The following is a 258,801-nucleotide window of genomic DNA, read 5'->3' as shown; positions in this document are numbered from 1 at the left end:
CACTTGAAGTTTTACTTCATAAATAATTTTCCCTATATGGGTCTCCCTTCACGCACATTTCATCGACGCTCGGTGAGAACTGTGCCCTGTTTTTCTGTCAGTTCCTGTCACCTCACTAACAGTTCCCCCGGGTTTCCAACTGAATTGCAGCCTTCTTTTCATCCTCTGTCCGCCCCATGATACCTGCGAGTGTCCTTGCTGCAAACCTCCATCGGGGCTAGAGGGTTTGGGCCGTCCACGGATCCCTTTGCTGCCAGGGCCACCGTTGATGCCTCCATCAATGCCCCGTCGACTCAGCCAATGCCCCCATCGATGCTGTCGAACTAAAGAAAATGCTCCATACTTCGGGTTCTAAACCAGAGCCCATTGTAATTCTTGGCAACAAACAATGCCAAGAGCAGTAGAGGCACGGTGACCATCTGTCACCAACGCCATCTGAGACAGCGAGGCCATCTTCCTTGGTGCTGGAGAATGACTGGGCCGAGCACCGTGGGAATGATCGTCACCGGCACGGTGACAGTCTGTCACTGATGCCATCCATGAAAATGGTGGCAACTTCCTTGGTGCTGGAGAATGACCAGGCCGAGCACCGAGGGGAAACATAGTCACTGGCACCGATGTGGTTCTGCATTCGGTGCCGGCACTGATACTGCACCAGCATCAGTGTCCATTGAGATAGTTGCGAAGCGGGCCCAGGTACAAGTCTCCATGCTCCTCTGCACCTGAGGCACCGAGGCATTCCCCACCAGTGCCGGATACTGAGCCACCACTGATTCATGTGGAAGTGCCAGTAACGCCTATCCTGTCTCTCCCCCCTGTAGCTGCACTACCTATACCAGCCCCTGCAACAGAGGCCTCCTATAGGCATCTCTTCCGATACCGCTCATAGTCAAAACTCTAGTGAAGCTGCAGTAGTACAGGTTTTCGGTGATTCTCTTAACCCCGTACTGGCCTCGACAAGTATGCTTAGGAAAGACTAAAGAGGTTAGGACTTTTCAGCTTGGAGAAGAGACGGCTGAGGGGGGATATGATAAAGGTGTTTAAAATCATGAGAGGTCTAGAATGGGTAGATGTGAATCGGTTATTTACTCTTTCACATAATAGAAAGACTAGGGGGCACTCCATGAAGTTAGCATGTGGCACATTTACAACTAATCGAAGAAAGTTCTACTTCACTCAACGCACAATTAAACTCTGGAATGTGTTGCCAGAGGATGTGGTTAGTGCAGTTAGTATAGCTGTGTTTAAAAAAGGATTGGATAAGTTCTTGGAGGAGAAGTCTATTACCTGCTATTAATTAAGTTGACTTAGAAAATAGCCACTGCTATTACTAGCAACCGTAACATGAAATAGACTTAGTTTTTGGGTACTTGCCAGGTTCTTATGGCCTGGATTGGCCATAAGAACCTGGATTGGCTGGGCTTGATGGACCCTTGGTCTGACCCAGTATGGCATGTTCTTATGTTCTTTTCAACCTATCACTCCAGGAACCAATTCACCTGCCCACAGGCCAATCTCATAACACACTCATTGATATTCTCAGATACTTGTAGCTTCACGACAACCTTCAACATGTAAGTCTTGCCATTCAAAATGGGCAAGATTTACCAAATGGTGGGCACAAAAAGGTATTGGCCCTTTTTTCCTGCCCCACTCCATCTCTATTAGGCTATCTAGGATACCTTTCGGAGTCTGGTCCCCAGACATCCTCCGCACGGGTACACCTCGGTTTCATCTCAGTGTATCACCAGGAATTAGGGGATGCCCTGTTAATGGCTTAACCCCTTATGAGTCGGCTTATCATAGGTTTTCTACAACTTAAGCCTTCTCTACGATCACTGGTTATGGAATGGGGCCTAAATGTAGTGCTTACAAGGCTCATGCGTTCCCTATTTGAGCCTTTGCATTCCTATAACATTAAAATTCTAACATGGAAAATTATTTTCCTCGTAGCCATCACCTCTGCTAAAAGGGTCAGTGAGTTACAAGCCTTTGTTGCATACTCACCTGACACTAGGTTCCTCCGTGACCAAGTGGTCCTCCGTACTCACCCAAAATTTCTTCTTAAGGTGGACACGGTCTCTCCCCTTACTCAGACTATAGTCTGCCCACTCTTCCCAAAGCCTCTCTCTCACCAGGGCAAGAGAGTTTTGCACACCTTGGACAGTAAGCGTGCACTTGGATTCTATCTAGACAGCACTGCAATCCATAGGAAATCCACCCAACTCTTTTGCTTCTTTGACAAAGACAAGCTGCGAGTGCCAGTGAGCAAACAAACTCTGTTCAACTGGCTAGCAGACTGTATCGAATTCTGCTATGAGGAAGCAGGCCTTCCTCTCCAGGAGTGAGTGCAGGCACATTTTGTAAGGGCCATGGCAACATCGGTAGCACACTATCGTTCAGTACCAATTGCCGACGTCTGCTAGGCTGCGACATGGAGCTCTTTTCACACATTCGCAGCCCTCTACTGTTTAGATAAGGAAGTCCATCAAGACTCTGCCTTTGGCTAATCTGTCTTGCAGAATTTTGTTCCAGTATAATCCACAACTCCTTCTACAACCACCTGCTGTGATTTCAGGCTGCCTCATCCTTTCCAATAGCACCCCAATTATTGTGCCTGCTGCACGAGTTGTCTGCTATTAGCCTATTGTAATATGAATCAGCCTGTGTTGCGACTGGGAGAAGCGGTGGATCCTTGGGCCGGCCTAGTGAGAGGAGGGTTCCTTCGGACAGGCCGGGAGGCGGAATCAAGCTGGAAACCTGGTGACGGCTTCACCCTGGAGATCCTAGATCCCCCCCCCCCCAGGAGGAGCCCATAGGGATCTGGACCGCTGGGACTTAGGCGATGGGCTCGTCGGCATCTCCCATGTGGAGACGCCGCAACCATGCGGCCTATCAGGCCGGGACCCTGGCGTTCCTCTCCACGGTCCGGTGCGGAGGTAAGTGGCCCCGGCCCCGATCGTGGGAGAGGCTGTCGGGGCCGCAACAGCCTGTAGCTTGCTAATCACCCATATGTGAGGACTACCATCCTGCTTGTCCTGGGAGAAAGCAGAATTGCTTATCTCTAACAGGTGTTCTCCCAGGACAGCAGGATGAGGTCCTCACGAAACCCACCCGCCACCCTGCAGAGTTGGGTCCACTTACGTTTTTGTTATTTTATTTTTCGCTCACACTTTTTTGCTATAAACGAGACTGAAGGGAGACCCCTGTGGACACAGGTATCATGGCGTGCTCAGAGTGCCAGTCAAAGCTTTCTAGAAACTTTGACAAAGTTTTCTGTGATAGGGCTCCGTCCGGTGACGTCACCCATATGTGAGGACTACATCCTGCTGTCCTGGGAGAACTTTACAGGTAAGCAACTTTGCTATTTCAATGTACCGAAAATAAAGCAAGTACAGAACAGTTGCTACTTGCTAATATTCTTGTTGCCAGGAAAAGAGAAAGTGGCAAATTAGTTAAGGGAAATCACACAACACAGCACATAGCCTATATTCCAAAAGCTGAAATAGCAAAAGGGCCGATGCAATAATGTTTGCGGAAAGCGGGCACTGACTTTTCAGCGCCTGCTTTTTTAATGCATGCATGGCGCCTGCTAGGAGAGCGCCATGCAATATGTAAATTGGGGGGGCCGCGCTAGGAAGGAGGCACTAGGGTTGCTTGCGTGACCTTAGCGCCTCCTTGGTAACGCGACCCGCCGCGGCTGCCGGTTATGAAGACTGACATCGGTAAACTCTGTCTTGGTTTTCATAACTTGCCTGTCTGCCAGTAATGAAAACGGCCGCCAAGTTTATTGGCAGACGGCCGGTTATGAAAACAGACACTGAGTTTACCAGCATCAGTCTTAATAACTCGGCGGTCTGCCTAGTTATTTTATTTTATTTTTTTTACTTTAAAAAAGTACAGAAAAGCAGTTTTTTCTGCTTTTCTGTACTTCTTTTACCTGACACGCACATTTATCTTTTTGCATGCGGAGTGAATGGGTAATGGGCTCGTTCACATGCATTTGTATGTGATGAGCTCTATCTCATTCACTCCACATCGGACATGCGTTAAATAGGCGCTAATTCCCCTATTGCATTAGGGGTGGACTAGCGCCTATTTATCCCGCGTCCGACTGCGGGTTATACAGTTCGCTCGGCTGAGCACGCTGTATTGCATCAGCCCGAAAGAGAGCAAAATCTTTAAGCAAGGGCCTCAGTCAGTCCAGACATAACCATCAAGTGTTTGTTTTCAGATTTTTTATTTGTCTGGAGGAATGATGATTATATTTTGTCAAGCTTCTCCTGCTTGCGTAGTCTTACCATAATGAATATAAATAAATCACAGCATTTATTTATTAATTTCCTCAAAGTGATTCCTCAGCTTACATATCATGTAATGGTGCCTAATTCACAATTTAAGAAACAAATATAATGCAATAGCATTAGTTAGATGTGTTGTATGTTAAACTATATTAACCTATTTTGAATTTAGTTAAACTTTATATATGCATTTGGCAATTTTTTCTTTTATGTTCATTACATTTTCCATCGATTAAGCAGGGCTGAATTAGCATAATCTGCGGTGATGTCATCCAGTGGCACCGAACAGATTTGTCCCTCCAAGCTAGTACAGCTTTGATCTCTACTGAGCATGTGTGGGAGTTCCTCAGTGTATTTTTGTCCAACCACAGCCCAGACATGTATTTGGTCTCTCCAGATATATTTTCCAGAATTTTTAAAAAAAAATTTCTTTTTCAGTTTTCCTCATTCTTGTTGCCTTGCTGCTCTGCAGCACACATTATAGCACTTTTTGGTGCTACAAAAAAAAATATTGTGCCTCCTTGAAATGGCAAAGACCCATTATCCATGGTGAGATGAGGTCCCTCATGGTATGATATTCCTGATTGCTCAGGAGATAGCTGTGGATCTATCCATGTTTTTATCACTCCACAGAGACACTGTGAAAGTCTCTGAGGCGGCAGTGGATCCTTCCTCCTGCAGAGCATCATCTGCGTTGATGGGAAATGAGTTGAGCAGGAGCTCCTCATTCACTCCCCCATAGGCCTAAGACAGAGCCATGGGATCAAGGGTTCCATCTGCGGAAACCCAGGTTGAGGAAATGTAAGTCTGCATCGTGAGGCACCAGTGGATGTACTTGACATGTGGCTCACCGCTGGATGCACATGGTGCCTTGAGTGATGCGCTCAATGCACATTAATACATATAGTGCTTGCTCACCACATTAAGGTTTTTGAAGCTTCAAGGCACTTGATGCATAAAACCACAGAGGCATCAGGGCACTCAAGTAGATGGAGCATCAAAGCAGACAATGAATTGAGGGGGAGAAAGTGTATGCAGATCCTGCTGAAGGGCTTATCTTATCTACATAAGAACATAAGAAAATGCCATACTGGGTCAGACCAAGGGTCCATCAAGCCCAGCATCCTGTTTCCAACAGTGGCCAATCCAGGCCATAAGAACCTGGCAAGTACCCAAAAACTAAGTGTATTCCATGTTACCATTGCTAATGGCAGTGGCTATTCTCTAAGTGAACTTAATAGCAGGTAATGGACTTCTCCTCCAAGAACTTATCCATTCTTCAATTACCTCATAATTCATGCTAATCTAAGAGCTAATTAGGCACTCCAGCTCCCTCACTTCAAAAAAAAAAAAAAAAAAAAGAGAGAGAAAATAGGAGAAACCCTGCATTGGGTCACAGAGCACATCAGTCAATCAAGCAGACTATAGATAAATGTAACATGTTTTCTCACAGGACAAGTAGGATGGTAGTCCGACTGACACTGGCACACTGAGTGCACTGAACATGCTCAGCCTGAAACATGCTCACCCTGTGAGCCACAGGTGTCTCCCTGAGTCTTCTTTTTTCCACTCTGCAGTAAGCATAGCGGTTAGGGATGTGAATCGGGCTTCAGACGATTGAAAATATCGTATGATATTTTCAAAATTGTCATAAATCGGGGGCTCCCCCAAAATGATAGGAAAACCCCACAATATTGTTCATGGGGGTTCTCTTATTGTTTTGGGGGAGGGTGGGAAAAATGGCACAAAAATAACCCCTAAACCCACCCTGACCCTTTAAAACTAATCCCTTAGCTTCCCCCACCCTCCCAACCCCCCCCCCAAATCTTTTTACTGGTACCTGGTGGTCCAGTGGGGGTCCCGGGACTGTGAAAGTCTCTGAGGTGGCCATTTTTAAAGATGGCACCGGCCATCCAGTGCTCCCTTCATGTGACAGGGGCCGGCCAATGGCACGGATACCCTGTCACATGGTAAGGGCAAAGGTCATCGGTGCCATTTTTATTAGTGGCAGCCGACGGCCCGAGAGCAGGAGATCGCTCCCGGGACCCCCACTGGACCACCAGGTACCTGTAAAAAAATTTTGGGGGGGGTCGGGAGGGTGGGGGAAGCTAAGGGATTCATTTTAAAGGGTCGGGGTGGGTTTTTTGTTTATCGGCTCGGGCGCAGCTGATAAAACCGCGATCGGGCCGGATGAAAAAAAAAAACCACGATGTGAATCGGAACTGGAATCAGAACAGATTCCGGTTCCAATTCACATCTTTAATAGTGGTTAGGAGCTCTGTGAGAAATTCTAACAGTTTTTCCACATGGAAACACTTAAACTTTTACTTCACAAACACTTTTTCCCTGCACGGGTCTCCCTTCGTGTACATTTATTCAACACTCTGTGAGTACTATGCCCTGTTTTTCGGTCGGTTCCTGTCACCTCACTGGCCTGCCAACCGACTGCGGCCTTCCTTCTCCCTATGTTTTTAGTTAGCCACACACAGCCTGCGAGTGTCCCTCTTTGACACTCTGCCTGGTTATTAGCGCTAGTGGGACAGGGACTTCCACGGTTTCCGTTGCCGCCAGGGCCCCTGTAGATTCAGGTCCTTTGATTCTTCGGTACCCTCCCGCAGTTGATGCCCCATCGCTACCGTCGGCACCCCCTTTGGACCATCCTGGATTCTTCACTTTCACTAGTTACGGAATGGAACCTATATCTTATCCCTATAAGTCTCTTACGTTCTCCGTTCAAGCCTTTCCATTCCTGTCATGTTTAACGTGGGAAATACTTTCCCTCATAAATGTCATTTCTGCCAACAGGGTCAGTGAGTTACACACTTTGTTACATACTCATCCGACCCAGCATTCCTCCGTCACCGAGTGGTTTTTACGCATTCAACTTCCTATCTTTCTTAAGGTAGACGTTGCATCTCACCTTACTCGGGATATACCCTGCCCATTTTCCCCAACACCTCTCTCTCACCAGAGCGAGACGGTTTTTTCCACTTCTTGGACAGTAATAGTGCACTTGCATTCTATCTAGATCGCATTACATTTCTTAGGAATTCCACCTAACTCTTTCCTTCTGTGGCAAGAGTCAAGCTGCGAGTTCCAGTGGGCAAACAGACCTATTCCTCGTAATTGACGGTCTATAACTCTTTTCTACCATCAAGCAGGCATTTCACTACAACACTGTGTGTAACCACACTTTGTTGCTTCCGTCCCAGCCTTAATAACTTCCCCTTGGCCGCTGCTGCTTGTACATATTTATCAGGCTGCAACCTGGAGTTCTCTCCATACCTTCGCAGCCCATTATTGCTTACATACTACTAGCTGGCATGCTCCATGGCCAGTCCGTCTACTCTTTATTATTTTCGGTTTTACTACCCAACATCCTCCCACCAACCCGTTAAGGGTTTCAGGATGCCCTTCGTTCCAAATTCCACCCCAGTTATTGCGCCTTTCGCGTGTCTTGGGTGCATTTGGTGCACTCTCGGGCATCCTCAGCTCGGTACTCACCCATATGTGAGGACTACCATCCTACTTGTCCTGTGAGAAAGCAAGTGTTGCTTACCTGTAACAGGTGTTCTCACAGGACAGCAGGATGTTAGTTCTCACGAAACCCACCCGCCACCCCGCGGAGTTGGGTCTGTATACGTTTTTACTTTTATTTTAGTTTCGCTTGCGCTTTTAGCTATAAGACGAGACTGAGGGAGACACCTGTGGCTCACAGGGATAATTGCAGGCTGAGCATGCTCAGTACACTCAGTGTGCCAGTGTCAGTCAAAGGTTTGTAGAAACTTTGACAGAAATGTTTTCCATACAGGGCTCCATCCTGTGATGTCACCCATATATGAGGACTAACATCCTGCTGTCCTGTGAGAACACCTGTTACAGGTAAGCAACACTTGCTATCATCAAAAGCCATTTTTACCTACATTAAGTATATTCAACATGGGTGAAACTATGAGCAATGCAATAGCACATCTTGTGGCAATTCTTAAGGAGCCACTTCACAGAGTACACTTTTTTTTTATGTCTGGTTATTCAAGAAGATAGAATAATACAATTATTTTCAGCATTGTTACAGTCATTCCTTAGACCAGAGTCCCAATGTCATGTAAAATAGTGAAAACTTTCTCAAAACCCTTGATATGGGGTTCTGGATCTTCTCAGGCCTTCTACTCTAGTTTTGCCCTGTGGCCTTCTCAATACTTCTTCCCTATCCTTGCTCTGTAGCCTTTCAGGCCTTCTGCTCTAGCCCAGCCTTGTGGCCTTTTCTGGCCTGCTTTTTAGCCTGTTGCTTTTGGGCTTTTGTGTTCCTTGTTCTGTTCTGTTTGGTACTGTCTTTGTTGTGTTCTGTCTGTTCCAGTCTATTCCCGAGTTCCACTCTTTCCCACAGCCTGTTCCAGTGTTCGTTTCATGACACCAGCCTCACCTTGCCTCATTCTCCAGTCCTGCACCTCTATTTCAGCCACAGTCTAAGTCCTGTTGGCTGCCAGAACCCAAGGGCCCAACCTGCAGGGAAGGTGGCTGGTATAGGCCGAAGATCTTCCAGCCCTGTTAGCATCTGTCCTGAAGACCTGGACTGCCCTAGCCAGGCCCTTCAGCTGTAATAGAATGACAAGGCGAAACCGTCCCCACAGCAGCAAATCTAGAACTTCTTGTCTGTCTGGTAAGCCCAGTGAAATTTTTTCTACTCCTATTAAACTCTCCGCTCTCTACTGGGTTTGCACTAACTACCATGGACATATTCCCCCCAGATTTTCTAAAGTGTTGTGATATAAATCTCCCAACCCAGCACTGTGGGAGTGCAAGCAGTGCACCTTTACAAATTCCACATTTCTAAGGACTTGTGTTGATTGTGGGATGCATAAATTGATTTCTGATAAAATGCCTGATCATCCAAAAGCTCCAGTTCCTAGAGCACTGCCTTCCTTCCCTTGTTACTGAGAATGCAATGCCTGCCAACATATGACCGAATCATTTGAAATGGTATGCCCTCAATGCAGCTTTCCTAAACCTGCAGCCCCCTTTTGAAAATGTAATACATGTTATATGGACAGTAGTTGCTTGAAATAACATGTTTTTCTGTGCTGCTGCTAAAACAACTTCTAAGACACTGAAAACAAAAAAAATCTGATCAATTGTTAAAGCTACCTGTCTTAATTCCTTCTGAAGGAAACATATTTCAGCAGAACACACAGAGAGAGAAAAACACTGCAATCAAGTTAAGAGTTTATTCTTTATTAGAGGACTCCAGTATTCCTGTTGTTAGTAAAAGCAAGAAAGAAAAGCTGAAACCTGGTTCTATCGTGGCTTCAATTAACATACATTAACAGAGCCCTCTGTATTACACAAGAGTTAATTCACAATACAAAATGAAGAAAAGCCTCTAAAACATCTGCTCTGACTTTTCCTGAAAGTAATAGCTTTGTGCAGAAATCAGTGAAGGAGAAACATGCCAATCAACTTAAAAATGAAAAGTATCAATTCCAGAGGTGCCTATTTTAATAACTGATCCTTGTGTTTCAGCTTCTCCTAATACCAATCTTACTCTTCATTCTATCAGGTTAATGGCTACACCTGTCTATTTTATCTCCAGCTCAGGTTATCTTACTTTTAAAACTAGCATCTGAACAAGAAGTGGTAAGATCCAATTCAACTGCCGAAGATCCTCCAGCCTGTTTGCATCTGTCCTGAAGTCCTGGACTGCTCTTGTGGAGGTTCATCAGCCCTAACCAGGCCCTCAGCAATACCACCATCCCTTCCACACTGCTAGACTTTTACTCCATATTTATCTTACTTGATGCATTCACCATGTAGTGCAAGCACTTCTTCATCATCCAACGATAACACATCTCTGCTTAAATGAGGTTTCTACTCCCCATATTCCTAGTCCTCAACAGCTTATGAGGATTGATGCCTATTTCTGGAAGTGAAGCCCTTGATTGAAACATCTGCTTTATTAAGGATTGAGGAGGTAGTCCCTCAGTAGGAGTTTTCCTTCTATAAAAAATATATATATATAATAAATTAGGAAAGGATATGCATTCTCGGGCTGACAGATCTAAATTCTTAAATATCTATCCATCCTTCACTTTGCTGCTGTCTTCACTTACAGGTGGGTTCTTCCCACTAATAGTACATTGGCCTTATCAGTGGATCCAAGAGTTTTTACCTAATGCCTTGCAGTGGTAAGTGCACACTTCTGTTGCCAAGAGATTCACGTTCTTTACCGTACTTGAATGACTGACTTATCTCAATGAACTATCGAGAATAAAGGTTGTTGTCATTCCCTATGTGAGGCAACCTGTGTTTTCTATAAAATTTGGACTTTCTGGTCAATTTCTAAAAGTCATCTAATGGCTGGACTAAAGAAATCCATTGAACCATGGATGGACTCATTGCAGAAGAGAGTTTCTGACAAAGAATTGAGCATACATGGTGATATTGTTCATTCTCAAAGTTCTGACCTCCCAGCAAATGACAGCCAGAACGATTCTCATTACATCAGGACACATGGTAGCAACCATATGGTCCCACTGACTTCCCTTTATCTATGCTCTCAAGGGCATCAGCCAGCCCAATGATCTTCCACCATAGTCCAGGTTTCCATGGCAAGAGTTTTTTATAATGCAAAAACCCCTCATAATTCAAGATGGAGTGCTGCCTCATGCTCTTTCTCATTAGTTCTCACTGGTGATGAACACCACCTCAATAGGGAGAAGGCACTCATGTGATCATTTTGATCTCAGGGCACCTGGTATCATGAAAGGAGCCACTATGAGATCAGTCTGCCAATTTAGAGGTGATCATGTATGTTCTTCCACAGTTCACACATCTCCTTTGAAGGAAGAGCATTTTAATTCAAAAGCCTAACAGGTTGCCCTGTTTTATGTGTAGAAGCAGGGGAGCACAGAATCATAGCCTCTCTGCAAGGAAGCATTTAAGAGGGAGGGGTGCGCATTCAGACATTGACCTCTCCTAGTCCCCTGGAATATCCAAAACGGCTGATCACTTCATCAGCGTGTTCCGCCACACGAGTGGTCCTTTTGACAATCCTCAGCCATCAAACTATTCATTTAGGCAATTGTTAACCAGTTGGCATCAATATAGTACAGGGAACTAAATTTTTTTGTTCTTATTTCTACCCAGCAATCTCAGACTGGTTTAGGGGTGTTTTTTCCTTCTCCATAGGAGTGACTAGCCTCATCATCATTTTCACTTCTTCTAATGATTGCCAGATTAGTGCAACTGCAGCTGTGTAACTGTGCTTCCTTACTTCTTATAGCTTTAGCTTGACCTGGACAATTATAGTTGTATATCTTGTACGATTTGCTAGTCATGCCCCTATATACCTGGGGACACACTCTCTGTTATTAACTTTTAAAAAAAAAACAAAAAACATGCAGCGGCATGCAGTTCTTTCAGTCCTCGATCCGCTGGTTTGGGTGATAAACATTCATTACCTCCCCATGGATTGAGTATTCCAAAGGGGCCCATTTTTTCTTGTAAGCCAAGCACTTGCTCCCCTCTGGTTGGGGCCTACCACACTGTTGATGGAAGTATATCTCACCGTCTTAGCTAATAGCGCTCATCACATGCAAATGCATGTTGGTGAGCCTATAAGGTATTCACCCACAATACAGAAAGCAAAATGTGAGGCGAAGCCGCACATTTTACTTTCAGAAATTAACTCCTGCCAAAGGCAGGAGTTAATTTAAGACAGCACCGGGCAAGTGTACAGAAAAGCAGAAAAAATTGCTTTTCATAGCGATATTAAGTCAAAGGCCCCAAAAATAAAAAAAAATAAAAATCTTATAAAAAAAAAAAAATCTGCCCGCGGGTTGGAAAATGGATGCTCAATTTTGCCGGCATCCGTGTTCCGAACCCGTAGCTGTCAGTGGGTTCGACAACCGACGCCGGTAAAATTAAGCATCGGCTGTCAAACCCGCTAGTGTCCCTAGTGCCTCCTTATTAGCGCGGGCCCTAATTTAAATACTGAATTGCGTGCCCAGGAGAGGTGCCTGGGTGCACGTTGGGAGAGCGGGCGCTCGCCTCGGAGCGCTGGCTCTCCCGCGCACTTTACTGTATGGGCCTGACAGTAAATGTTCTGCTGCAACTTGTAGCTTGAGACTTCCTTAGATCATGTCTAATTCAGCCTTGCTTATCAATGGAAAAAAGCCAGTTTGCTTACCGTCAATGGTATTTTCCATAGCAGGATGAATTAGAAACGAGATGCCCAGCCACTTCCCTGGAGAGCCGACTACCTAGAGATATATATGTATATTAGCTTTGTGATGTAGACTGAGGCACTCGAGGCAACAGCTGCATGAGAACTTCCACACATGTTCAATAGAGCTCAAAGCTCTTCTAGCTTGGTGCCACTGATCATGTCTGTTCCTGCTATGTATGGAAAACACTGTTTACAGTAAGCAAACTTGCTTTTTCATATCTTTATTTCATGTTTCTTGTTTTATTTGCTTACTTTTTCCTGTCTGTTTATTTTTTTCATGTATTTTTGCTTTCAGTTCTCTTATATATTCATCAAGACTCCTGCATTTTGCTATACTGACATTTTCTGCATATTCCCCCTCCGTCCTCTAAACCTTTTTGTCCTCTTCTCTCCTATCTCCATTTCTTCCTTTCCTCTGTCACTTTGTCCTTTTACTACCTACCTCTTTATTTTCTCTCCCTCAGCCGAGCCCAACCCTGCCCCACCTCTACAGCTGAGCAGCATGACAAACTTCTCTGTAATGCCTGGGGATCCAGCTCCATGCCTCCTTATAGGAAGCTCGCAACTCAACCTGATCAGAACTCTACACATTGCTTAGTGCATGTAGGAGGCAACTTTCCAATTGTCTGCATTGAGTTACAGACCGCAGTTACTTTTTATCCACAAGCTTTGCAAGTGTTTTCAAAGTGAAAGAACACACCTATGTTTGCTTTGAAATTTGCCCCAGGTACAATGTACATGTGGTCACATGCACCTGCTTTATATACCTATCCATCCTTCACATTGCTATTTACCAATTCTGTGGGTAGAATTGTGCATGAAAGCTCAGGCAAAGATTTCAAAATGTAATCGATGTGGGTACTTTTCCTCCCCAGACAGAAACATGCCCCCGGCAACACCTCCTCTCAGTGTAGCTCAAAGTTCGTTCACTGTTGTACAACGCATGAACTTATAGCTGCATTAAGGGAGAGCCATTGTCAGACAACCAATAAATACAGGAAAAACTTTTTTTTTTACCCATAGAAATCACTTTGATAACTGATCTCGTAAATGATAAACATAGCATGAGCAATTAAAGGCTAGACTCAGGAAAAGAGACTTTTAAAAATGGTGATGTACTCATAGGGGCGGATTTTAAGAACCCTGCTCGCGTAAATCCGCCCGGATTTATGTGAGCAGGGCCTTGCGCGCCAGCGCGCCTATTTTCCATAGGCCTGCTGGCGCGCGCAGAGCCCCAGGACTCGCGTAAGTCCCGGGGTTTTTTGTCGGGGGGTGGGGCTGATCGACGCGGCGTTTTGGGGGCGGGCCGTGGCGTTTCGGGGGCGGGCCCGGGGGCGTGGCCACACCCTCCGGAACCGCCCCTGGGTCGCGTCTCAGCGTGCCAGCAGCCCGCTGGCACGCGGGGATTTACGTCTCCCTCCGGGAGGCGTAAATCCCCGAACAAAGGTGGGGGGGGGGGGGGTGGGTTGGGTAGAGGAAGGGAGGGGAAGGTGAGGGGAGGGCGAAAGAGAGTTCCCTCCGAGGGAACGGAGGGAACTCTCTTTCGCAGCCGCGAAAAGAACGGAGGGAACTCTCTTTCGCAGCCACGCAGCCTGCCTCCGTTCCCTCGGAGGGAATGGAGGCAGGCTGCGCGGCTCGGCGCGCGCCGATCCTGGATTTTAGCGGCTACGCGCGTATCTACTAAAATCCAGCGTACTTTTGTTTGCTCCTGGAGTGCGAACAAAAGTACGCGAACGCGCCGTTTTTAAAAATCTACCCCTACATGAAAGTATATACATTTCATTCCAAAGAGATGTAAACAAATGGTATAAAGGACACCTAGAATTAGGACCAAGAAAAGAAACAATAAAATGAAAAGAAACTAGATTAGAATTGAAGAAGAACATTGCTTATAGAATAGAACAGAAATAGAACAAAACCACATAGAATTGCAAATAAATCAAAATCATACCTTTTAGTCTTTAAACATGCTTTCATATGCAGTGTTACTGACTCAGGATTTGATCTCCTTTATCTATAATAATGTACACAGTAGGTACTGACATCTCAGACAGTAAAGGAATATCACTAATGCTATCATGTAAAATTCATCTCTATAAGCAGAAAACAAGTTCCCCAGCTGAGAGAGAACTAGGAGAAATATAAATGTTCATAAGAACACTAAAATGGAAAGAGAGAAAAACTTGATAGAGAAGATGTAAGTACCCCAGTAAATTTTGTGGACCTAATTTTCAAAGCAATTTATGTGTATGAAATCTGGTATTATGCACAAAAATGAGTTTTATAATATAGCCTGGGGTTTGATGCATGTAAATGTGTACATGGAACTGTTTCTCCTGGACTTTTACATGTATGGGGGAGAGGAGGCAGAGTTGGGACTTATGTGCATTCTTTTGCATTTGTTCACCTGCACAAATTCCATCCTCAGTAGGTCAGGTGTAAGTTTCTGCAGGTGGGTACGTGCAAATACCAGGGCACTTACATGTGAATTTTCAAAGCAAACTTACATGCATATGTTCACTTTGAAAACTTGAGGTAAATTGTGTGCATAAAAAATATGCACAGACTTTACCCCAGCCTGCACAACTATAAAATTATCCTCCCTATGGCTATCAGAACTTAGAAAGAATCCAGTTTTCTCCTAGGACAAACATGGCCACTATGTAGCTGCACTACAGTTTTTGTATCAAATAAAATGAAAGTGGAGCCCCTAGTGTATTGAATAGGGGCAGGACTTCCTGAGGTAAGGGATAGTGAGGACGAAAGCTTAGAGATAAGAGTGAATTGATTACAATCCTGTACAATAATAATGCCTGAAATATGAAAATAATACTTTACTATACTTAGGGCTGGATTTTCAAAAGGTTAAGCGCATAAATGGTCATATGCGCGCTGGGCCTATTTTCAAAAGGCCTGATGATGTGCATAAAGCTCCGGGATACGTCTCCGGGGCTTGCAAAAAGGGGCGGTCCGGGGGGTGGGGCGGGGTCAGAGGCTCCCGACACAGTTGCCATTTGCTGCTGTGTCGGGGATCGCACACCCGCAGTTGGCCGGTGTGCGCAACTCCCAGGGCTGAAGTAAGTTTTACAACGAAAAAAGAAAAAGGTAAGGAGGAAAGGGCAGGGGAAGGTAGGGGAAGGGAAGTTCCCTCTGAGGCCGCTCCAATTTCAGAGTGAGCAGCGCGGCTCAGCGCGCACAAGGTGCACAATTGCGCACCCCCTTGCATGCGCTGACCCCCGATTTTATAACTTGCGCGCGCATGTTATAAAATCAGGTGTACATGTGTGCGCGCCGGGTAGCAGTTTTGCTTTCAAAAAAAGTTATACGTTTCAGAATGTTCAGGAAAACTGGAAACGTACATTATCTATATCTCTATTAAAATGTGTTAATCGCTTGACGCAGATATATTAAGCGATATACAAACATGTAACATGCATAATTTAAAACATTCAAACACTAACATTTCATGATCCACTGCAACTCTACAGGTCCATCCAGAGCCAGGCTGAAAATGGTCCATGTTCATAAGTAAACCTGCTTAAATACAAAAGGTTTTAATAGAACTTTTAATGTCTTGATACAGTCTGACAAACGCATTGCTTGGAGTGCCACTATAGCAAAGGCACAGACTCTTCATTCTGCAAGGCGAGCCTATCTTGCCGCTGGGATATCTAACTAGCCTCTCTGCAAAGATCTTAAGGAACGTGTAACATAAATAAATCTGTACCAAAGCATTGGACCAAGGAGAAAGGTTGGAATTACCAGTAATTAATGTGAAAACTACCATGCCAATTTTGTATCGGATTCAGTGTGCAAAACAGTGTAAATCCATAAGATATGATCCCTTCCATGTATCCCTGAGATCAATCCTGCCACTGAATTCAGCAATAACTGCAGTGGCTTCAGGTTAATAGTGGGAAGACCACAGTAAATAGCATTGCAGTAATCGATCAGCGGCAAGATTGATGCCCGAACCACTATACGAAAATCTGATTTCTTGAATAGTTGTTTCAGTCATCAAAGAATATGTAATTTGTAAAAGCCAGTAAGTATTACAATTTTAATATGGGAATGGAAGGACAGATTCAAATCTTTCCACGCACACCAAGACTCCTAATGCAGGAGAGAATAGTATCATCAATGGCCAAAAGCTGCAATCTGGAATATTGTCTTTGTACCAGAAAAACCAGTTTTTGTCATGTCTAAAGCCAACTTATTGTAGCATAACCATTTCTTCACTGTGGAAAGGCAAATTTGTAAGAGCTCAACTGTGACCTGCCATGTAGGCTGGCCACACACATGGACATGCTGATTTTGTAACATGCGCACGCATGTTAAATCCATGGGCCACACGCACATGCACGCCGGATTGTATAATCCGCACGCATATGTGCGAGCGGCGCACACAAGGGGGGGGGGGACTTTCGCAATTTCCGCACGGCAACACATTCCAGCCTTCCCCAGTTAACTCCCAGTCCGCTCCAATTAAGGAGCGGACTGGGAAGGAACTTCCCTAGCCCCCTACCTATACTCCCTCCCTCCTAGCCACCCCCTACCTTATCTTTCCTTTTTTTTTTTTTTGTTTCATAACTTCAGCTCCCGAAGACTCTTATGCACGTACCGGGGTTTACACGCGTGGCCGGGCCCCTTTGAAAATTCACCCGGCGTGCGCGAGGCCCGGCCATGCTGGTAAACCCCGGGATTTATGCTTGCGGGCCTTTGAAAATCTACCCTTTTTTGTCATCAACATACTGTATTTTGTATCCTTCACTTATGCCAGCCAAGATTTTGCATATGGGAGCCAGATATATATTAAAAAGCAAGGATGACAATGCCAGTCGTTGAGGGACACCCATTTTTATTATGTCTCTCAGGTGCTGTATTTGCAACATTTTTTAAATAGATCTACTTCAGAAATATTAGAAAATTTAGGAAAATCAACTAAATGCAAATTCTTATATCTTCACAAGTTTTCCATAGTCTCGGAATTGTTTAGGGTTACATTTTTCACTAAAGCATTGGCGAGAGACGAGAGGAAAAAAAACCTTAGTGGTCAATATTCAGTGGGCTGTTGAGCTGGAAAGTTACCCAGGTACCTTTACCTGGATATTCAGCAGAACCTACCCAGTTAAGTTTTCCACTGAATATACCCAACTAACTTTAGAACAGCTAGTTTTCCAGATTTACCCTACCGGGTAGCACTGACTATCAGCACGCACTGGCTAAAATTTAGCCATGCTCTTGGAATGCCTCCATCAACGCCTTTTTTTTTTTTTATCTGGTTAAATTTTGTCCAAGTGAAAAGTTACCTGGACAAAATTTAGCTGAGGAGCAGAATTTTCATTTTTTTAGTTAACTCAAAAAGTTACCCAGACACAAACCCTTTGAATATGAACCTCTCAGTGTCTAAATTGGAACATTTTGATACCATAGTAGAATTTAAATCTTCATGGTTTTTAATCCACTCTTTGAATTTAATCACCACATCATGCTGAAAATAAACCTTAGTCAATATTATGGCCTCCAATGTTATATAGGCTTTTAACAATTCTTCAAGAAGAGTTGGATCCTTCACTGAACTTGCCATGTCAGATTCCAAAACCATCACTTGCTTTCATGGTGCTGAAACATTGAGGAACTGCAGAGCACCAGCTTCAATGGATGTGCTTTTGTTTTGTTTCCTTTTGCATGCTGAGTTTTGAGTGCATGCTAAATCACTGTAATGAAATAAAACAAAAAGAACATATATCCCCAACATCCTCCTAGTTTCTAGTCCCTCAGAAAAACTAGCTATACCTGCCATAGATACAAATTCAAGCCTCTTGTTAGCTGCAAAAAATTCAGAGGCAAGAGTAACTGAATACTTCAGCTGATCTGAAATTACAGCTCCTTGTTTCTCAGAGTGATGGACAGCTGGCAGAGACATTATACCCAGTTTCTACATCAGGTTCCCTCCCATCAATCCAGCAAAACATTCTACTAGAATAGAAACGGGCAGGTTCCAGGGGTCCTGGAATCCTAGAAACAATGCTGGACATCACAGCAGCAAAACTTGCTTCCTGAGGTAGCAGTACCACAAACTTTTCATGCTGACATTTATCCAATACCAGGATTTAATCCTCCAGGAGAACAGGATGAGAGCCAACCTTGGAGCTGGACAGGGATACGGAAGCTGAATGTGGTGTTTGGAGATCTGGATAATCTCTGAGTTGGCAGGGGCGGATTGCCCTATCGGGGGATCGGGCTTCCCCCGGTGGGCCGGTTGCTCTCATCACGTGATATATATATATATATATATTTTTATTTTTTTTAAACTTCCTAGCCAAAGGGAAGAAGAAGGGCTGCTGCGACCCGAAGAGAAGCCGGCGGGGTCGCATCAGACACCCATGCGGAGCTGGGAGGCCTGCAAGGCCCTGGCAGAGCCCATCCTGCCAATGCATTGCTGCTCAAACAGCAGAATATTGCGGAGATCTTCAGCTGGGCCTGGAGCCAGCCCCGTTCCCCTGCATGAATTTCCTTGTTTACAGGAAGCATGTGCAGAAGGAGGGGGTGGGGCCATTGCAGGGCCTGCCTGCCTGTGCTTGTAGCCTTGCTTCAGGCCCAGGGCTGGATTTTATTTCTGTTCCGGTTGTTACAACTGCCAAACGGACCTTCCTTGGAAGAAACACAAAAGCTGAACAGAGGTTAGAAGCTGGGAAGAGGCTGATTTTGCAGCGAAAAAAAAGCTATTAGGGGAGTAGGGAAGAGAGAAGTCAGGAAGGGAATCAGAAGTAATGACTGAGTAAGAGTCGGTGGGCACAGAAGAAGGGGAGGAGGCCAGGATCATGAGGGAACATGAAGGAGCACTGGAGAGAAAGGGTCATATGAGGGGAGGCACAGGGGAGAGAGAAGTCATGGGGAGTATTAGGAGGTAAAAAGGACCATGGGATGTATAGCAGCTATGGGGTAAGGAGGAAGATGACTGGGAAGGAGCTGTGGGGAAAAAGAGGGAGAGGACCGAAATATAGAGCCTCCTCCCATATTTCTTCCATGGTCTTTCCCTGCTTCTGCTGTCTGAGCTGAGAGTGCCACCGCTCAGCATAACAGACAGCAGCACAGCCAGCCACAGACAATGCACTCACTGGGAGGGGGCTGCGCTGCACTGCTCTGCTCCCCGGGGTCTCAGAGTTTAGGAAGGAAGGGAGAAGCGGAGCCTTGAAGATAATGGAGGCACAAGGATTGAAGAAGAAGTGAGGACTCAGGGATTGGGGGGAGTTGGGTCTCAAGGGGACAGTGGGGGTCGCCATAGGAGAATACGAAATTGGGGGATTGGTAGGAGAGCTGGGACCTATATTGGGTGAGGTTTGGGGTGGGGGAAGAGTATGGACTCAGAATGAGAGGGAGATTGGGGAATATGGGGGGGGGGGGGGGGAGAGATTCAGTGAGAGGAGTAGGACACTCTGGGAACCAACATGATTATAAAGATAAAATGCCCAGTCAAACAGAGAAAATAGTGATTGGAATATGTCAGTATCATGAACATGCATCTCTTTTTTTTTTTATTATTATAATAAACTAAGTGTGAAAGTTAAGTCTGTTTGTTCGGAACATAATAGGCGGTTTGATTTTAACATTACTATGCATTTATTTATTTATTTATTTAAGGTCTCTTTTATACCGACATCCGTTGACACATCGCATCGGTTTACAAAAAACAAAAACATTTGGGCAGAGCCCTTACATATAACAGCGGAACAAGATTAACTTTTGGGCGGGGCCCTTACATATAACCAATAGAGTACATTAAACAGGGGGGTGAAAACTAGCTATAAATATAACTCAATATGAGTTATATTTATAGCTAGTTTTTTGTGGTTAAGAACATAAGAAATTGCCATGCTGGGTCAGACCAAGGGTCCATCAAGCCCAGCATCCTGTTTCCAACAGAGGCCAAAACCAGGCCACAAGAACCTGGCAATTACCCAAACACTAAGAAGATCCCATGCTACTGATGCAGTTAATAGCAGTGGTTGTTCCCTAAGTAAAATTGATTTTTTATTTATTTATTTGTTTATTTAAAAACTTTTCTATACCGTCGTTTAGTAGTATACCATCACAACGGTTTACAGATAGGCACATAAATAAGTCTGGTTAGGATTATAAATTAGCTAGTAGGTGCCAATAAAGTTTTGGTTACATGATTCAAATAATATACGCTATTTGGATTGTGGATTGGAAGTTCCATTTATATGAATAATAGGATATCCATATGAGAATATTGTACTCTTAAATTAATCTTTAGGTATCTCTGATAGCTTTATAAGTTTGCTCAGTACAGGAGGAAATGCATTGTTTCTGTAGCTCCAGAGTTGCACTTCTCAGAATCTGGCTTCTTGGGGTTTCTAGTTTAATTTTTGTCTATATATTTCTATTTCTAGTTTGTGGTCCTTTATTCAGTATTTGGTGAGGGTCTGTCAGTGTTCAGCGTGTGTGAGTGAGGTGATGGATTCTGATAGCATGCAGGGTCTGTGTAGGGATCTCTAGCAGCCTGGCTTGTTCTTATTTCTCAGTAGGAAGAGTATAATGTTCTAGAGCCCATTACAATATTCACTGTGCTGCCTTTTTGCTGGTTGGGGGGAGGGGTCCTAGAAGAGCCTGCACAACCTACTGTGCATCTGCAGGAGCCTTTAGCAGACAGCTGAGCCAGTCTCTAAAGCCCGAGTATCCTGGAGGCTGCCTGAACTATTTTAACTGATTATTGAAAATATTCTAAGACCCAGTTCAAAGTCTCTTATCTAAACATGTCTCCTACACAAAATTTATATTTTGGGAATAGTAGGATTTTGTTTGCTGATTTGACTTTTTCTGGTGCATCATTAATTTTATTTTATAAAGGGCAAACGTTACAGTCCTGAGGCTTATATACTGGGTATGAAATATTTTATGGTAACAAAATGTGTACTTTTATGTATTTTTAAGGGTAGATTACTATAGTTTTTGTGGGGAATGTCCACTGGACCACCCTCTTCCCCCATGACACTAAAACTTGCTCGCTGCTGTTACTGCAGAAAGTAAAGGTCCCAGATTCGTCCATCAGAAATCTGGAAACCTGCTACTAACTGCATTGGTCTCCAGTAGGCAATGTCCAGACACTCAGAAGCCTGAGAAAGAAGTTGCATGGGAAACAACGTAGTAATGGTTTGGCCAGGGCAGCAAAAGAGGTAGCACTGACCCTGGGTCCTCATTGTGTGAGCTCTGGGAGTTAGTGCTGTTGTGGTTTGCTAAGTTTGCTCTATATGTTGTGAGAGGTTTTTGTATTACTTTATAATGTGCCTGGCAGTAGAGAGAATATGTGTTGCTTATACTGAAGTGATACCAGAATTTGAATATTTATTTAAAGTTTTATATTTAAAAGTATGATCAATTATGTTTTTACAGGCTCATTCTCAGAGGAATGGGAGGATAATGACAATTAGTTCCACTGATAGCACATTTTTGGCAGGGCCCCTATTGATCCAATCCCTGAGTCTGCTAAATAGCAAACAACACCTCTGGGGAAGACTCAGCAGTGCACTCAGTTAAGACAAAAGCAGAATTGTAAGGGGATTTGAGAGAGAAACTGCTGGGGACAGGATAGGTCCTAAGGCAGGGACAGCAAACCCTGGAGCCAAGAGCCAAAAATAGGCATGGTTTTCAGGATATCCACAATGAATATGGATAGATAGATTTGCTTACAATGGAGGCAGTGCATGCAGATCTATCTCATGCATATTCATTGTGGATATCCTGAAAACCTGGCCTGCTTGTGGCTCTTGAGGACTGGAGATGGCTACTCCTGTCCTAAGGGGAAGGGGGGGTTGAAACTTGAGAGAGAGACTGCTGGAGTTGAACAGGAATTGGGAGAGAGACTACTGAGGATGGAGTGAGGGATGAGAGTCATCTCATCCCCACCACCCTGTCCCAGCAGTCTCTCTCCCAATTCCTCATCTCCTGCAGTCTCTCTCTTAAAGGTAGAGAGTGTGATATTGCGGTAGAGACTGCTGTGGGAGAAGAGTTTATTTCTAACAGTAGAACTAGCATGCTCAAAACCCTCTGCCTAGTGCCCACACAGGTTAACCTTGTGCCCACACAGGTTAACCTTGTGCCCTGCCAAAATATCAGATCTGGCTACGCCACTGGTCCCACCCCTACAGGCTGAAGAGGACCACGGCTGCCTGGTGAAGAGTGGCCCGCAAGGGTACCATCTCCCACGGGCGGAAAACCATGGTGACTTAACAGGCTTCAGGAGGTGTGGAAGGCAGGCTGTGAAAGGGAAGGTAGGACAGTGGGAACGACTCACTCCCTCGGCCTCCTCTCCCCATCCCTTCCTTTTCCATCTGCATCGGCGCTCAGCTCCCCTTCCTTCCCTTCTCTCCCTATTTCTGAGAATGGAGGGGAGAAAAATGGAGCCGAACTGAATAAGTGAAAGGGTAGGGAGCTAGTTGTGAGTGAGAGGAAAGGGAATGGAGGAGGAGTGAGAGGAAAAGAGTATATGAAGGTAGAAGGAGGAGGAGTGAGTGAGAGGGAAGGAAGCAAGGGAAGGAGCAGGAACAATGTTGGCAGTGAGAATGACTGTAAGACTGTTGGGGATGGGTAGGCAATGAGGGGTGATTGTGAAACTGCTGGGACACGGGCATTGAGGGATGATGTGTGAGAGAGAGAGAGCTTGGGGGGCTTGGGTGTGTGTGTGAGAGAGAGCATGGGGTCTGTGTTTGTGTGTGGGTAGGAGCTTGTGAGAGAAAGCATGTGAGAGTGAGAGCCTGTGTGTGTGTGTGTGAGAGAGTGAGAACCTGTGTGTAAGAACTAAGGAGCTAATTTTCAAAGAAGTTACGTGAGTAAACGTAATGTACTATTGTAGCAATTTTCAAAAGTCATTTACGCACATAAAGTGCCCTTTTGCACATAATACCTATTGACAATTCAATGTCGTATAGTGTGTCAATTTTCAAAAGCCCACTTACACATGTAAAGTATAGTTACACATGTAAAACCCAGTTTTAAGTGTGTAAAGACTTTTGAAAATGACCTCCTTAGTGTACTTTTCTGGCCACCATATCTCAAAAAAGATATAGTTGCATTGGAAAAAGTACAGAGAAGGGAGAACAAAATGATAAAGAGGATGGAACGGCTCTCCTATGAGGAAAGGCTAAAGAGGTTGGGTCTGTTCAGCTTGAAGAACATCAGAGGGGGGATTTGATAGAGATCTATAAAATCATGAGTGGAATAGAATGGATAAATGTAAATTGGTTATTAACTTTTTCAAAAAATACAAAGACTATAGGGCACTCCATGAAGTTAGTGGGCAGCATATTTAAAACAAATTGGAGAAAATTCTTTCAGTCAATGCACAATTAAGCTCTGGAATTAATTACCAGAGGTTGTGGTTAAGGCAGTTAGTGTAGCTGGGTTTAAAAAAGGGTTAGACAAATTTCTGGAGGAGAAGTCAATAAACTGGTAGCTTTTTTTTATGTTTTAAGGGGTGTGTGCATATATATATAAATTATATTGTATGTGTAATTGGGTACCCATGGGCCAGTAAGGAGAAAAATCCCCCGGGCCACTATTTTACCACAATCCGCCCCTGGAGCTGGGGGTAGAGACCTCAGAAGGGGATGAACTAGAAACTGACTCTTCATGCTCTAGGTATCATGCTCTAGGTATCTAGGTATAGAAAAACGCTAAATAAATAAATAAATAAATAAATGCCTAAGTATCCAGCAAACAACCACTTCTTAAATATGGAAGTATAAAAGGCTGTAAAAAAATTTGAACTTAACTGCTCCATTTATCTATTAGAAAAGCATAGAGAAGGAGAATGACTGTCACTTGGGGAACGAGGACAAACCAGCCATGTCAGGTTAGTCTGCAGACATCTTGGATCTCCCCATTATTGCAACATTTTTTGTTATATCCTTCCAGTCAAATTAATACTATCTTCACTAACTGGAAATTCTAATAATATTCTTGTGAATTCAAAAAAACTATATGAACACAAAAAAGTGAAGCAGAATGATAAAATAGGCAGAGCAGAGGCCTGCAGAAGGTGGAATAGATATTGAGGTTTATGAACTGTTTAATTGTTCTAGTAGTCTGCCAATAAAAATGCCTACCAAGAGTGCATTAATGCTCTTATTTCACTTTTAAAAGTTTGAACAAATCCATTTCTCCCCAGAAAGTAGTAGTGTGAAACTTATCAAAACTGGAACCATCATAAAGAGACCACACTTTCAAAAGGATATAAACCGGTTGGAGTCTGTCCAGAAGATGGCTACTAAAATGAACAGTGGTCTTTGTTCTAAAGCATATGGGTATAGACTTAAAGACCCGACCATGTATACCTTAGAGAAAAGGCACGATAGGGGAGATAATGATAGAGATACCTAAACCTTTTCCAAGAGATACCTTGGAAAAGGTTTTGATGCACAGGAGGCTAGACTTCTTCCATGGAAAAGAGGGTTTAGAACAAGGGGTCATAGGATGAGGTGACAGGTGGTAGACTCAGGAGTAATTTTAGGAAATATTTCTTTACAGAGAGGATAGTGGATGCATGGAATGGCCTCCTAGTGGATGTGGGCTGATAGGAAGGCTTCACAGTTAGAAGATCGAGGATTGGCATCGATGTGAAGATTAAAATCTCCAAGGATTATGGCTGGAGAATCTAGTTTTATGTATTTGGCTATGATTTCCACCATAGGAGAGGCGTCTTGTTCTAAAAGTCCAGGTGGAGCATAAGTGATCAAATAGGGGATCTGGATAGGGGAGCGATGAGTGAGATGATCAAATTTTCAGATAACACAAAATTATTCAGAGTAGTTAAATCACAGGCAGATAGTGATAAATTGCAGAAGAACCTTGTGAGACTGGAAGATTGGGTATCCATATGGCAGATGAAATTTAATGTGGACAAATGCAAAGTGATGCATATAGTAGTCCTGTGGGAATTCTGCGCTACTGTGGAGTGCAGAATTTGTGCAGAATTCACCCCTTCTCAGAATTGCCAAATTCTGTGCAGAAAATGGCAGAGGAGACCCTGGCATGCTGCGTTTTAAATGTATCACCTAGTAACTTCATTGTGTATCTTTTAAACTTTGTACTCTTTGAAAGAGTAAACAATCAATTCGCGTTTACCCGTTCCAATCCACTCATTATTTTATAGACTTCTACTATCATATTTCCCCTCATCAATCTCTTCTCCAGGCTGAAGAGTCCTAACTTTTTTAGCCTTTCCTCATAGGGGAGTTCCATCCTCTTTATCATTGTGGTTGCCCTTCTCTGTACCTTTTCTAATTCTGCTGTACCTTTTTTGAGATGTGGTGACCAGAACTGCACACAGTACTCGAGATGAGGTTGCACCATGGAGCGATACAGAAACATTATGCTATTCTGTGTTTATTCTCCATGCCTTTCCTAATAATTCCTAACATTCTTTGCTTTCTTGGCTGCTCTGCTACACACTGAGCAGAAGATTTCAATGTATTATCAACAATGACACCTAGATCCTTTTCCTGAGTGGTGACTCCTAATGTGGAGCCTTGTATTGTATAGCTATAATTTGAATTCTCTTCCCTAAGTGCATCACTTTTACACTTGCCCACATTAAATTTAATTTTCCATTTGCATGCCCAGTCTCCCAATTTTGCAAAGTCCTCTTGCAATTTCTCACAATCCTCTTGTAATTTAACAACAATAATTTTGTGTCAGCAGATTTGATCACCTCACTTGTTCCCATTTCCAATTCATTTATAAATATATTAAAAAGGAGTGGTCCCAAAACCGATCCCTGGGGCATTCGACTATTCACCATTCGGAAAATTTATCATTTAGCCCTACTCTCTGTTTTTTATCTTTTAACCACTTTGCAATCCACAATAGGATGTTGCCCCCATTCCATGACGTATTCATTTCCTAAGAATTCTCTCATAAGGGGCTTTGTCAAATGCTTTCTGAAAATCCAAATACACTGTATCAACTGCCAGATTGGTGAGGCAAGACTTCCCTTGACTAAATCCATGTTGGCTTTGTCCCATTAAACTATGCCTATATATATATATGTTCAGCAATTTTGTTCTTTATGATTCCTTTTTAAAAACTGGCATTACATTGGCAACTCTCCAGTCTTCAGGTACCATAGACAATTTTAATGGTAGTTTACAAATTACTAATAGCAGGTCCACAATTTATTTTTTAATATCTGGTCCAGATGATTTGCTCCTCTTCAGTTTGTCAATTTGCCCTATTATATCTTCCAGGTACACTGAGATTTGTTTCAGTTCTGCTGAATCATCTCCTTTGAATGTGATTTCTGGCATGGGTATGTCTGTAATAAAGGGATCCAAAGAACCTTAGATAGAATTCTTAGATGAATATGAATTGCAAAATAACTTAGTCTAATTTTTACTTTTGATGTATAGTATATGCCATCATAAATGCAATTTCTTTAGCTAGCCATGATTAAAATAATGTACTATAAGCTGATCAGATGTTATCACTGTTATGAGGTCTTTATAGATAAAGTAAATGTCATCATAAATGTGATTTCTATCACAAGTAAAAATTAGTTTAAATTGTTTTGCATATCATAGGTATCTCTCTCACATTTTCCTCAGTGAAGACCAAAGCAAAGAATTCATTTAGTCTCTCTGCTATGGCTTTGTCATCTCTAAGTGACCCTTTTATCTCTTGATCATCTAATGGTCCAACTGACTCCTTTGTATGCTGCTGGCTAAGGTATGCAGATGAGACTTTTGGACTTCTATAGCAAGGGGTTTGTGACTTCTGGAAGCTGGAGCTGTGGAGCCTGAAGCCTGGATTTACTCACAGTGACCTCTGGGGGGTTGCTTCTTGACCGAGTGAACATGAATGTTAAGGGAACCCCAAAAAGGAGAAAGTGATAACTGCCTGGCAGTGTCAAAAAGTGAGTTTTATGACTCCAGAAGATGGATGTTTACAATATCAGTGTCTCATACTTGCTCTGTTGGGGATGGAGAAATGGGGGTAGGTATCTGTGTGTGTGTTGGATGGGCGGGAACATTCATTGGGGAAGGGTTTAAGAATGCTTGCAGAGGATGTGTGAAGGTAAGGCAGTGCAAGTGGTGATGGTGGTGGGAGCAGGTAGGGGTGGGGTATATGGTGATGGATGGGGAACATGTATGTGGTGGAGAATGTGATACAGTATGTGTTGTTGGGTTGGTTGGGGTCATGAGTGGTGTGTGTGGTGCATGGGTACTCTTCCCTCTTGCACTCTCCACATTCTTCCGCTATTCCTCTTCTCCCCACCTGTTTGGGAATGGTGTGTAAATGTTATTGTGAGTAGTGAATGTGAAAGTGGTTTCAGGAGGTGAGTGGAGTGTTTTAGGCAAGCAAGTTCTATTTTTTTGCACATTAAATGTAGACACGTATATATTTATAAAATATGTAGAAAAAGTGTGCACTTTCTATACATTGCAGGTATTTGCACATTAACAAATATAAGTGCATATGTTGTGGGTAGATGTATGCGTATTTTATAATCTGTGTGTACGTGATATGCACAGGTTATAACAGCAATTCTCAACCAGTGTCTTGCAACACACTGGGGTTTCGCCAAGCACTGACAAGTGTGTCGCACACTCCCACTGGCCTGGTGCCTCTTCTCCCTCCTTTCATCCCAATGAGAGACTGCAGACATCCTTGCACTGCTGCCGTTGCCACCTGGGCTGTCAGCACACTCAAGCCCGGATGGAAATGGTACCAGTGTCCGTGGGAGTTGGCAACTGCAGCATGGCCTTTTCTTCTTCCCACCCCCTGTGGCCCGGAAAAAGGAAGTGATGCTCAGCGGGGCATGCTGGAAAAAGAAAGGGCCATGCTACATTCAAAAGTGGCAGCATCGACCCAAGGAGGAGCACAGGCCCAGAGAAAAAGCAGCTGACTATCCTTAATGGGAAACAGCAGCGCTAGCCCCTGCAGCTGATGGGATTATTTCTTGGGCCACAGGGGCTAGAGGAGGAGGAGTCTGCTGCAGTTCCCATTTGTGCTTGGGGGAGAGAATGAGTGAAATTAAGAGTGAGCCAGTGTATATTTAAGTGAGAGACTGAGGGAGAGAGAATGTGTGTGACTGAGAGCTTGTGTTTAAGTGAAAGAGATCGTGTGTGTGTTATTGAGAGTGCATGTGTGTGATTGAAAGAGAAACTGGTCAGGGAGGTGACATGTGAGAGAGAGAGAGAGAGATTGGTCAGGGAGGTGACATGTGCATGAGAGAGATTGGTGAGGGAGGTAACTGAGAGACTGGTGAATGTGAGAGAAAAATACTGGTCAGGGAACTGGTGTGTGTGTGTGAGAGGGAGATGACTGATCTATGCGAGGCAGAGAGAGACTATTAGGGAGGTGATTTCTGTGAGAGAGACTGATCAAGGAGGCGACTGGTGACTCTAAGAGACAGAGACTGGTCAAGGAGATGACCGAGAGACACAGAGGGAGGTGACTGGTATGTGTGTGTATTTGAGAGTGGTCGAGGAGATGATTGGTGTGTGAGGGACAGAAACTGGTCGTGGGTGACGTGTGTGTGTGTGTGTGTGTGTGTAAGAGACAGAGAAACTAGTCTTAGGCCCTAAGGAAGAGGACCATGAGAACAGAGCTTAAGAAGCCCCTGTTGCTTCTGCTGTGTGGTACTGGCTTGCAAGGGAAAGGAGTAGGAGAGTTGCTGGCGAGGATAAGTTAGGGTGGCCTTTTAAGTTCATTTTTTTGATTGACTGCCATTTTAATTTTTGGATATTATGTGATGTATCCGTTGATTTGAAATATTTTATTGGTGTTTGAAGAATTTTAAATAATTTTATGAGTTTGTAATTATTGGATATTATTCTAATCATCATTTGGTTTGAAAAATGTATTCTCTTTATTAGTATAGTTTTACAATTATTATTTTATATTTCTTGAGAACAGTATAAATAGAAATGAAAAGACAAAAACAACTGGAATCAGCAAGAAGCCAAACTCTGCAGTGCAACAGCAGAAAAACAAAAACATTAGCTTTATGGTCTCTTTATTCAATACCCTTACCTTACCAGGTAAGGGTATTGTGCAAGCTTATAGTTTCTGTGTAGGGATCTATTGCAGCTTGACTTGTTCTGTTTTCCTAATAAGAGGTGCTTTGGAGTTTAGGGCCTAGTTTAATATTTATAGTGTTGCCATTTCATAGGTTGGGTTGTTACTGTTTGAGTGTGGATTAGTTTGTGTGCATTATTGCAAATCCTGGGAGTGTGTTAGGTGCTTTTTTCTGTTTCCATTTCTCCAGATTTCCACTGCTTGCAGAATGGCTTTTTTGGCTTTCCATTCCAGTTTCTGTCTCCATATTTGTAATTTGTGGAATTTCTGTATTTGGTGAAAGTCGGTTTTGTGTGTGTGACGGAGGTGAGGTATTTTACTAGCATGTAGGCATTTGTATCAGTCTTATTTGTTCTGTTTTCTCTGTAGGACATGTATTGGTGGTGAACTGCTGTCTTTTCATAAGAAGGGCTATTGGGCCTGGTAGTAGGGAGAGTTTGTAATGCTGTTTTTGAGATGACACCAGAATATCTTTTTGGTATAGTGAGTTGTATGGGTAATGCCCTAGTTCTGCTCTACATCCATTGCTGGCCATGGCATCAGACACCAGCTGTATAAAATACAATAACCCATCTCTTGCCTCGCAATGGGCTGCAAATGGCATCAGAAACAACACCAATGTTTCAGTCATCTGCTAGTCGGCTGTGCCTATGCCTATTTTATTAGAAATACATTTTTACTTAGCTGAATGCAACTAACTTATCTTCTTGTGGAAAAAGTGTCTTTCCAATCTGACTAGAGCTCCAATAATGTCTAGTTTCTGATGCTATGGCTTTGATTAGAAATCACAAATGGGATGACAATTTTTATACATTGGTTTGAGTTATGATTTTCTAAAAAATAATTTGAATTGTGCCTCTTCTTTTGTTTCCCACGTAGTGCGCCATATATGCACATACATGGATGGCCGTGTGGCGATCTACCACAATATCTTAAAATCTAGTGGTTCTCAAACTTTTATCTGTCGGGGACACACCTGACAGATGGTTTTTCGTATGCATGAAACACTTAACAGATGACTGTCATTGGGGCTAAATTAACCCCCCTGACCCCCAACAATTTTTATAGATTGGTTAGAGTTTATGAATTATGATGTTCTAAAGAATAATTTGTGTTGTGCCGCTTCTTTTGTTTCCCATGTATTGAACAATAATAGAAGGTGCCTCTGCTTTTCTTATACAGTATACATTACATATGGGGCACTACAGACTTGTTTGAAAGTACAATAATAATAATAAAAAATGTTTTGCCTGCCTTTCCCAGTGATGCTCAAGCTTAGCAAGAGTTTTATTGCAATAGGCCTCTGAGTAAAGAACTTTTGAAGTTTGTGTTTTTTGTTTTTTTTACTGATTTATCTCATCTTCCTAAAACCTAAGCTCTGAATTTTTGATTGACAGATTATGACGTTTTTATATTTGCTTGGTTTTCAAGTTAATTGTCAAATGCTTCCTAGATCACATGTATTTACAATTTTGTTTAAAGCATTTCACTCCTTCTTGACCCTGGGTTATCAGTCGCAGGGTGTGAATAATGCGGGCTGTTGTGAAATCACGGAAGTGCGACAGGATCATGACAGGTGGGGCAGGGAGAGCATCACAGGCAAGCGGCACCTTAAGGTGGAAGTGTGAGAGAGGAGGCGTCTCACGGTTAGCTGAACGCTGCAGGCTTCCAGTTCATCTGGTCTGGTCAGGCACTTCCCATGGTTACCACAGTAACCTTGTCACCTGTGTAGCTGCAGGGAAGGTTGGGTCTGACTGAGGCACCTAAAAGAGGAGGTATTCTCAGACTCACCAGAGCCAACCCAGAGAAGGAAGTAGCTCAGTTCACTCTCCGTCCTGCTCCAGATTACACAGGTAAGGAGTGTGCCGGGGAGGAAGTATTTTCTTCATGTCTGAGGGGAAGCACAGGGTTTCAAGTGAGCCTGTAGCAGGGACACTGAGGACAATGTGCTCCCCCACCCAGGTGGGCTGCTTCTCTCTGAGGTGACAGCATCCAGGCTACTCAAACTGGACACTTCTGGTTAGTTTCATTTAGAACCCAGCAGCTATTTACTGGATGAGGATTAGAGCTAGAGTAACCAGATTTTACCAGCCACTGAAAGAGTTGTCTGCCAGGACTACAATTGACACTCAGACCCTTCTAGATAAGTTGTATTACAGAGTTTGAGCGAACTGCATGAAGAGTGCTTTCAGAGGGATTTCTTTAATAAGAAAGTTGTGATATCTGGCCATAATTTTATTTATTTTATTTAACTCTTTTCTATACCGACATTCATGATACAGATCGTATCATATCGGTTCACAAGGAACAGGGGTGTTGTAACAATAATATTGAAGAGGAAGAAAAGTTACAATAAAACAAGGTTATGTGAACTTGGAAGCAGAAATGTGCCGGAGACAGAGGAATAATGTTGTAAACTTAACAAGGCTATACTGGAAGAGCATTATGTTTACATAAAAGTATCTGTTAATAACACTCTTTCCCTACTCACCTGTGCCATGTGTGCTTGCAGTCCTGATATTTGTAGGGTAATGGCTGTCATCCCATTAACCTGGGAGATTGTTCTGTATTGGGTGTCCACCATAACCCCCTTGTGCCACTACTTTTGTCCTCTGTCTGATCTTGCATATATTTTATGGTAGACACATGTCTCTTCAGCACATGTATGTCAGCGTTCTTCCGTATGGTTTTTTTTTTTTTCTTTTCTCCAGCAGGGCATTCATGCCATCCCGGCATTGATTGCCTGCTGTGATTTGTCTCTCTGGCAGAAGTACATGTGTTATCTGTCCTCCAGTTAACATGCACATGTCAGTGTCCCTTTACATGGCAATGTTATGGAATTCATAGTGCATTCATTATGTTTGGCTTCGGATGCCTGTTCTATATAGGTTTGCAGCTATGGAAGAAGTTATTTTTACCTCTGTCTTCTCTGGAAGAGACTGCTACAACCTCCCCCTTTCTCTCCCACCATTTTGTGCCTCTGTACTTGCCCCATCTGAGTTGTACAGGTATTTTGGTAGATGGGGACAATGAGACGCTGGCTAATCAGATGTTTCGTTACATCACACTACCTGCTCAGAGCAGGTACATATAGTATAGCTTTTATTGGGCATCCTGTAATCTCCTCCAACAGTAGAAGCTATTGCAAGCTGTCATTGATTACTATTTCACTGATTGCATGTAGAATTGCCAGGTTCCCTTTGTCTACTCTGAGATATTGCCTCAGCTAATGATCAGTAGGGGTGTGCATTCATTTTCGACGTATTGGCAATCCGTAACGTATATGACCCTATTCGCTGTATTCGTGGGGAAATGAAACGTACCGCGACTCCCCACGAATATAACGTATCATCCGTTTCATACGTTTGGCAGCACGCGCTTTTCTTCGCCACCATTTGCAATCGGAGGACGCCATTTGGGTGTATCCAGAGCCAAAAACCAGCCCTTTCCTGTGAGTCATCAGTGACCTCACAGCCCTGTCAGAGTAGGTCGGACAGGTTGGCATGGATACCGGAATGCAACGTATCAGCGATAAACATTTTTTGAAATGCACTGAATGCAGCCAATTGTGCTGTCGGTGCTCGGTGACGCTTTTCCTGCTGACCCAGCACTATATATACTTTTTATTTATTTATTTATTTAATTATGCAGTTTTACATATTATAGACAGCATATACACATGTCATTGAAAAGGCTTATATAATAGGTAATAATACAACTTAAAATGTCATCACAAACTAATTATATAAGCCATTTATAAAGAATCTGAAGATCCTAGATAAATTTATAATCTGGAGCAATTTAAGGAAACATATCCATAGTACCTGGGTATATAATGCATTCTTTTCATTTATCTATGACCAACCTAGGCAAGTTTATTTGGTAATTTAGCTTCTAAGAATTTTTTAAGCTCTGAGGGTTCTAGAAACACATACCTTTCACTTAAAAATTTTACCACACATTTACAGGGAAAATAGACTATCATCTGGGCTCCCAAACGTTTTACCTTGGGATCCATCTGTAGAAAATTTTTCCTTCTTAACTGAGTGCATCGTGTAATGTCTGGATACATCCACATTTTTCCTTTTAGATACAGTTTATCTCGATGTCTCAAAAATAATTTCAAGATGTTATCTCTGTCTTCCATTTTTTGAAACCTTACACACAACGTACCCCTTGAGTCAATCTGTTCTCCCATTGATTCTTCTAAAAAATTTGTAAGGTTATCTAACTGCATCGATTGATTAATGAGATTTGCATTTTCCTTCTTTTTAGTTTCAATAAAAAAGATTTTTTCTATCAATGGAATTCTTCCCTGAGAAAGTTGTAAATTTTCTTTTAAAAATCTCTTAAACTGTTCCATTGGCGAGATACATTTTACAGAGGGAAAATTCAAAATCCTAACATTAATATATCGCAAGTTATTTTCAATTAATTCTATTCTTCTTGAATTAGCTGTTTCACCTTTTATTAATCCTATCTGCACTTCCTGTATCTGATTTAATAATTTTTCAGAATTTTCAATTCTCTCAGAATGTTTCTTTATCCTATCTTCAATTATTTTCCCTTGAGCTTGAACTTTAGACATTTTTGTTTCTAAATTGTTCATTGAAACTTTCAAATCCATTAGCACTCCCATTATATTTTCCAAAGTGACCATATGTGTATCTTTTCCCTCAAAGCTTTCCTTCCTAGGTACAATTTTGCCAGGTTACGGGCAGTTATCCATTCTCAAAGGTGGAATAGCTGCCCCCCCTTTTACGCTATTCGGAGTTGACGTTGAGGGGTTTTGGGGTAAGGAAACCCCCCCCCCCCCCCACTGCTCTTTTCTCCTTCAACCAGTGGGGAGTCCCCAAAACTTCCTGTTTTTACACTAACATCATCCCCAGCATCCGCCCCGAAGTTAGTCGACAAAACCACATCTTTAGTAGGGATTGTCGTCTCTGGATTTGAGGTATGTGTTAGGTTAGGCGGTTCTGGAGTCATAGGTACACCGGGGCTTAATGAGATCTGATTTTGATCCTGGGGTGATTGAACCTGCTTCTGGTCAACTACCAAGTCTGATCTGCCTCCCGGTGAAACAGCATTTAATGTTTTGAGGAAGTTTTCAATCAATGGTTGAGAGAGGGCAGCATTAGGACCAGTCGGGGTCTCTGGGCGAAGTCTGCCCTTTCTCTTAGTATGCGGCATATTGTACAGGTAAAACCTTCAAATTTCCCCAAAACACCCAGCTAGTGAAACTAGGATCTCCAATGGAGGCTGAGAGTTATTAAGTCAAAAAGAAAGGAACTTACTATTTTTGAAAGGCAAAGTTGTTCTATTTTTCCAGTCTTTCCTGCAGCTCTAAAGCAAAGCCGCGCGTGGCTTCGACTGTGCGCCGCAGGGGGGGCCGGTTTTAGCCCTACCGGTCCCTCCTCTTGATGACGTCAGTGGCGCGACTGGGCTTGAAGGGAAACAGGTAGTTCCGTTGAAAACTTCGCCGGATCAGGAAATTCAGCTGCAGGTAATTGGTAAATGGGGCCGGGATTCCTCCTCACCCTTCAAACTCTGTCCTCTCTCTCACCCCTCTATATATACTTAAGCACGCGGTGTGCCACGTACTTTCTTTGCAGGGGTGGTGTGGGGAGGTGGTCTCTGCGGAAGGTGACTGCGCTCAGAGCTAGTCTGAGTTCAGAAATCTGTATTTAATTGCTAGCTAGGCTAATTACTTAAGAGAAAAAGATATTTATTCTTTATTTGGCTCTAGTGCCAGCTAGCCCTGTTTGTTTTTTAAGCAGTTTATTTAGGTGATCTGAGACGGTCTCTCGGTGCCAGGGAGAGAAGCTCCTAGCAGTGCCATTTTGTTTAATTCACTCTCTGGGCTAGGCTGCAAGCAAGCACCATTTGGGTGTTGTGGGTGGGAGAGATATATTCAATTTATTTCAGTTTCATCGATTTTCCTGCTCTGCCAACAATTCCAGCTTTTTAAAACTGAATTTGTTTAATTGAACTTACTCAGTCTCTCTGTGCACTGGGCATCAGTGCCAGTGGGCTGGCAGTTCAACAGGCCAGAATTTATTATTGGTACAGTCTGTGCAGTGAAATCCCCAGTCTGCCTCTTTTGTGCTTACAAGCAAGCTGTGTGTGTGCACACCACACACATTACATCGGTGCATAGCAAGGCACTGTGACAGTGGGCATTGTCACAGTGTAGTAGTTTAGCAGACTCGAGTTTATTAATTGGACAGTAGTTTAGCAGACTCGAGTTTATTAATTGGACAGTCTGTGCAATGAAATCCACAGTCACTTGCCACTCCTGGTACCACTTTGCCCCTTTAAAGTACCTTAGGCTATTCATGCCACTTTGGTGCTACCTTGCCACAGTCTAAGTACCTTGGAGCTCTTTTGTTGTTCTGATAATTGCTCCCCAGAATTTTCATCAAAATTGATAATAAAACCCCAATTCTGCAGCCAAAGATAGGCTGCAAATACTTACCCCATTGACTTTAATGGGAACCGGAAAACGAATGCACGTATCAACATATCGGGGGCGCCATTGAACGAATGCAACGTATTTGCCCACGGACCAATACGAATACCGAATCGGACGAATCCGTACCCTCTGCACATCCCTAATGATCAGTTGTCCCCGGGTGGTGGACAGTTCATCTTTAAGTGCCCCACTCATAGCTGAAATGATGTCATAGCTCGGGTGGCAGCAGTGCTACGTGGCAGTTAACTTCTCATTCCTTCTCTAACTCATTTCTGTAGGTGAATTCAAATATGGTTAGTTCACACCCCTGGTCTAGTCTCTAGGGCAGATGTGCAAGCTGGTAAACCAGTCTGCCCAGCAAGCTGCTTATGGTTGTAACTGCCGCTCTGTGTAAGTTAACCCCATGCACCCTTTTTTTTCATTTCCAGCCTCTAGGGATCCACAATGTTTATCCTATGCCCTTTTGAATTTGTTTACTGTTTTCGTCCTCACCACCTCTTCCAGGAGGGAACTGCAGGCATCCACCACCCTCTCTGTGACAAAATATTTCCTGATGGTTCTGAGTTGTCCCCTGCCCGGAGTTTTATTTTATGACTCCTAGTTCTACAGTTTCCTTTCCAATGGAAAAGGTTTGAAGTTTGTGCATCATTTAAACCTTCCAGGGATCTGAAGGTCTGTATCCTGTCTCTCCTGCACCTCCTCTCTTCCAGGAAGGTGCAGGGGGAGATATTGTATGTCATAGGACACCCCAAAACAATTCAAGTTACAATATTTTGTGTAATCCAAAGTCTGTGTGTGCTTTTTGCCGGCAAACCTAAATACAGCACCTTGCAATAATCAAGCTGCAAGGGACAAGCTGACAAGCGAGTACATCCCAGATTGAAACATATGTCCAAAAATGGGCACAGCTGCCTCACGATTCTAAGTTTCACCATTACCTTCCCTCCACCCCCCCCCCCCCCCCCATTCATTGGCATCATCATCATCTTCCCTCCATCACCTCTCCTTAGCATAATCACCTTCCCTCCCAACCCTTGGCATCATCGCCATCGCCATCTTCCCACCTATCCCAATCTAATCCTGCATCACCAACTTCCCTTCCCTCTCCCATTCCTGGCAGCATTAATTCCCTTCCCTCCCACCCCTTGGCCTCATGATCTTCCCTTCTTTCCACCCCCCTGGCATTAACCTTCTCCTATCCTCACCCTTCGCACCTTCTTCCTTTCCCCCTATCCTCCTGGTAGCACCCTTTTCTTCCTTGCCCCCCCCCCCCCCCAGCATCTGACATCACCATCTTCCCTTCCTTCTGACACCACCACCATCCCTCCTCTCAAACCTTCTCGGCATAACTTATTTTCTCTTCGCTCCCTGGCATCACCACCATGCCTTCCCTCCCTACCCCACAAACTAGCATCACCATTTTCCTTCCTTCCCACCCTCTGATATTGCCATCTTCCCTTCCTAGCAAGGGCTGCTTTCGGCCCTGCTCTAGTCATTGACTCCCTTCAGCCACTACTGCTATTAACCCAAGAATAGGGACTAAGGACATTATTTTGTAAAATTCTGATGTAATCCTATCTCATTTCAGAAGGGTGAAGAGCAGGAAATATTCAGCTTTTGCCAAGTAGTAATTTTCACACAAGATATTCATGAAATATTCAGAAATACATATTTGTCACATATAAGGTATGCAAGATTAGAAGCCACTATAGATGCTTCAAGAGCACACTTCACTTTGCCCATAGATACATACACATGCCCTTTTAGAAACATAACATGATGGCAGAAAAAGACCATGTGACCTATCTAGTCTGCCAGTCAGCACCAAATAATTCAGCTTCAATTTACTCTGCCAGCTTTCCATCCCAAAATGTGTCCCTACCTGAGGAAGAAGTGGCTTTTTGCCCGAGTACTGCCATTCCAGATGCCATTGCTCCTATTACAGCAAATTTGCCACTTTAGAAAATTTTCCCACTTTGTGAAAAATAAGAAAGAGCTGTTTAACCCTATCCTGGGGAACTGACTGCACTCCAATGGGGCCATAAAAGAATTTACCGTCTCTTGGGGATTGGATCCACTCCTGATTAGCCCTTTCACAGTCTCTCTTTCCCCCAGGATTAATCTTTGTTGGAGGGGGGAAAGACTTAAGAACATAAGAACATGCCATACTGGGTCAGACCAAGGGTCCATCAAGCCCAGCATCCTGTTTCCAACAGTGGCCAATCCAGGCCATAAGAACCTGGCAAGTACCCACAAACTAAGTCTATTCCATGTTGCCGTTGCTAGTAATAGCGGTGGTTATTATCTAAGTTAACTTAATTAATAGCAGGTAATGGACTTCTCCTCCAAGAACTTATCCAAGCCTTTTTTAAACACGGCTATACTAACTGCACTAACCACATCCTCTGGCAACAAATTCCAGAGTTTAATTGTGCGTTGAGTGAAAAAGAACTTACTCCGTGTTATGGAGCGCTAGGAGAGCGATCCCACTCCTGGGAGAGGTGTGTGCCCTTGGGCCGCGGCTCGACGCCAGAGAAGTCTGAAGAGGGGCCGCGGGGGGGCGTGGCATGCCCCAGCATGGGCTGGACGGAAGCAAAGCTGGAGTGATGACTGGAGACAGGCCCTCCTCCGGACCTGCACGCTTCGGAAGACCCAACAATACTATGTTGGTCTTGTGAACAGTCCTCCGACCGTTCCCAGCCCTTTCGGACCTGCCACGGGGTACGGCATGAAGCGGCAGGCCGGATGGAGGCCAGGGCAGCGAAGACTGGAACATGGATGCAGACGAGACTCAGAAACGAGGTACTGGAAGTGCAGACGTAGACTCAGGCACGGGTACTGGGAGTGCAAACGTGGAAGAGACAAGGTACTGGATGTGCTGACGTAGACTCAGGAACGAGGTACTGGAAGTGCAGACGAAGACTCAGGCACAGGTACTGGAAGTGCAGACGTGGACTTAGGCACAGGTACTGGACGTGCAGACGTAGACTTAGGCACAGGTACTGGACGTGCAGACGTAGACTCAGGAACGAGGTACTGGAGGAAGAGACGTGGAGTCAGGAATGAGGTATGATGCATACAGGAGACTCCCGGGCGAGGTACAAGACTGGCAACATGGAGCGCCCTACACAGCCCGCCCGTGGGGCTGGTCACGGGGTTGCCGCAGGATACCAGGCTTTCAGAGAGTTCAGGAACAAGGTAAGGCTTTCTCAGAGACTCAGGAACGAGGTGCATGGCTTGCATCACGAAGCGCCCTACTCAGCCCGCCCATGGGGCTGGTCATGGACCACGACATGGCTTGCCGCGAGGCACCAGGACATCTTGAAGACACAGGAACGAGGTGCTAGCTTTCAGGAGATTCAGGAACAGGGTAAGAAGCAGGTTGCTGCACTCCTGGCAGCCTATAGCAGGGTTTGCTGCACACCGGCAGCCTGAAGCAGGGTTTGCTGCACACCGGCAGCCAAAGGCAAGGTAAAGGCATCAACTGGACTGGAACACGGGATCGGATAGGAAGACAGGCCAAGGGCAGGAACATGGACAGGCAAACATCAGGGCTGGAACATCAAGCAGACGTCAGGACTGGAACAGCAGGTAGACATCAGGACAGGACGAGGAGCTCCGACAGAGAACAAGTAACACTGGACCTTGCAGAAGGCTGGAACACGGACAAGTCCTGGAGCAAGGATGGTAGAGTCCCAGGAGTGACCAACTCCTTGCAAAGGCAAAGACAGACTGACTGCTGAGCCCTTTAGTAGGGCTGATGACGGCAACGCCCAGGGAGGAGTCAGCAGGGGGCCACACCTGGCTGGCCCTTGAAGAGGAGTAGAGAGGCGCGCGCCCGCGCCCTAGGAAACTGGAGAGACAGGCTGGAAGCTGGTGGCGTCCTCCCGGCCACCTGGAGAATCCAAGGAAGACAGGCAGGCAGCGGAGCAGCCCTGCCCTGAAGCTGGAGAGGTGGCAGGCTGCTTTAGCGGCTCCCAGCTGTGAAGGCTGGCTGCAGGGAGAACCAAGGGCTGCAGGCACTGACAGGGACGTCTCCCTGCCGGGTGAGGACCCAGACTGCAGCGCGGGCACCGGCAGGGACACCCTCCCTGCCGGCCGAGGACCCCGGGAAGGCTGAGAGAGGTCGGGGAGGCCCAGAAGCAGCAGCGGGGGGCCTGACCGCGAGGGAGAGCTTGCGGCAGGTTGGCCTCGCTGTATGGAGTAGGAGGCAGCCCGGGAGGGACCCGGATACCGCAGCAGGACTGCTGCGGAGGCAGCAGCGTCAGCGGCCCGACTGGCCGCATGATGGTGAGAGCCTGCCCGCGCTCCTCGCGGGCAGGATCGCAACACTCCGATTAGTTTTAAATGTGCCACATGCTAACTTCATGGAGTGCCCCCTTACCTTTCAGAGGTGCTTGTTTGTAATCTTCTTTTCCCTGGGAGAGGGGTACTTGTGCACACTGGGGTAGATTTTCAGACGAGCGCGAATAGCCTACTTTTGTTTGCGCTCCAGGCGCAAACAAAAGTACGCTGGATTTTAGTAGATACGCGCGTAGTCGCGCGTATCGGCTAAAATCCTGGATCGGCGCACGCAAGGCTATCGATTTCGTATAGCCTGCGCGCGCCGAGCCACGCAGCCTACCCCCGTTCCCTCCTAGGCCGCTCCGAAATCGGAGCGGCCTAGAAGGGAACTTTCCTTTGCCCTCCCCTCACCTTCCCCTCCCTTCCCCTACCTAACCCACCCGCCCGGCCCTGTCTAAACCCCCATCCTACCTTTGTCGGGGGATTTACGCCTGAGCGGGACTCCTGAGCGCCGGGCCGCGACCTGGGGGCGGGTACGGAAGGCGCGGCCACGCCCCCGGACTGCCCCGGGCCGTAGCCACGCCCCCGTACCCGCCCCCAAAACGCTGCCGACACGCCCCCGCAACGCCGCACGCTCCGGCCCCGCCCCCCGACACGCCTCCCGACACGCCCCACTCCGAAAACCCCGGGACTTACGCGAGTCCCGGGGTTCTGCGCGCGCCGGTGAGCCTATGTAAAATAGGCTCACCGGCGCGCAGGGCCCTGCTCGCGTAAATCCGCCCGGTTTTGGGCGGATTTACGCGAGCAGGGCTCTGAAAATCCGCCCCACTATGTATAAAATATGCTTGCGTCAGTGATAGGGTGTCCAAAATTAAAATCTTTACTGATAGGTAATCAGGTGAAATATTGCACAATAATCTCAGTCCTCAGCATCACAGAATTTCTCTTTAATTAAGAACATAAGAACATGCCATACTGGGTCAGACCAAGGGTCCATCAAGCCCAGCATCCTGTTTCCAACAGTGGCCAATCCATGCCAATAGAACCTGGCAAGTACCCAAAAACTAAGTCTATTCCATGTTACCGTTGCTAGTAATAGCAGTGGCTATTTTCTAAGTCAACTTAATTAATAGCAGGTAATGGACCTCTCCTCCAAGAACTTATCCAATCCTTTTGTAAAAACAGCTATACTAACTGCACTAACCACATCCTCTGGCAACAAATTCCAGAGTTTAATTGTGCATTGAGTAAGAAAGAACTTTCTCTGATTAGTTTTAAATGTGCCACATGCTAACTTCATGGAGTGCCCCCTAGTCTTTCTATTATCCGAAAGAGTAAATAACCGATTCACATCTACCCTTTCTAGACCTCTCATGATTTTAAACACCTCTATCATATCCCCCCTCAGCCGTCTCTTCTCCAAGCTGAAAAGTCCTAACCTCTTTAGTCTTTCCTCATAGGGAAGCTGTTCCATTCCCCTTATCATTTTGGTAGCCCTTCTCTGTACCTTCTCCATCGTAATTATATCTTTTTTGAGATGCGGTGACCAGAATTGTACACAGTATTCAAGGTGAGGTCTCACCATGGAGCGATACAGAGGCATTATGACATTTTCCATTTTATTCACCATTCCCTTTCTAATAATTCCCAACATTCTGTTTGCTTTTTTGACTGCCGCAGCACACTGAACCAACGATTTCAATGTGTTATCCACTATGACGCCTAGATCTCTTTCTTGGGTTGAAGCACCTATTATGGAACCTAACATTGTGTAACTATAGCATGGGTTATTTTTCCCTATATGCATCACCTTGCACTTATCCACATTGATTTAACTACTCTGAACAATTTTGTATCATCTGCAAATTTGATTATCTCACTCGTCATTTATAAATATATTGAAAAGTAAGGGTCCCAATACAGATCCCTGAGGCACTCCACTGCCTACTCCCTTCCACTGAGAAAATTGTCCATTTAATCCTACTCTCTGTTTCCTGTCTTTTAGCCAGTTTGCAATCCACGAAAGGACATCACCACCTATCCCATGACATTTTACTTTTCCTAGAAGCCTCTCATGAGGAACTTTGTCAAACGCCTTCTGAAAATCCAAGTATACTATATCTACCGGTTCACCTTTATCCACATGTTTATTAACTCCTTCAAAAAAGTGAAGCAGATTTGTGAGGCAAGACTTGCCCTGGGTAAAGCCATGCTGACTTTGTTCCAATAAACCATGTCTTTCTATATGTTCTGTGATTTTGATGTTTAGAATATTTTCCACTATTTTTCCTGGCACTGAAGTCAGGCTAACCGGTCTGAATTTCCCAGATCGCCTGTTGAACAACTTATACAGTCAGTTAACCCCTTGTTTTGGTGTTTTTGAGTCTCCTGCTTTGTTGCCATATTCATTTCAGTAGTGCTGTTTCTGGTTCCTCTTCATTTATGTTGTTATAAGATTGTTCCTTTGTGCCCGCCACACTGCACAATAACTGCATGTATTTTGTTTCCTTTTTAGAATATTTTGGAATTGGTCCCCCTGATGCAGCCTGACGCGAAACACGGCCGTGTCGGGGCTCTTTTGTTATTACTCTTTTTCACTCTATGATTAAATCCTTGTGCACAATTGCTGTGTGCACTTGTCGAATTAAAATACAAGTGTTTTGTTTAAAGTGGTATTGTCCAGTTTAATTGACTGCCGCACATTATTTTGCTGCTGTTTTTTACATTTAACTTGCCAACGTTTATGCATTATCCTATTTTCTTCTGTTGGATCCTTCTTCCAATTTTTGAATGAAGATCTTTTGGCTAAAATAGCTTCTTTCACCTCCCCTTTTAACCATGCCGCTAATCATTTTGCCTTCTTTCCACCTTTCTTAATGTGAGGAATACATCTGGACTGTGCTTCTAGGATGGTATTTTTTAACAATGACCACGCCTCTTGCACATTCTTTACTTTTGTAGCTTCTCCTTTCAGTTTTTCTTGTTTTATCAAAGTTTCCCTTTTGAAAGTTTAGCACGAGAGCCGTGGATTTGCATACTGTTCCTCTTCCAGTCATTAATTCAAATTTGACTATATTATGATCACTATTGCCAAGCGGCCCCACCACCGTTACCTCTCTCACCAAGTCCTGTGCTCCACTGAGAATTAGATCTAAAATTGCTCCCTCTCTCGTCGGTTCCTGAACCAATTGCTCCATAAAGCTATCATTTATTCCATCCAGGAACGTTATCTCTCTAGCGTGTCCTGATGATACATTTACCCAGTCAATATTGGAGTAGTTGAAGTCTACTATATAAGAACAGTTAATTATTAAGTGCAACGAACTACACTTGTCTCACAAAATAAACGTCGCATAGATTATAATTTTTTAGATTTTTTTTATGTGCATAGAATTTATCTGGAACAGTGGACCATCATAACACCCTTGGTTTTTTAGGCAGTAAGCCACACTTTCAACCTTACAGGGTCATGTTTAATCATCGGTCCATTAAATGTCTTTTGTCTTCTTTATTCAAATGTTCTCTTTCTCCTTCTTTTTTATCTTTTTTATAATTAATAAAATCCTTTGTAATAAATTCAAAGACGGAATTGCCTTACTTGTGCGGAGCGCCGCTGCGCTTCCGACCTTTATCTCCTGTGCCGCCGCGCTATTATCTCCAGCGCTGTCGTGCTTTACTTTGCAATAAATTTAAAGACGGAATTGCCTTACTTGTGGCGGAGCGCCGCTGCGCTTCCGACCTTTATCTCCTGTGCCGCCGCGCTATTATCTCCAGCGCTGTCGTGCTTTGTAGGCGAAAAATACTTCTGGGTTTTTTGTTGAACTTCCGATTGAATGTGCTCACACACTTTAGAGCTCTAAAGTGTGTGAGCACATTCAATCGGAAGTTCAACAAAAAACCCAGAAGTATTTTTCGCCTACAAAGCACGACAGCGCTGGAGATAATAGCGCGGCGGCACAGGAGATAAAGGTCGGAAGCGCAGCGGCGCTCCGCACAAGTAAGGCAATTCCGTCTTTAAATTTATTGCAAAGTAAAGCACGACAGCGCTGGAGATAATAGCGCGGCGGCACAGGAGATAAAGGTCGGAAGCGCAGCGGCGCTCCGCACAAGTAAGGCAATTCCGTCTTTGAATTTATTACAAAGGATTTTATTAATTATAAAAAAGATAAAAAAGAAGGAGAAAGAGAACATTTGAATAAAGAAGACAAAAGACATTTAATGGACCGATGATTAAACATGACCCTGTAAGGTTGAAAGTGTGGCTTACTGCCTAAAAAACCAAGGGTGTTATGATGGTCCACTGTTCCAGATAAATTCTATGCACATAAAAAAAAATCTAAAAAATTATAATCTATGCGACGTTTATTTTGTGAGTAGTTGAAGTCTCCCATTATTACCGCACTACCAATTTGGTTAGCTTCCCTAATTTCTCTTAGCATTTCACTGTCCGTCTCACCATCTTGACCAGGTGGACGGTAGTATACTCCTATCATTATAGTCTTCCCCGACACACAAGGGATTTCTACCCATAAAGATTCAATTTTGCATTTAGTCTCATGTAGGATGTTTATCCTGTTGGACTCTATGCCATCCCGGTCATAAAGCGCCACACCGCCTCCGGGTGCTCCTCTCTGTCATTGCGATATAATTTGTACCCCGGTATAGCACTGTCCCATTGGTTATCCTCCTTCCACCATGTCTCTGAGATGCCAATTAAGTCTATGTCATCATTCACTGCTATACATTCTAATTCTCCCATCTTACTTCTTAGACTTCTGGCATTAGCATACAAACATTTCAAAGTTTGTTTTTGTTTGTATTTTCATTCTGCTTTTTAATTGATAGGGATAACTTAGAATTTTTTAGCTCAGGTGAGTTTTTAGTTACTGGCACTTGGACTACTTTTCTTATTATTGGAACCTCACTGTCAGGATGCCCTAATTCTAATGCATCATTAGTATCCTTTGAAGATACCTCTCTCTGAACCATGCGCTGCTGAGCGACTCTTGGCTTTCCCCTTTGTTCTAGTTTAAAAGCTGCTCTATCTCCTTTGTAAAGGTTAGCGCCAGCAGTCTGGTTCCACCCTGGTTAAGGTGAAGCCCAACCCTTCGGAAGAGACTCCTCCTTCCCCAAAAGGTTCCCCAGTTCCTAACAAAACTGAATCCCTCTTCCTTGCACCATCGTCTCATCCACGCATTGAGACTCCGGAGCTCTGCCTGCCTCTGGTGACCTGCGCGTGGAACAGGGAGCATTTCAGAGAATGCTAACCTGGAGGTTCTGGATTTAAGCTTTCTACCTAAGAGCCTAAATTTGGCTTCCAGAACCTCCCTCCCACATTTTCCTATGTCGTTGGTGCCCACATGTACCACGACAGCCGTCTCCTCCCCAGCACTATCTAAAATCCTATCTAGATGATGCGTGAGGTCCGCCACCTTAGCACCAGGTAGGCATGTTACCAGGCGATCCTCACGCCCACCAGCCATCCAGCTATCTACATTCCTAATAATCGAATCACCAACTATGACGGCCGACCTAACCCTTCCCTCCTGGGCAGTAGGTCTTGGGGAGATATCCTCAGTGCGAAAGGACAATGCATCACCTGGAGAGCAGGTCCTTGCTACAGGATCCTTTCCTGCTGCACCTGGTTGATGCTTTCCAATCATGAGACCTTCTTCCTCCAAGGCAGCACCAGGGCTGCCAGTCTGAAGTTGGGACTTAGCTACTATGTCCCTGAAGGTCTCATCTATATACCTCTCTGTCTGCCTCAGCTCCTCCAGGTCTGCCACTCTAGCCTCCAGAGATCGGACTCGTTCTCTGAGAGCCAGGAGCTCTTTGCATCGCATGCACATGTACAACTTCTCTCCGGTGGGTAAAAAATCATACATGTGACACTTGATGGAAAAGACTGGAAAGCCCCCCTCTTGCTGCTGGACCGCTGCCTTCATCTCAATTTTGATCAGTTCCTAGTTAAGTTTTAGGTTGCTATGGGAGTAGGAATGTGTCTAATGTCCTTTAAATGTATTAGTGAATTAACTATATGTCTGGTAGTGGCCTACTGGGGTCTGATCAAACTCTCAATAAAGTTGTTTTTTTTTTGTTTGTTTTTTTTGTGAAAGTGGCACCTACCTATAAATTAAAGGATGAGCTAGGGGTGGGTGGAAGGGTTGGGAAATCCAAACAGTCTAACTTCAGTTAGTCAGCCAGACTATCTGTGCATGGGTCTCATTTACTAGGGCTAGAGAAAAATCCACCCTCCATGGCGTGGCTAAATAGAGTTCCCAGGTGGGCAGGGTATTCTCCTAGGACAAGCAGGATTGTAATCCTCACAGATGAGTGACATCATTAGATGGAGCCCGTCACGGAAAACCTTTGTCAAAGTTTCTAGAAGCTTTGACTGGCACACTGAGCATGCCCAGCTTGCTGCTATCCATGCGTTCTCGTGAGGTCCCTGTTCAGCCTCTTCTTTTCTGCAGTGCATTTGCCTCGTGGTTTTGGAGCTCAGCTCTTAAGGGTATTTTTTTCTCATCTTTTTCCCAGTTCTTTTCCATCCAAACGCCAGATATCCCTTTTCTGGGTGGTGTCCCCTTCTTGGCGTGGTAGGTTCATTTTATACCTTCTCTGCGGTTGATTACTGGTGCGCCGCTTCTCGGTGGCCCGTCGGCCATTGATTGCTTGCTGGTTGTTCTTCTTTATGGAGTTATCCGGTTTTCACCAAAGCCCGCAGACCATGTCCATCACGGATCCGCATGAGATTTGTATCCTCTGCCCAGGGGCATCGCATGACATTCAAGGGTGTCAGCTGTGCGACCAGATGACCCTAAGGGCCACTGTATGCATCTCCATAAAATGGAGAAACGTTTTGGTCCCAAAAAATCTGCTCTATCAACTCCTGCATCAAAATCATTGACGCCCTGGGGTTGAGGGGATCCACTTGATACGCTTTCCCTTTCTACACCCGTGTCTGCATCATCTAAGGACTATGGAGACAGTGATCACTCTTCCATGGTCTCTCCACTTTAGAGGACATCAGGATCCTCAGCTTCTTCGATGCTGGCAAAAGACCGGGCTGCACATTATGGGAAATCCCGGAAACACAGACACCGGTCGCCATTGACATGTAGCACTGATCCCGGTGCAGCACCAGCAGCCGCCGTGCCACCACCAAAGTGACCCTGTGACGAGGAAGCCCTACCCTATGACCGACCCAGGAGTCCCAGGCGTTCCCCATTGATCCCGGTGCCAGGCACCATGCCTCCTTCTTTGGATGTGGATACACCTGATATCCATTGCCCCATAAATAGGAAGGCAGATGCCACCTATTTGGTGCAACAGGCCTTGGGCTTCAAGAGGCACCATCTCTCCCCCACCAGTCTGTGGTAGTGGAGTCCGCTCTCCGACAGGCTAAATGCTCTGCATCCATGCCTGGGCCCCTCTGGGGCGAGAGCATAGGGAGCTCGATGCCTTGGATAGGAAGGTTTTTCAGGGTGCCATGCTAATCGCTCCGATAGTCTCTTACCAATTGTACATGACCCAGTACAATCAGAACCTATGGAAGCAGGTCCAGAAACCTGCGGAGCATCTCCCACAACAGCAGCTGGAGTCGTTGTCCGCTATCACGTAACAGAGTCTCAAAGCGGGAAAACATGAGTTGAGATCCACTTACGATGTCTTCGAGATCGCTGCCAGGTTGGCCACCGTGGTTATTGGTGCCCATAGGATGGCCTGGCACCATGCTTCCGACCTACAGCCAGAGTTCCAGGAAAAGTTGGCTAACCTTCCCTGTAGAAGAGAGAATCTTTTTGGGGACAAGGTCAGGGATGCAGTAGCCCAGTTGAAAAATCACCTTGAAACTCTTCAACAGCTATCTGCCAGTGCTTCAGATATGCCATCCTCTTTATGGAAACCTTCCCGGCCCAGTTCTAGGAGGTCTTTCTATAGGCAGTGGAAATATTATCCCCTTGCCTCCCAGACTCGCATGCCCTGTACTGCTTCCAGGTGCCGCTCCCATCAACAGAGAACCCCCATACCTCAGCTGGTCCCCCAACAGGCCCTGGCTATAGGGTTTTGACTGGCAGTGAGGGAGCATGAGTCAGCATATCTTACCCCTGCCACCTGATCTCCCAGTGGGAGGCAGGCTTTTCTGCTTTGCCCACAGTTGATTGATTATCACCTCGGATGGTGAGCCCTCTTGTTCGTTAGGGGTATCAAATCTCCCCTATGTCCATCATGGGGTTTGTCTACCCAACAGGACATACTTCTTGCAGAGCATTCTGCCCTCCTAATGGCAGTGGTAGTAGAACCTGTCCCCCATCACCACCAGGGTCAAGGCCTGCATTCCATTCTCGATCTCAGGGCTCTGTACAAGTTCCTCAGAAAGGAAAAGTTCAAAATGGTTTCTCCCGGTACTGTGATCCCCCTGCTCAAAAAGGGGGACTGGTTCTGCTCCCTCAACCTCAAGGATCCCTACACCCACATCGCAATCTTCCCCAGAGACAGGAAGTATCTGCGCTTTGTGGTGGATAAGGTGCACTATCAATACAGAGTGCTGCCATTTGGATTGGCCTCACCCCCTCGTGTCTTCACCAAATGTCTGGCAGTGGTGGCAGTGCATGTATTTCTTTATCTAGATGACTGGCTGGTCAAAAGCGATTCCCAACCAGGAGCGCTGGACGCTTTGGCCCTGACCATGCTGATGCTGCAGTCGCTGGGATTAATTATCAACTATCTGAAATCCCACCTCTGCCTGTCTTTCCAGCTAGACTTTATAGGAGCCAGGCTGGACATGAGTCGGGCCAAAACGTTCCTGCCCCGTGATCAGGCCTTTGCCCTATCTTCGCTGGCAGCCTTAGTGCGCAACAATCAATAAGTGCTCACCTACTGCTTTGCTTGTTGGGCCACATGGCAGCACAATGGACGTTCCAGTCCCAATAGCAGCAGGCATCCCAGGATCTCAAGGCCTATGTCGCCATCATACCACCTCTGAGAGTCTCTCTATACTGGTTGGAGAATCTCTCCAACCTGGAGTGGGGAATCCCCTTCCAGGCTGCCTGGCCTTAAATAGAGCTTACGACCGATGCCTTCCCCCAGGGCTGGGGGGCCCATGTGGACAACCTCTACATGCAGGATCACTGGACCGCTTAGGAAGCTGTGTCAGATAAACTTCTTGGAGCTTCGGGCAATTCGTTACGCACTTTGGGCATTCCAAGACAGTTTTTCCCACAAAACAGTCCTGATCCGAACGGACAGTTTGGTTGCGATGTGGTACATGAACAAGCAGGGAGGCATGGGGTTGTTACCCCTCTGCCAGGAAGCTGTGCAAATCTGGTCCTGGGCTCTATCACAGGCCTAGACCAAGGTCATAGCTTCATCATTGCATTCCTTGACATCTCATCAGCCTTTGACCCGATAAGCCACACTCTTCTCCTTTCCCGCCTAACAGATCTTGGCATATCCGGCGCAGCCCTCCTCTGGTTCAAATCCTACCTGGCTAATAGAAAATTCTCTGTAAAACTAGGTAATTTAGAATCCACACATTTCTCTCTTACCCAAGGAGTCCCCCAAGGTTCTTCACTCTCCTCCACTCTATTTAACGTTTACCTCCTGCCCTTATGCCAGCTACTATCTGAACTCGGCCTCAAATTCTACATATACGCAGATGATGTACAAATCATCATGCCTATACAAGAATCCATCCCCTCGACACTAAAGTTCTGGGAGAAATGCCTCCATTAACTCCCTACTTACTAATCTCCACCTCGCCCTCAACTCTTCTAAGACTGAACTGCTCCTTATCCACAACCACCAAATTCTCAAGCTCCCACCAAATAATGACCCAGCTGCTATCTCCTTTGCCTCTCAGCCTCCAGTACGAAACCTGGGTGTCCTAATTGATCAACATTTAAACCTCAAAAAACACATCAATTCAGTCTTGAAAGAAGGTTTCTACAAACTTAATATTATAAAAAAACTCAAACCTTTACTCCATACCCATGATCTTAGAACAGTCATTCAAGCAACCCTTTCATCCAAACTGGACTACTGCAATTCCTTATACTTAGGCCTCCCCTACTCCACAATCAAAGTGCTCCAAATGCTACAGAACGCCACCGCTAGAACCATCATGAACGCACGCAAATCCGACCACATAACTCCTCTCCTTAAAGATCTCCACTGGCTCCCTATCCCATCACGCATCTTATTTAAGACCCTCACCATCATCCACAATTCCACCTGGCTCAATGAACCACTCCGACCCACACACTCCTCCCATCCAAGCAGAGCTAACCTCAGAGGTACCCTGCACATCCCATTCCTCAAGATTGCCTACCTCACCTCAACCAGGGATCGTGCCCTCTCAATCGCTGGGCCCACTCGTTGGAATGCCCTACCCACAAACCTCCGCCTGGAGCCCTGCCCCTTCAAATTCAAGAAAATGCTAAAGACCTGGCTTTTCCACCAGGCATATCCAGACTAGTACCATGTGCTTCCTCATGCCACGTCCTTCATCTCGTCACCTCATCACCTAATCATTAACCTTTCTCTCTCTAAGTTATTTCGTTAAAAATGTTACCGCTCCTGTTCTTCCTCTCCCCCTACTGCCTCCTATAGTTGCAGCACCGTTGTTGCACCACGTTTGCCTCCTGTTGTCCCTTTCCCCGCTCCCTGTTCATTGTAATTTCCATCCATTGTTTGATGTAAACCGATATGATGTGCCTACTAATGTCAGTATAGAAAAGCTGTTACATTGCTCGTATTTATTTATTTATTTATTTATTTATCTGCCCAGGATGCTGAACATGCTGGCAGACCATCTAAGCCGCTCTTTTCAACCACATGAGTGTTCACTGGACCTAAAAGTGGTAGCCTGGATTTTCCACCTGTGGGGAACTCTGTGTGGATCTGTTCACCTCCCCGTTCAACTACAAGATGAGCAATTTTTGCTCCCTGTTTAGGACAGACTGCAACTGCCCTATGAAGCATTCACCTTTCATTGGGGCATGGGTCTCCTGTACGCGTACCCCCCTCTTCCGCTTCTCATGAAAACTCTCCTGACACTCCAGTGGCATCAGGGGATCATGATCCTAGTAGCGCTGCACTGGTCCAGGCAGGTCTGGTTTCCCCTTCAGGACCTGTCGATCAGGGATCCCATCCGCCTGGGGACTGCACCCGATCTGACAACACAGAAGCAGGGCGCTCTGCACCATCTGAACCTCCAGGCATTAGCCTTGACAGCTTGGATTTGAGCGCTTAGTCCTTCAGCCCCTGAATCTCTCAGAAAATGTCACCCAGGTGCTGGTAGCTTCCAGGAAGCCTTCCACTAGGAAGTCTTACACGTTGAAGTGGAAGAGGTTCTTGGTGTGATGTGAGGGGCATGGATTAGATCCATTTACCTGCCCACTTCCCAGATTCTTGGACTATTTGTGGCACCTTTCCGAGGCCAGGCTTAAAACCACCTCAGTCAGAGTCCATCTGAGCGCAATTAGTACTTACCATTGGGGTGTTGCAGGCACACCCATCTCAGTCCAGCCTATCGTAGGTTGCTTTATGCAGGGCCAATCTGTCCTGCGCAATCTCTTTCAGACGTGAACCCAACTCTTCCTACCTGGGGCCTCCTACTTGGGACCAGGCTGTCTCCCTACCATGCAACAGTACCTCAGTTGTTGTGCCCGTTGGCACCTTGTTCAATATGTGTTGCTCCTCATTGTTGCAGGGAACAGCCTGGAGCTTGGTACTCTCCCATCTCTGAGGACTACCATCCTGCTTGTCCTAGGAGAAAGAGAGTTGCTTACTTGTAACAGGTGTTCTCCTAGGACAGCAGGGTTCTCTTGTGTTTTATTATTTTACTTTTTCGCTCATATTTTGCCATGTTACAAAACTGAAGGGGGACCTCACATGGACGTGCGGATAGCGGCATGCTCAGTGTGCCAGTCAAAGCTTCTAGAAACTTTGACAAAGGTTTTCTGTGCTGGGCTCCATCTGATGATGTCACCCATCTGTGAGGGCTAGCATCCTGCTGTCCTAGAAGAACACCTGTTACAGGTAAGCAACTGTGCTTCCTCCGATGGGCAGGATAACCCCTTCCAAAACTGATGAAAAGTAAAAAAAAAAAATACTGTTTCTGCATGGAGAGTCAAAATCCTCTCTCCTCCCATGGGTACAGGCTTCAGATGAGTTGCCTCAGTGATCTCAAAGTGGATATTACTCACAGTTATTTGATAGTGCTACTCTTTCTTTCTCAGATGTTCCTTGCTAGAGAAGGAAGAGAGGCAACCAAAACTTCCAGACCTTTCAACAAAAAATTCCTTTGCCCAAAAAAAACAATTTAGTAACACCAGAAGGTACTGCAGCAGTCACCACCATTCCTCTGCTTCCTGGCAAGATCACAGTGGGGCAGGTCTTCCCTATCCCCAAGTCCTCTCCCCGAGCAAATACCCTGGGCTTTCTTTAAATCCCAAAACAACCCAACACAAACCACCCAGCACCTAAAGAGTGGGATACAGGAGTGGAGTCCCTGACGCAGCCTAAGGACTACAGGCAAGCTGGAGTCCAAGTCTCCAGGAAAACCAAAAATCTAAATCAGGGGGAAAAAAAACTCCAGACTTCCTCCAAACCTCACAACTCAACTACACTGTCCCCAGAGTTCTCAGGAAAGAGCTGCTTTTAAATCCTCTCAAAGGGGACGGACATTTCAGCTCTCTCAAAAGGAGGGGCTGAACAGAATGGTGACTGTCTCTACTAACCTATACTGCTATACTATACTATACACTAACTTATACTGCATTAGCTAACATAAGGAGTTACACAGAGCTTAATGGTAATGAGTCCGGAGGGGCCATTACAGCTGGAATGAGTTGTCTCCTTTTACTTTATTGAATAACAGAAAATAAACAGCCTTCCTCTATTTTTAAATACTGTTTAAATTTTCCCATGCAAAAGCTGCTTTTAAAAGGCCAGTGCCGCTGTTACTACCAAGGTTCCAGTGCTCACCTTTTACAAACAGCTTGGACTAACCTCTTCTCACAGGACAAGCAGGATGGTAGCCCTCACATATGGGTGACATCATCAGGATGGAGCTCAATCACGGAAAACTTCTATCAAAGTTTCCAGAACTTTGACTGGTCCCTACTGGGCATGCTCAGCATGGCACTAACCCTGCAGCCAGCAGGGGTCCCCCTTCAGTCTTATTTGATAGCTACAGGCAGTGCCAAAAAAATAAAACAAAACGTTGCGAACCCAACACCGCGGGGCGCGGGTGGGTTTCGTGAGGACTAACATCCTGCTGTCCTGTGAGAACAACTGTTACAGGTAAGCAACACTTGCTTTCTCACAGGACAAGCAGGATGGCAGTCCTCACATATGGGTGAGTACCGAACTGAGAATGTCCAAACATGCACCAAATGTACCCAACGGCGTGCAACAGGCACAACAACTGGAGTGGAATTTGGTAGAGGGCATCCTGAACCCCACCGGGCAGGCGGAAGGGTGTTGGTACTTCACATTGGAAATAGGTTACGCAGGACAGACTGGCCGAAGATGGAATTTTGTCTTCCGGCTTTGTCCAAGCAATAGTGGGCTGCGAAGGTATGGAGAGAGCTCCAGGTGGCAGCCCTGCAAATGTCAGGAAGCGGCACCGATCTCTTAGGTGTGCTACTGAAGTCGCCATAGCCCTCACAGAGTGTGCTTTAACACGGTCATGTTGGGGGACTGTATTATATTAAAATTCTTCTAATAATTAAAATTATCTAATTTGAAATCTGTTTTTTTACTGAATATGTAAGGTTGAACAGGTGTACCTTATTTCACACATTTGTTTTTTGCTTTATGTGTGATTCCTTTATTCCATCTATACTCTTTGCATTTTGCATTTACTTTTTCACCATGCATCTGAAACACTCCCAAGAATACCTTTTTAACACAGTTAAAAATTCCTACCACTGAAAGTCTACTTATGCAGATTCAACCAGTAACCCCCTGTTTAACCCACATAGATCCCAACTAAACCTTTGAAAATTTACTCTGTTGTGTGCTCAAGGGCATATAGGCAGATATATCTAGTTTGTAACAATACATATACCTATAGAATAGATACTTTTGGAATGCAAGGAATCCTCTTCATTTTTTAATCACTTTTCATTATGGACCACCCACTTTTGTGTCCACTCCTTAGCAGTCCATGGCCTAATTACACTTGATGTGTAACAACGTGTCGCCTGCGTGGGCTTCTAGCGAGGATTAGCACAGCAGCTCCCTGCTTTGCTTGGCTCACTTCCACCAAGTAAGAGAACTTTTTAAAAAGAACTGCCTCATTTAAAAATGCTCTGACGTGGTTATGCTTTGTTTTCAGACATTGTTCGTGGGTCCCTCCCGACGCAGTCCCACTGGCAAAACTTTTTTTTTTTACTGAATATTTAAGATTGAACAAGTGTACCTTATTTCACACATCTGTCTTTTGCTTTGGAAAAAAAAAAGTAAATGCATACATCTGAATGTAAAAAGTGCAGTATCCATGCACAGCTAACACTCATACTTTATACCTTCATTTGCCACTACTTTGTGTTTTTTGACATTGAGGTTGGTTCGTGCAGGCTGAAAGTTAGGTGCAAACTTTTGTTTTTGTGCACCTTATTGAAAATTTAGCCCATAATTCATATATCAAATGTATGGCAAATGAAGACTACATGGATTTGATTACAAAAATGCAGTTTTCTTTAATAGCTTTAGAAATGACATAAAGTTAAAAAAAAAAAAGGGTCATAGCTATGTATAACAGTTATCAATAAAGGAGATAATTCAAACATCCTGGTCCGTTTCACAAACTGAGGACAATCCTGGGGTTTTCGACTTGGCAGTTTCCTTTTCCTCCTTTGTGCTTCCAGTAGAGACAGAAGCAGGGCTGGGATCTGGCACCATGAACCTTCATTTACAACTAACCAGGCAATTTCCCTGCAATTTTATATTTCCTCCCAACTTATTTTAAGCCAGTTATTGAAACCACCATCCTTAGCTGTGGCCATACACCAGGGTTTCTTCCAGAATTCTGCAATCATGAGCCCTAAATCTGGCCACTAGTGGTCTCTACTGAGCACATTGGAATTGGTAGATTAGAAGAATGTATGCCTACAAATAAATAAATGGCATGATGCCTGGGACTCCCGCCCTCCCCCAGAGGCTGGAGCACTGGTTTTGTAGCATCCCCAGCCAGGGGAGCAGAAGACTTAAGCAAGGAATCAAACCCAGGTTCCTCCGAAGGATTCTCTAGGATGGCCGCAAATCATGCTTTACTCATGAACTGTATATCGAGGGAAAATCTCACACTGCTCCTCCATAGCCTGCTTTTCCATGTAAATGTTAGTGCAGCTTCCACAGTCAAGCAAAGGTTCCTTCAGTAAATAATGAAAACACATTGCAGAATGATCTTAAATCAGCTAAAATTATGGAGCATTTCTAAGACACATATAAAGAATTTTGTATGCATATTTAGAGTGACTCTTAAACAGTCCTAGAAGTTTTGTTGTAATTGATTTTGGAATAGGAGTAAAGATATTGTAGAATGCTAACTCCAAGGCACCCTGGTTATCCTTCCAGTCTCATTCAGAGAGGGTGTTGTAGTGGCAATATGTACTACTGCAAAGAAGCCTTGTAATGTTAATAACAGACAACAGAAAAAAATGGAGAATACAATAAATAAATCCTAAATACAGATCTACAAGTACATGCGAGCCTGTCTAAACCTTAGAAAGTACTAGCTTTATTTAACATTTTATGAGATTAATTAAACAGTAAATCAATGGTCTACTCATTCACAAATATAGACATGAGAAACTGAAAATATATCAAATGGAGAATCCATTGCTTAATGCAGTCTTAACTTGATCCATTCTTCTAGGACAAGCAGGATGGTAGTCTTCACATGTGGGTGACATCATCTGATGGAGCCCGGCATGGAAAACTTTTGTCAACGTTTCTAGAAACTTTGGCAGACTGAGCATGTGCAGTAGCCTTGCGGTCGGTGGAGCTCCAAATCCTCGAAAGTTTGTCTGTTTTTCGAGGGGAGGTTTCTGCGTCGGGTCCCCCTTCATGTTCGGTTCCTCCGGTAGGTACCCTAGGCTTTTGCTTTCGCTATTCGCGGTCGATTCCCAACTCTCACACCGTGGTTTCCGTCGGTCATCAACCGCACGCCAATCTCTTTTTTTCAATGGTGATGTCAGGTTTTCAACGGTGCCCGCGGACCATGTCCATCATGGATCCGCATGAGATGTGTATCCTCTGCATGGGGGCCTCACATGATGTTCGGGGAGTGTCATTTGTGTGACCAAATGACCCCCAAAGGGCGTCATGTGCGCCTGGATAAAATGGAGAAGCTCTTCGGCTATCTAAGACCCTCCACTTCAACTTCAGTTTCCTCCATGCCCAAGGACCGCGGGGATCCATCTCTGTCTCTTCCCCTGGCGGTCCTGCTCTCCACTACCCCTAAGGACCAGAGAGAGGGAGATTGATCCTCGGTGGTCTCTCCCCTCCCCCTAACCTTGGGGTCATCTTCTTCCTCGGTACAGGGGAAAGACGGGGCCGAGTGCAGGAAGCATCGGCTCCTGCCTTGGGTCCGGTTCCAGAGTGGCATCAGCGGCTATCAAGCTGCCATTGAAGCAGCACCAGCCACTGGAGGCCCCATCCTCCAGTGCCTCCGTTAGCCCAAGGCGTTCCCCACCGATATCGGTGCTGGGTGCCGTGCCTCCTCGTGAGCCTTTGGAGGATGTGCCGGCAAAGCTTTGTCCCCTCCATCAGTCCTTACTACCCAGGACTTCCAGAAGGAGTTGGGACCGCAGGGTACAATTGGCGGTGCTCAAAGCACTAAGCGTTGAGCTGCCAGCACCACCAGCCCTTATACTGGTACCTGAGCCTCCGTCTTTCATGTTCGCGCCCCTGCTAGAGTGTCTGGACATCCTTCTGGGCACCCTACCAACGCAACTGGTGCCTGAAAGGCCTCTGATGCCTCCTCATCCACAGATGCCCTCCACTGGAGCGATCCTGATTCCCAGATCCGAGGGGGAGAATGAAGCCTCAGGGACCGGGCGAACATACCCGCGAGTCCCCAGGCCACTGCTGGTTCCTCCCGGCATACTGCGGCCAATGCCCCCCTCGATACCTAGGGGTCTATTGATGCTGCCGGTGTCCCCAAGGCCCTCTGTGCCCTTGGGGCCCAGGCCTACTGACCTTCCTGGTCCCCACCCTCTGTGTCTGGGCCCTAGCGAAGTGGAGGGTCCCTATGACACGTGGGGTGATGACTCCTCGGACTCGTCCTCAGAGTTCTCCAACGACCCCCTCTCGGAGTCTTCCCCTCCAGAGGAGCGGTGTTGATCTCCGCCCGAAGACTTGTCATTTTCCAGCTTTGTAAGGGCCATGGCAGAAGCCATCCCCTTCCAGCTCCTGTCAGAGGAGGATACCCGTCACAAGATGCTGGAGGTCCTCCAGTTCATCAATGCTCCAAAGGAGATCATGACAGTGCCGGTCCATGACATTTTCAAGGAGCTCCTCCTGCATATGTGGGAACACCCAGTGTCAGTTTCCTCGGTGAACAGGAAGGCTGATGCAACTTACCTGGTTCAACAGGCCATGGGCTTTGAGCGGTGGCACTTACCCCACTAATCGGCGGTAGTGGAGTCTGCGCTTAAAAAGGCCAGACGCTCCCAGGCTCACGCTTCGGCCCCTCCGAAGCGTGAACATAGGGAGCTCGATGGAAAATGTACCAGGGGGCTAAGCTGGTTGTATTACAGCCTACCAGCTTTACATGGCCAATATAACAGGATTTGTAGAGGGCCTCACCCAGCAACAGCAGGAGTCCCTGGTGACAATTGCTACGCTGGGGCTGGAGGCAGGTAGACATGAAGTCCGGTCTACCAATGACATCTTTGAAACTGCAGCCTGCCTAGCCGCCAGAGGCATCAGCGCCAGATGGCTGGCTTGGCTCCAGGCCTCTGGTCTCCGGCCAGAGGTTCAGGACAGGCTTGCGGACCTCCCCTGTACAGGCGAGAACCTGTTTGGGGATAATGTGAAAGAGGTAATGGCGCAGCTGAAAGATCAGCATGATACTCTTCAGCAACTCTCCAGCGGTCCCTCTGAAGGCCCTCCCGCCTCCAGGAAGTCCTCCAGGTCGGGCTCTGGCAAGCCCTTCTACAGGCTGAGGAGATACTTTCCTCCAGCTACCGGTGCACACCCACCTTGGTCCAGCCCTAGAGGTAGTGGCCGGCAGCAATGAGTTCCAAGGGCCCAACCAGCCCCCCAACAGGCCCCGTCCACCAGCTTATGACTGGCGGTGAGGGGGCACAAGCCAGAGGCCGGTTCCCCTGGCAGTCGAACCCGCAGTCAGCAGGCTTCTTTGATTTGCCCACCATTGGGAAGCGATCACTTTGGACCATTGGGTCCTCTCCATTGTCTGCCAGGGCTACCGCCTGAATTTCAGCAGGCTCCCGGAGACCACTCCCTCATGTCTATCGTAGGGTTCACCCGCTTATCAGGTCAACCTTCAATCGGAACTTTCCTCCCTCCTAGTGGCGGACGCAGTAGAACCGGTTCCCCGCGAGCAGTGGGGTCACGGTTTCTATTCGAGGTACTTCCTCATTCCCAAAAGGAATGGCGGCTTACGCCCCACCCTCGACCTCAGGGCATTAAACTGATTTCTCATAAGAGAAAAAAAATTCAAAATGGTCTCTCTGGGCATGCAGATCCCACTTCTCCAAAGAGGAGACTGGCTCTGCTCCCTTGACTTAAAGGAGGCTTATGCCCATATTGCAATTGTCCCCAACCACAGGAAGTACCTCTGCTTTCTGGTGGGGACAGCACATTTTCAGTACAAAGTGCTGTCCTTTGGGCTGGCTTCAACCCCAAGCATCTTGACAAAATGTTTGGCGGTGGTGGCTGCCGACCTCAGGCATCGCTCAATCCATGTCTTCCCATACCTGGACGATTGGCTGATCCGGAGCGATTCCCACTCCGTGGCCCTAAATGCTCTGGCCTTGACGGTTCAGACCTTACAGACCTTGGGATTCATTAGCAACTTCCTCAAGTCCCATCTCACTCCGTCTCCACAGCTAGACTTCATCGGCACCAGGTTGGATTTGGCACAGGCATAGGCTTTCTTGCCCAAGGATCAAGCAGTTGCCCTCTTCTCATTGGCCACCCTCAATCGCAGCAGAAAGAGGGTGCCAGCCCGCCTGCTGCTCTGCCTGCTGGGCCATATGGTGGCCTCGGTTCACATGACCCCCTTGGCCCGCCTTCACATGAGGGACCCCCAGTGAATCTTGTAGTCCCAGTGGCAGCAGGCACCAGCGCTTCCAGAATCTGGAAGCGCCGGTGACAATCACGGACCCTCTTTGCCTCTCCCTCACCTGGTGGGAAGAGCTGCCCAATCTTGAAACCAGGCTCCCATTTCAGCCAGGGCCATCCCAAATGACCCTCACCACCTATGCCTTATCTCAGGGGTGGGGGGCTCACACGGACGACCTGCATACCCAGGGCCTTTGGACTGCAGCTGAGGCCCACTGCCAGATACATTTCCTGGTGCTGCAGGCGATCCAGTACTCCTTGTGGGCCTTCCAGGACAGGCTATCATCCAAGGTCGTCCTTATCAGGAAGGATAACCAGGTGGCAATGTGGTATATCAACAAGCAGGGCGGCATGGGCTCTCTCCCCCTCTGCCAGGAAGCGATACAGGTCTGGGATTGGGCCCTCTCCAGAAGGATGTATCTACGGGCCACGTACCTGCCAGGCCACCTGAACACAATTGTGGACCACCTCAGCCGGTCCTTTCAGTCACATGAGTGGTCTCTGAACACAGCGGTGACAGCAGACTTATTCCGTCCCTGGAGCATGCCAGACATGGACCTGTTTGCTAGGGATGTGCAGACAAAAAGTTTTCGTTGAATCGGTGATACATTTTCGTTGAGGGTCGATTCCGTTCAATATGGAAGTATGGAGAATTCCATAAGTTGCCGATCTGTCCATACGTTTCTCAGTTCCCATTAAAGTCAATGGGGGAAGGATTTCCAGCCTATTTTTGGTTGCAGAATTGGGGTTTTCTTATCAATTTTCATGAAACTTCTGGGGAGCAATCATCACTACAACAAAAGAGCTCCAAGGTAGTTAGACTGTGGCAAAGTGGCACCTAAGTGGCATGAATAGCCTAAGGCACTGGAAAGGTGCAAAGGGGTACCAGAAGTGGCAAGAGTGCTTTAACAGAGGCACAAAGCAGCAGTGAGAATGTCAAAAACACACCACAGCTTCAAAACAGAGCACCGATAGCAGATGCATGAACCATCAAAGGCAGCACCACAGGCAACGCGGCAAGACAAGTGGCATTGACATCCAACAGCACAATGAAGGGGGAACATAGCAAGCAGATAGACTAGCACCAACACACTGAGGAACCATGAGAGTGGCAAGAACACCATAAGGAGTAAAGTGAGTCATCTGGTGTATGGCAGCAAAGCAGAGTGGCAGAAAGCTGATAGGGGCAAGACAGGCTGGCAGAGTGGAGGTAGTCTGGTCTGGTCCCTGTGGTTTTGATAGGGGAAAGACAGGCTGGCCCAGGAGAGAGTTCCCTTTCCTTTGTGCAGGGAAGGACTCCCTGGAACGGGTCCACCCCTAGAGTTGGGTGTACCCGGTGTTTACATTGGCGTCCAGTGAATATCGTTGGCGTCTAGTGAATTCCATTGGCGTCTAGTGAATTCCGACTGTACTTACGCACTTCAGCTGATGACAAAGGAAATGGAAGATCTCTCAGAAATAAGAATACTGCTACTCAAGTCAAAATCTGCAATATCAGCCTATGTTGACTTTGTGCCGTAGAGGTCAAACACTTCTAGGAACACAAGGCCTGGATGAACAGGCACAGCAGTCGAGGTCAAAGACTTTTAGGAACACAAGGCCTGGATGAACAGGCACAGCAGTCGAGGTCAAACACTTTTAGGAACACAAGGCCTGGATGAACAGGCACAGCTATCGAGGTCAAACACTTTTAGGAACACAAGGCCTGGATGAACAGGCACAGCAGTCGAGGACAGAGGTCAATCCCACCTAGGGACACAAGGCCTGGATGAACAGGCACAGCAATCGAGGACAGAGGTCAATCCCACCTAGGGACACACGGCCTGGATGAACAGGCACAGCTGTCGAGGTCAAAGACTTTTAGGAACACAAGGCCTGGATGAACAGGCACAGCTGTCGAGGTCAAAGACTTTTAGGAACACAAGGCCTGGATGAACAGGCACAGCAGTCGAGGTCAAACACTTTTAGGAACACAAGGCCTGAATGAACAGGCACAGCTATCGAGGTCAAACACTTTTAGGAACACAAGGCCTGGATGAACAGGCGCAGCAGTCGAGGACAGAGGTCAATCCCACCTAGGGACACAAGGCCTAGATGAACAGGCACAGCAGTCGAGGACAGAGGTCAATCCTACCTAGGGACACAAGGCCTGGATGAACAGGCACAGCAGTCGAGGTCAAACACTTTTAGGAACACAAGGCTTGGATGAACAAGCACAGCAGTCGAGGACAGAGGTCAGTCCCACCTAGGGACACAAGGCCTGGATGAACACGGATAGTAAATTTTTTTTTTTTAATTTATTTATATTCTTATTTTAAAACGTTTCCAGCATTTCATACTTGATTACACTCAGGTACTGTAGGTATTTCCCTATCCCCAGAGGACCACAAGGCCTGGATGAACAGGCACAGCAGTCGAGGACAGAGGTCAATCCCACCTAGAGACACAAGGCCTGGATGAACAGGCACAGCAGTCGAGGACAGAGGTCAATCCCACCTAGGGATACAAGGCTGGATGAACAGGCGAAGCAATCGAGGTATAACACTTTTAGGAACACAAGGCCTGGATGAACAGGCACAGCAATCGAGGTCAAACACTTTTAGGAACACAAGGCCTGGATGAACAGGTGCAGCAATCGAGGTCAAACACCAGTAGGAACACAAGGCCTGGATGAACAGGCACAGCAATCGAGGTTAAACACTTTTAGGAACACAAGGCCTGGATGAACAGGTGCAGCAATCGAGGTCAAACACCAGTAGGAACACAAGGCCTGGATGAACAGGCGCAGCAATCGAGGTCAAACACTTTTAGGAACACAAGGCTTGGATGAACAGGCGCAGCTATCGAGGTCAAACACTGGTAGTAACACAAGGCCTGCACAGTAGACGGTCAGGCACAGCGATTCATGTCAGGAACATGTGCTGCAGTGCTTACATTATCTTGAGCATAGGAGGCAATTGGAGCTGCTGCAAGGCATTGAATAGCTTTTATTCATCTTGCCATTCACAGGGAAAATTTGGAAAGCCAAACAAAGGCAGGTTTACTTTCAAAAACACTAGCATTTCCATAAACTCTGGTGCCAGCCTTGAGCGGTGAGGGCTCATGATATCCCCTGTCATTGAAAAGACACGTTCACTGGGCACACTGGTTGGTGGACATGACAGATATCGTTCAGCCACTTTGGCTAGGTGTGGCCAGACAGTGGACTTGTGTGCCCAATATGCCAGCAGATCTGTCTGCATGTTCTCTATCAGCTCTGAGAGATACCGTGTCACTGACAGCTGTGCTGCTGTCTCCTCCTGTGCTTGGGAGGGCTCAGAGTCACTCAATCCAGCTACTTTCTCTCTCGCCCGTTGCACAACTGATGAATCTTTATGACCAACATGCCTTGGGCGTTCTGACGTGGAGGAGGAGGTACTATCTGTCACTGACACAGGGCAGCTCCTGCCTGGGCTAGCAGCACAACTCTGTGACGTGCCTGCTGTTTCCACCTCTGCTTCAAGCCTACTCTGTCTCCGCCTATGGCGCTCCTGTTCACGGACCTTAGCTAACAGCAGCTCCTTCACAAATTACAGACAATTGGTCTGTAGGGCGAGTTTACCTTTCACACGGGGATCACAGACAGAGGCGAGCATGTATGTGCTGTCCTCTGTTAAAGGCCGTAATCTGTCTTTCACCTGCTGCTGCAAAACGTCCACACACTGCAGCACCTCAGCAGTCATTCCCTCTTGCCGTTTAAAGGTCTCCAAATGGTCATCCAGGAATTTAACTATAGGGATGATGTCAGCCAAGGTGGCACTTCTGGAACTCAGCTCCTCCGTGACATCCTTGAAGGGCTGCAGGATTTTTACCAGCTGACTCATGACTAACCAATCGCGATGCCCTAGGGGATTCTGCACACCTATGTCTATGGTACTAGAAAGTTCATGAAGGGGTGTCTGCAACTCCAGTAACCTCTCCAGCATCATAAAGGTGGAATTTCACCGGGTGGCAATGTCTTGAATGAAACGCTTCTGAGGCATATCCAAATCAGTCTGCTTTTGTCGGAGAACCTGCCCCGCCTTGACACTTCTGTGGAAGTGTGCTGCTATCTTCCTGCACTTCTGTATTAACCTATGCAGGTATTCATTCTCCTTGTCCTTGGACTCCAAGCCCAGAGCTGACTTCACTACCAGATGCAGAGTGTGTGCAAAACATCGGATGTTCTTAAACCACCCATCGCTTATTGCCTTAACCATGTTTGCACCGTTGCCTGTGACAAAAAACCCTGCCCGCGTTTTCCTCTCTCGCTGGTGTAGTTGCCAGCCCTCCAGCATCTTTCTGATGCATGCTAGAATATTGGCAGCGGTATGGGCCTGGTCCGTCAGGTGGGTGTGCAGTAAAGCCCACCTCCACCCTGATACTTCTTCAGTAATAGAGCTGCTGGCTGCCCCTGCCTCTGCCATGTCCCACCAGTTGCTGTCAGAGAGAGGTAACAGTCTGCAGCATTCATGGCGGTCCAGATATCACAGGTGAAATGCACTCTTCCATCTGCCTTACCTAGCAGTGCTTGCAAGCGACTGCGACACTGCTTGTACAGGCTGGGGATGACCTTTCTACTAAATGTGGTTCTGCACGGGATTTTGTAATTTGGAAGTACAACCTTCAAGAAACGCTTGAAACCCACATTCTGCACTAGCTGCAAGGGCTGGTCATCAAGGGCAATCATTTCCCCAATGCTCCTGGTTACAACGTTTGAGGTTGCCTGCCTCCTACTCCGGGATAGCATTACTGCACTCCACCCCATTTCCTCCATGGTGGTTTGTCGCTTCTGCCACATGTCATTGGGTTGCTGGCCTGCCGCCTGACTGCTAGAAGGGTATGAGGGCGTGGGTTGACTCTGCTGCTTTCCTACCACTGCACACTGCTTGGAAGGGGTCCCCCGACTAAAACTGCCACCATCCCCAGATGGCAGTAATCTTGTTGGGTGTTGCCTCTTCATATGATGGTTCATGCCAAAATTTGATAGATGACCCATTTGCTTGCCTCTGCTAATATCCCTGGCACAGTAATTACACCAAGCATAACGCGGGTCTTCTGTCACTTTAAAATGTTTCCAGATCGGAGATTTATTTTGTGATCCTCCTCTCTGTGACACCTTTGGGGTGGATGCTGGCACTGGAGTTGAGGAACTAGTGGGTGCACCCTGAGAAGCAATGCCAGAGGGGGCACCAGTCACCCTCTGTCTCCCTTCTGACAGCTCTTCCTCCTCCTCGATATCACTGTAATCTCTCCCGGGCCCCTGCTGCACAATTCTGGAGGTGGAGGCTAAGACAGGACTAACTGATTCTACCGAAGATTCGTCAGGTATTACTTCTTCCGTTTCTGAATAGAATCCCACCCAAGAAGATTCTTCTTCTGAATCAGAAGCTAACAGTGCCAGCGCTACCTTGTGACCGCTAAGTCTTAGTCGAGACTTCTGTCCCCCTGCTGCTCTTGGGTGTCTAAATTTTGTTGGGCATGACTCTGCCTCCCCTTCCCTCTCCTCCAAAACTACAGGGCCAGAAACAAGTGGTGGCGATGGCGAAGTATCATGGTCCGATTTCGGTTTTTTTGCCATGGAACTGCCATCCCCTACAAAGAGTTTAGATTGCGACAGTTGCCTTTTTAGCTGTACTGGTGGTGTTGCACTAGTGTCTTTTGCGGTGCCTCCGCTGCCAGTCCCAATAAGTCACTTGCATCTCTCTTTCCCTGACATTATGGATTTTATGTCACTGAGTGGTAACACTGCCCACTGTCCCACAATAATAATGTTCAGTCTGTTTAAAATGCCCACCGTCCGCTGTCTCACTGCCTGGCTGTAGTGTGCACCAATGTGTGTGGAGTGAACACAGAACTAGCTTGCTTGTAAGCACAAAAGAGGCAGAGTACTCCCCCCGGGCACTTCACTGCACAGACCCACTCAAGGACAATGTTCAGTCTGTTAAAAATGCCCAGATGAAGAGACCCACTCAAGAACAATGTTCAGTCTGTTTAAAATGCCCAGATGCACAGACCCACTCAAGGACAATGTTCAGTCTGTTTAAAATGCCCATATGCACAGACCTACTCAAGGACAATGTTCAGTCTGTTTAAAATGCCCATATGCACAGACCTACTCAAGGACAATGTTCAGTCTGTTTAAAATGCCCAGATGCACAGAACTACTCAAGGACAATGTTCAGTCTGTTTAAAATGCCCAGATGCACAGACCCACTCAAGGACAATGTGCAGTCTGTTTAAAATGCCCAGATGCACAGACCCACTCAAGGACAATGTGCAGTCTGTTTAAAATGCCCAAATGAACAGACCCACTCAAGGACAATGTTCAGTCTGTTTAAAATGCCCAAATGAACAGACCCACTCAAGAACAATGTTCAGTCTGTTAAAAATGCCCACTGTCTCACTGCCTGCCTGGCAGTGCACTCATGTGTGTGCAGTGCACACAGAACTAGCTTGCTTGTAAGCAGAAAAGAGGCTGAGTACTCCGGCCCGGGCACTTCCCAGCACAGACCCACTCAAGGACAATGTTCAGTCTGTTTAAAATGCCCAGATGCACAGACCCACTCAAGGACAATGTGCAGTCTGTTTAAAATGCCCAAATGAACAGACCCACTCAAGAACAATGTTCAGTCTGTTTAAAATGCCCAAATGAACAGACCCACTCAAGAACAATGTTCAGTCTGTTAAAAATGCCCACTGTCTCACTGCCTGCCTGGCAGTGCACTCATGTGTGTGCAGTGCACACAGAACTAGCTTGCTTGTAAGCAGAAAAGAGGCTGAGTACTCCGGCCCGGGCACTTCCCAGCACAGACCCACTCAAGGACAATGTTCAGTCTGTTTAAAATGCAGAAATGAACAGACCCACTCAAGAACAATGTTCAGTCTGTTAAAAATGCCCAAATGAACAGACCCACTCAAGAACAATGTTCAGTCTGTTAAAAATGCCCACTGCACTGACAGACTAAGTAATTGGAATTTAATAAAGCAGGAATTTTTGTCACTCCAGAAACATGGATGACATTGAAAATAATATCTCTCTCCAAGCCAATCCAACACCCTTAATGGTAAATAGTGGTCAATGCTAGCTGACTAGACCATTAGACTGCTTGAAAGAAACAGGAATACTAGTGACTATAGCTGACCCCTGGCACTAAAGCAAGACAAGGAATATTTTTCTTTCCTTTGCTAGCCTAAGCCTAGTATCTGTTCTGTGTTCTCTATCAGTTCTGGTTCTGCTTCTGCTTCTGCCTGCCTGCCACCCAGCCCACTTCCCCACAGAATCGCTGGAAATAAGTGCGTGGCTCCTCGTGCTGCTGTTTATATACTGCTGGCTTGTCAGTAAAATGCACAGAGAGCACTGAATGACAGCGCGATTGGCTGCATTCAGTGCTGCTCATCAAATGTCAGCGCAGATACGCTGCGTTCCGGTATCCATGCCGACCTGTCTGACCCTTTCCTGTGAGTCACTGCGACTCACAGGAAAGGGTCAGACAGGTTGGCATGGTTACCGCAGGGGCGCCGCCATTTTGTGGTAATCCGGGGCTCCGAGCTCGCAGCTAATGGCGGCGAGGAAAAGCGCGCGCCTCACGGTTCAACGTATTCAACAGAAATATGTTGAGTACATTGGAAGTCGCGATGTGTTGCGCATCCCCCCTTTTTTTTCAGTTTGAAAAAAATAAGTTGCGGATTACAAATCCGTTCAAAACGAATGCACACCCCTACTGTTTGCCTCACCGCAGTCACAAGGTGAGCATGTTCACATCCCTGATTCCGGGAAAGGGCCATCCGGCCTGCGACACATTCTCCCTTTACTGGGGACAGGGTCTCATCTATGCATATCCCCTATCCCGTTCCTCTCAAGGACTCTGCAAAACTGCAAGAGGACTGGGGGTCCAAGATCCTGGTGGCACCCTCCTGGCCATGGCAGGTGTGGTTTCCTCTGCTCCAGGACCTATCCATAAGCCCACCGGTTCCGCTAGGGATGGCCCCCGACCTATCGCAGAACCAGGGCACCCTATGCCACCCGAACCTCCAGGCCCTGGCCCTCATGGCGTGGTTGTTGAGTGCATGGTCCTCCAGCCCTTACAGCTCTCGGATGGTGTCTCCAGTGTCTTGATTGAATCCCGGAAACCTTCCATCCAGAAAATTTACAACTCGAAGTGGAAGCGTTTCTCCACCTGGTGCGGCAGCCACGGACTGGACCCCTTCTCCTGTCTGCTCCCTTGCCTGCTGGATTATCTTTGGCACCTGTCCGAGTCTGGCCTCCAAACCAGCTCAGTCCAACTTCACCTCAGTGCCTTTCACCAGGGTGTTGTTGGGGCTCCCATTTCAGTCCAACCACTGGTCGGGCGTTTCATGCAGGATTGTCCAACTGAAGCCCCCACTTTGCCCACCAGTGACCCCCGTGGGATCTCAATATTGTCCTGGCAAGGCTCATGTGACATCTGTTCGAGCCTCTCAAATCCTGTGATCTGAAGTTCCTCACCTGGAAAGTTATGTTCCTGGTGGCAGTTACTTCCACTCACAGGGTCAGTGAGATCCAGGCCCTGGTTACTTACGCTCCCTACACAAAATTTTTTCACGATCGTATAGTGCTGCACACGCATCCAAAATTTCTGCTTTTCATATCAACCAGTCAATCAACTTTCCCACTTTCTTCCCATGGCCTCATTCGCATCCGGGGAAACGTGCTCTCCACACCCTGGACTGCAAGCGGGTGCTCGCTTTCTACATGGACCGTACAGCGAGCCATAGATAGTCCACCCAGCTCTTTCTGTCTTTTGATACCAATAGACTGGGAGCAGTAGTGGGGAAGCAAACTCTATTCAACTGGCTAGCAGATTGCATTGCCTTTTGCTATGAGCAGGCAGGCCTCCAGCTGGCGGGCAGGGTGAAGGCTCACTCTGTGTGGGCTATGGCGACGTCAGTGGCCCAATTGCGAGCAGTTCCTGTCGCCAAAATCTGCAGGGCTGCGACCTGGAGTTCTCTCCACACATTTGCGGCTCGCTACCGCCTCGACAGGGTTAGTCGCCAGGACAGCGCTTTTGGCCAGTCTGTACTCCGCAATCTATTCCAGTCCTGAACACAACTGTTTTCATCGTGCTCTCTGTGGGGCCAGACTGCCTCTGTTTTTTCCACAGCACCGGTTGTGTTGTGCCCATTGGCCCCCTGTTTGGCTTCTGTGGGTCCTTCTGATCTCACGGGGCAGTCTGGAGCTCTGTAATCACCCACATGTGAGGACTACCATCCTGCTTGTCCTAGGAGAAAGCACAGTTGCTTACCTGTAACAGGTGTTCTCCTAGGACAACAGGATGTAAGTCCTCAGGAATCCCGCCTGCCTCCCCATGATGTTGGATTTACCTTCGGTTTGATATGTTCTTTTTTCTTGCTCTTATTTTTTTCTATATTATGAGACTGAAGGGGGACCTCGCATGGACGTGCAGATAGCAGCAGGCTGAGCATACTCAGTCTGCCAGTCAAAGTAACATCAATGTAACAGGATTATAGGTCCTCTGACACGGGCCGTGTTTCGCACTGGCTGCATCTGGAGAGACGGAACTAGGGATCAGAAAGATCTTCAACAATACGCAGACAAATCTCTGATTATATTCAAACAAAGTAACAAAACACCATGCATACGGTCAAGGGAGCAGAGTAGCACAAATCTTAAAGAGTCCGGTCGTGAAAGTGTATGCATTCTTGACCGTATGCACGTCCCTCCAGATGCAGCCAGTGCGAAACATGGCCCGTGTCGGGAGACCTGTAATGCTGTTACATTGATGTGCTTGACTGCTTTAATATTCAAGATCTGTCTGCCTGTAAATTGCGCTAATTGAATAAAAACTACTTTTGCTACGTCAGCAAGGCTATTGTGATTGTAGATGGTGTACGTACCCTGACACACCCCTGTTTCAGTGGACTTCTCCTATTGGTATGTTCTGGATCTCCACTTCTCTTAGTGATTAATTAAAACTAGCATTTTATGAGTTTCTTACGCATATGTATTTGTAGATTTATGTTTAGGATTTTATACTTTTCATTTTGTTTATATTCTCTTTTTTATGGTTTTATACTTATTGTAGCAATATTTTTGTTCCCCATTTTTTGCATTTACTTGATAAGAGGGAACAGATTATGCACCAATCAGTGCACATGGGAATGGTAATCAGTGCATATGGGAATGGTAAGCAGAAGCATAGTTTTAAAGTGAAACCTGGCAGTACAGAAAATTTTAGACTTCCTGGGTCACAATATAGAAATTGATTTATGACTTAAAAAATACCAACAAGGTCAAGAAGACCTAAATCAGTCTGCTGGGTACGTTCAGTTCACTTAAATGAAAGCTGCAACATATGCTTTATTTACATGTAGAAGTGTGCATATGCCCATAAAAAGTGTTTAGGGTGTGCAAACTAGGTGATCACGTGCTAATTGCTTTTAAAGTGCATAATTTAGCTTTTACAAATGTATGTGCATAAAGCATGCTGATGTAATGAAATGCAAAATAGTTTACTACTTATTAGCACAATGATAAAGTGCAAGTGATAAATATTTCGCAGATGCATTATAGCAAGAGAATTAAGTGCATGTTAGGATGTGTTAAGTTGTGTATGACAAAATCTGTAGGGAAAGTATACATGTACAATAGCCTCCAATGCCAAATCTTTATAGGTATCAAGGTGTTGCCATCCTCCACCTGGGTCTGCATTGTATTGCTGTCTTTTAGAGTGGTGCTTGCGTCACAGCAGCAGCAGTTCTGGGAAGAAAATTCAATGTGATGCCTGCAGGCCATTGCATGCACGCTGGCCTCCTAAGGGTTTCCATGCTAACAGAAAGCCCATCCAGGAGCAGGAGTGAGGCTGCTGCAAGGCCTGAGAGCATGCGACTGCCCACGCTGAATTTTCTTCCCAGAGTTGCTGTTGCTGTGGGGTGTGGTTGCTGATCTACAGGATGGGGGTGTCGCAACTCCAAAGTGAGGGGTGAAACAGAGAAAATGAAACATGACCGCAGAAAGAGACCATACAGTGTATTCAGTCTGCCCATCCACCCCTACTGCTCAGCTCTACAGTCCCTACCGTTCCCTCAGACATCCCATTCTTTCTTGAACTTAGATACTGTCCTTGTCTCCATCACCTCCACGGGGAGGCTGTTCCACGCATCCACCATACTTTCCGTAAAGAAATATTTCCTTAAATTACTCCTGGCTCTACACCAGGGATGAATTGCAGGGAAATATCAGCCCAGGGGACCTTTTTCAAAATTTCCATGTGGTATCTGACTGACTCTCTTGTGCACTTTCCCTGCAGAGCTTACTTCCACAGCTCCCAAAATCAAGTCAAACTGATCTTTAAGAGGTACATCATGTAATTTACAGCCTGGAAAAATTGAGTAAAATAATCTCCAACATAAATTTCATATTTCTCCTAAATAACTAAGTAGTAAAACGCACCCTAGACTAGGGGTGAGCCAACAGAACTGCAGTTACCGTTCCTCCCAAGCAATCGGTTGGACCCTTCACAATATCTTCCAGATTCCTGGTCTGGTGTTGAAGTCTCTTGCCAATCAATCAGCTCTTGAACTAGTTGTCAATTAATGAGACAACCAGACTGCTAGCCAGCGTCAGAGACACACGCACATACACATAGTATATGTGCAGGACGATGGACTTTTAACGCACGAATGATGAAAGTGTGCTTCATTCTCTAGCCTTACTATGCTTTAAAAAAGAGGTGAGGATTTATTTATTTTAGTTGTTTAGTTGGATAGAAGGATAATCAAAGAGAGTAGGTTTTGTGCATTTTTACAGGTCTTATTCAACAAGGTCTTGATTAGTAAATCAACTGGGCAAGTCAGGACTTAAGATTCCTTACAGTTCTTTATTATTATTACTATTACTACTATTTATCACTTCTAGAATGCTACTCAACGTACACAGCATTGTACAAAAACATATGAGACAGTCCATTCTTCATAGAGATTACAAGTCTAATCAAGACAAACATCTAGGACAAAAGAGAATGGGAATTTCATTCATTAAGAAAATGGTAAAAACCATAAGGCTGTAAGGGGTTAAGATTTAAAAGCAATCTCAAAAAGGTGGGTTTTTAGACTGGGTGTGGCTAAGGCAAAAGAGATAACATGACACACCAACTCAGGAAGTCTATTCCAAGCATATGGTGCAGCCAGGTGGAAAGCACAGAGTCAGGAGTGGTAGTAGAGGAAGAAGGCATAGATAGGCGTAGCTTGCCTGCAAAGGGGAGATCATGAGGATGAGGGCCAGCTCTAGAGTAAATGGCACGCTAGGCGAAAATGGTTGGTGGTGCTCCCCCCCCCCCCAAAACGATGTAAGTATGTGTATGTCTGCGTCAGTATGAGATTGAGAGTCAGAGCTTGAGTGTATGAGCCTGTGTGTGTTATAGCCTATGTATGACACACTCAAAGGCCCTCACTCTCTCATGCACACACACTTACACATTTTGATTCTCTCACACACTCCCCCTCATACAACCATGCTCTCATACACACTCTCTCTCTCGCACTCACATGCACAGAGAGGCTCTCTCTCTCTCACACACACACATTCATTCTCTCACACACTCCTTTCATTTACTCATCCATGCTCTTATACACACTCCTTCTCTCACAAAGGCTCTCTCTCCCTTATACCCACACAGGCTGTCTCTCTCTCACATACACACACACACACACACACACAAACTCACACAAAAGCTGTCATTCTCTCTCATACCCATATATTCTCAGGGCCTCCCTTCTCTTTGGGCCATGGTGGGATGGGGTCTGCTACTGCCCTGCTGGACCGCTCTATGGGCCACAATGGAATGGGATCTGCTGTTTCACAGGCTAATCCTACCTTGCATTTTACTATTACAAATCCTCACCAGCAGAGATCTCTAGTAAGCTCCATTCAGAGAAATCCAAGTAAGCTTCTCAATGGCATACTGTACCAGCCTATCTTACAGCCTCCACTTCACCTGGAGTCCTCAGCGAGCTTGGCTTCCAGCCTTGCCAAGATCCTCCTCTTTGCCTGCACCACACCCAAGCTGCAACCCTATTTAACCCCTGCCTTGTCAGAACCTCATTGCCTTGGCCTCATGACCTGGCCCTGTTTTTTGTCTTGCTCTGTGGCTTTCAGGCCTTCTTATTCCTTGCCTTGTCTTGTGGCCTTTTGTCCTTCTTGCTCTGTTCCTTGCCTTGCCTTGCCTTGTGGCCTTTGGGCCTTCTTGCTCCTTGCCCTGTCTTAAGCCCTTTGGGCCTATTCTGCCCTGAAACCTGCCTTGAGGCCTTCGAGCCTGCTCTATCTTGTATCTTTCCCTGAGACCTTTGGGCCTGCTCTGTCTTTCCCTGCCTTGTTGCCTTTCCAGGCCTTCCAATAGTCCTTGCCTTTGGGCTTCTACGTTCTCTGTTCCATTACCCTTGAAGTTTTCCTTCATTCAGTTCTGTCCTTGTCTGGGCTTGTTGTACCCTGCCCAATCCATCCCTTGTAGTCATGTCTTGCTTAGCCTTTGTCTGTACCTGAGTTCTTGCCTTGCCTTGCCTCAGTCAATGTTCTTGCCTAGTTCCAGGTCCTGCCAGTATCTTGCCTTGCCTGCACTCCATGTCCAAGTCTTCTCTGCATAACGTGTCCAAGTCTTATCAGCCGGTTCCAGCCTTGTTCCAGTCTGGCCTGTCTGTACAGCCTTGCCTGACCAGCCTTGCCTTGCCTAATATGGTTCCAGATTGTATGGACTCGTTATCATATACTGCTGCCAAAAAGACCTGCTGGCCCCCAGAGCCCAAGGGCTCAACCTGCAAGGGGAGGGGGCTGGCTAGGCAGAAAACTGGCCCTTGTCTTGACCAGAGTCTTGCCTTGCAATACTGTGCTCCTCTCCAGATGGGTTACCTTGATTCCAGGAGCCATGACAGAAGGGGACTGATTTTGGTGATATTATAGAGAAAGAAATAACACTTTTTAGCAGTGCTTTGGATATGTGTAGAGAGAGGAGGAATCAAAGAAGACTCCAAGGTTATGGGTCGAGGGGACTGAGATTATAAAATTTCTGAGGCACACCAATTGATTACAGCACTGTGTATGCCTTGTAAAGCTATGCAAATAATTAACAGTAGTAGTAAGCTACAAGAGGTAGCCACATTATTTTTATTGGTAGGTAGTCAAATTACCACTAACCTTGCTGCTGAAAAGAGAGTATTTAGTTAATAATAATAGCATTTAGAGTGTTGCAATCCATTTCTCATCCTGCTGCACCTAACTATAAACACAATAGAAAAAGCTAAGCATATCCTGTTAATCTGATTTTATCAGAATGTTGTGAAACAATCTTCCACTCTTACTTTTTTTTTTTTTTTTTAATTAGAGCTGTTCTCTGCTGAACTGGAAGGACCTTAGCCATCCTGCTGCCCCTACATGTTTGCTGCCCTAGATACAGGCATAATATGTACCTATTTACAAATCCAGGGCTGCCGCCTTTCCTCTCCAGGTTCTAATATGTTGTCTCTGTGACCTTGGCCTTGTTGGAGACTCTGCTTGGCCTTGTTGGAGACTAATTCACCGGGCCAGCCAGATTTGGTTGGTATCCCCTTCCCTCTACACCCTGTCTCTCATGTTTGACAAGAATTCACTCCCACAACATGTAGCAAAGTAGTCTCTGTTCTGAGCAAGATGAAAGATAATTTCTGTGTTTTTAATTCTTGTTCTTCAGCATTAAGTTATGCATGCAGACATTGAAAGTGGTAGCCGTATATCCTCTACTTAAAAAGGCTAAACTAGACCCTTCAAATTTGCTAAATTATTGCTCTGTCTCTACCTTACCATTCTTAGCTAAGGTCATTAAGAAAATTGTCTTAGGCCAGCTACAAGAATACCTAGAGGACAACAACTTTCTGGATGAGGCCCAATTTCATAGCACAGAATGCTTATAAGCTTTGATAGCATTTGTCTGGGATTTGACATGGGGATTAAATATTTCTTGGTTTTGTTAGACCTGTCATCCATTTTTGACACTCTCAACCATAAGATTTTACTTGGGCAACTGAAAGTTTAGATATGTCCTCTACTATACAGTTTTCCTCTTTCCTCTCAGATCAATCCTTTAGGATCACGATTGGTAATGCTTCTTTTGCATTATACCCTTTAACTATAGGCATCCTACAGGGTTCCTCACAGTCTCCAACTTTATTCAATATCTGTCTGGCCCCTTTATGCTCTGTTCTTTCCCATTTGGATGTCTCATACAAGTTACTCTCAGATGACATCCAGTTCTTTTTCCCGGTTTCCCCCACGGAATCTACTTTAGAGAAATTAGCAACCTGCTTATTCAGGATTAAGGCGTGACTGTCCTGTAACATGCTTGCCCTGAATATTTATTTATTTGTTTGTTTGTTTTTATATACCGACATTCGATCAAAATATCACATCGGTTTACATATAACTGAACACAAATAAGGCAGAGGCTGCTTATTTTACATTGTAATTTAGATAATAATTTAGAAAGATATATTTACATGGAAACATTGTAACTTAACTCATAATTTATAGATATAGATTTATATAGTAACTTAGAAGAGATTTATATAGTAACTTGGGAGGTTACTTGGCATAGTAAATTTGAGAAAAAATATGTAACATGTGGCTTGGAGTAGATAGAGGGAAAAGGGTAGAGGGAGTGAAGGGGTAGTATAGAGGATTAGAAATGTATACTGATTTTATGGAGGGGACCACAGGGGAGGTGGAGGCGGACAGGGAAAGATTCATTTCAGCGAGGGGGAGGGGTTCATGGCAAGAGGGCTATGTTTCTGGCGGGAAGGCTTTTAGGAAGAGCCAGGTTTTGAGGTGTTTTTTGAAGATTTGAGTGGAAGGTTCATTTCTGAGGAGGGGCGGGAGGGAGTTCCATAGCATGGGGTCAGCAGCACTTTGCACTTATTTATTTATTTATTTATTTTTAATTTTTATATACCGGAATTCCTGTATACAATACAAATCAGTCCGGTTTACAAGAAACGAAAAGATTGCCCTGGTCTGGGAGGTCAGACCGGGGTTTTTTTACAAAGAACATTGAACAATAATATAATATAAAATACATTGAACAATAACTTGTCCACATTAAATTTCATCTGCCATTTGGATGCCCAATCTTCCAGTCTTGCAAGGTCCTCCTGTAATGTATCACTGTCTGCTTTTGATTTAACTACTCTGAATAATTTTGTATCATCCGCAAATTTGATAACCTCACTCGTCATATTCCTTTCCAGATCATTTATATACATATTGAAAAGCACCAATCCAAGTACAGATCCCTGAGGCACTCCACTGTTTACCCTTTTCCACTGAGAATATTGGCCATTTAATCCTACTCTCTGTTTCCTGTTTTTTAACCAGTTTGTAATCCACGAAAGGATATCGCCTCCTATCCCATGACTTTTTAGTTTTCATAGAAGTCTCTCATGAGGGACTTTGTCAAACCCCTTCTGAAAATCCAAATACACTACATCTACTTGTTCACCTTTATCCACATGTTTATTAACTCCTTCAAAATAATGAAGCAGATTTGTTAGGCAAGACTTCCCTTGGGTAAATCCATGTTGACTGTGTTCCATTAAATCATGTCTTTCTATATGCTGTACAATTTTGATCTTGAAAATAGTTTCCACTATTTTTCCCGGCACTGAAGTCAGGCTGACTGGTCTGTAGTTACCCGATTCGCCCCTGGAGCCAGGCAGGGGTCAGGGAGGGGGTCAGGCAGGCAGAGATCAAGCAGATTACCAGGCAGAGGTCCGAGGGCTGGAGCAGGAACAGGGACCGAGGCAGGAACGCCGGATCAGGAGTCAGGACCGGAACGCTGGATCAGGAGTCAGGGCTGGAACACAGGTTCAGAAGACAAAGCTGGAACACAGGATCAGGAACAATAATGACTACGCACTCTGGAAGCAGAGCAGGACCTGTTGCTGAGGCAGAGTGCTGAAGTCAGGACCGGAGATATATATATATATATATATATATATATATTTATTTATTTTATTTATTTATTTAAATTTCTTATATACCGGCATTCGCGATGGGAGTCGCATCATGCCGGTTTACAAATAACAAGGTGTGACAACAGAATAAATACTTAATAACTTAAAAACATTAACATGTGATAGAAGAATAAGGTAGCAGTTACAATAAAACAGGGATAAAATGCAACTTGGAATGAAGAGAAGGCAAAAGAGAGATTAACACTGAGATAACAAAAGAATGACCAAGGTAAATAAAACCAAGGTAAATAAACCTGCCTCATTAAAAAAAAGAGAGAGAACATTATTGAGTTGTCAAAGGTTGTTGATTACCCTGACGGGAGTTCTTAGTTGCTTGAGTTGAGAGTGGGTTCAGTTGGTGTCTGGAAAGGCTTTCAAGAATAGCCAGGTTTTAAGTCTTTTTCTGAAAGTGGGGAGGCAAGGTTCCTGTCTCAGTTCTGGTGGGATAGAATTCCACAAGGTAGGTCCTGCTGTAGAGAAAGCCCTGTCTCTGAGAGTCCTATGGTTAAAGGTTTTTGCAGGAGGCAGAGGCACCTGTAATGAGTCTCTGTAGGACTCTCTGATAGGTCTGATGGAGGTATGTTTTTTAAATGGGATTTGGAGGTTAAGCGGAGAGAGTTGATGGAATGCTTTGTAGATGGTAGTAATGGATTTATATAAGATTCTATAGTGCACTGGCAGCCAATGTAAGTCTTTGAGAATCGGAGATATGTGGTCTCTTCTTCTTGTGTTTGTCAAAATTCTGGCCGCCGTATTCTGAACCATCTGAAGAGGTTTAGTATGAGAAGACGGGAGACCTAATAGAATAGAATTGCAATAATCTAACTTAGAGAAGATTATTGATTGCAAAACTGTTCTGTAATCGTGGAAATGGAAAAGTGGTTTGATTCTTTTTAAGACGTGTAATTTATAAAAGCAGTCCTTCGTGGTTTGATTAATAAAAGATTTTAGATTTAGCCGATTGTCGATAATGGCTCCTAGGTCTCTTACATGTGAAGTTTGAAAGCCGGTTGGAGGATTTGAGGTGAGGTTACTGTTTTCAGGGGAAATTATGAGGACTTCGGTTTTAGCGGAATTTAAGATTAGATTTAGGCTGGAGAGGAGGTTGTCAATATTTTGAAGACAGTTTTCCCAGATTTTGATAGTTTTTGTAAGGGATTCTTTGATAGGGATGACAATCTGGATGTCATCTGCGTATAGAAAGTATTTGAGGTTAAGATTGGTTAATAGTTGACATAGGGGTAGGAGGTAAATGTTAAAGAGCGTGGGGGAGAGAGAGGAGCCCTGTGGAACACCTAGCGAAGAAGGGTAAAACTGTGATTCTTTGTTATGTATTTTGACTTTATATCCTCTGTTTCCCAAGAATGATTTGAACCAGGCAAGAGCAGAGCCTGTAATTCCGATGTTCGCTAGTTGATTTAGGAGAAGGGAGTGATTCACGGTGTCAAAGGCCGCCGATAGGTCGAGGAGTATCAGCAAGTAGGCGTGACCTTTATCGAGGCCCATGATGAGGTAATCTGTCAGAGATATGAGAAGTGATTCTGTACTTAAAGATTTTCGGAAGCCGTATTGAGTGGGGAATAATATGTTGTTGTCTTCGAGGTATTCAGATAATCTGGTGTTGACTAATTTTTCTGTAACCTTGGCTATAAAAGGAAGGTTGGATATTGGGCGGAAGTTGGATGGATCTTTAGGATTAAGGTTCGGTTTTTTTAATAGGGGTTTGATAGAAGCAACTTTCAGGTCGTCTGGATAAATTCCTTGGGCTAAGGAACAATTGATAATGTCAGTTAGGGTTTTGGAGATGGTATCTGGTATTAGCAGCAGTAGTTTGGGAGGGATCTGGTCAAATGGGTGGGATGATGGTTTCATTCTCTTCAATACTAACTTGGTCTCTGATATTGCAATGGGTTCGAAGGCTTGTATAGCAATGTCATTGCAGTGATGGCGGAATGTGCTGGGTGGGGCTAGGGTATTCGTTTTTAGTTGAGATTGCAGGTTGGAAATTTTGTTACTGAAGAAGATGGCCAGCTCCTCAGCTTTTTCGTGCGCTTGGTTGAGTGGGATGTCCGGAGAATTGGGTTGAGTTAAGTTCGAGACGTAAGTAAAGAGGGCTTTTGAATCGAAGATGAGGTGATGTATCTTGTGAGCGTAGTAGTCCCTTTTTGTTTTTAGTGTGGCGCTCTTGTAAATGTGAAGAGCGAGTTTGTAAGCTGAGAGGGAGGTCGGTGATGGTGCTTTACGCCATTTATTTTCTTTTGTCTCAGTGAAAGCTTGAGTTTTTGTAGTTGGTCATTAAACCAGGGTTGTCTTCTGGCGGCATTATGTTTAGGTTTTTTTGTTGCCAGTGGGCAGAGTTTATTAGCTGCCGATTCTGTGATGTTGGACCATGAGTGGAGAGCCGTGTTGGGAGTGGAGATGTCTATGTGGGGGAGTTCTAGGACAAGGTGTTCGTGAAGTTCATCGGATGAACATAGGTTTCTGTAAGTAAATTGAGGTTGAAGATCTTGTTTGATGTTAGATTGTGCCAGCGAAAAAGTGGTAGAAATTAAAGCATGGTCTGACCAGGGGACTATTTTGCATATGGGGGGTGCTGAGTACGCGATGCCTGAGTTTACAAAAAATGAGATCCAAAGTGTGTCCTGCTCTGTGAGTAGGGTTGTTGATTATCTGCTTGAATCCCATGGCGGTCATTGCATTTAGGAAAGTTTCACAGTTTGTAGATGGAGAGGGGTCATCAACATGTAAGTTGAAGTCTCCCAAAATGATGGCTGGAACCGCAAGATTTAGGTTAGTAGCTATTATTTCTAGAATGGGGGAGGCATCTGATTCCAGCAGTCCCGGAGGGGCGTAGACTAGAATGATTTGTAGCTGGTCAGATTTGAAAAATCCGGCTTCAATTTTTGTGGGAGAATGAATTGGGAATTGAGTAAGTCTCAGCTCTTTTTTGGCTGCAAGGAGAATACCCCCACCCTTTCTTTTCTGTCTGGGAATAGAGAAGAAGTCATGGGATTCCGTAGGAAGTTGGTTTATTAGTGCGGTGTCCGTCTGTTTAAGCCATGTTTCAGTAATTGCACAGAGGTCGGGTTTGGTGTCCAGTAGAAGGTCATTAAGTATTAGTGTTTTTTTGGTAAGGGATTGAGCGTTGAATAAAATCAGAGAGAAAAGAGCCAGGCCTAGTGTCTGTGTAAGGGGGGAAATCATGATAGGAATGAGTGATTTATAGGTAGTTGGCCGTGAAAACACTGATGGGTTTCTAATGAGAAATGACCTTTGTTGGAGAATTGGAATAGGGAGACCAGTATGCATTGAGGCTTGGAGGGGTGAGCGCTGGATGCTTGCTGGAGTGGAAGGAGGAGCGCTGGATGCTTGCTGGAGTGGAAGGAAGAGCGCTGGATGCTTGCTGGAGTGGAAGGAGGAGCGCTGGATGATAGCTGGAGTGGAAGGAAGAGCGCTGGATGATTGCTGGAGTGGAAGGAAGAGCGCTGGATGATTGCTGGAGTGGAAGGAAGAGCGCTGGATGATTGCTGGAGTGGAAGGATGAGCGCTAGATTATTGCTGGAGTGGAAGGAAGAGCGCTGGATGATTGCTGGAGTGGAAGGATGAGCGCTGGGTGGAAGGGTGAGCGCTAGATGATTGCTGGAGTGGAAGGAAGAGCGCTAGATGATTGCTGGAGTGGAAGGAAGAGCGCTGGATGATTGCTGGAGTGGAAGGAAGAGCGCTGGATGATTGCTGGAGTGGAAGGAAGAGCGCTGGATGATTGCTGGAGTGGAAGGATGAGCGCTAGATGATTGCTGGAGTGGAAGGATGAGCACTGGGTGGAAGGGTGAGCGCTAGATGATTGCTGGAGTGGAAGGAAGAGCGCTGGATGATTGCTGGAGTGGAAGGAAGAGCGCTGGATGATTGCTGGAGTGGAAGGATGAGCGCTAGATGATTGCTGGAGTGGAAGGATGAGCACTGGGTGGAAGGGTGAGCGCTAGATGATTGCTGGAGTGGAAGGAAGAGCGCTGGATGATTGCTGGAGTGGAAGGAAGAGCGCTGGATGATTGCTGGAGTGGAAGGAAGAGCGCTGGATGGTTGCGTAGGTCTCAGGGCTATTTGAACAGAATGTAAAAGGTCCTCATTGAGCCTAGGCTTCAAGATGTGGTTGTAGATTGGTGGAGTTTCACGTAGCTGTAGTTGTTCGCAGGTGGGTGGTGTCGTCTGCAAGAGGCCTTTGTTTGTTTGTTGGGCTTCCCTGGGTGGAGAACGGGGCTCCTCGGGGCTGCAACGAAGGGGCGAGACAAAGGGGCTGGCCCCTTTGTCGTGCTCCTTAGGCGTGCGACGCACGGCGTGCAACGCCTAGGCGCTGTGGTCGATTTAAAGGGCTCCTGGCCCTGCTGCTATATATATATATATAAATCCGTCCTGGGTGACGTTGTTTCCCTGGGGCGCGGCGAAGTTTCTTGCCGCGGGCCCTTTAAATGATCAGTGGCGGCGCACACACATGCCTAGAGAGGTGGATGCTGAGGCCGAGCCAGCGGCTTGTTGCGCCTCATGGGCCGAGCCAGCGGCTTGTTGCGCCTCATGGGCAGGCTGCCCCAGCGGGGTTCGGCAACTGGCTGCATCGAGTAATGAAGGGGAGAGCCAGGACTGGCCACCTGCTGGAGCAGATAAGGGGACCTGGCCGCGGGTGGCCACAGCCGGGAATCCTAACATCAAGTTGTAGTCCCGCTTGTGCATAGCAGAAAGAAATACAATCTGCTAGTCAATGGGATAAGTTCTGTTTGGACACTGCAACCCCCAACCTGTTCCTGTCAAAGGAGACAAAGAGTTGAGTGGACTGTCGGTGAGGTGCTGTTTGTTCCAGCTAAAAAGCCAGGACCCTTTTATAATCTAGAGTATGCAGGATGTGCTCACTCTGGTGAGCATGCGGTCTTCAAAAAAAGGTAGGCAAGACAGTGGATTGAAATGGAATTCCGTGACCACCTTTGAGAGGAGCTTTGTATGTGTATGCAAGCCCACCTTATCATGACAAAAATGTGTATAAGGTGGATACGACACTAAAGCCTGAAATTCACTGACACTTCGTGCTGAGGTGACCACCACCAAGAAGATAATCTTTCAGGATAGGTATTTCAGATTGCAAGATTCCAGGGGCTCAAATGCTGTCCTCATGAGATGGGACAAGACCACATTGAGATCCCAGGAGACTGTTGGGGGCCACAACGGAGGCTTAAGCTGCAATAAGCCTCGCATGAAACTCCCTACAAGTGGATGGGTGGAAATGGAGGCGCCATCCATCTCCTGATGATGTGCCCCAATGGCACTGAGGCGAACCCTCACTGAAGTGGTCTTCAAGCCAGCCTTGGAGAGGTGCAATAGGTAGTCCAAAAGCTTTGGTGTAGGACATGAAAATGGGTTCAAATCATGCCCTTCACACCAAACCAAGAACCTTTTCAACTTGAGATTGTAAAATCTCCTCGTGGAAGGGTTCCTGGACTTTAACAGAACCTGAGACAAGCAGTCCAAAAGGTCCATGGTCTGCACGGTCACCTGGTCAATATCCAAGCTGTGAGGGACGAGGTTGGAGTGGCACAGCCTGTCCTGGTCCTGCGTGATCAGGTCTGGAGCAGTCCCCAGCCAGATCAGAGGGCGGGAGGCAGAAATGGGAGCCAAATCTGGCGTGGCCAAAACGGAGCAATCAGGATCATGGTGTCCTTGAGACCAGTGGCAGGAGAGGATAAGTGTACAGGAGGTCAGTGCCCCAGTGCTGTGAAAAGGCATCCGATACCAATCTCCTGCCCGCTCGGACCAGGGTCAGAGCCAATCCACTTTCCTGTTCTCCGGAGAGGTGAACAGATTTTTGTCCGAGGTCCCCCACAGACGGAAGATGCCGTTCGCGACCTCATGATTCAGGGACCATGTGTGGTGTCGGAAGGCCCGACTCAACAAGTCTGCCAGGATGTTGTCCGTCCCCAGGAGGTACACGGCTTGGAGAAAGATGCACTGCCGCTTCGCAGAGGAAGTATGATCCCGTCCCCCCTTGCTTGTTCAAATACACATCGCCATTTGATTGTTGGTTTAAACCAGGACTACTTTGTTGGTCAAGTGCTCCTGGAATGCCCATAGGGCGTAACAGATCACCCACAGCTCCAGGAAATTTATCTGGAAATACTGCTCCTGCATGGACCAATGGCATTGGATAGTGATGCCTGAAATGTGGGGTCCCTAAACCGTGTGAAGATGATCTGGGGCTGAGGTTCCCAGAAAGGCATCCTCTTCTCCAGGTTGAATAGGGTCTCCCACCACATCAGGGATTGCTGAAGTGGTGTGGTGACTAAGATGCAAGCCCAAAGATACTGGGTGGCTTGGCACCACTGTGAGCGCAATGTCCGCTGCACCCTGCGCAGGTGTAGCCGAATGAATGGTGTGATGTGCCATGTGCCCCAAAAGGCACAGAAACTGATGTGCCAAAAATTGAGGGCAGCAAGAAATTACCCTTGCCAGGGAAGTGAGGGTTATCACTCAGTCCAGGGGCAAGAAGGCTTCCTCTGGACTATTGAACCTGGCTCCGATGAAGTCCAACGGCAGTGACGACTGGAGATGGGAATTCTGTTAGTTGATTAGAAATCCCAGGTCCTTCAGAAACACGTATGGTGGCAGGTAGGGAACTCAATGCCCCTGCCTGGAGTTGCTCTTGATGAGCCAATCATCGAGGTAGAGGAAAATGTGTATGTCTTACCTTCTGAGGTAAGCCCCACCACCAGGCATTTTGTGAAGACATGGGGTACCGACACGAGGCCAAAAGGTAGCACCTGATACCAATAGTGCTCCCCTTCTACTATGAATCTAAGATACCGCTGATCTGTGGAAGAAATGGGCGTATGTGTCTTTGAGATCGAGGGAGTAGAGCCTGTCCCCAGCTCTGAGGAGAGGGATCAGAGTTCCCAACAAGACCATCTTGAATTTTTCTCTGACAAGAAAACAGTTTAATGCCCTCAGATCTGGAATAGGACACCGTGTTTGTCACACTCCAGGCCCTGTTGAACTACCTTCTGGAAATTGTCCTGAAACTGTTATGGAAAGTGTTCCACCAAATCTTGGACCTGTTTCCAAAGGTTTCTGGAGTACTGGCCCATATAAAGTTGATAGCAGACAATCCTGGTTGCCAACATTGAGCCCTGGAATACCCGCTGTCCAAGAGCATCCAGAGCCCTGGGCTCACGACCTGAGGGAGCCAAAGCATGTCTGGAGCCTCTTTGCTTTCTTCAAGGCCGATTCCACCACTACCGGCTGGTGTGGGAGTTGCTGGCGTTCAAAACCTATGGTGGGCTGGATGAGATAGCGTCGGTCTTCTGGTTCACTGGTGGGATGGAGATGGGATGTTGCCAGAGCTGGACAACAAGCTCCTTAAAGTCATGTACTGGCACAGCCACCACTTCTTTAGGAGCATCAATAAATTGTAGGATCTCTAACATTTTATGCCTAGAATCCTGCTCTGTTAACAGCTGGAAAGGCACTGACTCCAACATGGCCTTTACAAATCCAGCAAACGTCAGATCCTCTGGAGGGGATTTACACCTCTCCTCTGGTGGAGAGGGTTCAGAAGGCAGGTCCTCAGATTCATCCCTCCCAGGGATCATAGGGGGCATCCTCCTCACTTTGGAAGCCGGAGAGGTGGAGCCCCAACCAGGGTCTTTAAGCCGAGACCCTGAAGGCCTCGGGAACACCATGGGACCGAAGTAGGCACCGGTGGAATCCGGGGACACATCGGCACCGATGGTCCCATAGGCGTCGGTAGGGCTGGGGGAATCGATGGCTCTGAGGGCACTGGCCCACAAAGGCTCCAAGAGGGCTAGCACCGGTCGAGGCGTCATGCACAGCATGGGCGACATCGACCCCGATGGGCCTTCTTCGTCCAAGGAATCACTCACAGAATTGCAATCGGTGGAGGCAGCAGCAATGCACCCTTCGCTAGAGAAGGGACTCGAGGCATCGGGGCTGGCTGCTTCGGTAAGACACCAAGCAGCAGGTCCAGCCGCTCCAACAGAGGCACAAGCACCAATGGCGTCAGCTCCTGCAGTGGTGGTGGTCCCGGTGGAACTGGAGGCTCAGTGCCCTACAGGACCCAGCCAACCACCAGCCGCACACACCTCTTCTCCTCCTCAAAGGCTGCCGAAGACAGACAGAACGGCTTGAGTAGAGGAGGAGGCAGCGGAATCAGATTGCCCTCTGAATCGTGGAGGGTTACTGAACCCTTCACTAGTATCGGTGGGGATCATCAAGGTGCCTCGAGTTGTCCAGAGGGTACAACATCCTCCGCACAGGACGGCTTCAGGGGTGGCACGGACGACATAGGTGCCTTCTTGTGGTCCAACGTCTTCAAGGATGAAGACTGGTGCTGGTGCTTCCTGGACTTTTCCAGGTGCTCACCCTGGTCCTTCCCTGGAGCTGAAAGAGATGGAGAGGAACCGGATCTGAAATGCAAGGATATGGACCTTGCGCGGTCCCCTGCTCCTACTTCTGGACCAAGACTCAGTAGCAGAGGGGATACCGAGGAGGTCATAACCGATACTTCCTTACCCTGCAGAGTCGAAGTCCCGATGTCGATGATTCCAATTCTTAGCGCCAAACAGCTTCTCCATTTTGTCCAGGCATGCCTGATGACCCTTGGGAGTCATTTGGTCACAAAGATCACAGCTACAGACATCATGCAATGCCCCCAGGCATAGGACACAGACTTTGTGGGGGTTTGTAATGGACATGGTCTGGGACCACTGGGGGCAATGGCGGAAGCCAGATGAAACCATGGAAAAAAGAACACAGTCAATGCCCGGCTGCCACCGGGAGGCAACACGTTCGGTAATTGACTGCAAACTACCAAGGAAACTTACCGATACTGAGAGAAAAAACCCGAAAACATGCAGAGGGACCAGATGCGACTCGGGAAAGAAGAAAAAAAGTTGTTTTCCACAGCAAAAAATCGCAAGCTCCACAGCTGTGAGGCTTCAGCTTTGCGGAAAAAGACTGAAGAGGGATCCTGCATGAATAGTGGCATGCTGGGCATGCTTAGTGTGTCAGTCAAAGTTTTCCGTGCCAGGCTGAATCTGATGATGTCATCCATGTGTGAGGACTACCATCCTGCTTGTCCTTGGAGAAAGGTCAAGATCACAAGATGATGAGTCAGTCGCATGACAGTGGATTGGCAGAAGACTTATGTTTGCCCAGATTGTTTTCTAGGCCTACGAAGACATATTTGAAAAAGATTTGCATACACAGCTCTGTTTAATACAGAAAATTAAACTTTTTGGAAAGCAGTTAAAGGCCATTTAATTTGCTGAAGCATTTCACAATCTTTGAATAATGCCTATACAGTTGTAAGTTTTATTTATGTTAATGTTTGTTTCTGATTTGGAACTGTCCAGATTTTAGATTATTTAGGTGCTCCTGCACAGAATTTGGCAATTCTGCGCAGAAAATAGCAGAGGAGACCCCAGCATGCCGTGAACGGAGCGAACGAAGATGAAGGCCGCGTATGCCAAGGGGCGCGCCCTGCTCGCGGTGAAGATTAAGGCCCAGGTGTACTGTTCGCAGCTCATGGCGAAGATAAAAGCCCCAGTGAGAGAGAATATATATATGTGTGTGTGTGTGTGTGTGTGTGTGAGAGGAGAGGGTGTGAGAGAGGGAGGGGAGGGGGTGTGGGGGGGGATGTGAGAGCAGGGAGAGGGGTGTAAGAGAGGGGAGGGTGAGAGAGAGCATGGGAGGTAAGAGAGCGGGAGGGGATGCTTGAGTGTGGGTTTCAGAGAGAGGGAGCCTATATGAGGAGATTATGAAGGAGTGTGTATGTGTGTGAGAGATTGGGAGCTTGTGTGTATGAAAAAGGAATTGTGTGTATGTGAGGGTGTTAGCCTGTGTGAAGGGATTGTGTATGTGTAAGACAGAGGCTGTGTGAAATGGTGCGGGAGAGAGAGACATAGGTAGCCTGTGTGAGGATGTATGTGTGAGAGAGAAAGAGAGCTTGTGTGGGTGTGTATGCAAGAGAGGGACCTTGTATGAGGGGATGTGTTTGTGCGCGAGAGAGTGGGGGAGCCTGTATGAGGGTGTGTGTATGTGTACTAGAGAGAGGGAGCATGTGTGTGAGAGAGGGAGGGACAGAGGGAGCCTGTGTGAGGGGTAGTACTGAGAACGGGGTCAAACTCTGGGACTGGTGGAAGGAAGCCTAGAGGTGGAAGGAAGAGATACTGGCAGGTGGGAGAGTTGGGGCCTGAGAGGGCAAAGTGGCCAGGGGAGTAGGGAGAGCGAGTGTAAGGGACATTCTTACAGTGAATTTCTAGGGAAATTCTGCTCAAAATATTTAAAATTCTGCATCTCTAAGTAAAAACTTTTTTCTGTACTAATTTAAAATGTTATTATTTAGACTGTCATGTAAATTGTGTTATTTTGACCAATATAAAGTTTGCAGAATTTTAAGTTTTTGTGCACAGAATTTAAAATTTGTTTGTGTAGAATTCCCTCAGGACTAGTCCTATACACAGCTCAATTTATTTGAAATTTGAGGTTTATATATTTTTTAAAATAAATAAAATTATGTTTTGGCGCCTCCAACTCTATTTGTAATAATAAGGGGGAAACTGTACCTCAGAATAAGAGAGGCAGAGCAAGTACAGTGACAGCTGCATGTGATAAGGTTTTTTTCTGTTTAGAATACTTTTATATGTTCATTTTTACTCATTAACGGGCCGATACAGTAAAAGTCGTGGGAGAGCGGGCGAATGCCTGCTCTCCTGTGCACGCGATTCACCAAATTTATTTAAATTAGGGCCCGCGGCAAAAAGAGGCGCTAGGGACACTAGCGCGTCCCTAGCGCCTCTTTTTGGACAGGAGCGACGGCTGTCAGCGAGTTTGACAGCAGACGCTCAATTTTGCCAGCATCGGTTCTCGAGCGCGCTGACAGCCACGGGTTCAGAAACCGGACGCCGGCAAAATTGAGCATCCGGTTTTCGAGCCGCGGGCCCATTTAAATTTTTTTTTTTTTACTTTTTTTTAAGTCGGAAAGTGCACAGAATAAGAGGTAAAGCTAGTGCGTCGAAAACGCGTGTCCAATCACAGTTTAACAGTGCGCTCCGCCGGAGCGCACTGTACTATATCGGCCTGTAAGTCTCTCTTGTGGATGAATGGGAGGGAAACACATTGAGTAGCTTTCTTGAAATTGTTTTTGCATTTCACAGTTGGTGTTTTCCCACTATGCTGGGATTTGTAGCTTTTCCATTTTTTCTTTTTTTTTTTTTGTGTATATTCAGTCTCCAGACTCTCTTAGACTTGTATTGTTTCTAAACTGCTGGTTTGCAGAGCTGGTGACTGCAGGAGAAAACAGAAAGCAAACCTAAGCTGCGACTTTCCCATTACACTGCAACCCACAGCGACTCCTCATAACCTCCTTCCCATTCCAGCCACAATTTTTAAGGAATAGCGGATATAGTAAGGGACCACAGAAGACGGGCCCTTGCCATAAGTGAAAATGTAACGAGGACCCCACAAAACATTTCTTACAATAATACCTTTGGCCAATTTTTCAACCAAAGGACTAGAAGCGCTGGCATGTTAATACCAGACAGTTGTTCTCAACCGCCAGAAGGGGAGACAGAAAGTGCGCCCTCCCCCAGCCACTGTCCCATGGGGCTTTAGAGCTCAGGTGAGCCTGCTCTCGAGGACTGAGAGATAGGGACAGCAGAAATCAGATGGAGACTGAGTTTGTGTGCTCTGCTCACAGGACATGCAGTGGTTCCCATCCCCTCCAGGCTTCCATAGGCGAGGTGGGGCCTGAGAGTGGTGCACACACTGCCTCAGTCACCAGCACGCTTGGCAGCATTCCTGACCCATGGTGGCTACTGTTACTGTTGCTGCTGCCTGAACTTTCGGGCCTTGGGAGCGGCCCTAGCTTAGCTCAGAACATCTGCAGCAAGGAAGGTTAGGGTGCTCGGGTGTTGATTGTAGTTGCTGGCGGGAGTTGGTGGGGGGAGAGAGAGGGCTTTTTTTATGTTAATTGGTAACTGATGCCTGGTAGGAAGCAGAGGGAGTCTTTTTATTTTTAATTAACAACTGACAGCTGGCTGGGAGGGGTAGGGATTAAATAAAAACATCAGCTACCTTGGCCAGGTCACGTGATTATGGTGAGAGCGTGCGGCTGTGTTCACATGCTGCTCCAGGGCCCCACTCCCCATTTCACCACTTCAAGCCTCTCTCAAGCTTGGATTTCACTACCAGTCTATTCACCCTCGTCTGAACCTCGATAAGGTAACCAGAAAAAGGAGAGGCGCCGCCTGGAAGACCCCCGATGGTGACAAAAACGCTCCAGAAAGAACGGCCCAAGACCCCAGGAGGCAAGATGGATAGCGGCAGCGGGCCTCTGTCTCGGCGCCCACGGAACAGGGAGATCTGGCCGCAGTCATACTTACGGCCATGGAGGACAAAATGAGTAAAATACATGCTCGCTTTGATGAGCTGCATTCTCTTCTTCAAGACAACATGCGATGCCTTACAGAGACGGAAGCGAGGATTAGTACGGGGAAGGACCGCCTTCAAGAGATAGCGGCCGAATTAGAGGCGGTTAAAGCTTCGCTCGGGAAAGCGGATGCCAAGCTTGAGGACCTGGAGAACTGCTCCCGGCGTAATAACATAAGACTGATTGACCTCCCAGAAACTATTTTGGACAAGGACCTTCATGCAGTGCTGGAACAATGGCCACCAAAAGCCTGTGGCCTGGAGGAAGAATTGGCAGGCCTGCAAATAGAAAGAGCGCACCGATTGTGCCCAGCCAGTTTTAAACCCAATCGGGCTCGGCCTGTGATTGCCAAAGTGCTCAATTTTCGACATAAGGAACTTCTGCTCTCACAGTTCTGCCAAAAATGCAATTTAGAATATAAAGGGCAGAAGATCCTGCTCTTTGCGGATTACTCGGCTGTGGTGGCGGCGAGGCATAGGGCCTTTGCGGGTGTCTGCTGTCTTCTAGTTCACCACCAACTAAAATTCACCCTGCAATTCCCAGCGCGCTTGAAGCTCTTCTCTAACAATACAGTGAACTTCTTCGCTATGGCAGAGGAGGCGGAAGCTTTCCTCCACCCCAAGCTGAAAGAAACGGAAGATCGTGCCACGCCACCGGTAGATGCCCGCTGAAGGCCTTGTAGATGGCCAGCTACTGGACAATGGGATATGGATACAAATCAGTGGAAGTTACTGCCACCTTAAGGAGATTTGTTCAGTTGCTTACCGGCCTGACCCGGCCGGTGAATTGGACTTAACTTGGTTTTTGTTGACTTCCCTGCGGTCATTAGGCTGGTGGCATTGAGGCGCTCTGTGAGCGCAGAGCCTGGACAAATAAACATGCTGTTTTGAAGACAATCGGGAGGAGAATTTTGTTACTCTAATGGGGAGTGGGGCCCTGCCATGTGAACCATGTTGACCTGTCGCCCGCTCGCAGGCCAGCTCAGAATGGTTTGGGGATTTGGGGGGGGAGGGGGAGGGCATGAAGTTGGAGAGGAGGGGATGGGGGGTGAATGCACACACAAGGGGAAGTATGTGCTGATATCTGGGGTTTGTTGCAAGGAGCGGCCTGCTGTACCCAGGGAGACGAGGCCTAGGTTGGGGGGGGCCCCGGCTCCATGTCCAAATCATTAAAAACTTGTCACTTTGTACTCTAAGGGAGGATTTATGGCTGCACCCGTGAGATGTGTAACATGGAATGTAAGTGGGATTGGGTCAGTGATTAAGAGGTATAAAATCCTTCAAGCGCTACAATGTTATAAAGCGCACATAGCTATGTTACAAGAAACACATTTAGATGCATGTGAACATCAGTAGTTATGCCGCCAATGGGTAGGGAAGGTGTTCGCTGCCCCTTCGGGCACACGCAAGGCAGGGGTGGCGATACTGATCGGTAAGGCAGTTCCCTTTCAAGAAACCAAGATAAATGCAGATCCAGAGGGAAGATATTTGTTAGTTGAGGGCAGTCCGTATGGGAGACCGCTCATGCTATTTTTATTTATTTAGAATTTTATATTCCACTTTTCACACTTTTTACAGCACTTCACATTCAGATACTGTACGTATTTTCCTATCCCTAGAGGGCTTACAATTAAATTTGTACCTGAGGCAATGGAGGGTAAAGTGGCTTGCCCAAGGTCACAAGGAGCGACAGTGGGACTTGAACACTGGTCTCCTGGTTCATAGCCCGCTGCTCTAACTACTAGGCTTGTTATGAGACATTTGCAGGTTTGAAGTTAAATTTGAATAAGTGCGAAGCATTGCCCACAGATGATATAGTGAAAGAGAACTGGGAGGGGGAGTTCCCAATGTGTTGGGTGCAGGACTCTTTTGTCTATTTTGGGATTGTCTTCCACAGGACTTAAATCAACTGAGCCCAGTAAACATACAAAGACTTATGGCCCAAATGGATAAGCTATTGCGTAGTTGGCGAGACTATCCATTGTCACTGGCTGGGAAGATGAATCTATTTCAGATGATGATTTTACCCAAATGGGTGTACATGTTTCAAATTATCCCCTGTCATTTCCACCGTAAAGATATGCGAACCCTAGACATCTTGCTACGCAAATATTTGTGGAAAGGGGGTAAACTGTGGATAACACTTGGGCGACTCATACGTAAATGGGACAAGGGTGGCCTGGGACTGGCGCACTTGAAAAGTTACAGTCTTGCTTTTAATCTGAGGCATGTGGCTGACTGGTTGTTGGGCATGCAGTACTATACTCCTGTGCTTACGGAATGCCAAATTTTTGCCACTAATGAGCTGGGCTCCTTGCTGCATTCTCCACTCACAATTGTACTCACTAAACTCTGGCATAGCCCCCTGCTATTCCCCGTACGCCATGCATGGTGCCAATTCTGTCGATTGTTGGGGCTGGATTGGTGCATCTCTCAGTTTCTCCCCTTGCTAGGCAACTGTGCATTTACACCGGGTTCTACTCAAAGGGTGTTTAGTCAGTGGTCCCTGAGAGGAATATGCTGGATAGCCCAATTTTTGGAAGAAGATGGTACTATTCGATCCTTTGCTGCATTGCAAGAGGCCTATGGAGTGAGCAGTAGAGACTTCTTTTGCTTACTTGCAGACCCCCGCCACTACATTCAGTCTCTACCAGTGAGGGACTGGGGATCACCACAGAGGGGATGCTCACTGCGATTTTTGATGTTGAGGACCCGTCGCGGCATTCCATTTCGTATTTTTATGCTGCTCTCTGCAAACTCCATAAAAATCTGGACAATGCTAAAATATTGAGTAAATGGTGTGCAGAATTAGCTATGGCTCTGTCACTGGGGTAGTTTGAGCATTGTTTTGTTGTAAACTGTGAGGTTTGGGTGGACCCTTGGACACTGTGGCAGCTGTGTCCAAGGCCACGGGGGGAAGTCCCATGAGGGGCCACAGGTCAGGCTTAGCTCAGGTCACACAATCACAGAGTTTGATCTTTTATTAGACTGTGTAAGGAAACTCAGGATGGCAGTAGTGAGAAGCTGGAATAGCCCGGCAGGGCTGTTATCCCTCAGGCGCTGGAACAGTGACTCCTCCGGTAGCAGTGCTATAGTGGAAAGAACTGAGAGAATGAGTACAATGGAGAATATACAAGACCCCAGTATGGAGATCCCCAGGGTAGGGAGAGCAGACTCTCGAGGAGTGAGTATCTGAACCCTGAGAGCTGGGAGGCTTGCAGATGATGTACTCACGCAGTGGTTCCACGGAGATGGCACTGGGGCTGGAACGGAGGCAGGCCCTCAAGGAGCGAGTGCCTGGTTCCAGGGAACAGCTCTGAGGTGAAGATGGTAGTACTCACTGATGAAGATTAGTGAATCCTTCCAGGTAGAAGAGAAGGTAGGAGTAGGCAGCGAGCCAGGGAACAAGGGCCCTCGAGGAGCGAGTACCGGTTTCCTGATAGCGACCTGGAAAGCAAGTGAGGCCCCCGAGGAGCGGGTACCCCGTTAGCGTTAGAGAGACCAATAGAGATTGGAGAGACAGAGTAGCTGGGTGCGGAGAGCGAATCCCATCCGTAGGATTCCCGTAGGATTACCCCCTTGCTAACTCAAAGGCTAGCAAACATTGTAGGCCTTAAATATCCGGTCATCATGACGTCATCACAGGCGGCTCCTAGGAGGTTCGTGCCAAGTAGGAAATAAGAAGAAGGGCTGCACGGTGCGCGCACCCTATGGCACAAGCTGAGCATGGCAGGAGGCAGTGCCCAAGCCGGTCTGGGGATGCCGGAGAGGATGGCAGGCAGACGCCACAGCAGCCAGGTGTCCATCCGCAGCATGAGGAGGAGCAAACAAAGAGAGGTAGGTGAGTGAAGCCGTTGGAAAGGGACGGTTGCAACAGTATCCCCTTTCAAAGGGCGGTCTCTTCTGCGGGTACCAGGTTTTGGTTTCCAAGGATGTGAGATGAAACTGATGGAGCATCTCTTTAGCAAGGATATTAGCCAGTGGCTCCCAAGAATTATCTTCGGGGCCGAAACCTTCCCAAGAGAGAAGGTATTCCCAGGTTTTGCCTCGTTAGCGGACATCAAGAATGGCTTCGACCTTGTATTCTAGGTCGTCATCTGCATTAATAGGAGATGGTTCCTGAGTTTTGGAAGAGAATTCACTGATGATGAGTGGTTTCAGAAGTGAAACATGAAAAGCATTATGTATGTTCAATCCAGGTGGTAACTTCAGACTCTAGGTAACATTGCCAAGATGGAGGATAGGGAATGGTCCAACATAGCGAGGAGCAAATTGAGAGGAGGGTAACTTCAGTCTAAAGTGCTTAGTGGATAGCCAGACTTTGTCACCAGGTTGAAAGACAGGCACTTTGGAATGATGAGCGTCGTAAAACCTTTTGGCTCGATCACTCACTTTCAGTAGTATTGCTTTCGTCTGAGTCCATAATTGATGGATTTTTTCAGCAGCGGATTGAGCTGCTGGGGAAATCACTGAAAGCTTCAGTGGAAGTGGCGGAGATGTAGAACGTCCATATACCACTTCAAATGGTGTTAATCCAGTTGATGTTGCTGAATGAGAGTTAATGGCAAATTCAGCCCATGGTAACAGTTCGGCCCAATTATTTTGACGACAACTCACATAGGCCCGAATGAACTGATTCAGGGTCGTATTCATCCGTTCTGTTTGGCCATTGGATTGAGGATGATAGGCAGATGTATAATCTAGAGAGATATGGAAGAGTTTGCACAGGGCCTTCCAGAATCTTGCCGTGAACTGTGATCCTCAATCTGAGACTGTGCTTCGGTAGGCCGTGGAGTTGAAAGAAATGAATTATGAAGAGCTTCGCAAGTTCCGAGGCTGAGGGCAAGCCAGATAGTGGGCCATCTTGATGAAGCGGTCAACCGTGACCCAAATGGTATTCATACCTCCAGAAAGGGGAAGATCAACTACAAAATCAGTAGCGATATGCGTCCAGGGCTGTTCCGGAGCTGGAAGCGGTTGCAGCAATCCCCACGGTTGGCCAGAAGTAGGTTTGTGCTTGGCACAGTTGGTACATAATGCCACATAGGAGAGAGTGTCTTCCTTGATAGTTGGCCACCAATAATACTTCTGTAACTTTAGCAGGGTACAGCGTTGACCAGGATGGCCAGCCAGCTTGGAATCATACGCCCAGTGCAGCACTTTCTTTCTGAGATGCTTTGGCATGATAGTTTTACCAGCGGGCACAGAATGAGTAGCTGCTAAGATGACTTTCTTCGGGTCGATTATGTGCTGCGGCTCCTCTGGAATATCCTCCGAGAGAAAGGAGCGTGAAAGAGCATCAGCTCTGGTATTCTTGTCTCTGGGGCGATATTTGAGCACGAAGTCAAAACGGTTGAAAAATAAGGACCATCTATCTTGTCTGTGATTAAGACGTTGTGCATGGCAGAGATACTCTAGATTCTTATGGTCCGTAAACACGGTAATTTGATGTTGAGCACCTTCGAGCCAAGGCTGCCATTCCTCGAATGCCAACTTAATAGCCAGGAGCTCTTTGTCACCGATCCCATAATTCTTCTCTGCCGGAGAGAAACATCGTGAGAAGAAAGAGCAGGGATGTAAGGACTTTGAATCTCTAGTCTGGCTTAGAACAGTCCCCACACCGATGTCAGAGGCGTCAACCTCTACGATGAATGGCTTGTTGGGATCCGGATGACGTAGGCATGGTTCCATGGAAAAGGCTGTCTTTAAATCTTCGAACACGGAAATGGCCTCCACAGACCATTTAGAAGTAGGGATGTGAATTGTGTGCCCAATCGTTTTAACAATCAATTTCGGCTGGGGGGGGGGAGTGAAATCTGATCAGCATGGGGGTTTTTTTGTAAAAAAAAATTGGTTTTTCGGTTAGTGCGCACTAGCGGAAAATGATACAATTTGACACTTTTCAGGTCAGTTAAGGTATGAATATGTATTCCTATTGGCTGCCCTCTTATTTATTCATGTTACCAAGGTTTCCACTGACGTGATGGTTTAATATATGGGGGATGGGAAATGGAAACGGTTGGTAGCTTGACAAAAAAAGTAATGTGATCAGTCAATGTGACTAGAACTTGTGCCCTATCCCTGATACCGGGAGTGTTGTGATCTTCCTGCACGCAGTGCCCTATCCCGGTTACCGGGAGTGTTGTGATCTTCCTGCACGCAGTGCCCTATCCTGGTTACCGGGAGTGTTGTGATCTTCCTGCACGCAGTGCCCTATCCCTGATACCGGGGGTGTTGTAGGCATGCAGAGAACAGGAGAGACTTCCTTGAGGCATCTGCCATGATATCCTGGGCCCCAGCGGGAGAGTTCCAAGGAGGACCAGTCAAATTGAGGCTGATGCATCTGCAACCAGGGTAACCCCAGAACGATAGGGTGCATGGCCTTCTATAACACAAAGAAGGGGATTATCTTCGTATGGAGGGCTCCAGTGTGAAGAGTCACTGGTTCAGTACGACAAGTCACATCACTGGGCAAAGGTTCTCCATGGATGGAAGACAAAAGTACTGGAGCTTCTAAAGTAACGAGGGGAATCCTCAGATGTTCCACTAGGCGTCGAAGTATAAAGTTGCCTCCTGCCCCCGAATCCACAAGGGCAAGAGTTTGGATTGTAGACAGTCCACAAGTCAGGGAGACTGGTAGAGAGAGTGGAGGAGAAGACATAGTAAGGCCTAAGAACAGTCCTCCTGCAGGACTTAGGCCCATCCGTTTTCAGGACGAACAGGGCATGTTGGGACGTCGTGACCAGCTTGTCCACAGTACATACATAGGCCATGCCTCTTCCGAAGTCTTCTCTCTTTTGAAGTCAAATGACTACGACCGAGTTGCATTGGTTCTTTTCCACTGGCAACAGGAGCTGCTGGAACCACCCAAAGTGCAAGTTTAGCACGAGTCTCCTTCTGAACCAGTCCTTTAGTAGGCTTGAGTTCCTTCACCTTATCATGAAGCCGGTGGTCGATTCTAGTAGCCAAAGCCACTAACTCTTCCAGTGAGTCAGGTGTCTCTCAAGCAGCAAACTCGTCCTTCAAGCGGGTATTCAGACCTCTAAAGAAAAGAGTTTTCAGGCATTTAGGTTCCCAGCATAATTCTGTAGCAAGAGTCTTGAACTCTATTGCAAAATCAGCCAGTGCTCAGTTACCTTGCTTCAGGTCCACCAGGTCAGAACCAGCAACAGTCACTCGAGCAGGATCATCAAAAACGGATTTAAATAATTCTATAAATCCCTCAATATCCTGCAGGATTGGATCCTTGCGCTCCCACAGCGTCGAAGCCCAAGACAAGGCCCTTCCATCAAGGTAAGATAGAATATAAGTAGTCTTGGCATAGGCTGTGGGGAAGTGTGCAGGCTGTAATGCAAAATGCATGCAGCATTGGTTTAGGAAACCTCTAGTCCTTTGAATCTCTCCTGAGAAACGAACTGGAGCAGCCAGAGGTACCATAGTCTTTATAGTTACTTCAGGTAATGGACCTTCATTACTGGAAGTGGCGCCTTGCGTCTTCTGTGCTTGTAGCTGATAAAACGCGGAAGTGAGTTTCTCCAATGTGTCTTGTTGTTCAGCAATACGCCGGGTCAGGCCAGGGACCTGGTGGCCGTATAAGGCATTGAGCTGTACCGGATCCATGAGAAAGCAATCTTTTGTAAACTGTGAGGTTTGGGTGGACCCTTGGAAACTGTGGCAGCTGACCATGCCCACAGGGGGAAGTCCCGTGAGGGGCCACAGGTCAGGCTTAGCTCAGGACACACAAACACAGAGTTTGATCTTTTATTAGACTGTGTAAGGAAACTCAGGGTGGCAGTAGTGAGAAGCTGGAATAGCCCGGCAGGGCTGTTATCCCTCAGGTGCTGGAACAGTGACTCCTCCGGTAGCAGTGCTGTAGTGGAAAGAACTGAGAGAATGAGTACAGTGGAGAATATACAAGACCCCAGTATGGAGATCCCCAGGGTAGGGAGAGCAGACCCTCGAGGAGCGAGTATCTGAACCCTGAGAGCTGGGAGGCTTGCAGATGATGTACTCATGCAGTGGTTCCACGGAGATGGCATTGGGCTAGAACAGAGGCAGGCCCTCGAGGAGCGAGTGCCTGGTTCCAGGGAACAGCTCTGAGGTGAAGATGGTAGTACTCGCTGATGTTGAAGATTAGCGAATCCTTCCAGGCAGAAGAGAAGGTAGGAGTAGGCAGCGAGCCAGGGAACATGGGTCCTCGAGGAGTGAGTACCGGTTTCCTGATAGCGACCTGGAAAGCAAGTGAGGCCCCCGAGGAGCGGGTACCCCGTTAGTGTTAAAGAGTCCAATAGAGATTGGAGAGGCAGAGTAGCTGGGTACAGAGAATGAATCCCATCCGAGGATTCCCGTAGGATTACCCCCTTGCTAACTCAAAGGCTAGCAAACATTGTAGGCCTTAAATATCCGGTCATCATGACATCATCACGGGGGGACTCCCCGGAGGTTCGCGCCAAGTAGGAAATACGAAGAAGGGCTGCGTGGCATGCGCGCCCTATGGTACAAGCGGAGCATGGCGGGAGGCAGCGCCCAAGCCGGTCCGGGGATGCCGGAGAGGACGGCAGGCAAACGCCGCGGCAGGCAAACGCCGCGGCAGCCAGGCGTCCATCCGCAGCATGAGGAGGAGCAAACAAAGAGAGGTAGGCGGAGTGAAGCCGTCAGAAAGGGACGGTTGCAACATGTTTTGGGCAACTTAAATCCATTACTCCCAATATTGCTCTACGGGAAATCCACTATAAATTCCTGATATGCTACCATTACCCACAAAAGCAAGTGTATTTAATGGGCAAGGTTCAATCTGATCAGTGTGTGAAATGTAAAGCAGCAGTTGGAACTTTGGGGGCACCAATTCTGGCAGTGCCCAAAGATTCAGGGTTACTGGAGGGCACTGGTCGCTTATGTCCACAAACTAACGGGCTTTTCCCTCCCCATGATGGCAGAAGTACTTCTTTTTGACCAATTAAGGGGGATTGTGCCTGGGCGTAGATACGTGCAACTTTGGATTCGCAAAGTGCTTATCCTGGCTAAGCGAACGATTCTGAACAGCTGGCTTCGTGAAGATCCTCCTAGTATGACACATTTGAGGAATCAGATACATGCAATGTGTATTAATGAAAAATATATGGAATCCTTGGACTTGATGAAAAAATGAAGGACGTTTCTCCTGACGTGGGACACTTACGCATTCCCTTCCGCTGAGAACGAGAAGCCAACTCCTAAATGACTATAGTGTTTCTAAGCGGCAGATGCTCATATAATAAATGCTTCTGATGCGCGCAGGCGTGGGGGGGTTTATTGGGGGGGAGGTTTGTATTTGGCATCATGTTTCATATTGTACTAGTTTTATATCGAACTCTGAAAAGTGTACACCAGTGTTGGCTATGTTATTGTGGTTAATAATGGAAACTCAATAAAAAGAGTGAAACTTAAATATCAGCTACCTTTCTAAAATGAGACAGACCTGCTGTAATAATAATTTATTAGATTGAAGAATGGGAGAGGCCCCCCCCCCCCCCCCAGCTCATAAACAGGCCGATACAGTAAAAGTTGCGGGAGAGCGCACAGGCCACTCTCCTGTGCGCGCGATTCACTAAATTAATTTATTTAAATTAGGGACCGTGGCAAAAAGAGGCGCTAGGGACACTAGCACGTCCCTAGCGCCTCTTTTTGGACAGGAACGGCGGCTGTCAGCGGGTTTGACAGCCGACGCTCAATTTTGCCGGCGTCTGTTCTCGAGCCCGCTGACAGCCACGAGTTCAGAAACTGGACACCGACCAAATTGAGCGTCCGGTTTTCAAGCCGCGGGCCGATTTCCAATTTTTTTTCTTTTTTAATTTTTAACTTTTTTTACCTTGGGGGCCTCCGATTTAATATTGCCATGTTATTAAGTCGGAGGGTGCACAGAAAAGCACAGCAGTTTTTACTGCTTTTCTGTGCACTTCCCCGGTGCCGGCAGAAATTAACTCCTACTTTTGGGTAGGCGCTAATTTCTTAAAGTAAAATGTGCGGCTTGGCTGCACATTTTACTGTATCGCTCAGGAATACCTAATAGGGCCATCAACATGCATTTGCATGATGCTGGCGCTATTAGGTTCAGGGGGTTGGACGCGCGTTTTCGACGCGCTATTACCCCTTACTGAATAAGGGGTAAAGCTAGCACGTCAAACGCGCGTCCAATCGCGGGTTAACAGTGCGATCCACCGGAGCGCACTATACTGTATCGGCCTGATAGAGAGCAACTCCCACCTTCTTCAATTTTGAGGCAGACTCCCCCTTCACCCAGTCATCAACCCCACAGCTATTTTATGTGACGTTCAGGTTATAGCACAGCTATTTTATGAGACGTTCAGGTTATAGCACTGTTTAAGTTTTTTTAATTTGTTCATTCTATGGTAACAACACTTTACCGGCCTTTCTTCTTTCCAGCTTGTTGTAAGCTTCCAAGTTCTCTCCCCCTGTTGATTGTAACTTTGACTTATTCCTACCTATTGTTATCTTTCGTTTACTTGAATTATTACTCTAGTTTTCCCTTTGTTAAACTGTAAACCGATCCGATATGGTTATTTACTATGAAGGTCGGTATAAAAAAACTGTTAAATAAATAAATAAATGTGATTTGAATAAAGCAGCTAGCCAGACCCTAGCATATAAAACGTTGAGAAATAGTGTAATAGAGAATGAATATCAAGACATGTATATTCACTTTTCCTTAAATTTTCATTGTAGCACCCATGGAAGTCCCTTCTATTTGTTGATAACACTGATTGGTATAAATTGGGATCAATTTGAGAGTATGAATGCACTTAATTGTTGGAAAAGAAAAAGTCAATATAAATTCATTATATACATTTAATATTTTTTTCTTAAAACCTTTTCAATTAGCAAAATGAACTTTGGGAGATAGAGTATTTGGTTTTCAGAATATTAATTATGTGGCTCTTTTTTGATCAGTTAGTTGTTTTTAGCCAATCCACTGTCTTTTCACTGTAATTCTTTTATAAGCAAACATTTGTTTCTTACCAGCAAGGATATATATTCTTTTCATCGAAAGATCAGAATGAAAATTGCATGTGATTATGTATACCCAAAAGAAATATTGTAAGCACAGCACCACAAAAATTATATCAAATAATGAGAAAAAAAGGTGTATAACAAAATTTTCTTTGTCTCAAATTTAACTTTTATGTGTTGATATGCGATCCCTTCAATCACTGATTTTTAGCTTCATTTAATGTATTCTAAAGAACTTGTTATCAGAATTAATTGGTGCTTATATTTCTACCAACTGCCTCTTGCCTGCAATAGGCTGCATATATACCAACTAACCTCGTTGCCTTGTGCAATGCCACTGCAACCAAATACATAACAAGGAAACTGCTCGTTATGAGAAAATTTGTGCGGGTGCCGATCCTGAAGCAGCCTTGTGTTCTGACTGCCCCCCTAGGACGGCCCCCGTATTTTATTCTTTATTTGTTTTTTCAAACCAATTTTTATATTAATTTTCTTTTTGCCGGATTTGCGAGTGAAGGCGCCGCTCACGGTAATGAGTTAACTACGAAAGACAGTAAGTACCTTTATAGCTTGTAGAGTGGGATATTACCCTTTTTAAATAGTAATTGATCAGTTTTCAACAAGATTTAATGATAGTGGTATTTCTAGGTCCATATGCAGACTCTGTTCCATCCCAGTTCCCGCGGCCCCTGAAGCAGGCACCACGCCGAAACATGGACCATGTCGGGCCGGCGGAATAGACCCGAGCCCAGCCGCAAAAAACTTATGCATTAATTGTATGGAAGTTTGAAAGAAATAAGAAGGTAAAGGGTCGGTCCGCAAGACGGGGGAACTGACGGGAGAATTGAGCAATGGACACTATAGTCAAAAAAGCAAAAAGAAAATTAATATAAAAATTGGTTTGAAAAAACAAATAAAGAATAAAATCCGGGGGCCGTCCTAGGGGGGCAGTCAGAACACAAGGCTGCTTCAGGATCGGCACCCGCACAAATTTTCTCATAACGAGCAGTTTCCTTGTTATGTATTTGGTTGCAGTTGCAATAGGCTGCAAGCAGAATCAGTGAAAACTACTCATCAAATTGATCATGTATCAGTTCTTGAAACTCATACAATTTGACTGATGAAGTAAAAATATAATTGCAAGCTAAATCACCATGACTACATTCAGCTAATGACTTAACCTTGTTGGTCTTCAAGATTACACATGGTACAGCCCTTTTGTCTTAATAAAAAGGTTGAATGGGGTTGTCTTTTGAAAGTTTCATAATTGCTTAATAAAGCTGTTTTTGTTGTGCATTCTTATAAGTTCTTTTGTGATTGGTGGTTTGTTTATAAATGATTAGTGTGAGTGACAGCCTTGATACTAGTTGCCATGTTGTAGTATGTCTGTATGTATGTGAATATATATAGGTGAGAGTTTTAACATTTAAAAATGGTATTAAATGTAAGCTTTATTCTTTAAAACATTTTTTGTTTAATTTTTTGTTTTATCTTGTAGATATAGACAGCTTTGACCTCTGAGAAAGGCATTGTTGCCGAAACACGGACCTGTATTAGGTTGGGTCTAAATTTGCATTCATAACATGGTGAGGAAGTCTGCATTTGTGTTGAAAACCAACAAGATAAGTCATTAGTTGCCTGTACTAGTCATTGATTTAGCCTGCAATTAAAATTTAACTTCATCAGTCAAACTATGTGAGTTTCAAGAACGGTACATGATCAATTTGGTGAGTGCTTTTCACTGATTCTGCTTCTAGCTTGTTGTAGACAAGAGGAAGTTGGTAGAAATATAAGCACCAATTATTTCTGATACCAAGTTTTTTTTAGAATACATAGAAAACGGTGATTGAATGGACCACGTATTAATATGTAAAAGTAAAATTTGAGACACTTTTTATTCTCATCATTTGATATGTGATTATGTATGAAACGCAAACTACTTGGTGCTGATCTTATAATAAAGTCAGTCACATTCAGTTGCATCATGAGAAATTGTGAGATCTATATTTTCTGAAGAAATAGGGCAGAGGTTCCTAGAGGGTGTAGCCAATCAACGCTGACTGACTAAAGTTATGCAGGTAAGTTTGGTTGGGGAGAAAGGTTGCTATTGGATAAATGACCTGTCTTCCATAGCACCCTCCCCTCCACCAGCTATATGCATAGCAATTAAGGGAGCACTCACCAGTATTGTTCTAAACCAGGTAAAGAGGAACAGTGAGAACTCAGACTGCTCTATATGCAGGTGGTCCTTTCTTTAACAGGGACAGGTATTTTGTTGGTACCATTGCACTATCTCACTTTAATTTCATTTGCCATTGACCAGTAATGAGAAAAAAAAGAGAACTGAAGGTCATTTGAAAGGTTTTATGACATATTTACTGCAAGGAACATCTAATATGTAACAGATACATTAATGTAATGGATTTTCAGCAATTTATACATTCTTTTCATTGATCACAAACTTGTTTCATATTGAAATTGAACATTTCACATTGGGTGACAAAAAGTAACATGGCAATGATTCTTTAGCTGTTTTCTCACCATAGAGGCTTCAGGACTTTAGTGGCAAAAGAATTACTGAAGGGACATTACTTTGGTTTGTCTAACATGAAAGATTACAGGAGTCTCTCTTGGAAGTAACTGGAATGTCGTATAGTAAAACACCATAATAAAACAGTTAATTCTCTTCCCCGCTTAACAGATATGCAATCATGGGTACCTACAAACTAGAATATTTAACTTCTGTTATTCTTACTATTTCTGTGACTCTTTTGAATTGCAGTTTAAATCTCAATGGAAGATACCCATAGCATAAGCTTTGTGAGAAATAGCTGTGTGTGTACACTGAAAAAAATTAGTAAAATGTAAAGATGTCAATGTCAGTTTTAATGACTGTGACTTTAAATCATGCTGTGTTTCATTTTATTATTGTATACAGTGAAGAGTTCTAGGAACTATATCGGTCCTGCAGAACCTTGGCAGGTTCTGCTCCCTTTTCTTTTGCCAGCTTAAGAATTACCAGAAGATGATGATCCACATGATCTCTCAGAACCACACAGGGCCCTTCTTTAATGTGAAGATAAATTCAAAGGTGATTTCACCATCTCATGTACAGCATCCTCTTCAGCTAATGTTTATGTTCATCCTTTAAAAATGTCACAACTTTCAAAGAATCTAGTATTCTCCAAGACGAATACTGCTACCACAACTCTGCAGTATAGAATGGCAGATTCTACTGTTTGGCACATGACTTGGCAACCGAGTCAGATGAAAAAAATTGAGCACATCTTGACAATGACAATTCTGTCTAAATGTTATTTTTCTAGAGGCTAATATTCAGCCGCTGAGTGGCTAACCAGCAGGGTATATTCAGTGGCACAGTTGCACCGCTGAATATATCCGGCTAGCTTAAAGTTAGCCGCATATGTTTAGGACAGCCCTATGGCACGACCAGAGTTAGCCGCATAACTTATGTGAATAACTCCACGCCTCCCCAAAATGCCTCCCACCCACCCCTGGAATGCCCCTGACTTATGCAGCTAAACTCTAGCCGCATACAGTTTTTAATATCGCTGGATAGCCCAGATATCCGTCTAAATGGCTTTTCAATATCGAACTCACAGGTAATTATTTTTCAAAGTATTCACCCTTTGCTTAAATGGTTTTCATTTTTTTATGTCATAAGGACTTATTACCTATGGAGTCCTTGAAGATTATAATTACTACTTTTTATGGCTTTCAACAGGGTAAGCCAAGAACCGTGTTCACCTACAGTACAGAGGACTGAGACGGATAATGAGGCTGCCAGGTAAGGGATTGGTGTAACTGACAGTTGTAGTAAGTCTCAAGCTGCCACCACATGTACAGTTGACGTTTTATTAAGAATTTGCAAACATGCAGCCTGTCATCCAGCCAGCCAGTGCCTTCTGGCTCTTCAGGCTTCTCCAGGTCAAAGTATCATCTTGTCTACACAGAGACTGTCAATATACTCGCCAGACATAACGTTTTTACCTTGCCTAGGAGCAGCTAGGAACCGCGAATCATGAACAACTAACAACACTGTTTAACACCAATGAATTTATGACAGTGATAAGCTAAGCAAAAATGTAAAACTAGAAGATAAATAATTTTATTATGGATTATTTCTGAGACATTAGGAAACAAATTTAACATTTTTATTCCCACCATTCCATATGGCTCCAATTTTTATTAAAAATGTTATTTTAGGATAGGTACTGAAATCCTGTAGTAATATATAAATTGCTGTAAAATGCCAATTTAATGTAATCTGCTATTTAGTAGTTTGTGACATTCAATATTTTTTTTGTATTGAAAATCTTTGAGGATCAATAATCAGACAACTATTATCATTTGTTCAACACAATAAAAACTGTTGTATGTGATAACTGGCATTCAGATGTTGTCTGAGGATCGTTATCTCCCAACCCATCCCACCCTCACCACTTGTTGCTGTTAAGTTGGATTTGAAATATAGAACATAGTAGTATATTCGCTATCGAACCAATTATCATTCACTGTCGACTACAATGCAGTACCATGACATTCAATATTTAAGATCAGTTCAAAAAAAGAAGTTTTCTCCTAAAGGAAGGGCAAGTTTTGAAGTCATTTCTATGGATAAAACAGATTTTACCCAGAAATGGGCTCATTGTTCGAAAATGCGCATGATTGTACTCACATTGTTTGTTGGCATTCCTGCAGGCAGGCTAAGGTCAGGAGAGGCAACCATAGATTTTCAAAACTATGTGCACTGTTTTTGCCAGAAAAAGTAACCAAAGAAAAGCGGGCGAAAATCTGTGCGGGAACTTTTTCCTTTGGAAATATTCAGAGGGGAAGGATATTACACTTTCCCTTTCAAATTTTGCAGGTAAAACTACCTACAGTGTTTGCACCAATGTGGGCAGGTTTGAAAGCTGTTCCTGTGGAAAATTCTTTATTCAATAAAGGCCCAGATTCTTCTCTCATTTAGGGTCATTTATCAAAATGCTATAAGGCAAAAACGCCTTTACCGCATGCAATAGCGCCATAACGTATGGTGTGATGCAAATCTGAAAAAGAGGAGGAGTTAGGGGCGGGAGTGGGCTGGGTTTAATGGCGATTTTAGCCTCACCTTTTTCAGTAGCGTTAAGCCGTGCGATAGCTTGCATTAAGGTTTTATTGCATTTTGCAATGTGTTCTCCAATGCCTGTTTTAGTGGTTTTGAAGCTCCTGGAGCACCAGGCTAGCTATCCGGGGGAGAGAGAGAGAGACTAGCCATAATGCCCTCAACCCTAGATGGAGATATAAATACCTATGGGAGGCCCACCTAGTAACTCGAGGTGAGGTTTAGATATTAGTGTAGGGGGTTAAGGGCCACTTTGACATTCAAAGTACAATCTTCTGAAGTAAAAATATCACTTACAACAACATATATATTTGCATACACTGCAAAAAAAAAAATATTAAGTCTACTAAACAATTATTATTTAATGTAAACTACCTTTCTCATAGTAATCAAGGCAGTTTACTGGATCCCATATGGTATTAGGCCTATGGTAAAGCGCACTGGGTGTGAAAGTGGCCCACAGAAAGCCAGGAATAAACAACTACAATTCCAATATAGTAAGCCTTCCATATCACAATGCCAGCACTCAACCTATGAAAAGTCATACTGCAAATATTACATCAGGCCCTAAACACTAATACACCTCCTATTAGGAAAACCGATTAAAGCCAGCTTGTAAATCCCTACACAGAAACTACATGCTAGCCGAATACCTAACCTCAGTCACACTTGCAGAGCACAGATAGATTCTCACCAAATACAGAATAAAGAGACCATAAAATATAAATGGAAACATGCAGAAAAAACTGAACTGGAAACCACAAGAAGCCAAACGCTGTAAGCAATGCAAACACCATCAAGATATATAAAACATTAAACATACCAATACAAAGAATGTCAAATCCACTGATAAATTCAGCCAATTAAAAACACGTATAAAAATGTTTAAAATATTACCAAACACTAATAACATTTTTCAAAACAGCAGATACATCACATCCAATAATTAAAACTAACAAAGATAAAAAAAATCTCCCACTCTCCATATCTGGGAACTTTACAGTCCTTCTGAGATTGTCGTAGATTGAAGGATGGTGCACAGATTTTAAGCTCTCTCACACACATATATTCAGGTACTTTCACTCACACCCACAAGTGCACCGGCACTCTCTCACATACATACACACACAAAAACCTTCTCATATATAAATACACACACACATACACACACCCTCTTGTTTACACACATACACAACCCTCTTGTTTAAACACACCACAGACACACACCCTTACCCACCCACCCTCTCATACATACCGCCACACATACACCCCACACCCATACATTCACATACCCTCTCATTCACACACACATATATATATATATATATATATATATATATATATATATCTGTGTGTGTATATATATATAAAATATGCGTATGCACGCCTTCTCATACAGTCTCATTCACATCCACCCTCCCTTCCATACACATACCCTCCCTTTCATATATATGCAAACCTACTCATACACACACTCGCCACCACACACACCCTCTCAGACATACACACACATCATCTCATAAAGATACTCCCACTGTCCCTCTCATACAGACACACACCCTCTCATACACATACTCCCACCCTCCCTCTCATATGGACACACAGCCTCTCATAAAGACATCCACCCACACCCACACTTTCATATATATACACACATACACACATACATACCCCCACACTCTCATATGCATACACACACACACTCTCTCATACACTGTCACAAAGCCTCTCTCTCACACAGGCACTCACTCTCACAGGGCAAGTCTCTTTCACACACACATTTTGTACCTTTTCTCTGGCTGCACAGCAAGGCCTCTTCTGCCGCCAGCTGCAGGGGAAACGCTGGCAGCACCATGGTCCCTTTTCTGCCACCAACTGCAAGGAAAATGCTGGCAGCAGAGCAGTGACTATTTGTTGGCTGTATCATCCTTTTGCCGGTGGGGAGTGGGAACCCTGCTAGCACTTCGCAGTTCCATACCACTGCAGGACCTTTCTTTTGCTGGTGGGGAGTGGAAACCCCTCCAGCATGTCACGGCTCCATGCCTCCAGCACTGCAGTTTTTCCTGCTAGCAGAGTTGTTTGCCTGAATGAAGGATGAGCCTGAATAAAGGATGGCAGGAAAGTTTCAGGGGGCAATCTTGCCACCTCAAAAATTTGACATTTGAGGCGGCCGCTTCACCCTGCCTCATTATAGAACCGCCCCTGCACAGGATTCTGAACACTTCTGTGACAGCCCCTGAACTGGACTGAAATCACTATCTCCTTTCACATAGGCTTCCTTCACTAGGATTTGAACTGGGGAGTCTAGACCTGAAAGATTTTGCAATACTATGACCATTTCCCTGAGCCATCCAGACTCCACTTGTGGTAGGCTTTATTCTTATAGAAACAAAATGGGGAAAACTCTTCAGTACATCCGACCCTATATGTGTTACAGATTTGATAAAGATGTGCAGGTAAGAACAGGCATCATACTCTGTAACTTTTTTTGGGAAATGCATAGCTTCTGCTCAGCTAAAGGTCCAAAGGAAAATGTCATTTCATAAAAACTGCTTTACTTTTAGGAAGAAATTAAAAGATTTCTTTTTCTTCTTTAAGTTAGTTGAGGCAATGTGATGATTGATTTCCTGCAAGAGATCACCATTCAAAGTGAAGATACTTTTTTTCACTGGTACAGTCCTGAGTTTAGTAACATGTCTTTTCTTTCATGCCCATTTCATGATGCTCTCTTACTCTCTCATTCTAGGTATTTTAAATTTTGTTATTTCTGTAATCACACTGAGTGCCATATGGCTTTTTGCAAGTAAATATTTTTCCACAAATTTGCACGGAAGAATTTTCAGAGGTGTAATAGGTAAGGACAAGTGATATCATTCTGCTACCACTCATAGAGAAGCAATTTCAAAATGAAAAACGCAATTGACATTGGTTATGTTGTGCCTGGGGAAAGTGAAAACACACTTTGAAATCCTGCATCAAGAGGTCTGTTTACTAAATGTGTTAAAATTAACAGGTAACAACAGGGTTGAGCATTGGCAATTAATTACAACTCCAAAGATGTAGTTATATTTACTCCAGCAATACAGCTGAAGTAAATTTTAACACAGCTTTGTAAACAGTATGTTAATGAATAATGAACCCATTACCACAAAATTTGAATATTCAGATTGCCAACCATGTTAAAAAGTAACTTGATCATGTTATTTATTTATTTAGCCATTTTATATACCATCGTTCCATATAAAGATCACGGTTTACATCATGACATGAATGTTATAGGAAGCCAATTACATTCACTTGACGTGCTCATATATCATACATTAAGCGATAGACACAAACATCATGCTTTTAGTGAGGGTGTATTAGGAGTCCTCATGCTACGTTACAGAACGTGACTTAGTAGCCTTCAAGTTGTCAGGAATAGCTTCCTGCTTCCCAACAGTCTTTTTTTCCAGGACAAATGCTCGGTTGAGTTCCTCAGAGATATGATTATTGGCCTTGGCATCAGGCTGATTCCCTGTGGCACATCAGCTTTTCCTGTGCTGAAGTTTTAGACTGGTGGACACAGCATCAATCTGCTTCCCCTAGCAGTCCCCAGTTTAAACCCCACCAGTTGCGAATCCTGTCAGGCTCTGGCCACCGACTTATCACATGCTTTCACTTTGAAATTATCAAACACCATCACCCATCTCTGTGCACATCAGCTTCTCTCCCCCAATCAGCTGCTGTTACGACCATGGCTGCTATGTCGCCTCCTCACCACCAGAGGTCCCCCACGATGATGTTCTTCTGGCTGGCCCACTACCTCCTTCCTGTCTACTCTATACCCCAGACTTTCCTTTATAACCATGTCTAGCAGTTTCATCGGTGCTTCAGCATCGAGCTTGCCTGGGATCCCTGCTCTAGTCTTCCGTGCTTGTGTATCTGGCCTACGGGCCTTCTGTGTGTGTGGCCTATGGGCCTTCTGACCTGCCTTGCCTTGCTATTGTGCATCTGGCCTACGGGTCTTCTGTGTGTGTGTGGCCTATGGGCCTTCTGACCTGCCTTGCCTTGCTATTGTGTATCTGGCCTACGGGCCTGCTGTGTATGTGTGGCCTACGGGCCTTCTGACCTGCCTTGCCTTGCTATTGTGTATCTGGCCTATGGCACCCTGCCTACTGTGTGTGTGTGGCCTACGGGCCCTCTGCCTACTGTGTGTGTGTGGCCTACGGGCCCTCTGCCTATTGTGTGTGTGTGGCCTACGGGACCTGTGCCTGCCGTCTGTGGCCTACGGGCTCTCTGTCTGCTGTCTGTGGCCTACGGGCTTTCTCCACTCTGCTGCCTTCGGGCTTATGTGTTTCGTGTTCAATGTTAGTGCTGTCCTGGTTTGTCTGTTCAGTTCTCTGTCAGTCTTGTTTCCTCAAACCAGTCACTTATACCTCCAGCCATTACCACTCTTACCTGCACGCTTCCTGAATTCATTCTTACCAGCACCCAGTTCCAGTTTTCTGTACACCTTTACCTACATTCACGCTCACACATACCACCATGCTGTTCCAGTATTCAAGTTCACCCTTACCTTCATGCATCTGGTATCAGGTATCTCCAGCCAGTATTAGACTCAGTCTGCCTATTCCACCTTCCCACTTGCCCATAGGGTTTACTCATTCCTGCCTGCACCAGCCAGCATCTAGACTCTTCTGCAGTCCTGCCTTTCTCTACCCTGAAACACCCCTGTTAGTGGTGTTCACGACTCCTGACCGGAGCCCATTCGTAACACCTGCCACCTGCATGTACTGCTAGACTGGACTTCTGCATGGCTGCATTTCTTTGTATTGAATCTCAATTGCCAAACATTAAATCATTCCTAAAGCTTTTTTCAGATCTTGTTTCATTCTACCTGCTCTTTTAGGGATGTCCACTCAGTTACAGATCTTGGTGTCACATACACCATCCAAAAAGGACCGTAAATGCACTGCCTCCTATCAAAACAGTGAAATATATAAAGACATTAATGCTCACTCTTTCATAAATATTTCAACACTTAAAGTCAAAAGATGATCTTTATTATTTACTCAATATTTTTCATTTTTAAATATTCCTAAATTGGACAACCTCACACAGCGTTTAAAACCCCCTCGCAACATTTACCCCGTCACATTCAATCCACATACATACCAACTCTCAACCCCACTCCCCATGCCATAACCCTAAAACATACAATCTTCCTATTTCTCCCTACTTATTTTCATTTAAACAATACTTCCCCCCCTCGAGAGCCAAAACCCTCTTAGGATAACTCAATTACTCTGATTATACGGGAGGGGTGGGCTTGGACTTTTTAAAGTTGAAATTCAGCGGCTAGGCTCACAGCCTCAAAAAGAAGTTAATGAACAAGGATTGGGTGTGTTTTTGGGTAAGTGTGTATGCGGGGCGTTTGGATGTAGGCGGGAGGGGGAGGTAGATTAGCGTTTATTTACAAATGATGTATGAGTTACCTTTAGATTTGTACAAAGAAAACCTTTCTCGAGAGCCAGTGGCCAGAGTGATATTTTCATTGTTTGAGAGTGAAACAGCTGTATATATACAACTGTACCAACGAGCCGGTTGGAATCCGAAGTTGGTTTAAAAGTTTCCCCTGATGCAGGCGGCAGGACAGCCGCCGAAACGCCTTGGCGTCGGGTATATTTCAGCAGTGAACTTAAAGAACTTTGCGGCTTGAACCAGTTCTTGACACCGCATTGATCTGAGAAATAATTATACGGGTATATTTCAACAAAGAACTGTAAGAACTTTGCGGCTTGAATCGGGTTTTGACACTGCATTGGTATGAGAAATAATCATACAGCATTGATCTGAGAAATAACATTGAAAGACATTGCCGTGAATAGGAGAGAAAATCGGGATTTGATGTAACAATTACGGTGAAGAGGGCGACCTGTCTTCTGTGATTTTCCATGATTAATGAGTTTTTAAGTTTAAAAGGGGTCAGGCTTGTGAAAAGGACTGAATTAAGTTTCACACATAGTGATTATAAATAGAGTATAATCAGAGTAATTGAGTAATCCTGAGAGGGTTTTGGCTCTCGAGGGAGAAGTATTGTTTAAATTAAAATAAGTAGGGAGAAATAGGAAGATTGTATGTTTTAGGGTTATGGCATGGGGAGTGGGGAGTGGGGTTGAGAGTTGGTATGTATGTGGATTGAATGTGAAGGGGTAAATGTTGTGAGGGGTTTTAAACACTTTGTGAGGTTGTCCAATTTAGGAATATTTAAAAATGAAAAATATTGAGTAAATAATAAAGACCATGTTTTGACTTTAAGTGTTGAAATAATTATGAAAGACTGAGCATTAATGGATAGCCTGACTTTGCACATTTCACTGTCATCCTCAAAACGACAAACTTTTCTTCTTAACCTTTCTGCAGAATCACTCAGAAAGATGTTGAACATCTCCTGTTTACTTCAGTGGGTCTTTGATGCACTGACAGGGCTCAATGAGGCACAAGCAACACAGGTGCCAAAAATTGGGACTCCCCTTGCTCCCATTCCCAGTCCTCTACCTATGGGCACCATAATCTTCATTCTGGCTCTGTGCACTTAGGTACTGCATATCTCCCATCAACATGAGTTTACAAAACATTTCAAGTTAAACTGTTTTGAAAGCTTGCTACATCCTAATTAAAATGGATTATTTTCTTGTGTTTGTTTTTTGTATTATCCCAGGACAAGCAGGATGCTAGTGCTCACATATGGGGTGACGTCACTGACTGTGGGAAAACTTTCTGTCAAAGTTTCTAGAAACTTTTGACTGGCACTCTGAGCCCACTGAGCATGCCCAGCATGCCATGATATTCTCTGCCACAGGTGTCTCTCTTCAGTCTTCATTTTTTCACGCTGCTGTAAGCATTGCGGAGATAGTCCTGTGAGTTCCCTCACAGATTTTCTGACTGAAAAGTCACTGATTTTCAAAATAATTTTTCTCCCACAAGGGATTTCTCTCTCATTTCCACCGGCCGGTGAGAAATTAGTCTCGTTTTTACTGTAAGTAAAAACTTTTTTTCTCTCAAAATTTTTCTCCCTCTTTTCAATCGACGGCTGTTGGTGAAAATATGGCTTTGGGGTTTAAAAAATGTCCGATCTGCAATCGGACTATGTCCATAACAGACGCACACCTTGAGTGTGTTCTCTGATTAGGGGACAAGCACGATGTCTCATCCTGCCCTCAATGTGCAGAGATGACTCCCAAGGGAAGAAAACTTAGACAGGAGAAAATGGAACATCTTTTTCACCTCCAGCTTCTTCCTTCTCCTTTGACGTCGATGAAATTGTCCCCAGCAGGAGTTTCCAAAAAAGTTTTGCTGAAAAAATGTCATCTGGAGGGATCCGGAGATCAAGTATCACCATCGACTTTGAAGACATCGAGCATAGGCCCAAACATAGGCACCGACATCGACATACACTGACGTCAGCGTTAACTCCCTCCCCGGGAGAACCGACCGCAAAATGGCAAAAGGACCAGGAAACTCCGCTACCTCCACCGATCCTGTACAGACATCGGTGGAGGTATTGTCAACACCCACACCGCCACCGCATACAGCTACTCCATCTACCCCAGCTTTATCGCAGGAATTGTCACATTTTATCAGAAAAGCAGTGATACAGGCCTTGAAGGAACAGGCACGTCTTCCGGCAACCATGCCGATGCTGGTGACAACACCGATGCTGGTGACGTCACCGATGCCGGTGTCATCACCGATGTCAATTCTTGAACCCACACCGATACCAATCACTCTATCGATGCCGGCACCGATGCTGATGTTCACATTGCACTGATGCCAGGGACTAAATCCATAACAACTACGGTGACTTCGAAGCGACCACCGAAGACAACAGCTCTATCTTCGGTCCCGAAGCCACCACCATCGGTGCCACTCCCTCCTGGGGATCCAGGACACCCAGAATCGGCATTATATCAGATCCTAATGAAAACATATCAGGATCTCATTGATTCTCTTCCCTCTAATCCACAGGAAGAGCATATGGAGGACTCACCTATTGAAGATCCATTACCAGGACCTTCAGGAATTCCTCCACCTCCCAAAACTTCAACAACTTCTCCACAAATTCAAGAATATGATACTTGGAGTGACACACAATCAGATACCTCATCTGAAGACTTTATGTCGGATCCATCTCCACCAGATCCATGGAAGAAATCTCCTCCAGAAGATTTTTCCTTCACAACTTTTGTCCAGGAAATGGCTGACACCATTCCATTCAAATTAGTCACAGAGCAGGATACCAGCAGCAAACCCTGGAGGTACTTCAATTTGTAGACCCTCCAAAGCAAGTGGTAGCTATACCAGTGCATGATGTTCTCGTACAACTGCAACATCATATTTGGGAACATCCCTGCTCAGTGCCAGCTGTCAATAAACGAATGGACAGTACATATCTAGTGCAGTCTGCTCCTGGCTACCAAACGTCGCAGCTCCCTCACCAATCGGTAGTGGTGGAGTCTGCACAGAAAAAATCCAAATGAATTAGACCACATTCCTCAAATCCTACAGGTAAAGACCACAGGTTTTTGGATTCCCTGGGCCGAAAGGTCTACCAAGGGGCCATGTTGAATTTGAGAATCTCTTCATACCAACTTTACATGACCCAATATCAAAGAGATTTGTGGAAACAAATGCAAGAGTTCATTCCATCTCTTCTTTCTCAATATCAAGAGGCAGCCCAAGCCATCATCCTCAAAGGACTGGAGGCGGGTAAACATGAGGTACGTGCAGCCTATGACGGGTTTGAGACAGCTTTCAGGGTGGCTGCATCGGGGATCAGTGCCAGGAGATGGGCATGGCTTAAAGCTTCGGACCTCAGGCCTGAGGTCCAAGACAAATTAGTAGATCTGCCATGCTTGGGAGATAACCTTTTTGGATCCAAAGTCCAGGATGCAGTTACTCAATTAAAAGAACATACTGAAACCCTAAGACAGCTTTCCTCGATTCCACAGGATCCCCCTATGCACTCTGGGCATAGGCCTCAACGGAAAGAAACTAGAAGACCTTTTTATAGACAAAGGCGGTATTACCCTCCTACATCTAGGACCAGGCCTTCTAGAATACAACAAAGGCCTCAACCCAGACAACCTAGGGCGGCTAGGCCTCAACCTACGCCACAGACAGGACCTGCTGCTGGCTTTTGAAACCACCTCCAGAAAACACAGCTACCTCTCCAATCCTCAGCCAGAACTTCCGGTAGGAGGTCGAGTATCCCGATTTTACAACAATTGGATTCCAATAACAATAACAATGGACCAATGGGTACTTGCAATAGTCTCTGGAGGTTACTAACTCAATTTCCTCTCAATTCCAACAGACTCTCCTCCGAGACCTATCTCTCTCAGCAACAATCACATAATTCAATTGCAAGTAGAATTATCCACTCTTCTGAGAGCCAGGGCTGTGGAGCCGGTGCCCCGGACTCAGCAGGGCAGAGGATTCTATTCCCGCTATTTCCTCATTCCAAAGAAAACCGGAGGCCTACGTCCCATCCTAGACCTCAGAAATCTCAACAAATTTCTGAAGAAAGAAAAGTTCAGAATGGTCTCTCTAGGCACCATGCTTCCACTTCTTCAAACAGGAGATTGGCTTTGTTCTCTGGATCTTCAAGACGCTTACGCTCACATACCATTATTCCCTCCTCATCGCAAGTATCTGCGCTTCATGGTGGGTCATCAACATTTCCAGTACAGAGTACTACCATTCGGACTTGCCTCTGCTCCCAGAGTATTCACCAAATGTCTGGCAGTAATAGCAGCACACTTGCACAAAGAAAGTGTCCATGTCTTTCCCTACTTAGACGACTGGCTCATCAGAAGTCAATCTCAAAAAGGAGCTCTGGCTTCTCTCAGTCAAATAATTACTCTACTTCACTCTATGGGCTTTCTCATCAATTATCAAAAGTCCCATCTTCCCCCATCTCACCTGCTTCAATTCATAGGAGCAGAATTGAACGCCATACTCTCAAGGGCTTTTCTACCAGAGGATTGAGCGACTACACTTTCCCTTTTGGCAAACTCGCTACGTTCAAAGAAACAAGCAACATCTCATCAGTTTCTAACCTTACTAGGCCACATGGCCTCCATAGTTCATGTCACTCCTATGGCACGGCTCGCCATGAGAGTAACCCAATGGACTTTACAATCACAATTGATCCAATCCATTCAACCACTACATTCTCCAATTCAAGTCACCCACCAACTATGTTCATCTCTACTATGGTGGGCGAACAAGGACAATATGCGCAAGGGCCTACCCTTCCAACAACCAGCCCCACAGATAACTTTAACTACAGATGCATCCACCTTGGGTTGGGGAGCTCACATAAACAATCTCCAAACCTAGGGGACTTAGACAAAACTCAAAGCAACATTTCAAATAAATTTCCATTATGCGCTTCATGCATTCAAGGACTGCCTTTAACAAAATACTGTTCTGATCCAAACGGACAACACAGTAGCCATGTGGTACATCAACAAGCAGGGAGTTACGGGCTCATATCTCCTTTGTCAAGAAGCTGCACAGATTTGGGCTTGGGCCCTAACACACTCAATGTTTCTTCAGGCCACTTATCTGGCAGGCATTCACATTGTACTGGCGGATCGACTCAGTCGTCAATCCCAATCACACGAATGGTCCCTGGATCCCTCAGAAGCGACCAGGATCTTTCAACGTTGGGGACAACCAACAAATAGACCTCTTTGCGTCACACCTGAATCACAAAGTGGACAGATTTTGTTCTCTACACAAACAGAAGAACCAACCAGCCAAGGACGCATTTGCTCGCCCTTGGAACTCAGGCCTTTTATATGCGTATCCTCCAATACTGCTCATAGCCAAAACACTAGTGAAGCTATAACAGGACAAGGGGTCTATGATACTCATAGCCCCGTATTGGCCTCGACAAGTATGGTTTCCCACACTTCTAGACCTCTCAGTCAGGGATCCAATGTGCCTGGGTGTAGCTCCCAATCTCATAACTCAGGATCAGGGTCGGTTGCGCCATCCCAACCTTCAATCCCTATCCCTGACAGCATGGATGTTGAAAGCTTAAGAACATAAGAAATTGCCATGCTGGGTCAGACCAAGGGTCCATCAAGCCCAGCATCCTGTTTCCAACAGAGGCCAAAACCAGGCCACAAGAACCTGGCAATTACCCAAACACTAAGAAGATCCCATGCTACTGATGCAATTAATAGCAGTGGCTATTCCCTAAGTAAAATTGACTAATAGCCATTAATAGACTTCTCCTCCAAGAACTTATCCAAAACTTTTTTGAACCCAGCTACACTAACTGCACTAACCACATCCTCTGGCAACAAATTCCAGACCTTTATTGTGCGTTGAGTGAAAAAGAATTTTCTCCAATTAGTCTTAAATGTGTTACTTGCTAACTTCATGGAATGCCCCCCTAGTCCTTCTATTATTCGAAAGAGTAAATAACCAAGTCACATCTACTCGTTCAAGACCTCTAATGATCTTAAAGACCTCTATCATATCCCCCCTCAGCCGTCTCTTCTCCAAGCTGAACAGCCCTAACCTCTTCAGCCTTTCCTCATAGGGGAGCTGTTCCATCCCCTTTATCATTTTGGTTGCCTTTCTCTGTACCTTCTCCATTGCAACTATATCTTTTTTGAGATGCGGCGACCAGAATTGCACACAGTATTCAAAGTGCGGTCTCACCATGGAGCGATACAGAGGCATTATGACAATTTCCATTTTATTCACCATTCCCTTCCTAATAATTCCTAACATTCTATTTGCTTTTTTGACTGCTGCAGCACACTGAGCCGACAATTTTAAAGTATTATCCACTATGATGCCTAGATCTTTTTCCTGGGTGGTAGCTCCTAATATGGAACCTAACATCGTGTAACTACAGCAAGGGTTATTTTTCCCTATATGCAAGGGTTATTTTTCCCTATATGCAACACCTTGCACTTGTCCACTTGATTCTACAACCACTCAATCTTTCAACCAATGTATCTCAAGTGCTTCTAGCTTCACGTAAACCTTCAACACGAAAGAACTATTCTTCAAAATGGAAAAAGTTTACTTTGCGGTGCAAGCAAAAGAGTATTGATTCTTTTTCCTGCTCCACAACTTCTCTATTAGATTATTTAAACCACCTTTCAGACTCTGGTCTCCAGACTTCATCTGTACGGGTACATTTAAGTGCAATCTCGGCTTACCATAACAAGCTGGGAGATGCATCAATATGTACGCAACCTATCATCAGTAGATTTATGAGAGATTTAACTCACCTTAAACCACCAATTCGGCTACCAGCCACAGAATGGGACATGAATGTGGTTTTAACAAGACTCATGCGTTCTCCTTTTGAATCCATGAATTCCTGTGATCTTAAATTTCTCACATGGAAAACTATCTTCCTAATAGCAATTACATCAGCTAGAAGGGTTAGTGAGTTACAAGCACTTGTCACGTACTCACTTTACACAGAATTTCTTCATGACAGAGTGGTTCTCCGAACACATCCAAAATTCCTTCCCAAAGTGGTTACGGAATTCCACTTGAACCAATCCATAGTTTTACCCACATTCTTTCCAAGACCTCATTCTCATCAAGGGGAACGAGCCATACACACCTTGGACTGTAAATGTGCGCTGGCTTTTTACTTAAACCACACTGTAGTCCACAGGCAATCCACTCAACTGTTTGTTTCTTATGATCCAAACAAACCGGGTAAAGCAGTGGGTAAACACACTCTATCTAACTGGTTAGCAGATTGCATACAGTTTTGCTATAAAAAAGCAGGCCTTCCTCTCCAAGGGCGAGTTAAAGGCGCATTCAGTAAGAGCAATGTCAACCTCAGTAGCACACTATCGTTCAGTGCCAATCCTTGACATATGTAAAGCAGCAACATTTATTTATTTATTTATTTATTTGAGTTTTTTCTATACCGGCATTCGCGAAGGGAATCGCATCATGCCGGTTTACAAATAACAAGGAGTGAACAACAATAAAGTGATAAAAAACATTAACAAGTGCTAAAAGAAGGGAAAATTGCAGTTACAATAAAACAGGGACATATTACAACTTGGAACAGAAGAAAAGGAGATAGTAATTTAACAGTGAAGAATAACTGGGAAAGCCTGCCAGTTTAAAAGGGATTGTACAATTGATGGGATTGTCAAAACTGTTGATTATCCTTAAGGGTGTTCTGAGTTAATTATATTGATTTTGGGTTTGATTGTTGTCTGGAAAGGAGTTCTCTTCACACCTTTGCAGCTCATTACTGTTTGGACAAACAAGGATGACAAGATTCAGCCTATGGACAATCTGTCTTAAAGAACTTGTTTCCAGTTTAATCCCAACTCCTTCTACATCCAACCTGCTGTGATCTTCGGCTGCCTCATTTTCAACAACAGTACTTCACTGTTGCTTCACTACAAAATGACTCCGCCTCTAGCTTGCTAATCGACCATATATGAGGACTAGCATCCTGCTTGTCCTGGGATAAAGCAAAATTGCTTACCTTGTAATAGGTGTTATCCCAGGACAGCAGGATGTAATCCTCATGAAACCCACCGCCACCCCGCGGAGTTGGGTCTCATACCTTTTATTATTTTATTTTTACTAAAGCTTATTGCTACATACAAGACTGAAGAGAGACCCCTGTGGTAGAGAATATCATGGCATGCTGGGCATGCTCAGTGGGCTCAGAGTGCCAGTCAAAAGTTTCTAGAAACTTTGACAGAAAGTTTTCCCGCAATAGGGCTCCATCAGTGACGTCACCCCATATGTGAGGACTACATCCTGCTGTCTTGGGATAACAGCTATTACAAGGTAAGCAATTTTGCTTTCTCTGTGTGGATTGCATTTTGATTTAAGATTTGCTTGTACACTAACCAAAAAAACACAGCCATCCTGATTTACATTTGTTTCTGTTTGTACAGATAGGGAAATCAAACGAAGTGGTAAGGGCATTATTACTGCCATTACTATTTACTTACTGGTTTAGTAAAATAATAATAATAAAATAATAATACAGTAGTTAGACACTTGTCTTATGTGGCCATGGAAAAACAATATTAGTGAATTTAGTCATGAGATAATACATGGCACATTAACAGAGGTATTGACAAGGATCCTGTGGATTTTCTTCTTCATTTACATATATAACTATTCAGTACATGGATTGATGTCACACCTTTGGGGTTTATGTATCATGCCTCAAAAATGGCCAGGTGTTAATAATGTAATCAAAAAAACCCTGATAGGAAATAGACAGCCTAGCTATGAGTATTTGTGCTTTTGTTTTTCGCTTTATCTCATTCTTACGTATCGGCAATTTTATAATTCCTTAAGTTTCACACATTTTTCAAAAACAGAAAAGATTCAGATCAGAATAAAAGCAACTCCCATTTGTTTTTCTTCCTAAAAAAGGTTCAAATCTAGGTAAACATTTTTTTTACATTGGAAGGTTTTGATAAGAACATAAGAAATTGCCATGCTGGGTCAGACCAAGGATCCATCAAGCCCAGCATCCTGTTTCCAACAGAAGCCAAAGCAGGTCACAAGAACCTGGTAATTACCCAGACACCAAGAAGATCCCATGCTACTGATGTAATTATTAGCAGTGGCTATTCCCTAAGTAAACTTGATTAATAGCAGTTAATGGACTTCTCTTAATCAAGTTTACTTAGGGGAATAGCCACTGCTAATAATGTAGGGTACCACCTTGTTAATTAAGTCTGTAGAGTTGTTTAAATGTTTTTGTGCATTTGCATAGATTTAACCAAACTACTGTCACATATTTTTCTCTTCAAGATTCCAAATCAATCAAAAATAAGTGTGGCATTGCAAAACCTTGTGGTGAAAAAGATTTTGCTTTCAGAATTATGAGTGGCGCAGCCAGTGCTGTTGGACCTTCAATCTGCTTAGATGGCAAAATGTAAGTACAATGTGCACAATAATACTATACAGCACTCCATAACAGTGACTGAAGTATTACATCTCCAACCCAGCATGGCCTAGTTGATGCAGGCTTAAAAAAAAAAAAAAAGGAAAAGTACATTAATTGTAAATTGATGTAAACAAGTACAACAAAGTAGACTAAATGGCTGCCTGGCTGACTGATAAAACATTCTTTCTTTCCATTCATTGCTTTCATGGCATTTGTGATATTTCTGAGCACAGAAAAATGTTGGATAGGCACAGCTTTGGCTTTTGTTACCATTCATTTGCTTACCTCCCATGAACACTGAGCAAAAGCAGTGAAGGAGAAATGAAGAGATGCGGAGACTGTTATAGGAGACAGATCTCCTCATAATGTCGTCACTGTTTTGTTTCCATTTGTTGGAGCTGATTGTGAGGGACTAAATGCTTAGGAGAGCTGAAGCCTGTTGTGTTAATAGTTATGCTTCCCTCACGTCCACTTTAAGGTTGCTTCATGCATCCATCACTCTTTCTGTAAAGTAAGTGTCCCATGTTACTCCTGAGTCTGCACCCCCTTTGAGCCTCTTATCCTGACCGCTTGTTCTAAAACTGCTTTTTGGCTGAAAAGGATTTGCTACCTGTGCATTATTTACACCTTTGAGGTATCTGGGTGTCTTTCTTCTGTTCGCTAGAGCAGTGGCTCTCAACCTTTTTCCCATCGTGACACACCTGGCAGACCACGCTCACATGTGTGACACACTGCTCATTACAATTCATGGAGGAAATAAAAAATAAAGGCCCGGTATTATTTTTATTGTTAAGAATGACACAAGGGAAAGATACATATTCTGTCTGAACAGAAATTGCATAAATAGTAAACAGCCCACACCAAAACAGCACCAATTTCCAGCACTTAAACAGTAAACACCTTACTTAAGAAAAGGCAACTCTGAAAATATTACACCAGGCCTTAAGACATCAATACATCTCCTATTAGGAAAACGGACCAAGTCAGGCTGCTATAGAGCCCTACACAGAAACTACACGCCAGCAGAAAACCTCACCTAAATCACATGTGCTGACCTTCACCTAACAAATAATACGGGCATCCAGGACCTCACTCACTCGCAACCACCCTCGTACAATCCAATAAATACAGAGACATTATTTGGGTAAAACAAGGCCGCAGCTTTAATCACCAAGTGGCCCGAGCCTTCAACACAGAAATAACAAATACAACACAAATTTGGTATAGCAAACGCCCCCTACCGGTCTATCCGCCACCATCCGGCAGGATAGCTTAACCAGCCACTCGGCTCGCTCTTTGGCCCCCCACACGCCAGGTTCTGACTCCCGCCACTCACCTGCAAGGAGCCAACCTGGGTGGACTCCCGCCGCCAACCTGCAAGGAGTCTGGCCAAGCGGCCCCCGCCACTTTCCGGCAAGGAGCCAATCACTGACAACAGCCCCCGTTGTCAACCGTTTGCTTATTACCAAAATCCATTTAACATAACCCCCATAATTGAGCTGTTATGGCTCAGGCCAACCGCCGGACCCCCCAGCTGCGACAAACACTCAGCCCCAACCATTCCCCCAAACAGAACAAATAGCCCAAAGGGTGGGTGGGAGGGTCGCGAAACCAGCAGACCGGCTCAGCATGCGAACACCCCAGACTGACGCGCCGTGCTCCCGCTCCCCCCCCCCCCCCCTTTCCCTCGATTCAAATTTCCCTAGCCCAATCAGCCTCCGCCACGATGCTCTCTCACTCCCTCGGGCCAATCCCTAGCCGTCACGCTCCCCTCCTCGCTCTCCCAAACCCCCCCTCCCCCGCTTCTTTCCACTGCCGCGAGATCCCTCACTGCCTTCCTAATGCTTGCGCCGCATCCCCCCCCTACCCCCCCCCCCCCGATCGCCACCCGCTCCGAGAGTGAGCCTGGGCCCGCATTAATCCGACCAGCCGGACACAGGGTCCGACCGGTCTTCCAGAATAAAGAGACCAAAACTCATAACTAGAAGCATGCAGACAAAAACTGAATTGGAAACTGCAATAACCCAGAGTCTCTGTATGTAGTATAATAAAGGAAAAAAAGAAACATCACCAGTCCTTATAAAACAAATCAAGAAATATAAAATCAATAGCAGTAAAAACCATACTAACAAAAAGAACAGATTATTTCAAAACAACTAATGAATGGAATATCCAATAATTAAAAACTCATATCAAAAATTTCTAGATACCAATAAAATATTTCAAAATAGCAGACACAAAGACCCAGTAATGAAAAATAATGATACAAAAAAATGTTTGCTCTGCATACCTGGGAACATTTGATATCCAGGTACCCTGAGATTGTTTTGAATTAGCAGGAGGAGGGATGGTTTGCTTGCAACTTTCTCCTCCCTCACACTGGCTCTCAATCGCTCACATATACACATGCCTTTTCTCTCTCTCTTATATAGTCTCTTAATTACACATTTATACACATGGGGGCAGATTTTTAATCCTACGCACGAGGGGTACATTTGTGCGCACTACCCGGCGCGCACAAATGTACACCCGATTTTATAACATGCGCGCGCTGCCACACGCATCTTATAAAAATCCGAGGTCGGCGCGCACAAGGGGGTGCACACTTGTGCACCTTGCGCGCGCTGAGCCCTATGGGAGCCTCGATGGCATTCCCCGTTCCCTCCAAGGCCGCTCTGAAATTGGAGCAGCCTTGGAGGGAACTTTTCTTTCGCATCCCCCCTATCTTATTTTCTTTTTTACGCCTGCCTCTTGCAGGTGTATCTTGTGCGTGCTGGCCAGCTGCCGGTGCGCCAACCTCCGGCACAGCTGCACATTCTTCAGACCGCGCCTCTTCTTTTCTTTGGGCTAATGCTGAGCGCACCAGCATGGTCTTTTTTTCCTGTGCACACACCTGCTGCTCACCACTTCCTCTTCTGGGGTGCGGGAAGAAGAGAGCATGCCGGTGCCGCTGACTCCAGCTGTCCTGTCGCGTTCCGCCCGGGCTATCAGCATTTTAAGCCCGGGCGGAGGACCTATTTCGCTTGGGTAGGGGGAGCAGCTGGGTCAGCGTGGGACTGGGAAGTGTGGCGACACACCTACATGTTCTTGGTGACACACGGGTATGTCGCGACACACTGGTTGAGAAGCGCTGCACTAGAGTATATATATTTTAGTTTTTAAGTCTCATTTCATAGGGCTTTTAATACAAACTCTGAACTCTTGTCTCTATCCTTTTGGAGATATTTATTTCAGAAGAGGTCTCTCCAATGACTTATACATTATCACCTCCATATTTTAAATGAGTGTACCTCTCTATATGTACCCTTGTGTAACAACAGCCCGCCCCCCCCCCCCTTGTGGGGTTCATCGAATTTAGGGGGTCACAAAGTTCCCCAGGCTGTTCTGCTATGTCCCGGAACTCTCATTTTATTTATTTATTTATTTATTTAAAGTTTTTATATACCGACATTCGTAAGTACATCATACTGGTTTACATAGAACATTGTTAACTGGAAAAAAGTTACATGAAACTGGTTCAGGGTTAACACAGGAGTTAAGGAACTTAAGTAGATTCAGGAGAGGAGAAACCACAGTAAAATAACTATCAGGCCGCTACAGTACAGTGCGCTCCGACGGAACACACTGTTAGCCGGTATTTGGACGCGCGTTTTCGATGAGCTAGCTTTACCCCTTATTCAGTAAGGGGGTAATGCATGCTGATGGCCCTATTAAGTATTCCCGCGCGATTCAGTAAGTAAAATGTGCAGCCAAGCCGCACATTTTACTTTCAGAAATTAGCGTCTACCCAAAGGTAGGCGCTAATTTCTCCGGGCACTGGGAAAGTGCACAGAAAAGCAGTAAAAACTGCTTTTCTGTGCACCCTCTGACTTAATATCATGGCGATATTAAGTCTGAGGTCCCGAAAGTTTAAAAAAGTAAAAAAAAAAAAAAAAAATTTGAAATAGGCCCACGGCTCGCGGATTGAAAACCGGACGCTCAATTTTGCCGGCGTCCGGTTTCCGAACCCGTGGCTGTCAGTGGGCTCGAGAACCAACGCCGGCAAAATTGAGTGTCGGCTATCAAACCCGCTGACAGCCGCTCCTGTCCGAAAAGAGGCGCTAGGGACGCGCTAGTGTCCCTAGCGCCTCTTTTTACCGCTGGGCCTAATTTAAATACATTTTTTTACTGTATCGCGCGCACAGGAGAGTGTCCTGTGCGCGCACTGGGAGAGCGGGCGCTCTCCCGCGTTTTTTACTGTATCGGCCCATATATGAGAGAGAGCAATAACATAACCTTATGAGAGACAACTATGAGAAACAACTATATGAGAAAGAACAATAACATAACTATATGAGAAACAAGGCTATATGGTAACATAGTGGAGGTCAAACCAATTGTGAGATTGCAAAGAGTAATGTTGCAGGCATGAACAATGAGGGGATGAAGGAGGAGCCAATTGTGAGGTTGTAAATGCAATGGAGTATGAAAGATTAGGGGGGCATGAAGGGGGTTAGGGAGGTAAAGGTTTGGGCTGAAAAGTTAATCAGTGAATGAAGTGGGTGGTGTTAGGGGTAGGCCTGTTTGAAGAGCCATGTTTTGAGTTTGTTTTTTTATTTAATTTTTTAGTACATTGTTCTTGTCTGAGGTCAGGAGGCATGGAATTTCATGTTGAGGGGCCTGCAATCAATAGAGCACGTTCTTTAGTGGTGTTGAGGTGTGATAGCTCGGGTGAGGGCATGCGTAGGGTGCCTTTGTAGGAAGATCTGGTTGGCTGTGTGGAATTGTATGGAGTCATTTAGCCAGCGTATGTTCTGGTTGTGGAGGGTTTTATGTATGATGGTGAGTGTTTTTTGTAGATGATACAGGAGGAGATGGGGAGCCAGTGGAGATCTCTGAGGATGGGTGTAATATGGTCTTTTTTGCGAGTATTTGTGAGAATTCTGGCAACAGAGTTCTGAAGCATTTGTAAGGGTTTAATAGAGGCTTTGGGGAGACCGAGGAGTAGGGAGTTACAATAGTCTATTTTGGTGAGTATGGTTGCCTGGAGGAGTGGTCTGAGTTTCTTAAGGGTGTTAAGTTTAAAATAGCATTCTTTCATGGTTGAGCCTATAAATCTTTTTAGGTTGAGGTGATTATCTAAGGTGACTCCTAGGTCTTGTACTTGCTGTGAGAATATGATAGTCTGGGGTAGTTCTTTTAAGGGGTTATTGGGTGGTGAGATGAGCACGCTTGCCTTGCCAGAGCCCCTGGGGACACCAGGGCTCATTGGGGGGGGGGGGGGGGGCGATTAATCTTCTGGGTCCCTAATGCACTTGTGGACATAGTTATTAACTTCACTCTCACCCCACTCTTCAGAATCACTGGTCAGGGATATTCTGAGATGGGAAGTACCGCCAAAGGGGATTCAGGTAGAAAATAACCATGGAGTCCAAGAATGGTATTAAAAGACAATGTACTTAACGTTTGAACATACGAATCCAGGCTAGTATGGGAAAAAAATTTGGACAGCATCAGAAAAATCATAATTAAAAAATAATAGTCTCTTTGTCCATGGTTAATCCCCTAGTTTTTCTTCTCCCAACTGAACCAGTGTCCAGCTCTAGAATTCTTTCCCCTTGGAGGATAAGATAACCACTCACAAACATGAAACAAGGGCTGGAAGCAAGATGCTGGAAAGATGACAAAAAAAAACCCCTTGTTCAAATAGATTTTCCAGACAGATAATTCCAACAGTCTTTTTCCAAAATCTCAAAAGTCTCAAAAACTCCAAAAATATCCAAAATTGCTAACCTCTGCTGTATACTGGTTGCAAAGGCAGAAGATCGAGAATCCAGCCCTTCAAGATACTGAGGATTTGTCCTTCTATCAAGAAACTAGTTCAAAATCGCAAACTTCCAAAATTTTCAATCTACAAAAACTCCTGGATCAATCCTCGGGGAGGAAAGGCCAAGATCACCATAGACTGCACATCCTCACCCTCTGGCTTTGAGCATGCTCCAGAGGCAATTTATATCCCTGAGCCACTGCCTGCAGACAAGTGGGACTATAACAGGAGCAGGACACCAAAAATGCAAAACCCTCTCTAGATGGAAAATATAGGGAAAATTATTAGTGGTAGGCAAAGGAGGATCATGTTTGCATTTTCATGTCTCTAGGCACTGCCTTGTCACCTGTTTTGAAGCTTTGAAATCATCTTCTAGAAGGTGGAGCCGACTAGAAACTCCAAATTGAATAGAAGCATTAGATTTTCTGAATTTGAAAAAACATACATAAAATATATTTATTAGACCAGTGTTTCCCAACTTTTTCCTGGAGGCACACTTAACCAGTCGGGTTTTTAGGATATCCATAATGAATATGCAGGAGATAAATTTGCAAACATTGGAGAGACAGTGTATGCAAATCTCTGTCTTGCATATTCATTGTGGCAATCCTGAAAACCTTGTAAAGGAATTATGAAGAGAAGCTGAATATATTCGGGACACATGTTGGAAATGAAAATAGAGAGCATTTTTGAAAGATCTTGTGGAAGCCCCTGAAGCAGATCTTCTACCTAAACATGGCCATGTCGGTGGTGTGAATAAAATTGGACTCTGGATAAAAAGATTAGTGAAAGTGGCTCTCATTAGATTTTTTGAAATGAGATACGGTGTTTGGGATGTGACCCGATTTAAGGATCTTCACAGGTTGGGACTATGTTTTAAAGAAAAAAAAGAAAAAAGCTATACAAAAATAGATTTATACAACTGAGATATAATTAAATAAAAGCGGACCAGAAGGATATATAACTTATTTGTTGGTTTAAAGTTGTTCCCATGAAGGTCCTACAAAAATAGCTGATTTAATGATAAAAAGAGTATTCTGAGGAACAGTGTGGAGTGGTTTTTGGTAATCCAGAAAACCCAACTGGATAGGTTTACCTCCAGGAGAGGATTGGGAAACATTGTATTAAACTAATAGTCTTAGTAGAGTAACACTGAGTTGAGTATTTCAGTCATTTAATGATGGTACATCTAGAAGCTTTAATATTAAAAATGCAATTCCATCTACTTACAAGATGTATATATTGACCTCATCTTAAATTAAGTTATGTTGAGAATTGTGATGGTTATAAGAGCATTCCTTTGCAAACTCCTAACTTTAGTTTGTAACATAACACATAATGTCCAAAAGGACTTACATGTTACTATTTTTTCCATTCCAGTATCATGAGTAGTGTGAAAAATAACATTGGCAAAGGAATAAATATTGCATTTATAAATGGTGAGTATCTTGTATGCATATTCTGGTTGCCTTACTTATTTCTATGTGTTTGACCTAGTGCTTATCTCCATAAAGAATTGTTTTCCTGTATCTGAAAATGTAGAGGAGGTAGATATGTGTAGTGCTATGTTCCATTCTTAGGACAATATCAAAGCATTAAATACCAGATGTTTGTTATAAATCTCAAGTTGATATATTCAGGTCCAGAGGATAGCTGTAGCCCTGCAACTGGTTCTGTGCTCAAATCTTGTACTTCAGTGTTTCATACCTTACCTGGAATGGAAGAATAGTCTAGTGGTTGGAGCAGCAGGCTACGAACTAGGGTTTAAATCTCACTACCATGACTTGTGACCTTAGACAAGTCACGTTACTCTCTGTTGTCTCTGTTTAATATAACAAAACATGAGTACAAAAATACACACTGAATTTCAGCACACATTTTCTTTACTTTCACACTAAAAAAAAGAGTTAACTCCCAAAGCAGTAAGCTAATGATTTGATAATACATCTGGAGTTGAAAAAAGCATGCTAACCCTAAAATATGCACAAAAATCAAGTTTTCGACACAGTCTATGCTCAAAGTATATTTTCTGCACATAAATGCTGATTACCTGACACCCCCACCCCCCCACATCACAAACTCCATAGTCCCATAGAATAATACTAGCCCCAGAAACATTACTCAACCTCCGATCAGGAGTTAAATTTCCAGCATTAGGAAAACATGAGTGAGGCCTACGTTTCTCTTTGCATTGGGAAATAATAGCTAATGCCCTGATTTACATATCGGAGTGCTAATGTGTGCAGTAAACTCCTTGTTAAACTAAGAGTAGAGTTCTGCACACAATCGCGCATTAACATGTGCACACAGCCGAGTGCATCTCATAACATCGGCAAATGAAAGCCTTAGTGCTGACACTTGCATTGCTTTATTCATGGCATTAAACTAGATTCTAGCTTTTGAGTTCTGATTGGATAGAACCTTGTTCGCTCCCAGATGGAGTAACCCAGTATTTGGAACCATGAATGAAACAAGTCCCACAGTCTTGGCTCTTATAGAAAAGTACCGTATATTCTTGAAGGAGGCAAAGAATCACCTTCATGATAGATAATGTGTGGAGCTGCTCAACTCTCTGACATACACACCCGAAGAGAATTTCCATGTACAGTACCATGAAAGGCATGTTGTTAAGGATAAGAGTAGAAAATACCAATGCTATAGATATGGACATGCTGTGGCTTTACACAGATGCAATCAGATATTTCACATTAGCTAATATCAATCATCTTAGATGATAGTTTAATAAGGCACTGTAGTAAAATATAAGTTGCAAGCTGAAATGTGATGCTATTATTCAATAAAAGCACCTTTAAAGAGTAGTATATATTTTAAATATAATACAATTTCATTTTATTTGAACACAGGAACAAATGGAGAAGTCTTGAAAACCGGTTTCTTTGATATGTATGCAGGAGGTGGGTACTTTCTTTGGTGATATAATCCCATGTTTTTTTTACTTCAGCTCATTATTATACAATAATATTATTATTATTATACGATAGCAACAGTTTCTTCATTTGCATTTTGTTGCATTGTCATTTTCTTATAATATATGGGGAATATACTGCAGTACAGATCCACATTAGAAAAACAAGATTTGTGATTTTTAAACAAACCTATGCCATTGGAGGGCAATTGTCAAAGGCACTTACCCAGGTAAAATGGCCTGATAACTACCCTCCTCAAATGTACAGCTCCATTAGCATGGACGCTTTTAGCCAGGGGAGGAAATGGCATATGTACATTTTCCAAGGACAAGCAGGATGGTAGTCCACACACAGGTGACATCGTCAGATGGAGCTCGGCATGGAAAACTTATGTCAAAGCTTCTAGAACTTTGACTGAGCCTCACCGAGCATGCTCAGCATGCATTATACCACATGTCCATGCAGGGTACCTTTCAGTCTCTTCTTTTCCACGGAGTCTGTATTTCGCAGTTGGGTGAGATTTTCACATTTTTCAACTTTTTGGGCCTACTTGGCCTATTTTTTGAAACATTTATTAGAACCCTGTTAGACATGGCTCAGGCCAAGGCCTTCCTGCCTCAACAAAGGGCCATCAACCTGATGACCGTTGTGGCAGGGGTTCAACAGAGCCAGCAGATGTCAGCATGGCACATGTTGAGGTTATTGGGCCATATGGTCATGACAGTTCATGTTACTCCTTTAACACATTAATACATGTGAAAGGCCCAGTGGACTCTGAGGTCGCAGTGGCGTCAGGTCACACAGAACCTCCAGGATCGCATCCAAGTCAACTTCTCTCTCCAGGACTGTTTGTCCTGGTGGCGGGTAATTTCAAATCTGGAACAGGGAATATCCTTTCAAAGACCTCCTACCCAAATTGTTCTCACCACAAATGCATCCACCCTAGGTTGCGGAGCTCATGTAGATGGACTCAGCACTCTGGGTCTCTGGTCTGCCCTCTATCAAATCAATTTCCTGGAGCTCCGGGGAATCAGGTATGTGCTATGGGCTTCCAGAGATTGGCTGTCCAATAAAGTTGTCCTTATCCAAACTAGCAACCAAGTGGCAATGTGGTATGTCAGCAAGCAGGGGGGCACAAGATCATACCTCCTGTGCCAAGAAGTGATCCAGATGTGGTCATGGGCTCTGTCCCATTAGATGGTGCTCAGTGCTATGTACGTGGCCGGAATGAAGAATGTGATAGCGGACAGACTGAATCGGGCCTTCAGACTCCACAAATGGTCTCTGGACCAAGGGGTTGCGAATCAGAACTTCTGCATCTGGGGAAGCCCGGATGTGGATTTCTTTGCAGCACCTTGGAACAGAAAGGTTCCTCAGTTCTGCGCCCTGTACAGGACATTCAGCAAATCAGCCTCAGATGCCCTCACCCGGCATTGGAATGAGGGTCTCCTGTACTCGTATCCTCCAGCTCCACTGATAGAAAAGATTTTCTTGAAGCTTCGCAAGGATAAAGGGACTATGATCCTCTTAGCCCCTTATTGGCTGAGACAGGACTGGTTTCCAATCCTGCAGGAGTTTTCCATCTGGAAACTGATCAGTCTGGAGTCTTCCCCAGATCTCATCACACAGGATCGAAACAGGTTGCGACATACCAACCTCCAGGCCCTGTCACTAACAGCCTGGATGTTGAGAGGTTAATATTGCAACCGCTCGATCTCTCAGAGGATGTGTCTCGGATCCTAGTGGCTTCTAGAAAGCCTTCCAATAGAAAATCTTATGGACTGAAGAGGAGGTTTTCTGTGTGGTGTGAACAGAAGGCCCTAGATCCTTTCTTCTGCTCCACACACAAACTGCTTGACTACTTTCTACACCTATCAGAAGCTGGCTTGAAGACCAACTCCATTAGAGTTTATCTGAGTACAATTAGCACATTTCACTGAGGTGGACACTAACTGTCATGCTACCAGTAAGCCCTGGGTTTTTAGAGATCAGTTAGTTAGCGCAGGATGGATTGTTGGGAGAGGGCTCCATTCAAATAAAGACCCTCCCTTTGCAGGGTCTGGAAGGGCCATACCCCTAGTGAGACTTTATAGCAGTGCTCTGGCTAGAGCTAGAGGAGCAGTCTCTTTTCATTTGCACACAGTAAAGAGGTAGTCAGGAACTTACATTTTGTTATTTCCTAAGCCTAGCCAGAGGAGCCAAGCAAGCCCTGCTTGGTGGTCCTGACTAGGGTTGGAAGGGTTTCCTTCCAGTCTACTCACTAGTTGGTTAGGATATCCCTCTGGGTTGTTTTTGAGGATTTTGAGATTTTTTTGTGGAAGGAGTCTTTTAAGACAACTGGGCCTTTCTTGGGCACAGGGATTGGGGAACCCTGTGTCTGCGATGCCCAGGGATAGGGAAGACGTGCCCTAGATGTGGTGACCCACTGCAAGGAAAACCTCCGGTGTTAATATCAGTTTTTGGGTGAAAAAGAAAGTATTTTGTTAGAAGACCAAGGAGGAAGTTTTTGCTGCCCTTCCTGTTCTGAAGCAAGAGAGTTGCTTGTTTCAAGGGAATCTTTCCCATCAGGGATCCAGAGAGAAGAGCTAAAGAGACTGTGTAAGTCTAAGCAGATCTAGAAGATCTGCTAACCATCAGTAAAGGAAAGTAACATCACTGGGGAAACCTATCTGGTGTTTCACCACCCTGTGGAGAGAAATAAAGGCTTTACTGTCTGTTCCATAGATTCTTTAACATTTTTATCAGTTTTGGAAGGGGTTTTTACCATCCTAAAAGACCCTGCCCATCTGTGTGCTGCATTTAACTTAATCAAAGAGAGTGGAAGTTTCCCTGGCCCTGATATAAGTGAGTACTGCTCACTTGGCAATAGTGATTAGTTCAAATTTGATCAAGTTATAATGACTGGAAGGGGGACAATATGTAAATCTACAGCTCTAACATTAAATTTTCAAAAGGGAAACTTTGATAAAATGAGGAAAATAGAAGAAAACTGAAAGGTGCAGCTGCAAAGGTTAAACATGTACAACAGGCACGGACATTATTTAAAAATACAATCTTAGAAGCACATTCCAGGTGTATTCCACGCATTAAGAAAGGTGGAAGGAAGGCAAAATGATTACCAGCATGGTTAAAAGGTGAGATGAAAGAGGCTATTTTAGCCAAAAAAAAATCCTTCAAAAATTGGAAGAATGATCCATCTGAAGAAAACAGGGAAAAGCATAAGCATTGCCAAGTTAATTGTCATAGAAACATAGAAATGACGGCAGAAGAAGACCAAACGGCCCATCCAGTCTGCCCAGCAAGCTTTCACACTTTTTTTTTTCTTACTTATCTGTTACTCTTGGCCCTTATTAGTAACTTTTTGGTTCTAGTTACCTTCCACCCCCGCCATTGATATAGAGAGCAGTGCTGGAGCTGCATCTAAGTGAAGTATCTAGCTTAATTGGTTAGGGGTAGTAACTGCCACAATAAGCAAGCTACTCCCACGCTTATTTGTTTACCCAGCCTGTTCAATTCAGTCCTTGTTGATTGATGTCTGAATATAAATCCTCTTTTCTTTATTCCCCCTGCCATTGAAGCAGTGAACTGTGCTGGATATGTATTCCAAGTGAAGTATCAGGCTTAATTCATTCAGGGTAGTAACTCCCGTAACAAGCAAGCTACACCCATGCTTATTTGTTTACCCAGACTATGTAATTCAGTCCTTGTTGGTTGTTGCCTGAATATAAATCCTCTTTTCTTCTTTCTCCCCTGCCTGTCAAACATTAATAAAGCAGGCTAAGAGAAAATTTGAAATGAAGTTGGAAATAGAGGCAAAAACTCATAATAAACACTTAAAAATATATATTCAAAGCAAAAAACCTGTGAGGGAGTCGGTTGGACCGTTAGATGACCAAGGGGTTAAAGGGGCTCTTAGGGAAGATAAGGCCATTGCAGAAAGACTAAATTAATTCTTTGCTTCTGTGTTATTAATGAGAATGTTGGGGAAATACTGGTTCCAGAGATGGTTTTCAAGGGTGATGATTCAGATGACTGAACCAAATCACTGTGAACCTGGAAGATGTAGTAGGCCAGATTGACAAACTAAAGAGCAGCAAATCACCTGGACCGGGATGGTATGCACCCCAGGGTTCTGAAGGAACTCAAAAATTAAATTTCAGATCTGTTAGTTAAAATTTGTAACCTATCATTAAAAATCATTCATTGTACCCGAAGACTGGAGGGTGGCCAATGTAATCCCAATATTTTAGTGTAAAACAATTTTTATTATTATTATTATGCAACACCATACAACAGTACAGATACTGTAAGGTACTCAAAAAAACACTTGAGAATGCCACAGATCAGAATCTTTACAGTGAAATACCAACCCCACCCTCCCCTCCCCCCTTGAGTCCAGAGTTCGATTACCCATAAACAGCAAAAGAATGCCAAACAGGCTGTCCAAGGACAAAGAATGTAAACTTGTCAGATAAAATGAAGTCACTCATTTAAGAGCAGACTATGGGAGCGATGTGGAAGCAGTTATAGATACGGGTCCCAAATAATAAAAAACTTTCTCTGAAGCCGCGGAGAATGGCGCATTGTCGTTGCATCCATTTGCCTCATACAATGAAGACAGTTACGCCATGCCCAATAAGACGGGGGAGTTTCTTCTTGCCAGTGCAGTAAGATGATCTTCTTGGCCACCAAACACGCTTTACAAATCAGCAACCGAGATCCCATATCTCGCACACGCAATGGAGACATGCAACAAAAAAGTAACCATGGGGGCAAACTAGAATGCGAACCCCCAGAAGAGTCATAAGATATCTGACCACTTTGGTCCAAAGGCTATGGTAGGAGGGCAGGCCCAAAAAGTATGGGATAAGTTGCCCGATGCATGAAGACATCTCCCACAGGTCGCAGAGGGCGAGATCCGAGAATTAAATGCTACTTGAGCCAAGATGTATGCTTGACGAAGAAATTTTATTGCATTTCTCTTTTTGTCATGTTCACCGAGATTTGGGTTACTCGTTTAAAGCAAGCTTTGATAATAAACTCAGTAACAGTAAAAACCACATCCCCATTCCAGCGCTGTACCAAAGGTGAACAAGTGTCTATGACAGTTAATTGCTTGAGTAACCCATAATACCTGGATAATGAGGGGACCTTGGGCTTCTCAAAGGAAAAAATAATATCCAGAGACTGAAAAGTCGAGGCCTGACATGCCGGGGAAGGCAAAGAGCTAGTATAGTGGTGCAATTGTAAATACGGAAACACCTCTTTCCCGGAAAGAGCATACAACCGCTGGAGCTCCGGAAAAGGCAAAATACAACCTTGAGGCGTTAGTACATGGCCCAGATTTGTGATTCCCTTAGTTCCCTAGTGGCGGACCGCATCTGACTGAGAGCCAGGTGAAAAATCCGAATTCCCCTTGATCGGCAAAAAATAAGCACAGATACGATCTGTCTACAACAAATACGTAAGTTTAAACCATGACAAACGCAAAGGTTTAGTAATAACATTTTGTACTAGAAATGAGGGAAGCCTAGTAGACGGGGACTGCAGAACAAAGTGAGGGGCCAATGGAATAGTTAACGCTTTCTCTGCTGAAAGTTCAATAAAAGTGGCTGTATCCAACAACCAATCCCGGATTAAGCGAAGATTACTGGCTAAATTATAAAGCTCCAGGTCTGGGACACCCAATCCTCCCCGACCCCATCGCTCTCTTAGCCAAGTCAAAGGAACTGGAGCCTCCCCCCCGCCAGAAAAATCATCTCTGAGCTTTGTCCAATTGCCTCAAATCCACACGACACATGTGGAGAGGCAGATTCTGAAATAAACATAGCCACTTAGGGAGAAGGGTCATCTTGAAGAGGTTGTCCCTGACCCCCCAGGAAAGCTGCTTCTCTTGGGTGGCCTTAAGCAAGGGAGAAACATTCAGTTTGTAAAGATGTGAAAGTATACGAGGAATAGTGATAACCAGGTATGCGCCCATTGTAAAGGAAAATCTTCTCCCCAATCTCTCTGGAGGCCTTCAGGAAAAGCCAAAGCTATAGATTTATTCATGTTAAGCTTTAAGCCTGAAAAAACACCAAATTCTCAAAAAAAGTTGAAGAAGAGGATGAAGAGACCCACGGGGGTCTGTAAGAAAGACTAAGATGTCATCTGCGAAAGCGGAATATTTGAAGGTGTTAGATTGGAACCATAACCCCTTTATCCCCTTAGTCCACTGAATCGATTGTAGTAAGGGTTCCAACTGGAGAAGAAACAATAGTGGGGAGAGAGGACAGCCCTGATGAGTGCCCCTAGTGATAGGAAAGGCCTCAGAAGTAGAACCATTAGCTAAGACAACCACCTCCGGATCCTGATACAAGAGGTGTATTGCCTTGAAGAAAAGCCCCTCAAGTCCCATCCGCTGTAGCACATGAAAGAGATACTCCCATTCCACCCTGTCAAAGGCTTTTTCTGCATCAAAACTTATAACTAGGAATGGGGCTTCCATTTGCTGACACATCATCATGGCTGCCAAAACTTTGCAAATATTGGTGAGAGCATATCGCTTCCTAATAAAGCCCACTTAATCTTTACCAATAAGCGATGGGAGGATAGCCGCCAATAGATCGTCCAAAATTTTAGCCAGAATTTTATGATCAAAATTTAACAAAGACATTGGCCAATACGACTCGGGCAGTAAAGGGTTTTTCCTTGTCTTATGAATAAAGGTAATGTTTGCTATGTTAGGTTCTTTCCCGGTTGATACTTTCTCCAGCAATTCAGAGAAGGGTGGACTAAAAGGGGTCCCTACCAAATCCTCCAGACATTTGTAGAACTCCGCACCATATCCATCTGGCCCCGGCGCTTTTAAATGCTTGGCCTGCCAAATGACCGACAGAACCTCCTCCAATGCAATGGGCACATTATGCCCCCGTTTCTGTTCCGCAGTTAGAGAAGGAAGATTTAAATGAGAAAGGAATCGATCACAAACCTGACTATTCCACCCCTCAGAGGTGTACAAATGACCAAAAAATTCCCGAAAGCTTTGCAAAATGGCAGTGTTCTGCGTAAGGAACTGGCCAGATATGGTGCAAAGGGCTGAAATGTGACGGGAGCCCCGAGCCGAGTGCACTAGATTTGCGAGTAGCTTACCCGATTTATTACCATGCTGGAACAACTTGTATTGATAATACAAGAAACTCTTACGAGCCCTTTGATGTAACAAACTATTGAGCTCCCCTTGAACTGTAAAAAATTGCGCCCTAGTTAATTGAATGGTCAATGTCAGAATTTTATGGTCCATAGCCCTCTTTCGATGAGCCATATACAAAATGATGTCACCTCGCAACACTGCCTTAGCGGAAGACCAAAAAAGTATCGAGGACGTCACATGTTGTGTATTCAATTCGGCATAATCCTGAAATTTGATATCCTGGGCGAGATAAAACGGAAAACGCCAATGAGTAGAAACAGAGCTAGGAGGACCCAAGACTAAGTCCAGGCGGATCAGCGCGTGGTCAGAAATGACAATGTCATCAATAACCGCTGCGCACACCTTAGACAACCCACTCGCAGTTTCCAAAAAATAGTCTAGCTTAGAAGAGGGTACCATGTGTCCGAGATATATGGGTGAAATCCTTTTCACCCGGATGCAGAACACACCACACATCTATCAATTGCAGGGAACGTTCTAAGAAAGAGGGCCCCTGGCCATATCCTGACCCATGACCAGCAGGAGGAGATTTGTCTAATTGGGGATCCCGATATGTGTTAAAATTCCTCCCCCCCCCCCCCCCCCTCCCAAGATAAGAAGGTCACCTAAGTACGGCAGCAACAAGTGATAAATCTCCAGAAAAAAAACCCGGAGAATGATTGTTAGGAGCATACAGATTACATAAAATCACGGGGGTCTGATATAATTCAGTGATAAATATAATGTACCGGCCCAAAGGAGCCTTAATTTCATTAAGTACTCGAAGGGGTAACTGCTTATTGATCAGAACTGCCATGCCTGTGGATTTGGTGGTAGCTGAAGCATAATGTACTCCCCCCCCCCCCCCCAAAAGGTGGCACAATTTCTCATGCTCCACATCGTTAAGATGAGTTTCCTGTAAAAATGCTATACTAGTTCTTTTCCTTTTTAGTAACCCCAAAATTAAAAAGGGCTATGGGGCGATCCAGGAAACTAAAGACCAGTGAACCTGACTTCAGTGCTAGGAAAAATAGTGGAAACTATTCTAAAGATCAAAATCACAGAGCATGTAGAAAGACATGGTTTAATGGAACACAGTCAGCATGGATTTACTCAAGGGAAGTCTTGCCTCACAAATCTGCTTCATTTTTTTTTAAGGGGTTAGTAAACATGTGGAAAAAGGTGAACCGGTAGATGTAGTGTATTTTGATTTTCAGAAGGCGTTTGACAAAATCATTCATGAGAGGCTTCTAAGAAAACTAAAAAGTCATGGGATAGGAGGTGATGTCCTTTCGTGGATTACAAACTGGTTAAAAGACAGGATTAAATGGTCAATTTTCTCAGTGGAAAAGGATAAACAGTGGAGTGCCTCAGGGATCTGTATTTGAACCGGTGCTTTTCAATATAGCCCGAATTTTCAATGTGCTGTGCACATAAAATCTGGCATTTACGCGCGTGGCTGAGCCTTGCGTGCACCATGCCAATTTTCAAAGAGGCCCGGCCATGCACGTAAAGGCTGGTACACGTACAAGTGCCAGGCTTCCTGGAAGGGGTGGACCGGGGGGGGGGGGGGGGGGTGTGTTCTGGGTGAGGTGGGGGGGCAGGCTGGGACAGCGCTATTGGCTGTCCTGAAGACCTGCGAGCCAGCAACTTACTTCAGCTCGGGGAAGAGGGAGGGAATTTAGGTAGGGACATAACATAAGTTCCCTCCCAGTCCTCTCCTTAAATGGAGTGGACTGGGAGGGAACTGGGGAAGGCCGGAATGCATCGCCTTGTGGAAATTACGTGTCTCTTCCCCTTTGCGCTCACCGCCCACAGGTATATGTGGGGTTATAAAATCCAGTGCGCATGTGCACACATCCCATGGATTTTCTACCATGAGCACACCAGCGTGCGCATGGTAGAAAATCAGTGCATCCATGTGTGCACACTGGGAAGCGCGCGCACAAGTAGAAAATCTATGCCTATGTTTATAAATGATCTGGAAAGGAATAGGACGAGCGGGGTAATCAAATTTACAGATGATACAAAATTATTCAGAGTAGTTAAATCACAACCAGATTGTGATAAATTGCAGGAGGACCTTGTGAGACTGGAATATTGGGCATCCAAATGGCAGATGAAATTTAATGTGTATAAATGCAAGTTGATGCACATGTTAGATTCCATATTAGAAGCTACCACCCAGGAAAGAGATCTAGGCTTCATAGTGGATAATACATTGAAATTGTTGGCTCAGTATGCTGCGGCAGATCAAAAAAGCAAACAGAATGTTAGGAATTGTTAGGAAGGGAATGGTGAATAAAATGGAAATTGTCATAATGCCTCTGTATCGCTCCATGGTGAGATCGCACCTTGAATATTGTGTACAATTTTGGTTGCCGCATCTCAAAAAAGATATAGTTGCGATGGAGAAGGTTCAGAGAAGGGCGACCAAAATGATAAAGGGGATGGAACAGCTCCCCTATGAGGAAAGACTTAAAGAGGTTAGGGTTGTTCAGCTTGGAGAAGAGATGGCTGAGGGGGAATATGATAGAGGTCTTTAAAATCATGAGAGGTCTAGAACAGGTAAATTTGAATCAATTATTTACTCTTTCGGATAATAGGGGGCACTCCATGAAGTTAGCAAGAGCACATTTAAAACTAATCGGAGAACATTTTTTTTCACTCAACACACAATTAAGCTCTGGAATTGGTTGTCAGAGGATGTGCAGTTAGTGTAGCTGGATTTAAAAAAAAAGTTTGGGTACATTCTTGGAGAAGAAGTCAATTAACTACTATTAATCAAGTTGACTTAGAGAATAGCCACTGCCATTACTGACATCAGTAGCATGGGATGTACTTAGGGGTAGATTTTTAAAAAGTGCGCCTTCGCGTACTTTTGTTGGCGCATCAGGCGCAAACAAAAGTACGCTGGATTTTAGTAGATACGCGCGTAGCCGCTAAAATCCTGGATCGGCGCGCGCAAGGCTGCCGATTTTGTGAGCCGGCACGCGCCGAGCCACGCAGCCTACCTCCGTTCCCTCCGAGGCCGCTCCGAAATCGGAGCGGCCTCGGAGGGAATTCTTTTTCGCCCTCCCCTCACCTTCCCCTCCCTTCCTCTACCTAACCCCCCCCTACCTTTGTCGGGGGATTTACGCCTCCCGGAGGGAGAAGTAAATCCCCGCGCGCCAGCGGGCCGATAGCGTGCCGAGACGCGACCCGGGGGCGGTTCCGGAGGGCGCGGCCATGCCCCCGGACCGCCCCGGGCCGAAACCACGTTCCCGGGCCCGCCCCCAAAACGCCGCGTCCCGCCCCCAAAACGCCGCACCGATCTGCCCCGCCCCCGACATGGCCCCCTTGAAAAACCCCGGGACTTACGCGAGTCCCGGGGCTCTGCGCACACCGGTAGGCCTATGGAACATAGGCGCACCGGCACGCGAGCAGGGCTTTTAAAATCCGCTCCTTAGTGTTTAGGCATTTGCCAGGTACTTGTAACCTGGATTGGCCACTGTTGGAAACAGGATACTGGGCTTGATGGACCCTCGGTCTGACCCAGTATGGCAATTAAAAAAAAAAAAAAAAAGGATATAGGGAAGAAACTGTAAGAAACTGAGAAGAGAATTCTGTAATGATGCAGTTTGAGTTTATGCCATTCATCAACAGTTGTTTAACAGTAAAGACTTTAATTTTGGACACTCACTGCACCCACTTTAATAATAATTATCCTCCCCAAGGAACACAAATAACTAGAGGAATGTGTAAAAAGGTCAGCCCTGTCACACTGGATCTGGCCCTAGGAGAAACAGGAGATGTGAAAGAGCTAGCCGGTGAGAGGTTCTAGTCCCAAAGAGTAACAAATTATTTTATGGCCCCACACATGCAGGATAGGCACACTGGGGTGGGGTTCCATAAAATGGTGCTCGGGAACGTGGGGCTAGGAGATGTGCCGGGAGTGGATTTGAAAACTACTGTTTTACAATTCTTTGGGCTTTGCTGGGCTTTGAGAAAATCTGAGAAATAATCCTCCATAGACCACAATGGACAAAAGATGGCCCCCGTCTCTGCCTGTGTGGGAGGGATTCAGAAGCAAATCCCTCGTGTTGCTGGTTATTTATTAAAGAACAAGTGCGCTTTGCCAGAAAAACAAGCCCAAAACAAATTCCTTATTAATCTGTATTAATTTATTTTATATTTATTACAGTTTATAAATGCACAAGTATATCATGTAAAAAGCAAAGAACAAACAGATCCAATCAATCGTAATAAAATAAAAATCAATGTATTCTTTCATGAATCTTCTTTGCAAGAAAGCCAGAAATCATCATAACTACAATAAAATAGTATTAATCATCTGAACAGGTATAGAGCAGAGCTAGCACAATTCACATTACAACCAACATGAAAAAAAATATTCAAATTCTGGTGTCACTTCAGCAAAAAATATCCCTCCATTGCTAAACATTATCGGCCAGGATTTTAAAAGGGTTACGCACATAAGGTACGCGCGTAACCCTTTTAAAACGCCCCTGTGCACGCCGAGCCTATTTTGCATAGGCTTCCGGCGCTCGCAAAGCCCCGGGACGCATGTAAGTCCCGGGGCTTTCCTGGGGGGGGGCATGTCGCGATCCGCGCGTCATCCGGGGGCGTGTCGGGGGGGGTGACGTGGCCGGCGCGTCATCCGGGGGCGGCGCCGCCGGCGTGGTTTCGGCCCAGGGTGCGTTCCGGGGGCGTGGCCGCAGCCTCCGGACCAGCCCCCTGGACCAGAACATGGCGCGCGGCAGCCGGCCCGGCGCGCGCAAAGTTACGCCTGCCTTGAGCAGGCGTAACTTTCGCGACAGAGGTAGGGGGGGGGTTAGATAGGGCCGGGGGTGGGTAAGGGAGGGGAAGGTGGGGGGAGGCAGAAGGAAAGTTCCCTCCGAGGCTGCTCCAATTTCGGAATGGCCTCTGTGGGAACGGGCAGCGCTCGCAGGGCTCGGCGCACACAAGTTGCACAAATGCACACCCACCTCCGCATGCTGACCCCGGATTTTATAAGATACGCGTGGCTACGCGCGTATCTTATAAAATCCAGCGTACTTTTGTTTGCACCTGGTGCGCGAACAAAAGTACGCGCGCACGTAAATTTATAAAATCTACCCCTTTGAAGTAACACAAATTCCTGCAGAAAAAGAGACGTCTAGAACCTTGCCATCCCATACAGTCACCGCACTAACTCTCAGGACTCAAACAGCAACCTTATGAACAAGCAGCAATGCAAATACTAAACCAGGCCCTAGGACATTAATACATCACTTACTGGAGTAACAGAACAAGCTAAACTGCTACAAATACCTACAGAGAAATTACACACTAACAGAAATACCGCCCCTCAATCACACTCAGGCAAAACAGAGACCGATCCTTACCTAATATAGAAATAAGGGACTACAAATTAGAAACAGAAACATACAGACAAAACCAAAATAAAAAGCTTGAGAAACCAGACTCTCAACAGTGGAATACTGAAAAGAGCAAAATACAAAAATATAAGAAATGCACATTCCCAAAGATAGAAAATTCCAATTGCCAAAATCTCAAAGAAATTCTTTTTTTTTTTTTTACCTTTGTTGTCTGATCTTTGTATTTTTCTATTCAGTTGGTCCCGGTCTCTCTCCCATTTTTCCCTTGTTGGTCATTGCCTATTTCCATTCAGTGTCTCTTCTTGTTCTATTTCTTCTCCTACCTTCTTCTTCCCTTCCTCCCTTCCTCCCTCACTCACACACCCACACCCCCAGAGGCTTATGCTTTCTCTCACAGACTCCCTCAACCACACAAGCTCTCTCTCTCATATGCTCTACCATAAACACAAGCTCTCGCACACACCCAGGTTCCCATTCTCACACACACACACAGACACACACCCAGGTTCCCATTCTCACACACACAGACGCACACCCTGGTTCCCATTTTTATATATACACAGATGCACACCCAGATTCCCGTTCTTATACAAACCTAGGCTCCCATTCTTATACAGATACATTCCCAGGCTCCCATTCTCACCTACAAACACCCATTCAGGTTCCCATGCTCCCATTCTTACCTACCCACACATGAACACACCCCCAGGATCCCATTCTCGCCCACACACGCACACAGGGCCTTTTCATTAGGCACAGCCAAACTCCTACTTCCACCACTGCGGGGATGGGATCCCATGACGGCATTGCTGCTCCGGTCCTTCTCTTTGCCGTCGCAGGGATGGGATCCCACAACAGGCTTGCTTCTGAGGCCCTCCTCTTTGCCATCGTGGGGATGAGATCCCGTGACGGCCTTGCTTCTGAGGTCCTCTTCGCTGTTGTGGGATGGGATCCAGAGAGAAGAACTAAAGAGACTGTGTAAGATTAAGGAGATCCAGAAGATCATCTAACTGTGAGTAAAGGAAAATATCCCTGGGGAAACCCATCTGATATTTCACACCTTGTGGAGAGAAAGCAAGGATTTACTGTCTGTGCCATAGACCCTTTAACATTTTTATCAGTTTTGGAAGGGATTTTTATCATCCTATAAGACCCTGCCCATCTGGGAGCTCCATTGTCTTACTCCAAGAGAGTGGAAGCTTCCTTGGCCCTGATATAAGTAAGTACTGCACAGATAGAGGAAAGAGACTGTAAGAAATTGAGAAGAGAATTCTGTGGTGCTGCAGGTTTGAGTTTGTGTCATTCATCATGAGTGTTTAACAGTAAAGACTTTAATTTTGGACACTAAACCAGTGACTCCAGAGTATTTCTTTTGCATTCATTGCACCCACCTTAAGAATAATTATCCTCCCCAAGAGAACACAAAAAACTGCAGAGAAATGTGTAAAAAGGTCATCCCCGTCACATTGGGCCCTGGAAGTGTATCTTCCCCCAACCCTCCCAGCCCTGGGAGAAAGAGGAAATGTAAAAAGCTAGCGGGGACAGATTCCAGCCCTGAAAAATAACAAATTCTTTTATGGCCCCAACTGTGCAGGACAGGCATCCTGGGGTGGGGTTACACCACCATGATGTAGATGGTACACCCACCTCTGTACAGCCTATAGTTGTGCATTTCATGTGGGGTCTGTTTCACTTGAAGCCTCCCCTCAGGGCTCCCGCTGTGTCTTGGGACCTTAACGTGGTGTTAGGTCAGCTGCTGAAAGCTCTCTTTGAGCCACTCCGCTCCTGTGACCTGAAGTACCTGACCTGGAAGGTCATATTTCTGGTTGCAGTCACTTCAGCATGCAGGATCAGCAAGCTGCAGGCCTTGATAACTTATCCATCTTACACTAAGTTTTTCTATGAAAGGGTGATCTTGCGTATGCACCCTAAGTTCCTGCCTAAGATCGTGTCGGTCTTCCATCTTAACAGTCCATCGTCCTGCCAACATTATTTCCCAGACACAAGGTGAACAATCCCTACACAGTTTGGATTGTAAAAGAGCCTTAACCTTCTATCTGAAGCGGACAGAAGACTATAGACAGTCCACCCAACTTTTTGTTTCTTTGACAGGAATACGTTGGGCATTGCTGTTACCAAACAGACACTTTCTAATTGAATAGCTGACTCCATCTTCTTTTGTTATGCCCAAGCTGGACTGCATTTTGGGGCCATGTCAAGATTCATTCTTTTTGAGTCATGACAGTTCCCATGGAGAAGATTTGTAGAGCTGCGACTTTGATAAAATGAGAAACATTGTAAGAAAAAAACTGAAAGGAGCAGCTACAAAGGTAAAAAGTGTGCAAGAGGTTTGGTCATTGTTAAAAAAAAAAATTCCATCCTAGAAGCACAGTCCAGATGCATTCCACACATTAAAATAGGTGGAAAGAAGGCAAAACGATTACCGGGATGGTTAAAAGGGGAGGTGAAAGAAGCTATTTTAGCCAAAAGATCTTCATTCAAAAATTGGAAGAAAGATCCAACAGAAGAAAATAGGATAATGCATAAGCGTTGGCATGTTAAATGTAAGACATTGATAAGACAGGCTAAGAGAGAATTTGAAAAGAAGTTGGCCATAGAGGCAAAAACTCACAGTAAAAACTTTTTAAAATATATCCGAAGCAGAAAGCCTGTGAGGGAGTCAGTTGGACTGTTAGATGATCGAGGGGTTAAAGGGGCACTTAGAGAAGATAAGACCATCGTGGAAAGATTAAATGATTTCTTTGCTTCGGTGTTTACTAAAGAGTATGTTGGGGAGATAACCTTCTCCAGAACAGGTTTCATGGGTAATGATTCAGATGGACTGAACCAAATCACGGTGAACCTAGAAGATGTGGTAGGCCTGATTGATAAACTGAAGAGTAGTAAATCACCTGGACTGGATGGTATACACCCCAGGGTTCTGAAGGAACTCAAAAATGGAATTTCAGACCTATTAGTAAAAATTTGTAACCTATCATTAAAATCATCCATTGTACCTGAAGACTGGAGGATAGCTAATGTAACCCCAATATTAAAAAAGGGCTCCAGGGGCGATCCGGGAAACTACAGACCAGTTAGCCTGACTTCAGTGCCAGGAAAAATAGTGGAAAGTGTTCTAAGCATCAAAATCACAGAACATATAGAAAGACATGGTTTAATGGAATAAAGTCAGCATGGTTTTACCCAAGGCGAGTCTTACCTCACAAATCTGCTTCACTTTTTTGAAGGAGTTAATAAACATGTGGATAAAGGTGAACCGGTAGATGTAGTGTACTTGGATTTTCAGAAGGTGTTTGATAAAGTTCCTCATGAGAGGCTTTTAGGAAAAGTAAAAAGTCATGTTATAGGTGGTGATGTCTTTTCGTGGATTACAAACTGGCTAAAAGACAGGAAACAGAGAGTAGGATTAAATGGGCAATTTTCTCAGTGGAAGGGAGTGGGCAGTGGAGTGCCTCAGGGATCCCTATTGGGACCCTTACTTTTAAATATATTTATAAATGATCTGGAAAGAAATACGACAAGTGAGGTTATCAAATTTGCAGATGATACAAAATTGTTCAGAGTAGTTAAATCACAAGCAGATTGTGATAAATTGCAGGAAGACCTTGTGAGACTGAAAAATTGGGCATCGAAATAGCAGATGAAATTTAATGTGGATACATGCAAGGTGATGTATATAGGGAAAAATAACCCATGCTATAGTTACACAATATTAGGTGCTACCACCCAAGAAAGAGATCTAGGCGTCATAATGGATAACACATTGAAATCATCGGTTCAGTGTGCTGCGGCAGTCAAAAAAGCAAACAGAATGTTGGGAATTATTAGGAAGGGAATGGTGAATAAAACAGAAAATGACATAATACCTCTGTATCGCTCCATGGTAAGACCCCACCTTGAATATTGTGTACAATTCTGGTCACCGCATCTCAAAAAAGATATAATTGCAATGGAGAAGGGCGACCAAAATACTAAGGGGAATGGAACAGCTCCCCTATGAGGAAAGACTAAAGAGGTTAGGACTTTTCAGCTTGGAGAAGAGACGGTTGAGGGGGGATATGATAGAGGTGTTTAAAATCAAGAGAGGTGTAGAATGGGTAGATGTGAATCGGTTATTTAGTCTTTCAGATAATAGAAAGACTAGGGGGCGCTCCAAGAAGTTAGCATGTGGCACATTTAAAACTAATCGGAGAAAGTTCTTTTTCACTCAATGCACAAACTCTGGAATATGTTGCCAGAAGGTGTGGTTAGTGCAGTTAGTGTAGCTGTGTTTAAAAAAGCATTGGATAAGTTCTTGGAGGAGAAGTCCATTACCTGCTATTAATTAACAGGTCGATACAGTAACGTGCGGTTAAAGATTCCCCGTCTGTAACGTGCTGGGAGCACACAATACAGACGAGTAAGGCCATCCAGCGATACGGTCTCCAGTTTCACGCGTCCTTAGCGCTTTGTAAAATAGACACATAACCCTTTCCGCACCCAGCATGTAAATGAACGAAAAAGCTGTATAATGAAGGAATTAGCTATTCCCCTCCGATACTGTAATGGGCGCTGATATTATCTCCTTAGGAACACGCTGTTTTGCCACGGCCTTAACGTGTTAGTTTACCGCCTCCCCCTAGTAGGAGTTAGGACTGTGAGTCTAGTAACAAATCCATCGACACCGCTTAAGATACTCAAACACAATAAAACAATAAGCCTGGCACCCTCCTTGATGTAGTACGTCCCGGATGCCCCCCCCCCCTCCCCCAGCGCGCCCGCCACTACCCCTTTCATCAGCTGCATCCACCCATTATGCCCCTCACGGGCATGTCCCGCTTCACAGAGCGCTCCCACTCAAATCCGTTCATGGGTATATACCCTTTCGCCCCCCTCACAGCGCCATGCTACCACTGCGACCCGGCAGTCCCGTGAGGCCTACAAAAAAAAAAAAAAAATCCCCGGCTCCCGCACCCCCGCACTGGCCCGCCGACTCTACCCCCCTCCTCCCGATCGGGTGGGTAGGCGGCGGCGAAAAGCAAAAAAAAACCAAAATCAATTTTTTTTTTTTTCAAAAAGCGACATCACACAATGCATAAAATAATTTCTCCAGCCTTAAAGCGACAATTTTGGTTTTTTCCAAAAGCGACTTACTTTTGGGATCTGTCAAGATCCCAAAAGTAAGTCGCAAAAGTAACTTACTTTTCTGAAGCCATCAGGAACACGATCTTAGCTCCTCCGGACGAAGACGAAGATGGCCGCCTGCAAGGGGAAAGCGTGCAATTGGCAGCTGAAGACGTGACGTCACGACGTTTGGCGTCACTGGATGTGACGTCACGTCTTCAGCGGCCAATTGCACGCTTTCCCCCGTGCAGGCGGCCATCTTCGTCTTGAGCTACGATCGTGATGGCTTCAGAAAAGTAAGTTACTTTTGCGACTTACTTGACAGATCCCAAAAGTAAGTCGCTTTAAGGCTGGAGAAATTATTTTATGCATTGTGTGATGTCGCTTTTTGAAAAAAAAAAAAAATTGCTTTGGTTTTCGCCGCCGCCTACCCGCCCGATCGGGAGGAGGGGGGTAGAGTCGGCGGGCCAGTGCGGGGGCGCGGGAGCCGGGGATTTTTTTTTTTTTTGTAGGCCTCACGGGACTGCCGGGTCGCAGTGGATGCAGCTGATGAAAGGGGTAGTGGCGGGCGCGCTGGGGAGGGGGGGGCATCCGGGACGTACTACATCAAGGAGGGTGCCAGGCTTACCGAACCGCTGCTATTGCCTCTGCTCGCAGGTCTATTTCGCCGGCTTGCTGCACACTTTCGCTTTGCTCGCACGCTTTCGCTTTGCTCGGCTCTGCTCGGCTCTGCTTTTTCTCCTCTCCCGTCTGTCTTCGCCGCTGTGCCTCACCTCCTCCCGGAGCAAGGCTGCTTTCGCACCCTGCTCCGGGAGGAGGAGAGACACAGCGACGAAGCAACAAAGACTTTTCGTGTTTTTTACACTTCCTGGTGCCTGTCATTCCAAATGCCATTTGAAATGACATTTGAAATGACAGGTACCAGCGCACCCAGGTTACTGTATAGGCGCTGTATTAAGCGCCTATACAGTAAAATGGGTTGCGCGGGCATAACCCTTCCCTAACGCTTTAAAGCCGCGGCATGCATTTGCATGCAATTAGAAGAGAGTATCGGGGACTTAGTGAAGAGAACTGTGCGTGCGGGGAGGAAGGGTGCGCCTGACACTGCCGCACTGTTTCTACCGCGGCCTTACTGTATCGACCCGTAAGTTGACTTAGAGAATAGCCACTGCTATTACTAGCAACGGTAACATGAAATAGACTTAGTTTTTGGGTACTTGCCAGGTTCCTATGGCCTGGATTGGCCACTGTGGGAAACAGGATGCTGGGCTTGATGGTCCCTTGGTCTGACCCAGTATGGCATGTTTTTATGTTCTTAAGGAGTTCTCTCCACACATTCACATCATGTTATTGTTTGAATAGGGATGGCTGACGCCACAGTAGTTTTGGCCAATCTGTTCTTCCGAACTTGCTTGAGGTGTAGAACTCAACTCTATTCCCACCTAGGGCCTGTAGTTTGAGTGCAGGCTGCCCCCCACCCCCACCCCCCAACCAGCAAAACCTGTTGTTGTGCCTGTTGGCACCTATTCTGGGAGTTTTGTTGGTCCCCTTTTTCGTTGGAGGGCAACCTGTAGCTAGGGATTCACCCATGTGTAAGGACAACCATCCTGCTTCTCCTTGGAGAAAGCAGAGTTGTTTACCTGTAACAGGTGTTCTCCGAAGACAGCAGGATGTTAGTCCTCACGAAACCCATCTACGGAGTTAGATTTCCACTACATGGGTTTCTTCTTTTTTTTATTGTATCCTTGAATTTTATATTATAAGACTGAAGGGGACCCCGCGTGGACGTGCTGAACATGCTCAATGAGGCTCAGTCAAAGTTCTAGAAATTTTGGTGTAAGTTTTCCATGCTGGGCTCCATCCAATGATGTCACCCATATGTGAGAACTAACATCTTGCTGTCCTTGGAGAATACCTGTTACAGGTAAGCAGCTCTACTTTCCATTTCAAATATACATGCCTTATTGCACACCTGCCATGTGCCCAAACAGCAATGAATGGGTGCTTTGAACACTTGGATTTTTCACCTGCTTGTTTTCAAAGAGAACCAACACAGGTTAATCCTCTTAAGAAATTTGCATTAAGTATACATGTTAAAACTAGCCATGTAATCCTTGGACAGTTTGAAATTCACCTCCTAAAGAAGCAGATTATCTCCGCTAAATAATTTATTTTTTTGAAAAGTTACATTTGCCATGGTTACAGTACTGATTCTCAGTCTCTCTGGGGACTGTTGTAAGAGACAAAAGAAAATCCAGATGTGACAATATGCTACTCCTGTTCTATGGCTTCCATCGACGTGCATTAGGAGGTTTGGATGAAGTCAAGATAATCATAATTCTGAGGGAGAGGAGGAGTTATATTTGTTTACAAAACTTTCAAATATACCGTCAAGAAAAACCTAAGAGTAAAAAAGAAGTGTTACATGTAAGAAAAATTCAGAGCAATATACTGATGTACAAGTTTATTAGATTTCTCTTTGTTTTCAACATTATGGACCCAATATTTAAAGCTATCTGGAATGTAACTTAACCAGATATAACTTATCTAGCTGTTACATGGGATATTCAGTGGTACCACTATGCTGCTGAATATCTGCATATAAGTTATATCCAGTTAGATCTGCTCTATAGCAGGTCTAACTTATCTGATTGACTTAACCAGATAAAAGTGAGCATATCTACTTATCAGGTTAAGTTAATCGGATGAGTAGCGCTGCCCCAATCCAGCCACTGCCCACCCACTGATTATCCAGTTATCAACTTAGCCGGATAAATGACTTATCCAGCTAAGTGGTGCCTGCTAAGCATAGCCAGATATTCAGCGGCTGCCATTTAGCTGGATAAGATATACTGAGCCTGTTAAGTAGCATTAAACATGCTTTGAATATCATCCTCCCCATGGCTGAATCTTTTTTTCTAACTTATATCATGGTGGTAATATTTTATTAGATACAACACATTATTGCAGTTATTGCAGATGTGCACCCTTAGACCGAGAGGGAGTTGGTGCTACCTATGGGGCTCCTCCCCACAGGTCCCCACCGTCGGCAGGCGGAGCTGGCGGGAGCAGAGGCCCAATTTGAGATTCGCAAATACCAGCCCACATTCCCCTTAGGTTGAGCTCTCAGGTGCTGGGACCGGCTGGTCTTAGGTGCGGGCCTCTCAGTTGGTGGAGATCTGTGAAGAAGGAAGGCATTGCAGGCCAGCATGATGAAGAAGCGGCAAGAGGGAAGGCCAGGTCCAGGCTATGGTCAGGGCAGGCAACGTACTTTGAGTCAGTGTTCCAGCAGAAGACAGAGGCAGGCAGAGGACAATCAAGGTTGGTGTCCAGGCGGTAGTCTGAAGCAAGCGGAGAAGAAGCAGAGTTAGAGTCCAAGCTGAGGTCAACATCCATCCTAGGGAAACAAGCAGAGAGGAGGCAGGAACAGGAGACACCGAAGGCTGGGAGGAGAAATGCTGAAGACTGACCATGAGAAAGACAAAGACAAGATTCAGGAGTTCAGACAGGAATGCAGGAACCAGGAACAGGATCACTGCAATGGCAACTCTCTCTACCAGGAGGTAGTGGACCTATTGCTGAGGCACTGGAGGGGTGTCCTGGAAATTCTTTTGTAGTACTAAGTTGATGATGTCATCAGGGGGCACCTCTCTAAGATTCCCTCCACTGGCCCTTTAAATTGAGGGCATTTGGCGCATACACGCCCTAAGAAGAGGGAAGCCTGGTGGACAATGGCCTCTGGAGAAGCATGCATGCAGCGGCCTGCCACAAGGCATGAGGAGAAGCTGAGCCAGAGTTGGACGAGGAGCAGGGGCTGGAGTTGCGCTGCCTTGGATGCCAGCCACGGTGTCTGGGAGCATTGGGGCTTGGCCTGGCCAGGAGGTAAGTGTGGCAACTCGTGTGAGGCTGCGAGCTACCAAGCGCAACAGTACCCACTCTCTAACCCCGGTCCCCCGAGGGTTTGAGTTTCTTGGGGTGAGTAGCATGGAATTCTTTGAGAAGACTTTTGTCTAATATGTTGGAGATTGGTTCCCACGTGTTCTCCTCTGGATCGTATCTCTCCCAGGAGATAAAGTACTCCCATCTCTTGCCTCGTCGATGGATATTTTGAACCTCCTTTACCTGGTAGGTAACGTCTTCCTCTGAGGAGATTCTTTATGGTTCTGGTGGTTTCTTAGAGGGCCACGAGAGGACTAACGGCTTTAGGAGAGAGACATAGAATACACTGTGGATGCCCAGAGAAGTACGTAGCCAGAGTTAAGTCACTGATCCCACTTGCCATAAGATTGGAAAAGGACCAAGATACCGGGAAGCAAGGCTAATAGAGGGCATCCGAAGGTGAATATGGCGGGTGCTGAGCCATACCTTGCCCATAGGCTTAAATTGGGGTGCCAGTTTCTGGTGTCTATCAGTTGTTTTCTTGGCCCTCTCGGCAGCCTTTTGGAGCATCCCTGTGGTGTGCCACTAAAGTTCTTGGAGTTCTGAGCTGTGGTATGTGCTGCCAGTGAAGGAACATTCAGCGGGACTGGCAAAGGAGGCCGTGGTTGCTGCCCATACATAATTTGAAAGAGGGAAGATCCTGTGGCGGTGCAAGAGTGGAAATTGTGCAAGAATTATGCCCTTGGGAGCAGAGAGGCCTGATGGGGATTGGTGTAGGCTCGTAGGAAGTTTTTCAAAGTGCAGTTGGTCCATTCGGACTGTCTGTTGGCTTGAGGGTGGTAGGTTATAGTGAAATCTAGCAAAATGTTGAACTTCTTGCATAGGAATTGCAAATACTTAGCTGTAAATTGGGTACCTTGATCAGATACAATGTGTCTGGGCAGTCCATGGAGATGAAAGATATGCTGAGTGAAGAGTTCTGCCAGCTCTGGCGCCGAAGGAAGAGCAGGCAGTGGTGTGAAATGGGCCATCTTAGAGAAGCGATCAACTATGACCCAAATCACCAGGTTGCCATTAGAGAGAGGGAGGTCTACTAGAAAGTCAGTGGACAAATGGCTGGCAATGGCTGTAACAGCCCCCAGGGTTGTCCCACCAATCGTTTTTGCTGCATGCAGGTGGGACAAGAGTCCACATAAGCCCAGACAGCTTTTGCATCTGGGGCCACCAATAAAATTGTTGGAGCAAGGCAAGAATCTGGACTCGTCCAGAGTGATCTGCAACATGGGAATTGTGGGACCATCGCAACACTTTTTCTCGATGTCTGCGTGAAATGACCATCTTCCTTGGTGGGACAGTCATGGCGGCAATGAGGAGGATCTGGGCCAGATCAATGATGTGCTTGAGTGGTTCTAGGGTGTCTTGAGGCAGAAACGAGCAGGAAAGCACATCCGCATGAGCATTCTTGGCTGTTGTCATATATCGGAGCTCGAAACTGAAGCTGGCAAAAAACAAGGACCAGCGAGCCTGCTGGACATTTAGGCGTTCTGCTTGATGGAGGTGCTCCAAATTTTTATGGTGGGTGTAGATGGTTATGTCCCTTCTAACCAGTGACACCACTCCTCCAAAGCCAGTTTGATCACCAGGAGCTCTTTATCACCAATCCCGTAGTTGCGTTCCGCTGGCGAGAACGTTTTGGGAAAAAAGGAACAGGGGTGTGGGACTCCTTTAGAGGAGTGCTGACTTAGGACTTCCCCTACCCCGATGGAAGAAGCATCCACTTCAACAATGAAATGTGCTTGGGATCTGGATGATGCATGCAGGGCTCCTGCAGCAAAGCGGCCTTTAAGTCCTGAAAGGCTGTCACGGCTTCGGGTGGCCAGAGTTTGGTGTTGACCCCTTTTCTAGTAAGGGCCATGAGAGGCACAGCTATCTTGGAATAGTTATTAATAAAATGATTGTAATAGTTAGCAAAGCCTAAGAATCTCTGCAGGGCTCATAGTCCACTTGGCTAAGGCCAGTCCTGGATACTCTTAAGTATGTCTGTGTCCATGTTAAAGCCCCTACTGGAGACGAAGTATCCCAGAAAAGGGATACTTCGTCTTCAAACAGTTTTCAACTCTTTTCGACTCTTCAAACAGTTTTCAAGCTTAGCATGCAGCTGATGTCCCAGAGACATTGCAGCACCCCGCAATTGTCTCAGTGATGAAATGCCAGGTCCTTGGAGAAGATTAAGATGTCATTGAAATACACTACAATGCACTCATAGAGAAAGTCCCGGAAGACCTCGTTCATCATATTTTGGAATACGCAGGAGCGTTGCATAACCCAAAGGGCATCACCAGATACTTGTAGTAGCCATCTCTTGTGTTGAAGGCCATTTTCCAGTCATCGCCATGTCAGATACAGATTAAATTGTAGGCTCCCCATAAAGCCAGTTTGGAGAAGATTTTTGCTCCTTGCAACTGGTCAAACAACTCAGAGATTAAAGGTAAGGGATATCGATCCTTCCTGGTAATTGCATTTAGACCCTGATAGTCTGTGCAGGGGTGGAGAGACAGATGAATCCCTTGTCCAGGTTCTCTTGAATGCACTCGGGCATTGCTTTCATCTCCTAGAGAGACAAGGGGTAGACCCTTCCATGGGGTGGCTTGGTATTTGGTAGCAGTTTGGCGCAGTCGTACTCCTTGTGAAGGAGGTAAGGAGTTGGCCACCTTCTTTGAGAAAACATCAGTGATCTCCACATGCTGCAGAGGAAGGCCTGAGATGATGGCAGATGCCATGGGACAATGCTGGGACCACCTTTTTCAGACATGAACACTGGCACTTGGGGCCCCATTGGGAAGCCCAATCAAACTGAGATGAATACTGCTGGAGGCAGTGCAGCCCCAGAACCATGGGGTGGATGGTCTTGACTAAGACATGGAAAGTCAAGCGCTCAATGTGGAGAGAGCCAGTACAGATATTCACTGGGACTGTATTGTGGGTAATTTTACCCAGTAACGGATCCACATGAATGGAGGAGAGAACCACTGGAACTGGGCATGACAGCATGGGTATTTGCAGGTGATCCACAAGGACCTTCATGAGGAAGTTTCCTCCTGCGCCAGAGTCCACTAGAGCAAAGGTGGTAAAATCCTGTCTGCCCACAGAGATGGTCACCAGGAGGGTTAATGGGGGAGCCAGAGAGGTAAGGCCCAGGGTCAGTGGCCCACTGTGCCCTAGGCACGAGAGTTTACTGGCTTCACTGGACAGCAGGCAGTGTGACCTTGCCCGCCACAGTAGAGACAGAGGTCAGCCTGCCAATGCCAGAGGCACTCTTCAGGGGTCAAACACCCTCCCCCAAGTTGCATTGGCTCCTCTCCGCAGGTTCCAGAGGATGGAGGTGGCTCCGAAGAAGGGGATGGGTGCCTGGGAGTGGCTGGTAGTGGCTTTGCGCCTCCTAGGAGATAGGAGCTTCTGGCTATGCTCCTGGAGGCGGCAGTGAATCCGGCCGGTCAGGGTAAGATTCTGGAAGTTCACAAGCTACCAACTCATCTCGATACGGGGTGTCAATCCTTCTAGAAAGATGGGGTGTAGACAGTCCTCTCCCAAATTGAGTTCCGTGGCCAGTGTCTGAAACTTGATGGCATAGTCTGAGAGTGGCCGAGACCCCTGGTGGAGGTGGAAAAAATCCAAGCCAGAGGCCACTTGGTGACTGGGCTCATCGAACACAATCTTGAAGGCAGCGATGAACCATTGAAGGTCCTGATGGATCGAATCAGATCACTCCCACAGGGGGGAAGCCCAGGCTTGGGCCTTGCCATCCAAAAGGGAGAGGATGTACGTTGTCTTCACCGAATCATCTGAAAACAATGCAGGTCGAATGGCAAAGTGCATATAGCACTTGATGAATCTTCCTGGCATAGCGGAGAGGAGCAAGCAGCAGAATGGGTGACTGTGAGGGTGCTATGGGAGCGGTGGATACTGTCATGGGGGGTATTGGAACACCCAGAGAAGCAGTGGAATCTAGGCAGGCACTGAGACACTCCATGGAAGCTGCCAGCACTTCAAGGAAGCGCTGTTGCCTCTGGATCTTCTGGGCTAAACCTGGAATGGCCTATAATGTGGAGGCTTCTGCCGGGTCCATGGCCTCGGCAATCTGTTGCAGATGTGGACCTTTGGACCGAGGGGGAGTTTGCACTATCTGTGGGGAAGAGCCCCGCAGGTCCACACCGTCAGCAGATGTTGCTGGCAGGAGCAGAGGCCCAGCTGGAGCTTCGCCAATACCAGTCCACGGATGCCGGGGCTGGCTGGTCTTAGGTGATAGAAATCCATAAAGAAGGAAGGCGTTGCAGGCCCTCACGATGAAGAAGTAGTGAGAGGGCAGGCCAGGTCCAAGCTGTGGTCAGGGCAGGCGGCGTACTTTCAGAGTCAATGTCCCAGCAGAAGTCAGAGGCAGGCAGAGAATGAGAGTCAGAGTCCAAGCCAAGGTCAACACAGAGATCCGTCCGAGGGAAACAAGGAGCGGAGAGAAGGCAGGAACAGGAGAGACTGGGAGGAGAGGTGCTGAAGACTGACCACAAGGAAGAAGAAGACAAGACTCAGGAACACAGATGGGAACGCAGGAACCACGGTGGTAACTCTCTCTACCAGGAAGTAATGGATCTATTGCCAAGGCACTGGAGTGGTGTTCTGGAAATCCTTTTGTAGTACTGAGCCGATAATATTACCAGGGGTGCCTCTCCAGGATTTCCGCCACTGGCCCTTTAAATTGAGTTCAGGTGACGTGTGCTCGGGAAGCCCGTTGGACCACAGCCTCGGGAGGAGACTGATTGCAGCAGCCCGCCACCCAGTAGGAGGAGAAACTGAGCCAGCATCTGAGGAGGAGCCAGAGTTGCACTGCCTCGGGGGATGGCCCATGTGTCAAGAAGTGTCAGGGCTCAGCCTAGCCAGGAGGTGAGTGCGGCGGCTCACAGCCTCGCACAGCAGCAGTACAGTTACAATACCTTTGACTAATCTCTCAATGGAGAACATAATAAAAACTGGTATTGAGTGTTGTGCTACAAACACAAGCTCTGGAACCAAACAATTCCACCAACATCACCATCAGTTTGGAAAGAATTGTTGATGCAGTTGTACAGAAAAGATCAGAACACATAGGAGAAAGTTTCATGGAATCCAATGCTGAGTACGCTGGTTAGTGGACAAGTTATCCAGCTAAAGTTAGCCAAATAGCTTCTGATATTCAGATATATTCAAGTATAATCAGTGGGATAAATGTCCTGCTCAAAATATGTCTAAAGTTATCCTGCCACATGTAACCAGATAACTTAAAAACATAACTAGATATGTGTGAATATAGCCAATTAGCTTTTTAAGTTATCCGGCCTTGTGTGGCCTGATAATTTCCTACTTAACTCGATATTTTTCAAAGATATCTGGGTAAGTAGCTCTATGAAAGTGCAAAAAAAGCAAACAAACAAGTGAAGGGGCCTGTGGCCCGATTCTCACTCTGCCCTCTTCCAAATGTAAACAATAGCTCTGTCAGGCCATGCACCGCCCACCCCCCCACCAGCACCAGCACCACCACCCTACATCCTTTCCTAAATGGTAAAATTGCCCCCTGTCCGAAGGTACCCCCCCCCCCCCACCATCCCCTTTCCCCCGTTCAATCTCCAGCTGGGCCTCTGCTCCTGCCGCCACATCCTCCCATTCCTCGCAATCTTAAAGAACAGTGGCACCCCACCCCACCCCCATCCCTCCAAACCTTAAAAATGTTGTCAGGAGCAGGGTAGGCACTTCTCCAGTGATGAGGCAGGGGAGGGGAATGGGCAAAGCGGCCAAGAGAATTAGGAGATGGGGAAGGGAGAATAAAGGCAAAAAGTGTGAAATTAAGGCAAATACAAAACTAGAGAGAAGAATAAAAAGCTAGAGAGGGACTTCCAGTAGCATGGTGGAGGAGTAGGACGTGTTTCTGCAGAGCTCCGTCCTCCCCCCCCCCCCCCTAGCTGATACCTAAGGGCTATCTTTGGCGGTTTTGTTTTTTCTTTCCTCTGTTGGAAGCCGAATTCTACCTTTTGGTGGCATTGGACTCAAAATTTGAACCTGTGCGTGCCAGCCGCGGTAATATTGAAGGGCTATGGCGACGAAGCCGCAGTGCAGGGGCCCGGAGAAATACCACCAAACGGAGCTCAAGATGGCGCCGCCGACCAGCTCCCCCTCGTCCCCAGATACCCAGGATGGCAAAATAACAGAGGTGGTGGAGGCGGTGGTAGCTGCCTTGGATGAAAAATTTGACAAATTATACCAGAAATTTGAAGATATGAGCCAACTTTTTACGGAATCCACCAAGCGGCTGACTGAGGCAGAAACCCGGATCTCGACGGCGGAAGATCACCTGCATGCGCTGGAGGGCCAGGTCAAGGAGCTTAAAGCGGAGACTGAAAAGCAGGCAAGGAAACTAGACGACCTGGAGAATCGCTCCCGCCGGGGAAATCTCCATTTTATCGGTTTCCCCGAGGCGCTTAAGGACAGTGAATTACCGGGCATCTTGGAATCCTGGCTCCCGCAGGCCTTGGAGCTACCGCAAGGCCACGGCACCCTGAGAATAGAGCGTGCGCATAGATTGGGGCAGAAACAATCAAATTCTCAACGCTCCCGCCCGGTCATCGTCAAGTTTTTAAACTCGGCTCATAAGATGGATGTCCTGCTGGCATACCGGAGGAAGAAACAGATTGACTATCAAGGCGCTTCGATTTTGATCTTTCAAGATTATTCTGCTCTGGTGGCAGCTCAAAGAAAGGCGTTTTCACCCGTCTGCACTCAATTGGTGCGCCACAAAATTCTCTTTATGCTTCAGTTTCCAGCCAGATTAAAAGTTACCTGGCAGAACGAGCCTCATTTTTTTGAGTCGGCTGACTCAGCCCAACAGTTTGTGAACACCCTAAATCTCCCTACTGGCTGACTGAGTGGTCTTTTGGTTTGGACGCCATGCTGAGGAATAAGGAGTGGACGTGGCTTGCTGGAGGTTGAGTGTTATTTCCCTCGGCAGCTGCTTGCCATCCAGGGACTTATGCTTTGCTTTTTTCTTCTTATAAGAAGGCTTTTTTTTTTTGTCGGCTCTGTTCAGCTCACCATTAGATGGCCTTCCTGCCTGCTTTAATGGGACTGACACACTTATTTGGTTAGGTTAAACAGCAGGCAGTATCTTTTGTATTTGTTTAGCATCTCTTCTTTGGTCTGTTGGGGGGGGGGGGGGGGGAGTGATCCATGCGGAAGGAAGTCTGATTCTCTATGGTTAGAGAATGGGTACTATTGTTGCAGGGGAAGTTGAGGGGAGGGGGGTGGGGAGGGTTGGGGACTCGGGACGTTCGGTTACTCTTTGATCATTGGACTGTACTGTTTGTGTTTTTTTGGGGTGTTGCTGGCTATACGAGTTCGGGTCTAGGCTGGGAGGCCCGAATTCGGAACTCTATACATGCTTTCAGTTATTTTGTTAGTATCTTGTGCTCCCTGTTATGTCCCAATCGGTAATACGAGTTGGATCCTGGAATGTTTCTGGGATTGGCTCCGTTATTAAACGTTACAAAATTTTGCAGGCCTTGCAACGCCACCAAGTACAAATCGCTTTCCTGCAAGAAACGAAATTGGATGCCTTAGAACATCAGAAGCTCCGTAGAATGTGGGTGCAGCAAGTCTATTCAGCACACAGTTCCTCCCGTGGGGCGGGTGTTGCAATACTGATTGGAAAGCAGCTGTCTTTTCATCTGGAACATATGATAGCGGATGATGAGGGGAGGTATCTTATATTGCAATGTCAGCTGCAGGGTCGGGATTTTACCCTCTGTAACTTGTATGCCCCCAATAATTATACACACGCTTTCTATACCCGTTTGATAGCCATATTGGCTGCTAATGTCAAGGGCCATTTATTGATCGGAGGTGATTTTAATTGTGTCCTGGATCCTACTCAGGATCGCTCCACTAAAAAAGCAGGCCCGGGGGATGCCCCATCCAAAGGAGTTTCCCTGGTTTGTCAAGCTTTGGACACACTTGATGCGTGGCGCACGCTTCACCCCTATGCATTGGAATACACCCATCTATCTAGAGCCCATGGAACGGGCTCTCGAATTGATTATATTCTCACTGGGACCAAAGATTTTGCCCATGTCTTAAAGGTGGAGCTGGGCCCATTGGTGATCTCAGATCACACTCCTGTTTTTTTGGATTTCTTGGTTAAGACATCGGACCCTTCCTCACAGCTCTGGCGCTTTCCCCACAGACTCGTTGGGGATGGACCCTTTCGGGCTTACCTCCTTCAACAGTGGACTGAGTATGTAGTCCATAATGAGCAGCATGAGTCGAGTCCCTTGCTGTTTTGGGAAGCTGCGAAGGTGGTGTTAAGAGGTGCTCTGATTGCTTATACTGCTCGCACCCATAAAGCCCAGTTAGCGCGCATTAGGCTGTTAGAAAGGCGTCTCAGAACCGCTAAACGCGATTATGAGCGGGCACCCACACCGCATCATAAATCGCTTTTGACCCTAGTTATGCACGAACTGAACTCTTTACTTTGACAGGGCACGGAAATCTGCTTTCTACTTTAGGGCCAAATATTATCATCAGGGAACTAAATCTGGTAGGCTTTTAGAGAATATGACCAAGTCTTGGCGTAGTAGAACGCAGGTCACGGCGTTGAAAACGCCCACTGGTGCCTTAGCTAATACGACCAAGGTCATGGGAGATCTTTTTTATGATTATTACCGTCAGCTCTATCAAGCTGAGCCGGTTAATACGGAGTCCATTGCGGCTTATCTTGCTGCTTCTGGCCTCCCTCGTTTAGCTGACGCACAACTGGAGTTATTAAACAAGCCAATTCAGCCGCAGGAGCTCCAGTTGGCTATTAAGAATGCCAAGCCTCTGAAGGCGCCGGGCCCGGACGGCTACCCGGCCGAGTTCTATAAGATTCTATCTCCACAAATTGTTCTACCTTTGGCGAAAATGTTAAATGATGTCATAGAGCACCCGTCCTCTCCTTTGTATCGGAACCAGGCCTTTATAACGGTTATACCCAAGGATGGAAGGGACCCCACCCTGCCAGCTTCCTATAGGCCAATATCCCTCCTCAATTTTGATATCAAACTCTTGGCGAAAGTTATGGCCACACGCCTGTCGACTCTCTTACCTGGTCTTATTCATGAGGATCAGGTGGGGTTCGTAAAGGATCGTAGTTCCTCCTCTAATGTTCGAAAGGTTTTATCTTCCCTAGAAATTTGCCAGTGGCAGGATATTCCATCCATTCTTATTAGTTTTGACGCCGAAAAGGCGTTCGACAGGGTGGGATGGCCCTTTATGTTCGCAGTCCTGGACTCCTTGGGTATTACTGGTTATTTTCGCTCGGCGATACACGCCTTATATTATAACCCGGTTGCTTCCATTTTGTTCAACGGCACGATGACAGCCTCGTTTCCCATATGTCGGGGTACCCGCCAGGGCTGCCCGCTTTCCCCGCTCCTGTTTATTCTCACGTTGGAGCCCTTGTTGAACAGTATTAGGGGAAATGCATTGGTTCGGGGTGTTTCTCCTCGTCTGGGTGTGCCAGCTTCCTACAAGCTAGTGGCCTTTGCCGATGATCTTCTGGTACATCTCAGTTCCCCACAGTCATCCTGGGACGCCTTAAAGGGGGAAATGGACAGATATGGCTCGTTGGCAGGCCTCAAATTAAATTTAGACAAATCCCTGTATTTGCTGACCATGCTTGGTTCCCAAACGTGGGTGCCGGAAGATTTTCCCATTCCTCGGGCACCACATTAAATATTTAGGGGTACTCATACCTAAACTTCCCCATTTGTTGCACCTTCTTAATCATAAGGCCCTACTGCGGAAGACTGCTGATTTGATGGCGCGATGGGCTCACCTTCCTCTCACATTAGTAGGGCGCATAACCTTATATAAAATGCTTATCTTTCCTAAGTGGTTGTATGCTATGCAACTCCTTCCTCTTGTCTGGACTAGGCGAGACTTTCAGGCTCAGGATGCTCAGCTACGTAAATTTCTATGGCAAGGTAAAAAACCGAGGATAGCTCTGCAAACCCTCCGTTTGTCCAGGGGGAGGGGAGGATGGGGTCTCCCAGATTTAAGGGTTTATAGTGTCGCCTGTCAATTGCGCCATGCTGCGGATTGGCTGATGACCACGTCGTATTATACCCCTTTGATAGTAGAGCATGCTCGCATGTACCCTCTGAGTCTCGCCTTTATTTTACACAAATCTTTGGGCCAGCTCCCGGTTCACTTGCAAGCTAGTGTCTTACTCAGACCTGTCTATGTGACTTGGCGCTGGGCCTGTCAACGGTTTCAGTTTCCCTGTGCTGTTACTCATTTTTTGCCCTTGCAGGGAAACTTCGACTTCCCACCTGGCCTGCATAGTCGGATTTTTGGGTCTTGGTATGAGAAAGGTATTAAGTCTGTTTGGCAGCTGGTCGATGACTAATAAGATGTTGTCCTTTTCCTCGTTACGTGACCAATATGATTTATCCAACACTCACTTTTATGCATATTTGCAGGTCAGACATTACATTCATGCCTTAAGTTTGCCCGATCCACACCATCCAGCCTGGGAGTTCTTGTCGGATTTTTTGGATATGGTTGACCCTACGCGTCATAGGCTTTCCTTCTGGTATAAGTTATTGGAAGACCATCGGGTTTCTCCTTTATGGGACAGGGTGGTAACTGGGTGGAATAGGGAGCTGGGAACCTCTCTCACGACACCTTATTATAGAAAGTGTTTTTCAAGGGCCCATTTTTTCTCTGTACCGACCCCTTTACAGGAGCTCCAATTCAAATTTTTACATAGATTTTATATAGCTCCAGTACAGGCGAGTAAGATGGGGAAGGGTGGTACGGGCTGCTGCTTGAAGTGTGGAGCCCCTCGGAGCACTTTGGGTCACCAGTTTTGGTCCTGCCCCCAGGTTAGCTTATTTTGGAGACAGGTACATACTTATCTCCAACGGACCTGTGCCATACATTTTGCGTTTCATTTAAATGTTTTTCTTTGGGATGATAGTCGAGGCATATTTTTTGCTAAAACAACTATGAGGTGGTGGTTCCGTCTAGTGATCTTGTTAGCCAAGAAATGTATATTGCAAAAGTGGTTAGCCACTGATCCCCCGACTCTCACGCAACTTCGTAATGTTATTCATCAGACCTGCTTGCTAGATAAATATATTGCTAAAGTGGAATGGTTTCGCCCCTGTATATATTTTGTGAATCGATGGGAGACTTATTTTAACTCTGTCTCTCCTTCTGTCCGCAGTTTACTTCTTAATGATTTACCTTTATGTTAACAGGTGAAGGAGTGTATCCATAACTGTTTATTTCTGTTACAGTCCTTGATGATTTGATTTTTCTGTTCATTATGACCGACGTCCTGAGGGGGGGGGGTGGGTTCTGCTTAGTGGTAAGTTCTGTTCCGGAGTTTTTTCTTTGCTGTTTCTCCGGCTAAAAAGAGTATGGCTGGATAATAGCTTCTGTGGTAATTGTTTTGCTTTTCCTTTATTTCTGGAACATATATATGAAAAATGGAAACGAGAAAATGTGACCATTGGCATTGTCTGGTTGAACCTGTTTGTTAAGCTTGTCACTGTTATAAAAATTAAATTAAAAAAAAAAAAAAGCTAGAGAGAAAAATAGGAAAAATTTGTGTACGCTGTAAAAAAACAAAAAGAAGTTGGGCAGGGTGAGATGGATTTTTTCTCAGTTCTTAAAAACATTTGTTTGGAATCTAATTAAGTTTTTGGAAAAATTTTCCAGCCCTTAGCATTGTAATATGTGGCCTGTGTGTCTGCATGCAGTGCATCTCAGTCTGGGTCTTTCTGGTGGGTTTTGATGTGTCTGGTCTGTGTGTGTGTGGGATATCTCTCTGTGTGTGAGATGTGGTCTGTGTCTCTCTGTGTGCTTGGGTGTATCTGCCTGTGTTTGGGTGTGGTGTGGCTATGACTTTCTCTTTGTTAGTCTGTGAAGTGTCTGTCTTCTGTCTGGGTGTGGTGTATGTGTGGTTTTCTTTCTGGGTGTGGTGTGTCTGTCTCTGTGTCTGTCTAGGTGTTGGGTTTCTGTTTCTCTGTGGGGTGTCTTTGTCTCTCTGTCTGTGTCAGTCTGGGCACCTATTTCGCTTTCTGTCTGTAAGTTTGGGTGTGGGGTATGTCTGTCTGGGTATGGGTATCTGTTTCTTTCTGTGTCTGTCTATCTGGGAATGGGGTATCTGCCTTTATGTGCCTGTGTATGTATGTGTTGTATCTATATGTGAGCTTTTTCCTTTCAGCAACTTGAAGAGAAACAAAATGAGAGCTTTGAGTCACTGGCTGCCAGATGGGGTACCCTTCACATAGATGGGGGGGACGACAAACCTTTTAAGCCATCAACCTCTTTCTATTCATGCAGTTGGTTAGGGCTCCCCAAGATGGGTTACATCACCTATATACAGATATATATCTTATACATATATATAGAGAGAGAGAGAGAGAGAAACACATATAGCTATGTGAAGGATATGCACCAGGCAGCCAATGACTCAAAGCTCCCTTCAGGATTGTTCCAGTCCACCCTGGCAAACATATATATATATATATATAGAGAGAGAGAGAGAGAGAGAGAGATGTGTGTATGTGTATATATATATATGTGTGTATATATATATATATAATATACTGTATGGGGTGGATTTTCAGAGCCCTGCTCGCCTAAATCCGCCCAAATCCGGGCGGATTTAGGCGAGCAGGGCCCTGCGCGCCGGTGAGCCTATTTTACATAGGCCTACCGGCGCGCGCAGAGCCCCGGGACTCGCGTAAGTCCCGGGGTTTTCGGAGGGGGGCGTGTCGGGGGGTGTGTCGGGGGCGGGACCGAGCGCAGCGGCGTTTTCGGGGCGTGTCGGCAGCGTTTTGGGGGCGGGTACGGGGCATGGCTACGGCCCGGGGCGGTCCGGGGGCGTGGCCACGCCCTCCGTACCCGCCCCCAGGTCGCGTCCCGGCGCGCAAGAGGCCCGCTGGCGCGCGGGGATTTACGCCTCCTTCCGGGAGGCGTAAATCCCCCGACAAAGGTAAGGGGTGGGCTTAGACAGGGCCGGGTGGGTGGGTTAGGTAGGGGAAGGGAGGGGAAGGTGAGGGGAGGGCAAAAGGAAGTTCCCTCCAAGGCCGCTCCGATTTCAGAGCGGCCTCGGAGGGAATGGGGGTAGGCTGCGCGGCTCGGCGCGCGCCGGCTATACAAAATCAATAGCCTTGCGTGCGCCGATCCAGGTTTTTAGCAGATACGCGCGGCTCCGCGCGTATCTACTAAAATCCAGCTTACTTTTGCTTGCGCCTGATGCGCCAGCAAAAGTAGGCCAATTCGTGCTATTTGAAAATCTACCCCTATGTGATGTAATCTATCTATGTAAAATCATTGGCTCAGTGTGCTGCAGCAGTCAAAAAAGCAAATAGAATGTTAAGAATTATTAGGAAGGGAATGGTTAATAGAATGGAAAATGTCATAATGCTTCTGTATCGCTCCATGGTGAGACCACACCTTGAATACTGTGTACAATTCTGGTCGCCACATCTCAAAAAAGATATAGTTGCAATGGAGAAGGTACAGAGAAGGGCAACCAAAATGATAAAGGGGATGGAACAGCTCCCCTATGAGGAAAGGCTGAAGAGGTTAGGGCTGTTCAGCTTGGAGAAGAGACGGCTGAGGGGGGATATGATAGAGGTCTTTAAGATCATGAGAGGTCTTGAACGAGTAGATGTGACTCGGTTATTTACACTTTCGAATAATAGAAGGACTAGGGGGCATTCCATGAAGTTAGCAAGTAACACATTTAAGACTAATTGGAGAAAATTCTTTTTCACTTAACGCACAATAAAGGTAATTTGTTGCCAGAGGATGTGGTTAGTGCAGTTAGTGTAGCTGGGTTCAAAAAATTTTGGATAAGTTCTTGGAGGAGAAGTCCATTAATGGCTATTAGTCAATTTTACTTAGGGAATAGCCACTGCTATTAATTGCATCAGTAGCATGGGACCTTCTTAGTGTTTGGGTAATTGCCAGGTTCTTGTGGCCTGGTTTTGGCCTCTGTTGGAAACAGAATGCTGGGCTTGATGGACCCTTGGTCTGACCCAGCATGGCAATTTCTTATGTTCTTATCTTGAGGGGCCCCAAACAATTGTATGAATGGCTCAAAATTTTGCTCACCCTGATAAAGACAAATAACTTGTGAGTTATCCTCCTAAAGGCTTTTGAATATTGACCTCATTGTTCTTTTATGGGAATTTATAATTAAAAATAAGGTCATTAGAGAAAAAGAGATGGGACTTATGGTCTTTATCTGTCATTATATTCTTTTTCTATGTTTACTATCCAGCTATATAACATCTAGCAGATATGTAATGTACATTTTGCTTATCAACCAAGTTTTCCTAATATACAGTAAGCTAGGCTTTTTTTTTTTTATTTCATAAAATCTGAGGGAAAGAAGAAAATACATTTAATAGCAAAGAGGATATCACATGATATTTATTTGATCAGTTTTTATGACAGTCTTGCACGCTTGGGAGCTCTCTACATACAATAGTTCCTCAGACATGGGCAATGCAAGCTGTATGCTCCTATAAGGCATTGCACTTTCAACAACTCATTCACTATCCATAAACCTAGTTGTAGAAACATTGTAATTGGCAAGACTGGCCCTTTTTTTCATATATGCTGCCAAGTGGTTATATTTCCAACTGATATATACATAAGGACTTCTAGTTCTGAAGGAACACTGAAATAAAAATGTAAATAAATTCACTTCCATTCATACATTACTTCTGAAATAGTCAAAATGATACATGGAAATGGAGAATTTTCATATACAATATTGTATAAATGAATTATCTGGGAATTTGTGGGTAAACAACAGAGATTTCTTGATCCCCACATTTGCATCTTACCGAGTACCACATTCATAAATGGATTGTATTAATGAATACTTTTTTTTTTTTTTTTATCAGATGTAAATGAGTTACTAGACTTCGTGAAACCAGTCCAAACTGGCATTATGGCAATGGTAGCCTCCTATGACGAGCCTGCCTCAAAGTAAGCACATATCTCATCTGACATTTCTTTTCAGTTTGCTGTCTGCTTTAGCCTTTTTTTCTCATTAAATAATATCTTAAATTGTATAGTACTGTAACACAGTGCTCCATTTTATTTTAAATTCTACCCATCCAGATCAGTTTTCCACTGTGTCTATTACCTTAGAGCTGTGAGCAGTTTATTTTGAATAATGCCAGTAACCTGCCCTAAAAATGTTTCTGAAATTCAGGAGGTGTTCCATTGGATCTGGATTTGCTAATTTAGACAGATTTTGCCTTTATTAGATCAGAATCCACTTTAAACGTGATTTCCTGGCGTGTAGCCAGATGGACTCAGAACGAATGGGTATAGTATGCTCGTGCTAGCAGTTGGAGACGGATCTGACGTCAGCACGGGTGTATATATACCCCCACAGGAAGCGTAGCAACTCAGTAATTTCCGTCTCCAAAGCAGTTTGGAGAGCCTGCACGCTCGCTGAGCGTGTTTTCCAAATCTACTTTCTATTTTCTACATTCTACTTTCTTTCAACTAAAACTTCTACAGCATTGAGCCCCGCACTCCTGCGGTGATACCCTAAGGTCCCTCCCCCAGTAGAGTTTCCCGGGGGATTTCCGTGATCCCCCGGAGGTTTAAGTCCTCGGTCCGGTGGCCGAATCGCGGCAGGGACGTAGCCCCTGGGGGAGGTTCGGGTGAGGCATACGAGGCGCCTCGGTCCCGGCGTGGACGAGGCAGCGGGTGCATATCCTCAAACGCGGCGGTGAAGGTACTTACCCTCTCCCCCCGCAGCCGGAGACCGCCGGGTTCCAGCCGGGAAGTGCCGAGGATCAGATAAGGTGTACGGCTTTACTTCTGGTCTCCGAGGAACAGAGGATCGGCGGCGTGGCACGCCGTGGAGGGCGCCATTTTGTGGCCTTGTTCAGGTATTGAGCGCCCGTAATAGGCGCATGTCTATGACTAAGCGCATATTCTATTCCTCAGTGTGCGTATATTGCAAAAACATTGAGCGTGTATTGCTAACCGCTTATTGCTGAGAACATATTGAATAACATTGAGCGTGTATTGCTAACCGCTTATTGCTGAGAACATATTGCATAAACATTGAGCGTGTATTGCTAACCGCTTATTGCTGAGAACATATTGAATAACATTGAGCGTGTATTGCTAACCGCTTATTGCTGAGAGCATATTGAATAACATTGAGCGTGTATTGCTAACCGCTTATTGCTGAGAACATATTGCATAAACATTGAGCGTGTATTGCTAACCGCTTATTGCTGAGAACATATTGAATAACATTGAGCGTGTATTGCTAACCGCTTATTGCTGAGAGCATATTGCATAAACATTGAGCGTGTATTGCTAACCGCTCATTGCTGAGAGCATATTGAATAACATTGAGCGTGTATTGCTAACCGCTTATTGCTGAGAGCATATTGAATAACATTGAGCGTGTATTGCTAACCGCTTATTGCTGAGAGCATATTGAATAACATTGAGCGTGTATTGCTAACCGCTTATTGCTGAGAGCATATTGCATAAACATTGAGCGTGTATTGCTAGCCACTTATTGCTGAGAGCATATTGAATAAAAAAAAAAAAACATTGAGCGTGTATTGCTAACCGCATATTGCTAGGAGCATATTGCATACAATTCAGCGTGTATTCATGACCGCATATTGCTGAGGGCATATTGCATATCATAGAGCGTATATTGTTAGCCGCATATTGCTGCCGCATGTTATTAAGCGCCTGTTGTGCTAAGCACATATTGCTGCCGCATATTCTTATTGTGCACATGTTGTATTAAGTGCATATTGCTGCCGCATATTATTATTGTGCGCCTGTTGTATTAAGCGCATATTGCTGCCGCATATTATTATTGTGCACCTGTTGTATTAAGCACATATTGCTGCCGCATATTATTAAGCGCCTGTTGTATTAAGCGCATATTGCTGCCGCATATTATTAAGCGCCCGTTGTATTAAGCGCATATTGCTGCCGTATATTCTTAGGCGCCTGTTGTGCTGAGCGCATATTGTTGACGCTTTTTCATTCAGCGCATACTGTTCAATGGAACAGAACACCTCAGCGTCTTCAGCGGGGGCGCCTCCTGCCTCCGGCATTAAAGCCCTCGGCCTCTGCTCCGCATGCCAGCTTCGAGCCACGCACAGTGAAGAGCCAGACTCCCTATGTGCCCAATGTGAGGAGGCCGTGGGACCTTCGGGCCAGGACCAGTCTCAGCCACGATTTGCTGACAGTTCCCCAGGGGCTACCCCGGATTTAGCAGTCAGTCTCGACCAGTCGGGAATCCCGGGGGATCTTGTACCCCGGCGATTAGAGGCTGCTTCAATTTCCTGGGTGGATCTCTTTAAGGGGATTCATGCCTTTGTACAGATGCAAATGGCTTCCTGTCCAGGCCCTGTGGTGCCTGCTGTACCTGTTGGTCCTGCGGTTCCTGTGGTGGCTGCGACTGCGGCGGCTGCTGCGGCTGCCGCTGCGGTGGCGGCTCCTGCGGATCCTGTTCCTGGACCCTCCTGCCTTTATCGTGAGCGGGACCTCCCACCGCTGGACAGTCCAGATCAGTCAGACCAGGAGGTTTCACCGGATGAGTCCGAACTCCCGGACGAGGGGGACCTTCCCCCAGGGATTGAACCGTATAGAACCATGAGGCGGTTCTTCCCTAAGGAAGATCTTTCGGACCTGGTGTCTCAGTGCCTGGCGGAGTTGGATATTACAGGTCGCAGCGCTACGGTGCCCTCTGCGCAGAACCCCCTACTGGAAGGTCTTCGTACTACAGCCCGCCACTTTCCATTCTTGCAAGCAGCACAACAACTGATAGATTTAGAATGGGCTGCACCAGCGGCTTCCTTCAAAGGGGGCTGGGCCCTGACAGGCATGTACCCACTGGCGCCGGCTATCTAGGAGCTGCTGGCGTGCCCTCAGGTGGACGCCTTGATTAGCGCTGTGGTCAAGCGCACTACCATTCCAGTTGAAGGGGGGGCGGCCCTCAGGGAGCCTCATGACCGGCGACTGGACACCATTCTGAAACAGACTTTTGAGGTGGCAGCTTTATCTTTGCGGATCGCGACCTGCTGCACAGTGGTGACGCATGCCTGTTTGTCACAGGTCAGGAACAACGCTCCAGCAGCAGATATGGAGTCCGCTCTCTCGTTCCTCACGGATGCTGCATCAGACCTAGTCCTAACAACAGCCAAGGGGATCTCATCCTCCGTAGCTGCCAGGAGGCAGCTCTGGATCCGGAAATGGTCAGCCGATGCGCCTTCCAAGACACGCCTCACCAGATTGCCCTTTAAGGGCTCTTTCTTGTTTGGCAGCGACCTTGATAAACTGGCCAGCACATGGGGCGCTTCTCCAGTACCTCGACTGCCGGAAGATCGATTCAGAAGGAACCAGCGCACCTTTCCGAGGACCTCCAGGGGTAGAAGCGCTCAGCGTTTCGTTCCCTACAGGGGTCGCTACCAGGCACCTCGTCCTCAGGCCAGGAACCAGACCTTTCAGACCAAGCAGCGCAAGAGGGGAGCAGGCCCGGGCTCCGGTCCCGGCCGCGCCTCACAATGAGAATCCGCCGATCCATCTGGGGGACGGAGCCATAGGGGGCAGGTTAACCCTCTTCTACCCCAGATGGGTCGAGATCACGTCGGACCAGTGGGTCCTTGCCATCATCCGAGAGGGGTATTATCTGGATTTTCATCATCTCCCTCCGGACAAGTTTGTGGAATCTTCTTGTCCCACGCACAAAAAGGCAGCATTGGAAGCTACCCTGGCGAGGCTCCTGTCCTTGAAAGCCATCATCCCAGTACCTGCATGGGAGGTGAATTCTGGACACTATTCCATTTATTTCATGGTACCCAAGAAAGGGGGCACTTTTCGGCCTGTACTGGACCTCAAGTCAGTCAATCGCTACTTACGGGTCCCGAGGTTTCGCATGGAAACTCTGCGCTCCGTCAAGACAGCAGTACAGCCAGGAGAATTCCTCACTTCATTAGACTTGTCAGAAGCTTACCTGCATATCCCGATCCATCCGGATCATCAGCGCTACCTACGCTTCAAGGTTCTAGGATGCCACTTCCAATTTCGGGCTCTGCCCTTCAGGTTGGCCACGTCACCGTGGACCTTCACCAAGGTGGTCGTAGTGGTAGCAGCGGCACTCAGACGGGAAGGAATTCTGGTCCATCCCTACCTAGACAACTGACTGATCAGGGCGAAATCTCGAGAGGAGAGCCTTCTGACAACCAACAGAGTGATCACCCTTCTGGAAAGCCTGGGCTGGGTAATCAACCTCAGCAAGAGTTGCCTACAGCCTTCCCAGTCACTGGAATACCTGGGGGTACAGTTCGACACCCAGGCAGACACAGTCAGTCTCACTGCCAAGAGAAGGTTGAAACTTCAGACGCGTATCCAGTACTTGATGGGAGCCAGTCGGCCCATAGCTTGGGATTATCTGCAGGTTCTCAGTCTCATGGCATCCACCCTGGAAGTGGTACCTTGGGCGAGGGCCCATATGAGACCTCTACAACACTCCCTACTCTCTCGCTGGAGCCCCCGCTTGCGGAACTATTCCACGCACCTTCCTCTGCCAGCCAGAGTACGGACCCAGTTGTGGTGGTGGTTGCAGTCCAACCACATGAGCAGGGGGTCGAGGATGTCATCACCCACGTGGACTCTGCTCACTACAGATGCCAGCCTGAGCAGCTGGGGAGCACACTGCGAAGAACTCGCCGCACAAGGGCGGTGGAACAGAGAAGAGTCAGTATGGAACATCAACCGTATAGAGGCCCGGGCAGTCCGATTGGCATGCCTTCGATTTGCTCACAGACTGAAGAACAGAGCAGTCAGAGTGATGTCCGACAACGCCACCACGGTGGCATACATCAATCGTCAGGGCGGAACCAGAAGCCGACAGGTATCGCTGGAGATCGCCCTACTGATGGCTTGGGCAGAGGCGAATCTTCAGGACATCTCCGCCGTCCACATTGCCGGGAAGGACAACACCACGGCGGACTTCCTCAGCAGAGAAAGCCTAAATCCGGGAGAGTGGCAGCTGTCACCCACAGCCTTCCAGATGATTGTGGATCACTGGGGGATTCCGGACATGGATTTACTGGCGGACAAGTCCAATGCTCAAGTACCCAGATACTTCAGCCGCAAGCGCGACCCGTTCGCACACGGAATCAATGCCCTGGTTCAGCCATGGCCTCCAGGGACTCTGCTATACGCCTTTCCTCCGTGGCCTCTGCTGGGCGCCATCATCCACAAGATTCAGAGGCACCGGGGCCTAGTTCTTCTAGTGGCACCAGACTGGCCAAGAAGACCCTGGTACGCAGACATGAGAAGACTATTGGCAGGGGAGCCTCTTCCCCTGCCTCCTCTCCGGGACCTTCTACGTCAAGGTCCCATCCTCCACGAGGATCCGGCTCAATTCTCTCTTACGGTCTGGCCATTGAGAGGGCTAGACTGAAGAAAAGAGGTTACTCTGAGCCCGTGATAGATACACTCCTCTGAGCTCGCAAGTTTTCCACTTCCCTCACCTACGTAAGGATCTGGAGAGTATTTGAAGCATGCGACACTCATGGCACCAATCCACATGCGACCACAATCCCTATTGTGTTGGATTTCCTGCAAGATGGCCTTCAGAAGGGTCTCTCCCTCAGCTCCATCAAGGTTCAGGTGGCTGCGCTGTCTTGCTATGGCCCTAGGAGGGATGGCAAGACCATCGCCAAGCACCCAGATGTTTCTCACTTCCTGAAGGGCGTCAAGCATATCCGTCCACCACTGAAGTGGCCTGTGCCCTTATGGAACCTCAACCTCGTTTTGGATTTCCTCGCGGGATCCACCTTCAGACCCCTTCAGGGCCTGTCTCTCCGTTCTCTAACTTTGAAGATGGTGTTCTTGCTGGCGGTATGTTCAGCACGCCGCATCTCAGAGCTACAAGCACTGTCCTGCCGGGATCCATTTCTCAGGATCACTCCTGAGGCTATCCATCTTCGCACGGTCCCCTCCTTTCTACCTAAAGTGGTCTCACAGTTTCACCTTAACCAAACTATATCCTTGCCTACCACGGCGGGTTTGAAGAAATCTGAAGAAGGGCGTTTATTACGCCATCTCGACATTGGCAGATTGCTGCCCAGATATCTGGAAGTGACACAAGAAGTACGACAGACGGACCATCTGTTCGTCCTGCACAGCGGGAAGAAGCAAGGTGAAGCAGCCTCGTGGCCCACCATCGCCCGCTGGATTAAAGAAGTTATCAGAGCAGCTTTCGTGGAGGCTGGGAAGTCTCCGCCTCTACAAGTCGAGGCTCATTCTACCAGAGCACAAGCGGCATCCTGGGCGGAATCCAGGATGCTGTCGCCTGCAGAAATATGTAAAGCGGCGACATGGTCCTCCCTCCATACCTTCTCCAGATTCTACCGTCTGGATGTCCAGGCCAGGGAGGACTCAGCATTTGCGAGGGCGGTACTACATGGTCCTCAGGCAGCCTCCCGCCCAGGCTGGGAGTAAAGCTTTTGTACATCCCATTCGTTCTGAGTCCATCTGGCTACACGCCAGGAAATGTTGAGATTACTTACCTGATAATCTCCTTTTCCTTAGTGTAGACAGATAGACTCAGCATCCCGCCCAGCTGCCTGTGTACATGGGTTTCACCGATTCAAGGTAAGCCATGTCATTTGTTTACATAAGAGCGTACACTCTACCTGGTGTCAACGCCTTCCGGTTGTGACTGCTGGCGGTCTCCAGCTACTATCAATCGGTCAGGGGAATCCTGTTTCACTTTTCACTGAGCGTCAGTACACACATCCATAACAGCTTTTGCAAGGAAGATTACTGAGTTGCTACGCTTCCTGTGGGGGTATATATACACCCGTGCTGACGTCAGATCCGTCTCCAACTGCTAGCACGAGCATACTATACCCATTCGTTCTGAGTCCATCTGTCTACACTAAGGAAAAGGAGATTATCAGGTAAGTAATCTCAACATTATACATCATGGAATTGTAATATTTTTTTATGTTTTAATTCATTTGTTTGTTATAATTTGAGCGTTATTTTTGTAAACTGCCCTGAGCTATACCTGTAGGAGGTGGTATATAAAACTTTTAAATATACTGTACAATCACCTAAGAATGCACTTATGGCCATTGCCCAAGTGAGTTAAAAAAAAAAACCCCAACTGCTTCTCCACCTAGAATTTGAAAGGGGCACTACCTATCACCAGATTCATACTCTTGCAGAGCAGCAAGGTCAACAGTAGCTTCTATGCTTGCTTCAGATTTATACACTTTCTCTGCAGATGAAGCATGTAGTTGAAGAGTAGCTGTCCCTAGGGGTGTGCATTCGTTTTTTACGTATTGGCAAACCGCAACGTATATGTCCCTATTCGTTGTATTCGTGGGGAAGCAAAACGTATTGCGACTCCCCACGAATATAACATATCATTCATTCCATACGTTTGACGCCGCGCGCTTTTCTTCACCACCATTTGCAATCGGAGAACGCCATTTGGCTGTATCCAGAGCCAAAATCAGCCCCTTCCTGTGAGTCATCAGTGACCTCACAGCCCTGTCAGAGTGGGTCGGACAGGTTGACACAGATACAGGAATGCAACATATCAGTGATAAGATTTGTTGAAATGCACTGAATGCAGCCAATTGCGCTGTCATTCAGTGCTTGGGGACGCTTTTCCTGATGACCCAGCACTATATATACTTAAGCACGCGGCGAGCCACGCACTTTCTTTGCAGGGGTGGTGTGGGGAGGTGGTCTCTGAGGAAGGTAGCTGCACTCAGAGCTAGCCTGAGTTCTGAAATCTGTATTGAATTGCTAGCTAGGCTAGTTACTTAAGAGAAAAAGATATTTATTCTTTATTTGGCTGCAGTGCCTGTGCCAGCTAGCTCTGTTTGTTTTTTTAAGCAGTTTATTTAGGTGATCTGAGACGGTCTCTTTGTGCCAGGGAAAGAAACTGCTAGTAGTGCCATTTTGTTTAATTCACCCTCTGAGCTAGGCTGCAAGAAAGCACCATTTGGGTGTTGTGGGTGGGAGAGATATATTCAATTTTTAGCTAGTTTGCTAGAACTTCCATTGGAAAATATATTTCATCGATTTTCCTGCTATGCCAACAATTCCAGCTTTTTTAAACTGAATTTGTTTAATTGAACTCACTGAGTCTCTCTGTGCAGTGGGCATCAGTGCCAGTGGGCTGGCAGTTTAGCAGACTCAAGTTTATTAGTGGGACAGTCTGTGCAGTGAAATCCCCAGTCTGCCTCTTTTGTAGTTACAAGCAAGCTCTGTGTGTGCACACCACACACATTACATTAGTGCATATCAAGGCACTGTGACAGTGGGCACTGGGTAGTTTAGCAAACTCAAGTTTATTATTGGGACAGTCTATGCAGTGAAATCCCCAGTCTGCCTCTTTTGTAGTTACAAGCAAGCTCTGTGTGTGCACACCACACACATTACATTAGTGCATATCAAGGCACTGTGACAGTGGGCACTGGGTAGTTTAGCAAACTCAAGTTTATTATTGGGACAGTCTATGCAGTGAAATCCCCAGTCTGCCTCTTTTGTAGTTACAAGCAAGCTCTGTGTGTGCACACCACACACATTACATTAGTGCATATCAAGGCACTGTGCCAGTGGGCAGCCAGTAGGTACTAGGCAGTGACATTAAATCCATAATGTCAGGGAAAGCTAGATGTGGTCGAGTGATTGGGACTGGCAGAGGAGGCACTTCAAAAGGCACTAGTGCCAGTCCCCCATTAAAGATAAAAAGGGACCTGTTGCAATCTAAACTCTTTGGAGGGTCAGGCAGTTCCATCCGGAAAAAAATGAAATCTAAACATGATGCATCACCACCACCTGTTTCTGACCCTGTAGTTTTGGAGGTGAGGGAAGGGGAGGCTGAGTCATGCCAACCAAAATGTTGACACCCAAAAGCAGCAGTGGGACAGAAGTCTCTACTTAGCATTGACAATGTAGCGCAGGCACTGTTTGCTTCTGATTCAGATGAACAATCATCTTGTGTGGGATTCTCATCAGAAACGGAAGAAGTAATAGCTGAGCCTGACAACGTTTTAGGAGGATCAGTTAGTCCTGTCTTAACCTCCACTTCAGTGCAGCAGGGGAGAGATGAAACTGATGAGGAGGAGGAAGAGCAGTCAGCGCAGGCACAGAGGGTGTCTGAGGACCCTGGCATTGCTTCTCAGGGTGCACCCACTACTTCAGCTCCAGTGCCAGCATCCACCCTCAAGGCTATAAAGAAGGGAGAATCATGAAAGACATCTGCGATCTGGAGCCACATTAAAGTGACGGATGACCCGTGTTTTGTTTGGTGTAATTACTATGGCAGGGCTACTAGCAGAGGCAAGCAAATGGGACATCTATCTAATTTTGGCATGACGCATCATATGAAGAGGCAACACCCAACAACAGTACTGCCATCTGGGGATGGTGGCTGTACCAGTCAGGGGACACCATCAAGCAGCGTAAAGTGATTCAAAAGCAGCAGAGTCAGCCCACGCCCTCATCACCTTCTAGCAGTCAGGTGGCAGGCCAGCAACCCCCTGACTTGTGGCAGAAGCGACAACCCACCATGGAGGAAATGGGGTGGAGTGCGGTAATGCTATCCCGGGGTAGGAGGCAGGCAGCCTCAAAAGTTGTAACCAGGAGCATTGGGGAAATGATTGCCCTTGATGACCAGCCCTTACAGTTAGTGGAGAATATGGTTTTAAGCATTTTCTGAAGGTCGTAGTTCCAAATTACAAAGTCCCCTCCAGTACCACATTTAGCAGAAATGTCCTCCCCAGCCTGTACAAGCAGTGTCGCAGTCCCATCCAAGCGCTGCTAGCTAAGGCAGAGGGGAGTGTGCATTTCACCTGCGATATCTGCACAACCATGAATGCTGCACACTCTTACCTCTCCCTGCCAGCACACTGGTGGGACCTGGCTGAGGCAGGGGCAGGCAGCAGCTCTATTACTTAACAAGTATCAGGGTGGAGGTGGGCTTTACTGCACATCCACCTAACGGACCAGGCCCATACCGCAGCCAATATTCTAACATGCATCAGACAGATGCTGGAGGACTGGCAACTACACCAGCAAGACAGGAATCCTCATGCAGGGTTCTTTGTCACAGACAATGGTGCAAACATGGTTAAGGCAATAAACGACAGGCACTTTAAGAACATCCGATGTTTTGCACATACTCTGCACCTGGTAGTAAAGTCAGCTCTGGGGTTGGATTCCAATAACCAAGAGAATGAATACCTGCATATGTTAATACAGAAGTGCAGGAACATAACAGCGCACTTCCACAGAAGTGTGAAGGCGGGGCAGGTTCTCTGACAAAAGCAGACTGATTTGGAGATGCCTCACAAGTGTCTCATTCAAGACATTGCCACCCGATGGAATTCCACCTTTATGATGCTCGAGAGGTTAGTGGAGCTGCAAACACCCCTTCATGAACTTTCTGGTACAATGGACATAGGTGTGCAGAATCCCCTAGGGCATCATGATTGGTTAGTCATGAGTCAGCTGGTAAAAATCCTGCAGCTCTTCAAGGATGTCACGGAGGAGCTAAGTTCCAGAAGTGGAACTTAGCTCCTCCGTTCCCTATAGTTAATTTCCTGGATGAAAATTTGGAGGCCTTTAAACAAGAAGAGGGAATGACAGTTGAGGTGTTGCATTGTCTGGACATTTTGCAGCGGCAGGTGGAAGACAGATTAAGGCCTTTAACAGAACAGAACACATACATGCTCGCCACAGTCTGTGATCCCCATGTGAAAGGGAAACTCGCCCTACAGTCCAATTGTCTCTCATTTGTGAAGGACCTGCTGTTATCAAAAGTCCGTGAACAGGAGTGCCATAGGCAGAGACAGATTAGGCGTGAAGCAGAGGTGGAAACAGCAGGCACTTCAGAGAGTTGGGTAGCCCAAGCAGGAGCAGCACTCTGTCAAGGACAGCTAGTACCTCCTCCTCCTCCTCCACTTCAGAACGCCTGTTGCCCATAAAGATTCATCTGTTGTGCTACAGGCTAGACAGAAAGCAGTTGGCATGAGTGACTCTCAGTCTACCCAAGCAAAGGAGACACCAGCACAGCTGTCAGTGACACGGTATCTCTCAGAGTCGACAGAGAACATGCAGACAGATCTGCTGGCATATTGGGCACACACGTCCACTGTCTGGCCACACCTAGCCAAAGTGGCTCAGCGATATCTGTCATGTCCACCAACCAATGTGCCCAGTTAACGTGTCTTTTCAATGACAGGGGATATCATGAGCCCTCACCGCTCAAGGCTGGCACCAGAGTTGATGGAGATGCTAGTATTTTTGAAAGTAAACTTGCCTTTGCTTAGGTTCCAAATTTTCCCTGTGAATGGCAAGATGAATAAAAGCAATTGAAAGCCTTGCAGCAGCTCCAACTGTCTCCTATGCTCCAGATAATGTAAGCACTGCAGCACATGTACCTGACCTGAAACGCTGTGCCTGTCCGTCCACTGTCCAGGCCGTATGTCCCTACAAGGTCCTGACCTCAAACGCTGTGCCTGTCCGTCCACTGTCCAGGCCATATGTCCCTACAAGGGCCTGACCTCTAACACTGTGCCTGTCCGTCCAGGCCTTATGTCCCTACAAGGGTTTGACCTCGATTGCTGTGCCTGTCCGTCCAGGCCTTATGTCCCTACGTGGGATTGACCTCTGTCCTCGACTGCTGTGCCTGTCCGTCCAGGCCTTATGTCCCTAGGTGGGATTGACCTCTGTCCTCGACTGCTGTGCCTGTCCATCCAGGCCTGATGTCCCTATAAGGATTTGACCACGATTGCTGTGCCTGTCCATCCAGGCCTTATGTCCCTACGTGGGATTGACCTCTGTCCTCGACTGCTGTGCCTGTCCTTCCAGGCCTGATGTCCCTATAAGGATTTGACCATGATTGCTGTGCCTGTCCATCCAGGCCTTATGTCCCTATAAGGATTTGACCTCGATTGCTGTGCCTGTCTTTCCAGGCCTTATGTCCCTACAAGGATTTGACCATGATTGCTGTGCCTGTCCTTCCAGGCCTTATGTCCCTACAAGGATTTGACCACGATTGCTGTGCCTGCCATCCAGGCCTTATGTCCCTACGTGGGCTTGACCTCTGTCCTTGAATGCTGTGCCTGTCCGTCCAGGCCTTATGTCCCTAGGTGGGATTGACCTCTGTCCTCGACTGCTGTGCCTGTCCATCCAGGCCTTATGTCCGTAGGTGGGATTGACCTCTGTCCTCGTTTGCTTTGCCTGTTCGTCCAGGCCTTATGTCCCTACAAGGATTTGACCTCGATTGCTGTACCTGTTCTTCTAGGCTTTATGTCCCTATGTGGGCTTGACCTCTGTCCTCGAATGCTGTGCCTGTCCATCCAGGCCTTATGTCCCTAGGTAGGTTTGACCTTGATTGCTGTGCCTGTCCAACCAGGCCTTATTTCCAGTCCTAATGGCTGAACCCTCATTGCACAGGGAAACCTCAGTCTCTGGCAACTCAAACTAGTAATCCTTCACAGCATGGATCCTTAAATAAAACAGTTTTTTTTAGTTTCAGGGCAGAGAAGAGAATTTCCTCCGTCTTGCTTATGAAGTCATGATCTGTTTGCAAATGCTTAAATCCTAACAATTTGTACCATTATACACTCTAGGAGCCAGCTCATTCCAGGGAGCCCTTTCCTGCTCAAAGAAAGAGAACTCTCCCCGGTATTGCAGCCTATCTCTTAGCACCGGTTGACCCATGTTCAGAACGAGAAAAGATCTCCAAGGTACTTAGACTGTGGCAAACCCAGTGAGACCATGCTCACAGTGAGACCATGCTCACAGTGAGACCCTGCTCCAGGTCGCCACGCTTTGAAGGCTCGTGCTCCACTCTAGGGGCCAACCCATTCCAAGGAAGCCCTTTCCTGCTCAAAGAAAGAGAACTCTCCCCGGTATTGCAGCCTATCTCTTAGCACCGGTTGACCCATGTTCAGAACGAGAAAAGATCTCCAAGGTACTTAGACTGTGGCAAACCCAGTGAGACTATGCTCACAGTGAGACCATGCTCACAGTGAGACCCTGCTCCAGGTCGCCACGCTTTGAAGGCTCGTGCTCCACTCTAGGGGCCAACCCATTCCAAGGAAGCCCTTTCCTGCTCAAAGAAAGAGAACTCTCCCCGGTGTTACAGCCTATCTCTTAGCACCGGTTGACTCATGTTGAACCGCTGTTCACATGGCACCCTGCTCCAGGTCGCCACACTTTGAAGGCTTGTGCTCCACACTAGGGGCCAACCCATTCCAGGGAGCCCTTTCCTGCTCAAAGAAAGGGAACTCTCCCCAGTGTTGCAGCCTATCTCTTAGCACTGGTTGACCCATGTTGAACTGCTGTTCACATGGCACCCTGCTCCACATTGCCATGCTTTGAAGGCTCGTGCTCCACTCTAGGGGCCAACCCATTCCAGGGAGCCCTTCCCGGCTCAAAGGAAAGGGAATTCTCCCCGGGTGTAGCCAGCCTGTATCTACCCTCTGACCCATGTTGAACCGTTGTTCACATGCACACTCCTCCTTTCCTGCACAAAGGAAAGGGAACTCTCCCTGGGTGTAGCCAGCCTGTATCTACCCTCTGCCATTGTGCCTTGCTGCCATACACCAGATGACTCACTCAACTCCTTGTGGTGTTCTGGCCACTATCATAGTTGCTTAGTGTGTTGGTGCTAGTCTTTCTGCTTGCTATGTTCCCCCTTCATTGTGCTGTAGGATGTTGATGCCACTTGTGTTGCTGCTTTGCCTGTCGTGCTGCCTTTGAGGGTTCATGCATCGGTGCTCTCTTTTGAAGCTGTGGTGTGTTTTTTACACTCTTGCTGCTGCTTTGCACCTCTATTAAAGCACTCTTCTTGCCACTCCTGGTACCCCTTTGCCCCTTTAAAGTACCTTAGGCAATACATGCCGCTTTGTTGCCACTTTGCCACAGTCTAAGTACCTTGGAGCTCTTTTGTTGTTCTGATGATTGCTCCCCAGAGGTTTCATCAAAATTAATAATAAAACCCCAATTCTGCAGCCAAAAATAGGCTGCAAATACTTCCCCCATTGACTTTAATGGGAACCAGAAAACGAATGCACGTATCAACGTATCGGGGGCGCCATTGAACGAATGCAACGTATTTGCCCACCTACAAATACAAATTCCGAATCAGATGAATCCGTACCCTCTGCTATCTCAAAGATATTTTGCCAGCAAATCAGAGAACAATCAAGGCCCTCAGGGGTGCTGCTGTGTTAAATTTCCATTTAAGTTCAGATACATGATCAACTGAAACTGGGCAAAGGAAAGATCTCCCATTATGTTTCTTGAACTGTTTCCTCACTATCATCCTTAGGAATCTATGGTAGGTCAATCCCCACATCGGACAGGTGCACCCCATTGCTCCTAAACAACCCCAGATACTCATCCCATGACCACGCATGTTTAATCCAAAAACCACCATTATTCATCACCCACGCCTCTATCTGTTTACTAACATTCTTAACACCTCGCTTCCATAAGGGTGACTCACTGAACTTAGCCCTAATAATGATATTAGACCAACCCAATTTAGTACCATGAAATAAGTTCATTAAACTACTTAAGTCTTTCCTCACCCCCTTAATAAATTCCCGACATGACCCTTTCCCCTCATTTGCACCCAAATGGATGACCAGGAGCTCTGGCTGCCGCCTCATCTCTGATTTGCGGGAAACCATCAGAAGTAACTGCTCCCATTTCATACCTCGTACACCCATCCAGATGAGTCTCGCCTATTCTCAGCTTCCAAATCCAGATGTCTTCTGTAAAAGAGCCCATCGATATGCCCAGTGGATGAACGAGTGGCCCACAACCCAGGCAAACCTGTAATCCACAATGCCCACCCTTGAGTCTGCAAAAAAATAGAAAACAATATTAGACCCCAAGAAACCCAGACTGCTCCACTCATGGAAACTCAGCAGATGACTCTCACTGCCGACAGGCCCATAAAACCACATCTCTCATCTAGTGTAAGAAGCATAAGCCCCTGACTTCCATCTCCCAATATGTTTAATATCTCGTACCTCCATGCCTTGTTCAGCGGCGGTGGTGGTGGCTGCCCCAATGTGAAAAGAATGGGTCTTATAGACCCTAGGGTCCCAACCCAAACTTGAAATGACCAGCGAAAGAACTCTTGCAAACTGAAAACAAGTCAAAGGGGAACCATCCTTATAAACTAGGAAAGGACCACCCACTGGAGGCTGCAACTTAACGAATTCCAGTGCAGCCTCAACAGGGCAAACCAATTCCTCCCCCACCCTAACCAGCCGAACTACCTTCCCCTTACCCAACTGATCGACTTTCGACCACTCGATGCGAAACTGTAAGAACATAAGAACATGCCATTACTGGGTCAGACCAAGGGTCCAAGCCCAGCATCTTGTTTCCAACAGTGGACAATCCAGGCCATAAGAACCTGGCAAGAACCCAAAAACTAAGTCTATTCCATGTTACCGTTGCTAGTAATAGCAGTGGTTATAATCTAAGTCAACTTAATAGCAGGTAATGGACTTCTCTTTCAAGAACTTATCCAATCCTTTTTTAAACACAGCTATACTAACTGCACTAACCACATCTTCTGGCAACAAATTCCAGAGTTTAATTGTGCGTTGAGTGAAAAGAACTTTCTCCGATTAGTTTTAAATGTGCCACATGCTAACTTCATGGAGTGCCCCCTAGTCTTTCTATTATCCGAAAGAGTAAATAACCGATTCACATCTACCCGTTCTAGACCTCTCATCATTTTAAACACCTCTATCATATCCCCCCTCAGCCGTCTCTTCTCTAAGCTGAAAAGTCCTAACCTCTTTAGTCTTTCCTCATAGGGGAGTTATTCCATTCCCTTTATCATTTTGGTCGCCCTTCTCTGTAGCTTCTCCATTGCAATTATATCTTTTTTGAGATGCGACGACCAGAATTGTACACAGTATTCAAGGTGCGGTCTCACCATGGAGCTATACAGAGACATTATGACATTTTCTGTTTTATTCATCATTCCCTTTCTAATAATTCCCAACATTCAGCACACTGAACCGACGATTCAATGTGTTATTCACTATGATGCCTAGATCTCTTTCTTGGGTAGTAGCACCTAATATGGAACCTAACATTGTGTAACTATAGCATGGGTTATTTTTCCCTATATGCATCACCTTGCACTTGTCCACATTAAATTTCATCTGCCATTTTGATGCCCAATTTTCCAGCCTCACAAGGTCTTCCTGCAATTTATCACAATCTGCTTGTGATTTAACTACTCTGAACAATTTTGTATCATTTGCAAATTTGATTACCTCACTTGTCATATTTCTTTCCAGATCATTTATAAATATATTGAAAAGTAAGGGTCCCAATACAGATCCCTGAGGCACTCCACTGCCCACACCCTTCCACTGAGAAAATTGTCTATTTAATCCTACTCTCTGTTTCCTGTCTTTTAGCCAGTTTGTAATCCACGAAAGGACATTGCCACCTATCCCATGACTTTTTATTTTTCCTAGAAGCCTCTTATGAGGAACTTTGTCAAATGCCTTCTGAAAATCCAAGTACACTACATCTACAGGTTCACCTTTATCCACATGTTTATTAACTCCTTCAAAAAAGTGAAGCAGATTTGTGAGGCAAGACTTGCCTTGGGTAAAGCCATGCTGACTTTGTTCCATTAAAACATGTATCCCTTCCTGACTAATATGCACATCATCCTTCGCAAGGCCAGAAACAGTGCCACGACGTTTGGAGTCAGCCACCAATTCTCCAGTTCTCAAGGCTCCAAAGAAAGCGAGTGAAAAGGCAATCCTAAAAAGGGCAGCTTCCTAATAAGACCAGCATATGGACGGCAATCTTTGCAAGATAACCCTCAGATGCCAGATGTCCTATCCGTATCGGATAGGACATCTGGGATCTGAAACCTTATTCCTTAGCCTTGCCCCCCCCAGCATCTTTTTGACTGCAAAATGTGCCCCAGGGTTACCGCAAACAGGTACTTGCCAGGTTCTTATGGCCTGGATTGGCCACTGTTGGAAACAGGATGCTGGGCTTGATGGACCCTTGGTCTGACCCAGTATGGCATGTTCTTATGTTCTTAACAGTTTTTGGAAAAAAGAAAACCCTGCTATCTGGGCTTTCACTGTGCCTAAATAAATCCCCGCATCCCTGGCCACAAGTATATATTGCATAATTTCCATACCCTGCACTGGAACCCCTGCCCACCCATTGGAGACCAGAAATCCCGAAACAGCACCTCTGTCTCTTAGATAAGATGCCCATGTTGCAGGTGCCATGAAAGCCTGAATAATCTCCCATACTCCGACAGGCCAAGCTTCCAGAGGTACTCCGGAACTGAATCTCCTTCCATGTCCACATTCAGGGCCAAATGCATGAATGTGTCCCACTTGCGACGAGAAAGGGCATCCGCAATTAAATTTTCCACCCCAGAAACGTGCTTAGCCCTAGCACAAATGTTTTGTTTTAAACACACAGGTACAAACTCCCTCAACAACGCTGATACCTGCACACATCTGGCAGACTGTCTTTTAATCACCTGCACGACACCTATGTTGTACCCCAGAACAACGCCCTCCTATCACTCAAACCTTCACCCCACGGAGCCAAAGCAACCACTATAAGAAAAAGTTCCAGAAAGGTAATATTCTTTGTGATTCACCTTTCAAACCACTCTGCCGGCCACTGCGCCGCACACCACACACCCTGGAAATAGACTCCAAAACCCGTAGCACCTGCAGCATCAGAATATAGCTGACTGTTGAACACCAACTTCTTTTGCAAAATCAAAGTGCCATTGAAAGAGCATAAGAATTCTTCCCAAATGTCTAGCTCCCCTCTGATTCTATGCGTCACCCTGATGAAATGGTGAGCCGCTTTGATTCCCACAGTCGCAGATGACAATCTATGAATAAACGCTCGACCCATGGGAATCATTCGGCATGCACAAAGTGGAGGGAACCTATCAAGGACTGGATGCGGCGTAGTGTAATTTTCTTAGAAGCACGAGCTAACTACACTATCTCCCACAAACTCTTCACCTTCTCAGCAGGCAAACCTCATCTCAATTGAATCCAGCTCGATACCAATAAAGGTAAGCGTCACCCCAGGACCCTCAGTTTTACTGTGTGCAATCGGTACACCAAAAGCTTTTGCTACTTCTAGAAAACCATGCAACATCTCATTGCAATCCACACCACCACCAGGACACCCAAATAAAAAATCATCCAGGTAATGAAGCATGCAATCGTGACCTGTAACCTGAGTCATCACCCAATGGATGAAAGAACTAAATGCCTCAAACAAAGCACAAGATACAGCCCAACCCATTGGCAGGCAACGATTTGCCTATTTTGGTTACCATTACAACCAAGCCTGTTTTTGAGGATCTTGACTGAAAATGGGAATCACTGACCTATGACGTTTCCAGTGCCAAAGAGCTTTCTCAGATTCAGCTGCTCTTTGTATTAATGAATTTTGAAAGACGCACAGAGGAGAAGGTATCCTGTGGAAAATGGAGGAAATATACAGGCTTGCCCTTATGACCTTCCTCAGACTTGATAATTATGGACAGTGGAGGAAATATTATGGACCTAATTCATTATCTTTTTCCCATTGATAGAGAATGGAAGAAAAGCCTTAGTACATCCTTATCTTGATTGTTTGTCTGAATGCAATTGTTGAGAGCTAGAAGCTAGTAGACATGAGTAAGAATTCTGGAAAGGGGAACTAGAAGAAAGCAATTACAGAATGGATAAAATGAAAATGAAAGGTGAGAGAAAATCAAGTGGGAAGTAGATACTACCTTGTTTTACTGAGAACATTCCAATCAGTGGCATGAAGTACACTTCCACGTCAATTTGGAGGGCTCCAGCAGATCCTAGGAAAAAGTGTAGAGAGACGGAAAGTAAAACTATGTAAATGTTTATCTTTTTCTTTTAGACTGAATGATGAGGCACGAAAATATTTTACAGACACATTGGGAAGTAATTATGCAAACATGCTGCAATTTCGGGACAACTGGATTCTTATAGGTGTGGTGGGGATGAAGAACAAAAGTCCTTTTGAACAAGTAGGTTCTGTTTACATCGTACTCCCTGATGACTATAGGCTCGTACACTATCAAACTAGGATAGAGTGTCGGATAACTAATGTCATCTTAACATATTTTTCTGCCTTTCTATTTCATGCATGAAAAGAAGCTGTAACCATTTTTCTGGTGAGAAAGGGTTAGGATTGCAGTTCTATAATAATTTAAAAAATTAACAAAAGATTTAACAACTTTGCTAGTAGTAAGTCAGAGATTTCCAAATGTGTGTGTCTGCAATACATGCAGATGCATCTCATGCATATTCATTGTGGGTATCCTAAAAAGTTGATTGGCTATGGAGTGAACAGGATGGGTTTGGAGCCACTCTAGTAACTAGATAAATACATTTAGATTAAAAAAAAAAAAGCACAATAGTGCTGCCTTTGGTCAGTCAACAGTCCTTTGGAAGACAATAGTAAGACAGCACATCACAAAGTCCATGAAAAAGCCACAGTGTGTACCACTGGTTAATCTGTTGTTTTACAGAGATACTGTAATTTAAATTGCTTTCATGTGCAGCAGATCTGAAATTATGTGCATGTAATTATAATTATTCAGTATTGTCTTTTCTCAACTTTGGAGTTTTTGTTGGCAGCACATTAAAAACGATGGGAAAACAAACAAATATGAGGGATGGCCTGAGATGTTGGAAATGGAAGGCTGCGTACCCAGGAAGATGGAATAATTGCACCAGAAATGCTATCGTGCATACAAACCAGAAATTAAAAGGAGCTGCTGTTTACCTTGCCATTGATGATAAATGGTTGACCAAGTTATCTGAATGAGTTTAAAATCGCAGCATACATTGGTGCACCATTGTGGCACTGGCCACTTAGACATGAGTCTGCATCTGCCAATTCATGGGCTTGGTTCCTTTTTCTTGTTTTACATATATATAATACATATTTTTATAAGATTAAAATGAGTTTTCATTTGTTATTGGCAAATCTACATGGAGGACTATATTGACCTTTAATATTGTATACAAATGTATTGGTCTTTTGTGTATATGTGTGATCAGGTGAGTGTATTGTTCATGCTGAATTGTAGTAATAGTATAAATGCATGAATCTCAACATTGAGAATGATTCCAAATGAGTGTGATTGTTACATATATTGTAGGTATAACTGTTGTAGCTGGGGTACATTTTAAAAGACAGCGCACGTGCGTACTTTTGTTCGCGCATCAGGCGCGAACAAAAGTACCCTGGATTTTATAAGATACGCGCATATCTTATAAAATCCGGGATCGGCGTGCACAAGGGGGTGCACATTTGTGCAACTTGCGCGCACTGCCCGTTCCCTCCGAGGCCGCTCCGAAATCAGAGCAGCCTCGGAGGGAACTTTCCTTCCACCCCTCGCACCTTCCCCTCCCTTCCCCTACCTAACCCACCCTCCCGGCCATATCTAGACCCCCCCCCCCCACCTTTATCTGAAAAGTTACTACTGTCTCCAGGCAATAGTAACTTTCGTGTGCCGGCGCAGCAGAGCCCGACACAGGCCACGCCCCCAGACCGCCTCTTTTTGCAAGCCCCGGGACTTATGCGCGTCCCGGGGCTTGCACGCACTGCCGAGCCTTTGCAAAATAGGCTCGGCGCATGCAGGGGGGTTTTAAAAGGGTTATGCGCGTACCTTATGTGTGTAACCCTTTTAAAATCTGGCCCTTTGTCTATAACTTTGATCTTTAAAATGCTTTTGGTGGTGGAGGCTATAAGAAATTACCTTGCTCCAGTGAGAGAAGTTTTTGTTTCCCTTGGGATTGCCGCCGAGGAGATCGGGACACCGGGCTTCCACCCTGCCTGACGTCAGAGGGAGGCGCCGGAAAAACTCTACAAAAAGCGAGCTCCTGCCAGATCTCTCTGAGGCTATAAGAAATTACCTTGCTCCGGTGAGAGAAGTTTTTGTTTCCCTTGGGATTGCCGCCGAGGAGATCGGGACGCCGGGCTTCCACCCTGCCCGACGTCAGAGGGAGGCGCCGGAAGAACTCTACAAAAAGCGCACTCCCCTAGGTGCGTCGCCGAATCCTTTGGCGTGCGCGACTTTGCCCGACAGAGCCCACAAGTAGGTATTTACTTTTTTTTCTAAAAAAGGAACAAGCGTCATAAGTCAAGAAAATAAAATTGTTTTTGGACGTTTAACATGCCTGCAAAAAGGAAGGGGAAAATTAGGGTTTTTCCTTCTGAGCCCATTCCCTCAACCTCAACGCAGTTAGAAATTCACAAATTTTTGACACAGTTGGGGAAGCAGGGAACCGATGAGTCCATTGGAACTCCTCAACAAGGAGAGTTGAGGAATTCCCGAGAAGAGGCATCCCTAAACCCTGATAGCAGACCTCCACCGGCCCAACGCACTTTCGAGGAGCAGACTGCTTTGCCGCTAACCCAGATAGGGGAAGAAGCAACGGAGCAAGAGGGAGTCTCCTCCCCGATCATAGAAGATGTCATCTTGGCCTGAAAAGGTAACCCTCGAGGCAATTTGGGATGAGGTGAAAAACTTGAACTCTGCTGAAACTAGATTGGAGAAAAAGGTGGATATGATTACCTCAGATTATCAAGGGAAATTGCAGTCTCTTCATACAAAATGTGATGAGATATCTAATAAAGTTATAAAAAACGAAGAAAATATTCAAGCGATTCAAAAATTGAATATAATGGTTGTTAAAGACCAATTGTCTACATCACATCGCTTAGAATTATTAGAGAATAGAGCTAGACATCTAAATATACGAATTACCAATTTTCCTCAGGTCTTGGGTGAGTTACCTTATCTATCCTTTAAAAAATATCTTAAAGATGTATTGTTATATGCAGAAGATGAGATGCCATCTATAAATAAGTGTTATTTTTTGTTAAAAAAATCCCCAGTACCATCTCATTTATCAAATTTCTTGGAAGATTCAAGTTTAGATGTGATACATAGAAATACTTTGATTGTTTCCTTTATTGTGACTAAGGATATAAGTTATCTCATGAAAAAATATTTTCAGAAATTCCCAACTTCATTTCATGGTCAAGTAGTGAAAATGTATCAAGCAGGAAATAAATCCCAATTGGTATTATGTATAGCTATCGTTAGAAATTACAGATGGTTAAATCTCCCTTTGTATCCTTATGTTCCTGAATAGCCTTAATTATTTTACATAAAGATAATTGCTTTCTTTTTGAAATGATTAGATATACAAAAACTTTTGTATAACGTTTCCTTTATAACATTTCCTTTTTGAATTTTTGAATTGTTGGAAAATTTGTTATCAAACCTAATGTAATCAAGATTATGGAATAACAATAGTATATTATGTTGTTTCTGTATATTGAATTTTGAAAAAACCCAATAAATAAAGAATTTTAAAAAATGCTTTTGGTGGTAGTACATCTTTTGCCACTTTCAGCCTCCTTATTTTCTTCCTCATAATAATTCCTTTCCTGAATGTTCTGTGGGTAAAACTCATGCTTTATGTTCCTGCATGTCAATAGAATTGTACCCAGTCAGAATATTATTATTCTATCTCCTTGTTTATCTTCTGCTGTCTAGCATCAGCCCTCAAATGTCTTAGCTTATTCTGTGCATCCTCTGCTTGATTTTTTTCTGGATCTCTTCTTTATCTGTCTTTTTGTCTCTCCAAGTTGATTCCATATATATATTAAGTGCTTTTTAAACAATCATTGGGTTCAGCTGTTTTAAAATACTTATTTTTCCTTTTGCTCAGCTTAGCTGACATTTCATTCTTATTTGGGCGATACTGTTTACTTGTTTTTCCATATATTTTGGGATTTCTAGAATGTCAAATTCTCTTTCCACCATAGTCTTCCAATACTGGGGACTGCCTTTGCATCTCCAAATAGGTTACAGAGAGGGCAGAAGCAGTCCCTGAGGGGGGGGAAAAAAACCTGCTTCAAGTTCCATTATTTAAGCTAGCCCACGAACATCACAAGGGACATAGCTTTTTCGGCAGTTGGTCCTGATACCATCTGTGCCATGGACTGCAAGTAATCCTTGAAATAACAAGTTTCTGGTTACTGTTTGGGCAGAGAGGGGTTTTATTTATATGTATGCAGATTATAAATTTTAATAAATTGAAATTGAAAACTGTCAAAGAGCTACAGAAGAGAAATATCTGTTTAACTTTCTCAAATCTACTCCTACTTAGCAAAGGCCACCTTGGTCCGTATAACTGGGCCCTGGGGTAAGAAGCTTCTGGGCCAGCACCACTGTGTCACCCTTCTACCTCCAGAATAGGAATACAGTATAAACAGCTGATTTGTAACTTCATGGAAAGAGATTCTAAAAACCCAGGCATGTGGACATAGCCAAAAATGCACACCTTTTCATTTTAATAAAGAGTAAAATATAAGAAATATAATCGTTGGATTAAAAAGAAAAGATGAAAAAAGGGAGAAATGGAGTCAAGCTGAAATGCTGGTATTTTGAGGCACTTCTTTAGTGAGAGTTGTGTACCTGCATGTACAGGATATCATGTACTCAAATTTGCATTATGTCTGTTCAGTCCATCATTAAACAATATTTGAAGCCTGTTTTGTTTTAGTTCTCACTATTACTTTGATTTCTACATAGATTTAGTATCATGTTTATATTGGACTCTTCTTTTTGCTATCACATTACTGTGAATAAATGTGCAAACACTTCTCCCTAACCTATTTGCTACTGAAATCTCTTCTTTGAGCCTTCCCTTTCGATTCCTGCCTCTGACTAGATTAGCTGCAGCACATTTATTTATTTATTTATTTATTTTTTTATTTTATTTAACATTGTTTATCAACTGCCTTTACAACAAATATTGGTCAAAATTGTTTACAAAATAAAATATACATAATAAACTACATAGAAGTCAATTACGTCAAGGGAATTAAAACATAGTAAAATAACAGTAAAAGTAAGAGAGAAGAATCTTAATAAGACAAAACAAGAGCAAGAAATGCTGGATCGTTGCAGCTAACATGTGCCTGGGGCTGTTTTAGGACAAATTTAAAAGGTGGAAGGTGAACCAAATGCAATGGAAAATAAGTATGTTTTTAGTCTTTTCGTTTTTCAATTTTAATGTTTTATCCTGTGCCAGTCTCTGCTGGTTATTTGATTATATTTCAAACTCCACCAGGACTTTCAATATTTGCTTTCCTTACCTCCCATTCTAGGTTTATTTTTCCATACTTTTTGTTGACACAAGCACCTCCATAATCTTTCTTCTTAGCTTGTTTTTCCTCTTCCTTAACACTCCATTCTGCAGTTCTGGCTTTGTGGAATTTAGTTCCTTAATCTGTCCATTACTGTTTTGGCATTTGACCATAAAGTTCTCTTCATTTAAGAGATTTGAGGTGTACATTGCTTTTTTATTACACCTGTATGCTAACGGTGTTCACCATGTATAGTTGATACCTTTTAGCTGGACTAACTCAATGCATCTGTGACTAACTTCAAATGATGCAAAAACATTGATGAAATCAATTCCATTTTGTGTAATTTCCAATCTGAAACAGCACAAGAAAAAAATGTTGTTTGCTTATTTTAGCAAATGATTTAAAGAGAGAAATGAAGAGTGGAAGATTTAAAGATGTAAAATGTTTTAGTAAAATGATTTAGTGATTGCTAAAAAAAAAAAAAAAAAGTTTGAATGTATGTTAAATCGGTTTAATGTGCTCTACAATGACTAAGCAAAACAAAAAATAATATATTTTTTTTCCCATACACACCACTACTGAAGTTATCAGTATAATACAGGAGGAAGTTTGTATAAATACATCCAACATAAGTGTTATATTTTTTTTATTTTATTTAAACTTGTTAAAGGAAAAAAGTGCCATTCATGTTCCTTAGGCCTACTGCGGATGGGACACACAACAGAAAGTGGATTTGCAAAAGTTATCTTTTACAAACACTGCCACGCTGATGGATGTGGGCCCTGATGGCAATTTTCTGGCTGACCATGCAGCATCGGAGGTGAGCAGAGCACTCAAGGGCAAGGTGGGGGATGGTGCGCCGACCTGGGCTGATTTCATAAGCTGGTTCGGGGCCCTGCGAAAGAATATGGCGGGCCTGACAACTGAGAGTCAAAGCCTGCTCGCCGAGATGAAATCAGACATCACTGAGCTGGGGAGGTAGGTCAAGGATACAGAGGTCTGCCTGGAAGATCAGGTCTCAGAGTTAGCTGACTGTAAGTTAGCCCAAGATAAACTTTTGCAAACAAATCTGGAATTACTGAATCGTATTGAGGACCTAGAAAATAGGTCTAGGAGAGCGAATTTAAGGTTCTGTAGGATACCAGAGAGTCCTGAATTTTCTGACTGCAAGAAAGTAATTGTTGGCATAAGCAAGCTAGTTCTGAGATCATGTGCAGAACCATCAGAGGTCCCTGCGATGAAATTGGGGAGAGCACACAGAGCATTGGGGGCTATGTGCAATAACCAGCCACGTGACATAATAGCTTGTTTTCACAGTTTCTCATTGAAAGAGGGCATTGCTGCAACAGCCTGGAAGTCTAAGTCCATATTATAGAAGGGCCACAATGTGGAAATATATCAAGATTTAGTGATCTCAACCATACACAAGTGCAGAGAATTCAGAGAGGTTGTTTCTACTAGAGATGTGAATCGGAATCGGTTCGGATTCCGATTCACATCATGTTTTTTTTTTCGTCTGGCCTGATCGCGGTTTTGTTTATCGGCTGCGCCCGAGCCGATAAACAAAAAATCCACCCCGACCCTTTAAAACTAATCCCTTAGCTTCCCCCACCCTCCCGATCCCCCCCAAAAACATTTTACAGGTACCTGGTGGTCCAGTGGGGGTCCCGGGAGCGATCTCCTGCTCTCGGGTCGTCGGCTGCCACTAATAAAAATGGCGCCGATGGCCTTTGCCCTTATCATGTGACAGGGTATCTGTGCCATCGGCCGGCCCCTGTCACATGGAGGGAGCACTGGATGGCTGGCACCATCTTTAAAAATGGCGCAGGCCATCCAGTGCTCCTACAATGTGACAGGGGCCGGCCAATGGCACGGATACCCTGTCACATGGTATGGGCAAAGGGCCATTGGCGCCATTTTGATTAGTGACAGCCGACGGTCCAGGAGCGGGAGATCACTCCCGGGACCCCCACTGGACCACCAGGTACCTGTAAAACGTTTTTGGGGGGGTTGGGAGGGTGGGGGAAGCTAAGGGATTAGTTTTAAAGGGTCGGGTGGGTTTAGGGGTTATTTTTGTGTGCCGTTTTTCCTGCCCTCCCCCAAAACGATAAGAGAACCCCCACGAACAATATCATGGGGTTTTCCTATCGTTTTGGGGGAGCCCCCGATTTCTGATGATTTTGAAAATATCGTACGATATTTTCAATCGTCCAAAGCCCGATTCACATCCCTAGTTTCTATGCTTCACAGGAACAATGTCAAATACCGGTGGCTTTTCCCATTTGGCTTGAGTTTTAGTATAGTTGGAGTGGCTTTCTGGTTACTACAGTGACTGAAGCGGTGGATATCTTGCAAGCTGCTGGTCTGGAAGTAACATCTTCAGCTAACATTGCACTTATACCTGGAAGTGGACGAATGTGAAATGACACTCCAAAATGGCAGCGTGTGGACAGGGGAGGCAGACGTCTTCAGAGACATTCTGGCGGTTCTCTTCCTTCCAGGGAGCCTCCAACTTGAATTGTTTAGCCTTTTTAATTATAGGCTGGTTGATCAATACTGGGACTTGTGTCTCTGCATTTCTGCATTTTACCAGATGCTTTACCATGGATTTATTTAGCTTTTAGTTAAATAAAAATGGGAATTCTCTCAATAATTTATGTTCCTTTACTAATGGGTGTATTGGACTTGGGGTGGAGTGGCTAGTTGGCACAATGTCTTCATTCCTCATGGAGGTGATCCACCAGAGTGGGAGGTGGATTTGTGTTAGGGGGATTTGGGGATTGGGGGCAACGGGGGTGGGGAGGTATTGGAGGGCTAGATATGTGTGGTTGAACAGCTGTTTCTTTGATCTGGTGGCTGGGTATGTAATACAGAGGGGTGGGCCAAGTTGCTATATGAAGGATATGGGCTGGTGGGGTTTGATAGTCATAAGACATTTACAAAATGGCAGGGTTACATATAATTTTTGAATTTTTTGAATCCCTGCTCAAAAAAGCTAAACCCTCCTCTCACCCGTCTGATACCATCCCCACAAAACTCCTACTCACTGTCCCTGATCTAATAGCCAGCCCCATTTCTAACATTATCAATACTTCCATCGAATTTGGACAAGTACCCAACTCTCTCAAATTTGCTATCCTTAAACCTACTTTAAAAAAACCTAAGCTCGACCCATTAGACCTTGCCAATTACCGCCCTATTTCTAATCTCCCATTTATTGCTAAAATCCTAGAAAAAACTATCAACCGTCAACTCAGTGACTATTTAGAAGAACACCAAATCCTCTCTCCCTCACAATATGGGTTTCGTAAATTACATAGTACTGAAACTCTTCTCTTATCACTGTCTGATTACCTTCTCAAAAGCCTAGATAGAAATCAACTACATCTTCTAGTAATCCTGGATATTTCAGCGGCTTTTGATACCGTTAACCACCAAATTCTCCTCCAACGCCTACACGAGATTGGAATAACTGGTACCGCTCATAACTGGTTTACTTCCTACCTGTCCAATCGTAATTATAAAGTCAAAATTGGCAACCACCTATCAAAAGAAATCCCCCTGAAGCAAGGAGTCCCGCAAGGCTCTTCACTTTCATCTACCCTTTTTAACATTTATCTTCTTCCGCTTTGCCATCTCCTCGCCAACCTTAAACTTCCACACTTTTTGTACGCTGATGATGTACAAATTCTTATTCCAGTAACAGAATCTATATCCAAAGCCCTTGAAATCTGGGACACTACTCTCACTGCTATCAACAATCTATTAACCTCCTTACAACTTGCCCTCAACTCCACAAAAACAGAACTCATGATCATATCTCCTCCTACTCCATTACATACTTCGCCTACCTTACCTATAACACCAACGCACATACAATTCTCTCACCAAGTCCGAGACCTAGGAGTCATTATTGATGACCAAATGACCCTCAAAAAATTTATCAGTGCAATCCTTAAAGAATGTTTTTTCAAATTACATACACTCAAAAAATTGAAACCCTTGCTTCACGCATCTGATTTCCGGACAGTTTTACAAGCCATGTTGTTTTCCAAAACAGATTATTGCAATTCACTCCTCCTAGGCCTACCTAAAAATGCCATCCGTCCCTTACAAATTCTGCAAAACACTGCAGCCCGTATCCTTACCAACACAAACTCAAAGGAACATATTACGCCAGTTTTGAAGGACCTTTACTGGCTCCCCATTCAATATCGCATACAGTACAAGACATTAACACTGATCCATAAAGCCCTCCACAATCCTGAAATGAAATGGTTTAATAATTCACTGCAATTTCAAACTTCTATTAAACCTACCAGAAATCAATACCTCGCCACATTACAGACCCCCTCACCCAAAATATATAACCATGCCTCCACCAAAGCACGAGCGCTTTCCTTTGCTGGCCCATTGTTATGGAATACCTTGCCCACTGAACTGCGCCTTGAGCCATCTCCCAAAACATTCAAGCAAAAACTCAAGACATGGTTATTTACACATGCCTATACCTGAAATATATATGTCTTTCTTCCCCTTTTTATGCCCTGCCTTATTTACCCAACACCCCCTTTCTCTACACTATCTCTAATTTCCCCTTTTTTATGTCCTTACTGTAAATACCATTCCATACTTTTGCTCTTAATTGCACCTGAAGCGCTTTCTCCCCTCTCTTATCACTCCTAATTATAACTCCATCTCCTCCTAACCTGTCCCTAACCTCATACCTAATTTCCTAAAATCCCTTTACTTTCCAGCTCTGTTTAACTCAGCTCAGTTAATCCTAAACGATAGTTCTGTTTTAAAAGATTCTACTTGTTTTATGTTCAAATATATATATTCTTACTTTTGTTAAATGTATAATGCTTATTTAATCCTGTTAAATGTATAACGCTCCGGCGTAAGTTCCTGTTCATTGTACACCGACATGATATCTTTGATGAGCGGCGGTATATAAAAAACTATAAATAATAATAATAATAATAATATAATTTCCATTAACACTAAGGGTTTAAATACCCCAATTAAGAGGAAACTATTATTTCAAGAGGCCAGAACTTTACGAGCCACTGTTATCTTCTGCCAGGAAACCCATTTACTCAAACGCACGGAACAGTTGTTGTGGGATAGGTCATTCCTTCAGCAATACTTGGCCTCTGCCAAGATTAAAAATAAATATTGTGAAGTGGGTATTTTGTTTGCAAGTACATTAGTAGCAGATGTCAAGGATATTGGACACGATGCAGAGGGCAGATACAGTGCTCTTAAAGTCATGCTTGATGAAGAATTGTTTACGCTCCTCAATATATATGGCCCAAATACAGAACAAGGCCCTTTCTTTAAACTTATTTCTGCTCTCTTGGAGGAATGGGCTGAGGGTCACATTATAGTTGGGGGAGATTTTAACCCATACCTAGATAATACTAGCCCAGGCGCAGGAGGTTCCCGATGTCACAGATAGGCACTTAAAAATGTAATCTCTGATCGGGGTTTAGTTAATATATAGTGCTTGCCGAACCCTACTCTGCACAATTATACTTACTTTTCTCATACCCATCAATCTTTATTTTATTTATTTATTGTTTTTTTGTATACCGATATTCATGTGTACATATCATATCAGTTTACAGTAATGGACAAATGTTAAAACATTTGCAATTCAAAATTTTAAAAGGAAAATATAAATACATAATATCAAAATATTATAAAATTAGCTAAAAATAACAAAATATAATATTAAAACAAATTAAAATTATTAAGACAGAGAAACTAAAAAGAAATCAAAATAAGTTACTGGAAGGCTTGATAAAACAGCCATGTTTTTACTCCTTCCTTAAAAACTTTAATATTAGATTTCATCTTGTGGTAGGGAGTTCCACAATCGAGGCCCAGCAATCGATAGTGCTCTTTCACAGACTGTATTCAGATGTGCAGCTTTTACTGATGGAATTGGAAGTAACCCAGTATTAGATGATTGTGTTGTTCTTGAAGGAATATGGAAATGTAATGATGCTGTGAACCATTCAACTTTGTTGTTATAAAGTGATTTATGAATTAAAGAAAGGGCCTTGTGTTGAATTCTGTAATCAATGGGTAACCAGTGAAGATCTTTCAAGATGGGAATAATATGTTCAGCTTTTTTTGTTAGTTAAAAGTCTAGCGGCAGAATTTTGGAGTAGTTGAAGAGGTCTTGTGGAATAAGCAGGCAGGCCCAAAAGGAGCGCGTTACAATAGTCCAACTTGGAAAAGACAAGAGCTTATAAAACAGTTGTAAAATCATTCAGGTATAATAGAGGTTTTAATCTCTTTAAAACATTTAATTTAAAATATCGATCTTTGATTATACTGTTTACCCATTTTTTTTAGATTCACTTCACAGACCAAGATGATCCCTAGATCTCTGAAATCAAAAGAGATGGGGTAATTTTTTGCAGTTTCCAAAATTTCGGCTTCCTTCTGTGGACTTAACTTGGGGCAGATGTATAGAATCTCAGTTTTTTTAGCGTTGAGAGAGAGACTCATCTGTGTCAGAACTTTATTAATAGCAGATAAATAAATGTCCCATAGTTTGAGAGTAGAGTCTATTGAAGATTCAATTGGTATTAAAATCTGAACATCGTCAGCATAGATAAAATACGAAAGGTTAAGACCAGATAAAAGTTTACATAAAGGAAGCATATAAATATTAAAAAGCGTGGCAGAAAGTGAGGATCCCTGAGGTACACCATGAAGCAAATGGATTTGTTCGGATTCTATATTGTTTAATTTAACTTGATATGATCTATTGTCTAAGTAGGATTTGAACCATTGTAAGGTGATATCTTTTAATCCTATTTCTCTTAGTCTATTCAAAAGAGTCACGTGGTTCACCGTGTCAAAAGCTTAGGAAATGTCTAACATAATCAAAAAATAAGTTTGACTATTATCAGTGCCTCTCAGCACTGTATCTTGTAGTGACAAAAAAGAGTTTCTGTGCTATGGTATTTTCGGAACCCATATTGAGATGGAAAAAGAATATTATGTGTTTCTAAGTGATCAGTGAGTTGATTATTTACTACTTTTTCTAAAATTTTAGACAGTCATGGTAAATTATATAGATTTCTTTCTTATCGATATATCTCTGGTAGATTTGACCACTGAAGCTGAGGTGGTCTGATCATTCCCCAATATGGGTAGCACTGCGACTGAAGAGTAGGGGAGCTGGACAGCATTTCTGGCCCCTGAATGATAGTTTGTTGGATGATAAATCTTTTACAGATTCCCTTTCAGATGATATACAAGAATATTTAGACCTCAGTCAGACTGGAGATGTCTCCCCTAGCACAATTTCAGATTATTTGAAAGCCATGGTTAGAGGTAAGCTTATTTCCAAGGCCACTTTCCTTAAGAATGAGAGGCGTGCCCATAAGTTGTGCGTTTTGCAACATATTGCTAAATTGGTGCTAAGTCATAAGCACACTTTGGATCCCTGGAAGCTTGAGGAAATGTCCGCGCTCGGCCGCGCCCGGGCCTGCTCACCTCTCTAAGACCTCCTCAGGTCCCGGGTCAGCCTCCCCAGCAGCAGCAGCAGCGAATCCAGCCAGGCCTCGGCGTCCCACGGCGGCGGTCGCCGGGCCTTCCTCTTCCAGCCAGACCTCACGGCGGGGCTTGGCATCCTCCATGGCATTGGCCCTGCCCCTAGGCACGTGCGTGCGGACCGCCTGGCCCTTTAAAGGGCCAGGGGCAGATCCCAGCTCTGCAGCATGCCCTGATTAGTCTCAGCATAAAAGGAAGTTCCTGCCCTCACTTCCTTGCCTTGGCAATTGGGTCGATCACATCGTGATTTCTAGTTTGCCTCTGCGTTTCCAGTCTATGTTCCAGTCTCGTTCCAGTCCTCTTCCAGCATCTTTCTGTTCCAGCATCCTTCTGTTCCAGAGTCCTGTCTCCTTGTCTCCCCAGGTAGTACCTCTTGGACTTTCTTCTTGGTACTGACCTCGGCCTGTTCTTGACTATGTTGATCGCTGCCTGCCTCTGACCTTCTGCCTGTTTCTACGACCACATCTACTCGCTGCCTGGAACCAACCTCTGCCTGATTACCGACCATGTCTGCACGCTGCCTGGAACTGACCTCTGCCCAAACTCGACCATGTCTGACTGCTTCCTGGAACTTGATCTCTGCTTTGGCTTGACTACTCACGGACTGACTCCTGGCACTGACCCTTGCATTGTCTGACCACAGTACCTTGACTCTGGCCTTGATCCTTTCCATACATTTAGAGACTCTCTTTTGGCCTTCTCAGGCACAGTGGACTTCTGGCCTGAACATCGACCGCGCACCCTTGATCATGGTGGGAACACCTCTGAACTTTCTCTCAAGGAGATCCTGCGAGGCCCACCTAAGACCAGGCGGCCCGGGTAACCGAGGGCTCAACCCGAGGGAACCCCGGGTTGCTAGTGGTGAAGCTCCAGCTAGCCTCTGTCTCCTCTTGTGCTCCGCCTCCTGGTGGAAGGCGCTCTCTGGGTCCGACGAGGGAGCCTACCAATCCTGCACTAGGCCAAAGGTCCACCTCCCGGCACAACAGGAAATGGAGAGGGAACTACAGGCATTAGATCTGGCAAGGATGGTGTTCCAATTAGATATGCTCAAACAAAGGCAATTCGAGCTTAGCAATAAAACGGAGCAGTTACTTGCCCGGAAATAGAAGGAGCGAGCTGCACAATCTCATCACTAAAATTAAGGATTTGTCGGGGACATCTCTGTATGAATCTGGGGATATAAGCAAGCGATTTTTGGCTTTTTATGAGGAGCTTTATGCATCCGATGATACAGTTGGAGAACAGGACATTGATCTATATTTACAGGGAGTGGAACTGCCCTCTTTGCTGGATAGGGCTTGTGAGCTATTGAATAAGGAAATTACTCATGCTGAAGTTTTTCAAACTATGCACTGTCTAAAGTTAGGGAAATCAGTGGGTCTGGATGAGTTGACGGCCAAGTTTTATAAAACATTCCATCCTGTGGTGATCCCACCTTTGATGGATATGTTTAATGCCCTTAGGTGTGAAGGATCGATCTCGCTGGATTCTAATCTGGCTGGGATAACTTTACTAGCTAAAAATGGGAGGGATCCTACACTCTACAGATCTTATAGACCAATATTCTCGATAAATATTGATTTTAAAATGTTTGCTAAGATATTGGCTACACATTTGGGGATGGTAGCTCCCTTTCTTATTCATGAAGACCGGTCAGGATTTGTTCCTGGGAGATTGGCCTCCGATAATGTGCTTAGGGTCTTGGAACTGATCTGGCGGGCACAGCATAACCATATATACTCCTTTAGTGCTATTAGCTATAGATGCTGAGGAAGCTTTTGACAGGGTGCATTGGCCATTCCTCTTTAAAGTCTTAGATAAAATTTACTTAGATGGCTTCATTGTCTATGTGCGAGCCCTAGGGCTTGTTTAAAAAATCAACGGGGGTTATTCATTGCATTTTGAGGTTAAAAGAGGTACTAGACAGGGCTGTCCCCTCTCGCCATTGCTATTCACATTGTCCCTAGAACCATTTGCAGAAATAGTGAGACATAATGCTCAAATTCAGGGATGTTAGTGCAGTCACATAACTATAAGCTCACTATCTGGGTCATTCATCAAAATGCAATATGCCGTTAGCGCATGCAATAACGGCATTATCGTGTGTGATAATGCTGTAATGTGTGTGCTAACGGCATATCGCAAAATGCTTATGCAAACATGTAATTTCATATTCCAGTGGAAGGAGTTTGGGCAGGGTTAATGTAAAGTAGGGGGTGGTAGGGCGCTGTGCGATTAACTATAGCATAATATGGGTTACTAACATAATAACCACAAGTTTTTTCTGGGTGGTACGTCCATATTGTGGGTGCTATCGCGTTTCGCGGTATTATTATGGCATTATCGCGGCATGTATCGCGTGCGATAAATACTGCAGTCTATACAAACACACCTACCAAGCGTACCTGGACCAATCAAAACTGATGTTTTTAGCAGGTCTATCTTCCTGACTGCTTTTGGTGAGTGCCAATAGAACCAGTACATACATTCTTCATGCCTGGCCCGCCTTGCCGCACATGACAACATGTGGAAGATGATGAACCAGAACAGGACCCAAGGCCCCACTACAAGATGTCCCAGGGAAGTACCAGCAGCGCATGCAGAGGCTGCGCGGCGGCGGGGATCTGGGTACTGGGCAGACACGTCCACGTGCCTGGCCACATGCAGGGATATTCAGGGAGTGTACTTTTCCACCACGAACATCCTTGCTGGGCATGCCTGAGGACGTTGTGGTTAGCAGGTATCGTCTCAGCTCTCAGGCAATCCTGGAATTATATGAAGACATCCGAGGGATCTGAATCCCATCACGGCAAGGTCATTTGCTGTCCCCAGCCTCACCAAACTATTGGCCATCCTCCATTTCATGGCAAGTGGCTCCTTCCAAACCACTGTAGGGGTAGTGGGGGGAATGTCACAAAGCACCTTCTCACGCTGTCTCAACCAGGTCAGTGCATCTGTAACTGACCGCATTAATCGATACATACATTTTCCTCAGGCAGGACTTGATGGACTTGAAGAGAGGTTTCTATGCCTTTGCACGCTTTCCCAATGTAATCGGAGCTATCAACTGCACTCACATGGCCATCATACCACCCCGTCGATACTGCAACAGGAAACGTTTCCACTCCATCAATGTACAGTGGACGTGGTGGCAAGGTATCCTGGAGCTGCGCACGATTCCTTTATACTTAGGCAATTGGGCCTCTTTGAAAATTTTGAGGCTGACCTGTACGGTGATGCTTGGCTTGTAGGTAAGACACACTTTTTTTTTTTTCTTTTTCTTTTTCTTATATCCATCAATGCTTATCCATATGTGAGTCATGGCACCAAACAGGGAGTGGCAAGCTCTGGGGTAGGATGCAATCTGTGGCATAACACATCCCTTTTGGACTTATGTATGCAGGACATTGTCCAAGGTCATGCCTTTTTTATCCCAAATTTCTACTTGCTGGCAAATTCGTGTGAGAAAAGAAGGCAAATGGACTTGTCTGAATGCACTATATACATTGCATGTATTTATAACCTACAAGGCCCCGTTCCTATCCTCCACTTCAGAGCTTTTACAATGTTCATGAGCATGTGAACCGTGGATTGTGTACCCTGCCGGACGAGCACATTCACACGTGGGCAATTATTGATGTGTCAGGAACATTGTAACCTACACTTTCTGTACTGCGTCACACATTTATTACAAGCAGTCTGCAGTGCATGTTGCAGTGGTGCCGTATTTCCTGTGTCTAGGGTGTCTAATGGTTTTCAATGCAGCACACACTGCAGTTCTGTAATGCTAAATACAGCCACTGTATGAAGAACCCCATTTGCTGGTAGAACATGTTTCTGTCCTCTTATGCATGTGTGAAAGATGGGCAGGGTTTACGAGGCCCTGCATACAATACCTGCATTGGTAACATCAGATGCTGTTGAAATGCATAGATCACCTCCCTTGGTGTACATTTTGGCAACACATGTAGTGAACAACAGTACTTAAATGTTTTCCGCCAGCACTCATTAAGTTTGAAAGCTTAGCAAAGGTACTGACTAGCTTATATACTCTTACCGGATGTTGTGGTTTGCCAGTCAAATCTGCCAGTCATTGCTGCAGGGTACGGTTGCAGGCCCTGGCTACCCCCCCCCCCCCCAAATGCCTACCACGCCGGCAGAAATGAGATACAATGAGGCCTTAGGTGCCTCCCTCAATGTTATAGAACACACCTTCGGCCTTCTGAAAAGTCGTTTTCGCTGTTTAGACAAGACGGTGGAGTTTTAATGTATGCCCCACCAAAAGTAGCTAAGATTGTCTTGCTGTGCTGCGTGTTCCATAATGTGGCTGTTCGCCACGGGCTACCAATGGATATTCGTCCAGATCTGCCACAAGATCCCTCATGTCTCCCTGCTGGAGGCCAGGAGAACATGCTCAGTGGCAGGCAGATTCACCAAAACCTTATACAGACACACATTACCTGATAAGGTTCACGTTCCTATTCCCCTTCAAGGGGATGTGCGCCTGATGCAGGTTACCTGCTGATCTAGTGGCTCTCACTTGTCTTTGTGTCAATCCTTGGCTGAGTATGTCAGCATGTACCATGCGAACACATATGGATGCTGATGATTTTGTTTTGAAATGGAGCTGAACAGTGTACTTCTAATAAAGTTGTCACAGAATGACATGCTACACATGTACCTGCCAGCATGGCTTAGTAAAAGATATCAAGACCAATTATGTACCTGTTCTCTGGTCAGATCACTTTTTAATTAAAGCTAATATCATCTTTGACAAGAAAACTGAAATAGCCCAAATTAAAATGATATCTTTTGAATTCCGTCCGCCTTTTAACATTGAAAGAACACAAGCTGCTCTAGAGATATGTCTTCCAAAGATTGATACTTCAAATACATGAAACGCGACACAATCCTGGTTCAAAATCATAAATGAAATGACAGATGAGATAAATCCGCAAAAAAACTAAAGTTATCAAAGCAATTAAAAATCTAACCCTTGGTAAAATAAAAAGATCAAAGAAACAAAGCAAAAACTTAGAGCCAAGGAGAGAGCATGGAGAAAAAATAAATGTACAACGACCTTAACTAATTATCACGTTTTTCTTGCTTTCTATAAGAAATTAAGTGACAAAACAAAAAAGGAGTATTATAGTAATAAAATAAAAACATTTTCAGGAAACCCCAAAACTTTATTTGATTTAGTGAACAAACTAATCTCCGACCCTACACAGACAGAGGCAAATACGAATGTTAATCTTAGTCAGGAACTGGCATTCTTTTTTAAAAGTAAAATTGATGAAATAATTACAAATTTAGACAAGTTTCCTAAACATGAAATCAAAATGAATATGAAAGAAATTTCGCCATGGACAGAGTTTAATGAAGTAACAATGGAAGAAGTAATAAAATTCATACAAAGGCTAAATCCAGTCCAACATCCTGCAGTTGTAATTTCAATATTTACTCTTAAACAGATGACTCAAAACAATTGCCCCCAACTATTTATACCATTATTAACTTATCCTTGAAGGAAGGATGCCCTTAGAATTTAAAAAAAAAAAAAACCAATTATAAAACCAATATTAAAAAAAAATTTTGGATAACAGTGTTGAACAATTATAGACCAATTTCAAATCTCCCATTCCTGGCAAAATTAATTGAAAAAATAGTTCTGATCCAGCTAAACGAACATTTAGAACATAACGACTTACTTTATCACACTCATTTTGGCTTTAGAAAAAATTTAAATACAGAAACTTTACTTCTGTCATTACAAGATTTTATGTTAAAAGGCTTTGACTCTGGAAGTTAACTTCTTTTCTTTTTGTCACCTCTTTCCTCCAGGGAACAGAGAGCAATGGAGCACTGGAGGGGGAAGGGTTTGTTTAAATGGGAGCAATTATAGGATGGCCAGAAATTGCTGCCGTTCACAGATCTGTGGCAATCTTACCCAGTTACAGAGCTGGACCTTTTTGCTTATAACCAGATCATTCATTTTTTCACTTCCACAAAGGTGGGTTAGGAGCTTAAGAAGGGCAGGTCTCTCTTTGAAAATTATTGCGCTCAAGCTGATAGGTTTGGTAAGTTTATCTCCAAGATGCATTACTAAATTGTGATCCCTAAAAGAAAATGGCCTATCAAATTGCTTGGGAACGAGACCTGGCGGGTATGTTGTAGGATAAAGATTGGGATCAATACTTTTTAGCAGTCAGCAGCAATTCAGTATCATCAATAATTAAGGAGAATGGGTGCAAAGCACTCTACAGGTGGTATCTAACACCTGTTCGATTGAGCAAGATGTAGACTGGTTCTGATGACAGGTGTTGGAAGGGCTGTGGAGACGGAGGCACCTTTATACATCTGTGGTGCGTTGGGAAATTATGGGATCCAGTGCTTGATTTCATCTGCTCGTTGGGAGGTGTCCGGGTTCCTAAGGATCCCAAAGTATGTTTATGTTTACCAACTGTGGGGACAGAGTTTTTTCAGTGATGGGTTCAGCGGGTGGTCACGGCAGATAGATGTGAAATTGTGTATTGGTCGAGCAAGCTTACTGTTCCTTCATTGCGTGATGTGTGTGTCAAGCTAGATAGGGTGTTTTAATTGGGAAAGTTTAACTACTATAGGTAACAATAGGGTGACCAGATTTGAGAACATTTGGCGCCCCTTATATAGCATGGAAGTCTAAGTTGTCTACATGATTGTTCACTCTAGCTGTAGTATTTCCTGGGATTTCTAAGTCAGGGATGATGGGGGGATTGAGGTTGATATAATATTGTTTCCTTGGGTTCTTCTACTTTTATCTGTTACCTTCTTTGGGGGTTTGTTTAACTGTACTAGCTCAGTTTTTCTTTTTCTCACAGGACAAGCATGATGGTAGTCCTCACATATGGGTGACATCTCAGGATGGAGCCCAATCACGGAACACTTTTGTCAAAGTTTCTAGAACTTTGACTGGCACCTACTGGGCATGCCCAGCATGGCACTAAACCTGCAGCCAGCAGGGGTACTTCTTCAGTCTTCTTTTATCCGCGCAGCAGTAGCCACGTGGGTTAAGGAGCTCCACAGAGATTCCTGACAGGAATTTTCCTCACGGAATTACTAAAACATTTCATATCCCACAGGGGTACCTCTTTCGAATTTTTGACTCCGCGGTACTCCGGTAAGTTTTTACACGGGTTTCAATCGATTACCGTCAAGTTTGGCCGTCGCGGCATACTGGCCGTCGACCGTACCGCGGCTAAATTTTTCAAAGGCCATGGTGTCGGGGTTCCATCGGTGCCTGGATTGTAACTCGCACCATGTCCATTAAAGACCCGCATAAAGTCTGTGTAATGTGTCTCGGGTGCGAGCATGATATCCTGACTTGCACCAAATGTGGCTTAATGACACCAAAAGGTTGCAAGGCCAGAATGGAGAAAATGGAACTTCTCTTCTGTTCTCAAACTCAGATGCTATCCATTGCATCGACATCGTCTGAACCGGCATTGTCTACTTCGCGCCCATATCGGCCACCAGCTGGTGACCATCTGACATTGACGACTTCTCGGCCTTCGACTACCTCTACTCCCCCTCAGGACCGAGGGGATCGTAGAAAGAAACATCGGCATCGACATCGCAAGTCTCGGACCATCGAGGAAGGAAAATCTTCGACCTCGCCATCGTCCGAGCCGCCATCGAAGAAACCCCGTCCAGAAAAGGCACCAACCCTTTCTGCGACCAGGTCACGAGGCAACCCTCACCTGGACAGTTATTGGGAGCCTTTAACGGTGGTCCCTTCGGTTATGCCTCTGCCTCCTTCTTCCCTTCCAGAGCCGGGGTTGCTTGCTCCAGGTCTCCGTGAAGAACTGGACCAGATGGTTCAGGAGGCCATCGATAAGGCGACGCACAGACTCCAAGTTCCTCCGACCCCGAAATCAGTGCTGATTGTGGAACCGACCACCGTTATGATTCCGGCAGCACTGGCACCGCTGCTCTCGAAGATGGAAGCTCTTATAGCTGCCTTTCCACCAATGGATCCTGGGTCACCGATGGCTCTGGTGCCCTCCTCGCTTAGCCTGTCATCGGGAGGGGAAACACCGTTCCACATCCCTCCATCAGGAGTTCTTCCGATGCCTCAACCATCGATGCTGATGCACCTATCAGCACTACCGATCCATCCTTCGGTGCCCTCTATGCCTTCATTGGTGCCTCCAGCATTTCCCTCGATGCCTTCAGAACCTAGACTGGGAGCTTCAGGAATACCATCGTCCCGTCCTTCTCAGGCTTCTAGAGGGGCAGGTCCTGATCCCTATGACACCTGGACCGACGATTTTTCTCAAGACACTGATGACTTGCCATCGCCACCTTCTCCTACTGAAAGCAGGAAGTGTTCTCCTCCAGAGGACCTATCCTTCATAAATTTTGTGAAGGAAATGTCTGAATTGGTTCCCTTCCAATTGCAGACTGAACAAGATGACAGGCATCAGTTACAATTCCTGGATGCTCCCAAGGAAATAACCTCCATCCCTATTCACCAGGTTCTTTTGTATCTCCTCAAAAAGAACTGGGAACACCCTGGTTCTGTTGCTCCAGTCAACAGAAAAGCTGATACCACTTATTTGGTCCAGTCATCCCCAGGATTCCAGAAAACTCAGCTGGATCACCAATCTGTGGTTGTAGAATCTGCCCAAAAAAGGGCAAAAAGATCAAAACCCCACTCTTCCTTTCCCCCAGGTAAGGAACAGAAATTCCTGGATGCCATTGGCTGGCGTGTCTTCCAGGGATCGATGCTTATCTCTCGGATCGCCTCCTACCAGCTCTATATGTCCCAGTACAACAGGGTCTTATTCAAGCAGATACAGGACCTTGCAGAGTCCCTGCCTCAGCAATTCCAGGAACAACTCCTAACCCTAGTACACAAGGGTTTTGAGGCAGGGAGCATGAAATAAGATTTTCTTATGATATCTTTGACATCGCTTCCAGGGTATCTGCAACTGCTATTTTGGCAAGAAGATGGGCCTGGCTTAAGTCTTCGGACTTGCGCCCTGAAGTACAAGACAGATTATCTGATCTGCCCTGCATAAGAGACAATCTGTTTGGGGAACAGATTCAGCGGACGGTGGCGGAACTCAAGGACCATCATGAGACCCTTCACCAGCTCTCTTTGATGCCCTCTGAGTATTCCTCCAAACAGCCTTTCAGGAAGAATACTAAAAGTCATTCTTCCGTACAAAGAAGTCCTATCCATCACAGTCTAGGACTCGTTCCACGAGACCTTTCCAAAAGGGCCAGTCTCATCAACCTTGTAAACAAAAGCCGCAAGCAGCTCCTCAGCCAGGCCCTGCTTCCGGTTTTTGACTCCTGCATAGAGAGCAGCAGCCAGTTTCCACTGCCTCAGATACCAGTGGGAGGTCGATTATGCCATTTCAACAACAGATGGCACACAATCACCTCAGACCAGTGGGTCCTTACCATAATCTCTCAAGGTTATCGCTTGAACTTTCTCTCCATTCCACCGGACTCCCCATCTCTACTGGCGTGGAGAATATCTGACCACTCACTACTCCTGGAGCAGGAGGTCTCCATCCTCCTCCAGTCCAGAGCAATAGAACCAGTACCTTACTCTCAACACGGCCTAGGATTCTATTCCCAGTACTTTCTAATCCCCAAAAAATCGGAAGGCATTCGTCCAATTCTGGACCTACGTGCCCTCAACAAGTACCTCCAATGAGAAAAGTTCAAGATGGTAACCTTGGGTTCCCTCCTTCCTCTTCTGCAAAGAGGAGACTGGCTCTGCTCTCTTGATCTCCAAGATGCGTACACACACATTGCAATAGATCCATCTCATTGCAAGTTCCTGAGATTTTTAGTAGGCCCCAAGCACTATCAATACCGAGTGCTCCCATTCGATCTGGCATCTGCACCACGAGTCTTCACCAAGTGCCTCGTAGTAGTAGCAGCCTTCCTCAGGATTCAAGGTGTTCACATCTACCCCTATCTAGACGATTGGTTGATCAGGGCTCCCACTCAGCAAGCTGCTCTGTCGTCCCTATGTATTTACACACTCTGATTTCGCTAGGATTTCTCTTCAACTACGCAAAATCCTGCTTAGTCCCATCTCAAACTTTATCATTCATAGGGGCAAACTTGGACACCTTGCAGGCAAAGGCCTCGACAGGGAGCTCTCACTCTCATCTCTCTCGCACACCAGCTACAGTCTCAACGCCTCACAACTGCACGCCACTTCCTCATCCTACTGGGACACATGGCGTCCTCAGTACAGGTTACCCTAATGGCCCGCTTGGCCATGAGAGTCATGCAGTGGACTCTAAGGTCACAATGGACTCAGTCCGTCCAACCTCTTATCAACCACTGTCCACATCACTGACACACTCTGTCAGTCTCTAGCCTGGTGGAAAAATCAGATCAACCTCCTCTAAGGCCTGCCCTTCCAGGCTCCAGACCCTCAAATAACTCTCACCGCCGATGCTTCCAACCTTGGCTGGGGAGCCCATGTGGCCGATTTGGACCACATGGGCTCCCCAGGTAAGCAACGTTGCTTTCTTCTTCTTTGTGGCCATTTGTATTTGCTGGCATATATATTTGTACCAATATTTACACTTAGGCTATGAATCCATACTTGGTCACCTCAGGGTTTCAGAAAGGGGGAGGGGTGGTTTGAGGATGGAGGTATAATCATGAAAAGTCAGCAGCAGTTGTATGAAAGTTTATTTCATGGTAGCATATTAATGACAATGTTTTGCAGCAATATTTGTTGTCATGGAACTGTTTGTTTATACAGTGCTGTGGTTTATTTGTCATGTTTAATAAACATTACATTATTAATTAAAAAAAAGTGAACACCAATGACATACTTTGAATACTTTGTTTATACAGCTTGCTTAGGTCATTTTTTCTATATGTTTAACATTTTAGCAGTTTCCATTTTGACTGGTGCTGTGTGTGGCTGCAGATTTTCTGAGATGTCTCTTTCCATCAACACTGCCTTGAGAGTTTCTTAGAGGCTAGATGTGAAATAATTGTGGCTTGGAAGCAAAAAGAAGCACCCAAAATGGTTACTTGATTTAAGACATAATGGAATGTTTACCTAATGAGGAAAATAAATGCACTGAGGAATGACAGGATTGGTAAATTCAATCAGATTTAGTTACCTTTTGAAAGATATATGAGAAATTAGAAAGATAAATTTAGAAACGTCAGTGTTTTGAAATGAGAGGGGATCCTCGACTGAGTGATGTTAATGGGCTTGTACTTTGATAAAGCTAGAGTTCGGGGGGGGGGGGGGGGTTGGGAGTTTTATATGGCATGAAATTAGAAGTGGTTTCAGGGGAGAGGATGTTAAGGTGATAAGGGAGAAAACAGGATGCAATAAATTGTGCTCTTGAGATTTGGGCATATCAAAGATAAGACTCAATTTTGCCTTGATCATATACAGTATGATCTGGTATGCTATTTACTCTTGGATGGTTTTGCTTGTTTCTGTTGTTTCCAAATAATAACAATAAAACTTAAAATGAAAGAAAGAAAACAGATCTTTCATTTTGTCACACTAAAGCAGATTCCTCTCTTAACCATTCTTTAGCTTTGCCTCTCTAGTAAGATTTACTATACATTAAACCACACATTTAACAAGCATCTATATCCAAGGTACTTTATACCAGTTCGAACACAATACAAACAGGCCAATACAGAATGGTGCGCTTGGCCGAGCGCACCGTTAGCCCCCGTCTGGATGCGCGTTTTTGACGTGCTATTATTACCCCTTATACACTTGTGCACCTTGTGCGCGCCGAGCCCTAGGGGAGCCCCAATGGCTTTCCCCGTTCCCTCCACCCTGCCCCCACCTTCCCCTCCCTTCCCCTATCTAACCTGCCCCCCAGCCCTATCTAAATCCCCCCCACACACACACAGGCGTAGATTGCGATCCCTGGGCCCAGCGGCAGTGGCGAGGCCTCTGGCCACGCCCCCACTCCGCCCTTTTTTTCAAGCCCCGGGACATATGCGCATTCCGGGGCTTGCATGCGTCGCCGAGCCTATGAGCAGGTTTTCGGGTACACACGTAACCCTTTTAAAATCTGCCCCATAGTATGATCCAAGTTCCTTTGATGGTGGTGAACTTTCTTTTTTTTTTTAATTCTTTATTTATGCATTTTTGTTTGAAATCAAGAAATGCAATCTTGAAGTAGTAAAGGAAGGAGGAGGGAAAAACATATCCCACAATAAATAATAAAAAAAAAATTACAAAGTACATTCCTAAATCCATAAGTCCACTATCAGGGATCCAATTATAAAACATAAAAAGGAAAAAAACCCTAAAAGGGAAATATCAAGGAGAAATGATAGAGCAGTTATAATTCAGCGGGGAATATGTCCATTAAATAGGGTACTCATCCTTCTAGAGGAGTGCCGGACTGAGCTAAACCTGAACTCCTAAACTCTAACACAGATTTATCAGCGAGAAAAAAAAGATAATTGAGAAGGGACAAAGACAACCCCTTATATCTAATCAAACATTTACAAGGAAATTTCAGGAGAAATGTAGCACTGATCTGCAGGACCCTTGGTCTCATCAAGAGGAACTGATGTCGCTTCTGAGTATGCCGCGAGACGTCAGGAAACACCCTCAAGGTGGTGAACTTCCTTCTTGACTGTCCTTCCAAAAGAAACTGGGAAGCTTCTTGCTGAATTGCTAGATAACAAAATATCAGTTTTGCATTTCAGACCAAAACATATTTTTCTTACATTCCAGAATCAGCTGCTGTAACTTCATTCCTTGTGTATTCATAAAATATTTTAAGCTGTTGCCATGTTTCTTGTGGCCAGTAGGTGGAAATCTCACAGTAGCCTAAAGAGGGGTTATGTGAACCTAGGATGCTACTGAGATGATCTGTGATATATAAAGTCAGAGAAAATTGGTTCCCTCAGTGTTTTCAATATGGATTTTGCTTTAGAAACCAAAAAATACATTTTACTCTCAACAAGAGGCAGATTTTGCCTATATTGCAATCCCAGTGAAATTAATTGCTATTGTGTTCACTGATGCTGGACATCAAGCCTTGCTACAAGCCAGCTGACTACTGGCAACCCAGTACCCTAAAGTTTTTGCTAGGTGATGGGATTTTTTTTTATTGGTCTCTTAAACTCTTTGATTTCTATTGGCTGGTCTTGGAAAGTTGAATCTACTGTAATTGAAATTCATTTTTGAAAACTTAATGGTTAATTTTATAATTTGCATTACCGCAAACCTTTTCACCTTGTCCTGCTGGTTTGGAGGTAAGACAGTGTTTTACCTGTGGAAATGACTTGTTATAAAATTGCCTGCCTGATATGTGGATAAACCTATGTGCATATGGTCCTGTATGTGGTATAAATTTACCTGTAGTGAACAGTGGCATTCCTGGGGGAGGAGATTGCACTTGCACACATACTTTTCATTTTCAAAAGTATGCTGATAAATTTCCCTAAAACAACTCTGTGCACAAAACAGCAAGTGTGTCAAGATAGCTTTGTTAGGGCATTTTTAGAGGGAAAACATTCAGGTACTTTCTGGTTGAAAACTGGTGAAATTTATGTACCTATTTGATTGGAAATTTATGTGGGTCGATACAAAATTATCCCCTTAAATACTTGTAAACATATAGTTGGTGCAATATGGTTTCAGTGCCACTGTGAAAAAATAAATACAACTACCCTGCACAGGCTACACTTTTATTTCTGAAAACAAAATTTAAATCCTCTGAAAAATGCCCTCAAGCTTTAGAAATTTTAGCTAATACAAACAAAAGAAAAAAACCACAGTCATAACATAAGATTTGCCATACTGGGTCAAACCAAGGGTCCATCAAGCCCAGTATCCTGTGGCCAACCAAGTCACAAGTACCTGGCATTAACGGGTGAATTTTCAAAACCCCGTGCGCATAAAAATCGGTAGATAGACGGGTGGCCGAGCACATTTTTAAAATGGCCCGGCCACACCTGTATCTCCCGATATGCATGGAGGTGCCAGGGTTCACAAAAAGGGGGGTGCCGGGGACTGGCCAGGACAGCACCATTTTGCTCTGTCCCGGTGACTCGCGGAGCAAAGCAAATTCTTAGGGGGAACAGTAAGCTTAGTAAATAGATTGGGGGAGAAAGAGATGGTATGTACTTGAGCAGTTATAAAACCCTGCCTCCAGCTTAAGGCTTGGATCCTTGCTTTCATTTTCCAGCCCGCTTCTGCAGTCCCTCTTTTGATTATTTTTTTGGGAAAAGAATTCTCAGCAGGAAACCTACACGAATCAACCATAGGGAACTAAATCGCTGTATTGATCACAAAAAATGACTCCACTCGAGCTCGGTATTGAGCCCATACAGGGAAACAGTGTTCAGAAGAAAAATCCATTTTTGCTCCCGCCTCAAGAGGGTCAAGGGAAAATCCCCTCCTCTTGCTGGGGGAGTAATGACATCAATCATCTGCTGACTATACGGTTCCTTTAACAGCTAGATAGATAGGAATCAGTTGTGGGCTGCAGCGCGATTGACGCGTCTTAGACGCGAGCGGGGGTTCCCCTGTTGCAGTCTCCTTATAAGGTGATTGACGTCAGCATGTCAGGCTGATGCTGATTGGGTAGGGTGTCTGGTCAGCCATTGGTGCGGATGTTTTCGCACCAAAACACAGCATTTAAAGTTCTAGGGATTAGACAGCTCGGGTGCACTCCTTCGCAAAAGTATGCTGTTTTGACACAGGTATGTTTAATATATATATATATATATATATATATATATATATATATATATATATATATATTCACACTAGTATAGCATGTACACTACCAGCTGTAATTTGTCTGTCGTCTATTCCCTTGGTTCCTGGTTGTCATTTATTTTTGTGCATTACAGATTGTCATTGTTAAAATTAATCCCCCCCCCCCCGAAGCAGCCGGACTGGCGAAACATGGGTCCGTGTTGGGGGCCTTCATGCAAGATTCTGTGTTTAAACTGAGGAGTTGCCTGAATAAACATACAATTGTTACAGTAAAAAGCTTGACCAGGAATTGAACTTATTCTTGCGCTTGTCGTGGATTTTGAATATGTACCCCATAAAGTTTTATATTTGAAAGTATGATCAGTTATGTGTTTTTACAGCATCATTCTCAGAGGGATGGGAGGAGGATAACCATTAGTTCCATGGTTGCCAAAATGTTGGCAGGGCCCCTACCAATCCAATCCCTGAGTCTGCTAAATAGCAAATAACACCTCTGGGAAGACTCGGCAGTGTGCTCAGTTAAGACAAAAGCAGCAAGGGAAGGAAACCTGAGAGAGAAACTGCTGGGGACAGGATAGGTCCTAAGGCAGGGGTAGCAAACTCTGGATGTCAGAGCTAAAAATAGGTCTGGTTTTCATATTTTCATGGGTAATGATTCAGATGGACTGAATCAAATCACGGTGAACCTAAAAGATGTGGTAGACCTGATTGACAAAGTGAAGAGTAGTAAATCACCTGGACCGGATGGTATACACCCCAGAGTTCTGAAGGAACTAAAAAATGAAATTTCAGATCTATTAGTAAAAATTTGTAACCTATCATTAAAATCATCCATTGTACCTGAAGACTGGAGGATAGCTAATGTAACCCCAATATTTGAAAAGGGCTCCAGGGGAGATCCGGGAAACTACAGACCGGTTAGCCTGACTTCAGTGCCAGGAAAAATAGTGGAAAGTGTTCTAAACATCAAAATCACAGAACATATAGAAAGACATGGTTTAATGGAACAAAGTCAGCATGAGTTTACCCAAGGCAAGTCTTGCCTCACAAATCTGCTTCACTTTTTTGAAGGAGTTAATAAACATGTGGATAAAGGTGAACCAGTAGATGTAGTATACTTGTCAAACGTCTTCTGAAAATCCAAAGTTCCTCATGAGAGGCTTCTAGGAAAAGTAAAAAGTCATGGGATAGGTGGTGATGTCCTTTCATGGATTGCTAAAAGACAGGAAACAGAGAGTAGGATTAAATGGACAATTTTCTCAGTGGAAGGGAGTGGGCAGTGGAGTGCCTCAGGGATCTGTATTGGGACCCTTACTTTTCAATATATTTATAAATGATCTGGAAAGAAATACGACGAGTGAGATAATCAAATTTGCAGATGATACAAAATTGTTCAGAGTAGTTAAATCACAAGCAGATTGTGATAAATTGCAGGAGGACCTTGTGAGACTGGAAAATTGGGCATCCAAATGGCAGATGAAATGTAATGTGGATAAGTGCAAGGTGATGCATATAGGGAAAAATAATCCATGCTATAATTACACAATGTTGGGTTCCATATTAGGTGCTACAACCCAAGAAAAAGATCTAGGCGTCAGAGTGGATAACACATTGAAATCGTCGGTTCAGTGTGTTGCGGCAATCAAAAAAGCAAACAGAATGTTGGGAATTATTAGAAAGGGAATGGTGAATAAAACGGAAAATGTCATAATGCCTCTGTATCGCTCCATGGTGAGACCGCATCTTGAATACTGTGTACAATTCTGGTTGCCGCATCTCAAAAAAGATATTATTGCGATGGAGAAGGTGCAGAGAAGGGCTACCAAAATGATAAGGGGAATGGAACAGCTCCCCTATGAGGAAAGACTAAAGAGGTTAGGACTTTTCAGCTTGGAGAAGAGACGGCTGAGGGGGGCATATGATAGAGATGTTTAAAATCATGAGAGGTCTAGAACGGGTAGATGTGAATCGGTTATTTACTCTTTCAGATAATAGAAATACTAGGGGGCACTCCATGAAGTTAGCATGGGGCACATTTAAAACTAGTCGGAGAAAGTTCTTTTTTACTCAATGCACAATTAAACTCTGGAATTTTTTGCCAGAGGATGTGGTTAGTGCAGTTAGTATAGCTGTGTTTAAAAAAGGATTGGATAAGTTCTTGGAGGAAAAGTCCATTACCTGCTATTAAGTTCACTTAGAGAATAGCCACTGCCATTAGCAATGGTAACATGGAATAGACTTAGTTTTTGGGTACTTGCCAGGTTCTTATGGCCTGGATTGGCCACTGTTGGAAAGAGGATGCTGGGCTTGATGGACCCTTGGTCTGACCCAGTATGGCATATTCTTATGTTAGGATATCCATAATGAATATGGATGAGATAGATTTGCATAAAATGGAGGCAGTGCCTGCAGATCTACCTCATGCATATTCATTGTGGATATCCTTAAAAACTGGCCTGTTTGTGGCTCTTGAGGACTGGTGTTGGCCACCTCTATCCTAAAGGAGGGAGGGGGTTGAGACTTGAGAGAAACTGCTGAAGAAGAGCAGGAATTGGGAGAGAGACTACTGAGGACAGAGTGAGGGATGGGAGTCATCTCATCTCCCCACCCAGCAATCTCTCAATTCCTCATTTCCAGCAGTCTCTCTCTCTCTCTTAAAGGGGGAGAGTGGGATATTGCAGCAGAGACTGCTGAGGGAGAAGAGGTTATTGATAACCGTATAACTAGCATGCTCACAACCCTCAGCCTAATGCCCACCCATGTTAACCTTGGGCCCTGACAAAATATCAGTTCTGGCTACACCACTGGCCAGGTGTGCTTCCCCTTTTGGTCTTACTGTCCCACCAGTCCTTCTCCTGCCTTCCCTAAGCCCACTTCTAGCTCCAATTCTGCCCACCCTGCTTACTCTCCCTTGCAGCTCATCCTACCTGCGGGGCCTCAGCAGCCCATGTTGTAATCTGCTTACTAAGGTAATTAGTCGCCAGAACTTATACCATCTAGACCAATATGGGCAATTTGTTCTCGAGAGCTACAATCTACTCAGTTTTCAGGATATCCTTAATGAATATGCATGAAATAGATTTGCATGCACACTGCCTCAAGCAAAAACGTTTTATTGAATAAGGCTTATAGTATCTAGCCTATGATAATTCAAGTAGATTTCCTTCTCATTATACCTTTTCTCTAAAACACAATTTAATATAAGCGCTTAAAGTGAATGCTTTATTGATTTACTTTTGGTGGCCATGGAAATTCCTCAGGTTACTTATTTAAAAAAAAGCAAACAGAACAAAAAACAAAGCCTGCTTTTATAGGGAAAATCCTTTGCATGGATCTTTGATGTGTGCCAATGTCCCTGATCAAATGGGCTCTCTTGTCTTGCAAATTTTATTATTTTATGTAAAACTGGGTTATTTGTAACTTTCTTTGGTGGTAAACCCAGGGAATGGTCTTGGATTTGGTTTTTGTTTTGTTTTGTTTTTTTTAATCAATCTCTGCTAGTTTGAGTAGCCAGAGCTTAAACTAGTATCCTAGCCCAATTTTCCACATTGACACAATTTTAAAAATTATACAAAACTTTTGATAAAAAATATTATAGACAAAACCTAACTTTTTGGATCCTAATTGAAGAGGGCAACAATAACTGTGTTTCTTCAGACTAGCATAATAATAGTAACAGAGATCTTTTATTTGTACTGAAACAGAATAATTGTTCATTTAGCATTTCCTCTTCAACTGTATTATCCTGGTGAGTAATCTAAGTGGAAATTAGAATCCAGCCCTTGCAGCTAAAAAGCAATCAATCCACATCTTATTACCAACAATGTATTAATTAATTAAGATGCAGTGGCCAGACATGTACCATGACCCAATTAGACTATACCATCGTAAATTCGATAAGAGAAAGACTAGGAACGCTTATGGTAGCCTGGATTATTCCTTGTCCTCTTGAGAGCCATTTTGATGAGAAGCTTCCTTTACAATCATTTCCACTCTGTGTTCTTAACCATTCAGGAGGCCTTAAGTGGTGCTCGATTCTCTCTCACTCCCCTGTACCAGTCAGCTGAGTTTTAAAGAGTTCTTCTTAGATGTACACACAGCTGTAAATAAAAGTACCTATGCCATCAGCTCACCGCTTAACATTGCAATAGCTCATTTACCGTTAAAGCAGCAGTACAAGCTGTTTTAACAGTAAATTAGACATTATATATCTATATATATAGACAGATATATGGATATAGATATAGACGGATAACATAATAGTTATCTGTCTAAATGACTTACCCAGCTATATTCAGTCTTTATGCGGATAAATTCTAGCCGGTTAATAAGTTAGGGGGCTAGAATTTAGCTGGCTGTTAGGGGAGGTTCAGGGGCGGAACTGGGAGGAGTTGAATTAGCCAATTAAGTTAACCGGCTAACTCTGATATTCAGAGTGAGCTGGATGACTTAGCCGGCTGTCCGATCGAGTCAAAGATCTGTCCTAAAGCTAGCCGGCTAACTAATTAAGATAGCCGGCTACATTCAATAGTGTGACTGCACTACTGAATGTGCCTCCAAAGTTAGCCGGATACGTTTATCCGGCTAACTTTACTATCCGGGCCGAGTCTGGATATAGACCTCAGTCTTTTTAGTGATGCACAATCTGATGGAAAATGGCACAATTCAACTTTTCCTTTAGTGTCCACAGGTTGCTGTTACAGTTCTCTCTCTTTCTATCTGTGCAAGGGTCTCTTTACTTTGATCCAAGGACAAGGGAAACACTCACCATCTGGGGCTTGAATTAAATGAGGTTCCCAAGTGGACAGGGATATCCTTGTTAAGACTGAAAAACCCCTTCCAGCTGGCCAAAAATCTATCACCCGGTCTCTGCAAGTATCCTCAATTATCTCCTTCCCAGGGGTGAAGACTCTATATGGGGTCCTCTGATGTAACTCAAATTCAGTAGTACTCACAGTTTTCCTCAGTCCTCTATCTCACTCACTTTCATAGATCCCAAGTTGCGAGGGGGGATCCTGGAACACGTAGCTTTCCATGTTCCTTTACTAGGGTAGGAAGAAGGAGTAGTCAAAATTCTCCTCCAAGATCTTCTAACAAAATGTCTTTTAGCCCGAAATCTGATATTAACACTAGCATTGTTTCTTGCAGTGGATCACCACCTTTAGGGCAGTTCTTCCCTATCCCTGGACATCCTAAACACCTCTGAGTCCAAGAAAGGCCCAGATGTCTCACAAGCCTCCCACCATGAAAACTGCAAAAACCCCAAAACAACTCAGAGTCAAAATCCCAACCAGCCAGTGAGGAGGCTGGGAGAGGAAACCCCTGACACAGGTCAGTACCACCAAGCAGGGTTTGCCTGGCTGTTCTGACTGAGCCTGAAAAGTCCAACCCAGAAAAAACTCCACACTACTTTCTAAACCAACTCAAAACTATACTGTCCCCAGAGCTCACTCTAACTCTTAGGAGGCAGACCATTCCACCTCCCCTATTTCCAAACTACATTAGATTGCTTTCTGAATATAAGAATACCTAGGGCCGAGCTTTCCAAACTTTTCATGTTGGTGACACACTTTTTAGACAAACATAATTTCGGGACACAGTAATTCAGTCTACTAGCAAACCAGAGGTTAAAGGTTAAACGAACGAAATGTATTTTGACAATTTATGTATGTTTCCTTAAATATATACATAATAAAATGTTTCACGACACAACCTATCTTGTGAAAACCTTTCATTTATAATAAAAATATATAATATTCCAAGATTAATGTTATTGTTCTAATTTATGAATAACTAATAAAACAAAGTTATTGTGTTATTCAATTTACCTCTTTAATGAGATATATGAGCTTGATGGGATGAACACAGCTTTTGAATATTTGGTGTTAATAAGAAAGTTCAAAGGGTCTTCTGCGTAATTTTAAAAAGCTGGCCAGTTTCACACTATATAATTATTTGATAGCCTCATTCAACTAATTCTATATCGCTATGAGAGTGAAGTCTGGAATTTATAGGAAGGGACAGAATGTCAATATAAATCCTGCACCTCCAGTTCTGTAACTCTGTGCATCCACTGAAATTCCCCCAAACAATGGAGCTTGGATGTTTCCCTTACAGCTCATCATACTAAAAGATATTTTCAAATTCTGGTGTCACCTCACAGTAACAGCAGCACAAACACCTTCCACTGTCAGGCACATTGTGAATTAACACAAACCTCGCAAAAAAGACACTCAAAATCTACACTGTAATCCCATTGTAACACAACAGTAATAACACCAAGGACTCAAACAACAATAACCCTACCTGTGAAAAAGCAAGGGTAAATATTACACTGGGTCCTAGAATACCAATACACCACCTACTGAGGAAACAAAACAAACCAGATTGCTATAGATCCCTATGCTAGCAGAATCTCTCATCATGGTCACACACACAGAGCAGAGATAGACCCTCACCAAATACAGAATACAAAATAAAGGAGCACAAATTAGACAAAAACTGAAATGGAAACCCCAAGAAGCCAGACTCTATGTATTAATAATGGAAAAACAGAACCACCATTCCTCATAAAACAAATAAAATCAAGAAACATAAAGCATCAGTTATAATAGTAAAACCATACTAATAAAAGAATATTTTAAAACTGCTGATAAAAAGAATATCTATTAATTAAAATCATATACATTTTTTACAATTTCCCAAATGCCAATAAAATATTTAAAAACAGCACATATCAAATAACACCCAATAATTAAAACTAATAAGGATTTTAAAAAGCCCCTGCTGTCCATACGTGGGAGCTCTTGATTTCCAGTCACCCTGATATTGTCAAGGATTAGGAGGTTATCCTCTCTCTCTCACACATACTCACATATCCATTCTCTCTCACACATACACTGTCACATACATACATATTCATGCTCTTATACCCACCATAATTTCTCGCTCTCACAGACACTGACACACTTTCAGGCTCTAAGACACTCTCTCCCACTCCACACACACCCCCCACACAAACTCTTACTCCCCTGGATTTTCTCATACACACTCATGCTCTCACTCTCTCTGGCTCCCTCACATACACACAAACACACACACCCAGGCAAGTTCCCAATCATTCTCACACAAACACACACACCCAGGCAAGTTCCCAATCATTCTCACACAAACACACACACCCAGGCAAGCTCCCAGTCATTCTCACACACTGAAACTGACCCCCAGGCAGGCTCCCATTCATTCTCTCACACACACACACACATACACCACACACAGGCAGGCACCTATTCTCACACATACAAACCCCAGGAAGACACCCATACATTCTCATACACAGACACACCCTCAGGCAGGCACCCATGCATTCACACACATACACCCCCAGGCAGACTCCCATTCATACACATGCACACACTAAAGGCAGACCCCCTTTCTTTCTTTTGCCAGCAACCTCGGAGCCTCTCTCATTCCTCTGCTGCCACTGTCACTGATGCCGCATGGCTATTGGGGAGGCGCTGATTGCTGCTATTGGCACTGAAGCCCATTCTGCTGCCTCCTCTGTGCAGGCCCCGTGGGTTTCCACTTCCTCCATGTTGATCTCGTACATTGTGAGATCCGCATAGAGAAAGTGCTACTCTTGCACATTCCCAAAGATTACATGTGCCAATCAGTAAAAAGTAATTTTTTTTTTTTTTTTTACCTTTGCTGTCTGATCTTAGTTTTCTAATTGGTTGGTCACAGGCTTTTTTGTTCCACCTCCACTTTCTTACTTTTTTTGCCAATTCCTTTCATATTGTCTTTTTTTTCTATTTCTCTTCTCTCCATCTATCTTCTTCCCTCAGACATACAGTCAGGTTCTCATTCTCACATGCTGTCTCTCTCACACACACAGAGGCTCTCACATGCTGTCTCTGCAAACATTCAGGTCCTCACTCCCACACACAATCTCTCAACTCATCTCATACACACACTCTACGGGCCCTCAGCCTCTCTCTTACTTCTGGGCTCCTCTTCACGGGTCACTGCAGGATAGGCTCTGCAGCGGCCCTGTTCTTTGCGGGCCGATCCGCAGCAGCGGCGTCCCTGTTCTTCGTGGGCCGATCCGCGGTTGGGACCCTGCTACCGGACTGCCTCCTCTTCTCAGCCCGCTGCAACAACGCTGCTCCTCTTCTGCACGCGGCTGATACTCCACCTCCTTCCTGCCCGTGCGGCTCCGGCAACATTTTCCTTCCGGGGCCGCGTGGGCAGGAAGGAGGTGGAGCACCTGCACGTTTCGACATGACTTTGTTCTTCGGGCCGTGGTGAGGTGAGCTCCACCACGGCCCTGCCGATCTTCCTGCTGTGCGTCTCCGGCACACAGCACAGTGATATTTCACTGCTCAGCCGCCAGTGGGATGAGGTCCACCGGCGGCTGCATTGGCTCCCACTTGCCGGTGTGTCACATGCACCGGGCTTGCGCGACACACCGGCACACCTCAGGCGACACACTAAAGTGTTGCGGCACACACTTTGGAAAGCTCTGACTTAGAACAACATGACATTGCTGTGATGCCAGTGAGAAGACACTGCAAAAAAGGACACTTGGAGCCCATAAGGTATTAGGCCTATTGTAAAAATGTGTTTAATTTGGGCTTAGTCCTCAAGAAAGCCATGAATAAACTGAATTACAATTATAGTAATCTTTCCTTACCAAAATTGCACTAACATTCAGCACTCAAAAAGTAAGAACCCTACCCATGAAAATGCAACATTTCAAATATTATACCAGACCCTAAAAAACAATACATCCCCTATTAAGAAAACAGAACAAGTCAGGTTGTTATGGAACCCTAAATAGAAATTACAGAATAGCAAAATACAACACTTCCATCACACATTACAACACAGATTATTCACCAAATACAGAATAAAGTGACCATAAAGTAAAAATAGAAATATGCAGACAAAAACTGAATTGGAAACTGCTAAAAGTCAGACTCTGTATGCAATGCAACAATGGAAAACCAGAAATATCACCATTCCTCATGAAACAATAAAATCAGGAAATATAAAATGTCATAATAATAAAACCATGCTAATAAAAAACATATTTCAAGACAGGTTACAAACAGAATAACATTCTAAAATTAATTTCATATTAATTACATTTTAAAAGTTCCCAAACGCCAATAAAATGTCAAAACAGCAGACACATCAGATAACATCCAAAAAATAATTAAAATTAATAGGAATAAAAAAAATTTCCAGCTTTCCATACCTGGGAGCTTTGATTTCTAGTCACCCTGAAATTATTCTGGATTAGCAGGGGAAGGGGTGAGGACTACACACAACTTTGTCCATTCTCTCTCATATACACAAACTTTCTAACACACATACACTCATTCGCACATACAAGTTTGCTCAACTTTACACATGCTGTCTCACACACTCATTCTCACATGCTCTGACACACTTGTTCACATTTCCATATGCTCTCACACACACTCACATGCTCTTTCACACACAAGCTTGCTCACACTCACATAAGCTCACTCACACAAGCTCACTCACATGCTTATTTTCCACATGCTCTCACACACACACATGCTCCTTTCCCTTCCTTCTCACTCACTCCTTCTCTTTCATCCTCTCACTCTCTCAGCCCCCTTTGCTTTCTTTCTCTCCCTCTTCTGAAACACTCCATACCTCCTCCCTTCCCTCCCCCTTCTCTTCACCCTTTTCACTCAATCCTTTCCCTTCCATTCCATTTCATTCACACTCACCCGCCCCTTTCCCTTAAACCCACACACCAGGTCTCTTTTTTCTTCCTGCCCATGGGATGTAGGATCTCTGCAGGCACGTCAAAATCCAGCGCCGGCCCGGGATCCCCACAGGCATGTCTAGCTGCTGCTGTCTTCTTGCCTGTGGGGCCTGGGATTAGCTCGGGTGCGTCATAAATCTGTGCCACCGTTGCTATCTTCTTTCTGCTTGCCGGGGCTGTGATCCCCGCAGGCACATCATAATTCCAACTGTCACCAGTGTCTTCATTCCCATGGGGCCTGGGATCCCTATAGGCATCATAAATCCACTCCGCCATCACCATCCGTGCAGGGCCTGGATCCCTGTATTGCATCGGCCTGTGACAGGGGTCTCCTTGCTTCAGTCGCATGGCTAAAGAAAAGAGGCTGCTGTCAGCTGGGCCACGTGGCTGAAAAGAAGAGGCCCCTGTCAGTTCAAATGACAGCGGTGTCTTCTTTTCCTCCACACGGCCAGGCACAGGTTAGCCCTGCAACATGTGACTGGCTTGTCTGGCCCACCGGGGCATGCCTGAAGTCCCCCCAGGCCAATCCATCCTTGATGGCACCCCTCCCCATTGCCACCCAGAGCAGACCGACCCTCCCCCCCCCCTTAGCACGTCTCTGGGTTTAACCACTGCTAAATCTCACCAGAGGGCCAGCATTTGCACATCACGTTTTGTAGTGCATATGTTTTCCTGTTGCATTGATTGATGTGGTGACAGAATGCATGTGTATTAGGGCTGTGCAGGGAGAAAAAATTTGTATTTGTTTTTAGTTTCTTTTTCAGGAGGTTTTTTCCCACGAATTTCAGTTCGTGGAATGTTTGATTTGTTTCATTCCTGTGAAAAAAAAACAAATCAAACAATAAAAAGAATATGAACAAAAAAGAAAAATGGGACCTCCCAAGGTCTCCTGTCCCTCCTCCCATCCACCTGGAAAAATGCCAGGACCAGAATAGCCCCCAGCTCCTACTTACCCAGTCCAGTGGAGATCTGCTGGCGAGGACTAGCCCAGGCTGAAGCTTTGGCCTTCAGAAGGCCAAGGACGTGGTAGGTCGACCAGAGGCTGAGCCAATGCAAGGGCCTCTGCCTGGACCCAGGATCAATGCTGGGGTCCGGCCCAAAGGCTAGGTCCCAACGCTTAAGCCTTGGCCTAGTCCGGAGCCCAAAACCAGAACCTAGTCTAGAGGCCAGGTCCCAATGCCTGGGCCTCAGCCTAGGGTCAAGTCCAGGCCTCAGAGCAACTCTGATGACGTCCTCTTCTTTCTTCTTTTCTTCTTCAACTGATGCTGTCTGTTGTTCTGGCACAACCCCAGCGGACGTCGTCGGAGCTGCTCTGAGGCCTGGGCTCCGGGTCTGGGATGGACCCTAACTCTGATGTGAAACCAGAAGACAATGTCAGTTGAAAAAGAAAAAAAGAAAGACAAAGTCATTGGAGCTGCTCCGAGGCCTGGGCTCTGACCCTAGGCCTGACCCTAAGCCAAGGCCCAGGTGTCAGGAACTAGCCTCTGGGCAGGGCTCCAGCAACAGGCATGGATCCAGGCCGAGGCCCTGGTGTCAAAACATGGCCTCCGGGCCAGGCAGAAGCCCAGGCATCAGGACTTGCGCGTGCAAATGGTGTACCTCATAAGAACATAAAAAATTGCCATAAGGGATCAGACCAAGGGTTCATCAAGCCCAGCATCCCGTTTCCAACAGTGGCCAATCCAAGCTACAAGTACCTGGCAAGCACCCAAACACTAAGTAGATCCCATGCTGCTGATGCTAGCAAATAGAAGTGGCTATTTTCTAAGTCAACTTGATTAATAGCAGGTAATAGACTTCTCCTCAAAGAACTTATCCAAACCTTTTTTAAACCCAGCTACACTACTGCACTAACTACATCCCCTGGCAACAAATTCCAGAGTTTAATTGTTCGTTGAGTGAAAAAGAATTTCTCCAATTAGTTTTAAATGTGCTACATGCTAACTTCATGGAGTGCCCCCTAGTCCATCTATTATCTGAAAGAGTAAATAACAGATTCACATTTACCTGTTCTAGGCCTCTCATGATTTTAAACACCTCTATCATATCCCCCCTCAGCCGTCTTTTCTCCAAGCTGAACAGCCCTAACTTCTTTAGTCTTTCCTCATAGGGGAGCTGTTCCATCCTCTATCATTTTGGTCGCTCTTCTCTGTACCTTCTCCATCACAACTATATCTTTTTTGAGATGCAGCGAACAAAATTGTACACAGTATTCAAGGTGCGGTCTCACCATGGAGTGATACAGAGGCATCATGACGTTTTCCTTTTTATTCACCATTCCCTTCCTAATAATTCCCAACATTCTGTTTGCTTTTTTGTCTGCCGCAGCACACTGAACCGACGATTTCAATGTATTATCCACTATGACGCCTAGATCTCTTTCCTGGGTGGTAGTTCCTAATATGGAACCTAACCTCGTGTAACTACAGCATGAGTTATTTTTCCCTATATGCAACACTTTACACTTATCCACATTAAATTTCATCTGCCATTTGTTTGCCCAATTTTCCAGTCTCACAAGGTCCTCCTGCAATTTATCATAATACGCTTATGATTTAACTATTCTTAATAATTTGTATAATCTGCAAATTTGATTACCTCATACATCATATTCCTTTCCAGATCATTTATAAATATATTGAAAAGTATGGGTCCCAGTACAGATCCCTGAGGCACTCCACTGTCCACCCCCCTCCACTGAGAAAATTGTCCATTTAATCCTCCTCTGTTTCCTGTCTTTTAGCCAGTTTGTAATCCATGAAAGGACATCATCGCCACCTATTTCATGACTTTTTACTTTTCTTAGAAGCCTCTCATGAGGAACATTATCAAACACCTTCTGACAATCCAAATACACTTCATTTTCCGGTTCACCTTTATCTACATATTTATTAACCCCTTCAAAAAAGTGAAGCAGATTTGTGAGACAAGACTTGCCTTGGGAAAAGCCATGCTGACTTTATTCCATTAAACCATGTCTTTCTATATGTTCTGTGATTTTGATATTTAGAACACTTTCCACTATTTTTCCTGGCACTGAAGTCAAGCTAACTGATCTGTAGTTTCCCGGATCGCCCCTGGTGCCCTTTTTAAATATTGGGGTTACATTAACCACCCTAAACACTACCTTAAAAATCTCAAGACATTAGTAATCACAGCTACTGATAACTAAAATATTATTTATTTATTTATTTATTTTTATATACCGACATTCGATCTCAATCGAGATATCACACCGGTTTACATTCAGGTACTGTAGGTATAGGTATTTCCCTATCCCCAGAGGGTTTACAATCTAAGTTTTGTACCTGAGGCAATGGAGGGTAAAGTGACTTGCCCAAGGTCACAAGGACTGACAGCAGGACTCGAACCCTGGTCTCCTGGTTCATAGTCCACTGCTCTAACCACTAGGCTTTAAAATAGCTTTAATAAAATGATTAGCTAAGAAAATGTTCTAAATATCATAATGAAACTGTTACGCATGATAAACTAATCAGTAAATTCCTTCATTATGATATAATCCTTTCTCCATGAGGGTTGTTTGTTCCGAAGGGCACATAAAAATATGTATTTTTCTGCAGCTGTCTCCACTAGTTATTGCTCCCCTTCTGATTTTCCAAAGGCGGGGGTGAAGGCAGACCTTAATGGCCCAGGCAGTAGTGTGAATCCCTCCTAGTGTGTGTATCTCTGGTGACTTCTGTGATGCAGTGCTGTAGGGACAGACAGGCTGGACACAATTAATGGTGTTCAAATAAATTTAATGATTCGTTCAAAAGTCAAAAAAATATCCAATCCTCCATAACTATGTGAACTTATCCAAACCTTTTTAAACTCATCTATACTAACTGCCTTAACCACATCTTCTTGCAATGAATTCCAAAGCTTAATTGTGCTTTGAGTGAAAAAGAATTTTCTCTGATTTGTTTTAAAATGTGCTACTTGCTAACTTCATGGCATGCTCCCTAGACTTTGTATTATCTGAAAGAGTAACCTATTCACATTCACCTGTTGAAGTTCTTTCATGATTTTGTAGACCTCTATCATATCTCAATCGTCATCCTTGAAAACTATCTCCGGAACGGGTATCTCCCCAACCTCCTCATCAACCACAGCAAAAAATGTTTCGTCTTTCCATGATGGCCTTACTTTCCTAAAGGTGCCCCTTTAATCCCTCGATCATCTAACAATTCAACCAACTGCCTTGTAGGCTTTCTGCTTCAGATATATTTTTATTATGAGTTTTTGCCTCTATGGCCAACTTCTTTTCAAATTCTCTATTAGCCTGTTTTATTAATGTTTTACATTTAACTTGTCAATGCTTATGCTTTTTCCTATTTTCTTCAGATTCATCCTTTTTACAATTTTTGACGGAAGATCTTTTAGTTAAAACAGCCTCTTTCACTTCACCTTTTAACATGCCAGCAATTGTTTGGCCTTCTTTCCACCTTCTGGACTTCTAAGATGGTATTTTTTTAACAATGTCCACACCTGTTTCACACGCTTAACCTTTGCAGCTGAACCTTTTGTTTTTTTTCTAATTATTCTCATTTTATCAAAGTTTCCCTTTTGAAAGTTTAGTGCTATAGCTGTGGATTTACTTATTGTTTCCCTTCCAGTCATTAATTCAAATTTGATCATGTTATGATCACTATTGCCAAGCAACTCCATCACCGTTACCTCTCTCATCAAATCCTATGCTCCACTAAGAATTAGCTCTAAAATAGCTCCCTCTCTCGTCGGTTCCTGAACCAATTGCTCCATAACACTGTCATTTATTCCATCCAGGAACTTTCTCTCTCCTGCATGTCCTGATGTTACATTTACTCCCATTATTACTGCACTACCAATTTAGTTTGCTTCCCTAATTTCTCTTAGCATTTCATCGTCCATCTTATCATTTTGGCCAGGTGGACTATAGTATACTCCTATCACTATACTCTTCCCCTGAACATAAAGCACCACCCCCACCAAGTTGCTCCTCCTTATCATTGCAATATAATTTGAACCCTGATATAGCACTATCCCATTTGTTAACCTCCTTCCACCATGTCTCTGAGATGTCAATTAAGTGTATCTCATCATTCATTGCTATACTCTCTAACTCTCCCATACAGACATTTCAAACAGTGTTTTTCGTTTGTATTAACAACCTGCTCTTCACAGAAGCGATTTCTCTGGGCGGACTGCCGGGAAGTACTGCGAATATGGAGGGATCACCTAATACCTCGAACCCTCTCGAAGCTGCATCAAGGAGTGAGTATCAAAATGAGGATATGATGCAGAAAGTCAGAACAACTGCGGGTGGAGGAGAGGTTGCAGGTGGCCTAGTAAGAGGTCCCATAGAGGTGAAAAGACCGGCGGAAATCACAATAGAGTCCCTTTGGGAACTGGTTGCGGGGTTAACCATGGCGTTCAATGAGCAAACAAAAAAAACGGAGGAAATTTCACTCAAAATGGACTCTATCGAAAAGCAATTACATTTGAGGGGAACAGAACAATTGCAAGAACTACAGCAAGTAAAAACAGATTTAAAACAAATGTCTGATATTAATGCTGTATGTGTGAAAGATCAGGTAGTCCTAACACGACGGCTAGAATCTGTGGAAAATTACCTTAGACAGTTAAACCTAAGGGTTTTGAACTTTCCAAAAGTGGTGGGGGAAATCCCTTTACTGACTTTTAAGAGATATCTGAAAGAAATTCTACAGATTCCAGAAGAGCAGATACCGGCTGTAAAAAAGATTATGTTCTTAAGACAAAGACAGAGCCAAATACAGATATCCCCAGTAGGGGATGTTGGGAACTTTAATAACTTATCCGAGTATTTGGAAAGCTCTGGATTTGAAATTAGTGAAAGAACTATACTCTTTGTGTCTTTGTTTTCAGAGTCTGATAGAGCCCTAATTATGAGATACTATTTCAAAGCAATTAATGTAACATATTTGGGTGGATTAATCCGTATTTTTCCTGATCTTTCCAGGGTTACACAACTACGCAGAAAATCCTTTATAATAATGCGCCCTGAAGTTATATCTCTTGGTGCAAATTTTCTTTTACGATATCCAGCGAGATGCGTAGTAAAGTATTCTGGGAATACATATATTTTCTTCAACCCAGAACAGTTAAGAGGCTTTATAGATGCCAGAAAGGTACCCCCTGTAACCTAAAAGATCTGGTTCTAATTTATAAGTAGGAATGGATAGTTAAGAGAGTAGTGGTTTAATTCTCTCTTTTTTTCTTTATTATTTTTCTTCTGTTTCTCCTTCCCAATTACCAAGAATTAATGGGGATAACTTTCTTAGTTTAAAAAATGGTTGTATTATTACAATGTATGGTGTAATATTTTACTTTAACATATTCCCTTAGATTGTACGCAAAGAATTCTTTGTTTATAAATATGAAAAATTTGAATAAACAAATAAAAAAAACAAAAAAAACAACCTGCTCTTCAGTTGACAGGGATAATTTACAATCTTTTAGCTCAGGTGATTCTATACTTACAGGCACTTGGACTACTTTTCTAATTATTGGAACCTCACTGTCGGGATGCCCTAATTCTAATGCATCATTAGTATCCTTTAAAGATACCTCTCTCCGAACCGTGCGCTGCTGAGCGACTGTCGGCTTTCCCCTTTGTTCTAGTTTAAAACTGCTCTATCTCCTTTTTAAAGGTTAGTGCCAGCAGCCTGGTTCCACCCTGGTTAAGGTGGAGCCCTTCCCTTCAGAAAAGACTCCCCCTTCCCCAAAAGGTTCTTTACAAAACTGAATCCCTCTTCCTTGCACCATCATCTCAGCCACACATACAGACTCCGGAGCTCTGCCTGCTTCTGGGGACCTGCGCATGGAACAGGGAGCAGTTCAGAGAATGCTACCCTGGAGGTTCTGGATTTTAGCATTCTACCTAAGAGCCTAAATCTGGCTTCCAGAAAATCCCTCCTGCATTTTCCTATATCTTTGGTGACCACATGTACTACGACAGCTGGCTCCTCCCCAGCACTGTCTAAAATCCTATCTAGGTGACGTATGATTATATAATATATGTTTCTATGTACTAATGCTACCTACTATGATATATCTATTTATTTATTTATTTATTTATCAACTTTTTTATACTGCCATTCGTGGGTACATCATGGCGGTTTACAATATAACTGTTAAAGGTAGAAAATACAAAAAACAGGGCAGGTGAGGTGGAGCAGGAGAGAAGCATAGGCGATAGCAGCAGCAGGAAGAAAGGCAGGTATTGATATAAAAATAAGTAGTGATTATGAATAGTCAGTGCGGGTGAGTCATGCTTGTTATTGTGGCTGATCTTATGGCAGTACTGAATATGCATGGTGATAGCTTACAGGACTAAGAATGCATAATTGCACTAGATATGTTGTATTCAATAAGATAAAAGGTCAATGTATGTAAACGTTTTTACATGGCATGTAGAAAAATGTGTGTCATGCAGCTGTGAACATGTGAGTTGTGCTAACATGACAGAGAAAATGAAGGGCTAAAGAAGTGAATGTAAGGAAAATTATATTTAGGATCAGAGATGGTGTGCATGTTGTACATAAAAATGTAGTCAATAGGGTGCATCAATCCATGGTGATTCCTCCTACATGCTGCAAATATCAGGCTGTGAAAGATATTTGGAATATAGTTGGCAAAAGTGCGTATATATATGCTTTCACAACAGTTGCTGTTTAAAGATTTTTCACACTGTGACTCCTCCAGAGACCAAAATGAATTTAGGTGACTCAAGTTCATAAAATACAAAATATATTAGGTCTAAAATTAAAGGAGACCCACAACTTATGTTGGATAATAATAATAATTATTTTATTCTTCTTTTTTCATGCCTTACCATACACTCAAGGTCAAAAAAGAAAACAATGTTAGGAATTATTAAGAAGGAAATGGTGAATAAAATGGAGAATGTCATAATGCCTCTATCGTTCAATGGTTAGACCATCCCTTGAACACTGTGCAATTCTGGTCACTGTATCTCAAAAAAGATATACTTGCACTGGAGAAGGTACAGAGAAGGGCAACCAAAATGATTTATTTATTTATTTTGAATTCTTATATATCAACATTCCTGTATAGTATACAGATCACACCGGTTTACAGTACAACAGAACCGTCGCGTGAAGGCGATACAATAAACATTTGAACATTAGAAAATAAAAAAACCAAGGAACAATTACAAACCATAGGGTGCTTCAATATGGGATAAATATAAGACTTCAATACAGAGTAAATAGCAAATAAATAACATGATGCTTAGATCAGTTGGGTCTAAGATGAATAATAATGGGAAACTGAAAGGGGAGAGGCAGGGCATGGGAGGGCAGGAGAAATAGGAGGGAAAGATCAGAAGCAATGATAAAGGGGATGGATCAACTCCCATATGAAGAAAGGCTAAAAAGGTTAGGGCTGTTCAGCTCTGAGAAGAGACTGCTGAGGGGTGATATGACAGAGGTCTTTAAAATCATGAGAGGACTAGAACCGGTAAATGTGAATCAGTTATTTACTCTTTCAGACAGTAGAAGGACTAGGGGGCACTCCATGAAGTTAGCAAGTAGAACATTTAAAACTAATCTGAGAAATTCTTTTTCACTCACCACGAAATCAAGCTCTGGAATTTGTTGCCAGAAGATTTGGTTAGGGCAGTTAGTGTAGCTGGGTTTAAAAAGGTTTGAAAAGTTCCTGGAGTGGAAGTCCATTAATTGTTATTAATCAAGTTGACTAACGGCCAAATTTTCAAAGGCCTACGTGCATAAAAAACAGGTTTATGCGTGTGGCCAGGCCTTGCACGCACAGCGCACATTTTATAACGGGTCCAGCCACGCGTGTAAACCCTGGTACGCGCACAAGTACCAAACCTCTCCAAAGGAGCTGGCCTGGGGGCGGGGTCTGGGCAGGGAGGGTCATGGTGGGATGGAGGCCGGCTGGGATAGCAGCCATTAGCCGCTGTTCCTGGGAAGCACGTGCTGGCAGGCGGCTGGCACGTGGCGATTACCGCTGCTCCAGAGGAGCAGTAAGTAATAACATAACAAATTTTGGGAAAGTGAGGTTAGGTTTAGGGGGTGGGAAGGGGAAAGGGAAGGAAGGTTTAGCAGGGGGGTAGGGAAGTTCCCTCCCAGTCTGCTCCTTAATTGAAGCAAACTGGGAAGGAAATGGGGGAGGCCCGATTGCGTCGCTGCCCGTATTTAGCGAAAATTCACCCCCCCCCCCCCCCCGTGTGCGCTGCCCACACCTGCACGTGTGAGGCCATCAGATTTTATAACATGCGCATGCACATGCGCACGCCGGGAACCGCCTGCACATGGACACGAGTGCAGTCGACCCCTTAGGGAATAGCCACTGCTATTACTGGCAGTAGCATGGGATCTGTTTAATGTTTGGGTACTTGCCAGGTACTTGTAACCTGGCTTGGCCACTGTTGGAAGTAGGCCTCTGTCTGACCCAGTTTGGCAACTTCTTATGTTCTTATTTTCAAGGCTTATCCCAGCATATGAAAACAATCCATAAACACAAAAATAGAATATCATACAGTTAAGATAACAAACCTGAGTATCACTAAGCCAAATAATCGGGCCGATTCAGTATGGTGGGCTCGGCCGAGCGCACCTTTAGCCCCCATTTGGCCGCGCATTTGACGTGCTATTTTTTACCCCCTTATATATATATTCAAACCCCCCCCAAAACTAATAGTGCTCGCAACATGCAAATATAGAAACATAGAAACATAGAAATGACGGCAGAAGAAGACCAATCGGCCCATCCAGTCTGCCCAGCAAGCCTCACACTTCTTTTTTTCTCATACTTATCTGTTATTCTTGGCTCCTAGTAACCTTTGGCTCTATTTCCCTTTCACCCCCACCATTAATGCAGAGAGCAGATTCTACAAATACATGTTGATGGGCCTATTAATCATTCCCATGCGATACAGAAAGTAAAACTGCTTTTCTGTACACCCTCCGACTTAATATCATAGCGATATTAAGTCGGAGGCCCCAAAAATAGAAAAAAATTAAAAATCTAAAAAATAAAAAATCTGTCCGCGGCCCACGGGTTGGAAGGCAGATGCTCAATTTTGCCGGCGTCCATTTTCCAAACCCGTGGCTGTCAGTGGATTCGACAAGCAACGCCGGTAAAATTAAGCATCGGCTGTCAAACCCGCTGACAGCTGCCGCTTCTGTTAAAAAGGAGGCGCCAGGGACGCGCTAGTTAGTGTCCCTGGCGCCTCCTTTTTACCGTGGGCCCTAATTTGCATAACTTTCCTTCCTGAATCGTACATCGGGAGAACGGGCGCTCGCCCGCGCCGTTTACTGTATCGGCCCGAAACAAAGTAAGGCTTTTTTTATGATTGTTACTTTTACCTCTGTTCACATTGCCATGTCTCAGTCTTAATCTGAACACTGGAAAAATGAAACTCCAGTTATGCAGTTATAATCATAAGCCCGACTTGTAGAAATAATTTTTAATGTATCCAATACTAAATTTAATCTACTTTCATATACCAAAAATGTTTATAACAAGAATTATGGTATTGACTTTACTTGCATAGCAATTCTTTGTCTTATTTCAAAAGTTCCAGCTCTGACATGGGGCTGTATTTTGAGATATTCTGTGTCAGGGAACGCTTGTAGGTTCATCCTCTTTCATCAAACGATCCCAAAGCGCTCTCTCATCACTCATCAATCTCTAAACAAAATAGAGGAGGCGCTATTTAAATACAGCAGAAGTGAAGTTCACTACTGCTAGATCTCTGATTGGTCAATAACAAATAAACATGTTCAGCTTAACAGAGTACCACTCAATTTGCTCATTCAGCCCATGTGGTACTACTGTCTGTATCGGAAAAATAAAAAATTGTTCAAGCATGTTAAGTACTGCATGAAAGTCCCCACACCGATAGTAACTGAAACATGTTCAAGGATAATCCAACACATGTCCAGCAATGAATGCTGATGTTGGACACAATGAGAAACTAAAGGAACTGTCAATTTTTGAGTACTGATGCAGCTGCGGTGCTCAATGAGACGTATCTGAAATGCTCTTTAGTGTGACCTATATTTATTTTAACTTGCATGCACATTGTATCACTCCCTAATGCAGAATATCTCAAAACACAACTCCATGACAGGTCTGGGACTTTTGGACTATGACAAAGAACTTCTGTCCAAGATGAAGTTAAACCCATATCGTGCTCCTTATAAAACATTTTGGTACATGGATTAACTTTAGTTTTAAGTGCATTTAAAATATGATTCTACGAGTCGAACCTATGATTAAAACAGAGTAGCCTCTTGAATTGCATTTTTCCCAATGGCCTGTGTTTATGATGGCCCTCTTAAGTATTTAGTATTAAATTAGATTACCAGTAAGTATTTCTGTTTGTATTAGTTTTTTCCCTGAAGGATATTTGTGTGGGCTCATAGTTAAGGGCAGTGTTAATGTGTTCATTTTAAGGTTATGTAATATAATGTATTTGTTTCAATTACTGCACATTCGTAAATGTAATTCATTTTATTGTAATCTTAAATAACTCAGCCATCTACTCAATTTTATGTCATTAATGCTCTGCAATGTATAATGTAATACATCCAGCCTAATGTGCTTTATAAATATAACAGCAGCAATAAATGGACATCCTGAAGTGCTGCAGGGCTTAATGTAATATGACTATGTTGATCCTGTGGCATTAGAACAATTTTGTTCTATTCTCCAGTGCTCCCGCACCCGACTGAAAAATGATGGCATGCGTTGTGCTAACCTGGTGAGAGTGTTTCTTAATGAAAACCCAGTCGGAGAAGCAGCCACGCGCTTAATGCTATAAATGCAATACAAACTCCGTTATACAACTGACAAAACAAATCTATGTTCGTAATAAAAAGGAAAAAAAAGAAACTGTAATCAAAAGATATAGGGCTCGTTACTACCATCAACACCAAGAAATGGACTAAGTCCACTGACGCATCAAAGTAAATAGCTCGGCTGTTGCATTAGGGAATCCTTCCAGTGTACTAATTCTCACCCTGTGCTGTTTGGTATCTCAATTTTGTGGTAATAAAAGCAGGACTACATGCAGAACATTTGCAGTGGGAATAGTATATGCAAACCATACTAGTCCAATAAATCCTATGCTGCACAAACTGACCTCTTCTTTGTGTGGCTCGACTAGGCTGCAAGCTCCATGGAGCAGGGACAGCATTGCTATTAGAAATATATGTAGTAGTAGCTGTCAAATTACAGACAACTGCAATCTTGCTTCATACTCACATCTCATTCCTGTTTGTTAAGCTGGATCAAATATCAAGATTTATGCCAAGCACTTACCTTAATTATTCTATTCATAAGAAAAACACTTTGCAAAAGATAATTGTTTAATCAATCTATGGTGAACTTGGTGATGCTAAGATATTACAGTTATCTGGCAGGCATTCTTGAACCGATTCTCCATGCAGTTTTTGGGTTTTTTTTTTTTCCAAACATTTGCATCACAGTGGTATCCCAAAACAAATATCACAATCATTAATCTATCTAAGATATCACATTTTGTGTCACCAAATTAAAAAAAAAAAAAAGGAATGGTACAGTTTGTCCAAGCAGCTTCTCAAGTTGGCTGCTATCAGTTATTAGGCCTTACTTAACTTTCAGCAAGATTGTCATGGAAGGGACAGCGTTGCCCTATTTTCCCCCTCTCTTTGAACACCAACTCCCGCCCCCTCAAACACGCACACTCCTGTCAGCATGCCCAAGGATCATTACCCGCTGGGAGGCTGGAGGGAAGTGTTCTTTAAGGCCCAGCCTTCAGCATCGTCGTTCTAGACAGTAGGGGGTTACTACAGTAAGCGGCAGCTGCTTTTCGTTTCCATTCTCTGGCTCCAGCATATTGCGTCCACTGTGAAACCCCAACGAACAGGAGACTCAAACCCATATTACACATCAAGCTGTGGCCTAAGTCCAGGGTCATCGCATTATAACCAAATTTCAACAGACTTAGAACCATTATTGCTACTCTTTGACGACAGCTTCATCATGACATTTTCTTTTCTTTTATTTACAGCATCTCAGTTAATCCAAAGGTGATTTCAAATAGTACTACTTTTCTATTTTTAGCTTGCCTTTCCAAATACTGCTCAAAATGGCTTACAGCATCATTTGTACTTAGGGCAATAAGTTATAAATAAATTATATAAGGGAGAGAAAAAAAGAGAGACATTTTTGTTTTTTGAATTACTAGTGTTCTAAATGGTTAAGCATGGCATTAAAAAAAAAAGTATTTTCTGCTTTGATGCAACAGAAGGCATTTTAGAAGCATCACTAGCAGTGGGGTTAACATTCCTCTTTTAAGTAATCAAGAAATATTCTGCCTTGTATCGTACAAGTGGGCTGTGAGCACTTGGCTGTGGCACACAGGGCAAGCTGTATAAGACGCTCGCTGGTGGGAAGTAGCAGGATCCTAGCTAAAGTTCATGGGCTGACTAATGTCAGAAGCCAGTGCTGGAACTGCATTGCTCTCCACTGAGGCAGCTGCTAACAGCACTGCATTGTTTCACCCAAGGGCCTGGATGCATTTGGATTTTCCAGAAGGTTCTAGAAAACCCCAACAGGAGGTGACTTGAGTAATGAATGCAAAGGATGATGACATGGCCTTGCAAAAAAATGAAAGGATTTGTCTGGTGATGGGGCCTAACAGAGACAGGGCAGGTTGGCGAATACTCCCCGAGATCAGCTCTGCGTCCTGTGGTCTGTCAAGTGCAATTACTCTAATCTTCCACAACCTTTCAAGAATAAAGCAGCCAGCTTAGGAGCAGGGCATCGATGAAAGCCGCCTTTGTGTTAGGACCCGGTCTGTGATCAAGCTGCTTATTAAGTGTAGATTCGAGAATGAGTTCTCCGCTTTGCTGCAAAAGACGAAAAGGAAAAAACTTTTGCTCATCTCCTTTAAGCTCCTGCTGTTTTTTGCCTGCTTGCCGAGTGGAATAAACTGGATCTGTCAAGGTGCCAGGAACTGCGTATTTTGCACATTCCCTGGTGCTTGATGCAGCTTGTGCCTCGCCACAGAGCGGGTGGAGAGCGCCACACAACAATACAGAGTCTGCAAAGTGCCAACTCCAAAAAAAAAAAAAAAAAAACCATAGTCAAGAGCATTATTTCAAGGGACGGCGGAGGATTTGGGGAAAGGCTGCAGGATATTGAACTCCTTATATCATGGGAGCAGCACATGGAAAAAAGGTACTGGGGAGACTTATTCATTACTTGAGCAGCAGTGGATGTGGAGCAGGGGGGGCAGATTTTCCCAGTCATCACCTGTAGAATGGGTTAACCCTTGCTGCACTGGCTTATAAAAGAAAACTTCTGGTCGGTCCATGACAGATTGTAGTCTGGGAGGGGGGGGGGGGGGAATAAATAATGCCAATTGCCTTAAGTAGATCAGTCTGGAAAGGTTTGCGAGTTAGACTGTCAGTATCTCTTGTTTTTTGAAGAGCCAGTGAGGAACAAAGGGTGGGGCTGGAATATTCCTTGCTGTACCCACTGTAGGAATATGGAGGGAGGGGGCACTGCCAGACTGCAAACTGCTCAGCTTCTGCAGGAATGTGCTGGTGTCTCTGCTGAGAGCAACATCTTACGATATAGTCTGTACAACATGGTAAGGAAAGGAAAGCGTATTTGATTGCATTGCAGCATCTTTGGGAAAGGATTAGTGCTGCCGCGGACCTTCTTCGCGTGATGCTTAAAACAGCCTCATTAGTATGATATACCCTGTGATCCCAGAAATACATAACCATTGCCAGCAGCCGCCTGGGATTGTTCAACTTTCTAAGATCAGAAGCACACAGTGCCTCTCAGTTACTGACAGCTTAGCTAACCTTCCAGATCCATGTCTTATCGGTATTGTAAATAAACCAGGTAAGGCCAGCCCTTGCCCAGGACAGCTGCACCTTCACCTGGTAGCTGCATCTTGTCCAGCATTTGCCTGGCTTTTCCAAAACGTACCCACCCTCAGAGCACAGGACTGAGGTGCTGAAGTATCAGCAAATATTTAACAGTTGGGTAGGAGTCTCGACTTGTAAAAGTATTGACATACCCTCTTGTAACCATGGAGAGAATTCAATGCCTTATGCGAGATGAGAGAATAAAACACAACCTTACACATTTCATCATGCTCTTTTTTTTTTTTCCAAAATCATTTTTATCTCTTGACAAATTGGACTAGAGAAAACGTTTCTGGAGATGTGGGCTTGTGGAATGCTTCCTGTGCTATTTGGTTGAATATGATCTTCTTAAAGAAATATATATATTTTTTTAATATGAGCTGACAGTGCTAGTGACTGACAATTGAAAATCGAGAGCCTTTGCGTACAAGGAATGGACATGAGAAGGAGTGGCATAGTGGTTAGAGCAGTGAGGCTGAGAACTAGGGAAGCTGAGGTTCAAATCCTGCTTGTGATTTTAGGTTGGCCATTTCAACCTCTGTTGCCTCAGTTACTAATTTAGGGGGTCATTTATCAAAATGCGTTAAGACATTATCGCAGGCATTAGGGCCCTATCGCCCACGAATCGCATCGCGAAATGCGTATGCAAATTTGGAAAATGTATTCAAGTGGGAGGAGTTTGGGCGGAGTAAATGGAAATGAGGGCTGTTTAACATAACGTAACGCACGCTAACGCGGGATTTAACACTGGAAATAATTACACTTTTTTTCTTTAAGTTATGCCTGCAATAGTTGTGCGTTACGGCCAAAACTGGATTTATCGCAAATCGTGTTTCAAGAGGGGAGAGAGAGAGAGCATCTGTGGGTCCCACTGATTTTTGAACTCTTTATACCACTGTAAGAGGGGGCAGTTTTAGATGCACAGTCATACGTTCGAACAGCACAGTTACCATCAGTGAAGATTTAATGTGATTTGGAGTGATGACATTTGAAAGAAGAGTAGATTTGTACCATCAAGCAAGGAAGAGAGAACATGGAACAAATCTACTCTTCATTCACGTTTACATTCACTATTGTGATGCCAACTAGAAATCTCTGCAAAATAGACTTGGAATGCATATGGTATTAGGCCTATTGTAATGTGTGTTGGGGGTGGGCTTGACCTTCTGAAAGCCCGAATTCACTAATACACTTCCTATTAGAAAAATACCTCACCTCAGTCAAGCGTGCAGAACATAAACAGACCCTCACCAAATACAGAATAGAGCAACCATAAAGTAGAAATACAAATGCGCAGATAAAAACTGAACTGGAAACCGCAAGAAGTCAGACTCTCTATGCAGTGCAACAATGAAAAAAAACAGAATCATCACAATTCCTCAAACATCAAACAAAATCAAGAAATAAAATAAATTCATAATCATAACACTAAAAACATACTAATAATATTATTTAAAAACTGATTAAATAATTAAAAACTCATATACACATTTTTTTTAATGTCCCAATCACCAATAAAATATTTAAAAACAGCAGACACAGCAAATAACTTGAAAAATAAAACCTAAAAGGATTTTTAAAATTCACGCTCTCTGTACCCGGGAACATTTGATTTCCAGATGCCCTGAAATTGTCATGGATTATCAGGCAGAGGGTAACTGGGTAGTTGTGCACACACATGTTCCCTCTCATACACACACATACGCTTTCTCTCACTCTCCCACATACATGCATAAAGGACTTTTGAAAATTGCTACGATAATAGTTACATTTGGGGGGGTCATTTACCAGACGGATCGCACGCGATAAGGGACGTTTCGCACGCGAAAAGTCCATTATCACGTGCGATACCAAGATGGGGGCGGAGTCGGCCCCGGAAGAGGAGGAGTCGGGGCGTCACCAGGGCAGACTCCGCGAAGACACCGCGGATGACGAAAAGGTAAGGGCCTTTTCGCGTCCTACTTCGCGCCCAATAGCTACACCTTCTATGGTGGCGCTATTGGGTGCGAAACCGGCAGCGATCGCGCCGCAGCGGTGGGATCGCTGCCGGCTAGCGCAGGACCTCCCCCCCCCCCCCCCCCCCCCGTTTTGGCCCCCGCCCCTCATTACCTAAAGTATCGCAGGCCTGCGATACTTTAGAAAATGAGGCCCTTACACATGTAAATCATTTTGAAAATTCACTTGATAGTGAGCAGAGGACTGATTTAGTAAATTCTCTCTCTTCCAAAGCTCCTATTCTCAAGATACTTTTGAAAGTACTGTCTGAGTTTTGGAAGTTTAAAATCTACTTCACAACTGGTTCCCTTGCTGATAGTGTCAACTGAGAGGAGAGATGAAAAGGAGACTGATTTTAACTTCTTGCCCTTACACTTGTTTTGTCCACTGCAAGGCAGCGTGGATAATCTTGAATTGTTAGTGCAACATATATGCAGGCCCAGTGTGCAAACCGTGCAATTGCACAGGGCAGCATACCCGGTAGGGTGGCGTCAGGAGCAAGGAGAGGCCCGAGCTGCTGCCAGTGGACCTTATCCCACTGACAGCGGAAGGAGGAGGTTTGTGGTGCCGCAGGTTGACCCGATCCCACTGGTGATGGAAGAGGAGGCCCGTGGTGCCGCTGGTGGACCCGATCCCTGAGTAAAACCTAGTTTTATGCATTAAGGAGCAGATTTTCTAACCTGCGCCCGCGGGGTACATTTGTGTGCACACTACCCAGTGCACACAAATGTACACCAGGTTTTATAACATGCGCGTGCTGCCGCGCGCATGTTATAAAATCCGGGGTCGGCGCGCTCAAGGGGGTGCACACTTGTGCACGCCGAGCTCTAGGGGAGCCCCGATGGCTTTCCCTGTTCCCTCCTAGGCCACTCCGAAATCGGAGCAACCTTGGAGGGAACTTTCCTTCCACAACCCCCACCTTCCCCTCTCTTCCCTTATCTAATGCACCCCCCCAGCCCTATCTAAATCTTCCCCTCCCTACTTTGTTGTCAATAGTTACGCCTGCCAGCCAGCTGCCGGCATGGCATTCCTTGGTACAGCCTCTGTACCAGAGGCCTCGGTCCCGCCCCTGGACCGCCCCCAGACCTGTGCCACGCCATGAGAGAGAGACTGCCTGTGGGCCACCGCCGGATCCCGAGCCAGCGGGGCCGAAAGAGAGAGAAAGAGAGAGACAATGGCTGCAAGCCACTCGCAGATCCCAAGCCGATGGGGCCGAAAGAGAGAGAGAGAGAGACTGCTGGCTGCTGCCAGATCCCAAGCCAGTGGTCCAAAAGAGAGAGAGAGAGACTGCCTGTGGGCCACCGCCGGATCCCAAGCTAGCGGGGCTAAGAGAGACATGCTGCGTGCCAGGTAGGGCCAAAATAGAAAGAGAGACTTGCTGTGACCTGCTGCCGGATCCCAGGATAGCGAAGCCGAAGAATGAGCAGAGATACAATAGTGTGAGAGAGACTGGGAGCCTGCTTGTATATGTATATGTTTGTGTGTGTGCCTGTGAAAGAGAGACAGAGTTTGGGAGCCTGCTTGCCTGTGTGGTTGTGTGTGTGTGTGCCTGTGAAAGAGAGGAAGAGTTTGTCAGCCTGCTTGTGTGTGTGTGTGTGTGTGTGTGTGTGTGTGTGTGCCTGTGAAAGAAAGAGAGTTTGGGAGCCTGCTTGCCTGTAAAAGACAGAGTTTGGGAGCCTGCTTGTGTGTGTGTGTGTGTGTGTATGTGAGCCTGTGAAAGAGAGAGTGAGTTTGAGAGCCTGCTTGCCTGTGAAAGAAAGAAAGAGTTTGGGAGCCTTTTTGTGTGTATGTGTGTGCCTGTGAAAGAAAGTTTGGGAGCCTGCTTGTGAAAGAGAGAGAGAGTTGGGAGCCTGCTTGTATGTGTATGTGCCTGTGGAAGAGAGAGAGAATTTGGGAGCCTGCTAGCCTGTGTGTGCCGGTGAAAGAGAGAGAGTATGGGAGCTTGCTTGTGTGTGTATGTGCCTGTGAAAGAGAGAGTGTTTGGGAGCCTGCTTGTGTGTGTGTGTGTGTGCCTGTGAAAAAGATAGATTGGGAGCCTGTTTGCATATGTGAGAGAATGATTGGGAGGCTGCTTGTGCTTGTGAGAGAGGAAGGAGAAAGTTTGTGCACCCCACTCTCTCCTGCTAATAATCCACGATAATTTTAAGATGAATGGAAATCAAACATTCCCAGATATGGAGAACAGGGTATATTTTTTTAATCCTTGCTAGTTTTACTTATTGAGTGTTGTTTAATATGTCTCCCAAACACCAATAATAATTGAAAAGAGTAAATTTTTAAAAATGTTTGAGTTTTCAATTATTGGTTAATCTGTTTGTCAGCTGTTTTGAAATTTGTTCTTATTTTAGTATGATTTTATTATTATGTTTCATATTTCTTGGTTTTATTGCTTGATGTTTTATGAGGAATGGTAATATTTCTGGTTTTTATATACAGTGTCTGGCATTTGCAGTTTCCAGTTCAGATTTTGTCTGCATAGTTGTTTTTAATACTTTATGGTGAGGTATTTGGTTAGGGCATGGTTTCTGTGTAGGGATCTCTAGCTGCTTGGCTTGTTCTGTTTTCTGTATTGATGTTTTAGTGTCAGGTATAATATTTGCATTGTTGCGTTTTCATAGGTAGGGTTGTTACTGTTTGAGTGCTGGCAGTTAGTACTATTTTGATTTGGGGATTTACTATATATTATAATTGCAATTTAGTTTACTCGTGGCTTTCTTAAGGCCAAGCCCACACAACACATGTTACAATAGGCCTAATACCATATGAGTTCTAAGTGTTTTACTTTTTGCAGGTTTTTATGATTGGCACCATGGCACTGCACGTAAATATAGTGTGCATGTTATTTTGTTTATTTCAAAAGACTGTACTTCGAATGTCCTTTTTCATGTATAATCTTATTACAATAATTTTTAATTGTGTGTGTGTGTCTGGAGGGTAGGACTGGGGATGCAAGGCTGTACGTTTTGCCTAGGGTGCTTAATACCAGCCCTAGTTCCACGTGGGAAAGCAGGATTCCATCTGGAAATGTGTTGGTGTGAGTTAGGTTCTAACCAATCTTTGCTGCAGCACTGATGCATTACAGCCCTGACCAGGGCTTAATTTTCTTTTTCTTTAGTCCTGCAGGACGCAGATAGAATGGATCACTTCTAGTACCCTCCTCTCCAGGCAGAGCAGAGCCTAGGGAATCGTAAAAGCAGCAGACTGTAGCCCACAGTCAATGAGAATGTGCTGGAGTGGGGAAGGCCCTGAGAAGTGGAGGCAAGCTACTGTCATAGAAAGGGAGGGGGAGGGGGGGGACCAGAAGGAGATGCCTGTGCAGTGTTAGTGAGGCTTCTGTCTGAGGTGAATGGGCTGAGCTCTTAGAGGGGCAGCTGGCTGCGGCAGCGCTGGGGCAGGGAGGCACTAACTGAATGAGCACAAGAGAAGTAGCACAGCAGCAAAAGTCTTTATGGGTGGTTGTGTGTGTCTGAGCCACTGGCTGGCAGTGCGGTTTTCTCATTACTTGGCAACTGATTCAAGAGCTGATTGGTTGGGAAAAGACTTAACACCAGACCAGGAATTGAGGATATATGAGGAATGTAACCACATTTGTGGGGTGACCAACTGATCGCATGGATAGAAGGTGGACTGCAGCTGAGTTTGCTCACCCCGGTCTAGGATGTGCTCTTACTTAAATCTCACCTTTTTCATAAAAAATTATGTTGGAGATTTTTTGTCTCAGTTTTGTTAGGCTCAAAGTTACATGATATACCTCTCAAAGATTAGCTTGGTGTACTTTTGAGAGGTATTGAAGCAACTTCTGCACAGAAAGCACATTTAGTTGGTCACAAATACCCTGTGGGCTGGTTTTGAAAAAAAATCCCCTGGGCTGGCATCTGCCTGCAATCCGCCCCGATGGACACGTTAAAAAAAACCAGGGGTGATTCCTTTCCTTTTGGTAAACAACACAATTGCAGATTTCTGTAACTTCTCGTAAGCAATGCGCTTTTGCTAGGAACTCACAATTTAGACATCTGTGCGCCCGACGTAATCTACTTTTGAGCACCAGAAACGCGGCCCGTTTTTGTACACCACTTCGATTTCTCTCTCATTAGAATATCACATCGGGTGCACTGGATATGTGGGTGCTCGTGCGTTAGGAAAACAGGCGGCTCATTTTCAGTGTCTTGCTTTTGCGTGTGCCTTATTTCATTGGCCTGCCAGGGCAGAGCAGCCAGCCAATCACCGTGCTGCTCTTCCTGAGATTCCACAACCTCCTGCCTTTGTTCCTTTTCAAATTCCTGCAATCCAGGCAACTTAATTTGAAAGAAAGCCGAGAACTGGGATTCTATGGTAAGCCAAGTGAAAACTGAGAGATGCTTTATTTTTATGCTTTTTAAAATTGCAGTATCTTTGGGAGAAAACTGACAACAAAAGAAAAGCCTCCCACTGACTTCAAACACTTGACCCCACAGCTGCATTGTTCTGTAGGAACCTTCTGAGGGGGAAGGTTTGAGAAATATTTGTCAGAAGAAGCTACCCAGATCATAACAAATAAGTCTGTTTCAGAAAAACCTTGAGTCAGGTGAAAATAGCAACAAAGCAAGACAATCTAACATTTCTTGCTCCATTCCCAGTTATCAGCATTTTGTGTTCAGTACACTTTTAATACTTTGTGTTTTTGTGTTAGAGTAAGATAATGCATTGTGTTTTCATGGAGCAAGTTGCTATTTAAATAAACAATTTGGCTTTGCTAAGGCAATTTACGTTTGAAAAAACAGAGTCTTTCCAATTCTGAATCTAATATGTTTACAATAAATCAAAACTGAACAAAAAGATAATACAAAAAAAGGATAAGCAACTTTTTTTTTTTTTTTAACCTTTCCAGGCAACCTAGAAACCTTTATCAAAAGATATAACTTTTATGTCCTAAGTTTTACAGATTCACATTTTAATTTCACTCCCAGGTGATTTGAGGGAATTTTATTTTTTTGTTAGAGGAGTGTGTGGATCTATTCTGGAACTTAATTTGTGTGTGCCCCAGCATCCTGCAATTTTGATTCAAAATAATACAAAATAGTACACTGCAAAGATGTATGAAATGTTGTTCCAGTTTTGGCTTTGTCCCGGCATTTTCTTTTTTTTTTTTTTACCAAGGATACTTTATTGATAAATCTGGAGCAACATCTAATCCACAGCTAACTTTTAGTATAATTCTCCTTCAGTCTTAACCACTGGGAATGCAAGCACCCCATAACTGGCACCCATGGACGCTTTGTCTATGGATACCAGTACACCATTGCTTAAAGATCATATCCTATGCAAGTAGGGGGGGTAGGGGGGGGAAAAGGATCTTTTCATTTTAAAATTGTTTCCTATAATCTATTTTTGTTTTCTGCCACCTTCTCAGGATGTCTTTATCTGACTCATTGAATTTTCACAGTTTCCCAAACTTTGTAAAATTATTATTAGCATTATTATTTGAAATTAGAACCCAGCTGTGCAAAATCAGAAGGATATTGTCAAGGAGCATCCTCTGCAGTCTTATGCCTGTTTTTTTCCTTTTTCAGTATTAGATACTTCATTTCCTTAAGGCTGAGATCTTGAAAGAGTGGTGAACTGTTATTCCAGTTAATGGCTTCAGATCAGTCTGGTTTTCAGGATGTTCACAATGAATATCCATGATATACGTTTGTGCACAATGGAAGTACTGCATGCAGATATCTCCTAATTCTTTAAACTGATTCATGAAGGTGGTTGTGGGGTGGAGTTAAGATGGCCACATGAGAGGATACCTCTTACCAAGCTGCCTGAGTTTCCTCTTGTTTTACCTCATTTGTCTTCTCTTCATCTGCGATATGCCTCACAAGAAAAAGGGCAAAGTGCGGGTTTTTCCATCCGAACCCTCTACCCTCTCAGATCATGAGGTTTAGGTATTAGTGTAGGGGGTTAGGGGCCACTTTGACATTCAACGTGAGACGTATAAACAGAACAGTGGTCTCTTGTGAAGATTTGATGACCTTCGGAGAGAGGAAACCTCACCCAAAGATGAGATTGGTGCAATCTCCACCTAGCTTGTTGGACTCTCTACCTGGGTAACATCAAGCTAGGTGGAGAGAACACTGCACCAATCTCATCTTTGGGTGAGTTTCCTCTCTCCGAAGGTCATCAAATCTCTCTCTCTCGTCTGAGCTCCCTGGGACCAATAAAAATGGTCCCCCAGTAGTTGTATGCAGGAAATACAACAGGTCTGGCACATATCTCAAAGTGTGAAAACGTTATCGCAATTTGCGCTAACTTAGCTCTTCGCATAGGTATTAGCGCAAATTGCGATAAACTGTCTATTAGCATAAAACATGCCCCTTTTGCTATCGCACTTTGATAAATCCAGGCCTGAGTTTGGTAATGAGATATTATTTCAAGAATTTAGAAATTACCTTTCTGATGGACAGAATTCATATATATCCTGACCTACTCAATTGTGAAGGAAAGCTTTTTTGAACATGCGCTCAGAAGTTTATAACTTAGGAGCTAGTTTCATGTTACGTTATCCATGCAAATGCATAATTACATTTTGAGATAATACTTATATATTTTTTGTTCCTGAACAATTACATGATTTCTTGAATGCTAGTGTTAGTTCCTGCTCTAATGAGGTTGGGTCATAGTTATTATACCGGGATATCTCACGTGTGATTTCTGATGTGATTTGTATCTCTTTAGATAACTCCTCTTTTTTTTTCCTTACTGCCCCTTCCCCCTTTTATGTTTCTATATAATGGATGAGAGACTGTTTCTGGATAATTATCCTAATAATTATTATTTGTAATTTTGCCATTATGTTCTCTCAGTTACTATTACAAAGTTTTACTTTGTTATATTATGAAAAACCTCAATAAAGAAAATATAAAATAAAATGATTCATGAAGATGTTTCCTCCTATTTAGCTGGCCTGATTAATAAATATGTCCCATTTCGGGCACTGCATTTACAGTCTCCTCGTCCCCGTGTGTTTCCCGTGGTTGGGCCAATGCTTTGGAACAACTTACCTTATGAGCTTTGTGTTATCAAAGATTATAAACTGTTTAGAAAGAAACTGAAGGCTTATTTATTTTAATTGATGTTATGAGTTTTCATTGATAATATTTTATTGTTGTGATATATTTTAATGGTATTTGTTTGCTCACTTTGTACTTGTCTGTATGTGATCTTATTGTGCATGTTTTAGTTAGAAGTCATTTAGAATGGGATTCTACTATAAGCAGTAAACAAGCAACTTTAAATACATTAATAAATACCACTAATAATTTATAGGAGCACTGACCGATGCCACCTCTTTTCCCCAGTCCACATTTTCAGTAATTGATCTCTGTTCAGATATTTATTTTGTTTTCTTATTTTGCACATCTGTGATAGCAGTAACATGAATTTCTGATAGTGAGCAGCACAGCAGCACTATTACTGCACTAAATACAGAATGGTAGGAGTTATGGAGAAGAAGAATTCCAAGCCGTCCCTTATTTCAAACAGGGGCAGCAGAACACCAATAATTACTGTCATTCGCTTACATAAAGGGAGGGAGATGAAAGAGCAAGAGGAATGGGAAATGAGGCCTGAGCAGGGGAAGACAGTAAAGGTGCGGAGGGAAAAGGAGCATGGGGCAGAAAGAAAGAGGGAACGGAGCATGGAACAGGGACAAAAGGAAAGGGGATGAGGCAGAAAAGGCTGGGAGCAGGGAGAGGGGGCCATGGAAAGAAGAGAGGCCTGCCTCATACAAGGAAAAAAAAGGCTCAAACGCTCCCCAACATAATACACCCCTGCCTACAAAAGGGAGATAAAAAAGCAAGAGGGAGAGAATGAGGAGGGGAGAAGAGCAAGGGTGGGGGGGGGGGGGGAAGAGAATAGGAATGGGGCACAGGATAGAAAGAAAGAGGAATGGGGTTGGGAGCAGAAGGATGGGGCTAGGGAAAGTGATGGTCAGAGAGAAGAGAGGCCTGAGCCACCACGGCTCAGCAATCCCCCAGTCCAATACACGCCACTCCCCAGAAATGCAGCAGCCAGGCCTCTCCCCGCTCCCCCTCTCCCTCTCCCTTTTCTCCTTCAGTCTCTCTTCATTCTCTGATCACTAACCCTATCCCATCCTCTCTCCTAAGCCCCCTTCCCTGCTCCTACCGCCTCCTCTCCCTTCAGCCTCCCTCCTCCCACCCCCAGCTTGCTTCTGCTCTTCACCACCTCTTCCGGGAGGGCATTCCAACGCATCCACCACCCTTTCCATAAAGAAATAGTGCCTGATATTGGTGTTCCAGTCTTCCTCCTTGGAGTTTCCTATCAGGACCTCTAGTTTTGTAGCTTCCTTTCCATCAGAAAAGATTTGATTTTTGCGCACGGTTCATTTCTTTCAGGCATTTTTTAAGGTCTGTATCATATTTCCCCTGTTCTTTTCTCTCTTCCAAGGTATACACGTTAAGGATCTTCAGCCTCATATGGCTTTCCATACAGATCCCACCCCATTCTGGGTTGCCTTTCTCTGGACCACTTCCATTCTATCCTTATCTTTTTTTTTGAGATGAGGTCTCCAGAACTGAACAAAGGGTTCCAGGTGAAGCCTCGCCAAGGATCTGTACAATGGCATCATCACCTCCCTTTTTCCCTGCCGGTTACGCCTCTTTCGAAGCATCCCAGCATCCCTCTGGCCTTAGCCACCGCTCTGTCACATTGCTTCGCCACCTGAGGTCGGTCTCCCAGTTCGTGCACCCATCAGCACGAACACAGAAGGGGGTAGCAGACCGAGCACGTCTCTGTAGGTAGAAGGAGAAGGGGAGGGTGGGAGCAGGAGGAGTTGCTGCAGCCACCTGAAGGCTCTTTAATTTGCTGCTAAAAATTTTGGTGAGGCCTGTTTCAACGCCTATGATTTCCACTTAAGAAATAAAAAATTAAAGAGAAAAAGAGGACTCTTCACATTCATTTGTTCTAACTGCCAACTAATTTAAAATAAAAATAATAGATTTGGAATGTGATAAAATAAAGGCCAGTATATTTTTCAAATCCTCCTCCCGCTCTATCCCCACAAGATTATTTTTTCTTGATTAGGAATACGGCATGTGTCCTGTGCATTAAGGGCCGGATTTTCAAAGGGTTACATGCGCCGGGGCCTATTTTCAAAAGGCCCGGCGATGCGTGTAAAGTCCTGGGACGCGTCTAAGTTCCGGGGCTTGCAAAAAAGGGGTGGCCCGGGGGCAGGGGCGGGGCCAGAGGCCTCCGCATGGCCGCTGTGCCTGGGATTGCACACCGGCAGTCAGCCGGCATGCGCAACTTACCCCAGGGCTGAAGTAAGTTTGGAAATAAAAGAAAAATAAAGAAAAAGGTAGGGGGAAAGGGTGGGGGAGGTAGGGAACGGGGAAAGGCAGTGCGGCTCAGCGCGGGCTCGGCACGTGCAAAGTGCACAATTGTGCACCCTCTTGCGTGCCCCGACCCCCAATTTTATAACATGCGCACACCTGCATGTTTTAAAATTGGGCGCACACGTACACCTGCTTGCAGGTTTGAAAATCAACCCTTATGCATCCAGACTAATATAGCATATCCTGGGAAGGTGAGAGGGAACCCAGCTAAGTTATGGTAAAATGCAGGAATCAACTTTAAATAAATAAGTCGTTGCACTGCAAAAACCTTTGCAACAGGCATTCACAATTAATGAGCTATAGCTTAGATAACTTTTATCCAAGGTGCAACACCAAGAGCCTTTCAGACAGGCATGCAGCCACCTCTGGGATGTAGCCCGTGGCAGCTGCAACCAGGGAGGATAACTTTCAAGCAAATAAAGTGCAGCGGTATATACGCTGCACACAGATCTATGCTAGTATTTTACAACCTGCATATATGATATACCTGTGCTTTATGGAAAACGCGTATCTCTAGTCTGCAACATACATGCGTATGTATGCTTAAGCATGAAAACATGCAATGCATTGAAAGCGAATTTGTCAATGCTTAAATTATGCATACTTTTCCTACCTATTTTAAAATATATGCATGCATATTTTGTGGGCGAAAATAAAGTAGGACCAACTCGCATGAATCGGGATTTAACGTGCAAAAGTTGACATATTTTAAAACATGCGCGTGTCAAGGAAATTGCCAATTATACCAATTAGTCCACCAGTTCTCCCAGTCTAAGTCACTGAGACCTCCTGGCTCTTCAGCCTGAACTCCCTGTAGTTCATCCAGACCTCCCACCCAGTCAGTACTACACAATAAACAAGGTTTATATCATTTATGCCAGATAATTAACAGGTGAAAAAAATTAAGTAAATTGGCAAATCTGCATGTAGCTTTTAAAATAGCAAATTACGCGTGCATTTGTTGGTCCTGCCCCAGAATGCCCCTAGACTGCTCCTTTTTTCCCCATGTATATGTGCGCACGACATGTATTTTGGACTTCAATAAAATACAGAAAACATAAGTAGAAGCTACTTACTCGCGTAAATGCGAATTTTTACACAATAACATTTTGAAAATTCATCCCATATTGTATAAGGTCTTCAGAAAGGAAAATTTGGCAGTCTGCAGGCTAGTCTGTCCTACATGGGCATTATAACTGAAGATGGAGTCTACACTATGTTTCATATAGGGTTGTCTGCTCAGGTAGACATTCAAGGTGGCTTGTAGTGGGCATCTAAGGGCCAGATGTAATAAGCATTTTTCCCAAAGACACAAAATGAGAAAAGACTTTTAGTACAATTGTCTCTAACACTGCAGAGCTGATATTTCATGGATTCCTCTGCAAGAAATATCTGGCTCATTTTTGTAAGTTATAATTGCATTCAAACAAAAAGCAGGGGGAATGGAGCTGGACTTTCTGTGGTGCCATTCCCACTACCCAGACCTCAAAATTAAAGCCAAAGAAAATTCAGACAGAAGGCGATTATTCACCACATCCAGAAACATAGAACATGATGGCAGATAAAGACCATTCGGCCCATCCACTTCTCCAGCTTTATAGTCCCTTCCTCAACCCTCAGACAAAATCTGTGTTTATCCCATGCTTCCTTTAATTCAGATACTGTCTTTGTCTTCTCCATCTCCATTGGGAGGATGCTCCTTGCATCCAGTACCCTTTTTGTAAGGAAATATTTCTTTAGATAACTCCTGAGCTGACCCCCCTTTCACCCTCATGCCATGTTCCCGCGTTTAGAATCTCCTTTCCATTCCAAGAGGCTCATCTCCTGTGCATTGATACCTCTGCGATACTTAAATGCCTCTGTCATATCTCCCATATCCTGCTTATCCTCAAGGGTATAACATGAAGCATTTTAGTAGCCACCCTTTGGACCAATTTCATCCAGTTTATTCAGAATTGTACAAAATACTCCAAATGAGGTCTCACCAGGGACTTATACAGGTGCAATATCACCTTCGTTTTCCTGCTGGCTATTCCTCCCCCTAGGCACCCCAAGCATTTTTCTGGCTTTTGCCATCACCTTATCTACCTATTTTGTCACCTTAAGATCATCAGATATGATCACGCCCAGATCCCGCTCCTGTTATGTGCACAGAAGAACTCCTGCACTGTACTGCTTCGTTGGATTTTAGAAATCTATATATGCAAACCTGCAATTTTTAGTGTTAAATCTTAGCTACCAGACTCTAAGCTATTCCTCAAGCTTCACAGGCATGTTGCAGATTTTGGTATCATCTGCAAAAAAACCCCAAACTTTTCCCAATAGCCCTTCCACAATATCACTTACAGAAATATTGAACAGAGGTCCCTGGGTTAGATTAGGTAAATCTGACAAATCCACTTTACAGCCACTTCCAGACAGGTGTCCAAGATATTTCCACAGAAAGTAAAACATCTGTGCTGCAGGTAATTCTATTATAATAACTATTTTATTTATTTATTTAACAATTTTATATACCGAAATTCTTGTAAGAGGTTACAAATCAGTTCGGTTTACGTTCAACCCTCATTATGCACCAGGAACATTATACTGGAATCTTGTTAGTTTACTCCTCTGAGTAAAAGGACCAACTGCCCACTCTGACAAAATTCCAGAAGCCACGGTAGGCAGCTAAGGCACAATGGAAAGCTTCATACCTCTTCGAGCAAGAACAGTGCTGCTGAAGCTGGTAAATCTCTCCTTCCTCTGTAAAGGGATTCCAGTGACAGGATATCCATTCCATTACTTCAATCAACTCGCCCTCTACCACCCAACAGTGAAACGTTCTTAGTTAAGAACATAAGAAATTGCCATACTGGGTCAGACCAAGGGTCCATCAAGCCTAGCATCCTGTTTCCAACAGTGGTCAATCCAGGCTACAAGGACCTGGTAAGAACCCAAACACTAAATAGATCCCATGCTACTGATGCCAGTACCAACAATGGCTATTTCCTAAGTGAACTAGATTAATAGCAGATAATGGACTTCTCCTCCAAGAACTTATCCAAACCTTTTTTTACACCCAGCTGCACTAACCACATCTTCTGACGACAAATTCCAGAGCTTAATTTTGCACTGAGTGAAAAATAATTTTCTACAATTTGTTTTAAATGTGCTACTTGCTAACTTCATGGAGTGCCCCCTAGTCCTTCTATTATCCGAAAGAGTAAATAACTGATTCACATGTACCTGTTCTAGACCTCTCATGATCTTAAACACCTCTATCATATCCCCCCTCAGCCGTCTCTTCTCCAAGCTGAACAGCCCTAACCTCTTCAGCCTTTCCTCATAGGGGAGCTGTTCCATTCCCCTTTATCATTTTGGTTGCCCTTCTCTGTACCTTCTCCATCGCAACTATATCTTTTTTGAGATGCGGCACCAGAATTGTACACAGCACTCAAGGTGCAGTCTCACCATGGAGTGATACAGAGGCATTATGACATTTTCCATTTTATTCACCATTCCCTTCCTAATAATTCCGAACATTCTGTTTGCTTTTTTTACTGCCGCAGCACACTGAGCCAACGATTTCTATGTATTATCCACTGTGATGCCTAGATCTCTTTCCTGGGTGGTAGCTCCTAATGTGGAGCCTAACATCGTGCAACCACAGCAAGGGTTATTTTTCCCTATATGCATCATCTTGCATTTGTTCCTCTGCTATCTTTCAAAATACAACAGTTCAAGTCTCCTTGGGGATTTTTAAGTCCCAAATGGATCTTATATACATGGCCAGTGTCCAGCTGGTTCAGCACTTTGATTACTTCTATCCACATAGCATCTTTAATACTGTTGCTATACTTATGTCAGTTATCCCATTATATTCCTTTCTGGGCAGCCATACTCTGTACTTTTCAACTCAATCTCATTTTGCTGGTCCTCTTCCTGGGTTTCTTCACTGGTTACAAATCAAGTTCTTTTCCTTCTGCTGCTCCTCATTCAGATTTTCAGCCTCTTTCTCTCCCTAAGTATTTCCCTGCTGGGGAGTAACAATCAGTTAAATTGCTGTTACAATTATATCTGCTGCACAGTCTCTTCATACCCTGATCCAGCCGGCTATGTCGCCTCCCCACCAGCAAAGGCCTCCAGTGAACTCTGTTCCAAGCTACCACTACTCACTGGCCACCTGACTCAGCCTCCTCCTCACCAGGGGTCCTCAGTGAGCTTCATCTCCAGCCTTGCCAAGCTCCGCCTGGCTGCCTGCACCACACCTAATCTCCAGCCCCATTTAACTTTGTCTTACCAGAACCTAGACACTGCTTCATGGAGTCACTCTTGGCTCTCTGACCTGGCCTTCTATTTTATTCTATGCCTTGTGGCCTCTGGGCCTTCTTTCTCCTTGCTTTTTGCCTTCTGGTCTATGGGTCTCCTTGCTCCTAGTACCTTGCTCTGTGGTCTGTTCAGGCCTTACCCTGCTTTGCGGCCTATCTAGGCCTTTCTACTGCTACCGTACTTAACATTTCTATAGCACTACATGACATATGCAGGCCTTTCCCTGATCTTGCTCTGTGGCCTACTCTATGCCTATTCTTATCTTAAGTCCTTTGGGCCTGCCATTACCCTAGGCCTTGCTCTGTGGCCCACTCAGGCCTTACCTTGCTTAGTGGCCTTCGAGCCTCCAGCCTTGCTGTATTCGGGCTTCTGTATTCTATGTTGTCCTTGTCTGCCTTGTCTCAATCCTGCCTAGGGTTGCCAACTGGCTTCATATTTTCAGGACAGGTTGATCCAGTCCTGATTTTACTCCCCTGTATGGACTGGATCAACCTGTCCTGAAAATCTGGAGCCAGTTGGCAACCCTAGTCTTCCTTTAGTCCTGTCTTTGTCTGGTCTGGTCATGCCCAGTCCAGTCCCCAGTACCCTTTCCCTTCTTTGCCTTGCCCAAGCCTTTATCTATAATTCAACCTAGTCCCTGCTCAGTATCCAGTTCTCAACATGTCCCAATATCCAATATCCAGTCACTTTGCATGTTCCAGTATCCAGTCCCTTACCTGTTCTAGCACCCTGTCCTCAGTCCCCAACCCTTGGCTCCCTGTCTGTACCTACACCCAGACCCTTGTTAGCAGAGACAGATTGGAAGCAATGTCCAGCCTGTGTCTGCCTTGCCTTAAGCAGCTTATCCAGCCTGTCCAGTTAAGTCCTACTGGCCCCCAGCACCCAAGGGCTCAACCTGCAAGGAAAGGGGCTGGCTAGGCAGAAGACAGATCCAGCTCCTGCCCTGTGGTCATGTCCTGCTCCTGAGAGACTATTTCCTGAACCTAGCCACGTCTACTATAGGATTAGGAAAGCAGAATATTAAAAATAAATAAATCTAATGCAACCATGCAACTACTACTACTACAGGGCCACATCTGCAATACTGTTTCCTGTTCTAATGCTGTTATCAGTGAGCTATAATATGTGTAACTAAATAAAGCCTATGCCAGAGTTACTGGTACCTTGTATTTTCATATACAGTATAGCAGTAATATTAAGCCTGGCTATCACAGTTTATAATCTCTAATGGAGGTGATGGGCAAAGCAGAGTAACAGAATTGAAGAAAGGATGGGGCAAGCCTAGAGAATCCTGAGTGGTGGGGAAGTGAAGGTCAAGCTGGAGATCGAGTAAGCTGTATGATACTGTATCAGGCTGGATAAATCATGAACCTTCTGGACTTTATCTGCAGTCTCATTCTGCTGCAGTGTGGCAGGGATTTAACAGAAACATGGTAAGAACAGTTGTTCACATGGTGTTTCTGAAAGGAAAGAATGAAAAGATCAAGTGTGACACCCTGTAAACCATGCAGAAAAACAGATTAACAAAATGCAATCGACCGTTCCGTCCCCAACCTCTCAGCAAAAGTCACTTTACACAGCAGTTCTTCTGCAATGAGTCTGTAGAGCTTTTGTAAGCCGTAGAAAAACCAATAATCAATAGCAGGAGGTCATCACTCATCTCCTTAATGGAGTAAGCCTACCGCCTACAGAAAATTAGTTAATTATAGGGAGACTGTTGGCAGTAGAATTTGTGATCTCCAAAGCAACAATTGTAATATTGAACAAAAAGACATGTGGAGGTCTTAAAGCAGGGGTAGCTAACTCTGGTCCTCAAGAGCCATAAACAGGAGATGTTTTTAGGCTACCCACAACAAATATGCATGAGACAGGTTTGCATACAATGGAGGCAGCACAGGCAAATCTCTCTCATGTATATTCATTGTGTGTATCTTGAAAACTAGATCTGTTTGTGGCTCTCGAGGATCAAAGTTGGCCACCCCTGTCTTAGTTAGGGTTGCCAACTGGCTCCAGATTTTCAGGGCGGGTTGATACAGTCCTGGTTTTACTCCCCTACATGCGGGTACTTGTAGTCTTGCTTTTCTTAGGGAACGCAATAGGGAAAATCAGAATAAGTCCCAGCGTGCATCGGGGTAAAACCAGGACTGCATCTACATGTCCTGAAAATCTGGAGCCAGTTGGCAACCCTAGTCTTAGTTCTTATCAGATTTTCTTACTTTTTAGCAATGATTCTCTAAGTTCTCCAGCAGGGCTTTCTAAACCTATCCTGGTGACTCTACAGCTAATTTGGGGGGTCATTTTCAAAGGCTTATCGTGTGCGAAAAGCCTCTATCGCACGTGAAAAGGCCCTTTTCGCGTGCAACAGCATGCTGGGGGCAGAGTCGGGGCGGCGAGGGGAGGAGTCGGAGCGGCGAGAAGGCGGATTCAGCAGTGTCTTCGCTGGCGGCGATAAGGTTAGTAACGTTATCGTCGCCAGTAGCACACCCAATAGCACCACCTTTCACGATGGCACTATTGGGTGCGAAAGCCGGCAGCGAAAAAACCGCGGTGGTACGAAGGCTGCTGGCTTTCGCAGGCCCGCCCCCCCATGTTCGCTGGATTCACTATTCTGCGATAGAATGGTGAATCCAGGCCTTGTTTTGAGATAAACCTGCATTCAGTTTTTAGGTAACACACACACATACCCTGCCCCATCCAATAAAAACAAATTTCTCTCTTACATATTCACTGTATCTAGAATAAAAACCCAACTGGACAAGTTTGGGAAATCCTGGTCTGTGGCATTGCTGTATTCACTTTACAAGGAAAAAATGCAAACAAGAACATTCTGGAATAATTTATAAAAATAACTTGCATTCATAAACTATTACATATCTTTCAAAAGGATTCTCACACGAAAGTTATTCTCATATGATCTGACCTAGACTAAAAGATAGCTTGTCAAGTACAGTATCTTATATTAGGGATGTTGCACACACATTTTTTTTGTTGTTGTTTCATTAATTTGTTTTTAGGAGATTTTTTGTTCATTTTTCATTTTTAGTGGTTATATTATTTTGTTTGTTTTGTGTATTTTCATTTCCAGCAAATAGCATACACTATTAACAAATAAGTGTGTGCTATTTGCTAAAAACAAAAAATACACACAAAATGTGTTTTTTTAATTTTTCAGTTTTTTTAAATTTAAGGAACGTGGGCTTATTTGTCTCATTTTACATTTTTGTATCAAACGAATGCACATCCCTATCTGATATGAAGGTAAAATACTCTACCACTTGCTTTAGTCCAATGTTGCTCAAACCAATCCTTGACATTTTCCTTTCCCCACTCCCAGCTAGTCAGGTTTTCAGAATATCCCTGTGCATGAGGTATATTTGCATGCACTTTCTCCAATATATGCAAATATACATCACGCATATTTACTAGGGATATCCTGAAAACCTGATTGGCTGGAGGTGGGGCCAAGAACCAGTTAGATCAGAGCTTCTCAACCTGTGTGCCGCAGCAAGATCCTTACTGTGTCGTGGTGGTCTCCTTTCCCCCACTCCTTTCTCACATAGTAATGTTGCACTGCAGCCTGCAACTTTGGATCCTACACAAGTACCTACCAGCCTACCTTGCTTGTGATAATAATCTATCAGCCAATGTCTTCTTGCCACCGCAGCAGCCTGCCTTCCAATAGGCACCCACTGCACATGCAACACAGCCTCACTGGTGGCAAGCAGTTTTCTCTCTAAGCTGCGCGCCTGTCCACAACTTTTCCCACGGGCGCGCACAGCTGTGGTGGAGCAAGTAAGAGACAACAGACCTGCTGCGGGCCACCGCTGAAGATGAAGTATAAAAAAAAAGACCTGGCTGCAGGCCACCGCATAAACCCAATCTGGTGGGGCTGAAATGGGAAAAAAAAAAGACATATCTTGCTGAAGACCACTGCTGGAGCCCAGGCCGGCGAGGCTAAAATGGAAAAAAAAAAAAAAAAAGACAGAGATGCAGCTGCCATTGCTGCTGAAGACCAGGCCCCCAGGGCTGAAGAATGAGCAGAGGCAAAAGAAATTAGGAGCCAATTTGTGAGTGTGCCTGTGAGAGAAAGAGAGAGAGAGACTGGGAGCCTGCATGTGTGTGTACATGTAAGAGAAAATGAGAGAGAGATTTGGAGCCTGATTGTGTGTGTGCGCCTGTGAGAGAAAGAGAGACTAGGAGCCTGCTTGTTTAAGTGCCTGTGAGTGAGAGATTGGGCATGTGCGTGCCTGTAAGAGAGAAAAAGAGAGATTGGGAACCTGTTTGTGTTTGTGCTTTGAGAGAGAGAGAGAGAGAGAGAGAGAGAATTTGGGAGCCTGCTTGTATGTGTGCCTGTGAGAGAGCCTGTGCCCGTATGAGTGTGTGTGCCTATGAAAGCTTTTGTGTCACATACAGGCACACACACACACGAAGTATCTGTGAGGGAGGGAGGGAGAAAGAACCTGTGTATGTGAGTGAGAGGGAGTGTGTATGAGAGAATACACATAATAGTATGAGAGAATACACAAAATAGTTCCATGTAAACCGGACTGATATGAATCCCATTCATGAAGTCCGGTATAGAAATATGTTAAATAAATAAATAAATAAAGAATGAGGGTGTGTGAGTGTGTCTGTGAGAGATAGGGAGAAAATAGTTTGTGTGGCCCTCCCTCTCCCAATCTGCAACAATATCTCAGAGTGACTGGAAATCAAAAGATCCCAGGTATGGAGAGCAGACGTTTTTAAAATCCTTTTTACTTTAATTATTGGGTATTTGATGCTTCTGCTCTTTTTTAATATTTTATTGGTATTTTGGGAAATTTATAACAAGTTTTTTTTTTTTATTATTGGATGTTTGTCAGCTGTTTTAACATTTATTCTTGTCTTTGATTTTATTGCTTGATGTTTTATGAGAAATGTTTCTGGTTTTCCATTGTTGCACTGCATAGTATAGTTGGGCTTGTGATTCAGTTTTTGTTAGCACATTTCTGTTCAATTTTTATGGCGTATTTTATTTTGGTGAGGGTCTGTCTTGTGTAACTTTAATTCTTGCTGTGAAAATGATGGTAGTTATCAATGGCTTTTATGGAATTATGGTCATCCCTTCTTCATTTCTATTTAAAAAAATGTTTGTTCTCTATTAATTTAACCTGCCTGCACAAAGCAGTTTTGAATATTAATGCTGAAAATATTTTTTCATACACATTTTATTTTCATTGCTGTTAGTAGATTAGGCGATTTTAAGGGATAGACTTAGCCAGTGTTACCTTTAAGGTTGCTGTGAGTATAAAATTGATAGACTTTTTTGCATCAGCTATAGTAGTGCTCACAGGGTAATGTAACCAAAAACATTTGCTCATGTGCGAAAAGTTTTGCACACAGCAAGCCAGTCCTTAAAGGGAACACTGGGTGTTGGGGAGAAGGAGATTGGGATCGGATCTCGAAGGGGGTTGGGTTTAGAGAGAAAAAGAATACTGTTTGGGTTGGCCCTTGGGGAGGAAAAATAGCACTGTTCAATTCAGTTAAAAATACATTTCCTGGCATTTTCAAAGTCACATGACCAGTGACCAGCAGTTACTTATGAATATATGTGACACTGGTAAATTTGGTTCGGTGCACCACAAGGATCACACAAACCTGAAAGTGTGCCCTGATATAAAAAAGGTTGAGAAGCTCTGAGTTAGATCAGCATTGCTATATTGTATGCTGGAATAAAAACAGAGCATGTATCATCTCTTCTAGGAGACCTTCATAGCAAAGGAGCAACAAAATATTTGCTACTCATCTGTTCCATAGGTGGAGACAGGAACGCTTAGCATAAACAATGCTCGCTTCTTTATAATGATAGGTCTCTGATGCCTACATTTTATTTTCTTTTTAAAATTTTGCTACTTTCTTAATACTTGTAAAAAAAACATGTCCATGTGAATCAAATCTTAGTGCAGTGCAGTAATGTTGGAAAATATCCACTTATCCTGTTGACGTGATGAAAAAACATTCAACTTTTAATGCCAACAAAATGCCATAGTGTACTCCAGATGTTGCTTCTTTACTATG

At 44.8% G+C, this 258,801-nt stretch overlaps 1 protein-coding gene across 7 annotated transcripts; it reads left to right on the top strand.

The window, feature by feature from the left end:
- Positions 1-19,189: 19,189 nt before the first annotated feature.
- Positions 19,190-186,129, top strand: FAM3D (family with sequence similarity 3 member D). 7 transcript variants are annotated; one of them, XM_029600987.1, is made up of 9 exons: positions 31,246-31,478; positions 103,989-104,051; positions 108,115-108,222; positions 120,204-120,327; positions 127,526-127,584; positions 129,010-129,060; positions 165,621-165,705; positions 184,720-184,849; positions 185,463-186,129. In XM_029600987.1, the coding sequence occupies exons 2-9, from the start codon at positions 104,039-104,041 to the stop codon at positions 185,550-185,552; spliced, it is 660 nt and encodes a 219-aa protein (XP_029456847.1). In that variant the 5' UTR covers positions 31,246-31,478; positions 103,989-104,038; the 3' UTR covers positions 185,553-186,129. The 7 variants fall into 7 exon arrangements, with proteins under 7 accessions (XP_029456854.1, XP_029456847.1, XP_029456851.1 ...); XM_029600989.1 differs by lacking the exon at positions 31,246-31,478 and adding an exon at positions 101,742-101,829; XM_029600990.1 differs by lacking the exon at positions 31,246-31,478 and adding an exon at positions 103,197-103,334.
- Positions 186,130-258,801: the final 72,672 nt, after the last annotated feature.

The sequence above is a fragment of the Rhinatrema bivittatum genome, chromosome 4 (assembly GCF_901001135.1).
Source record: "Rhinatrema bivittatum chromosome 4, aRhiBiv1.1, whole genome shotgun sequence".
NCBI classification, from domain to species: domain Eukaryota; kingdom Metazoa; phylum Chordata; class Amphibia; order Gymnophiona; family Rhinatrematidae; genus Rhinatrema; species Rhinatrema bivittatum.
The sequence above is the reverse complement of the archived record's forward strand: the minus strand, read 5'-3'. Positions and strand labels throughout refer to the sequence as shown.

Excerpts from the sequence above, each read along its gene's own strand:
- FAM3D (XM_029600987.1), top strand. Across the intron at positions 108,223-120,203 it reads AATTTTCAGAGGTGTAATAG|ATTCCAAATCAATCAAAAAT; the intron begins GTAAGGACAAGT and ends TTTCTCTTCAAG. Across the intron at positions 129,061-165,620 it reads CTTTGATATGTATGCAGGAG|ATGTAAATGAGTTACTAGAC; the intron begins GTGGGTACTTTC and ends TTTTTTTATCAG.